Here is a 243,793-nt window from a genome sequence, read left to right as displayed (position 1 = left end):
CTTTTCTTGTCTGGAAGTCAACATTCCCTCTAGTGCCGAAGTTGCTGCCAGACCAGAAGAAGTCTGGCAACGAAGCGAGTCCTGGTGGTAGAGGTCCCTGAGAGACTCCTTTTCTGCGAAGACCGAGGTTGCAGTTTTGCAATGAGGTTGAGATGATCCAGCTTCATGCTGCCGTTGAAAGCTTCCTCCTGCCTCTCTCTGTATATTCCCGTTGCTTTCCTTGTGCTGGCACTAACTCTTGGGTGACTGCACGGAGAGCTGGAGCAGGGGACTGATTTTGTTGTTATTGTTGTTGCCAATTAAGTTTTCAGCACCATCATCCTTTCCTCTGTCCAGCTCTGGGCTCATTCAAGCACTAATGCCGTCACAAAGGAAAGAGCAGCCAACTCTGCCGGTAATTAGAGCAGCTTACATCCATCATAAAACGTCAGCCTCAGTGTTGCAGACCTGTCTGGAGTCAGAGATGGTCAGAAACCTGAGCAAGGCTGTATTTGAGACTGGGAGGTTTAATCCTGCTTGGGAGAGAAAGAACCAAGCATGGTCCCAAACACGTCTCGGGCACTGACCCCCTGCGAGATGGGGGCCGAGTAGCTGTGGGCAGCACTTCATATCTGCCAAACTGGAGGGCACTAACCCCCGGGGGGATGCTTTCACTGAGGAGCAAAGCGCTTTTGAACGAGTGCATCTACAAAAGCTTCAATGCGCTCTAACTTCAGAGCTATAGGGTTTGGCAGCATGGGGATTTGTGTCTGAGCTCCTGGTCCTGATCAGTGGTCAGAGGAAGCACGCTTGGTCTGCAAAGAAAGTGCCTATTCCAGATTTAAACAGTCCTCTTCAGTGTAAAGTGGATTAAACTAAGAGTCTATAAAGCAACCTTCGCCTGGAAGAAGAACATCCTGATCGTGATTTTTAAAATAGCTATTCTGCTTTAAATTGTTGTCTCCTCTAACTTTGAATTAACTTCCATTTCTTTCATTTGCTTTCAGTGCTCTAACCCTAGATACAGCTTCTCGATGCTCTGAACCCCAAGCCCTGGGAGGCAGCCAGGCAGCATTTTCAGCAGTAGGATTCAGACTGAACCTAGAACTGGGGTAATACTGTGCTGCCTACTTAATAAAAACACACAACGTGCTGCGAATCTTCTTGTTCCTCACTGCTTTCTCTGAGAAACAGCTTTTCCTTGTTCTTTGGGTTTCTTTTATTTTGGGGGATCTCTTTTGGGAGCAAGCGTTGTTCTTTACCCGCATTTGTTTAGTATCTTGCACAACTGGATCCTGGTAGTCCGAATCCTACAGCTGCCAGCTGGAAGTGGACATGGGCTGGGTTTGGATTCAGAGCCTGGAGAAATGCTGGGTCAGAAGCCTCTGTAACTCACGCTGCTGTGCTTCGAGGCCTCTTGCATCTATACCAACCTTCCAAAAGCACGGATCCTCCCTTGGCTACAAACTGCCTGCATGGGAGAAGCTCCTGCTGAGCTGGATAAATCCATAGCAGCTTTTGCTGGATTTCCCTAATAAGCTCTTCTTTGCTGGGATCTTACACAAACCAAGAGATGTATACGATATACTGTCCATATACCTGACTCACCAAAGATTTTTTTTTTTGGAGCACAGAAATAACGTCTCCCGAAGGGGGAACAGAAGGCTGGACTACAAACACCTGCGACTCGCTGCTGCTACTCTTTGCCATTCACACTTTCTCAGCTCAAAGTATCAGAGGTTTGCAGCTATTGAAAGGTAGAAGAAAAAAACTCCTTGCCGAGAGGGACGGGAACATTGAGGAGTCTGCAGTGCATAAATGGGGACTTTTGCTTGCCGTAAGTATTGGGGCAGAAATGCCATCATCTGGAGAAGGAATGTCCCTTCTGTTGGCACATGTCTGCTATCACTTTGTTCTTTATGGACTTGCAGCTAGGGAGTTATCCGATCCTTCCCGAATATACAAAGTGGCTCTTTCTCCGGGCTCTCCTTCCTCTGTAAGCACTGCAAGAAGTCAGTTCACACAGCGCAAGGCATCCCCGCGGGCGGCCGAAGCAGCGAACGCCTACCCGGGAGGTGTGACACCAGGAACACCTCCCTGCAGCCACAGGAGCGGCTCCTGCGAACGCACACGTCGGCCAGCGTTGGCTTAAGTTGCGAAGGAGTCGCCCTGCGGAAACGTTGGTCGTCGCGAGCTCCGTTTGTCTGTGCCGACACGGGTGAGAGGGGCGGACGGTGGGGATTTGGTGTTACTCTCGCAGAGTACACGTGTTGCCAGCGTGAAAGGAGCTGGTGCTCTGGGTCACGTTACTGGCGCCTTAACAGATCAGGGGCTGTTTGCTATATCTTTTTTTTTTTTCTTTTCTGCAGGGATAGATATTCAAGGAATATATCTGTTGCAAGCTTGGGTTTGTCAAAATGCTGGTTTAATTCCTGTTCCCGCTGACAAGAAGACAGAGAGGTGCCACAGAGGAATCAAGTGACGCTGTAACGTCAGGCAGGGAGCAAAGACAAGAATTAGACCTGGGTCTTTTGATTTCGAGGCTAATGCCTGCTTCTAACTCCGATGTGTTGGCAGGGAGCTGGGTCAATGCCTTAACACAAGCAGGTGCCGTTAGCCAGAGCATGCAGTATTTTGCAGACCACTAGCAGTTTTCATTATTTATGCCAGACTTGCATGACTTTTAGGTAAAGGTTTCCTTGCTTAAAAGGAGGGAGAAACGTCCAGGATTTGAGGAAACAAGGGCAGGGGTGTGTCTAAAAGCAAACCACTGGCAGACAGAATGAGGAAACATTCCTCTACAGCCTCGTTAAAGCAATTTGACAGCACCTTTAAAACCACCTCCCACAGAAAGGAGCAGGTGGGAAAGGCCCAGAGAGAAAGGAGGGTTTGTGGAGGTTGTTAATCTTTAGCTCTGCACTGGAGTAGTGCAGAAGGGAGCGTGGCTGATATCATCCCCTTTTCTTTCCGCAGGGAGGTAAGTGTGTGGATGGTTGGTGGATTTGCTGTGGCCTTATTACCCCCTCCTTCCCAGCAAGGTGCCTGGTGAGTGCCCACCCAGCCAGGAGGGCCCCAATGCTTGGCAGAGCCTCCCTGCGTGTCTCCGGCAGGGGCAGGGGGCTGCTGGATCCCCGGGCTCGTCTGTGGTGATAGTGCCAAGTGTTAACTTACAGCTGCATAACGCATACACACAAACCTGCTTCCCGCCACGCAGCCTTTCTGGTTTCATTTAAGTTTTTATAGTTCATAATACAAGCTAATAAATAGGCGGGTCTGGATTAAAAAGGTTTCTTTTTTCATATTCTGCATAGCTGAAGCCCTCTCTGCATTCCACACCGCTGTGATAAAACATCCCGGTGCGCCTGGCAGCCTCTTCTCCTTTCAGAGGCCAAAGCAGACTCCCTTCTACCCGCTCTGGATGCGGTTGCCTTCTGCTTGGTGCCAGCCGCTGCTGCCAAAAGAAGGTCTTGGTGTCATTTGCCCTCGGGACTAAACCTGCACCTGCGGCTTTACGTGCAGAAGTGCAGCGTGACTTTGTGTCTGGGACCCGGCCGAGCTGGGGAGGCAGCGGCTTCGGCCTCCATCTTTCAGCACCCTGCCTCATTTCCACTGCTTGGGTTGGCTGGTGGATGGGTCCTCTGCAGCGATGGGGTGCGGGCAGGCTGCACCATCTATTTTATTTGCTTTATTTTTAAAGACAGCCGAGAAGCATAGGCTAGACTCCGACGCCTGAAAAACCCAATGAACGATATACACCTGAAGGAGTTGTGCTTTGAAATGGGTCCCGGTGGGACTGCAAACCAACAGCGATGCAGTCACTGGTGTCCGTCTGCCCCCACAGCCCAGCCAGGCTGCGTGGGGCGGCAGCTTCGCCTCCTCCCCGCAGACACGGGGCCTGCGCCTGCCGGCAGCGAGGCCTGCGGGAGGGTGGCCACCAGCCCTCGGTGGCCACCAGCCCTCGGCCGGCTGTGCCCTGCCAGCGGAAAGCGGCAGAGGCCGCGGAGGTTCCCGCAGCCCTGACGGGACAGAGGGGCTGGCAGAGGTGTCCCCCCCCTGGAGCGCCATGAGGGGGAAGACGACGGCCGGCGGCAGCGCAGTGTCCTCCACGCTCACCTGTGGCAAAAAGGAGAAAAAAACCAAACAAACCAACCAAAACTAAAGAGAAGGGGAAAAAATTAATTAAAAAGCATGTAAAATGTTTATAACCCCCCGCTTGGCGGGCTCGGGAGCTGCCGGCCCGGCGGAGGAGCCCCGCACCTGCCGCCGCAGCCCGGCCCCGCTTCCCCCCCCCCCCGCCTCAGCAAACGGGGCCGCTCCCCCCGCCGCGGGCTGGCAGCAACCTGTTGGTCCCGCCGCTGTCGAGGAGGGCGGGAGGAGCCCCCCCTCGGCTCGGCGGCGAACCCGCTGACAAAGGCGGAGCAGCGGCAGGGCCAGGGCCGCCCCCGCCCACCGCCCCCGGCAGCGGGGCCCGGCGGCGCCGGCGGGCAGCGCGGGGCTGGGGCGCTCGCACAAGATGGCGGTGGGGCGGCGGGAGAGAGCGCTCCCCTCTTAGATGCGGCCGCGGCGGCCCCTGCTCCCGGCGCCCGGCGGGGCTTACATGGCGCTGGAGGACCTGCTTTGTCTCTGCTTCTCCGCCCTCGCCGTCCTGGCCGTGCAAGGTGGGTGAGGAAGGGGTGTGTGTGTGTGTGTGTGTGTGTTTTGGGGGGGTCGGTGCCCCCGAGCGGTCGCGGTCGCGCGTGGGGCCGCGGCGCCACCTGCCCTCCCGCCGCGCCCCGCTCGGCCGTGTGTAGCGGCCGGCTCCCCGCGGGGATGCGCTCCCCGGCCGGGACCCTCTCCCCCGCCGTTTCTCGCCCCCCCGTAGCAGCCCCCTTAGCGGCCATTCCTCCCCAGTCGCCCCGTGTCCTCCTCAGTGGCCGCTTCCCCCATCCCGCGTGGCCGTTTTTCGCACCCCCCCCCTCCATCCCCTTCTCTCCTCCGGCCGCTTTTCGTCCCCGTGACTCGGGTGACGGCCACACTCCTGGCCTCAGCCCATGTCTGGACGGTGCCTTCTTTGGAGTCACCTTTTGGGGGTGACGCAGGGCGTCCCCCGCAGGGAGCCCCCCTCAGAAGGCCGGGCTGGGAGGGGGGCAGCGGGCCAGCGGCAGCGACCCCCGGGCCCCCCGCTTTGCCAGCGGCGAGTTTCCTCTGGAGGGACGGCTGCTGAGTGCTTGTTGGGCTGGCCCGGAGCAGGCCCAGGGGTCTGGCAGGGCCATGGTGGGGACCCTCACCCTGCTCCCGCCAGCGCAGGACGCATGGGTGGACAGACGTCCCCTCGGTCAAGGAAGCGACCCAGGAGTAGCCGCGTTTCTCGCGCCCTCCGTTTTGCAACGCTTACGCAAACGGCTCCGTGCGCGGGCACACATACGCCTGTCCGGCTGGCCGACTTTCTGCGTTTGCCGTCGAAGTTTGCATCGAGGGTCGTTGGAGCTGCGGACCTTTGGGTGCGTGGTTCGTTCCCTCTGCGTGCGCAGACCTGCAAAGGCTTTTGTCTGCATCCCCGAGAAGGGGTTGGAAAGGTGTAGGCTGACGGAGCTGCACCGAAAAATGCGAGCCGTGTAGTGCCCTGGAGTTGCTCTGGTTTAAAAGAGCCTCCTAAACGGAGGATTGCAGTGGAGGAGGCATCCCTATGTCATTGTACATTTTTATTCCTTTTTATGATGCCTTCAGGTTCGGCAGAGCGTGATAACAGCACAAAGGATGTTTAGTCTTTATGGCTTCGAAAATAGCCTTTTGGGGGAGAATACAGTGTGGTGGACAGCTGCAGGGTTGTTTTTCTTTTCTTTTTTTTCAGAACATTGTGAGCTCCCGTAAGGGGTAGGTTATCATTTGGTGTAGGTGCAGCGATACGGTGGCTGTGTGTAGAAATGAATAACTGTCCATGTAAGTGGCCCGTTGTCATCAGTGCGTGTGGGTTTTTCTAGATGGATGGCAGTCTGTGACCCCACCAGCAGACGAACGGGTAAGCTGGGGTGGGTGGGAGCTGCGTCTCCTGCGTGTTTGAACAAACAGCTAAGTGGATCCCGAGGCTTGTAATGGAGAACAATGATTTAAAAAAGAAAAAAAGGGGGGTGGTGGAGTGGATGTTTTTTTTTTTTTTTCAAACCCACTTCAACAAGAAAACTTCAAATGCTTTGCAGTTGTGGCTTCTCTGCTTTTCTTGCAAGCAATTAGGCAACTAGTGAAAATTGTTTCTGTTTGTTTTCTAACAATGGGCCATGTATTGTGTAGAGGTAGTGAGTGCGTCGGCACAGGCTGTGGACGTGCCGCTCGGTACATGTGGATGTGCTTTCCAACAGGTGGGTTTGATTCCGAAAAGAAAAACATGGACTTGTTTCAATCTGAAATTAATTTGGCAGAGGGTGGAAATGGTTTTGGGAAAGTCTGCATTTGATCCCAAAGCCCATGTGTTTTGATCCAAAGTTCAAGCCTCGCTGGGTATGAAATACTTAGGAGAGAAGTAGACTGGAAAACCTTCCCCCTCTGTGGATTTGATGGAAGCTGTGCCAGTTTACACTAGCTGGGGATGCGATCCACTGTTTTGAAAGCCTTCTGCCTGTCCTACTTTGAGACTGTTTTCCCTGCAGTAGCAGGAAAGGGATTAAGGAAAAAAGAAAACAGAACAACCCCTCTTTGGTTGACTCTGGCAAGGGGGTTGTGCTGGTTGCTTTCCTTGGGGCTCTCTACAGGGGACGTGTTGGTGGGAAGTGGGCTGAGCTTTCCAACTGAGGGATCAGCTGAAATCCATCTGGGTTTATGTCATTTGGATTTGTGGTTGAGTCCCCGTGCTGCAGAACACATTTCCTTTTTCGACATCACCTAACTTTAGTTCTGATTCGGTTTATCCTTCCTGTCGCATTCGTCGTGGCGGCGTCGCCCTGCAGCCTGCTGCGTGCAGTTAGTGCCTTTGCCTGGGGAAGTCAGTGTTGCCATTGTTCGGGGACCGCGCGTCTCTGCCGCTGCGGTCGCCTGCGCTTGGCAGGGTGTCAGCTGCATGCAGATCCGCTTGCCCTCTTGACTGTGGTGTTGCGGTGTCGCCTGTCCGTGGGCTGGGTTGCAAGGAGGCAGGGTGAGCGGTGCAGGGAAGGGGTATTTCTTACAGTCCCCAAGAAATGGGGGGCACTGACAGTGCCAAACACTCGTGTACACCATTTTAGCGAGGTTTTGCCTGTATCGTGTTTCCAGGGGCAGGTTTCTCGCGTGGGAGCTTGCTGCTGTTGTGCTGCGGCTGTCATGACAGCCAGTCTCCAAGCCCTGATGGCAGAGGCTGCTCGAAAGTGGGGAATGTTTCTGCTGGTGTTTCTCTGTTTCTCTTCTGGTGCATGAGGCTGAAGGAGAAACCGCTCAGACTTGGTTCTGGTTTTGTCTTCCCTGTTTTCCCTAGCTTTTTCCCTTCTCTTTTTCTTTTTTCGTGCCCTCTCCTTTCACTACCTTGAAGTCCAAAGTGAAGCAGAACCCGCTAATTTTGTGATGTCTCCCCCCTTTCTGCTGCAGACTTTCTCCTGGCAGCTGTAGAAAGTTTGATCTGCTGCAGGGGGCCCCACGCGGGGTGGGTGCATCACTGATGGTACGTGAACCGCTTCAGAGTGGCGCAAGTAATAATTTAAAAAGAAAATGTTTGGCAATCTGCCTTTCCCTGGGGAAGAAGGGAGACGATTCTTCCTGCGTGCATGCTTGCAGCCTGATTTGGAGCTGGAGGCAGCTTCTATGGTACGGCAGAGATCTCTGTGTGTCAGGGGCACCTGCGTTTGGGAACTGCTGGGGTGGGCTGGGTGTCACCGTGGCATACGGGACATCTCGCTTGAGTGCCTGCTGTGATCCTGGGCTGGTTGCTTCATCTTTTCTGGTGTCCTCAGGGCCCATCTTTCAGCAAAAACAGAGATGCTGCACACTTTTCTCTGTCAAAGGTGTTGAGAGGATAAAATCTGTCAATGAGCGTTAAGCACATGTATGATCTTTGTCACTATAGCATACAACTATCCCGAGGGCAGGGAGCTGCGTTGTCCCATGTTGGCTTACAAATTTGTGATTCCTGATACCGTATTGCTTGCCAGGTGATTTGAACCTCCCTCTCTTGGAGGTGCCTTCCCAAAGGCTGACTCTTCTCCCAGGGAAAAATCCAGGTGCTTGTGAACCAGTCCGGGCCTTCGCAGCGTAAGAGATGCTGCTTGCACGATTTACATGCTCCTCTCCTGTTTAAATGGCTGCCTGGCCATTAAGCCTAGTCATGGTTATATAATTAAGATGGGAATTAATATTTAATCTGATTGTAATTTGTTGCTGGAATCCATCCCAAACTGTATCTCTGCGTGAGGTGAGTGAGTACCTGAGGGAAAACTGAGGCCAGTGTTACACGTAGGGGATTTTCTGCTTGGACACTTAGAATTATAGGCCTGCCTTGGGTGATGGCAGAAACCCTAACCTTTACAAACCCAGAACGATCATAGTCATTTTGTTATCTGTAGGAAGCAAATGTTTGCTTTATAGTCAGCTGTAATACTAGAGGGGATATGGTAAATCCCTGTTATCAGTATTTGCCAAGTGCATGTTGGGCCAAAATCAACTCTGGTGCAATTTCTTTTGCAGAAGAACTGGACTCGATTGTCTACAGTATTTTTAGCCTGGTTTTCTAAGGAAAAGAGACTTACGTAGTCCTGCTGTCTGGTTGTTTGTCCATCTGCCTTTCCTTTTCCAAATAATTTTTGGACCTGCTGGTCAGTGATAGCTAGTGTGGATATGGAGAATTCAGAGTTTTTGGAATTAAGTGATCAAGTAGAGGAGAGAGATGCAGTTTCTGCATGGGCTGAAGGAGAGGCACTGGAAAACCCACCTAGGGGAGGAAGCCGAAGAGCCTCAGCTGCAGGAAGAGCTTTGAACAGAGCTTGCACCTTGTTCGGGTAGGACAGGGTAATCCAGTCCCAAGACAGAAAGCTGCAGGAAATCACAATCTCAAGTCCTTGTATCCACTTGTTTATTTTTAAAGTCTTTTATGCTTTAAAACATGCTGTTGTTTTATGTTTACGTCAGCATTCAGGTCACAGGGCTTGGTAGCTGTTTTGCTTTCCTCTCTTACTGGGAAAGCATTTTCCAAACACAGGACTTGGAGCGGCTGTGACATTGTCTCTTTCTGTTGTCTTTGTGTTGGTCACTTGCCATCTCTGCCGCAGTTTCCCCATTTGTTCCAGCTGGGCAGAAGATGCTGTTGCACACTGTAAACATATGAAGAACACCATCACTCTTAAGTACCCTCCTTGCATTTATTAAAATCCCATGAGTAAGTGACCTCCAAGTGCTGCTTATGCTTTTCTGGCTTAACGGCTTCTTGGTGAGAGTTAAAACTGAATCTGCCATCTTCATAAAGAGCAGAGTTGAGCTGTGTTTTCATGAGCCCTTCTAGAGATGCTAATGCCCACACCAGATGTGGGGGGAAGGACCGCAGAGCTCCTTCTAGTTTGTCTGACTTTCACTGGTATGCTGAAGTCGGCCTTGAAACACCACTGAATTTTCCTAATTCTGAAGAGTAACAGAGCCTTCATAGGGTGGGAAAGAGGTGGTCAGTGCTTACTTCCAGGAAGGTAGATAGCTGCTGGAGTTGCAGCTACTGAGAAGACAGATTCCCTGGGAGAACCCAAACACTTGTCATCAGCCCTGTTTGAGCGTATCTAACGCTTTCCTGTTTGCAGGTGTCAAGACACTTTGCTCGTGAGTGCGTAGGTCGTGGTGCTTCTCCCTTGGATGTGGTGTTGTTCATGTCACTGATGCCCTTTGGTGTCTCTGTTTGAGTCGGATCCTCTCCTGCTCTTAATCCATGGGATCCTGCTGTTGTGGTATGGGCCTTCTTTATCTGAGAAGTCCAGCAGATGCAGTGTGTTATCTCCATGGGTAATAAACATACTCTGTGGTGGTTATGATAAGCAATTACTGTACTCCACTGAAACTTTCATATCATATGTTCTGGAATTATTTAAAAATCTGTATCTGCATTTTAAAAGCAATTGCCTGTTACTGCTGTATTAAAGTCAGCTGAACTATTGAATTGGTTTATTCTGTGCTTTCTTGTTTTTTAATGATGTTTTTTTTTTTCAAGATCTCTCGTGGATTTCTTGCGGACAGGTCTTTAATATTAAAGGTGTGTTAATGAAATGTGAGCATCCCCAGAGGTTGCTCTCAGCCCAGATTGGTGGGAGGATTGAAATCTGGTGTGTGTGAAGCTAGTGTATTTGTGCTCAGTCTGCTGTGGCCCTTTCCTGTATTCTGACTGAATTCCCTGCTCTCATTTCCTGCTTGGGTCTTTGAACCACGTTCCCTTTGGAGTTGGGATGGCTTAGCACCTTGTTAAATGTAAGAATTTGGGAAATTAAGCAGTTAAAACAGAACTCCGGGGAAAGGTGCTGGGATGGCAGAACTTGGAGCAGAGGTGGAGCAAACCTGGGATGCAGAAGCGATGCCAGGCTGGCAGCGGGCTGGGGGGATGTGATAAAGTCCTGCTTTATGTTTCACTGTCTGTGCTGCGAAATGTGCATCCTTGGTAGTTTCTAAATTGACTGTCGATAGATGATCAATTTAATTGGTGTGACCAAAAAGGTCATTACTTAATGGGATGGATTTCCCGTGCTGTGTTGTGTGAATATACTGAGTATTTGGCAAAGCCTGGGTGTTCGTGCACTCAGGGCTTTGATAAATCTTCTTTTTCAAAAGCATCAGCAGTGCTTACAGGTTTTAAAATTACCTGAAGGTTTGCACTTAATGCAAGACTGTCCTCTCTGTGTCTCTCGGCTGGCTAGTTTGATGTGATTTGCAGAACAGGTGCATGTATTTCCCAGACAAAAGTGGAATTGTGCCTGATATTAAAAGAAAACTAGTCAAGTGTTCATTGATTTTTTTTTTTGTTTGTTTGTTTGTTATTGCAACTGAGAAGGCTTTTATGTTCCTTTGGAAATCTTTGTCCCTTTTTTGTCTCTTTTTGGAGGCGGTCTTGTGAAAAACCCCAATGTGCTCCTTGTAGTGCTGATGTGATGTGCTGTTACCTTTCTGGAAATATCATTTGCTTTAAAAGGATGACGTGCACTCCTCTTAATCATGTTGACCCAGAGGGACCGGGCTAGTTGCAGCCCATTTCTGTGCCCTACCAGTCCTGCTTGCTTGTTTGACTCCTGGCAAAGCCTTGAGAGAGCTCGCAAGAAGGACACGTGGAGTTTTTCATGACCAAGAAACACAAGGGTCGGGGAGGGCAGAGAATTAGCAGATGTTCAGGCTGATGTTCAGGGGGTTTAGCCTGTGGTGTTGGGATGGGACCTGTCGCTGTATGGGAGATAAGGCTTGTGTACGAGATGCTGGGGCTCGTTTGAGGTTATCTTCAGCAGTGGGGTAAGAAGTGTGGCATGGGGTGGAGGATATGGGACTGCCAGCTTGACTCCATTATTTCCTTCTTGATAGGTATTTTCCCCCACCTTAGAGGCTCAAGCAGCCCTGCTGTTAAAGAATGCAGGTTGTCATAGGAGGGCAATCATATGCTCCACAGGTTTGTGTGCGCTTGGGAAGGCACTATGCGTTGTTGCATAGCAAGGCATCGTGGCAAAATACACATAGAAGATAAAAGGGGAAAAAGAAACCCAGAGTCTGATTGAATACCAGCTCCTTTGCTGGGTTGGCAAAAATTGTTTAGATCCTCCTTCCCAAGAATGATTTTGTAAACATAATGCTGCCTATTAGCCATGTAAATTACTGTCATTGGTGGCAATTGTTGTGATGGAAAGATAAGTGTCTTGAAACCCTGGTTTGATTTACCCCTCCTGCCCCCCCCCAGGCTTGCTAACCAGTTGTTTATGTCAGCACTGATTGCGGCTTTTGTCAGAGAAATCAAAATATTGATCAAAATTATTTAGCTCTGTTTTCCCTAGGTCACAGTAAATGCAACTTTTCTTTCTTTCCCTTTGTACTCTTTTCTCTGTACTGAAAACAAAGCGAATCTTTCCTCAAGGAGATGAGCTGTGCGTTCCCGAAGTCAAATGTCATCCGCTTGAAGAGGGTCCTTAGGAGCAGACTTCATATCTGGAGGCTTTCCTCAAGAGTCTGTCAGCTGAAAATCTGGCTAGCAGCATTACCACAAGTACTATTGTAGGGTTTTCTTTACGTGCAAAGTGGGGGGAGAAGGAAGTTTCTCCCAGCTGCTGGCAGAGAATAGCTTCCCATTTACTTAACGCTTGTGGCTGCTGCCAGGATTTTCTGTTTAGCAGCAGAGGGAGTTAAGTGCGAGGTGAAAGGCTTCAGTAACACTTCAGCATCCGGGCACGAGGCTGAGCTGTCAAATAATTCTTCTCGCTCTTTGTTTTTTATACCAGTCAAGGCTCTTGGGTAGTTTTGTAGGTTTAAGGCTAGTGAGGTTGCGCTGCCTTCATGTGTACTGTGGGAAGCTGAACACGTTTCTTCTTTCAGGTTTAATGGTTGTGCTTGAACAAGAGCATCTCATAAAGAGCAACACCCACTTCTGACTTAAAAATGTCTTGTGGGTGCTTGTCTGTCACAGCCCCTCGGTAAGCTGGTTTGATGTCCCCGCTCAGTAACGCGCACCTTCGTTCAGTCTGAATGTACCTGGCTGTGGTTTATAGGTGTATATGAAGACAGGTGCTGGTATGAAAAGCCTCCCTATGAGTAGGTGTACGCTGATCGAGTTCCCTGGTAACCTGCTCTTTGCTAAGCTGAATACGTACAGGTCCTGGAGTCTTTCACCTGTTTTCCATCCCTTAATCTGAGCCTTCTATAGCTAACACCAGTGTAAGTAAAAGCCCTGCTTTGCTCAGCAGTTAGGTGCTTGCTCAGCAGAGGAAATGTCTTACCTACTTTGATTCAGAGCCCAACTTTTCGGATCTGGACCTTGTGAGTCCCGGGGGGCACCTGTTCCCCCGCAGCTCAGCGCAGAGCCGCCGTTCAGCTTGGAGAGCCGGTGTTGGACCTGGCTTTCCAGATGTGATGGGATCGGAGCCAAGCAGAGGGAAAAGTAAAGAAACCTTCAGCTCTGAGAGCACCTCTTTGGTGAGCAGCCGAGCTGTTCCCGAGGCAGACTTTGGGTGTTGCAGCAGGATGCTCACACGCAGGAAACCAGAGGAGGAATCGGGATGGGGCACGTATGTGCAGCTTCCATACAGCTTTTAAAGAGAGAGGCTGCCATCTAAACTGGAATTGCTCTGTATAGTTACACTTGCATAGAAAAACACTGTCTTAGCCTTACAGCAGCTTTCACCAAATAACATCTCAGCCATGTCCTCCATCAGGGCTTCAAGTACAGGTGGAGCATATGGAGCTTTGCCCTCTCTCGCTCATAAAGATGCCTCTGCCCTTTTCCATGTCACCGACACAATGTGGTTTTTATTTTCTTGTGTAAATGTCTCCAGCCTCTGCCCAGCTGTGTCCATGAAGCAGCAGTGAGCCTTCAGAAGTAGGAAGCCAATAGTAGGACTTCTTGGGCTTTAGGATGGAGATGTTTGGTTCCCTGTTGTATGACACACTTGAAAGTGGCTTCAGGCAACCCTCTGTCTGCATCATAGTTTTTAATTTGTAAAATGAGGTATTAAAATTCCCCTGTGAGGGACTGAGCGTGAATGCATTTGGGGTGGAGGTGTCCAGATGACGCGTGACAGTTTGCTGCAGGCGTGTGTTTCAGATGTCGAGGCCTGTAGAGCTGGGGGAATAGGTGCTGTACAAAATGCATCTGTGTATGTGGCTGTGCAGACGTGGCCGTGCCTCCCTGTCTGTGGTGAATCAACACTGGATGTCTGCAGGTGCAGCGTGAATGCAGAGATGTGTGCATGGTATGTGCAGGCCTGTGAATGAAAATTCCTCATTACTTGTTTATATATTTTGAAGTTTGTGGGTTTAAAAAAATGCTGGCCTCGTAGGGAATATTTTCTTCTCACCAGAAACTTGTTAGACTGGAAATTTCACAGTATTAATTTTTATGGCATTTCCTAAGCTGAACTAATTGGGTATTTTGGAAGGGGGAAGACAAGGGTGTGGATGTGCGTTTTTATGTAGATTTCATTAAAAATGTGCCTTGGATTATCCTGCTAGCTATCTGAGCGATGTGAAGGTCTCTGTTGGAAAATGCAAGTGATTATAGACTGGTGACTAACAAATAATCCTTGGCTAATATGGGGTGGGTTCAATTAATGTTAATCCCTGCTCAGCAGTAATAAAAGTTGGATAAAGTCAAGGAGATTTTGCAAGGCTGTTACTGACCTGAACGTGAGAATGATCACACAGCATTCCCTAAAATGAAACTGATTCTTTGGAAGAGGCATCATTCTCATAGTTTCCTTCTTACACTAGAGAAGGAGCTATTCAAAATGGCCCAAAATTGCCTAGTTATGAAGATGAGGATTTCTCTTGTGCTGATGTTATGTGCTGAGGCACACAAGACCTCATTAAAAGAGGAGCAGCAGTAATTAGTCTATATTAATGGAAATAAATCTGTTTTCTCTAGCAAATGAAGTTGTGTTCCTTGGTCCAAAGCAGCCACCATCTATAATGCTCATCCAGCAGTCTGATGCACAGAGGCAAAACCTCTTCTCTCTGTGAGAAATGAAATGAGTGACTTGGGGGCGTTTTTGCTCAAATCTCAGTGTAAGTCTGGGTGTTGGTTTTAGATGTGTTCTGGTGAAATAAGCAGAAGCCCAGAGACAGCAGGGAGAAGCATCACATCTGAGCCCGGACCCTGTTGATCCAGGAGGACCCCAGAGTGGTGTGACGGTCCCCACAGGCATTCTCCTGCTCGGATACTATAGTGTTGAAAGCGTGTCCTTCACCATTTGGAAGCAGACCCAGTCCTTTTACTGCTTTGTCCTCGAGCTGTCAGGTTTCAGCTGGCTGCAGCTTTGGAAAAAGGAAAGATTTATGTGCTCTGAAGAGAAACTTGTGCTGACAGTGGGTAAATGCACTGTAGATGTTGGAAAGTTAAACAGCCAGGTAGGTGTGAGGGATTTTGGAACATAGGCTATGAAATATATTTTCCTCCTGTTGTTATAAGTAAGTTTAAATTTGGAAATGGGAGGATAAATTCCCATCCATTCTGACTCTCGGTTCTAACCATCTTCAAAAAGTGGTACTGCTCCTTGTTTTCCGTGGATATGGGCATTATCTTGCTGTTTGTCCTAACACAATCTCTGAGCTGTAAGAGCTCACTTTGCATTTTCAATGATAACTGGGTTTCCAGATGACAATCAAATACTGTCTTTTAAAACTGGTCTAGGTGAGAAGTTATGCTGGGAGGATGCAAAGTCCTGAGATGGTCGAGTCCTTGGTAAGAATATTGCATTGTCTATCTGTGGGCACTCCTTTGACTTAACAGTTTAGCATCTCGTGTTTTATTATTTTCAGTGTCTCCTTTTCAAACCTACCCTCTTATCTGCTGTTGTCCAAGTAAGGCTGGTTGGCTAGCTGTATTGATAACGTACCTTTGTGGGTTAAGTGATAACAAGAAGGAGCAGAGTGTGGCTGGATAAAGCCAGGGGTCGTCCACACCCGTGGAGGGAGCCAGTGTCAGATGCTGCAGCCTGTAGCCAGGCAGTGAAGCACAGATGGGTTTTGTGACTTCCCGGAGGCTGTGCGGTGGATGGTGACAAAGCTGAGCCTGGACAGAGTCTGGTGCTTTGTCTGGACTGCCCACGCTGTCTGTTCTCTGCAAAATTAGCTCCTGGTCTAAGCCCCCCTCACCTTTCTCTTGTGTCCCCATGCTGCGTGGGTGGTGTGTGCACTCTGCAGCCCTGTGTCCCCCCAGAGAAGTGAAACCTCTCTTGGGGTGATGCAGGCTTGCAGTGACGGTCGTTTGCAGTGAGCTATTAAACTGTACTTTCCCATTAGTTTTCTTTGTTGCTGTTCTGAATTGTCCTCTCTTCCCTTGTGTGCCGGCTCACTATTTCTCATTAATTCATGGTTTGTGCAATTACCTGGGAAATGCAGGAGAGTTGACAGGAATTTGATGAGCCTGACTTCTCTTTTCGGGGGTTGGTGACTTTGTAACGATACAGCATGTGAGAGGTGGTTCTTGTCTTCTTGGATTGGCAAGTTGCACACCCCGGTCTTGCTGCTGGGGCTTTACAGGACAGGTTGGTTGTTTTGGAGAGAGCGGGAAAGCACAAGGAGCAGAGAGAGGGCTAAATATGCAGATTTCTCGGGTACCTGGTAGGACTGAAACCAGAGCCATTCTTGACGTTTTGTATCTGCTGTATATTATTGCACTTTACACCCTGTCCTGAAGAGGCACTCCAGACTTGAACCCCAGCCTAGCGAGAAAATGTGAGCAAACAAGGGAGGCTCTTTGCTTAACTCTAAAAAAACAGAAATGTGCAATAAATAGTTCTAAATACACACCAGGGGATTTTGTTGTGAAAGCTTTCAGCTCAGTCTGCGGAGCGCAGGTGTCTTGGGATGTGTGTCAGAGCAGTGTCACCCCGCAGAAGGGTTCTTTGCCCTCTTCCTTGCAGACAGCATTTCAGGTAGAAACAGAGATGTGATCTGGTCCCTTTTTGCAGAGGAGAAAGCCAGCCCATAGCAAGATAAAAGGGCTGTCACTGATTAAAATGTCACAGTTTCTCTGATTGTAGCTTATGTTTTACCGGCAAATATGTCATGCCATTGGTTTCCCTATACAAATGCTCCTCTTTAAGGGTTGTATCCATAGGTGGACTTCCCAGCTACCAGGAAGGACCTCTTGATGGAAGCTGGACTAAGCTGTTTGATGGGTGGCTTCACAGTTAGAGTTCAGGCTGTGGCGGAGAATGGGATTTACCTGCTCTCCTTCTTCCGTTTTTATTTTCAGGTGAACTGCAGAATCTCATTACCAACGGCAGTGGCAGGGCTTTGAAGATTTCTGGCCTAATTATCTTACTTGCGCTGTGAGTAGCAGCAAAATCCATGTGCTGTCAGGGAGACTTAGCTATTGTGCCAGCTGTACAGAGGTGGGAGAAAAAGGCCTCGTGAAAGGGCTTGAGCAGAAGGTTTGTTTCTGATGGCGCAGGCTGGCTTGGGCTGCGTGCACCTTCCCCAGTTGTATGGGTGCTGCAGGATTTCACGCAGGACCTGGATGGGGTGCATGAGGTGCAAGTGAGAAGCTACCATGTTCTGGACTCCATCCGTGGCCGTGCAAATGCCTTTTTTGGGTAATGCTTGTAAAGGTCCAGCTTGCAAGGTTGAGTTCTTTCTTCATCAGGACTATAAAAGCAGATAAACGATACGTAGAATCTGCCATTTTTCTGTGCATGTGACTTCCTAATGGCTTCCTCAGCAGGAAGTTTTAGGTACCTTCACATAATTACCAACAGTCTTACGTACGGAGGGTTTTGGCAAACTGGATTTTTCTCTCTTTTCTATTCAGCTCAATTCTAACAAGAGAGAGATGCAGAGCAAGACTGTAACCTTGAGAAAGGCAGTGGCAGAAGGAGCTGTGGTGGGGGCAATGGTCCACGGAGCACATGGAGGGCTTGCAAACTCTCTTAGCGTAGCCAGAGGCCATCTCTGGATGTAACAACTGGACAGGGCACAGCTGATGGGTTGTGACAGGAGATGGCCAAAGATACCCAGGATGGGAAGAGGAGGTGTTTGCTGAGGCTGCGTGAAGCAGTTTCACAAACTAACTTAAGGAGCAAAACCAAGATGGATGTTCCCAAAAGAACACAGCTGCAGCCCTCTTTTTGGGAGCTGAGGCAGGATCTTGGAGCCACAGAGGTGGGCAGCTCCATCCTTACTTTGGACATAGACGTGTCTCTTCTGTGTCAAGGTGGGCCAGAGTGAGGTGGCAGTGGGGACTGAGCTGTGTCTTGCCTGGGGGCTTTCCCTCTGACTTGGGTAGAAAATGCTGGGTGCTTCACACAGGTCACCGTGAACATGGGTGCCTAGCCACTGCTGTGGAGATGCATCCCGTTATCCCTCTCCCTACGGATGGGCTGTTTGGTTGTTGCGTGCTATGACGTCTGATTACAAAGGCGGCGGGTTAAATGTGGCAAGTTTCAGTGGTGTGTGTGTGCGAGGGCTGTGATAGAGCTGTGTATTTGCACGTCATTTCTGAGACTCTGGTAGAGACATATCTCTGTATTTATGCTCAGATACAAGGAGTCTTCTGCTATTTGAGTGAAACAGGTCAAAATATCATTAACTCTAGCTATTCCCATCCTGAAGCTTTAGCAAAATATTGCCACATCTCTTGTGTAGGCAAGGAGCTTCTGAAGCAGATGGGGTCTAAGTAACACTAAACTGCATGTAGCAAGAAGGCAAGGAAAAGGAGCACAGGAATATTTGATGCATTGATCATCAGTTGAAGGCAGAGGGATGAGAAAGATCTTTGATGATTAAGATCTTTGATCTTTAAGATGATGAAAAATTCAGAAACACTAGAATGTACTCCATCCTGGCACAGTTCCTTGGGCCTTCTTTGGGTCAGTATCTCTGTGCTGCCCTTTCCTTATGGGAACAGGCACCACCACGGCCAAAAAGCATCGAGGGTAATAGCTTGTTTTTCAGATGCTACAGGTGACTGGTCACTGAGGAGTCTGTAAGAGCTGTTTTCTCTGGCCCTCTATCTTAGCCGCTGTTGTATGCGTTGAGAGTCATCTTCTAAGTTTTATGTGCAGTTGTGGCTGGGTGGAAGGCAATCGATCGGGTCCTGTGGCAAGCTGACCTAGCAGAAAAGCTTGGCAAAATGCTGGTTCCCCCTTGCATGGCTTGAGGGGTCGGAGTGAACCCTCCCAGTACTGCTTTGTATGTGAAGCCAACCAGTCTCTACAAGGCTATTGCTTACTCCTAGTAACGCTCCCTGTGGCTTGCATCTCCACAACACTGATTGCTGAGTAAAACGAGTGTGCAAAGTCAAGTAATCCTTGCACATCTTGAGTATTGCTTTCCCTTTCTGTGGTTCCAGATAGCAGCTGGGAGAAAGTTGGTTTGGAAAACAAAGCTGTTAGGAACCGTTTGTTTAGACACAAGGCAAAATGAAAGTGGAAAACATAATCTGTCTGTTCCCCTCAGCCTCCCACCTTCCTTTTGTTTAAAATGTCCACATGCCATTTACTTTCAATAAACAAAAGATGTTTCTTATAAGCTGGTGTTTACTAGTAGGGAAATGTGATTTATTAGGGAACAGAAATCCCTGCTCGTGCCTGTGTTTTCAAACTGGAGCAAGAGTTCATAATTTTATAGACCTTTCAAGAACAGATTTCCTAAAGCAAACAGTGAGGAACTGTTAAATTATAGCCATGTAAACCAACAGTGTAATAGTGTGATTGCTCAGTACTAATGGCTTTATTATTCTGTACCAAATAGGAGTGGTTTGGGCTGGTGGGAGATAACATGCCTTTCCTGAGATAGCTTTGGAGCTGATTCAGAGGAGAAGCCAATTTTAGATTCTTGGGCAACTTCTTTTCCTTGTAATGAGGGAGATAAGGACTATATGGGTGTTCTCTTACTCCAGCTTTCTTCTAGGATCATGCAGGGAGGAGCAGATTCCAGAAAAGCAACGTACGGTTTCTCTCTACAGTCTGAGAGCCACCGAAGTCTCGTGCAGACCCTCTGAGTTAGACAGGGTCTCGGCTTCCCCAGCATTTGCTTGGGGCATCTCTGTGACCTGTTTGCTCTTTTAGAGGGAATAGGAGAGCGATGCAGTTCCCCTCCAGAATCATGGATGGTGGAGGCTGTGTCGATGCCTTTCCTGAGCCCTGTGTGAGCTCCCGGGCCTTGCAGGACTCCCAGGCAGTCGGAGTGCAGTGTTCAAGCCAGGGGCTTTGGGACTGAGCTGCTGTGGGGGCTGCTGAAATCTTCAAATCCCTGGGCATGAGCAGAAATGACCTCAGAGCGCCTGGCACTGACATCACTGGATCCTGTTGAGACCTGGGTTTGTACTCTATCTGCCCATTTCTTTCCACAGCTGCTTACATGGAGCTTAAGCAAGTTAAGGTGCCAGATGCCTGGTCTTGCCTCTGTCTTCCATGTGTCTGTCACCTCCCGGTCTTGGTGGCTCAGTGTTGTGCTGACCTGGCTGTGAACGAAGCTCTGAAAATAGCGTCCATTTGAGGAGGGTCTGTGCTCCCTTGTGCAGCTCTGCCAGCCATTACCTCCGTGGCTGTGCCAGGCAGTTTGTCACTGCAGGTAGTGCGAGGCACAAGAGTACGGGTGGTCTCAGCTTGAGCTTCTGCTTCCTCTGGTCTTGCAGTTAGCATGTGTCTGAGGATGCCTGCCTGGAGCCTGGGTGGGATCTCGAACAGATGCATGCACGGTGCCCTGGCCCTCCTCCAGCTCAAAGTCATTGCAATGACCTCTGCTGAGACACGTATGTTGAAAGGGACTGATCTCCTGTGTTTCTTGGTTTCTTTCTCCTGGTTCTCAACTTTTACATGACATATTGGGCTCCTTTCTGGCTGCCTTACACATATGCATGCTGGAAAACCTTGTATCAGCTTAGCTGGGCTCTTGGAAGAAATTGTCTTTGCAAAGAGAGCTGTGGCTTGTAATGAAATAGCTTTGCAGTGATATAGTTTCAGTGTTGCAGTATGTCTGGGCTGGCTTGCAGGTTGTTCCTGGGTTAAAAATATGGTCCATTAAGACTTCTGGAACAGGATGTAACCATATTTTAAAGATACTTATGTGTTATTGCTAAGTGATTTAACTGGTACTGCATTTGGAGACCTCCCTTGTAAGATCACTTTGTCTAGAGTGGAGGTTGAGAAAAGAATCAAGCGTGCATGAGTTCCTGATGGTGAGGACGCGGTGCTGCCTTGGAGGGCCGGGAGCCGGAGGCAGGACTCGGGAGCCACGGTGGTGTCTGGCACTGACTGCTCAGGGCTGCTGGACCAGCTATTTCCATTTCTGATCTTCCCTGCCCCCAGAAGACAAAAGATTCAGAATTGCACTGAAAAGATTAGCATTAGGAGTTTTACCACCTACTTCATTTGAAACTAGATGCGCTTGAGATGTGTTGAACAAATGGACAGTGGCCTTTTTTTCTCCCTGGGGACAGCTTTTACATGGATGGGAAGCTACAGATGGGGCCCAAGGCAGAAATGCAAATAGGCAGGGCTGTGATACGAAGCATTTGGCAGCATCGCAGGCTTAAAAGCTCCCTCCCCACGGCTGCTTGATCCTGCTTTCTCGGTTGTGCTGACACAGCTGGTTGTGGGCTGCACTGTTGAACTGTGCGAGTGGAGCTTTGGCCTCAAAACTGTGGGATTAGGGCCTGTGCTGCTGGCACTGTGAAGCTGGCCAAGCCCAGTCCATCCCAGCGCTGCTCCTAAGAAGCCCTCGGAGGTGTATTCACTTCAAAATGACTGCTGTGATTACAGCTTTGCAGAGAAGCGTAGTAGTGAGTGTGAACAGCTAATTAGTTTTTATAACCCTCTCTTGTTTGCTTTTGAAGACAGGAGTCCTTCGCTTGCGTGCCTGGCTCCCGTTCGGTGTTGTGACAATGTCAGCGTGAGCGTGTGAAGCTCATGTTACGCGGCGAGAGTTCAGACAGGTTTGGTTTCAGCACAGGTCTTGTCCCCGAGCTGTTCCAGCACTTTCCTGACAGGAGGCAATCGATGTCAGAACAGGTTTGGCCCTGAGACTGTGAACAAAACAGTTTTGAGGGGCAGATCTCTCACAGTAATGAGTTCAGTGGTGGGTTGACTTTTTTTGTAGATGAAAAGGTCAGATCAGTTGCCTGTGTTATGTAGAAAGGTTTTGTTCTGGAACAGCCTGCTCCTGATCAGCTCCTGTCTCTGCTGAGCTGCCAGGCGCTGGTCTAAACAGTGTTTTTGCTACGTTTTCCTCATCAGTGAGTGTTGGAGAGGTCACTTCTTCCTATATTTTCCTCATCGGTGAGTGTTAGGTGAGTATCTTCATTTAAGGCTGGGAAGTTTTGAGTTCAGATCAGCAACTTGGACGAATTTAAAACGCCCCTGGTTTTGAGCCTGCCCTACTTGGAGTTTGGTTTTAATCACAAGTTTTAAGAAATTGAGTCTATTGAAAAAATTTTCAGTGAAACACCCTCTTTTTTTCCTCTCAGAAGTTGTTAGCTCTCTTCAAGAAACAATATTTTAATTGAAGCTATGATAAAAGCAGAGTGGCAGTGGTTGTTATAAAGCTTAATTTATTAAACAGCCTTGTTTTTAATGCAAAAAAATCTGTAAAGAAAAAAAAGCTATGCGCTTCAAAACTGTCAAAATAAAACGTACAACTTTGAAGTCTTAAAATACTTTGGGAAATGCTGAATGTTTTTGACTGGTTATATGGAACAGCTGAACTGACTTAACTGGAACAAAATTAGAGGAACAAAGAGGTTTTGTTTCCAGAGTGTATTCTTTGCCCTTTGACAGCACTGTCTGGCTCACAGTCTCCAGAGCAGGTCACTGTCAGCTTCTCCCCTTGGGTTAGACTTTCCACATAACCGGTCCATTGGAACAACAGTAATATGCTTATAAAAGAGTAAAAAATCACAGGAAGATTCAGGGGCAAGAGCAGAACTCGAACCTCCTGTAACTGTTGGGTTGTTTTTTTGAAGGAGTCTCACATTGATGTTTCCCCAGTGCCACATGTTAGTGCTGAGTTTGAGGATACCACAGGCTAGCAGGGCTTTTCCTGGCTGGTAATTGATGTTGCATCCTACACAGCTGGACCTTCTCAACATGTTCTCAAAGTAAGAGATTGGTCTTCCGTGGAAGATGCTCTGAAAGTCTCCCATTGAACGCTTCCCATGTACACAGCAGCCTTCATCAGCAAAATGGTGAGATGGTTTCTGTGCACATGGGGTATCCTTAGCATGGTGGCTGGCACACTGTCTCTGGGCGCTGCTCATGTGTTCTGTTCTTCTGTAGCCTTTGTTCAGGGCTATTTGCATGAAAACAGGCTCTCTGTAAAGTCTGTCTTCTGTTGGGGAAGGCTGGACAGCAGGAGGAGATAAGCAGCTGAGAAATGGAGCTCTCCTTTCCATGCAAGTATCCTATAAAGAACAAAAGAGGGCGAGAAGCATACTCGGAGATGGGATCTGCAAGCAGAAAGGCTCTGGAGTCATTTTCCACGAAGCAGCGTAGGTCCATGTGAATGTAATTTTTACACTGTTGTGCGTGGTGGGTCTCCTGGGTGAGCCACAGATGCTGCTTTTGTTTTGAACTTCTGTAGGGCTAAATCCTCTGCTTTGTCTGTGGGAATTTTGCTGCTGACTTCATTATACTAGAATTAGGGCTTTTAGGGTCTGCTGTTGAAATGATGCAAGTTACCTCTTCTTCCCAAGTCCCAACTTGCATAGGAGGTAGAATGCAAAATAACACAAAAGTTGCCTTGTCTGCCCCCATGGGGTGCTCACTGTGGCTGGCTCTGAGGATCCTGGGGGCATATTTCACTGTCTGAAGGACTGCCCTGTAATTTCTTTCCCAGTCCGTTGGAGAGAGGTTATTTCTTTCCTTGGCACCTGAGGAAGGTGTCAGAGGATGGGAAGCCCTGCATCCCAGCTAAGACCACCAGCAAAACAGTGTTGTGAACAGCAGCCTCACTGGAGTCGCCCTGAGCTTGCAGCCCTGCCGAGCTTGAAGGTCTTGGAGAGGAGGTGGGACTGGAGATAGGGACAGCCCTGTGATGTACTTGAATTGATATGGCGATGGCAAAGAACTCTCGGGAACTGAGTGGCATTCGCAGGCAGCTGGGGTGCTTTGAGATTCACAGGCTGCTCAGAGCTGCCTGTCCCTGAGGCAGAGGGTACTAGCTTGGTAACGCAGGTAGCAGGAGCAAGTGCATGTCTCCCTTTTCCATCGCTGCCCCGAGCAAGGCACAAACCTCTGCTCATCAGCCTTCACGTCCTTTTGACCTACAGGTATTGAGCTAGTTGCAAGCCAGTGCACTGCCTGAGCAGATGCGCACTGAATTTAGTAGCTTGCTTAGAAATAAGTATCAGCAAGATGTCAGAGAGGTTAGGCTCATTATGAGATGTCATTAACTCTGTGGAATACCCGCTAGAGAATATATTAATATTCTTATTCTGTTGACATATATTAACATATATAATAGTTGTATAATTGTTACTAATAATTATGATAATAATAAGCTTCTTCTCATAGACAATAGTCAAAATAGATATTCAGAAGTCCCCGTAGGTACTTTTAAATCACAGTTGATGGACAGGAAGGTGCTGGTGTGTATACAATGTGGTGAGAAGTGTCAGTTTGCTGCCTGCTTCTGCCTGGGCGTAGGGTGAGCCTGGAGGCCAGATTTCACAGGTACAGTTGAATGTGTTTATCTCTGCTGGCTGGTTGGGTCAGGCAGTTTGGGTCACGAAGTTCCTGTGCTTTTAGCTGGAAGTTACTGTTCCCTACCCTGGCGCTTGCTGCCATTCAGCAGAAGCACAGTAATTTGATGTGTGTGTGCTCCTATGCCGTTGCAGTGATGTGAAAGTAAAAGGACATTGCTTAAGCCACCGTCAGCCTAAAGTGTCAGTTTGGAGAAGCCTGTTCTCCTTTGCCTTGCAGAAAGATCACCATCAGTGATAGTCTTATCTGGGGTGTCCTTTCTTAAAGCACTCTAACTCCGGCTTTTCAGGTCACTACCCTAGATGAGATAAAGCTCTTGGTTGTGCGGGTTATGTTTGCCTGTAGAGTTGCTAGCCTACTAGGCCAAATCTTGCCATTAGTTATTACAGAAAACCAGAGGGTGCCCAGATGTTTAGGTCATTAAAAGAACTCTAAGACACGTCGAGCTCAGAAGGTTCTGGATTAAAATGTGTTCTCCTGTTTTCTTAAATATAAAAACTGCTAACAGTCACATGGAGACCCACAGCAATTACAATACAAAGCTTGGCTCAAAGGGTACAGCTCTTCTTGGTTTATTGGAGAATAATACCCCCTGAAAGCCAGATACGGGGTGACAAACCAGCATGATTATGGCAAAGAAGTAGTATTCGGGATTGTCCAAAGAAAGATTAGCTTTTCAAGCCAGGTTTTACTGATGCAAATTGTCAACTACTGTGTTGCAATAAGGAGTAAAAATAACTAAGTATGAAATGCTGACTCGTAAAGGGGAGTCATTTAAGTGCTTTGTGTTGCAAGACTTCATGAAAATGGTTTTGAAATGTTCTGCTGCATTTACCTTACAGAGAGGCCCGTTCTGCCAGCTGGCAGGTGCTCTCGGCAGTGCATCATCCTGGAGATGTTCGGGGTGGAGCATGTGCGCTAGAACATCCCGTCCGTCTGCAGGGGTCAAGACAGGATTGTTCCCAGTGGTGCCTTTTTTTTTTTTTTTTTTTTTTTTTTAAATAAATAAATTTTCAAAAGGCTTTGTTCAGTACAGGTATAAAAGTCTCCAGCTTGGATTTCAGTCTTTCTTTTTCTGGGCAGCAGTTCCAAATCACTACCTTCCCTGGCAGGGGGATGGCTCTCTGAAATACATCTTGGGGTTCCTGGTCTGTAGGCTCAGTGCAAGTTGCATTCAGTGAACATCTCTTTCATTAAGCTCATATTATACAATACAAAGGCCATTTTTCTTCCTTCCTAGTGTGACGCCATTGCTCGGTGTTGCAGTTACCTTGCATCTGGTGGCCAATGTTAAAGCTCCTGTGTCCTTCGTGAATTGCTCTTTCTGTTGCTTCCATTGTTATCCTTACCTGGTTTGGTTTTTTATGTTCATCATTTTTTTTTTTTTTTTAATAGCCCGCGTTAAGGTTGTGCGCTCTTTGCAGCAAGCATTTTGGGCTTTATTTTTATTTCGTGTTTGTGAAGCATCCAGTGCAGTTTTGCCTTGATCTTCAAGCAAAATAATGGATCCTGCAGTCCTTATCCTGCTGAAGCTTAGAGGTTCTGAGTTCTCTGGGTTTTGCCAGGACCTTGCTGGGCCAGCTCCAAAAGGTGAATTCAGACACCACCCAGCTTCTCCAGAACTTTGTTTTCCAGCTTCAATCCTTGCATCCTCTTCCCTTAGTCTAATTAAAACCCGCTGTAACAAATGCTGTGAAGCCAGCTGCCGTGCTTTGGCAGGTAGCAAACGCAGGGCAGTGAAACCTCCAGCTAATCCATCCGTGCTATGAAGTCATAAGAATCTTGTTAATTTTTAAAAAGCCCTTGATGCCCACTAATCCAAATCAATTTTCATTTCTTTCATAAAGTCGTGCTTCCATTTAGGCTTCAGCTAAGAATTACAGCTAATTTGTTCGATTTTATAACAGTATAATTGAAAAAGTGATTTTAATGTCCTGGCAACCATATTCCCTTTCTTTGGTTGTTAATGAAAGAATCCATTAAAGTTAAATGATTTGGGCACAGATTCAAGTTGAATCGCCTGAATATTCTAGGGGAGTGTTTCTGACCATCTGCTGCTCCGTCACTGGCGTTTGTGTTGTAAATGGGACCGAGAGAAGGACTTCACAGGTCTTGCTCGAACCATTAAGCGTAAAATATTATTTTAATTTTCTGATCTCAGTGTAAATAGTGGAAATACTCGGGAGAGTTGGGACTGTTCTGGTCTGCGGTATCCTGCGATATCCATAAATACTGCTGCTGAGCTGTACTTCCACATCCTTTCAGGGGCTCTCATGGCTATTTGTATTGATTACAGTGCATCGTTCGGCGGCGTGTTGTAAGTTCCTTTTAATGACAGGCAAGACAACTGGAAGCAGAACCTGTGAAGGGGAAAGTACACGTGATGAAGAAGTGTTTCTCCCGCTGCCGCGAGTCACGCTCGCTGTTTCCGTCTGGTTGCAAATGGAGCAGTGCATTCTAGCGCAGGGCTGGTGAGCGTGAACAGAGACAACTAATAAATTAGAGCAGCTGTTGTCGTTGCCTTCCTTCTTTGCATATTGCCACGGTGGGTGATTTAGGGCTGTTGGGCCAAGCTGACACTTGGAAGCACAGGCCTCCTATAGCCGAGCAAGGGCAGAGGCAAAGGGCTCGCGTCCTTTCCCTGTAACACGCTCTTCCTCTTCCCGTTGCTGCCGAGCTTTCTTGCTGTCCTTGGTGACACACGACGCAGCTGACCTGCGGGGAAGCAAAATGGACAATGAACCAGGCCGTGAAATCCACTGGGAATGGTGCTGGCTCTCATCAGGTTTGAGCCCGTGCCTTGGAGGTGGATGAGCCTTTGAATAAGTCTCTGTTAAAGCTGGAAGCGTGTCCAGCTTGTTAAGGATAGCTCAAGCAGCCATCCCCGCACCGCGACCTCGGGCTGCTTATCACAGGGTTAATATTTACCCGCTCAGCCAGGGTGGCTCTCCATTTTGCGTAGAAAAGTTCGAGTTGCAAAGGCTGAAGAACTGTCTGGTAGAGAGGATGGGGTTTATTTGCTGGGAAGTTTGGTTGCTGGTTTCAGACCTGCAGTGGGGACACTTTCGTTCCTCTGTGCTTTGACTTTTCCCAAGGTTTGAAATTGGGTATGATGCTTTTTTTGTTTTGTTTTGTTTTTTCCCCTCTGTAGGGTGGTGAGGAATTGCCAGATTCACTGTGGAGCTGAACATTATTCAATTTAATGTGTTTATATTTGTATCTTTGGAATATACAGAGCCACTAAAGGAGGGGAAAAGAGCTACAAAATATACTCACAGAGTTTTAACTGTAGCCCACAGGTGAAGGGTCTTTGTGTATTTTATTTGGTAATATTAGTTTATAGTTAAGTGGCCATTCTCAAGAGGCATAATAGTGAAGCGTGTATCATATTGCATGCTTTTAGCTTTCTCAGGCATGGAGAGATGGAAGTATATCCTAAAAATATGCTGAACTTAAATAGTTCAAGTGCAAAAATAGGTAACATTGTAACAGGAGATCTTGTTTCAGACTCTCCTGTGTTGTTTGGAGATCAAACATCTATACATGATGAAATAAAATGAAAATAAAATCAGGAACTTCTGCATCTAAGAAAAGCAAAATGGCTGGGTTTCCTTTCCACCATCAGTGAAAAACGCAGGAAGCAGTTATGTGTTTAAATGTTGCCTGTGAAATCATGCAAATCTAAGCCAGTCATTTCAGCGTGATGTGGTCCTTTAAAATGGCTAATATCAGGCTTATTCAGCTCGGACCACTGCTCAGCAGCAAAATTACAGTCACCACGGCAAATGGGCCTTCTAATGTTAACACCAGCAGATAACAAAAATAGCATTTAATAACTTTCATTAGAGTTAGTGTTTCTAGGGCTTTGGGGCTTTGCTCTTTCAAATCATTTACATAATTTGCAGGTACAAGCTGCTGTGCCAGACTGTCCATCTGATTCTCTCTCTGATCAGAGCATATTAATGCACTTGTTTGATGGTCTGTTACCAATAATTACCTTGGATTGCATTAGGAGCATTTCCAACATTGCAGCTGGTCTGTATTTTTCACTAAGTGTATTTCAGGGCCCAATTACAGGACTCTGATGTGTTATTGTTCCAGTGCGCTTGTTCAAGCTTGTAATTTTAATATGCCTCCACACTGTAAATTTATGAATGCAAAGCCAAGGCTCTGTCCTGAGTTCCCCGTACATCCCATGCTTGCAGCAGCTTCTGCAGAGATTGTCTCAGCTGTCCCTCATTGGCTTTTTAAGAAGGCAAAGATGACAGCTAGGAGATGGAGGCTTCCTCAGAGATGCTTATAGAGCAAAGCCCGAAGTTCGGTGTGCTGTGTGCTTGACGTGGAGCAGGTGGGAAAGGGACACAAAGAGCTCAGCCCTCCCTGGGTCGGGCACTGTGGGGAACTGTGAAGAGGTTTTCAGCAATTTTAGTGTTTAAGTCACTTCGGCACTTTAAATAAGCATCTTTCAATGCAAGGGAGGCTAGTGCTGATATTACTGTACAGAGGGACAACTCTCCCTGTTCTGCTCTCAGCAGCGCCAGACACCCTGGGGGGAAGACCTGAAAAAGGCAGAGTTTAACAAGTCTAGATTTTAGCCTGCTCTAGACTTCAGCTGTTGTTTCAGAAGCCTTTCTGGGGTCAGCGAGGAGAAAATACAAAGGCTTAACCTTCGTGAAAGAGTCAAGCACTTTACCGTTATGAATGCCGTTGACAATTCAACACGATGAATAAATTATTACTGCTATTGATTTGTTTCATCTTTCTGGACCATTTGTTTGCAGGGGATACATCAGAATAATACACATCTCAGTGAAACGGAACTCAATCCTGAGAGCTGGTTTTGTGTTTATCCCTATCTGGTAGGCATCATCTATAAATACAGAGAAGATGCTTGGGCAAACCTGGTGCTTGTACAGAAGCATGAGAGCATTTAGTCCTTCCTAGAAATCAGCTGATGCTTTACTGGGCTGGAGTCTCCAGGGTTACATCAGCCATGGCTTGGTGGCTCCGATGGTCTTGGGTGGCTGAAATGAGCAGCTGCAGTTGGCTTCAGCTTTAGGAGCATCAGAGTTGTCTTTAAAACTACTTAGATGGAGACCTTTTCAGCTGTTTTATTTCCTTGATGCCTGATATATTTATACACAAAGATATTAATTTACCCAGGGCTTTGGCAGCCTTTGCTTTTATCTAAGTAAGTCTAGTCATTAACCTATTTACCTTAATTACAGCTTTAGATAACATCAAACTTTTCAGGTATGGCCTATACACAGTGATGCGGCATTGCATGTGTTTTAGATAATGTTTCTTTCATGCCATCCCTTCTGCTCTCTTGTTTTTAACTGGGGGTTTGAACAGAACAAAGAGGAGAGGCTCTTGTCCAGCATTGTTCTTCAGGGAGAGTTGAATTTGGAGCATGCTACAACAAATCGATAAATTGTGATTAATTTAACTTTTAAGTGGAAGGGCTTTGTATACATGTGAAAATATAATAATGGACCACTATGAAATGAATGGGTTGGATCGATGTCCCAAAGCCACAAAGCCTCGTAAACATTTGTTAGATGCAAAGATCTTTATAATTAAGTGAAGTAGAGCTGTAGGAAGAGGGTATTTTTGTGTTGGCAGCATACTCCCTCCACTGGTCTTGTTGCAGTAACCGGGCTCCCTTTTGACCTTTCCAGGGACGCACAGCTCACCTGCTTGCGCAGATGCGGTTGGTAGGGCTCAAGTATGTTTGCTCCCATGTGACACTTTGCTCAGGAGGGTGTTTGGACCATGACCTTCCTAAAGCTTTAGAGCAATGCATGTCACTCTGAGAGCATATTACAAAGTATTTCTGTCTAAAATGCAGTTCCAGAGCTGTCTGTAGCTGTTGAGACTGGCCTAGGCTATGGGATGGCCAAGCCTGTATGCAGCAGCCAGCTCTGGGGCATTTCCACTGGACTGTGTGTGGACGGAGCTGAGCTTGCCCTGCCAGGGCTCATCCTGATGTGTCCCGGGCCATGAGGGACCCTACTGTGCTCCCGAGCCTGAGCTGGGGACTGACCATGACCCTGCGCACTCCTTCCCTGCAGCTGGGTCTGTGCAGGGTGTGAGGGGATCACTCCTGGCATGGCATCGTACTCTACCCCTTGACGTGGGGACGGTGTGACAGTCTCTGAATGCAGTCTCTTGCTGCACGCAGTGCCGGTCCGGCACCCAGCTGCTCATGAAAGGCTGGGATCTGCTTCGTGACAGGGGATGATCTGAGAGTCCCTTGCTGCCAGCTGGATACATATTCCTGCAGCAGTGGGAGATGCTGCATTATTAAATAAATCATCTAGCTTGCTTATATGCAGAATTAGGATAAGGCCTGCTTCGCACTGGTGAGCGCTGCTCGGTACTGGAACCGCTCTGCTGTGCGTGGATATCAAGTATTAATAAAATGGTCTTTCCAGCAGCCCTGGAGACAGTTTTAGGAGCCTTCTGTTCCAGAGAGGCTAAATGGAGGCTGAAGGTGTAACTTTCTTATTCTTAGCTCGCTTGTGTTGCCATTACAAGGTGGAAAGTTCCAGTAACATCTGGTAATTGGGAAGGGAATGTAGGGATCTTGACCCCTCCATCTCACAGGTCTCATTACAGTTGTTGACTGGAAGACTGTTTTCTGTTCTATTGCACCATGGGGAGGCTGAAGACCTGATGCAAAAGGGGATTTAGGTGCCCAGCTCCTCTTTCAGCCTCCCGTTCTGTACAGATTATGGGATTCGGGTGCTCTGACCCCAAAGCTCCTTCAGTCCCGCTTTCGATGCTGATGTTGCTGAGCACCCAGAATGCAGGCTTCGTCAGAGACCTCTGCCCAGATTTCTTTCTGGGTCACCACTTGCCAAGTGCAGTTGCCCTAAAAACAGGCTGAAACCAAGCTATTGACTTTTAATTGTCAATGCATAAAGTTTCCAAGAAGAAAGAGGGCTTTGTGCTGCTTTAATAGGGACACACTGAAGTATAGTCGCTCTTTGAATTAGACAATGAGAACGTAAAGATTTTCTATGGCTCTAAGAGCGTCTGAAGAGCATCAGCAGAAGGTTACGTCGAGCAGAACAATGGCACAGTAGTTGGCTTGCTGAGAGGTAGTAAAACTCTTTGGAAGCAGTAACTCAAGTTTTTCTTCAGTGCTGTTCACTCCCGATTAAATGAGATTAATTGTGCTGTTGAGTTCCACGAGTTCACCATCCAAAATAAATACATAAATTAAGACAGGCAACAGTGCAGAGGCTCAACTGCAGTTTGAATTCCTGCCACCTCCTGTGGGATGTGGAGGGGAGAGAGGAGCCCTTGCCTCTTACCGCTTGGTATCCCGCAGAACACACACGATGACCGAGCGCTCTGCTCGCCTCGCCTGAGCCGCTTTCCTTGCTCCCGGGAAGGTTTTCTTTGGCTGGAGCTCTGCAAGGTGCACAAGCCAGTTCCAAAGTGCCAGATGTGTGTGGAATAGGAAACGCGCTGGCCAGGCTCCAGGCTGTGGGACCTGCAGCACAACAGCGTCTCCCCAGGAAAATCTCCAGCTGCCAAGAACTAGAAGTGATGTCAGCTCTGGAAGTGTGTCAGATTAGAAACCCTTGTACTTTGCTCTCTGTGAAGTATTAATCTCCCAAGGCCTGGACTGTAACGGGTCCTGTCTGGCTCGGTGCAACTTTATTTGTTTTGGGCTGGAAGTGTTTGAGGGTTTTCGTGTGAAGGCGCTGGAAGCTGTCGGTGGTTTAGCTGCTTTGGGTTGGGTCCCATCCTTGTGTTGATCCTGGGGCCTCACTCAGCTGTGCTAAAGATGGGCCTCCCCTGCCTTGAAGTGAAGGTCTGAGCCTTGTAACTGCTGGGCTGGGTGTTTGTAGGAATGGGCTGGGGTTTGTAGGAATGATTGTGCCGTCGGATCTTGTATGTGCCTAAATCTCTTTGTCTTCCCCCAGCCAAATCAGATTGTCGAAGAGAAGATAGTACATCTCCCTCAAATACTACCTTTCTGTCTGCCTTTAGGAGAGCCCCTTTGGGTGGTGGCTTGCTTGGTGACAAGGTTGTGGCCGTGATAGGGAGCTGTTGGGGCTGTCCTCACACCAGCCAGAGAAGAGCCTGAGCCGTGCTGTGTAACTGGGTTTATCTGCTGAGTTTACGGCAGTGCTGCATTTGGAGCTGGGACATACACGTCTGTCTGAACCAGCGTGGCAGAGCTGTGTGTCCACATGGTGATGTGCCATTCGGGAGCTGGCAGTGAGCTTACTCATGGACCTTACTCAAGGATTGTGGATCAGCTGATTCCAGCTATGCTAGGTGCTGTACAAAAAAAAAAAAGACGCATAGATAGGCCAGTGCAGAGAAATGCATCCCTTTTGGTTTATGCCTGTATGTTTTGTTCTTAAAGTAATTACTAAAACAAAACTCATCCTCCTCCGAACAAAGCCATTTGTCTCCTGTTGAACAGTAACCTTTTATTTGCTTGTGCTGTGTAACAGAGCTCAAGGACGTGTTTACTGCTGATAGCCAAAATTTCACCAGAACAAGCATCTCCCTTGTCTATGCCTTTCGTCCTCGATTTAAGTGTTTAAATCCCAGGCAAGGGAAACAACCCTGCATACAAGGAGGCAAGTGGGGTTTTGTGCTGTTCTCAGCCATGGAGTGCAAGTTCCCAACAGATCTGTGGGCTTGGAGTATTGCGTGTCTTGGATGTGAAAACACTGCTCTGAGGGTCTTGCTTCTGACCAAGTAATTGCTTTGTCAGGAATCTGTTGAGCCTTGCTGTGTTGCTAGCTCACACTTCACCTGGTTGTGTGTAGTTCTGAAATTACAAAAACAAAATAATTCTTCTTTTTCCCCTTCGCTCAGTGGTAAGTTGGGCTATTCCTGCCTCCATTTGATGTCGGGGAGAGGAGATGATGGGAGTGGTTTTGGCTGTACGTTGAGATGTGCGATTTGGGAAGGGAGATGTTGGCTGGTTGAACGTGGATTTTCAGACGCCTGCTTTGGGCAGGGGCTGTGCTCCCGTGGAGGGCAGAGGACAGCTTTGTGCCTTGAAGATTTTACAGTCTTTGTTCATCCGAAACACCCTGGTTTTTATGCCGCTCAACAGGAGACTTTTTAATTTACTTCACTGGGCCTGGACACTGGAGGTGGACGGACGGCTGGTGGAAGTGAGGAAATAGATGGGAGAAGAAGAACATTTTGCTCCTGGGCTTCTTTTTGTGCATAATGTAGCCTAGGGGTTAGCAACACAGGAGAGAGTAAAATACTGCTGCAGAGCCTGGGTCAGTAAATATAATTTTCATGGGAACAAAATCCTTTTAACTTGCTGCATCAAAGACCCTCCATTTTGGGGCATGCTCTACGTTTGAATGTATCTGCATTCCCCCAGAACTCTGTGTATGTGAATGCACATGTATGTGGTATATATCTATGTGTAAGTGTGTATTTGCACATACATTTATCATCTCAAAGCTGCTGCTGTCCGGCTTGGAATAGCTCAGCAGTTTGCTGGGCTTAGTGGAGTTGAGTATGAACTCTGTTGGTTACCTGGGTCTGGATGGGCACAGACTGGACTGTTCCTCTCTCCTCGCAACCCACCGCTCTTCTGTTGGCCCCTTTTCCATCAGAGAAGTATTTTGAGGTGTTCTCAATGGCGTTGCGTTGTTTCTGGGTAGTTGGTAGGCAGGTGGCTTTGTGTGCTGTGATGTAAAACCCTGCTTTGAATGTACGTGTGATGTTGCCCACCATAGGGCAACGCTGTACAGGGTTCCCTGGCCTCAATTTAGAGATCTATGAGCTGAAAACTTCCAGTTCTGCTGGGTTTGATGCTTGAAGCTATGTTGAGGAGGAGCCAAAAGCAAAAAGCTCTCCAGCTCCAAACCACAGATCCATAGGTGAAACACCTGCCTTGAACTGATATGTGGAAAGACCTCAGACTCAGAAGCCCACCTCCGTGTTATTATCGATGTCTGCTGGAGTAGCTGTATTTACTGCATGAGGCAAGTGGCTGCTCTGGGTAGTCTTCACTACATTCATTACAGCATGACCTCCGGCAGGTAAGAGGGTGAAGGTGAGCAGGAGGCCGCGCGAGCGTGTGGCTGTGTGTTTAAAAAGGGTCCTATCCATTTCTGTCACTATACGATGAAGAATGGAGGTTGGAGATAGTTGGCAGCTTCTATAAGCACTTAACATTCCTGATTTCATTTGTCTTTGATCTCACTTGGAATAATTTTACTCTCTTCTGATCCTTTCCCTTGAAGGGGCTTTTATCTCATTGTCAGGCTTGCTAATTTAGTGCGGTGTTTTGAACCAGACCTCCTCCTACGTTTCCAGAGCCTGGAAGGTATTTTTTCCTTAATCAGGGAGTATTTATACAGTTCTTTGAACATCTTAGGACAAGAGTTGTAGTGGGGCTTTTTGCAATGCCAAGTCTGGGTCCTGGGCCCTGCTGCTCCAGCCTCTGTATGTGCAAATTGCCTGTCCCCAAAAACCTGCAGTATTTTGGGGCCAAAAGGGCAGGAAGGAGGGCTGGATGATTTGGGACAGGTCAGAGCAGCCTGGTGTCTGTAACAAGTGATAGGACAAGAGGAAACGGCCTCAAGCTGCGCCAGAGCAAGTTTAGGTTGGATGTTAGGAAAAACTTCTTCACCAAAAGGGCAGTCAGGCACTGGCACAGGCTGCCCAGGGAAGTGGTTGAGTCCCCATCCCTGGAGGTATTTAAAAGCCGGGGAGACGTGGTGAGGACATGGTTTAGTGGTGGACTTGGCAGCGCTGGGTTAACGGTTGGACTTGATCTTAAGGGTCTTTTCCAACCTTAACGATTCTATGATTCTATGATTCTGTGTCAGCTGGGGGCTTCATTTGCCCAGCTGGAAGCCTCCCTGGGCTGTGTTAAGTGACAGACAGTGATGGGTTGTCACGTGTACTTGACCTTGTCTTGGTCTTCTGCCAGGTGCCCCGTTTGAGCCCTGAGAGTTCTGAGTACATCTGGGTTTTTACTTGGCTGCTTGGTCTAGAAACATTTTTAGTGCTCCTGGAATAAATGGCAGTGGTTTGAGTATGGTCACGAGCTCTCACCATCACGTGGAGCCTGCGTCGCTTGGCGATGCAGTAGACACTTGCAAGTAGAAACATGCTGATAGCTTGGAGGTTGGTTGCTTGTAAATGGTTTCTGCTGTTACTGCATGGATTATGTGGTTGGAACAGATTTCCAGGAAAGGAGTGACTATTGCTCTTTAAAGATGTTCTGCAATCATGTGTTTATTGGTGTGACGGCATGAAAAAAGGCAACCTCCTCCTGCCCATGTCCAGTGAGATGGTATTGTCATGACCAGCTCAGCAAGTGTACCAAACATTGATGATAGAAACAGACCGCTCTGATTGCTCGTGGAGGATCCTGTGCTCCTGGTGTTAGTACGTTCCTTGGTGAGCGTGCTCCTGGGCTGTGGCAGAACAGTCGCCTGTGAAGTCCAGCTTCAAATGCGTTTTCTTCCAATGGTCGTTTTTCCTCTCGTGGTACAGCAGAGAGAGACCTGAACCAGGCTGTCAGGCTCGGCGTGGGTGAGCTCTGCAGTTTGGCGCTGAGTTTTGTAACTGGCCCTTTTTTCTCTAACATACCAACCAGAAGCTTGGATCCAGGTAGGTTTTGACTTTGGGAAAAAGAGCTGGGTGATATTTAGGGGTATAGAAACATCATCACATGGTTTTAAAAAGCAAATACTTCTTCTGCTGTGGTGCAAAGCATGGAACTGTCTGTTCTTACTGCGCTGCAAGCAGGTTGAGTTGATTTTTAAGGGACTGAAGTTTGAGAGGCTGATAATCGCTTCTTACCGACCTGTGCTGGCGTGGGAAGCTGCACTGCAGATCTCCGCTCTATTCCTGGCTGCCTGAGCCAGCCAGCTGTCCCCTCGCGCTTCACCTTTTGAAGAGGAGGAGTATTTTCAGCAAAATGCCATTTTTATTGCTTTCTGGAGAAAGTAGGACAGATATATGGGCTGTTTCCCTGAGCGATGAACAGGAGTGCCTGGCACAGAGCAGGAGCCCATGGAGAATCTGGAGGCAGGAGGACCGCCCGTGTGTGTGGCGGCAGGGCGCATGTGGGATGCCTGGCACGCAGAGCCATCTGCACCCACCCAGCCCTGCCGCGTTACGGGAGGGTCGGTGTTGAAGGAGGGTAAGAGTAGGCACAGGCAGTGGTGGTGCCCACGGTGCTGGTGCTGCACAAGAGCTGACCGAGGCACGTTGGTGGGTTGCTGCTGGCAGTGACCTGTAAAGGAGGAGTCGAGGGGAAAGATGCAAAGAGAAAGCTGGAGCCATTGGTGAAGGGGACTGACTTGTGACCTGCGTTAATTCCTTGTCTCCTCGGTTTCTACTTCTGCTTCTAAAGACAACAAATTTGAGGAAAGGCAGAGGATTAAGACTTTAGCCAACAAAGTTTCAACATCTTTTGAAATGAGCTCTGCATCACATGCCTCAGCCTTTGCCTTAGCAGCCCTGCCTCCCTGGAGGTGGTGTATACACACAGGCTGGCTAAGCCCCGTGTGACACAATGCCAGGAGCCGCTGCTACGAGGAGATCCCTTCAGAGAAGTGTCTGGGTTGCTGCTTCTCTGTGGTCGGGGTTCTCACGACAGTGTTGCGGCTCCGAGTGTGCCTCCTGTCCTTGGCTCAGCTGAGTCTTCCCCAGCCTCAGACTCTTAATCCTCTTCTGTGTTTGGCCATGTCACCTTCTGCACATGTGTTTGCTGGTAGCTTGCTCTGTGCTTTATTTCTCCATATTTCATACAGTTTTTCTGTACTGGCTGTCTTGGATGGAAGGCTTCCAGTGGCAGTGCCTTTCCAGAGCGTTTGGGACAGCCTTTCAGCTTCATGATCCCCTACTTCTAGCGAGTGAGTTTTGTAGCTTGCTGTGATCCTCGAAGGCCTAATCTTCCCTAGGAGACGTGAACGGGCAGAATTGCCCTTACAGGAGGGCATTTGGTGTCAGTCCCTGCATAGTGGCATTCCTCATCTTGTTCCCTGTCCTGAGGGGGCTGGGCAGCAAGGAACCTGCCAGGGCTGTGCTGGCCAACAAATGCAGAAATGACATTGCAGTGTGTGCATGTTGGGAGCTTGATGACATCTGCTCCTTCTCAGTGTGCCTTCTTCCCGCAGAGTCTGAGTTAGCAGCACACTGGAAGCATCCGTGTGGAAAACCCTAAATCCTGGGACTCCCTTTGTCGTGGAGTATGGTGCCTGGCTGTTGCGCTGGCTGTGTAGCATGGTGTGAAATGGGCATTTCTGCATCCTGCCGGGGTTTGGCTTTGGGGGCTGAGAGGTTGTCCCCTGGGTCTCCTAGTGAAGATGACGGTGCTTGGGGCAGGGTCTGTTCTGTCCCGTAACGATGGCAATCAACAGGCAGCAGATGGGTAGGATTCTTGTGTAGCCTTGTCAGCGCTGAAGGGACGTAGCCGGCCAACATCAAGTTCTCGGTGGTCGTTCTGCAAACTGCCAATGATGGCAAACCTGACAAGTTGCCATCCCCGCAGGCTTGGGTGGGCACCGAATCAGCCCCGCACGTGGGCAGGGTTAGGCCCTTCCTTCCAGGGGCACCTGCAGTTTCCAGCACACGCCTTGAAATAATTCCATCTCCCTGCATGTGTAATTTTGCGTGTCATTGCCCCTAATTGCATGGTTAACACACACTCTTTTAAAATGCAGCCCTTTTATCAGCAGTAGGTAGTAGCAGGTTTAATAGGGTGTTTGAATTCCTATAAAATTAATCTGTAGCCTTCTGCGATAGGAGACGGGCAGGGAGCCATGTGGTTCATATCCAGTGTTGATAAACTTGTTATAGAGGCAGGAAACATTTCTGATTGGAGCAGTGACAAAATAATTTGGAGCGGAGCCATAAAAAGAGTGGATGGTGATGGTTTGAGCACAGCAGAGATTGAAATTGCTGGTGTGTGGAAGCAGTGCTGCCAGCTAACATTGACTTAGTGTCTCTGGAGAACTCTAACGGCAAATGCATTTTATTAATGGCAATATTCTTTTAGGAAATGCTGAGCCTTGTTTCAGAGGTGGAGCTCTCCTATGAGTATGTGGGTTTGGAAAGCAGCCAGACCAAGACCTGTTCAGCTTAGCTCGCTGCTGGTCACTGCTCTGGCCTCTGGCTGCAGCAGGCAGGTTGCCTAAGGGCATGTTCTGGGTAAGACATGATGTGACTGTCCATTTGCAGCTGGAACATCCTTTCTCTTCTAGTGGGGAAAATGCATCTGCATTTTCATTCTGGATTCAGCTATATGGGATAAAACACTCAGAGGCAGCAGGTCACATTTTTAGCCATTCTTTTGTTGACTTTCCTTTGAAGTGAGTCTCCCAGTATATGAACATCAGCAGCAGACGCTGCCTTTCTGGGTTCCCAGCTGGGCTCCACCTCCTACTGGCAGTTCTTCCTGAGGGTGTAGGAGATCCTACATCTCCTCTGAAGGAGTTTTCTGCTTTGCTGTCTGGATCTTGGGATCTTGGCCCGGCCTTGTGGCTGCTTGTGCCCCTGTAGTGCTGTGCTTGCTTCCTCGCTTGGGATTTCTGACCATGACTGTGCTCCACCATCGCCCACTCAGCTGCAGGCTGGAGTGGGACTTGCATAGAGCACTGCTCCAACCAAGCTGTGATCGCTGGCAGTGGGGTACCAAGCCAGGCTTGAACATCTTTGCGTGTGCTTAGCTGTCTTGTGGGGTTGAACAGCCTCAAAGGAGGCTCCGGTATGCAGGCAGGTGAGGGGGAGCCCTCGCTTCTCATGGGCAGCTGAGGCAGGTGAAGGAGAGGTTGGGGCCCTTGCTGCATCTTATGTGCCTGCTGCTGCTGTCATTTCACCTTCTTCTGGTTGTTCTTCTCTGCTTTAATCCAGCATGGAAAAAACAACTGTGGATAGAGGGGGTGGCTGCTGGGCATCATTGGGGGTGGCAGAGATGGTGCAGGTTGTGCTTGCAGCCCCAAGGATGTGTGATGGAGAATGCAGTGCACAAGTATAATGGGAGGTGCTGGTCACCTAACAGGGCTGAATTTCACCTGGTATCTCCAACCACACTTGTGGAGAACTGTGCTTCCTTCGCTGTGTAAAACTGGGATGTGATTAACCAAGGAAAGCAACCCCCACTGCAACGCTGTCTTTTCTTTGCAGGGAGGCTGTTGGAAGGGGATTCTCTGGAGCTGAGCTGTAGTGCTGGTCCTGCAAAAGTGATACTGGAGCCAAACCAAGTCGTGGTTTTGGACTGTAACCTGGCCCCTGTTGAGCAGGTGATCAATATCACATGGAAGAAGAATGGGTTTCCTTTAGTGGAGCAGGAACATCTCCACGTGCTTCCAAATGGATCGCTCTTCATCTCATCCCAGGCTGTGGCAAAGGACAGTAAATACCCTGAGAGGGCTGGCGCTGAGGGTAATTACTCCTGCGTGTCTCACAGCTCCCTAGGGGCTGTCACCAGTCAAACGGCTGCAGTCAGATTTTCAAGTAAGTGTTGGGGTTTTTTTGTTCATTTTCTTTTTTTTCCCCTCCTGGTGTTTATACAGACCATCTGCCTCCCAGAGAGTTTGAGATAAAGTGTCTATGAAGTGAAATTCTATTAATGATGTGTAGGTGGGATTTCGGATAGTCCACAAATAAGCAGTGGTGTCTTTCTGTTATCCCACTGTTAACATCCTGTATAACTCTCCCAGGTAAGTGCCATCAGCCATGAATTAAAAACAGGACCCTTGTCACTCTCCAAAAGATGGTGCTTGTTTTTGCAGAGAACTTGACACTTCACAGCCCTGACTGCAGCACCCTCTGCCTGGGGAGGTGGCTGTGGAGGTCTGGCTATGACAGCTCTGGCTCTCCTGGCCAAGGCTATGATGGGCTTGTTGCCCCAATGACACAGATAAGGAGCGCTGCCCTAAATTTGTGAGCACTGGCTGAAGCTAAGGGGACGGGTGATGGGGAAGTGGTTGGGAGAAAGCACCCATTGCCTTTCCTCTGCCTGAGTCACCTCTGGATGGTGTGTGCAGGAATGCACCCGCATTACTTGCGTGGGGACAGCTGGAAGGACTGGCTGTGTTTGGGATGGGGCCACTTGCATTGGTGTCCTGTGTGCTCACAGCTCGACTGTGCTGAGCTCTTTATCTCATCCACACTCCAGAGGTGGCAGTGGGTGGCCTGCACCTCTGTCCAGATCAGGATCTGCACTGAGTGAACGGTGTGGATACACTGATAAAAAGAGTTAATCGCTGAGAGGCAGTCAGGTGGACGCGGGTGGTCGCTTGACAGGCAAAAAGCACTGGAAAGAAGCCAGGCTGTACTCAGGTGGTCCAAGTTCCCCTTTGTCCTTGCTCTCAGTAGCTGGCTTAGATCTTAACAGGCTTCTAGGGGCACCTACTGCTCTCCCCATTTGGAACGTCTGGTGACTTTGATGGCTTTAGTGTATCTGAATATGGCCTTATGAAAATGATAAAGACTGTGAACGTAGCTGGGAACTGATGCGCCAAGGGAGGCCCTGGGATCTTTCATCTTCTGCGCTGTGAGATCCTGACAGACAGGATGTTGGACGTCTCCCCTTCTGATGGCTTTTGTTTGTGAAAGCTTAGCTCTGCCTTCAGCACAGTGAGCAGCGGAAGAGCGGGAGCTTAATCTTCGGCAAAGTGACTTATCTGACAAGAGCCCAGGCTGGCGACTGCAGTGAGCAGGAGTGTTGAGGCTCTCTGTGTGCTTGGTTGGAGCCAAGGGAGGTACCAGGGTCCCAGTGGGGACAGATGCACTGCATGTCGGTTCCCAAATGTGCTCTCTTAAAGCACAGTGCTCCTGATTTCAGGTGTGGGAGGAAAGCAGGGAAGCCAAAACAGTTTTACAATGCTTTGGTGCATGTCGCAGCACAGAAGGGTGCATCCAGCACCCTGCTTTTCAACTGCGTTATGCAGTGGGAGAGAGCAGTGTCCTCGGGGCTTCTGGGTAAGGAAATCTTTGTGCATCAGCATGGTCTGAAATGCCTATAATGAGATCCTCCCCTCCCGCAGAGACCAAACTAGACCGTGGCATTGGACTTGTGCTCCCAGGTAGCCTTCTGCCATCATCTCTTTCTGTGTCTGACAAACCTTGCCTGGCTCCCGTGGCTGGGCAGGACAGAGCTCCTGGCCCCGCGGCTGCCTCACCTCTCTGATGCAGGTTACTGGGCTGTTCTTGTCCTTGAATTTCTAACTGCATTTGGGTGGTGGTGGCAGTGTCAGAACTGCAGAAGGGGGAGTTTGAACAGAAATGGGTGGGCAGGGCACAGTAACCTTTTCTGACACCTTTTTGCTAATCTGAAGGTTCCCCTCCTGCAGTCCCAGACCAGGGTGGTCTGGTCTTGTAAGGACTTGGAAAAGCTCTTTTGTAAGGAACTGAGAGCAAGTTCAACTGGAAAGCTGCAGGGAGGAGGTCAGCCCTGCGGAGAAAGGATGGCAGCTCTGGGAATAGGCTCTAGCTCTCACACACTGGATTTGGCTTTGCACATCAGCTCAGCTGCCTCCAGGTCACCGTTGGTCTCTTCTGGGTTCCCTGGTGAATAGTCAGCGCAGTTTGGGAAGGAACGTGGAGGGGACTTGGAGCTCGAGGCTGAGCAAGGAGTGGTGAGAGGAGGGCAGAGCCAAGCAGCTGTGGCACCCTCGGTAGCTGGTGAATGCAGTAGGTGCCGCTGGGTTTGCTCAGATGTTCGCACAGGCAGAACTTACCCCATCTCAGCATGGTGCAAATCTCTGAACTGAAGGGGAAACTCCAGACAACGAAGAGCAGTGCGGAGGCTGGGGCAGATGGCTGTCTACATGACAAAGAATCTGTAGCTCCACTTGGTGTCCAGACTGTCTTGTGAGGTGAATATCTCTTTATAATGGAAGAGATGAAAGAAAGGGTTCTTCAGGCTGTTTTTCCTTTCGGTCTCTGAGAACAACACTCCAAGATCTGAACCACTGAATCTTTGCACAGCGTTCAAGAATAAAATCCCTTTATATTCAGGAATGGCTCCTGGAGCTATTTTAAGTGTGTAAGTGCCAATAAATGATTCCTTGACCTACCAAACAAGTGAGGTTAGAAAATAATGCAAATACAGTAACACTTCTCTCTAGTACAGTGACTTATGTAAATGTTGATGAATGCAGCTGCACAGCGCACCATCAGGGCCGAGGTGCTTTTGCACTCGCTCAGAGCTGTGGTAGCTGAAGATGCAGAGCGGATGTCCTAACACCCACTTTACACTGTCGTGTATTTAACCTCTGGTACCCCAGGCAGGGCGGTCCAGGTCTGGCTAAGCACGTGTTTCAGTCTGTGAGCACTGTGCTGTAGAAACCAGCGCTCCTGATGGCAGGTGAAGCTTTTGCCAGACCAGGGGAAAATCTTTGACCTTTGCAACATGTCCTCCTTTTCTGCTCAGAAAATGTTTAGCATGCAGCACCCGCAGATTGCTGGTCACCCATCCGTCCTGTTCCCTCCTTTCAGTGATTTGTAGTGCCAGATAAATAGCTGTTTCCAGTATTTCATTAAGTGAAGGGACCCTTGAGGGCTGTGAAGATGGAGTCGGGGATCCTGCATACAGATACTGTCTGGGTGGGTGGGAGACGTGGAGTAGAAAAGGCATCGTTAATCCAGGAGGATTTATTCGGCTGCTCCTGCCCCAGTCCCAGCTGCCCTGAATTAGGACATATTCCCTTTTAGGGATGACTTGTGTTGAAGTTTGCACTGTGCCGCTTGCCTGGTGGCAATGGTTTGTGACTCTGTTATGGACCTGGTTTTATTGCTTGGTTTCTCACAAATGAGAACAGTAGAAACATCTCAAAACCAAGAGATTGACTTAAATTGCCCTTCCCTCCCCCTGGATTTTTCTAGAGGAGCAGACGTAGGTGACGCATCTCTCCACCCCATTCTAGGTTTCTCCCAGAAACAGGGAATTTCAGGTGAGCTCCCTCCTTGTGCGTACTCATATGTTTCCTTTTACTACCATCTGCATGGGGAAAGTGCTGCTTCTGTGGCACACACACGCACCTGACATGACATATCCATTTCTGAATGGAGAGCAGCGAGGGAATTGATTAATGAAATGTATCTCTCCCTGCGATTTGTTTTGTGGGTTGGGCAGAAGCACTTGCTACATTAGCATTCAGCCGGTGCAAATGAGGATTGTAAAAGCGTTTTTTTTCCCCCTGCCACTGAATGTAGTAGTCTATCCAAAGCTGCTTAGGTGTAGATGGGGTTATTCTTTGGGCTGATTGCCCTGGGCACTGCTGATGAGTACAAGCAGTAGAAGAAAACCTGTTCAGCAAGTGGGATATATTAACCCTGGCGTCAGCCTGTGCTTCTGACCAGCAGTTCCTTCCCTGAGCTGGGGATCCATCCACAGTCTGCCATCCACACCTCATTGCAGTGGTGGCCCTGGCAAACAAGGACGATCGAGTCTGTGATGGCTCTTGGTGTGAGCGTGCCTGGAAAGGGAACAGCTGCTCAGGCTGATGAATTAGGTTTGTAGGTTTCTCTGAGCCCTGCGTGCTCCCACGTGGAAATACCAGGGGCGTTATTTTAGTTGTGGGAAGGTGTAGCTTTCTACCTGTTAATAACTACATTTGTGAAGATTTGTTAAAGCTGTTAATTTAGCTTAAACATTTTGTGCGAGGGAGGTTCTAGAAAATTACAGTAATTGTGACTGTCAGATGAAGACGTTTGCTGTGCCTGGAGGGAACGGGCCCGCATTGCGTGGCTGCTGTCAGCGAGCGCAGGAGAGGTTTGGTGTGTTGCTGCACCTGGAGGGACAGGCCACAGCAGGAGTCATCGCACACGGGCTCTCGTGAGCTGCTCTCTGGGATTTGAGGAGAGGCAGACTGGGATTTACTCTGATTTTAAGGATGTATTTTATGGATTTTATGCTATTTATTTTGTGGATTAGGTGCATAGGTGAGTGAAGGCTGGTGACTGTAGGCAGAGCCAGGCTGGGAATGGAAACCTCTAGCACAAGCTCTGGACCATTGGCAGACGCGGCTTTCACGTGCTGTTTCAAGTAGGTGGGGAATTGGCATCTGTGAAGAGGCAGGAGTAAGCCCGGTATGGGTTAGCTGGGCAGCACAGGTCCTGTGCTGCCATATGGCCCTGCAGACCGAGCGCTGTTCTGGCTCTGCCTCCACCGTGCTGGCAGGCCATGGCAAATCGCTTCCATGACTTTCTGTGTGTGTTTCCCTTCCGTCCCCCCGGCCTGTTCAGAGGTGAGCTGTTCAGAGATGGGTTGTCTGGGTGGTGTAGGTGATCTCAGTGGGGGCTGTAGTTGTCCCCATCTTAGAAATACCTACTAATAATTGTAAAAGCTACGAAGGGGATGAGCACACGGAGAGTCTGGGGGCAAAGCGCTGTGGGAGAGAGCAGCAAGCCTGTTTCAGAAGGCTGAATTCCTTGCATAGACTGCATTTTCTGCCTGGGGTGTAGTGTTGCTGGCTGGCAGTCTTTCCAAGCTCACGGCCTCCTGCACGGATCAGGCTGCTGGGAGAGGGGGAGGGTGCTGTGTTTCACCATACTGCAGTCACTCCTGGGCTTGGGGCTAAAAGCCTTGGCACGTACGGCTTGGCTCCAGCTGGGTTTAACATGTCAGCGGGGAGGGAGCTGTGTGCTCTGTTCCTGAAGGCACAGAGCCTGGTGCTTTGGCATGTTGCTGAGGGCAATTTGCTGTAATGCTCTTCACCTTCTCACCTGCAGCGGGTAATTTTTACTGAGTGGCCTATTAAGGTGTTCGGTGTAATCAGTGCAACAGGACTGGGAGGTGTTTTGTGGCTCGGTATGGCTTTGCAAGCTAAACCCTAGCTGAGGAGTTGAAAATAATGTCGAGTATGTGTCTGTCGTCTTTGTTTCCCTTTTCCCCTCCAGCATCTTCTTTCCCTGCCTCCCTACATGAAAACCTCTTACTTCGCAGCACTTCTGCAGTAGTCCCTTCCATCAGAATGTGTTTCTGGGAGGAGAACAGCCCCTCCTAAGGATCCCTGTGGCCCTAGGGTGAGCAGTGTGTTGGAGCCTGTCTTGCGCTCCTGTGACCCGCACGCACGTCTGTGCAGTGCGTCGGAGTAGCAGGACCTGCTTTCCAGTCCTCTCCTTCCATGGCAGGCTTGCCTTGCTCTGGCTGATTCTCTTCTTTCCAGCTCCAGCTGGCTGCAGCACAGCTCTGAGCCTAGGCTGGGTCACTCTGTAGGTGCTGGACATGTTCTGTCTCCTCTCTTGCACCCTGGTACCCCCTGGGATGAGAGAGGAGGAACCCAAGGGGTCACAGCATGCTGTGGTCTTGGCCCCAGGCTGGTGCAGAGGATGCTTGTGGAGTAGCGATGAGCCTGGCCAGCAAGTCTGTCTCTGCCTGAGCCTCGCTGGTGCTGAGATCCAGGGTTCTTGTTTGGTCCTGCATCAAAGAAGCCTTTTCACCATTCTTATCTTGTTTTGGTGTTCTTTCTGTGCACAAAAGATCCCTGTTCATGTTCCCTGTCCGCTCCTTCAACTGGGGAGTCTGCAGGCTGCTTCTTTCAGAACTTGCAGAGGTGATTTTTTTTTTTTTTTTCAGCCTGTCCTCAGTGATTCCCACTGTCCCTATCCTGAGCCTGTAAAAGGAAGAGGACTGAGCTGCTCAGCCTCTGAATCCCACCCCAAAAGTTATCACGAGAAAGCACTAACAAACAAAACAAGACTTGCTCTGCATTGCCAGGGTTGAACCTTCGGCACCCACTGAGCTCTCAGCCTTTGCTGGCTCTACTGGGGAGCTGTGACTGCTTGGGAAGCTTGGCTATTCCTGCGTGCTGCTCGGAGCAGGAGGGACGCTGCGCTCCCTAATCAGGGTCGCCGTTTAGTCACGCTCCTCCACATCCTAATGAGAAATCTGTCACGGGTGCATTTCTTGGCTCTTTGCTTTTGAAGAGCCGTTTCGGAGCCCGGCACAGCAGGCAGATGGGGCTGGGTGGAGGTGTAGGGCAGGATCTGGTTCTCAGCAGGGAATGTCAAGCTTGCGGACGCAGGTTTGGCAGGTGATGGGGAGGAATAGCCAGCAGCCCCTTGCTTTGGGACAGGTTATTGTCTGGGTAATCCTGGGGAGCCCAGGAAGCACTGTCACCTTTTGTACCCCTTTGCACTTCACGCCAAAATGTGCAGAGGTAAGCCTGGCTTGCTCAATGTCCTGCATCTCTTACCGAACTGTACAAAATACACATTCATGCAGCCGTGAGGGAGAGCAAAGAGAGCGGGGAGCTGCCTGCTGGGATTTACGGAGCCTTTCCACCGCTGTTGGTGACAGTGACATTGCTGTTCATGCACTCCATGTGCTACTTAGGTTCTCTGGTCTGTGGAAACTGGTCTAAAGCTGCTGTAAACTTTGGGACCTCGTTGTATCAGCTTGGATGATACCATTTAATAACGAACAGAAGAGAGACAGGTGACCTGACACGAAGTGGAGGGAACAGAGATGCCCACAGATTTCATCTCTTTAGAAGGATTCCTGCCTCCCATCATGACCCTCCCGGATATGTGACCCTTCAGAGCCTGCCGAAGTATTCTCGTTTACACTTGTAGGATGAAAAGAGAATAACAGGAAAGAGCGTTAAGGATATCTGCTGCCAGGAGAAAGTTGTTTTGGCGGTGCCATCCTGAACACGCGCGGGATATTCTTTTAAACTCTTGGGTTCAGCAAGTTTTATTAACATGAGCTTAAAAGATCTTGCAATCTGTAGAACTTACTTTGTGTTAAAGTGCTCTACAGTGTGTATTTGAAAATACTAAAGCAGTTGGCTGAATTGGGGCCTTACATATTAATGTGTTTTTCAAAATTTTCCAGGAAAACATTTTTCATTGCCATTTGTATTGAATTGAAAAACTAGACTTGGCGGACAGCTGGTGAGAGAATTCAGTCTGTAGCTGTGGCGGAGAGTAATGAGTTGCTTTAAACATGTGATAACTATTTAAATTAAAGAAAAACACTAATGACAGCTGAGAATACGCTGAGGTTAAAATGAATCGTGTAAAAGCATTTAATTTTCAAAACTGTGCATACTTTCTCAAGCTAACACTGCAGTAAAGTGTGTGTGTGGGTGCATGTATGTTTGTGTGCAATGCTAAGAAAACTTCGGTTTTGGAGTGCTATAAAATCCAAAGCAATGATGGATGTTCTTGGGAAGCAGTGGTGGGACAAGCACGCAATTGTGTTGGAGGACCAGGAGGTCACTTGGGGTCCTTAGAAGCACAGCGCTGTGCTTGGGCAGCAATCAAGCCTGTTTTCTGGCTGAAATTTATGTTTATTGTGCCACGTTCAGGATTTCTGGCACTTGTGTTATAGCATTGCTGGATGAATTTGTACTGCAGGGTGGGTTTAACAGCAAAGGAGGTTTAACAGAGACTTATTGAAAGCAGGAGCCAGTTCTTCTGGTGGAGAAGAATACAAGCTTTCTGCCCCCATCAAGGAGCCTGCATGCATATTCAAAACTCCACCGTGTGACTGAGATGCCTTCGGGTTATGCTGTTGATAGGACAGATGCTGACAGCCCCAGGGGGAGGGTTTCTGCTCCGCTGAAGTCAGCGGGGTTTTGCTGCCTGTGTGTGGAAGGGGAGGAAGATGAGGGAGCTGCGTATCAACGCTGGGAAGGGTGCGGTCCAAAAGCAATGTGCTTTGTCAATCACAAACATTAGTGCTTTGTCTCCAAAGCGAGTTCAGCCTCTCTAGTATATAAAGAAGCATATAGACAGGGGTGAGGCTTGGAGAGCAAACAAGTGTCCTGGCATGTGTGAAATCCATCCTCCTTCTCTTAGCCAGGTGGCTGTGTCTGTATTTCCTTGGCTGCATCTCATCTGCTTCAGTAGGATGAAGTTGGTTTCTGCAGGCAGAGCTGTTCGCTATGGAGAAGGAGGATCATAACGCTTACGGTCTCTCACCCTAGTCTCTAGCATTGCCAGCCTGTGGGCAGTTGTTTTGTGTAAGTAACTTGACATCTGGCTTTGTTTTTCCTCTTGCCTTGTTTTAATTTCCTGCGGCTGCGGGAGTGCCACAAGGCAAGGGGAAACTCTCGTCTCTCAGGGTTGTGGCATTTCCCCTCTTCTTTTTCTTGTTCTGTGTGTCCTTCCCAAGTGGAGCAAGTGACCAGACAAGGAAGCAATTTAGGAAGGGAACCGCTGAAACCCAGTAATTGCCTGTCTTTTCTCTCACACTGTTGCCTTAAAGGAGAAAATGAGGCAAGAAGCAAATTTGCACATTGAAACCTTTCAGTTACTGTTGTTAGGACAGCTGAGGGTCTGCAGGGCATGGGAAAGTGAGGCATTACATTTCAGGTTATCTTTAGGAGAGAAAAGCCTTCCTCTTAACTCATGCATCATAACAGGTTTGCATTTCTCAGCAGAAACACCAAGTTATTAACTTTTCTTTCCTTATTCTTCTTTCCCCAGCATTATCACGCTTCTTCCAACAGCCGGAGTCGCAGACAGTGGAAGAAAATGGCATGGCCCGGTTTGAGTGTCGGATCGAAGGACTGCCCTCCCCTGTCATCACATGGGAGAAGGACCATGAAGCTGTTCCAGCAGAACCCAGGTGACGCCTTGATTGCTTTCCTGGGTTAGCTTGAAAAAAAGCAAAACAAAACCTGACCATTTAGGGTGTGAAAATCCTTCATAAAAAGGTAGAATGAAGAGAGAGATGATAGACCAGGTTAGGACCTGATAATTAAGTGATGTAAGAGGAGGTGTTCAAGGGGCCCATGCAAAGAGGTCCATCAAACACCTAAATAAAATTAACTTTTCCCCAAACATCCAACCCACTAAAAAAAAAAAAAAAAAAAAAAAAAAAAAGAAGAAAAGAACCAAGCCCTTTTTTATTACTGATGTCTTGTTCCTTGAGGTGCTGGAGCACATCCAAAGAAGGGCAACAAAGCTGGTGAAGGGTCTAGAGAGCAAGTGCTATGAGGAGCTGCTGAGGGAACTGGGATTGTTTAGCCTGGAAAAAAGGAGACTGAGGGGAGACCTCATTGCTCTCTACAACTGCCTGAAAGGAGTTGTAGCGAGGTGGGGGTCGGTCTCTTCTCTCTAGTAACAAGTGGTAGGACGAAAGGAAATGGCCTGAGGTCACACCAGGGGAGGTTTAGGTTGGATATTAGGAAAAATTTCTTCACCGAAAGGGCTGTCAGGCACTGGCACAGGCTGCCCAGGGAGGTGGTTGAGTCCCCATCCTTGGAGGTATTTAAAAGCCGGGGAGATGTGGTGCTTAGGGACGTGGTTTAGTGGTGGACTTGGCAGTGATAGGTTTATGGTTGGACTCGATGATCTTAAGAGTCTTTTCCAACCTAAATGATTCTGTGATTCTGGAGCCTTTGCCATGATGGACCAAGTGCTCACTCTATAAAAGATAGTTTCAAGGAAGTGAAATTGGCTAGAAACTGGCTGATAAACAAAGCAAGCAATTGAGACTGAGCCTCAGTTCTCCAGTGCCCTGGAAGGTCTGTATGCAAAGATGCACAATTTCAGCACGGTTTACATCAGCCATTTACTCCCCATCCAGAGCGTTGGAGGGAAACCAAGAAGAGTATGCAGAAGGGCAGACAGCAGCGTAAAAGTGAACAGCGAAACTTGAAATTGTGCCAGTTCTGACAGCGCAGAACCTGCACCCTGCGAAGGCCTGTGCGTGTATGGAACAGGGCACAGCAGGCTGTGGCGTGGGCTGCCTTCGGCTTGTCCTCTTGTGTGAAGTTAAGTGAGGCAGAAGTCTTTGGGGGATTGGGGCCTGGTGTGAGGAATATTTCTGCAGCTGACTGTGGGGGTACAGCGCTGGGGGTACTGGGTGTACCCAGCTGAACTCCGTGACGTGGTTTTTCTTTCCTTTTGGTTGTGGTTTTAGAGATGGTTGTTTTTCTTCACTGTTTTCCCGCACGGATTTGTCTCGGGGTTAATGATTCTTCTAGAGCACTGTGTGCGCTCGGTAACCCGGGAGATCTTTCTGTTTGTTTTATTCCCGTGTTTAGAGGTCATCTAGTAAAAGACGCCGAATTTTCCGTTTTTGGGGAAAGAATAAGAGTCCTGCAACGTGATACCTTTTCATTAATGAGAGTCCGTTACAGGCATGAGAAGAGGATAAACCATCAGTTGGCTGTTAGTTGGCCTGGAGACATCACTCCTGCGGGGGACTAGTGGCTGCATTATCTTTTAGTTCTTAAAAACTTGTTTTCTGTTCTGCAGAAGGAGCTGTTTTCCTCCCAGGGAAGTTAAGCCAAGAGGCAGGAGGAGAGGAAGGAAAGAGGGATGGGGTGAGGTTTAGGAATAATTTTGCAGCAATGACTGTTTCTGTAGGAATAAACGCTTATATCCTTGAGTCTGCAGTGTGGCATCTAAGGGTTTATAGGAGGCTGTTGCTTTGTAATGAGAAGAAAATTAATAAATAAGAAAAGAAAGAGAAAAAAAAACCAAAAAGAAGGGATTGCAGAGGGAAGTGTGCTATAGATAGGGCAATGGCTTTTTAATGAGACAGCTCGATGGATGTTGTGAAATTACTTGCTCAGAGATTGCTTTCAACATGGGCAGCCTGAAAATTGTTTTCCTTGTAAAAGCCAGACCATAATCGCTGGCTGCAGATCTTGCCTTTTAAATCATGTTTTAGCTAATATGCTTTTTCAGAAGGATTTGCTTTTTTTGTTGTTGTCTAGTTGTTGTTGGATTTAATATTACTGGCTTTCGAAGGAATTAAGTGAATTCCAGGAAACGTTGGCTGCCAACCAGAACTCTGTTATCCTTACCCCATCATGCCTAAGGACCAGATCTCAGGCCAGCCTCTGATTACTGTGGACTCCCTCCTGTGCACGCATCTGATGAGCCTGTGAAAATGCAATCATTTGGATAGGTAGGCGTCAGGATGATGATTTCATATTCCAGTATAGCAAGGTTAGGCGTATGTACAAAATCAGGCTGTGGGGCTATATAGATACAACCCTTGAGATAATGCTACTACATCAGTGTTTGTGATTTCTTTTAAGAGGGATAGAATAGTCATGGCAAGCTGTTATTGCGTTTTATTTTTTCCTTTTTCTTTTGTTTTCTTTTTTATGTTGATCTTGCCTTTGGGCGCTCCCTTTGTCCTTTGCTGTGCAGGTTCTAGCATGGTGCCACCTCAAAGGTGCTGAAGGCTGAGCTTAAAAAATACGTAGGCGACCCAAAGGGTAGAGGAGTGCTTATTGATGTTTTCAGAATACCTTTCCAGCCCTGCTGAAGTGCAAGACAAAAATCTAACTTTCATATGTGAGCAAGACACAGAAGTATTTTGCAATTCTGGCTCCAAAGTACTTTTAAAAAACATGGTCTTAAATCTGCAGCAGCTGCTGAGAGGTGGCTTGCAGGGTTTCTCTAGATTGCAGTTGCTTTGGGGCGAGTGCTACATCTCTTGGCATAGTCTCTTCTCTGATTTAGGTGCTGGCTGGGTTTCACACCAGGCTCCAAATTGCTGTTTATTTTCTCTAGAGCCCAGATAAGTACATGCTAGGAACTGGAGGCCTTTGGAGGTCTTCACATAAACACATACCCTACAGATCACATAGTCTGCAATCACAATATCTTTTTCCACATTTTGGCTAAGTGAGGGTTTTATCTGTGTGGAGAATTTACTTCTGTCATGTGTCAAGAGTGCCTTAATATGGTTCACGTTCACATACAGGGCTCTTGAGCTGTGAGCAAAAGGGCTTGCAGGCTTTGAGTCCGCAACAAAGCTGCAGGTTCCTAACTTGTCCTGAGGGACTGCTGCTTTAGTGTGTTTTGTATACCTTCAGAAGGCTGCAAGGAAGGATGTGCCAGCAGTTTACTGGGGAGAAAGTAAGAAAGGGAATTGGACTGTTAATGCTGGAATGTTCTCTGCTATACTCATAGTGTAGCACACTGAGCTGTAGGGTTGCAAGGTTTGGACACAAGGCAGTGATGCTTGATTTCTGTTCTTGAGCACTGCCCTTGTCATCGTCACTGAGGAGGTGAGCAGCCGTCGGCCCCGCTGTGTTCTCTTCTCTGCCCCCGCTCTCGTGTACGAGTCTGCTTGGAGAGGAGCAGAGAGGGGAACGGCTACATGTTTGTGCCCTGTTGCTCTTGCAGCTTGCTGCCTTCTGTGCCCGCAGTAGCTGGGCCTTGGTCTGAGCGTGCCACCCTTTAACCAGCTACCTGCTGCAAGCGGGGAGCTTGTCTTTTGCCCCCATTCAGGGCAGTCTCCTTGTGAGATCCTGGTGCTGTAGCTGTCAATGGTAAAACCCCTGAGACTGCTGAGGTTCCAGCATTTCTGTTTCTCCCAGGGCCTTTGCCTATTTGTCCTTTGGTTTTTGTTTTCTGCATAATCCGTAGTGAAGGTGAGCAAACGAAAAGATCTGCCATTTATGTGGAAGAAAAGCTAGTGCTAACTGTCTGCTCTGAATCATCAGGCAAACTTAGCTTCCTTGCAGAGAGCCTGGGGATGGAGCAAAATGCCTTTGCAGGCTGCCTGGAGGCTTCTAGTCCAGGGCTGCCAGGGGCCTGAAGAGCTGGAGACTTTCTGAGCGACTGGGAGAAATTGTGGGTTGAGAAATCCTGTCTTTCTTCCCTCCTTGCTTCCCAGGGAGAGCAGTGCTCACCTCTGTCGTGCTTTCCCAACAGGACGTACTGCATTAAGTCGATCTCTTTACTGCTGGCCTCACCGAAGGGGCCATCTTGAGCTATGTGTTGATTAAGTCTCCCCACTCACTCCCACTTGCCTCCAGCTTCTGCTCTCTTTAGAAACACAGTGGCTTGTTTTCTGCCCTCAAGAGGAGCTGAGTGTGTTGGCTGAGCGTGACCGTGGACTAGCTGAGCAACCTGGTCTAGCTGACACTGGTTTGAAAAGGGAAAGACAGTACACAATTTTCAGAGGTCCTTCCCAGCCTCAGTGAATCTGTGATACATAATTGGAGTGTCTTTTTGTGGCTGGGAGATGCCTTGCCTAGTGTTTGAAATATGTTGATATTAATTACAGACTCAAATAGCAGATGCACGACAAAAATAAATATTATCGCAGTGGGAGGCTTTCCCTCCGCAGAGCTGAGAGGATGCAAATATTTGTCGTCTTTCTCCTGAGTCCTGATGAGGCATCCTGATGAGGGCTTTCTGGGTACCACCTCCTCTGAGGTCTCCGGAGCTTGATCCTGAGAGAAGTGTCTTTGTAGGTAGCGGGAGCATGGCTTTAGGGATGTGGGGCAGTTGCCTTTGTGTACGTGGGAAGCTTCAGCAAGTCTGCGTCCATGAATCAGGCTGTAGGATTGTGCCAGTAGAGACAGTATGGTCACTGGAGGAGCTCTGTTAGCTCTTCTGTTTCTTCATCAGCTGTGAGGAGGACAAGAAGTGATGCGCTCAGATTGCAGCAACTGAGGTCCAGGATAGACGCTAGCCTCGCAGCAGGGATATTTGTCTCTGGAACAGACTGCTTAGGGCAGGGGAGGTATTTCCACTGCTGGAGATTTTGGATAAATGTTTGCAGGAGCAGGTGTGCTGTTGGTGACCATGGCTTGAACACATCTCTTAAGGTTCTCCTGGTTCCACGACACGTGCTTGTGGCACTCCAGCTGTCTCAGCACCTGGAGAACCACAGTTTTGCTTATTGGGTGCACTTATTGGGATCTTCGTGGATGGAAGGACTGGCTTTCATGGTTATAACTTGTCTTTGTGCTGTTCCCGTTGAATAGCTGCTATCCCTCCCCTTAGCAATTGCCTTTGAATGTGTCCTCTTCATAATGAAGACTGATAACCCAGAGCTGCCTGTCAAAGCTCGGCAGCTCTGTTTATAGAGGCTTGCAATTAAAAATGGATCTCATATATAATTAAAAAGGATCACGTAGGCTTTGCGCCTTGCATTCAAGAATAAAGAGGCTGCCATTTAGGAATCCAGGCAGAAAATGGAGATGCTGACAGCCAGCTCCTACTTTTATGCTAATTGCTAATCATCTGCTTTGTTCAGTAAAATGCAGCAAGGATTGTGTTCATGTTGTGAGCCAAGTAGCCATTTCACTCCATGGAAGTGTTGCCCAGTAGCACCCCATGGGCAAATGGGGGGGATACTGAATGCCCGGCTGTAAGGTTGTCAGCTTGTGAAAGCCAGAACCTCTTGGGAGAACAACAGTAATCAACACAACCCTGGAATGGTGCAGCTTCAGGCGGTTGTGTCCTAACTGCTTTGGGCCATGAAGGTGTAGCTGTGTATCAGTTGGTCCCTTCACGTACTTGAGGTGCAGCAGGAAAAAGATGATGTTCAGACTTCTTTGCAATGTATTTTTTCTCCAATTTTCAATTATTTCAATTATTTCACCAAACCTTTGTGAAAAGCAAATAGTGAAACTGTCTGTAGTGTGTGCAAAGGCACTTGTACTCTTGGAGATGTCTACAAATCTGCGCGTGTATGTGTGTATGTAGTTGTTTTATACTCTACAGTTGGCTTCTATCAGCAAAGCCTTGTTGGTCTGGTCTCCCAAAAGCAGATCCTACGTTGTGAAAACTCTAGTCCCGCAGATAGGTCTGTACCTGCTGCTTTTTAAAAACCACCACTCGGGTGGCTCAAAGGTTTGTTGATCCCACTCTGCTGTGATTACCAGGGTCTGTACATGATACATCTGCAGGCGAAAAAGAAGGGATGAAAGGGCATTGAGTTGATGAATAGCTCAGATAAGGCATAGCCTGTCTCACACTCTTCCTTTTGGTCATTCAGGTTTATAACTCTTCCAAATGGTGTCCTCCAAATCATGGATGTGCGGGAGAGTGATGCTGGGGCTTACCACTGCGTGGCAACCAACGCTGCCCGAAAACGCTACAGCAATGATGCAGTCCTCAGTGTCCTGAAAGGTAAGGTGCAGGCAGGAGCGTGTTGGGCTGGCCACACGTCTGCCGGATAGCCATCGCGTGTGATGGCAAGCTGAGCTGAAATATCAGTGACAATCTCTCCTGCTGGTGTGCCTCTGCACATGGCAGGCTTTGGTTAAAACTTGCAGAGAAGGCATTTTGTTAAAGATTTCTCTTTACTCTGATGGGATAAGCAGGCTGGGTTGGGAGGTATTGCCACCTGGGAGTCACAGCTGGCTGCTCTGCCCGGCCCCAGGACCAGGCAGCCAACAGTAATAATGGGGTTGTTTCTCTCTGCGCCAAGGGATTTTTATGTTTTTGCAGGTGGATCGTAGCAGCAAGTGGGTTTTAACAGCCCTAGTCTCCTTTATGGTCTGGAGCTCTTAGCAGGGGTCGGGTACCCTGCTTGCGCCTTGGGGAAGTGCATGTTCTTGCAATCCTACCTCCAGTAGCCTTGGATGGCAAGACAAGCAAAGGCTGGCACAGACAGAGGAAGACGCTTGCCCAAGCTAGTAAGAGAAGCGGCTGGAGGCTGGAGCAGTTGGCAGGGCTGTGTCTACCCTGGGTTGCCTAGCAGGGTCCAGAGGAGGTTGGGCACAGTGACATCCAACTTGCATTCTGTGTCTGTGTTGCTGGCTCTTTGCTGAGCTGTCGGGTAGGCTCCAGAGATCTTTTTGTGGTATTTAGGAACAGCTTCAGCTGGGATTTCTTCTGGTGACACAGACTGTTGGAGCAAGGCTTTGGATGTGAGCTGTCCTTCGCCTCCCAATCCGGGCCTCAATCTCTTAGTGCATTTTTCTTTTAAACCAAGAGCACAGTGGGCAAGTCTGGACATGAGAATGTAGCTGAGAGCGTAAGTGCAGTGGGGGTCTCCAGGCTCCAGCATCCTTCCCAGCGTGCCTGGCTGCCTCCCCAGTGTTGTGTAATCCCCATCCTGCAAGCCGGCAAACTCACCGGGGCTGGGAGTCTGGCTGAGCTGTCCCTTCTCTCGGGACGGTGCCCCCCTGCCATGTCTGTCTCCTGTTCGCACTGACCCCAGTGTATTTTGTAGGCAGCTTTAACCTTGACAGCTCCGAAATCCTTCCCGGCCCCTTTTGTCTTTGTTTAGGATTGCGTTGCTTGGCATTCTGCTACCAGTGTATTTTCACAGAGATGGCTTTGCTCTTCATCCATCAGCAGGGAGTGTAATTAACTGTGGAGCCTGAGAATACACCTCTGATCAATGGATTGTGTTGTGGAGGTAATCTGTGTGGAATCTGCAGAGAATTCGTGAGGGGTTGAATGCTCTGTATCTAATTGCCAGCCCCTGCCAGATCCTCTGTGTGCTTAATGAAGCACGGAGGCGAGGGGAGCACTTGCTATGGGCAGTTCCACGCTCCAGAGACAGCTCCCATGTTGGGTCTGGTTGGCTATTGATAAGTAATATTGATCAAGCTACAAAGGTGAATATGCTGTCCTTGGCATCATAACTTGTTCTGCATAATAGTATCTTGTAACTCTGCAATGTTTAATCTGCTTTGCAAATGCAGGCAATGGAAGAGGTTAAATGGGAAGCGTTCCTTCTGGAGCACCAGCCGGCCCGAGCAGATTTCTGCTTGGAGTTCTCACCCAAATCTCGCTTCTGCAGCACCACACCACCCGCTGGCTGCAAAAACAAATATGCGAGGTTGAGTTTTTCACCAGATTGAGCTGATAGTGATGAAAAACATGCCTGTTAAATCTCGGGGGTTTTTTATAATTGGGGAGAAGTATCTCTGAGACAGATGGGAAACTGCAGTGACCTGTGCAGGCTGCAAAATCCTCCATGAGTAACTGGAGTCACCGAGACTGAGGAGTTTCTTCCTCCATGTTCAGAAGCAGCTGATAGTAGTTGGAGTGAACTGGTCAGGCAGAAATCCTTTGCCAGTTGTAAAAAATAAAACCAAACTAAACCAAAACAAACAAAAAATCCTAGGAAAAACAAAACAAAAGAACAATAGCCTGAAATACAGCTATTCAGTGTTGCTTGACTTGCTTATTTGGAAATTTCAGGGGCCAAAGTCCTGTGTGTCTCCAGGCAGGAACAACTAAGCTATTTCTTCGCTCCCTGCTGATGGCTAGTGAGTCAGTTGTGCTGGGGTAAGATGGGAGTCCAGTCTTTCAGTCCCGCTGCACTGCCAAGGCTCCTGGAAAAGGTTTGTGCAGTGGGACCTAGTGTGTCCTTACCAGCTGTGCCTGCAGCTGTGGGGTCCCAGTGACAGCACTGGGCAGTGCCGTGTGATGATGACCGAGTCTGTGTGCTCGTGATAGATTTTTGGGGCCGTGCTGGTTATAATGCAAACGCTTCCACTTGCACTGAGTTGCCAGCCCTCAGGCCTGGGAACATCTCGTGTTCGTGCCTCCGCCCCTGACAGCGCTGGATTTGAACTGGCTGTGCATAGCAAAAGAATCCGTTTCCCTATAGCTCTTCTGCCCAGTTGTCCTTTTCCTCCCCCTCTACCCCTCGTTCCTGATACAATGGCTGGGAATTGTTCCATCTCCCTTATTAAAGGCCTTTTCCCAGTAGAGGCAACAATTAGCACGACCCCCTTCTGTCATATTTGCATGGCCTAAAAACCCCAAAAGTGTCATTTCCCCTGACGGTGTGACTTCCCCGTCACGTGGGGAAGGCTGCATTGTGTGTCGATGGCTAAACACATGCTGGCCTTGCACAGGCAGGGCAGAGAGCAGCGGTGCACGGTGGTGCTGTAAGGGCTGCAGATGTTTCGGCTGTGCAGACTTCATGGTGCAAATTTCCAGACGTTCCCTGGGGAAGTGGCGTTTTGAGCTGAAAGGGAAGAGAGCAGATGGAGAGCGGGATACAGTCACGCAGCCCTGAAACAGAGCCTGCTGTCAAAATAGGGATAACTTGGATTTTTCCCTTGGATCTCCACTGCTCCCCGGCGGATGGAGCGCCAAACACATCTGGCAGCTCTGTCCCTTCACCCCTCACCTGGACAGATGAGGAATGAACACTGCAGCCCTGCTGCGCTCTCTGCCAAAAAGGGCAGTAGGAGCTGGCTGCAGGATGCTTTTCCCAGGTGCTCCATCTGTGCATGCTGCCTTTGCTTGGGGTCAGGTCTCCATGGAGCTGTGTCTTGTTTCTTGTAGCTTCTTTTTCTGGAAGCAAGCTCTGGAACTCATCTATAAAGAGTTAATTCTCAGTGTGTCCTGGTGTTCCCAGGTCCTTGGCCTGCACAAGGAAGTGCTGCCATGCTTCATACAGCAGCTCTCAAAGAAGAGTAGCAGAAAGGCTTGGGGAATGTGACGTTGTGTGGTCTCAGCAGGTCGCTGCCTATCACGTCACTTTTCCCCTCCCTGTCATGCACACGCTTGCTCTTCGTGTGTTTTCTTGGGGACAGGGACTACCTCTTGCTATGTGTTTGCCCCACATCTGGTATGCCGTGGCTTGCATCCTCAGTGCAGCACAAACCGTCAGAGTCAACAAAGCGTGGTCCTGGGAGGCAGGACTCTTGGGTTCTCCTTTCCTCTCTGTTGTCGGGCTACAGAGGAGAACCAGTTCCTTAACACTTTAATTTCTGCCTCTGTAAACAGGGATAATGTAACAGGCTTGGAGTTGCCCTCTTCGAAGTGCTGGGTCAGTCTGGAGAGTGATTATGGGCATTTGGTGCTGGAGGTCTGTCTGCTTAGGTGAGCTGGGCATCGAGGTACACTTGCAGAGGAAGATGCAGATAGGTACCTGATTGTGGGTGTGGGGTTTTTCTTCCTTGTGTCCGCTGCACCCTATTCCTGGTCTGCGCATGCCACGATTTCTGTGACGTGTCAGTCTGGTATACGGGTAAAACCTTTGCCTCAGACCAGGCTGGCAAGAATCAGAATGTGCAACAGCCTTCCCCCAGCACCAACAAAACATCTATGCAGCGATGTTTGTGTGGTGGTCTCAACAGTCATGCTCCACGTGATCCTGTGCCTGTGCCGCAATAAATGCGGGAATGAGGAGAACAAACAGATCAGGGCGATGGGCATGCGTACAGCAGGGCTGAGGTCTGGGCGGAGCAGGCCACTGAAGAGTCTTCCAGCAGATGAGCACGTCCCCCGTGAGCTGGGATTTAGTACCGTGTTATTAGAGATGACAGTGCGAGATTGCCGTTGGCAGAACATCATTTACGTTGACAGTTGTAGCAGCTTGCTGCAGCAGTGTCCCAAGAAATGTATTTTTCAGCCAAATATTTGTATGAAATATGATAACAGGGACAGAGCTTGGAGGCAGCTGAAACACCTTCAAGTTTTTTGTGCTTTTGGTGTTTGTATTGCGGTGGCTCGCGCGTACCAAGGGAGAACCTGGCTCTGGGTGCTGGGGCCTGGGTGGCTCCCACTCCAAAGGGCTGAGGGAGAATACAGCTATTGAACGGGATGAGCTTTGGGGATGGAGGGGAAGGTGGTGATGAAGTGAGCAGCACTCGCAGTTGGCCACCACCTCACAGAAACAGACGTGCTGTTACCACAAGTGGATTTTCAGTCCCTGCATGTGCGAATGACGTGCTGGATGCTGGCTTGGCGCTCAGCCTGAGCCCTGACGACACGTACTGTGCTCCCCTCGCAGCTTTGAACACGGATACCGTGCAATCTAGGGACAGCGCAGTTTGGACTTGGATCAGTGCTGCTCCGGTCTGACCTCCCTGACCGCAGCCGGGCGTTGATCTCGTTGTGTGCTGCCGTTGATGGAGAAAGGCAGCGTTAACCGAAGCGGGGTGATGGTCCCACCTGGTTGGGGTGGTCTTCCTCTGGCAGGAACACACGCGGCAGAGGCAGCAGGGCCCTGCGGTGTTGTCGGGGGAGAGCTACCCACAGCTGCGTTTGTGGGCACAGGAGACTGCTAAAGGCTGTGCTTCTGGGAGGCAAGAGGGTCATGGAAATGTGTAGGGAGAGAAAACATGGGGTGGGATAAGGCAGCTGTATTTTTACTGTGAGCTGTTGGCTTAACCAGCAAGTGATGCTTTACCTCTGGAGAAGGAGGCATCCCCGTTCCAGCCTGCAATCGCTGTGTCCCCATTCCTTGTGCCTCTTCTGCTGGGCACAGACCTCTGTCACTTTTCCCTCTCTTCTTTTAGCATCCTGTTTTTCTTTGCCCTCTGCTCTCTCGCTTTACTAGCAGTTAAGCAGGGAACTGCCCTCCACTTAACATCCCAAAAGCTTGGCCATGAGGTCTCTGTTTATGTGGGTTTTGAACCTCCAGTTTCTTTGGCTAAAGGTATCTGAAGCTGTTTGCATAATGCATCTGCTGGGTTGTGAAAAATGCTCTTGCTCCTCCTCTGTGGCAGACGATGCTAAGCGAACCACGGTAAGCGTGAATTCAGAGAATGGTAAGATCAAGGAGGAGATACACAGCATTTCTAGCTTAATAAATAGATCTTTAAAGCTAGACGTGACCTTCTGCCTAACATGAGCTATAAACTTCCACTCCATCTCCCTTTCACTGAGCCTAGCAACGCTAGTAATTTCAAGCATGCATGGAACAGGACTGAGACCACAGATTTTGGGTGAAACTTGTGAAGGGCTGGTGCAGACATGCGTCAGGCACCCACCCAAACACACAGCTCTCTCCGAGACTGGAGTTCGTACGGGGCCAGCATGCATCACACCACTCACATCGCCGAGGGAAAGCTTCTCGTAGCTCAAGTGTCAGCAGCCTGTTCCCGGGAGCCGGAGGGGGAGTTTCAGCTCAGCTGTCTGTGAAGTTTGGTGGGGCTATGATATGCTACGCTCCTGACAGCTCTAGCAGCCTGCGGTGACAGAGGGTTTGATACAAAATTCAGAGCCCTCACCTCCCATTAAGCAGAACAGCTAAGCCTGGGGTTGGCACCGAAGTGAGTGGCAACAGAGGTGTCAGGGATGATAGAGCAGAACAAGGGATGTACGGCTGGGAACAGGTGAGCTGTTTCCAGGTCCTGAGGGGAAACTGGTCTCTCCCACAGGCAGTGTTGGCTGTGCATTGTGTTTGGAGCTGTCAGGTATGGCCAGGCTCATGTGTTACAGGCAGCTCTGCCTCCGACTCCTGAAGATCAGGGATGGCTGGATTCCGGGGTGGTTTGCGGTCCCCCGGTGTTCTCCACGTGCATCTCTTATTAATCCAGATCTGCTGCGCTTTTGAGGCTTCCTGAAAGAAAGTGGTGGTTGGTAAGGCTCTGACTGAAGCAGGGTTTAAGCAGCAGTTTCCATTCAGCTTTCCCCCCAGAGTCTTTTGGTGCTGGTGTAATCCTGTGGTGCATCAGCACATCTGCACTGCAGGGGTCGTACCTGGCCTCTCCCGGGGGGATCGAACAGGCTGTGCCTGCACAGCGAGGCTGGAAGGGAGCTAAGAATAGAGATCGTAATTAGGTCACCAGCTTGCAATGGGCTGCGGGACAGGAAGGTTGGTGTGGTTGGGTTCCTGATGGCACTTGTTAATAATTAATCGTCTGTGTTACAGCAGAGCCTCAGTAGCTCTCTGAGGTTGAAAGCTAGCAGTGCCCTACGGCGCTTACAGCATCCTAACAGCTGGAGTGAGGATGTTGCAAGTGTCCAGAGGCATAGCAAAGCTCGTGGTCCCGTTGCTTTAGACATGGGACAGACATATGGAGGAGGCTTCTCCCTGTCTCAGAGACCCACCGGTATCTGCAGGCCTGGTGGTGCTAAGGAACGAGAATGGGGCGAGTTGGCCCAGATCACAGAGGAGGCTGAATCAGGAGCTGAGCCGTGCTGCTCTGAGCCCTCGCTTGGATATCTTGGATGCCAGGGATCGCTCAGGACACAGCTGGGAGTTTGCCTTCAGTAACAGAGATACTCTTGGCCAACGCTGTTTCCAGTGTGACCAAGGGGCCATGCCACATGGATTGTGGACAAGAGCGAGAAGGAGGAGAAGAGAAGAAGGATGGGATAAGGAGGGGCAGGTGGTGTTACCAAACACTGTGTCTTCAGGCACAGCCTTAGATCGGGGCTCTCTGCGGCACTCAGCAAGTGTCCAGCCGAAGGGCTTTGACAGAATCTGTGAATATCACATGGAAAGCCAGCTTTCCTTCCAGACTTTTCCTAGAAAAACAGATTTGCATCATTGTCCTGAGTTAATGCAGATGCATCCATCTGCTTTTAGTTCTTCCTTCCAAGTTGGCAGTCTTCGTTTGCTGCCAGACTGTGTTACTGTAGGCTCCCAGCATGTTGTGTGTTCGAAGCGTAGCTTGTCGGAAGCATTCTGTGTACCTGGCATCAGGGAGACCACGCTACGAGGTGGCTTCCCATAATGTTTCTCTTTTCAAAGCTGTGCATGCCAGTAATGTGAATGGCCATCTCTGGTAGACGGAATGGGGCAAAGCAGAAGCCCTGGTCACAAAGAAAGCAGGTTGTGTCCTTCTGCACAGCCCAGGGACTCCAACCTGTTCCCTCTCTGCTGTTCTTAGATGTACATGAATTGCAAATAGATCTGATGTTGCAAATAAATCTGAATTGCAAATAGATCTGATGAAATAGGTGTCAGCCCCTGGGAAACATCAGCCTCTGAGCACAGGGAGGAAGTTACTGGAGTGAAATGGCTCCAGTCACTGAGGCAAGGTGAGGCAGCTGAGTAAGGAGGAGCGTCAGGGCTTGTCACCTGTAAGCCAAAAGGGTCTTCTGTTGACGATGTCTCTGTCTCATTTCTGTGCAACAGGTAACAGAGTATCTTTACCTGCCTTACAGCTTTTTTCTTGGGGATTTCTCCTGTATCATCCTGGAAGGTGATGTGCTGGCCTAGGAAAAGGGCAAAGAGAGCTGGTGTAATGATGGTAAAGAAGTGGGGGAATGTTCCCACTGAATCCCAGAGGCTGGCAAGCTTAGGTCCACAGGGCTGTTTGGTGTTTACTGATTTGGGGGGGTGTCTGTATTTAAATCTCTGATACTGTGGCTTTTGTTAAGGGTCTTTGATGCTTTCTGCCTATTACTTTTGCACTTTCACTTCTGTGAGTTAGCTATGTTACAAACTCTGAGCAGATGGAGTCACGGCAATGCCAGGAGATGTGCCCACAGCAGCGCAGTGAGTTAGTGGCAGAGACCAGGGGAAAGACTCCTGGCCCTGCTGGGAAGCTTGGACATCGTCTTGGCTGGTCAGGGCTGAGACACTGTGCTGGAGCTGTGTGGAGGATTGGTGCCCAGCAGCCAGGCAGGTTGAAGGACTGGACTGGAGCAGCACAGGTCGCATCAAGGATGGGGTCTGGCTCTGCCCTTTGTGCTCCTGAGAACGGCGTGTTGCAGCAGCATCAGTGTTGTCAGCCTTGGGACATGCCTGGTGTAGTGTGGTGGTTCCTGTTGTGGTGATAGCTTTGCAAAGCATCCTCTTGCAGCCCTTGGCTTTCTTGTCTCTGTTTCTGGCAGCTGCTGGGGAACGGCTGGGGCTTGCAGCGCTTTAAGGTCTCAGCGTGAGTAACATAAGCCGCCTGGGTCTTAGGGTTCGGGCGGGGAAGACTGCTCTGCCATTCTCCAAACTGCTTCAGAGACACTGAGGTACCTCTGCTTCTTTCTTCACTTCTTTTTGTTGGCCTCGTCTGATCTAGAGGCTTAACTCCTACTGTACACTGAGTGACTTTCCTTCAAGGAGTTTGTTTGCACTAAGATCTGTGAAAATGTGCCAAGAATGGCTAAAGGCTGGTTAATTACACAGCAGTGACAATGACGCTCCAACATGGTCCTTCTGATAAGCTTGGGTTTCCTATTGCCTCTGCTGCATTCCAGCTCCTGGTCTGCTTCTTCTGCCTCCCAGAAACTCTCTGTGATGTATCTGCAGGCTTCTGAGGATTCAGATGCATGGCCTGAGGTCTTCAACCTCTCGGCTACCTTGGGCCTGCGGCAGAAAACCACAAGAGCCCTAATTCTCGTAAGCAGCAGCAGCTCTCTGTGCAGTGGGGCTGCAGGGCCGCATGGCCGCGGCTGTCGGCACGGCACCTCCTGTTTATTTTGCCTGGCTCCTGCTCGGAGCGCTGCAAATGTAGGCGCTTCCAAGCGCTTGCTGGGGAAGCGAGCAGGAATTCGTTGTGCAGTCTGGCTGGCTCCCGTCCCTTTTGGCGTGATGAAGAGCAGTTCCAAATGCGTGTACGCAAACAGAGAGCCAACGTTGACAGCTTTACAGGAGGTGGAGTGGTGGGCAAAGCACACTCCGACTGCTTTGCAGCAGAGCTAAACATTCCCTGGACATGTAAAACTCCATACCTTGAAGGTTCAAGGGTTTGGGGTGGGGGAAGAGCCCCTTAAAAATCCAAGGCAGTTCCTGGAAACCTGCCACTGCTCAGCCTCTTTCTGGGCTTCTGGTTACATATAGTTCAGGGTGTCAACTTGTGGCTGAGCTAGTACATTAAAGGATTTAATTTCTGAGCTGAAATCTGTCAGCTGTGTAAAGAAGTCAAGGGGAATGAAAGAGGACTGCCTGATGGCCCCTCTGCCTGTCTGGACTGGGATCCGTGTGCTCCCCAGGCTTCCAGACACAGGACACAGAGCTGGGGAAAACGTTTAACGGGCTGCTGCTCAAGCCAAGTGAAAAGCAGCTCCTCCTGCCACGCTTGGCACGTAACGCGCTCCGTGGAGAGACCCCAGAAGCTGTGGCAGGTGCTGGTCTGAGGAGTGTGTCCAGGTAGTAAATGAACACTCCTCATCCAAACTCATTAATATCTTTTTTTTTTTTTTTTTTTTGAAATCATAGAAGTGTATTTCATCTATTAAATTCTCCATTTTGCGTGTACGTATACACAGACATTAAAGAATCAGGTTTTGTGCCTGCTATTAGTAGTGTAGGTTGCAGCGTGTGTTTTAGGATCTGTTTGCTGGTTTCTTTGTTGGGGATTTTGCGATAGTAGTTTGAGATACAACTGCTATACGTGGAGGTCTTAATAGCGCTAAGAAAGTGATTGAACTTCTGTGTTTTAATCATTTATGCCTGTTTGTTTGTATGCTGCTTTAAAGATGACAAATGATGTGTAGCTGCTCTGCTGCAGCACTAAGTAAGTAGGAAGAGAGACTTTGTCCCCATGCCAAAACGTGGAGATAAGTTTTTCCCTGTTCAGCTTTTCAATTAAATCTTCGCATTGACAAATGTGTAACTGCTTACAAAATGTTTTGAGGATGTGAAGTAAAAAGACAATACAAAACTGATTTACTGAGCTCATTTATATTATTGGGCAGAAAAAAAATGTTATGTGTCACTAATGCAATAGAAGCCAGGCTCCTTTTCAGCCTCCCTTCCAAGTTGACTTGTGCGCTGACCCAGGCACACTGCAGCTGCCTGAAAAGGGAAAGAAAGGAGCATTTCTAATGTCAGAGGCTATGGGCACTGGTGCTGCCAGATTGCACCAGGACAACTTTTGCAGTCCCAGTAGCCAAGCGTGGTCAGTGCTGGGGTTTCTGTTGAGGCACGCATCTAAAAGCTCCTGCAGGTCTTGTGAATCAAAGCCTAATCTTCTGCAGAGGAAGTTTTTTCAATGCTGAGAACCATCGAAACAGTACCAAATGTTTAGTGAATTGAGTCTGTAATCTTGTAGCCAAAAGTCATCCCTCCCCAGCTTCAGTGATGGAGGAAAACAGAACTTGGATCCGAACTGCCACCGAGACTGGTATGGCAAAGGTGTGGAAGAAAAACCCAAAAAAGCAAATGGCAACTTTCAGAAAGGGTGCGTGGTTGTGAGAGCTGCATTTGAGGAGAAGAGGAAGCAGTGTTTGACTTGTGATACTTTGGGGAGGCCTGGATTGTGGGGTGTTGGAAGGGCAGCACTCAACATCTCTAGCCACTTCTGAAAAATGACTGGTGCTGGTCCTCTCTTGGCTGCTTTGCTTTCCTGTTTGCAAAGCTGTGCATTGCTGTGTTCAGATGAGAACAGTTACAAAAGAAGAAATGCTTGTCGCTAAGCATCCTCAGGTTTGAGATCTGACATTGTTTATATGCCCCCAAAGCAGATGTGCCAAAGTGTTAGGATACAGTTAGGCAAGGGTCCTGTCTAGAGATTTTTACGTGCTAGTTATCTCCTGTCCTGGGTCTAGCCCAGAAGTAGAAATAAACTGTAGATAAATTTCCAGGCAAGTGTAAAGGGAGGAGGGAGGCAGGTGTGGAGGATGTTTTTTCTCCTCCGTGGTTGCTGTCAGCTTTCTCCCTGAACGGTCCAGGAGGTCTGTGAGTTGTCTGAGAAAAGGGAGAGAGCTAGGGTGTGGGAGTAGGACATGCTCTGCAAACACAGCGCCTGCATTTTTGAAGGTGTGTGCTTTGCAATGGGTAATTTGCTCCTTTATTGTCTGCAGAATAACAGCAGTGACAGCATTGACTTTCTCTAATGAACAGCTGCTCAGTGCTAGAATCTATTCCCGGGGGAGGCTCGCGGGGATGAATAAGGTTTCATGCTCCTCCTCCAGAGAGGGTGAGAAAGTTCGCAGAACAGAAGATTGTTGCTTGATTGTTGGATATCTCCAAATCTTGAACTGCTGACAGCTGAGGGCTGAATGTGTCACCATGCAAGTCATGTTTAACCTTCTAGCACTTTCGCTGAGGCAGGGTGTTTATGGAGTCGGGAGAGAGGTGTTAGTTCCCATCCAAGAAGTCATCCTCTTGTCACTGCAAACAACCGTCACAAATTGGCTGAACAAAAAACATTTTCCTCCTGTTGCACTGCCTGAATTCTTTGCTGATACTCTGCACTAACAAGAGCAGGGAGGCAGGAGAGGATGGCTGATGAATTATGGATGCATTAGAGGCAGACTCAAGTTGTAAACTCTTGGAGTTTGAAATCACTCGTGCATGTTATAACTCAAGCTATAACTTCAAATAAACATTTTGAGCTTTGTCCCAAGCAGCACCCCATGGTGCCTCCCTTCACATCCCTGCTTACAGTTCCCCTTTGCTTTGAAACGATACAGATTGGATTTTTAGAGGTTAGGCAGCCTGTGTGCCGAGATCCGTCTGGGATGGTCACTTGCTGCCTCAAGGTTCCCTGTGCTCCCCTCCACACCTCCTTTTGGATTTATACTACACTTGATCACAAGCGATTTGTTGTATTTCCTCTGTGCCTGCCCACCACCTGGCCCTGCAACCCGGCTCCAGACGCCGAGAGGTGCCCGTGAGAGGAAAGGTATGAAAAAGTGGAGCACCCGAATTTGGCCTGACTTTCCTGTCTCATGATACGAAAGTGGAAAAGCACGTAAACTGAGAAGTCTGCTGTAGGGAGTCATTGATAAACAATAAAACCTGGCGGAATATTGTGAAATATTCCTGCAGATTCTCAGGGAGCCTTGTCTCTTGCTCTGTGACGGCAACCTTGCCATCTCCCTCTGCACACACAAGCATGTGCGCAGGTCGACGAACTGTGCAGGAGAAGAGCCTTCATCTCTAACTCTTTTCAGTGCCCAGAAGGATTTCTCTCAGTCCTAGTGCACTGCTCCGAGTCATCCCAGAGCTGCGTTTGGCACCCTACAGGTGGGTTTTTTTCAGTAAAAGAGGGTAAAATTGATCCATCTGATTCAGAACAGCAAAAAGTCCACAAAGGCCATCAGTGACAGCGAGTTTTGATATGAATGCACGGGTTGTGCCTTGAGCTGTGCAAAGCTTTTGCCTAGAGCAGCTTTGCTGCTTGGAGAGACAAAACAAAGCGTGTGGGGGGGAAGAAATCTCAAAGATGAAGTTTTAAATAGCAGCACTGTGAAAGCTTTTAGTGCCACAGAACGGCCAGCGTGGCACAGGTGCATTCAGTGACCTGTTTTGTTCAGGCAGTGAAAGATGTCTTGGAAACTGCAGCTCTTTTTTCCTTTGGTTCTGACAATATTCCCTCTTGACCTGAAATTATCTTAATGGCAGCAGAGACAAAAAACTCACGCTGGTTTTACTCTTTGATGTTTGTTGGAATCCCCTGTGTGGAGGTTTTCCTGGTAAGCTTTGTACTGTTCTTGGGAACTCTTCAAACCAAACGAAACCTTAGCAGCTTCGTAGCGGTTAACCTGCGATCCACCCTATCCAACGAGGCTATTGAGATAGCAGGTGAACAATGTACTCTAAAGGGGGCTTCGTTTAAAGAGGAGCTTGACTTGTAGACTTGCTCTGACAGACCCACAGTGAAATACAAAGCTGGAGAGAAATGCGTTTGTGTGTGCAGGAGGTGCATGGGGCATTCATCCATGCACACACCCAGGAATGCACTGGGAAAGCAAGCAGAACTGTTTGGTTTTGTAATATAATTTCAATAATAATCAGCAACAAACAGGCATGGGGTCTGGGCTAATATGTTTTCCCAGTAGTTTTTCAAGGCTGAAACCAGAGTTTTGGCCGAGCGAGAAGGAAGCAGAAATGGATGTTTGAGCTACAGATCCCTGTGGCTGTTGCTGCTCTTGGTTGTCAGAGAGACCTTGAGTTGTGCCCTTGGATTGGACTGTCAGGAAGCCCCAGTATCGGTTCTCTTATACCTTCTGCAGAGTAAGTATGGAGCTACTAAGTAGTTAGTCGTCAGCCCTTTTGGGTCGCCAGGCCTGGTTTCTGCTGGCTGGTTACCCGGCCACCAGCGAGCTCCTCGCTCTTTCCCTTCCCGAGCACCCAGGGTGTGGGACGGGCAGCACCAGAGGGAAGGGTGGCACGTGGTGCTGCTGCGGGACTGCTCCGGGTGAGGGTGGTGAAGTGTTTCGTCGGTCCTTCCCCAGCCAGGAGAAATGCAAGGTCTCAGGGAAAGGTGAAGCTATAGGCTGTGCCTTTACAGCAGTGCTTCACGGTGGCTCTGCTAGACTAGGAGATTGCAGAGCTGGGCTGATGGCTCCTGGGGCCGTTTCAGAGTGAGGGTTTGTGCAGCTCATAAAATTCCTTTCCTAGTGACTGACAGCACTACAAGGCAGCTGTTGAGGGACTGAGTGATATGGGACAAGTGCCTGCACATGAAGTTTCTATAACCTGTAAGGTGCCTTTGCCAGCCAGCGCCTGGGGCCGTGCACCTGAACGTGACAGACGAGGGTTTAAGTCAGGTTTGAGGAGCTTTCCCTCTTCCTCTGCCCTAAGCTTGGTAGAGAAAGCTGCTTGGAAATCTGGCAGGGAATATATTGCCATCTGGCTGGTGTGGGTTTGTTTTTTGTTTTTGTTTTTTTTTTACTCTAGACTTATTTTTTCCCCCTAGACTTATTTTTTCCCCCAGCATTGCAGAAAAAGACAGCTTTATGCACACAGACGGGTTTCAGCCATGTCCTGCCCAGCAGGTATGCCGGCAGCCGGTGGTGTTGGGTAAAGAAGCTCACTCCCGTGGTAGGCTGGAAGTCTGTCCCCGTATACTCCTGTTCCCAGGACCTGGCTGCTGCCCTGTTCATTTTCATCAAAAGCTGCCATGGCCCCACGATGGGTAATGGGTCTTCAGGGAGGGCAGATGAGGCTCGCTGAGCCCTGTGCAGGGTGAGCCGGGTCTGAGGCTGTGGTCTGTGGAGATGCGCGACCACGTCCAGCCACGCTGCTGGCCCCTCGGCAGATAGCAACTCCTCACCTGGCTCCTTTGCACCTCTTTCCCCACCTCACTCTTAAAACCAACCTCATCACAACTTGTTGGGTTCTCCAGTGTCTTCCCAGCACTGTGGCCTTCCCTGCAATGGCTGCTATAAAAGCCTTTTCCTTTGCTTCTGGTGCTTTCCTCATGTGTTTCCTTCCAAATCATGGCTGGAAAGCTCCTTCTCCTTGTTCTTTCTCTGGTGTTGCCTCATCCCTCTCTGCTCTATGGGGTAGAGAGGGGTAGAGGCCTTGCATTAGCAAGGTGCTGAGCAGCTTCAGCCATCCAGCCAGGTCTCGCTGGAGTCCCTGCGCTCAGTTGTTTTGCAGGACTAATGATTACTTGTGGATTTTAGTGCTTTGTTGAACTGGAGCTGGAGTTAAAAGAAAGCTGCTGTTCCAAAGAGCCTTGCGTTTCTCTGATCCTTCAGCCTACGTGCCCGTTGTGGAAGCTCTCATGCCTGCTTTTGCATTAAGCCCATTTTCTGTCTCGGTAGTTCTCAAGCCCAGCCTTGGCACCGCAGTTAAGAGCGGCCAGGACTTTGATCTGTTTGTCAATGAGGCCTCTGAATTCATAGTTTGATGTGATTTCTTCTTGTCCCTGTTCTGTCCCCCAAGTTGTCCTGCTGCGGCTGGACGTGATGGCTGTGAGGCTGAAAGTGTCTGTAGGCATGAACGATGTCAACAGCTGATGTACGTGAACGTAGCAAAGCTCTGGCCAGCCCACACCCTGCTGTAAGCACAAAAGGAGATCGTATGTGCCTGTCCACACCAGGCCCTCTGTGTAGCGTACTTGTTCCACTGGAAGGAGGATAACTGGCTTGGCTTTTCCTTTGTGCCCCATGGCAGCTCTTGGTGCTGGTGTTTGCCCAGGGCTGGGGTTGTAGTTCAGTGTGGTCCAGCCGTTGCCCCAGGTAGGGGACCGCGGGCGCTCCTCGGTCTCTGCTTCCATCTGCTGGACAAGCACTGGCTCCTGCTCTCTCCCATATTCCTACAGTGCCTTGGGGATTTTACCAGCTCCTTTTAAACTGTCCTCACGTAATACTACAGATGGGAATCCCTTTCACGCATGCATGAACTGCAAGAAAATGTCAGTGTTGAACCAACTCTCTTTGGCAAGACTTCTGTGCTAGAGTAAATGGCAGCGCGTTGGGTGCAGCGATGTGTAGCCTCCTGCCATGCCGGCAGGCCAGCGTGCTGAGGCCAAAGCTTCTCTGGTTTATATTCACAAGAAAGTCAAGTGGTGTTTGGATGTCACATGAATGACCAGTGTGGGTCAGGCCAGAGGTCCAGCCATTGCGGTGCCATCTCCAAAAGTGATCACAGGAGATGCTAGAGGGAAGCATGTAAAAAAAACTGAGCAGGGAGGACATGGTGCTTTCCTTAGACATCTCCATCACCATCTGAGAGTCAGGGATGTGGGAACATCTTGGGCTGGGGACTTGCAGTGAGACCTTTGTGTTTAACCGTCCCGGTAAATGTGTCCTTCATGAGCTTGTCTGAACCTCTTGGGTTTTGAACTCTGCAGCACCTTGAGACGGTGAGTTTGTACTGTGCAAAAAGGTCCTGCTTTTACTTGTTTGAGACCTGCTGCCAACAACTTTCTCTGCTAGATCATGGGAGCACCTGGAGCAGGCCTAAGAATTACTTGTACTATGTGACTCCTTTGCAGTTATTTCTCCCTTCCTGAGGACAACAACAAAAGTGTCCCTTAGAGTTAGGCATATTTGGGAGAGCTGAAAGAACAGGGTTGCTACTGTTGAGGGTCATGAACAGTCTGGTCTGCTCAAGAGTGCTCCGGTTGTTTTCATCTGACAACAGAAATTTGGCTGCTGCAAAGGCATTTCCTTAACCTTCCCTTAACCTCTGCTCAGCAGTGGGCAGACACAGGCAGAAGGTTCATTTCAAGCAAAAAATCCCCATCCCGTTCTCAAGACTTTGTGCAATGCAGCCTATAGATCTTCCTGTAAATGTTGCTTGATTTACATGTTGGCTGTTCGGCCGTGCATGTATAAGCTAAATAGCGCTCTCTCCTCTAGATGTGTAATGGCTGATTTAGTCTTTGTGCTGTCAGGTGAAGGCCTGGACGCAGAGGCTTGGCCTCTCTTTGTTGCAGTTTACAGTGCAGTGTCTGGATGTTAGAATTTCTTTAACCAAGTTACTAGATTCTTTCCAAGCTGTTACAGTGCCTTGGCAAAGGGTGTGTTGTGTTGCTGTTGCTCTGTTTGAGGACAGCGGTGTCTTGTTCCATCTAATTAACGAACATCCATTTAGCAACATTCGATGAAGGTGCCGATGAAGGTGCTGAGTTGAAACTATTAATTTTCCATGTGAAAATCCTGGTATTAATTTTCACTAGGGCCAGCATGATTAGAGTGCATCTGCAGGACGCCCCTCTGTTCATTTCTTTAGCAAAAATATTGTAGTCCTGTAAAAGCAAGATCTGCTTTTCTTCTCCAACGAGGCATGAGCCATTACCACATATGAGACTACCTGGGGAAGCACGGCCGGGGCGTCTGGGCTCTGCATTCTGTGCTTTTCGGAGGACTTTGCAATTTGGAAGGACAGACTTTTCCTTTTATTTTTGACATTAGGTTCCCAGCCAGCAGGAGGAGATGTCACCATTGTCGCCGCTCCGGAGAACACCACGGTGGTGGCCGGGGAGAGCGTGGTGATGGAGTGCATGGCGGCTGCCGATCCCACCCCCTTCGTCTCCTGGATACGACAGGGTGAGCGTGAGGGACAGAATTAAGCTTTTGTTGTCAAGAGGAACCTATGGATGCTTTATTTTAAAAATCTATTAAAAGGCAGAAAAATCTGTGGGACAGGAAGGGTGCTTGTTACATCGGTACCTAATGACGCAGGTGGTGTGGCAATGTAGGGTGTCCTTGCTAAACTGGAATTACTAATTAAATCTAGAAGGTTATAAAGCACGCAGTTCACTTTATAGTTGTTTGACCTGTGAAATATATGAAGTTCTAGTGCCTGGATGCCTTTTTTGATCTAAATTAGTCATCCTCATTGTATGAGCTTGAGCAGCGAAGGTCACGAGATGAGGTCAGGTCTATGGCACTCCTCCGGGAACTCGGAGGTTAGTGGGGATTCTGTGGAATCTGCCACTGCATTGGAGAAATAACTTGTATTATCTTGCTGGATTATAAAACATGATAAGATCTGTTAATCATTGGAGTGGCTGGGAGTGTTCCTGGGAGGTTTTTATTCTCTCGTCAGATTGGTAATGGAAGGATCGAGAAGACGCTTAGCTCTCATCAGAGGGTGTACGAATGAGCCAGCCTGGCGTATGTTACCCAGGGCTGATAGCCTCCGTCATAAGTAGGATGCTAGTGTCACTTCACCAAGTGTCACATCCATCAGATGTGTTTCAGAGGCTCTGACCGAAGACGTTCTCAGCTCAGGAGTCAAATCTCCCCCAGAAAAGGCTCTCAGTCATTTTCATAAATCCAGGTCACAATTGAAGACTCCTCTCCCCTGTAACCATTTATTGTGGTTGGTCTTCAGCCCAGACTTGTCCACAGGCAGTGATTTTAGTGTATACAAATATTTCCTCTTCCCCACAAAAAAGGAGAAAAAAAAAAATCTCAGAGGACACAACTTTGGAAATCAAATCAGCAAGGATTAAATCTTCTGACAGAAATGTTTCTGGTTTATCCCGTGCACTTCACAATTACAAATACTCAGCTTTGCCATGCTAGATTACTTATTCATTGTTTTACTGAGGGCTGCTGATGCCCGTCGTAGAGTAGATATTAATTATCACTAAAAGTTTTTTGGATGAGGCGAAGAGGAGGGGGAAAGGTTGGTGAAACAGTTCCTTGCATGCTTATTTTTAAAGTGTTTGCTTGGTCCCCCTCTGCTTCCCAGTGTGGACTCTTCACATTAGAAAAGATGGATTAATTGTGCTAGCAGTTCTGTGTTATACAAGCATGTTTCTTTCCAGGACTTTGTTAAGGAGCAGGCTGGGTTACTGGACAATTAGTCATGTAGGTAACACCAAGGATTGTACCTCCAGGTTGCCAGTTTGGATCTTGCCAGCCGTGGTGGTGTCAGCTAATTGCTACCATCTGGAGTCAGATTTTCAAACTGCTCCAGTGCAAATGGGGTGCGTAGATTTTCTCCTCTGAGTGTGCAGCCACTGAACTGTGAGGCCATCTGAAGACCCCCAAAATGGATGGAGGGGGCAGAGGATCTGATCTCAGGTGCATTCCCTGCTGATGGTGCTAAGTAGGTGCAGCTGCTCACAGCAGAGGTGGAGAGCTTGCTTCTGTCTCGAGATACAGGCTCAGCTGAATCTGTGAGAGGCAAAGGCAGGCGAGTACTGAGTTTTTGCTGTCTGAAGGACATTAGTGCTTCTGCAGGCGGAGGGGGACGAGGTCTGGTGTTGCGCAGTACTGCACAAGCCAGCTGGTCTCCCAGCCCACTAACTCATGCCAACTGCTCGCCATGGGTTCCTGACCTCCCACCTGAGCCTTTCCTTGGCCAGACCGTGCTTGCCCATACTCTGTCCCCAGCTCTTGGCTTTGCTCCCCCATGCTCGTTCAGAGGCACCAACGCCATGGTCCCCGTGTTTCTCACATCAGAGCAGTGCTGAGAATAAGCTGTGCTCAGCACCAGCCTACTGCCTTGTCCATGACATGCTGAGAAGCCTAGGGCTATTTGAAGTTGTAGGGCAGCTCAGCTTCTGGCCAGGGGGCCGGAGCCACCCTTTCCTCTTTCTCTACTCAGCAGTACTGAGCATTTAGCCAGGAGAACGGGGAGAGGGCAGCTCACAGCCCACGTCTCTGACCCAAGCACCAGAGCCCCAAGGAGAACCTGGTGTCTTCCTGATATCTCCCAGGTCAGGAGCCAAGCTGGGGGCAAAGAATGAATCAGGAAGTTCAGGAAATTTGGGTTTGTGTCTAGGACCCAGAGGAGGGAAGAACCCCTGAGTTGTTGGTGATTCAGCACTGTTGCTGATGTTTCCATTAATGAGCAAGGGGAGGAGGCGTGTGTGTTCGTGCATGGGGGTCAGCAGGTGGATCCAGCAGCTTTTCCAAAATGTGTGTTAGCATAGCTTTCCCTTGAACGTGCTATTCTTAGGGGGTCTCATTGCAGACACACCCTAGGCATCAGAGACTATTTTGATCCAAACCAGAACTTTTTCGGTTATTACAGGCTAAACTAAACCTTGGGCCAATGTTGGCTTGGGCTGGCTGATGCTCGGTCAAGTGCTGAGGAGCGTCCCAGTGGGAATCCTCCTCTGGGCTGGGGTTTGGGATTTGAGGGTCTCTTTGCTGCCCAGCTGTGATCCTGGCTCTAGCAGACGCGTTGTTTACAAGCCCTCCTAAAGGGCAGCTTGGGGCTCCCTCCCACATTTGTGCACGTTTCTTCCTGCAGATGGAAAGCCCGTTTCCACAGATGTGATTGTGCTGGGCCGGACAAATCTCCTCATTCCTTCCAGCCAGCCCCATCACTCAGGGGTGTACGTCTGCCGTGCTAACAAACCCCAGACCAGGCAGTTTGTTACAGCCGCAGCTGAGCTTCGCGTCCTTGGTGAGTAGAGAGCAGGATAAACGTGCCAGGGAGCTGTAGGTTACCTGGACCAACATCCAGGAGCTCCCCAAGAAGTTGCGTTTGTGGCCTGTGCTGGGTGAGATGGGAGCCAGGTTAGAGCTAGGAGGCCCTGGGTTGGGATAGCTCTCAGTGGGAGTGTCACCTCTTTAATTTGGGGTTTAGTTCCTTGTGTTTACTGAACTGTTTTATGCCTTATTCTTGTTCTCCAGGGTTCCCCCATGGAAATCTGTATCAGCAATTAACTTTCAGTATTGTGGAAGCCAGCAGGGAGAACAGCCTAGGATCAGGGAACGCAGCACATGATTGATACAGAATTTATTTTTCCTTTTGGACAGAGTCTAAATTAAGCCTCTAGAGTCTGCCTGGCAAATCCTATCTTGTAAGCAAGTCTGTTACTGAATAAAACATAGCACCGAGTGGGGAGGAGAAGGGATTTGCTTTGCTATCTTTTCCTCCTCCTTCCTGCATTAATTTGTCCTCTCTCCTCCCAGCTACACCCAGCATCTCCCAGGCTCCTGAAACCATCTCACGCACCCGAGCCAGCACAGCCCGGTTTGTCTGCAAGGCAGAGGGCGAGCCAGCCCCCACCATTCACTGGCTGAAGAACGGCGAGGCCATCCTCTCCAACGGGCGGGTGAAGGTGCAGAGCAGTGGGAGCCTCGTGATCAATCAGATCGGGTTGGAGGATGCTGGCTACTATCAGTGTGTGGCTGAGAACAGCTTGGGCATGGCTTGTGCCACTGCCAAGCTCTCGGTGATTGTGCGGGAAGGTTTGCCCAGCGCTCCCAAGAAGGTGTCAGCCGTGTCCCTCTCCAGCACCACCGTCCTTGTGTCCTGGGAACGGCCCGAGTACAACAGCGAGCAGATCATCGGCTTCTCGTTACATTACCAGCGGGCTGTGGGTAGGTGTTATCTGCCTGTGCAGCACAGCTGTGTTGCAGGTACAAGACACAAGGCACAGGTTAACTTTCTTTCCCAGCTAGTGACAAGTGTGAGGCAATTCCAGTGAGTTTAGCCCTTTTCATTGCCGGTAAAGACGTTTGACTCTTGGAGTCAGCATCAGCCTGTGACAGTGCCTGTGGATTAGCTGACATATTTTTATTGACCAGCAGTAGCGTATCCACGTAGCTAAGTTGTTTGAATTCTAGTGGGGCCAGGCACTTCTGGAAATTTATTTCTGTTCTTTATTTTTCCTCCAACACATTGATTTTTATATGCAAAGGCTGTGATTATTAATGGAGATATTAAGGAGCTACATTGGGTACAGGGGTAATCACTAAATTATTCACACCTAGAATCTGAAGTGAGGCACTTGGGTCTCTTGGGGTCTGTCTTCCCAAACAGCCAGCAAGCCAATACTCTTGCTGAACTGCTGCCAGAGCTCCTCTGAAAATTAAGCTGGTAACTTCAGCTGCCATAGCATGGATTAAGGAACTTGAGTCAAAATGGAGATGTTAATATGGAGGCATTGAATGTTTCTGCCCAGAGAGTTCACGTAAGAGATGGGTTTTGTGCAGGTGCTGGGGAAATTGGAGAAGACATAGTGATTTTTAAGGTGGATTTACACTATGGACCTTGTGAGTTAAGTGATTTTTCGAGGAGTGTCTTGGCAGTTCACTGACCTGCTGATCAGTGTTTCCTTGGCTCTAGGAACAGATAACGTGGAATACCAGTTTGCTGTCAATAATGATACTACTGAGCTGCAAGTCAAGGACCTAGAACCCAATACCAACTATGTCTTCTACGTGGTCGCATATTCTCAGCTCGGAGCCAGCCGGACATCCTCTTCCATCATTGTTCAGACCCTGGAGGACGGTGCGTTGAATTAGATGGGTACCAGTGCCTAAAAACATTCTTGACCTGTTTCATAGTGAGCATTGAATATGCTATGGAGGGTAGTATAAGCTCCTAGAAACCTAAACTTGCTGCTCCTACAGCTTCTTGCCAGAAGCACTTTAAAAAAAAAAAAAACACAACAACAACAAAACCCAAAAAACAACCAAAAAAGAAACACCCTGGTCTGATCGTCAGCTTGGGTGTTGAAGAGCTTGAAAATGACCTCACTGACACTGGGGCCCATGAGAATCCTGTGGGAACGGCAGTCAGCTCCTCTGGGCTTTCATCTAGCTAATGTGATATTGCTCCAAACTTGACTCTGGGCCAGACTTGATTTCAACTCCAAAGACAGACATCTATTGCAATTTGTAGGGTTGGGAGCAGCCTTGAGGTTGGATCTCTTAAGAGCCAGTAGTTTGTGTTGATTTTACCATTTATCATGTAGCATTTTGCGAGCAGTAAAGGCAGAGTGCCAGAAGGACAGCTGCCCAACGGGGGAGGACATGTGCAGCTTTCAACAGACTGCAGGACAGAGGCAAGAAGCGATGGTTTTGGCAGACCTCGTGCAAGCCCCTGCTATGCTGCGGGGTGCATTATGTGCTTTAAATACTCCTGACATAGCGAACTGCCTGGTCCCATGTGTGTGTGCGTCTGTAGCCTGAAAAGCTGAGTTGAAAGCATGAAAGCTGCCTGCAGCATAGAGCTGTGATTCTGGAGGGAATGGAGATTCCTGGACTGAAGTCTGGATCTAAGAGCCATTTTCTTTAGTGTCTCCTTCGTGCTCCACAGCACAGCATAGGCCGATTAGCTGGCCTGTGCTAACCTGCCCGGTTTGCAGTGGACACAGGGTCACTTACATTTGGCTTCCCTAGAGGGTAGTGTGGTGTGAGCAGCGGGCTCTGATCAGCCCACCATCTCCCCTCCCCAGACACCCTGCCGAGGATCTGAGCGGTTGAAGAGCTGCGGGGTATTGGTTCCCCCCGTGACAGACAGCATGTCACCAGCGGCTGCGCAGGGCCAAGACCAGGTAGTGGCCTCCAGCCAACTGAGAGAGCTGGCAGAGATGTGTGGAGGTCTTGTCCCGGTCTTTGCTGACTTCCCATTGTTGCTTCTCCCCAGTTCCTAGTGCTGCCCCTCAGCTGTCCCTGTCAAGCATGACTCCTGGTGACATCCGTGTGACATGGCTGCCTCCTCCTCCAGAGCTGAGTAACGGCAGGATAACGAAGTACAAGATCGACTACTGCACCCTCAAGGAAGGTGAGGGAAACACCATCTGGGGGGGTGTGTGTCTTCTGCTCCAGCAGTCTTAACAGCATGTCGTGTCGAGGGGAGGAGGTGCAAGGCTGAAAGCGGAGGGACCCTTTTTTACCCACGGGAGGAGAACAGCCCTCTCTTAGCCTGGCTCTGCTGCTGGTGGTCACAGCAGTGCCGATGCTGGGCTACTTCACACTACTTCGAGGTGCCTTTTTCTGTGATTGTGGAAGAGCCTGTGTCCCCAGGGGAATGGCCTGACGCTTGCGTGTTTGTGCTGCCCCATGAATGTCCGCATGAGCAATCCTTTGGTGCCACCTGCACTGTGTGTTTTGGGGGAAGAGCTTTATGCTGGTTGGGGAAGAAGGGTAAATGCATTTGATTCCTTTAAAATGGAGTCTAATCAAAGTGATCCTTGTGGGGAAAAAAGCAAGTATCCTGGCCAGGCTCTGTTGCTCTATTGCTGAGTTTTATCTGGTTTTATTTATATTGTCAGACACTCTTTAAGAAGTCTTCGGCAGGGATGGTAGCATTTCCCTGTGCTGGATGTGGCTGTTCCAATTCCACGTGTGCTTGCTTTGCAAATCCCTTTGGATATTTGCTCTTAAAACCATCAAAGCTCTGCAGCTTCTCACTCCCCATGGTCATGATTCTTACGAAGAGAAGGACGGGAAGGGTGATGAAGTGCTGGACATGTTCCCATGTGTTTGATCTGGAGTAGTAGTCTGCGCTGTGACTCCTGGCTCTTGGTTTTTTGCCCTGAGCCTGCACGTGGCTCTGTGGCATCGTAAAACCTTGGAAACTTTTGTAGTCCAGGAATTGCACTCAGCAATACGCTGTTACATAGCAGGGACAGTGCTCCCAGCTGAGTTTACGCCAGGTGAAGCTGAAAAGCAAGACCTCTGCATTCACCAGACAGGCAGTATGAATCTTCAGCAAGACCAATTAGTTGTTACAGTGAAAATCCCAGGCCATTCTCAGTTTAAATTTCCTGTTATCTCCCTTATGAACTTGGGTGGGCTGAAGAGGGAGCAATAAAACCTCAGTCTGGCATGGGTGAAGGTGTGAATTTTGCAGAAAGCAGGGCTGCTGGACAGTTCTGGTTCAAATTAAGGTGAGGATTTAAATACAGCAATGAGCAGCACTGGAACGTAGCATCAGCCACCATCGGCTGTGCTCATGTTCTGCCATCACATCAGCAGCAAGGTTTCTGCCAGCTCCCCTGCAGGCAGGCTCAGTGGTGCTGAAGGCAATCTGCGTTTTTGAATGTGACGAAGGGGGTTGTCAGTCAGGATCTCGGCTCTGCCCAGTCTTTAGTTCTAGCTTTTCCTGGTGGCATGAGATTGCACTGGGCAAAGCCGAGGCAGCCCAGGGTGTGCGGACCACGTGGGGGTAGTTAGGCTTTTTGGCTGCTCAGTTGTATTTTCCTTTGACTGGGAAAACTATGTTTTCAATGGTGTCGTCTTGGTTCCAGCAGATCAGGTTACCTCCATTGAAGTGGGTGGAAACGAGACACAAATCACTCTCTACTCGCTCCATCCCAACAAAGTATACAAAGTTCGCATTGCAGCCAGCACCAGCGTGGGCTATGGGGCCCCTTCTGAGTGGACACAGCATCGGACTCCTGACAGAGACAACCAGACGCATGGTAGGAGGCTGGGTGATGGCTGGGATTCGGGGCAGGGTTTGCAGGACATTGGAGAACTTGAGGCATGATCGGAGATGTTTGCTTTCATTAGGGAATTATAACTATCGGTTTTGGTTAGACCGAAGTACCCACCTTTATCTTTCTGTTGAGCACCCCCTGTACGTCGGGGCTCTGAGCAACCTGATCTAGTGGAAGATGTTCCTGCTCATTGCAGGAGGGTTGGACTAGATGACCCTTAAAAGTCCCTTCCAACCCAAACCATTCCATGATTCTGTCTTGCTGCTTGCCTGGGTAGTTGGTCTTTCCTCCCTCCATGCGCAGCTGTGAAAATTCTTAAAGAAGAAAGAAAGAAAGAAACAAACAGAAAACCCAAACCCCAGTGTTATGACATTTGGGAGTGGATAGACAATTCTGCCAAACAGAGCTGGGCCCAAGCCAGACGCCAACAGTGGTTAAAGATGGTGTTATCTCAGAATACATTGAGAAATTCCCATAGTGGCTTTGTGACATTGTTTTCGCCTGTATCACCCGGCTGGTAAAGCCGATGATAAGAGCATAACTGTACCACTCCTGTCAGACAGTGGAGACATCCCACTCCCAGGACAGCCTCTCCTCATGCCCCTCCCTCACTGCTGAGGACAGGGAGGATTCAGTAGAGCAGGGAAACGGAGACAAATGGCTGAACATTTTCCTCTTGCCTTGTTCTTCTTCTAGTTCCATTTGCCCCGACAGAATTAAAAGTCCGGGCGAAGATGGAGTCTCTCCTGATAACATGGCAGCCCCCAGCCAACCATGCCCAGATATCTGGCTACAAGCTCTACTACCGAGAAGTGGGCCCAGAGGAGTCCAGCGATGAAAGCCCTTTGGATGGTGCTGAAGATGAGAGCTGGGACGTAGGACCCATAAAACTGAAGAAGAAAGTGAAGCAGTACGAGCTAACTCGACTAGGTTAGCTGCTTACATCTTCTCAGCAGTTGGTGTGGAAACCCAGGGTCTGTCTCTTGCACTTTGTAGCAGTCCTGGGATCCTTCCAAGAGGCTCAGTTATCTACTTGGCTGCAGATAAACAGGACCAGGACTGTGTGAGCTGAACTTTCTTAAGAGCACCCAGAATCATTTCTGGAGTGGGGCTCTTGGGGCTTGTTCTAAGCAGAGTTTAAAACACAGAAATTTCTGACACCAGTGTAGCAGGGATTGTATTTTTAATCAAGGGCTACTAATATACTTAGCGTACGCTAATAAGTGGATCTGAATCAATTAGTGTTTTTATTGTGTCACTATAAAGAGTGCCTAGATGAAAATCTCCAGTCAGGACAATATCTCTCCTTCCCTGTGTATTTCTAAGAAGCTCCATAATTGCACGCTATTTGAAATCTCTCTGTATTAAAATGCAGAGATGGGTTAATTCACAGCATGCTAATTTTGGGTCAGTATTCTCCTCCACCTCTCCCTAAGGGAAAAGGGATAGAAGAGTGAGCGTCCATGGCTGGAGAACAAGTCTGCACCACAGTCAGATCTGCCTGCCTGCCTGCCTGGTAACTGCGCTTGGCCTTTCCCATAAAGAGTTATGTTTCTAACATCCGATCGTACCAATTAGTTGATTTGCCCATTGATACAAGATGGAGAGAGAGGAGAGAGTCATGGCAGATGCATCCTTGAAACAGGAATCTGCTTCTCAGAGTTCTTCCATCCCCCACTTCATGCTTCATCCCTGTTAGTGCCCAGTGAGCTGAGACTGCAGGGCGAGTGTTTCTTGTGCTGGTTCATCTTACATGTCTAGCATATATATTATGCATGGTGTAAAGGTCAGGCTGCAGCACCTGCAAAGACAGCTTGTGTCATCACTAAGTAGGTTTCCAGCCATGTTGCATGCATCCTGCCACTGAGAGGGTGTTAACAGTTATGAGTTTCTCTGAAGAATTTAGGTCTGTAATTATTGCACTGAGGAAACCACATGTGAACATCATCACGCGCTGCACTAACCACTGGCAAGTCAGTTAGCAGAGGGACTCAGGAGTGGGCTGAATTGGTTCCAAATGCTCTGGCATGATGATGCTGAGAAGGCTGCTTGTTCTTCTGTAATTACTTCCTTAAATTTGGGCATCCGTCAAGCCCTAATGGTTTCCTTATGATTTGGCGGTTGTGTATCGGCTATCATTGTGTCAGGAAGAGCGTCTCGGGTTTATTCCAGCCGGGGATGTTCTCTTTTCTTCCCCCCGTTACGCTGTTGAATGACGTGCTCCTGCATGCGTACAGTAAAGGAAGGGGTCAGGAATTTGGCTGGAGAAAGGCAGGGGGTCTGGACATGAAACAAGGAGGAGTGGTTGGGATTTAGAAGGGTTTAATTTTACGGTGGGGAGCTACCCTGCGTATGTACGTACTTACATCTACATTAGGGCTCTCGTAGGCAGAGTGGGTAGCAGTCTCGGGAAAGGCTGGCAGCCTGAACGTGATCTATGCTGCTGCACATTGGCTGATGGGGAATCAGCTGGGGGGATTTCTTGGCTCATGGATGTCTGCCTGGGAAGCACAGCAGTGGAAACCTCTCCTAAGATCCCTCTGTAAAAGCAAACAAACAAAATACCCAACTCTTCGGAGTATCTCTTGACGTCAGAGTAAGGGGGCTGCATGTGGTGACCGGTGCTGTCTGGTGGGAGGGTGGGATTTGCGCAGGCTGGCCCATGGGAGGTGGGCTGTTGAAGGGGTGTCATGGCTGAAACTACAAATTGGGTCAAGAGCTTGAAGAGATAAGGTGTGAGGAAATCCCAGGGTTAGGCACTGGGAATACAAGGCTGTAGCTCAGACATGGTTGCATCCCATGTCAGTGCAAACAAGGTCCGTGTTCCCTGTTGGAGGCTACGTCCTGCTGCAGCAGTCACTAAATGCCCCTTAGCTCCATGTCTCCACAGTGTCAGTGAAGCCAATGCTCTGCCTCTTGTCTCGGTTTGGAGTGTGGCCTGAGAGGCAAAACTCCTGTCCTGCTGCTTGTTCCTACGTCGCTTGATTTTGATTTCCTGATTTTCCTTGTTTTTTTTCCCAGGAGCACAGCAGGGCAAGAGGGTAAGCACTTTGTGGGGAGACAGCTCCTTTCGAGGCATGCCTCAGACAGAGGTGGATGGGTGTGCTGAAAGCAGCTTTGGACAGAGCTTCTTGAGCACAGATACTCTTTATTCACAGCGATAGCATGACTATTACACCAGGAAACATCCCTGCCCACGTTTCCCTCCCGTAGTTTCCTGTAACATCAGGCTGTGTTTTACGCTGCAGTAAGGGTCCTTGTGCTGGTCCGGTGCACGATTCTTGTTTTGTCTTCTCTTTCACTGGCTGGTCGTTCTACTAAAATGATGACAGCTTCGTCCATCACCTCTTCTCTGTCCTGCAGGCTTCTTCATCCTTTGCCTTACCGCCAACATCTGGCTTCTTGATTTTGCTTTTGGTGATGTCCCAGCTATCTCCATTTGAGCTGTCTCAAATAAAAGAATACTTTTCTCCCATGCTCATGCTAACCTCTGGAGCAAACCATGTCTCCTTAGAGTGATATTGCTGACAACACACCTTGTATCTTGCCTGAGAGTTATGTGCTGAAATCCTGTGAGAGAGATGGGCAGCTGTTCAAAGGCACGTAAGAAATACAGCGATTTCATGAGCCCACAAAATCAAAAGGAAGCTGTCCTGAATCACCAGGAGGGCTTTTCCCTGCGAAATTCTCATTCACTTCAATCTACCTTTCTAGCAGTTAGTCTCTGTAATGGTGTGCAACTAGTAGGGCTGTAATTTACCTGGAAAATAAACGGTAAGGATCTGATCCTGTCTTCCACATTCCCATGAAGGAAGAGTGTATTCCTCTCGGAGCAACTCCCTGGAGATCAGGGTATTTTCCTGCTTACAGGAAAGTATGGCTTATGGCATCTGGCCAACATGAACACCTTGAAAAACTGAATGAAACAACATATTTAGCATATTGGATATATTATGCAGTCATCCAGATTAGTGATTTGAAATGATCTGGACTAGATTATTCTGCTTATATTTAATGTATGATGGAATGCAGTGAAATACATCTGTTTTCATGCTGCCTACTAGCTTCTTGACAGCTTGATAGAGCTTTATGTCTGCATGTTCTAAGAGCTTGAACATCTGGGCCTGTGTATAAAAATTGAAGCCAAGCCTCTGACTGAGAAATCCAAAATAACCCTATTTTCAGAATGTGAATTGCTTGATCTCATAGTGGAGCTCCTCTGGCTTCACGTGTAAGTGGCTGCTGTATTGATCCTGCCCAGGGATGGAGATGGAGGACTTGTCCTTTCCTTCACTTCATTCTCCAACAGGAGCTGCCCACAGCTGCATCACATCTGTGAGCTCTTCGTCATCGTTTTGGATCGCATCATCCGTGATGAGCTCGTGTCCCAGTGAAGCCCAGCCAAGTGCTCAGGCAGGAGGTGGAGTGTGTGTGCTGGCGAGAGACAGGCTGTGGCGTTTTTTGTTCCACCAAGCCCGTGGTCCCAGCCGTTGGGAAGTGGAGTGCCCTTTGGTCTCATCCCCCTCGTGTGGGTTTGAAACGTTTTCCTGTGGCTGGAGAGTGTGGAAATGCAGATCAGGCTGCCTTGGAGGCAGACAAAACGCTGTTTGCTTTTGGGATTCTTTCGGGGGGGGGGGGATGTGGCTGAACTGTTTTTATATTCTGGGTGCGAACATGTGTTGTGGAGCAGAGAGAGCCTGTGGTAATTGGTACCATTAGCCTCTGGGAGCATAATCAGTGCAGTAATAATAAAATTGGCATCAATAAGAAAGGTTTTATTCTGTTTATGTTGTCTGGCAAAGAGAGCAGTGATCTATCAGGGCAGGGAATGAACAGGCACGTCCCAAATTAACAAACTTCATCAATGTGCTGCAGCCAAGGCAACCAAAGAGTCTGGCCTGCTCTCGCTGAGGTTCTGAACGGGCTGGCTGCGGAAGGGAGAAGCTGGCAAGTGTCTTATTTGAGAACTTTGTATCTCCCAAGTTGTTTACTCAACCAAACATCTCTGTTATAAAAAAAACCCTCAGGTGTTTCTTAACACAGCAGAGGAGTATTTCAGCTGATGAAAGGCCAGAGGAAAGAGAGAAGTGAATTTTGGACCAGGGCAGCACTGCTTGGAGACAGAGCGCCCTGTCCTGTCCTGCAGCTCAGTTTGAGTCCAAGTGTGAGGTTCCCCATAGAGTGCATGGCTGTCTGATGGCAAGAGTGTGTGATGAGGACCCTCGGGTTTCTGGTGTGGGTTTTGTGTGCGCTGTTGCTTTTCTAATTGCAAATCAAGAAACTGTGCTGTGGAGGCAAAATAGTCACCATACAACAAAAGCTGCCAGTGACCTAACAGGGCATGTGAGGACTTGCTGGAAGGAAAATCCTCACAGCAGTGAATAAATCAGAAGGGACTTTAGAAATGGGAGGTGCATTTTGGAGAGGAGAGGATGTCCTCACTCCTCAAGAATAAACAATGCAGTGCATCCACTTCCATGGAGGGGAGAGAGGAGTCGTTGTGCGTAGTTTTCTTTAGTAGTTTGCAAGGGAGAAAGATCAGGAGGTCCTGAGATGATGGGCTACAGGCCATGACACTGGTTAACCCTTGGTGGCTGGGCCAAGTCCATTTGCTGCTGATAATTTCTGTAAAAAGCGAGGGGAGAACTAGCTGTGATGATCATACGTGCACCAGTTGTGAGGCAGTATTTGAATGCAGAAAGCCTGTAAGTGGAAGGGGGACTCCCTGCTGTCTTTCAGCAAATACAACTCTGTTCAAGCTGCTTTCTTGGATGGTGAGAAAAGCTGGTCAGATCAAAGAAAACATGTCTAACTGGGGAGGGCTGGTAACAAAAATAACCCCAGACAAACCCTGATTGATTTTTCCAGCTCCTGGGAAACTCTATGAGGTGAAGCTGGTGGCATTCAATAAGCACGAAGATGGTTATGCAGCGGTTTGGAAGGGCAAAACAGAAAAGGCACCTGCAACAGCAGTAGGTGAGGAATGCCCCTTCATCTGTTGTCTGTCTCTTCTGCTTGGCATGTGGCTTCAAAGGAAGGGTAGAGGTAAAGTTACAAAAAGATGAACTTGAAGAAGGACAGTACAAAAATCGGGAAGGTCCTAATGTAAGGAAACTCCCTTTGGCAGTCATTGCAAATTGCATTGGAAGAATTATCTTGGGAAGGAGAGGAAGGAGCAAAATATCCTCCTTCTCATTAGGGTTGTTCTTATACTGGGTGTGGATGGCCTTCACCGTGTTCCCTCTGGCCCCATTAGTGGCTCAGGGATGGTCTTGGAAATGCCAAATAACCTGGAGTTCATCTCTTATGGTATAAAGATTCGAGAACATGAATTGGCAGCATGCCAGGCATTTTGCAGCATTATAAAGAAAGTAAAAGCTTTGAAGACCTAGGCTCTGTTCTCAGCTCTGCCAGTCTGTTGTGGGATGGTGAACAGTGTGGGCTCCTCCTTACCCTGGTGTGGGCCTGTAGTACACCACCGCCTTGGGGCATGGATCCTCATTGTGATTTTTCCCGCATGTGAGGAAAAGCCTGGACCGCTGCGTGCACAGAAGGGCTAAGCGGGAATCTAGGCTTACGCTGGAGACCAGCATATCAGTGCAGGCTTCACAACCTAGGCCTGTTTTATGGTGTTTTCTGTGTCTGTGATGGCTGTCCCTTGCGTTACTGTCATGTATGTCTCCACATCTCCTTTCTCTTTTTGTCTTGCACCATAGATCCCCCTGTGCAGAAGGGTCCTCCGCTGCCTCCAGTCCAAGTCTATGCAGAGTCCAACAGCTCAACTTCCATATGGCTCAGGTGGAAGAAACCTGACTTCACAACAGTCAAAATTGTCAACTACACTGTGCGCTTCAGCCCCTGGGGCCTGAAAAACGCCTCTCTTGTTACATACTACACAAGGTAAAGGGTTCACCGGCCATGTATTGCTCATGTCAGGAATAAACACAAGGCAGGAGGAACCTGCATGGAAGTTCCAGTACTGAGCAAAATCCTGAGTGTTTCACATGCTGGAAACGTCTGCCTTGGTCACAGATACATTCAGAACTGCTGAAATGTGGCATTGGGACTTGTCTATGACTTGAATACCAAGGGATCATTTACTGGCTGGTCTCTGCATCTTTTCTGCTCTGGTTGGACCTTACACGCTTGTTTTCCTGTTAATAACATATCCAGGTGCAATTATGGCCAGTCTCAAAGCATTCATGATTTGTGAGGTGGTCCTCGCAAGTTTGGTTTAAAAATTGCTAGAGTTTAAGCAGTTATAATAATTTGGGGATATATTTTAAGTCTGGATTCCTGTGCAGGTTTTCAGCCTATAACCAGGCTTTTTCAAGCTTTTCTCTGCAAGTACATCAGAAATGGTCCTGGAGGCTGGGAACCTACTTTGCTCTGTATCTGGGAGCTGAGTGCTCTTGCATTCACATGACTGCAGGAGATGAAGCTTTAAGTGAAAAATCAAATACTGTTAAGAGTTAGGATAATCTCTTACTGTGTTCTTGGTAAGGTATCAAGGTGACAGTGGGAGGGAGAACGATCTAGTGTTCATGGCCTTGTGCATGTGTCCTCTTTTGGCAGCTCGGATGAAGACATTCTCATTAGTGGGTTGAAGCCCTACACCAGGTATGAGTTTGCCGTGCAGTCCAATGGTGTCGGCATCGATGGGCCCTTCGGCAGCGTGGTGGAGCGGTTCACCCTTCCTGACCGTGAGTATTTATGGGAATTGAATCCTGATTTCTCCCAGCTTTCCCTGAATCTCTATAAAATCCCTCCTAACATGCCCCTGAGAGATGTGATCTCAGATCACCTCTAAGCTATGATGCCCTGAGTACATGCTGAGAGCTGCTAAGCATCCTGGTGGCTTTCCCAAGCCCATTAAAGGAGTGCTGCTTTGTAAACAGAGAGGAGCATGTAAAGAGAACTGGGGCAACGATTGCTGTTACTGTGGGGTTGCCTCTGGGTTCAGAGAAATCCTGCTCATTAGAGAGAGCTGATAATGCATTGCTTAAGCGCTAGGTCCTCCCCAGAATGTCACTATCAGAACAAGAGTGTCTTGCCTTGTTTTCCAATAAAACATGGCTGCGGCACCACTGAGAAGGATTCAGAGAAGGCACAGAGCAGTTGTCATGCCCTGCAGCTTGAATGCCCTCCTCCCCTTTTCTGCTGTTCACGGTGGGTCTTTACTTGTCTCTGCCAGGTCCCTCGACTCCTCCATCTGACCTGCGGCTGCACCCGCTCAACCCCTACGCTGTCCAGGTGCACTGGTGCCCCCCCGTCGAGCCCAACGGTATCATTGTGGAGTACCTCATCCTGTATAACGCCAACAACACGCAGCCAGATGACATGTGGACCTTGCTGACGCGAGAAGGTGAGCCTCCTCCAGGTATTGTAGTACCCCACCAGGTCCTCCTCCTCCTGCCTTCTTCCCTGCCTATGGAGCCCTGGTGGGTCAGTCCCACTGCCCTGATTTTTGCCTCGCTTTGAGCCCATACAAATAAACATTCAAGAGCTCATGCTGCCAGCTTTCTTGGAGCATATGCTGGGCCTTGCTCCTGGTCATATAGGAGAGTCCAGGGACGCTACTGAGAAACATGAAATCATAGATGTCTAGGGCTGAAATAGCCATTATCATCCAGCAAACATCCTGCAGATACAGGCTGGCAACCAGTGATTCCTAGGAGAATGTATGCCAGCAATGCCACGTGCAGTTTGTATCATCAGCTCTTTACACAGTAAGTTCGTTAATACCAAAGAGGTGTATGAATTACCTCTTAGAGCTCATGGCACAAAATCCCTCACTTCTGAGGGTCCAACAGAATTCCACTGCTGCTTTGCTGAAGCCTCTGAATACTCTTGAAACTACATATTTTAAACCTCTTTTGACTTGCTTTTGATCAGGAAATATCTTCAGCACTGAAGTGCATGGCCTGGAAAGTGATACCAGATACTTCTTCAAGATGGGAGCAAAGACAGTCGTGGGATCTGGTCCTTATTCAAATGTTAAGGATGTGCACACCCTCCGGGAGAAGTTGTCTGGTATGAATTTCCCCTTTGTCCCGGTGCAGGAACCGAGTTGCGTTGCTGAAGACCGCGATTTGTCATCGGTGGCACTTCTGTTTGCCAAGCAATTGCCTGATGTCGGCTGCGCAGGGTGCGAGATATGACTGTGTGTGGGCTAGGGCAGAGGATCACGGCAGAGTCCTCAGATGTGCAGCTCCACAGGCCTCGGGCAGCTCCAGAATCCATCCCACAGCCGAACTTCATCTCTCTTCCCCATCCCAGCTCCTATGGAAGGGCACATGCAACCTGCATCTTGCTGCCTTTCTGTTAGGCCTTTGTCGCGTGAAATTAATGAATGTGCATAGATGCCAGTTTGCTTTAAGCTGCTGTAAGTTGTCACTGCCAAGTAATCTCCCTTTATGTGTATAGAGGCATCACCAATTGGTTTTAGTGAAGCTGGTGCTCCTCTGAACGTAAGACACTTTGTACCTTCTTCCTGCTAGCAGCTGAAATGATGTATCTGTGCTTCCCCTACTAGATGTTCTGGATATCCACTCTGTCACGGGAATCATTGTGGGAGTCTGCCTGGGGCTGCTCTGCATACTCTTCTGCATGTGTGCCAGCTTCCGCAACAGCAAGCAGAGGTGGGTATCACCTCGCCTTTGCAGGAGGTAAAGGAGGCTGATGTGGAAGGAGGCGAAATACACTGAGCTGCTTCCCTGCGTTCAGCTGGGCTGTTTGGGATGCGGTGTTTGACGTCAGTTAGTACAAAGATTGAGTCTTGGGAGTGCTAGCTGGCTAAGGAACATATTTAGTATAGTTTTTTCACTGATTTATTTTCTCAGTAGTTTCTCTTTAATTTGCATTGTTAGACTAATAGGTTTTCTTTTTTTTTCAGAGAAAGAAAAAAAAACACAAAGGGAAAAAGCACTATTTGCTGAATTATAACCTCTGTCTCTTAGAAAGCAGGCAGTATTTTGCTTCTGAGGTTGGACAGCTCTAAGGATGTTTGGAAAGGGTTTGTTAACTTCCAGTTGGGAAATGATGAAAGGCTTCCCAGTGAGTGACGGGCTGGTTTAAGGGGGATTGGACTCAGCCCAAAGCCCCCTGCTATCCCAGGGGTCTGAATCCAGCCACAAGCATTTGGAAAGACCACGGTCGGAAACCAGCTTAGTTGTTGAGCTTTGAGCTGGCGGCAGATCTCAGGACTAGGAACACGCAGCTTCTGAAGTCTTGTCCTAATGTGGCCACCAAACTTTTCTGTCCTGTTGCATCTCGTATCTGCAAAGCGGAGATGTCAGGGGTGACACAAATCCCCACAGGCAGGGGTTAGAGAGTGCTTGCTCTAGTGCTGGGACTCGTGTTGTCTGCTGCCCTTGTGATCCACTGATGAGGGCAGGGCTTTGCATCCAGCACCACGCTTTGTGTGAGCTTTAGGATTAGTGAAGGTGGCGAAGAGATGCGTCTGGGGAGAGGCTACTGCAGCGAAAGCTGTTACAGTAGGATGTGGATAGAGGATCCTCTTCCTTGGGAGCGTCAGGGCAGGGGCCTGGTTGCTTCCACAAGGAGAGGGTGAGTGGCCCAGAGGGGATCACTTTGTCTGGCAGTCCGTGGCTGTGTGGGACACAGGAAAGCCAGGCTTACGTGAGATGTCAACTCCTGTTTGTTTTCCCTCAGGGAGGCCCTGCCAGGCCTGGATTCCCAGGCAGCCGGCAACCACACTTACTACCACCGGAGCAGGCAAGGGGTGGCAACTCCCAGTGCCACCCTGGACTCACATGAGCTAGAGTCCCTCATGTCCCCGCTCCCGGAGGATGCACCCGTGCCCCTGGGGGACATCACAGAACTGACCGAAGTGCACAGCCTCATCCACACGAGCCTCCCTGAGGACATCGTCCATGGCAAGAGGAAGGTAAGGACCCATGCACGTGGTGACTGGGCTCCCACCCTAGGCAAGAGCCTTTATTTGGCGTGTTGCTGCTGGGAAACCAGGGTCTTATCCTGTCCTGGCTCTGCAAAGTGCTGGTAGTCTTGGCTGAGGCTGGTGCTGGGCAGCCATGCATTTCCCTCTCTGTAAAACTGACAGGCTCAGTCTTGGCTGTTAGATCTAAGTTTGGGGTCCCTGTGCCATCTACCACCCCTTGTCACCTCCCGGGACAGTGACCCCTCATCCCCAGAGAAGCAGCTACCAAACTTACTGCTGCAGAAAGCTGCGCTATTCCTGTTGCCGTGGCATATAGGTGGTGTGAGAAAGTGTGACGTCTAGAGTAGGTGCTCTGCCTTCCAGGATACTCTTTTGCTTAGAGTAAAAGCAGCTTTGTCCACAAATAGTGTGTTCACTGGAATACCCTTGAAGATATACAAGAGGTGAAATTATGTTTTATTTGTGAACCTTATTTTTTGAATTAGTCTTTTCCTGCCCTGCTTGGTTTGCCTGACATTGCATTGTCTTTCATTCCTCCCTGCCCATTTCCTCTCTCAAGCTTGCCTGAAACATTTCATTCCATTAGGGAACCTTTAATTGGCCTAATTTAGTTAATCTGTTTATGTCTCTCTTTGTAGCCCAGGGAGAGCATGTAAAGTAATTAGGAGGTTCAGTAAAACAAATGCATTGTGAGCGCATGGGATTTCACGTTTGCATCAATGATGCATTCGTGTGTCACTGGAGGGGAAGGTGAGTTCAGGATACCTGGCTAATGGCGAGACCCGTCCTTGCTGCTAGTGGCAGTGCAGGTATGGTCTTTTGGAAACGCAACGTCTTCTGCTGCCTTCAGTAGTCCTGTGAGCTGAAGCCATGCTCTTGGCCATCCCCAAGTGCCGCAGCAGATCCGCGCTCAGCTGACAGAGAGGCAGTTTGCAGCCAAGCTGCATCTATGGATTTCGGTGGAATGTAGCTGCCTGTCTGGATCCAAGCTGAAGAGCGTGAGGAATTTCCTGCAGCTCTTTGTTAAATAAGGAACAAATGTTTTCAGTGATGGTGACTTACCCTGGGAACAGGTCGGGGTGGGGGGAAGTTCCCTCCCTTAGGAGGCTTTTTGGGGGGCAGCACATCCAGATCTCTCTTCCAAAGCAACAATCCTGTCTGCAAAGGTTTACGCAAAGATTTGAATGCGTACAGAGCAAGAGCTGGAGAGGGCAGCGCCAAGGCCTGGCTGCTCGGGGCTTAGCCTGAGAGCCTGGGGCCCCCAGCGTCTGTTGCAGAGGCTGGCAGTGTCCAGCAGCGGAGTTATGTTCAGAGAGCTTGAAGGAGAGGGGCGATTCTGGCTGTAGTGTCTCTGCCTCCATAATTGGATGGGGAATGGAGAGTTAAATTACTGAGGATTTTTGCCAGCAGAATAAAGACCTTGGTTTTTTGATGGATGAGGATAGGGAAGCAAGGATCACTGAGGAGCAGCCGCACGCAGCCACCCGGAGAGCAGTGTTGTCACCCATGCTGACCGGTGAGGATGACCTGGCAGGTGAAGGAGAGCTCGAGTGGCGGCCGGGAGCAACAGGCTGTTGTTGCTGGGAGTGGGCACTGGAGGGAGATGTGCTCTCACGCAGGAGGCCCTGCTCCCTCCACTGCCCCGTGCCACCTGCGCCAGCCCTGAGCACCGTTGCATCCTCTCTGTACTCTGACACGTATAATCAAGGGTGAAAAGACTCAGGCCAAAAACATCTTTATGCTGCAGTTGCCGAGAGGCCACATGTCTGGATGGCGATGTGATTTTTACCTGGCCAGGTGGTCAAGGAGTTGGGCAGGTCTCATGAGCATGGCTGGACTGGTGCACACATGCCTGGTCCCCACAACAGTTGTAAATCAGAGCCAGGTGCAGTTGTGAGTGTGTGCATCTCTCTGCTTGTAGACAAAACGCCGCTAGCCAAGGCCCAGGAGTGGGTTCTAGGTTCCTTGGGTTGTTTTGTGTGCTGCAAATAGCTTCTTCCAGCAGCTATTTAAGCCAGGCTGCCAGAAACCCCCAGGGACCCTGCCTGGAACTGAGTGTTGCTGGGAGCTTTGTACCCTACAGTGACTAGCTGCCTTTGTTGCCTTCTCTTTTCTTCTCTCATGCTGTGTGCGCTTGGGGCTGTGAAAACCCATGGCAAGGAATGTGGTAGAGCCACAGGAAAGAGAAAATCCTTGTGGAAGGGAACTCCTGGTCCAGCCTGGCAAGGGGAAGCTCCCCGAGGTGCTCTAGGTCAGGTACTATCACTTGCAGTCCTAGTCAAGAAAGAAAGGGAGTGAGAAATGTCTCAAGGATCCTTTTTATTTAACGGCATATCACATCACCACAGAGCTCAGGCTGTTGGCTGGGACAGACTCTTAGTCCAATGCTGCTGCCACTGTTGGGCAGGTTTATATAGCTGTGATGCCAAGGAGCTGGCAGCTCCAGGCCTGTGTGACCCCCAGTTGCCTGCTTTCCTCTCCGTCCTCAAGTTACGCTCCTGAAACCTGTTTTGTGTTGGTTGGGTGGCACTTGCCATTAGCAGTGGCAGTGATAGCTGCTCCCGTGTTTGCTGGCTTTTCACATGCTGACTCGTTACTTAGCATTTCATAGATTATTCTTGATTGTTTTTATTTTTGTGGCAGCCCGAGGTTCCAGTGGAGATTGGAGGCTCCGTGTTGTTAGGAGAGGTACAGACACAAAGAGGGGACTGTCCCGTGCCCTAAGCAGTCAGAAGTGAGTGAATGTCACTTTGCAGGTGCAGGGACTGGAGAACAGCGAGACCAAGCGCAGGAAGACTTTAACAATGCTGAGATTTGAACTGACTCCTGCAAAGAATGGCAGGCAAGGCTTTTGAGAAGTCCCCTTGGTCGTTTTCAAGTCAAGATCACCAATTCCTTCGAATGTAGGGCCGCGATTCCTCTTGAGCCGTTACAAGTAACGCTGGGGGTGCAGGAGGGTGCCAGTGGAAGGTGGGACAGCCTTTGTGCTGCTGGACAGCCCACAGGAGCCACCTGGCCACCCTGCCCCTGCTTGCAGGACAGCAAGGTGCCACTGCAGCTGAGCTGTCGGCATGGGGCCCCTCCGGACGGCTGACAGCTCCGTTAGGCAGGAGTACGCTCGGCCATTTAGCGGGCCCTTTTCCTTCCTTTCTGTGTGTTTCCCAGTGGTCGCACACAAGGATTTGTAAAAACACTGACAAGTGATTTTCCTCTCTTACTCTCTTCCCCTTTCAAGTGACCCCCGCGCTGATGCCCTCAGTAGCCCACGTTATAAATGGCACCGTAATGCACAGGCTGTGGCGATGCAGCTCTGTTTCCCCTGACAGATGGACTGAGGATGATAAAATGGCTCTGCTCCAGACATCTCTGTCACTGCTGCTTTTGGGCCAAGCAATTTAGAGGGTGGGGGAGAATGTTAAAAAGCATCTGCTTTCCATGGAAGACTTCAGCTTTTCATTGAATGAAGCCAAACCCAAGCATCTTGGCTTGGAAATGTTTGCTGTTGTGCTTCTTGTGAGCTGGAACCTTCCTTGCTTGCTGCCCCGCTCCTTCCCTGTGGGCCTCCTCCCCGCGGGGACTGCGTTTCCCATGAAGTATCCCCGTGACTCGGAGAGAAAAAGCTGTAATGCATCAGGGAACTTGGCTCTCCCCGGGTTGTTTGTTATTTTCATGTTGAAATCTTTCTGCGTGGAAAAAAAAAAGTCCCAATGTTTTCTGAAAAGTCTTAGATGAGAGCTGTGCTCCTGTTGACAGCTAGCAGAGATTCTCCTTTATCTGGTGGGGGAGAGGTCTGTGTTATGTTGCATCTTGTTTAGAGGCATAGCTGCGGGCAGGGATGCCGCTACGTTTGCGTGACATGGAGCTTTCCCGCTCCCGCCGGCTGCTGTGGTGCCGTTCAGCAATGAATCCTTTCTCTCCGCTGTGACACCCTTAAAAGCTGGGCACGTCTGAAATGGTTGGTCAGCCTTGTTTTGCACAGGATTTCAAGCTAGTTTAAATAACCATCCTCATAAAACAGGGAAGGTTTCAAGATCAACATTTCCTACATGTTCACTCTCAGCTCATATATTTGCATGAAATCATTACTTGTCACTGAAAAGGTAACATGATCTAGGTACATTTTTACCAGTCGGAATTTCTATAAAAAGGCTAAAATGAAAAGGCTTGTTTGCTTTGATAAGGATTTAGCTGTAATGGAAACACCTTTTATTGGAAGATGTTTTTATTAGTTTTCATTCTCGTGTTTGCAGTGAACTGACAAAGGGATTTTCCCCTCTCGAAATTAGTATTAGACTGACACTCCTTGCCTTCGTTATTCTATTGTAAAAACCAAGAGAACATTTCCTTGGCTTCCTTCAGCCATTCACTAGCCCCCCTCGAGCAGAAATGCTATCATTTATTGCACCAAACGATACTGCTGAAAGAAGCAGAGAAGCTTTCAGGCACACAAGACCTTCTTCAGGTCTGTGATGAAAACAGTCCTAGAGTTAATTGCCGCTGCCCAACTTTAGAGACTGAGCCCCAAGAGGGATTATTTTTTTTTCCCCCCCCTCAAACATAATGTGCTTGAACAACATGTGGGATATAGGCTATGTTGTGTGGCTGATGGTTTTTTCTGTTTGTTGAAAGTTGCAAACTGGTACAAAACAAGTTTGTTCTTCGTTGCAGCCAATTTCAGCCAGAGCTGAACAGGCTGTTCCCAGAGTCATCAAAACCTATGTAAACATGGCAGATTGACATTTCCGCTAACAGATGGTCCATTGGGGATTGCAGTAGAGCTGCCTGTTTCTTTCCATGTTTTTTGGTATTCACAAGATGCCTGCAAGAAGGTTTTCAAGTTTGCTCTGTGTGTGTGTATGCGTATGATGCTCAGATCTTTCTGATGGCAAATATGCATGTAAGCATCTATAATAGGACACACATTTGTGTGCATGTGTGCATATTTGTGTAGGTTCAACGCTGAAATTTCCAGGCAGTATTTGCTTAGTAACGTATGTTCCTTGGAAAAGGCACAGAAGCCATCAGTCAGCGATGTAGCTGCAGAAAGCCTTTCAGATGGCAGCAGAAGCAAATTGAACGCATTCCTTGAGTACTCGCATGAAGCGATATTCCTTATTGTGAGCTGTGTGTGATTGCTCGGTTGATTTCTTGCTATTAAAATGTAGTTTAATGATTGTCCACTTAGGGAACAATTAGGGAATGCTCTTGGCTCAGAATATATTGTTGAGGATTGCAGAGAGAGGAATGGCAAAGATGCTGCCTCCGGCATCCACTTCTAAATTCGTGAACGCTTGATATCCACAGTGCTGGGTTTGGACATCCCTGTTCTGCAGGGTGCTGTCGTATAAATGAGGCCCTTTACTACTTGTTTTCTTCAGGTTTGATCCTGAGACAGCAGCAAAAGCTCCTGTGACTTGGGGTTGGTGCTGGGATGTAACGCTGCTCTGCCTCCCGCACGTCAGGGTGGACAGAGAGCGCTTGGGAAAGGCTCGGGCAGCCCTTCAGCGCACACGTGAGCGCTTTAATGTGCCTTCTGCCGGCACCGACAGCACGAGGTAGCATTTGCTTCTTGCTAAATAGCTGACTTAGGAATGCCTGGCTCACATACGACATCTGGTCATGTATTTCTACCTAATTTCCAGCCAGATGGACCGAAGCACAAGGAGGTCAAATCGCTCACACAAGGTCAGGCTGATGTCAGAAATCTCTTTGCCATCTTGGCTGGACTCGTGCTACGTTGACTGTTGTTGGAATAGATCTGGCCTGTGTAAGTAGTGTCCACATATGCAGAGCAGAAACCTGGGTTTCTCCTGCCTGACAGTGAGCAATAGGTGGCTGGTGGGTTTGAATAGATGTGCCGTGTATCTGCACCCCACGTGGCCAGCTCACACCACCAGTTTTCTGCATGCTTATGCACACATGCATACTCACAGTTGTGTCAGGGCAGGATTTTCTCTTCACTTCAGCCTTGCGTTGGCCTCTCGCTTCTGTCCAGGCAACGTGTAACATCTGTGGAACGAGCCCAGAGATAACTGGCTCGTGTGGTCCTTAAATCTGAGCACATGTGCATGTGTGTGTACACATATATGTATGTGAGTCAGTAGCAAGGCTGAGCTCAGGTATATGCAGGACAGCCCAATAAAATCAAAACCTGGAAAGAAAATACTTTTCTGCCTGTGAACTAATAGTCTGAGCTGTTAAATAACTTCAGCTCTTAAAGGCACACATTTCCCATACACAGAGGTGTGCATTCAACAGTTTATTGCAAGGGGAAGCTGAGAGAACCCAGAACAAATTGCGTTCAGCCCATATAATTTAATTAGATCTACAAACAAGGTAACACTGGTTGCCCAGGGGATTTAAAGCTGAGCTAAGAATTGCTTGGTGGTCTGTTGCAAAAAAAAAAAAAAAAAAAATTAAAAAAAGAAATAAGGCTCCCAGTTTTGTGCCTGTCTGTTGATGGGGAATGGCAGAGTGTTTACCCGAGCCCTAGCTTAGAGCAGGAAACCTGTCTGCACCGCAGAGCAAGCAGTTCAGCATTGTCTTCAGCTCTTAGTGGAGCACACGTGCCAGTGCACACAGGTGAGGGTCCTTCTCCGCGCTGCAGAGCATCGCTTGTGCCAAGGCAACTACTGTAATCATGCAGCTCCAGATTTCCACTGTCCCCCTTCCTTTCCAGCTTTGCAGTATTTTTCAGTAGGCTCATACTGCTCTGGGTTGTTTTGCAGCTTTGCAGGGAGTTATTTCAGTGGGTCTTTAAATGATGGCTTGTGCCACGATACGCCTGTTGGCCTCAAAATTTGAGAATCAGTGGAAAGCCCCTTTTGCGACCAGTTGTGAACCCTCTGGCAACTTTTATCCACTTGCTCTGCATCAGACCGTGTAACAGAGCAATAAAGCCTGTTCTAATGCAGCGACTGTGTGAGTCCATTGCAGCGAGCATTTTTATTTTATCAGAAGCGTTCTCCGCATTTAACTTGCGTCTTCTAACACCATGGTATTTTCCCAGCTTGCACTTTCCTTTTTCAAGCTGCTTCTCATTTCAGGATTATGAGGATAAGAATCTGTATCTGTGATAATTGGATCTTTTCTCCTCCCACTTCTCTTCTGCAGTCTTCGTGGAATAAATCAGGCAGCCAGCCCTGGACAAACAGCATAGCCAGATACGGGGACGCTATCACAAAAGAGCCTCTCTCTGCTGTGAACGGATCGCTGAAGCTCCCTTCCAGTGCGGGACAGAAGCTTTTGTTACAAGCTCTGGTTTACGATGCTGTGATGGTGGGTGTCTTCGCTGGTTTATTGACTTGTGTATTCTGATGTGGTTTTTCCATTTACGTTCCCCATCTCCCTTTCTCCTTTTTGCAGCACAGGAAAAAATGTTTTCGTCTCTAACCTAGCTTTAGTTGGCTGATCGTGGGCTTTATTTTTTTTTTTTCCTCGGTGTGGGAGTGTATGCCAGCGAGACTGATGGGATTTGAGTAAAAGCTGTTTGTTTTTTCTAAGCATTGCTCAAAGCCCCAGCTCTCCCCTGATTGTCGGTCTTGACTCCAGCCAGCCCTTGAGGGCCTGTGCTGCGGGCTTGTTCTTTTGGCGCTGATCGAGCGGGGTCAGACCGCTCGGTTGTCAGCAGGGTTGTGGCAGCCCTGGTTCCTGAGGACCCGGAGCCAGGCACCAGCAGTCTGCATCCAGTCTTTGCTGTGGCCGTGCAGCAAGCAGCCTGCCGAATGAGTTAGGAGCTACAATGCTCAGCACAGTCATTAAGATCTACAGCGTGCTCGCCTGAAGGAGGGATTGCATTTTTGCCTGTAAAAGGAGTCAAAAGATCAAGGGTTGATTTAAACCCCTTCTCCAGATAGGGTAGAGCAATTTCCACTGCACTTGTCTTCTTTATGTGGGTGCATAGATTGGGAGGAAATCCCGTTTCTGATATTGCTTCATTAGAATAAATATGCACTCCCGTGTTTGGGAGAGTTTGTACAAGGGTCGTGATGTCTGTGCCACAGTCTCAGCAAAGCAAGCTGCTCGGATTGACTCTGTACCAGCAGATTTCTCCGGTTATTGTTTTAAAAAGTTCACACCCCACCCTCCACCCCCAGCAAATACTTCTAAGTAACCTACCTGTTTCCTTCCCAGATAGTAGTGTGAAAATCAGTTATACACAGGATGTAATTAACATTGTGGATAGAGTTGAGACAATGTTTTACAACCCAATTACAGGGTATCGTTTACAGCACAGCTTACCCGTCAGAGTTTGTCAACAAAAGGAGAAAAGTGTTAAAATATGTAAATGACGCACAAAGTTGGCTTCAACAGAAAGTGCAAATTGCACGTGGGATATCACTTCCATACTTTGAATTGTCTTCTTGCTACTAAATCACACTCAGCCCAGAATCTGAGTGCTGATTGCCTGAAGAGCTTCCAAAATAATTTGCTTGTCAAATTATCGAATGATAATCTAGCAGAATGACCTGCTTGTTAGCCAGATTTGTGGAGACTTGAATTCCCCTTAAACACTGCAGAGGAGAACCAATTGGTTTCTTTCTGAATTAAAGCGCTTGAATTTACACCAACTTTTGCAAGCTGTGACCAGAGCTCTAACAAACAAACATTTTGTGATAGGTAGCCAAAATTAAGCCAGGAGAGTGAAAGGAGCCCTGACATCTAGTTGTGGGTCTGTATCATGAGCTGTCTCAGAAGCCAGTTTCCTAGAGCGCTGCCCACTTACCCTCTAGAAATCTGGCCCTTAATACGGAAGCAGGCTGGTGAGTTTTGAAAATTGTGGCCTTTGACAGAGGCTTGGAGGAGTGGTTGCTCCGGCCTGCCAAGAAACTGCGGGAAAATCACTTCACTCCCTTGGGACTTGCTTTCCCAAATGTAAAATGGGAATAATGATCCTGAGGTGATTTGAGATGCTTCTTAGGACTTCAGCTCTGAGAAGCATATCAAGATAATGCTTAATAGAGGGGTGTGTGTGTCCCATTGCACTCTGTGGGATTAAAAAGAAATACATTTCAGTGCTTGGTTGGGTCACAGCCTCAATTATCTGAATTTCGTTTACTTTACCTTTTTCTCTTTTTTCCTTTTTTTTTTTTTTTTTTTATTTTTCCCCTGTTTAATAACAGAACGAAGCAAAGAAGAGCCACCCCCCAGCCAGCCTCCACCAAGTGGAAGCAGAGGTCATCGTCCATTCTGATTTTTCAGCCTCTGACAGAGACTACGACTCCCAGCTGCACACCCTGGAGAGCGAAGAGACAGAAACCGAGGACCAGGAGCCTGAAGAGCTCCCCTCCGGAGAGCTGGCTCTTCCCGGCTCTCCCAGCACCCAGCAGGATGCTAGCCAAGTGTTGGTGGACTGCACGGGCACTTCTGAGCTTCAGGCCCAGGATGAGCTGTTATGTACCGACAGAAAGATTGACAAAACAGAGGCCGTTTCCATCCGTGGGCTCACCAACGGCTTCCACAGGCACAGGGAAAGTCTGGATTCAGTGGAGAGCAGAGATTCGGACTCCATTCAGGAAGGCAGGGGGAATGTGCAGCCAGTCAAGTGCCAATCACTTTCCCCGGCCCCGGAAGAGGCCCCCCTCTGTAGTAACTCTGGTTTAACCAGTTCATCCTCAGCATCTGAGAACATGGCATGTGTCCACAATCATTAAAGAGTGAACTAATCTGATTTTGATCATGGGAGAGCTAGAAGCACTAGTAAGGGCCCGTCCCCGTGAGGTACTGCATGCCCTCGACTCACTGAGCCCAGCAGGAGCTAAGAAGGTGCAGCATCTCACCAGAATAAGATTCGGACTTGTCAGCTGTACATATTGCCTTCAAGAAGTCAGTAGGTAGATTGGTAAGGGCCCATCTTCTTCCTGCTGAAGCTGATGAGTAACTTGGTTTTTGTGGGAGCAGGATTGAGCCATCTGCCGAAGTCTGACGTGAAACCACGGCTAGAACGGAGCCTTCTGCGTTAGACTGGGGCTGTCACTTCGCTGTAGTCCTCGAGGCGACTGGCAAGGCGCCTTTTAATGCCGGGAAGAGGCAGGGTACACCGAGCGGTTCTTCTCAGCTGTCTCTTCACCAGGGAGCGCCTTGGCGCTACCTACTGCCTCGCAGCGTTGGGATGAATTTTGTCAGAGGAGTCCCACAAGGCGGTGGAAGCCAACACAAACAAATTCAGTGAGCTGTAACCACCAGCCTTTTCTGCCCTCCCGTGGTTAAATGGATTATAAGGCTCTCTTTGTGCGCTACTGCAGTAACTATTACTAGCAGGCTGATGTAGTGGCCTTTTATTACACACTCTACGAGTGCCTCTAACAACTTGTACTATATAGAACCTTCTTCAGTGTCTGGGTCATTTCACCAACCTGGACTTTGGTTTATGTAGGTTCTTGTACCTAATATTTTAGGTACACATCTGTCCTTTTAATGTACAACATGTATTTTTATTTCCTTGGAACATCCTTATATTATTTAATTTTATAAAGTGGAGTAGCGTGTGGTATAGAGTAGCATTTTTACTACTTCTCTCTTTGTTTTTTTTCCTCCCTAACAACACAACTACCTCATGTCTGTTGGAGAAAACAAGCAGTAGATCTACTCTTTTGTTATAGTCCATTATAGGTTTTAACTTATTCTTATACTGCCTTTTTCTAAAGAATATGTTTGCACTGGTTGTTGACTCTTTTAATGCATAGTGCTGCAGATCTGATGTCTCTCTTGCTTTGTTTCCAAGTGTCGCTGTAGGACACCTTCCCTACAGCTGGAGAGTTGGGTTGTGTTTCTCTGTAGGACTGCGTTTTGCAGGAGCTGGCCAAAGGAGACAGCTTCAAGCTGGCGGGATGTCGATCCATTTTTCCTTAAGAAGCTTATACTAGCGAAGAGAAGAAAGAACCAACAATTGCAAAATTAACTTGAGATCTTGGGGAAAAAGGAACCAACAACTGCAAAAGTAACTTGTGATCTTGGGGACATCTATTTCTTTTCTTTGTGCTCAAATGGAGACATCTCAGATGATTTTGTTTTCCAGAGAGCAGCTCTCATCCTTCTGTAAGCAGTGGACTTGCTGAAGGCTTTGGATGAAGAGGCGAAATTTTCCAGTCGCTTCTGAGAGTCCCGGCCAAAGTGCTTTTTATCTTCTGTTTTTTTTTTTTTTAAGACCAGAGCACCACCAGAGCTTAACAATTAAAATCAAATCCTTGCTTTCATACCAGTCGGTCTGGGTTTATTACAGATAACTTTGGAAAATCATCCAGTGACCCTTCCGTGCTGCCACTGTTTGCTTCCTGCTGAGATGGCTCTCAGCCTGGCCTTCTGGGGTTGGCTGAACTCTTCTCTACCTTTTCTTTAGCCTGGCTCTGCCCTGTTCCAGGCTTGCAGAGTTTGACTGGGAACAGATTGGACCAGCTCCTCGGGGGTACTTCTGTTCATTGGGTGTTTGATAAATGTTCTGCGTTCCTGGAGGGTTCGGATGTCTGGCCACTTGTTTATTAAAAAAATGAGGGAAAAGATGCCCATCTCCCTCTTTTCCTACCAGAATTCCCCCAAAGCTATATGGGGAGCTGTGCGCTGACCTGATCCTGTAAAAGACTTTAGACTTTGGTTTTTGTGGTGAAATCTGGACTGAGCTACCGCTGCTTGCAGCAAGGAGACCCTTGCTCCACCAGCAGCCTATCCCCGCTTCTGTTGTGAAGAGCCACGCCACGGTGTGCCCTGTGTTTGGAGCTGAGCTGGACCAGCCCGTGTCCTTGCAGTCCTCCATCAAACCCTGTTAGCTCCAGCTCTTCGGTAGAGGAGTACATCCAAACCTCCATGTACCCTGTTGGGAAGGATATTGGAGCTTCCACCTCTCCCCATCCCACAGCGTCTCCTCCCAGCGTGATGCACTGTTCTGGTAAATGGCTGTATTTTCATTTCTTGCACTTGCTCTGTTGCTCCAGCTGCTGCTTGGTATCTTGAGGAGTCGCAGAAATGCCATTCCACGCTCTGAAGCGCCATGACTCTGAAAGGCTGTGGCACAGAGACTGGAAATCAGTGCCAGTGAGCAGGCTAGGCAGGGGTTCGTGTGTGCGCACTACCAGAGCGAGGAGCTAGAAAGGCGAGAAATCATAACTGGGCAGAGGAAGCGCGTAAATAACCTCCAGAACTCACTGCCATAAGACTTTGAAACTAATGACTTAGCAGGGTTGTAGATAAGGCAGTGAAGTGTTATTGCAGGCAATAAGGGCAATTCACGGTTATATGGGAGCGGATGCAATTGCAGAGGTATAAACCCGCCAGCTGGGGAGCATCGGGCACTGCCTGCGGAGGGTGCGGGGAGACTTGTGCAGCTGGACCTCCATTCGCAGTTAGTTCAGTGGAAGAGTCCTTGCCCTTCCCCAGTGACAGGACAGACCCTGTACGTGCCCCGTTGCCACTGCTGAGGTGCAGAAAGGGAGAAGGACCCTTCTCCAACAAGCTCGCTCCAGAGGAGCCCCTGGTGACTTCCTTTCACTTCCAAAACCAAGTCACCCACCTGCAAGCATGAGAGTGTGCCGAAGGACCGCTTCTGCTGAGCGTCTCGGCTGCCGGAGGGCAGTGCCGGGAGGAGTTTGGCCAGCAGCGGGTATGGCCGGGGCACCGGAGTTCTCCTGGCTCCCTGTTGTGACACTGGGGCAGGTCATCTACCAGCCTGGAGCTTTCCATCCAGGGGTACATGGGGGTAGAGCTTAATCCAGTGGCTGATTCAGGAGTGTGCCGCAGTTTCTGGGGCGCTCCTTTGTACGTGTATCCCCTGCTTTGTCCGTACTGACTTTAGCAGTCATATAGCCATGGGGTCAGCATTGCTGATCTGCCTAAAACCTACCCCTGCCCGCCACTGGAGCCAACACAAGCAGGCACAATGTGGCACCGTTCCCCTGGATCACCTTGGGCTGATCACGAAACCACCAAGTTAATTACATGCTCCGAGAGCTTTGGGGGAGATGCAGCAGAGCGCAAACAGTTCTGCTTATGCATCACAAAAATACTTTGCCTCCTCACGCTGAGACTTGTTCTGATCTCATTACACCCCACTGAATTGTACCAGAGCGTGAAGCTGGCAGTGTCTGGATGTCCAAGTAGTGCGGTGGCCGTGGACTGGTACGCCAGACCTCAGCTACAGAAAACAAGGCGGTTCCCTCCGAGCCAAGAGATGGCCGCTGACCGGCAGCAGCAAAGCTGTTCTCTGTACCAGTGCCTGTCCATGCGGTGCTGGGTGTCCACGTCGAACTCGGCTGTGCCCCAGGTCCCCCCTGTCCTGAACGCACGTGGGACCTTTCTAGTCTCAGCTAGAAATGAATGGAAGAAGACAGATAATACACATTTTATGTGTAAAGCTGAAACAACCAGTGCATATATTTTTTTATCATGAAATAAGTAGCTTTCTTGCAGATTTCTCACAGACACACAAACTGTTGATACCTTTAATTATCCATCATACTTAATATATTGTTCCTACGCATCAAGCTCCTTTCTCCTTTTTCTTCCTTTCAGTAACACTAAAGATTATTGCTGTTCAACTTTTGCTGGTGTATATTGTTTTACATTGTTAAAATGTCAGGTTTGTCTCACTGGCATAATTTTGTAGTATTAATGTTACCGTTTGGCTACACAACTGTATATTCCCCATGCTGCTGCGAGAGTCACAATTCTCATCCTTTTATTTCTTTTAATTCCTTGATAGGCGAAACACACGACTCGGCTAAAAATCTCTTTCAACTTTTTGTTGATTTGATTTCTTAACAGACAGCAAAGTTCTGGTTTAAATAGTTCAAATGAGAGAACTTAGAATCTAGATTTTGAGGTTTATTTACATTACTAGCTAATAAACCCGAGATCAGCCCATGAAATATGCTGTGTAAGGAAACAACCATTTTAATAGAGCACTATGTATGTTTTTGATCTCGTTAGAAATAGATGTTTTGAAGGGATCATTGTGTCTTTTCTAATCAATACTCCTGTTAGAAAAGAGGTGTTTAGTCCAGCAGAAATCTACCATCTAGTTCTGTTATCGTATTCCCTTGCTAATATTTTAAAATTAAACTTCATTTAATTTTCTGCACAGTGCATAAGGATGTGTAACCAGAACTTGATCTCGTTTGAAGATTGTGTCTGTGTTTGGTTCCATGCTGTACTTAGTTATAACTTTCTTTCTTCAGAGACTGTTCTTACTCCACAAATACTCTTTAGTGTTAAAGTGTAAGAAGACATCGTCCTTATATTCCTTAACTAATGGGTTATTAATAAAATATTTTAAAAAAAGGGTGGAATTTGTCTCACGATGCAGTCTGTTACAGCTCTTACTCTGAGAGGAAGTCTTGCCGTGGAAGGCTGATCCTGCTGCTCTGCTTGGAAGGGCTGGACCCTGGGAAATTTGCTGTTAGGTGCTGGGCCATGCCCTGCCCCTCGAAACCCGGAGAGGATGGCCGGAGAGCTCTCTGCCCGCACGGGTTTGCCGGAGACGGACCTGCAAGGTGCCCCCAGTGTCAGCCTGGCCAGAGTTGTGCCTCGCGGTGCAGGGCGGCCTGTGGGTGCGTTTCCTAACAGCTCAAATCCAGCCCCGTGCTTCTCTGAGTCGCTGACTTCTGGATGGATCTGAACAAGGCCCCGCAGCTGGCAGAGCCGGGGCGGCGTGGTGGAGCATCTTCCGCAGCGAGGTTGTGCCTCGCCGGCGGGCAGCAGCGGCGGGACCAGGACCGGGGATTCACGCTCCTGCCAGTTCAGTGCCTGAGCTCATAGCCATGGAGGCTGGGAATGAGGGGTGATGGTGGCTGCCTGGGTCCTTAGGGATTCTTCAGGGATTTCAGGTGTGGGCAGAATTTGGGTTCATTGGGCATTTCTTGATGCTTGCTCATTTCTCAGTTTTGAACTGATTCCTGTAAGAAGAAAAAAAAAAAAAAAATTGTCCAGTTTCATGCTTTATCTTGCTGGGGAATTTTTTAATGTGAAAAATAAGCAGAAGCATCGAGCAAATGAACGGTGAGCCTTCTCTTGGATGGTGCGGTGGGCTGGACACTCAGTGGCTCGCATCCAGCGAGACTGGCAAGGGGATATCTGGCAGTGCCCGAGGACACGCTATTAACCTCCCATGCATCTCCCTTTCTTCCTAGGATGCATTCCCTACTTGAGTAGATAGTTTCCATTATTACTTTATGCTGCCAGGACTACAGAGCCATAAAATCTCATTTTATCTGCATTACAGAGGTAATAAATCTGCACTTAGCATAGTGTTCTCTGATAGTGGTTAAAGGGAATCGTGTCAGGCTGCGTAACTCTGATGAGTCTTTCTCCTGACGGCAGGTAACCCCGCAAATGAGCAAGGAGGGGCCTTGGGGGGGTGATGAGTGACGGCAGGTCCCACTGCCAGCTCTCTGCTCGCAGCATGAGACGCTGGTGGGAGGCAGCCGAGAGGGGACGCGGCGGGGAGGCTGCAAACAGGTGAACAGAGCAGGGGGAGCTGGGACCATGAGAAGTAAAGATAAGAGCGAGGCGTTTGTTTGCATTTCTTTCTCTTCCCAGCCTTTATCGCCGCAGTACGCTATGCTATGAGGCAGCTGGCAATATTACTACAGCGGGCTTGGTCCTCGTGTGCTGTCCGGTAACTCAGTAAGTTACAAGTGCCCGGTGCAGCGCATTGCCCAGCTCAACCCTCCGGGAAACGCCACAGCACGAGGCGATGGGCTGCGTGACGCAGCGAGGCGGCCAGGGATGCTCCACGGATGCTCAGCAGACACCACGGATGCTCAGCAGACACCAGTGGTGGAAACTGCATCTCATGGGGACTCCTCCGACTGCATCCCCTCCAGCGCTGGAGCAGCGGTTACACCAGCACAGTCAGACCTTTGTGATTTGCGTGGCAGGTACAATTGTGCGGGTTTCGTTGTTCCCTGCACTCATTTCCACGGATGGCAAAACTGCCGGATCGGTGGCACGGTTGTTTTCAGTTAATGGAGAACACACAGCTCCTCCTCAGCCAGGCAGCCAAGTGCCAGGCTTGTCACCGCTCGGTCTGGTGACAAGCGCTGGCCCCTGCCGCCACAACACCTGTGTCCTTACACAGCCAAAAGTGGATGGAAAAGGGTTTCTGCTGGGGAAAGCAGCTTCCCGGAGCCCGTTGCAGGGCTGTCCCACCACTGCCGGGACAGCTCTCGGCTCCGTGCCTCCAGGTGGGTGCCACGATTTCGGCTCCCCTCCCTGTTGCTCCCTGACCACGAAACAGATGCTAAAACCCCGCCTGTATGCACGTAAGTGAAAAGCTCCCAGGCTGTTAGCAGGCAGGGAAACCACAATTACACATCGAATAATAAATGGAGTGAATTCAGACAAGTTAATCTCCCACTTCATCTGCTGAAACTACTAATAGTGTCTTGGGGACCTCAGTTTGCAGTTAATTGGTGTAAATCAGGAGCACTGTTGGAGCTGATGGAAATCTGCTGTGCAAGGGGTGAGGGGTGAGCGACACCCTCTGAGGCCGGTGCTCATGGAGGATAACCTTGTGGGCAGGGAGGACAGATGGACGGACAGACCCTGTGCCCCTCTCAGGAGGGAGGATGGAGGGATGGAGCCCACGACCGCTCTGCAGGGAAGGGGTTTGGAGCCTCGGTTCGGCCGCTCCTGTAACCCCGCTGCTTTTCGAAAAGCTCCAATTTCTGCTCACAGTGCAATAAGCAAATCCCTGCCTCCAATGCAAAGCAACTTTTTTAAGCCCTCACAGTTACAGAGGAGCACAGAAAAACATGAGTGCTCTGGATTCCTGCTCTCAGGTGGCTCTAAGGAGAGCCCAAAGCCTGCATTTTTCTTTAAAAACCTCATAGCTTTTCATCTGAGTCCCGCTGTTTGGCAGGACCACCCGCACTTGTGATTTTCCAATGTGACGCCAGCAATGTCACAAGTGTCATTTGCAGGATGGGGGTCTGAACTTGGTGATGCCCTGAACACGTAGCTGCCTCCCCCGGCTCCTGGGTCCTGCCGCTGCCACGCTGGCCATCGCCTGCGCACGGGAGCAAATGCACCCAAAATCTCTGGTTTCTGGGGAAAACAAACCTTGTAAAACACACGGCCCTTCATTTCCCTTGGAGTTATTAATTCCCACAAGCTGTCCTTGCTGCCGGCGGCATCCTGGGAGCTGCCACAAGCCCATGAAGGCTGCGAGTGTCACCGAAACGCTGGCGGGGCCCTGCGGCAGGAGCCAGGGAGCCGGCTGGGGAACAGGAGCAGGGTCCGTGCCAAAAGGTCAGGGACAGCACAGAAATTCAGATGTTACCGAGAGGCTGACGGAGCCAGAGCAAATTCATCCCCAGCTGAAAGCAACTTCATACAGCTCAGCTAAATGAGGGAAGCCTTAATGTGGAGCAGATGTAGTGACGTCTTCTTTCCTCGTTAGCCGACTCCGGCACGCTCAGGGTGCACCATCCAGGGCAGCCACGCATTGCTCGTCTTTACAAAGTGTTTTTCACCAGGTTTCTGGGCACAGTTACAGGGCTTGGGAACCCAGTCCATCAAGCTCTGTTTTTATTCTGAAAAAAATAAATTAGTTAGGATCCACTTTTTTTTTTTTTTTTAAGTTGTTTTTTCCCCAAGCAAACACTACAAAAGACTTTGAGCTGTCATCGCAAAGATGACTTTTGCTGCTGGTGGTGATGCGTTTGCGGAGAACGTGGGCCAAGGGACCGGGTGGGATCAGTTGGAAGGCAGCAAAATACCGCGTGGGTGCGAGGGCTGAGAGCCGCGCAGGGACGCGTTATCCTCGTTTCACGCCAGGAGGGCAGGCAAATTATCTTGAGGGCTGTGGCAGGATTTAGGAGCAGGCTCATGCCTTACTGGGGCCTCTTCAAGGGTGAGCTGGTTGGTCCAACATCCCAGCAACCGACCTGGGTAAGTCACCTTATGATGGCGTTTAAAATAAGGAGCGCTGAGGTGGGACAAGCCATCCCCTGGGCATGGTGGGACTGGGCAGTCCAGGCTGCACCCCTGGAGGACTTTCCTGCTCTGGGGGGTCCACAGCGCCCGCGGCGCTGGGCTGGAGGGACACCATGAGGGGACATCAGGGAGAGGAGACCCATGAGGGGTCTCTGGTGAGGGGAGACCCATGAGGGGAGAGCCGTGGGGGGTCTCTGGTGAGGTGAGACCCATGAGGTGTCTCCAGTGAGGGGAGACCCATGAGGGAGCTCCGGTGAGGGGAGCCCTGCGAGGGGAGGCCCACGAAGTGGCCCCGGTGAGGTGGGAGAGGGCTCCGGTGAGAGGAGACCCGTGAGGAGGCTCTGGTCAGAGGGCTCCGGTGAGGGGAGCGCCGCTGAGGGTCCGGGCACGGTCCCCGCGGACGCCGGGCGCTGAGCGGCCCCGCACGGGGACCCCCCCGCCGCTGCCGCCCCTCAGCCCGGCCGGACCCGGACCCGGACCCGGCGCGGCGCTGCCGTCGCCCCGGCGGATGCGCAAGATGGCGCAAGGCGCTGCCCGCCCGCCCCCGCCCGCCGCCGGCCCCGCTCCCTCAGCGCCGCCCCCCCGCCCGCCCGGCGCGGCGGCGTGCTCGCGCGGAGGGGAGCAGCGCTGAAACCCGCTTTTTGCCCCCCCCTTTTTTCTTTTTTTTTCTTTTTTTTTTTTTTTTAATTTATCCCCCCTCGCCGCAACTGGGGGTGTTTCTCGCCTCGCCTCCCTCCTTCCCTCCCTCCTGCGCGGGCTGCTCCCTCCCCGTGGGGCGCAGGGAGGCGAGCCCGCCCGCCCGGGATGCCATGGCTCCGCCGGGCTCCGCGCTGCCCGCCTGCCTGCTGGGGCTGCTGCTGCTCGGCTGCCGCGGAGGTAAGAGCCGGGCTGGGCTTGGGGAGCGGCGGGGGGGACGGACCTGCCGCCGCCGCGCCCGGCACCGGCGCTGCTCCCCGCCGCCCTCGCCCCTCGGTCGGTCCGTCCGTCCGTCGGTCTGTCGTCCCTGTCCGCGGTCCCTCCCGCACTTCGCATCCCATCGTGGTGGCCGCGGCCGTGCTCATCCCCCGGTCCCCCGCCTTCCTCCCCATCCCCGCGGCGGGTCCCGGTCCCCCGCCGGTCCCAACCCCGCACGCCTCCCCGGTCGCTCCCAGCCCGTCCCCGTAGCACCGGGCCGCCGTGGAGGCTGGACGGAGCCGAACAGCTCCGGGGGCCGGAGGGAGGGAGGGAGCGCGGCTCCGCTGCGCAGCCCGGGGTGCGCGGCTGTTGGCGTCCGCCGCCGCGGTAGCATCCCTCCGCGGGGGCGGCGGGCTCGTCCCGCCGGGGAGGCACGCTGGGGCCGGGGCTGTAGACTTCTACATCAGCCCATCCAACGCCGTAAGCTGAAAACAGCCCTGAAGTGTTTCCCCCACCCCTCTGTTTTCCGTTGGAAACCCCGCTGGCGCGGGGGGGCTCCGGGGAGGGGACCGCGGTGTTTGGGGGGCCCTCGCCCCCACGGCCAGCGCTGGGGAGGGATGGGGTGGCCGCCGTGGCAGTGCCGTGGTTGGGCATCCACGCTCAGGGACCAGACCTGAAATCATCCCCGGGATGGGAGCGGGAGACAGCGCCCGAGCAAACGAGCCGTGTTTGTTAGCAAAGGCGGTAGCTACGGAAAAGAGATGTGGGGCTGCAAGTTGCGGGGATGAGGGTGAGCTACTTTAAACCAAGTATTGTCCTCCCCTGCCTCGGTTCGCACAGCCGCAACCGGTAACACCACCCACCGGACCAGAGCCGAACTACAAAAACATCAAAGGGATTTTTTTCCCTGGACCTACTGTGCGCATCCCCTGCTGATAAATTGCAATATTTTCCTTCTGCTGGCGGTGCTGCTTAAGCGTGGGTCTAATCTGAGAAAGATGCCGTTCTGCGGCGAAATACCCACGTGCATCCTGCCCTCGCCTCGCGTAGCAGCCTTAAAGATAAGGAAAAGCAGGAATTGTTTAAAAAACCGTGCAAGCAGCCCAGCATGGTCAGAGGGAGAAGAGTGTGTGTTAGATTAATCAGAGATTAGCTGCCGGGGTGTTTAGGAAACCAGGCTGTGGGCTATTCCCATAATAAATCTCGCCACGTGGTTCGTAGCAGCCACAGCGAGGCGGAGAAGCCGGTGTAACTCGCGGAAAATATAAGTTATCTGCGAAGTGGATGTAACGAAGCAGGTCTTGTTACTCCGTTGGATTCCTGGGCACGCAGCGGTGCAATGAGGATGCTTGCAAAAGTACTTATTTTGGGGGGGAGGAAAGGAAAAGAAGTGAATTTTTGAAAGCAAAACTTAAGTAATGAGTTTGTGTCTAGTTTATCGCCTGCTGCTGTCCAAACTGCCCTGTGTGTTTGTTTATGCTGTGACTTGGCAGGTTGGTGGCTCCTGACTTTGGGGTGTGTTTTGCTGGCCCTGCTTGGCTGCACTTTAGAAGTTTTTCTGTTCTGAGTTCCCCCCCCCCCCCCCTTGGTGGGTTTATATGCTCTAGAGGTGGTTAACAGCGAGGTAACGCATTTCTGCTGTATTTAATAAACCCTCCCGCGTCGGTGTCAATCAGCGCCGGAGCAGAAAGCCTCGCTGCGGGCACGGATGCTGCGTCGGGAGCAGTGCCGCGCTGCGCGGGACGGGATGCTCCGCTCCCACCCCTGCGGTTTTCAAACTCCCCAAAATGCTGGCCTGGCGACTGTGAACCAGGCGTTGGGAGCTGCTGGTCAGCGTGCTGGAGTGGGCTCAGCAGTAAGACAGTGTTTTCTTCTTTTTTTTTTTTTAATTTCCTGGAGCTCTTTGTTCTGGGTGGTGGACAGCTTTTGTCTGTTATTGCTGAGCCCAGCATTCAAAGGCGGGCATTGGACACGAGAGGCTCCCCGGCTCTGCTCAGTAACAGCCTTGGAATTAAACATCATCATTTATATTTAAGTAGGCTTAACTTCTAAATTATTGAAGCTATAAGCTTTCACTAATTCCTACTCTGTGTGGCTTTCTTGTTTTTTTTTTAGATGCAAAAAAAAAAAAGGATTGCTTTCTCCTAAATTGGTGTAATACCCCGTCTTTTTTCTTAATATACATAGAGGGTATCTGGTATCGTTTTTCCCCAGTAACACGCAGAGCCGCTATATGAAATTCAAGCCCACGTTCGGGCTTTGTCTCTCTCGGGGAGTTCAACAGGAGAATCCCAGAACGTGGTTTTCCCACGTGGTGGATGCAGCCGGCGGCCCCTGAAACGGGGTGGTTGTCTCACAACCGTATCCTTGTGCACCACGTTTGGGACCGGTACTGGGTGCGAAGCTCACGCAGGGGTGCGAGCGTGCAGCAGCCCATGCCAGCGGCACGCAAACATCTGCTGGGGCCACCGTGGTGCCAAAACTAAACTTCTCGTTGGAAGTATTTAAAAGCCAGCTGATAGAGAGGGGAATAGGGCGGGTTGGTCCCCTCCTGATCTGCCCTGCTACCCCTGGCGCAGGGAGTCCGAAATCCTAAACCAGTCTAATTGCCCCTCTTTTTATTCCCTGTCAGACTCTGGAACTTGCACAGCGCAAGCTCCTGCGCTCGCTTAGTTGCTGGGAGAGGAGCTGGGCAGCGGGTCCCAGACCCAAGGTTACAGCCCGGTTCCCCACTCCTCTCCTTCCTGCTCAGTCCCAGTTTTGGCCTGCGTACCCTGGTGCAATGAGCCCGGCACGGGCCAGCGTGGAGCAGCTCAGCAGCAGTACTGCCCAGTGGAGAGCTGCAAAACTGCTCTCGTTTTATGTGTGCAAACGAGAAAGCCTCTCTCTCTCTTTTCTGTCTGCTTGAACTTTTCTTTCTCCGATTTCCTTGTTTCTGGGGAGTCCCGTGTCACAGCGTGTGAAGTGCCAAGCAGTGACCCTGTGCAATGCCAGCCCCTTGCCTCACAAACCCTTGTGATGCTGCTCCTCCCGCACCTCTCCGTCCCGCTGCCTTGGAACATCTTTCTCTGCTGCTCTGGGATGGCTGATCCTGGCTTGATCGCCTCGCTGCAGCATTAGGATCCAGCACTGGCTGTGGCAGGAGCAGGATGGGGCCCCGATGTGGGGCTGCGGCACAGGGAGCAGCGTGCCGTGGAGCTCATGCGAAGCCACCGCCGGTGCCTGGCTTTTCCCCCTGAAGCAGCGAGCTGATCCAGCACACGTTTGAGCAGACCATGCACTTCGTTTTGCAGCCTGCAACAGATCTGGAACAGAAGATGCTTTTCTCCGTGCCCCTTTCCCCCCCTATATTTCATACTTTGCGCTCCTGGGCTTCTGACCCTGGATATTGTCCTTTTATTTGATCTAACAAAACAGTTCAGGAGCCCCCCTCTGCAGATTAAGAATTCCCATTTAAATCAACTGAATAACATCAGGCAGGAGCAGGAATAGTCCGTTCAAAATTACTTTGAAATCACAAACTTATTTGAACTTTACTGGAGCTTTTAGTTTTACAGAGTTTAGAAACTAATAAATTATGTAGCAGGGCTCATGAAAATCTACCCGAGTCCGCTTATCCAAAAGAATATGCAACATTTTGGTTTTGCAACAAAATAAAAATAATTGTTTACACATGTCCGGGAGTCATTGGCAAGCATATAAAACTGATGGTTAAGGAGGCGAACATGTCAATAATTGCACTTTAAGAGAAGAGAGAAGCAAATAGGCGAGCGTACTGAGAAAAGCACACAGCATACTGATCTGGCCTTGCTATTATATCAAATGTCACTGTTGTATCGCACCCTCCACTCGAGAGCAGCCCAGTCACTTAACAACCCAGACCCGCTCCCGCGTTGGTAATTTAAAACCAGAGTTTCAGAGCAGAGTCAAGGATTTGCTGCCTTTTTGTTTTGTTTTGTTTGTTCTTGCGCATGTGGTCGTGTTGATGAAGCTAACGGCAAGGCAGGAGGATGCAGGTCGTGGCGGGTGATTCTGTTGAGTTGTGAAGATGCTTTTGCAAAAGGATTTTTGCTGCTGAAACCCGAGAGTACGTGGAAAAGGGAGAGAAGTGCTAGTGTTTCATTGAAATGGCTCTGGTTTTGGAGCAAGCAGGGATCTGTGCGGTGCTCAGCTCCTTGAGAGGAGTGAGGCGATGCTTTCCTCCATCCTGAATTTCAGGGTGGGAGGCGACAAGGCAGAGGGGATGGCGGGGAGGAGAGAGTGCTCTGTTTCCTTTGAATCCCCTGGATGCGATTAAGAGTTTCAAAGGTTTTAATGTGCACAGAAACTTCTCTTCCTCCAGAAGGACCTTGCCTCGCCTTTCCTTGCACGCCATCCAGTCCTGCCTGCCAGTACTCAAGCTGAATTTCAAGGGCTGGGTGACGGGGCTGTGCTGGCTGGTGGGTTTGCCACCATGATGCCAGGGTGCCTGTGGCTCTCTTGGCAGCCTCGTGCCTTCATCCTTCTCCCAGCCACCGTGTCTGTGATCCACGAGCATCGTTACGTACCGCATGGCCAGTCTGTGCCCTGCCAGGTCTGTGCAAGGGACCGGCCACAGGGACGGCCACGTCCCTGATGCTTTCTTGCAGAGTTGGGGGCTGAAACCCCTGTTCTGTGTTTGAGCAGCCTTGGGGGCTGAAGCCTGCGGGGACCCTGGCTCTGGGCACAGCGTTTCCCATCTTGGCCGCTGTCTTTGCCATCCTCTCGTGCGCGGTTGTTCCCTGCCCTGTATTTGCATTGCTGATGGCCTCTGTGGTAGGACTGTGATCTGGTCAGGTCTGCGAAACACGTGGAGAATGCAAATAACAACACATCCTACGGCCAGCTTGCCGCCGTGCTCTCTGGATGCCTCACTGTGGATGGAGCTACTGTGGGCAATTAACTCAGGAAAGGTCTTTGCCCTTTCCAGCTATACCAACAGGTTTCACCCCGCTTTCTTCAGAGATGGGGGAGCCCACGAGGACTCGGAGCTTGTCCTGGAAAGGGTCTTTGTGCTGTGAATGCTTCCAGCTTCCACGCTGTGTTTAACAAGCGACCTCCTGGGATTTGCCCAGTCTGGTCTTGAACATCTGAAAATTATTTGGGGCCACTTCTTTGGCTCTTTGGGCTGTGTTTGCCTTCCTTGGCTAAAATTTGCACCCTCACCGAGGGCAGGGCTGCTGGGCATGTCCCTGGGCTCCGTATCAGGTGGCCGAGAGGTCGCGTTATCCTGGACAGAGACCTCCTGCAATCGCTTAACGAGTGGATGTGGTTTATGTGCCCTGATGGAAAAATCACTTTATATAACCTCCCATCTGAAAGGAAAGGGAATAAAAAATTCTGAGCTAGTAAACTTTACTGCCAGCAAGATGTTGGGCCTGTTACAGCCTATTCTCCCCTTCTTTAAATGTAAATTTTTCTGGACGCCCTAAAGAGCCAATTTGCACTTTACTGCAGCATAGTGCTTTTCTCCTTAGGCTCTGGGTCAGCCTCAAGGAGATTTAAGGGGGCACCAGCTGGATTTTTAGGTTTCCAATTTCATCAGCCTGAAACCTGTTATAATCTGCTGGACAACATCTTTCAGGTCCAGCTATCTCTTCCTTCCATATCATCCCATTTGCAGAAGAGTTTTAAAAAAAGAAAACCACCACCACTGAAAAACAGGAGCCACTTTTTGTAGGGCTGTCCCAACCTGCACCCAGGTTTTTGGTTCTAATATTAACCTGCATCCCACTATGAAGTCCTCTGGTCCTGGGCTCACGGGCCTCCAGGGACATCTTCGTTTGGCTTTACGAAGGAGGACTAGAGTGGCTATCCTTGGTGATGGTAAGGCTCGCCGGTGGGTCGCTGCTGATTTATGCTGTGTTATGCTGGGAATGAACACGGTAAATCGAGAGAGGGCGAATTTCTGCTCATGGGAGGCAGTTTGCAGGTGGAAGTCATGCTGTTGGTGTGATGAGAGAGGAGCTGGGGCTGCCTCGGTCTCCCCGCCAGTGCTCCCAGCGGTGCTGCACTGGGAAGAGCAGGGTGGACCTGACTGCTCCTGCAATATCTTGCCTTGCCACGAGCTCAGACCGGGCCCTTGGCAGGTCATTTCATCTCTCTGTGATTAATATTCCCTGTCTAGAATGGGAGTAATAATACGGGCTTCATCTGTCGGGACTACGTGCTCCCAGGGCAGGGATGGCCCTGCTGGCTGTGGGTCTGGACAGGGTCCAGCAGGACGAGCTGTGATGTGACTGAGGTCCTTTGCGATGGATGTCACCGCTGACTAAAGCAGTGAGATTAGCTGCTGTATTTTTCAGAAGCACAGGAGGAGAAAGCCAAAATCGTGTTTCCCGAATGGAAAAGGACAATGCCAGGGTATGAGCAAGTTCTTTTGAAGCTTTGAACATGAATCACAGTGTCAAGTGAAAAATAATTAAACTTATTTTTTTTTTAAATGTACTTCAAAGTGTCTTTTAAGCTTCCCATTAATTCGAAGTTCTTTCTCTCAGCACTAAATAAATCTCTTGGTTCAAAAGCACAAGTGCTAATTGGTTTCTCTGAGTATGCCTGTCTGCTTGATCAATAGGGGAAGTAGTTTTTGTTAAATATTTGCACATATAGTCACATATTGTATTGCTCAGGGAGATGGTAAATGTTTCTCAAAAGGAGACTTGTAGAATGAGGATTCCAATAATTTTCTTGTGGCCTTTATGTCAGAGCTAATAACGCTTCCTCCTCCATCCTTTTGCAGAAAGCAAAGCAATTTTCCCTCACGCGCTCCCCGGCGCAGCCTGCCGGCGTTGAGACAAGCGGTCTGCTCAGCTGCCTGCGCAACACCCCTGCCTCTAACTCCAAACTCAAGCTGCCGTGAGCCGAGTTTTACAGTTTCTGCATCGAGCAGAGAGTGGCTGTGAGGCACGCTGCTAGCAGTCTGTTTCGGGAGCTACCCGGGCCGTTGTGTGGGGTGAGCTGGGTTTGGATATGCAGCCAGCTGTTGAAGAGGGATGGGGCTTTCAGACTCCCTGAGTGAATGTGCACAGCCTCGGCGATTTCCTCTCTGTCTCTCTCAATTAATTGCACTTTTACTGTTTCCATGTGCCTTCAGAGTGTCGTTTACTTCCAACTTTGCAGCATCATTTCTGTGCCTCACTGCTAACTCCAGTCAGTTATTTCTGCGAACAGAATTGGGTCCCTCTTTTCCCCTGTCACCTCCTTGCTCTGTATGTTCTCTCCTTCTGGCCCATCTGAGCTGACCTGTAGAGCAAACGCCAGGAGCCTTCTTGTCCCACCATGGAGATTCCTCTGCGAGCGTCCCTGTCCCCTTGTCTTTCATCCTGAGCATCCCGGGGAGGCAGGGCTCTGCGTTCAGAGTCTGCCTTCAAGACCTGGAGGCCCACAGTGCCAATCTTGGAAGGCCAAATCCCAACATCCACGTTTGAAGCCCGATCCTTGAGAACTACTTTTAATGCAAATAATTCCATAGTTGCAGCCAAATGGATAAAGGGGGGTCTTTAGAAGGGGACAAAGAAGCTGTAAGGCGCCCAGTTTCTACCATGCCTTGCACCCAGTTCTCTCCAGAGCGGCTGTGCATCCACCATGTGGATCTTAGGTTGGGCTGTTTGTGGACCAGTTTCTCTTACCCATTCCTGATGGTGTGCAGCATCCCAGAGCCTCATTCTTTTTTGAGAAAACCTCCGGGAACATGATGCCCTGTAGGAGCACAGCATTGAGAGGCGTGTCCTTCTCACCAAGCCCACTCTGTGCCCCCAAATTAGGCCACGAGGGCCATAGGGGATAGCGCTGTCTTCAAGGTGACCTTTGGCTGGGGAAGAGCCCATGGTTGCTTCCTCAGAGCTTGCTGCATGCTGGGGACCTGCTGGGCTGCAGTGCCACGGTAGCGCAGAAACATGCTCAGGTCAGCTTGCCAACTTGCTTCTTGCCGAGCGTGCCACCAATGACTTACCTATTTGTGAGACTCAGACATTTGCCCCATGGAAGACAGAGCCGGTGGTTTTTGCAGAGTAGGATACCGAGGCCTTTGAGGACCAAGGCTCAGTTTTTTAAGACAATTTCAGATCTATCTATCTAATGATGTAGGTAGGCAGCTTTAATGTCTAATGTCTAATGTGTCAGTGGTGCCAGGCAAGGGCGTATGCTTCTCTGTGTCTTTCAGGATCTAAGTATCTGGGGAGAAGAGAGACTTTTTGCTGAGTTTGCATGGAAAGGCCATGTCAGGGTGAAAGATAAGAGCTTGGCTTCTCCTAAATGTGTTAGGTTAATGGTTGGACTCGATGATCTTAAGGGTCTTTTCCAACCTTGACGATTCTATGATTCTATGAAATCTCCAGATGGAGTGGGCTTGCTTCTCCCCATGCGTCCATTTTTTTGGTCACCTGGCCCTGAAGCCCCGGGAGAGCGTCAGTGGGCTTTCATAGAATCACAGAATTGTTTAGGTTGGAAGAGACCTTTAAGATCATCAAGTCCAACCATTAACCCAGCACTGCCAAGTCCACCACTAAACCATGACCCTAAGCACCACATCTACCCGTCTTTTAAATACCTGCAGGGATGGGGACTCAACCACTTCCCTGGGCAGCCTGTGCCAGTGCCTGACAGCCCTTTTGGTGAAGAACTTTTTCTTAATATCCAACCTAAACCTGCCCTGGTGCAGCTTGAGGCCATTTCCTCTCATCCTATCGCTTGTTACTTGGGAGAAGAGACCGACCCCCACCTCGCTACAGCCTCCTTTCAGGTAGTTCAAGGTCAGAAAAACACCCCATGAAAAAAACATCTGTTGAGGAGGAATTTGGGTGCTTCTGGACACTGCGAGGTGTCTGAGGGTTACAAACCAGTTGCACGCTGTCTATTGCACAATGTCACACCTTGAGGCACAATCCCCCTCTTGCCTACAGCCCAAGAAGACCCCAGGACAGCCAGTGTCCGTCCCCACCCCGGCGTGTGTCTGAGGGCATGGGTCCCAGTTATGAGTGTCATCACTTCTGCTGCTCACGCAGCCTGGAGTTAGGCTGCAGACCGAATGTTTATGGAGGTAAACATGATTATCTCCAATCACAGGCCTTAATGATGGTTATTATAATGACAGCTATTGTGGGAAGGGCATGTAATTATGTTGATTCTTCCTTTTATTGTACGTATAATAATAAGCTGTTTTATCTAAGAGTAGAGGGGAGCTGGGGGAAGATGGGGCATTTATTTCATTAGGGATTTTTTTTCTGATTGCCTGTTAGGCTAAATCCTGAAATCTTGTTCAGTCTTTCTGGAGTCAGAAGTCCCCCTCAGTTCAGTGGGGAGTCAGGACACGAGGGTCCTTATCCTGCCTAACTCCCAGGAGCACCCACGCAGGGGATGGGGCCCTGGCGTGGCAGGTGCTGTTGAGACTCTGGCCACTCCGCAGAAAAATGCGGAACATTCATCTAATTCCTTAATTTTCACAAAAAAAAAGTAATTGATGGGTTTGTGCTGGCTGTAGTCTAACTTGCTGAGAGGACCCCAGGGCTGTCTCATAAAAAAGAAGTCACAGTGAGCGATAGATCACTGAGATGGCTGGAGCTAGCCTGACATTTTAAGACTTAATGGGTTAATAAAGTGTGTGTTTTAGGTGTCTGTCACTAAGTAGAGCTTGTCCATTCCCCGCACACACTCATACCTTGACAGCAGTACCTTTGACCTGCCGTGCACTACCGCTGCCTTCTTTGTCTGCTCCGTCCATCTGCCTCGGCTCAGGTTGCACTCAATGTTTATCCCCCGTAATCCAATTTAAGTTGCTGTAGAAAGCAATGGGGATTTACAGGAAGAAAGAAAAAAATCTCACTGGGTTTGCAGAGCAGAAAAGACAGACCTTTTTTTCTTCTTTTTCTTTAGGATAACTGCCTCTTCTCGTCTCTTTTGTTTTTACCATGCATTAATGATCTGCCCTCCACTCTGTTTTTGAGCCTAGTGCAGTGGGATCTGTATTAGGGACAGGCATTACAAAGACTGTGCTGTGGCTGGTGTTTGCCAAGAGAAATTGCCCACGTGTGTCCCAATTCTGTGAGCAGCTGTGGAGTTGGTCCCCCTGAGCCCATGAAAGAGGGGAGAAGCTGTATCGCAGGTTTGAGCAGTTGGAAGCCTCCACCCGTCGAGGGGCTGTTGCACAAGAGAACTGTTAGAAAGGCTTTCCCTGTATTTGGATGAAATTGTAGTTTTCTTACTCTGTTGGAATTTCTTCTCCGTTGCTGCTCTTTAAAAAAAAAAAAAAATTTGCCTCCATCCCTGCATTTATACCCTTCAAATATTTATGACTCCTGTTTCTTGGTCGCTTTTTGTCTTTCGTGTCAGCATGGATTTTGGGCTAATCTTTAAACAATAGCTCTATTTCTGTCATCTTCTGTAGTGTCTAATCATGACTGTATGGCAAATTATACCCTAAAAAGGTGTGCTGGACCAAGTGAAGCATAACATGCCAAAGACATAGTGTTTAAACGTTCTGTTGGCAAAAGACGTAAATTAGTATGTATCTGTATGATGGGAAGCGAGGGTTTGCCTATTGTTGGTACAAATTCTGCAGTAACTTATCTCTCCTGGACCTCATTTAGTGTAATTGCTTTGCAAGAAACCTTTTGTGTCCCTGAGCCAGAACATTGTGCATTTGTATTTCGGTGCTTAACTTGCTCTTCATTAAGGACTGAATAGCACCCTCCTTTGCCTGTTACAGCGTGAGAGAGACCAAAGTGACAGAAGGGCATGGCGTTACGTGCGAGAGGCAAACAGCCTCCCGCTCTGCCAAGCGGGAGAAGTGTCACGAAGATGCCAGTGGCAATATGGTCTGAATCGGGAGCTGCTGATCCCCCTCTTCACCCCCGCCGGCTGTGCTGCAAATGGGTCTGGGGCATGGTGAAACCCTCTCCCCGCCTGGTTACATGGGGGAGAGGAACGGCTTGCTTGAACTGGTGTAAACTTCTTCTCCTGGGGTGGGAATGGCTGATGTGAAGTAAGCACTGCCCCATGCTTGTGCAAGTTTTTATTCTGTATTGCTGTTTCCCTGCAAAGGGAGGTGAAGAGGCAATCTTCAGCGGGGTATGAAGTGGAGCTGGGGTTTGGCAAGCCACCGGAGGGGTGCGCCCGCCTGTTCCCTTCACTGGGGTCACCAAACGCAGCCTTGAAGGTCTGTGCCTGTTTGTGCCTTTGGAAACTGCACCCCGAGATTTTAATAGTGAAGCCTTGGGAGGCAAAGCATGCCCAAGGGTTTTGTGTTTCTCCAAAACACTTGCACTCTGTAGCCCTCTTGTAGCCCACTCTATCCAAAATGTTTTCATCATCCCTTGTTTGCTGCCGTAGCAGTTGTCTCTTGCTGCTTCTTGTGAACACGCTGCTGACTCTGTCCTTCTCTCTTCATTTTAGATTTTGGCCATTCCTCTGAGCTGGCGTTTGTTGTGGAGCCTAGCGATGACATAGCTGTGCAGGAGCAACCCTTGATCCTCTACTGCCAGGTGGAGGGCATCCAGCCCATCACCATCACGTGGCGGAAGAATGGTGTGATGATCGTGGACAGTGAGAATGCCTTCATGTTGGCCAACGGGTCGCTCTACGTCTCCCGCTTCCAGAGGGTCCGGGGAGATGGGTCCTCGGATGAAGGCGAGTACGACTGCATGGCGCAAAACCATTACGGGCTGGTGGTGAGCCGGAAGGCGAAGATTCAGGCAGCGAGTAAGTACGGGCATCGTCCCACCTGCGTGGGGCAATCCCGCAAGGGGCCCTGGCTATGCCAGGAAGCAGAAGGGCGGTGTGGGGGGTGCTGGGTGTTCAGGGAGGGAGGATGAAAGAGGGGAAAGAGAAAAAAGAACCTGGAGCTGGTGTGGGGATCTGGCTGGCATCTAATCTGCGTAGCTGTCCAGGTGTGAAAGAAGAGCTAATTGGCCTTCTCAGGAGGAGAAAACTAAAATCCACCCTCTAGCAGTAAATTCCCTGTTTCGGAAGGGTAAGTTATGTTAAAAGTCACACAGTGAAATAGTCTATGGTTTGTGTATCTCCTGCGGTGGGTTTGGAAGCCCCTCTGCTTTGTAGCATGTCTGGGCTCTGCTTGGCAGGCAGCGCTTTCCAAACCATAGGCAAAGACCTTCTGAAGGTCACGCTTTCTTTCATTTTGTTATTTAAGGCAGGCAGTGTGGAGGCAGCAAGGTCTTATTTACTACCCAGCGTGGCAGTGCCTTTGGGGGCAAGGCTAACAACACCAGACAGATTGTCTCGTGGGGGAGCCCGGAGGAGGAGAGATGAAAATGTCAGCAAGGGAATGAAATTTAAAGGTGGGGGAAGAAGAATTACGGGGCAGGCTGTGACTCCAGCCCTGCGCAGAACCCAGCTTAGCCCATTGCGTCGCCATGGCCAGAGCGGTTGGTCCTGTTGGGTCTCAGCCATGCAAGCTGCTGGGTTCCCCATTGCTGGCTCTGGTTGCTGGTTCGTGTTTGTCCTGGGACTGATGGCAGAGCTGAGGTGTCGTGGTCATTTCTGTCCCTGTTGTGTTGGTGGCCAGCTTTGCCCACAGACTGTGGGCTCTGGGGTTGCAGCCACTAATACTTTTTGCGTTAAACCAGAAGTCGCTGCTGGGTGTAATTTATAGACTGGTGTGAGGACGGATGTCTGGTATGGCCCCGAGACCTGGCCAAATGCTGGCTTGTTAAATAAGTTTTACTGAAGGGTTCTCCAACTTGTCTGGGAGATGTCTTTCTGTGCAAGCCACTTACTACCACTTCTGTTGCATTTGTAAATCGCACCGTGATTTTTTTTGGTGCAAAGCATGAAAAATCTACAGCAAAGGCTGGGGCCAGAGTCCCCTGGCTGCACTCCTCGAACTGGGGGGCCTTTCGGAGCGCTGCTGCCCGCTCCCCGCAGCGCCGGGGCCGGCTGGCAGCCCACCAAGGGAACACTCCAGCCCTTGTGTATAACAATCCCCGAGTGCATGAAGTGGCCATCTGCAAACCTAGCTTTTCAGTAGTGTAAGAAGTGACATTGTCCAGGAGCCAAGGGCTTTGGGTCTGTGCCAGATTAGCAGCTGGATCTCAAACTCGTCAGTCTTGTGGTGCTAAACCTTGGAGCACTTTTGGTGAACGGCTCTGGCATTTATGAGCTGGGAGCTGGCTAACGCACAAGCACGATGTCAAACTTCTCGGACCTGTAAACAGGAGACATGAGAGCTGGAGGAATTACCTTTGGGATAGTGGATTGTCAATAAACACTGTTATCTCGGCTCCTGCATCAATATGTATGTGATGTGCTGTGTGTCCCTGAATAGCATTTCCTTTTGTAGCCATAGTTTCACGTGAATCAAAATGAAAAAAAGGATCGCGTTGAAAATACTCTGGACTCTGTTCTGGCTTCAGGCTTGGTTTCTTGCCAGCCCTGAGAAAAGGTCTGGGTGAAGCCAGCACAAAACATGGGGCACCTGGCCTCGATGCCACAGGTGCCTATGGATAATGGGAATAAAACGGGATGTTGTGGGCAAATGTAACCTGCTGCTCAGGGCGAGCTCCCCTGCTGTGCCTGAACCACAGGAGCGTGCACTTGCACTTAGGACTCAGCTTAAACATAGACGAAATCTCCTAAGAATGAAACTCAGTTGTACCCTCGAGCCCCCGTGTCTCAGGGTGGTTACGCACAAGTAATAGCGATTTTCCTTGCTCCAAGTCCTGATAAGCAAGTCAAACAAAGGAGGAGGGTAATTATCCCCATTTTAGAGATGAGGGGACCATTGCATCGAAGAAATGGGTGCTGGCTGGCTGGAAGGAAAAAAAAAAAAAACCCAAGCGCTAAGCAGACCTTTGCGAAGCAGAGTAAATACTGCCGGTGGGTAAAACCTCACCCCAGTGCTGATCTTCCCTCTGAGCCTGACGTCTGAACACAAAAGCAAAGGAGAAATAAAAACCTTTCACAAACAAAAATCTTGAAAGTTGATCAAGGCTGTGCTACCGAGGAATAAAAGGGATCTGACAGAGTGGAGCCCCTCGAGAGCTCTGCTGCACTTTTCGCTGTCTTCAAAGGCAGGCTGTTAGTCTCATATCACCGTTACAGACCCTGGCTTTGTATTATTGCTTGGAATATAATCTTCTTGGCTTGGAGGAATGTACATATTTGCATTCAGGAAATGTGGGCTGGATATCATATTTTCATGTTTCAAATTTACTTCAACACTTGGCATTGAGTAAAATTTAACTGGAAGAATATGCTGCGCTCAGCCGCTGCGCGTGCGGCCCCGATCAGCTCGAGGTGCATGCAGTTTCCCCACGGAGCAGGCACTTCTTAAAACCTTCCTCCTAAAAACTGACTCATTAAATTTATTTAATTACATTCAGGGGGATTTCTGTATGTCGTCATTATTAACCAAAGATGCTCAGCGGAGGGAAGTGGACCTTGGCTGGTTTGTGGATTCACAGGTCAGGGGCTAAACACATTGGTAATATTTTTGTAGCATAACCTTCTTTTGAACAAGCACAAGTGTGCAAGAAGCCTACGCGTGACTGAGTTGAGCGGAGGCCCTCGGCATTTCCACCCGCTGCCTAAAACGCCGGCTGGAATTTTTTCAGTTGCTGTTTCTGTGTCTGTTCAAACCCTGGTGTGTTAGTTTAAAAGGTTGTGGAATGCAACATGTTTTTATAATCTGATCAGGTTATTGAATACAGACCTTTTCTTTCTGCTAATGACAGTTTCATAATTTCGCATGACTCCAAGCTGTCTTAATTAAAATCAGTTTTGTAGGCAGTGTTCTCTGAAGGCAGTGCTTGGCTGTGTCTCCGCGGGTCTCTTTGAGGAGCTGTATTTCCCTTGTGCATGCACGAAGCTGTCGGTGGATGAAGATACCCTCTGAGCAACAGTAACGGCTAGAGCCCGCTCCTTCAGAAGATGAGGTCCCCAAAACACAGCCGCCTTTCTTCTCACCACCCCCCTTTGTTTAACTTGGCCTTACTTGACTCTGTGTTGTCTCATGGCATTTCCAGCCCTTTTTGCTGATGGTGTAATTTGATGGAGCTGGCTCCGCGTCATCATAAATCACGGCCCGGCCAGTGGAGTAAGACCCATTGATTATATCACTCAATAACAAACAGTTACCACTAATTGGAAATCACCATCAAACTGGGTATCGGATCAGGCTCTGCACGCATCCGGCTTGAGAGTAGCAATTTTCCCTGTTTGATCTGGTGCTATAAAAAACAGAAAAGAGGGAAAGTAAGTCAATTGTGCAACTTAGAGCCAAGGGGGTTTCTTGAAGCTTGGCGAAATGGACCTGCCCAATATTTGAAGTACTGTGGGACCTGAGAATAGCTCTGGAGATATCTGGGCTTGTAAAGACGCTTTCCTCATTGTGTCTTGCTGTGGGGGGACTGTTTTGTAGCCAAGCTTAGCACCGTGCGTCCCTTCTCTGCTCCTTTACCCCCTTCCCTTCTGCATCCTGCCCCAAATCCCACTCCTTCATTCCTCTGTGCCCGGCCATCCATGGCACTTACCCTGCTGGCAGGATTGATAGCCTGGGCAAGGCAGATGTTGCGTCTCTTCTCTGCATTGATTCCTGCAGACAGCAGCAGCAGCTCCTCTCGCCCAGCCTGGGGCCAAGCATACTCTCCCTGCAAACACGCTGGCCGCTGCGACCTCCAGGCCAAGGGTGTCAAGGTCATCTGCAAAATGAAAAAAAAGGGGGAGGTCTGGTGCATATGCATGCTTGCAAGTTGTTTTCCCTGCCAAGCTGTGTGGCTAAGGGAGGAGGTTGGGAATTGTGGGGTTTTTAAAGCAGGAAAGATCTTCCCATCGTTTCAGCTCCTCTGCACAGAATATATTCAGGGTTTAACCTGCAGCCCCCTTTCCAGGCTCTGGGGTGGTGGGAAGAGCTGCTGAGCCCAAATAATGGCAGCATTTATAAGAGTGTAGAGACAAGAAGGAAGTCTAAAAGGATTAGGGAGAGACAAAGGGGGCTGATTATTTTATGGGTCACAATACAAGGCATTAGAGTGAGATCACAAAAGGATGTAATTACAAAAGAAGGCCATACTGGGGGGATCAAACCAGGATTAGAGTGGGAAATGTTTTTACACAGTTTTGTTCCACTCGTTATGAAGTTAGCATTTTAAATTAAGGTTTAAATAAGGTGGCACGAAAGTTGTCACCAAGGTATTTCCTGGGCAGTGCCACTGTTTGGATGCAGATTGCGAGTCTGGGCTCAAAACATCAAGGCAGACCTTAAACATGTGGGTTTGCTGTTGTTTTTTCTTGTGCGTGTACAGTCGGTATTGTCGGCAGAGCCCTACCTATAGCTTGTGCTTAGATCAAGCGAACCTGTTTCCACAGCTGGAAGCGGGATACTTTTGTGATGACACATTTTAGTGGTGCGAAACACGTGCTGGAGGTATAGGTATGCTTTTAAAGCAAGTGCCCTGGTGTCAGTTTGCGGCCCTGGAGACATGGTCGTGTCACTCCCAGGAACTTTTGGCTAATGGTTGTCGCTTGCATTTTATTGCAGTTCAACCCCTGGTGTTGCATGCCAAGTTTCCTCCATCCACAAAAAAGATTTTTTCTTATTTTCAGTTGTGGCTCTGCTTGCATTTAATGCCCTTTCTTCTCAAATGCTGAGCATAAGGGCTCAGTTCTGATGCCAGTGATATTTCTTCATTGTCTGTGCTTTGAATGCTCATGGCTCTCGGTAAGCCCACAGCAAGTTCTGGGCTTGTAGCAGTAGGTCTCAGAGGGGAAAAATGCCCCTCTGAAAATAAGAAAAGTAAGAAAGAAAAATAAGAAAAATAAGAAAATAAGTAAAGCAAAGAGACTGTGAGAGGTTTCCAGGGGATGGAAATGATGGGTGAGTGGGTCATTTCCCTCCATCAGCTCTTCTGGCTGCCTCTAGGACATGCTGGCTCATGTGATGCTGCCTCTCACATCTGTACTGTGGCAGTAGTTGGCCCTGTGTGCTGCAAAACAAATATACAAATATAGGAGTCACCGGGGGGAGATTGGAGAGATTTGACTGGGAATTTTAGTAGATTTGCGGGATTAAAAGAGTTTGTCACTTACCACCCACTGCATTTCAGAGTCTGCATGTAACAGCCAGGATTCATCCTGAGACTTGAGCACATTATAAGACCATATTTCTTTTGGCTGCTCATTTCTTAGCAGTGTGATAGTTATTTAAATATCATCTTGCACTTCTCCATGAGGCTTCTAATGTGGATGCACCAACCTTAGCTCCGGCAATGTTATCTCTCATATAGGGGGTTTGCACTGCAGGCAGTAATGTCACTTAGTCATTTATAGAAAGCTCAGGGGAAATATATCAGAAGAATTTCATTAATGGTAGCACTGTTGAGTTATTTGTCTCAATTAACTCTTGGAGCACAGCTGAGGAAGTTCTGACACCTCTGCAGCCCGCGCCGGCAGCACGGGGCGGCTCCCGAGTTCGCTGACTGTGTTTTTAACACAGGGTGATGCTCTGCCGGTACCCGTGCAGGCAGCTCCGGGGACACAGCGCGGGGCTCAGCCTCGTGGGCTTTTACACTGCTTGGTCCTCGGGCTGCTGCTTTGCTCCAGCCTCTCCTTGAAGCATGGGGCCAGGTCAGGTCTCTGCTACCTTAGTCTTCTGCTTGCAGTCATCACCCCGGGATCTCTTTGGTGCTGTCACCTAGAGTAGCTCTTTATCTGCTTAGGCTTGTCTCAGCTTAAGGATTTGTAATGCCACTAGTTATACGGTTGTTTTTCCAGCAGGCTGGTGATGGCGTGATGGTTATCTATGGCTTTCGCTCTCATGCTGCCCTACAAGGGTCCCAGCTGGCTGAGCCAGTCACCGTGGTGCGCCCAGTAACACCGACTCGTGCCTCAGTTTCCCCTCTCTGAACCCAGAGTGGGTTTGCCTCACTGCCACCATTCCCACACCCCTGTGAGCATCCTGGGGGGGGCAAGTTGCTATTTTGTATTTATCGGGGACCCACATTAGCTGGGGACGGTGTTTCATCTGCGCCGATGCTTCCCTGCAAGCCTGCCAAGAGGTGAAGGGCACGCAGTGCCGGGGAAAGGCTGGTGCCCAGGTGAGAGGGGGCCTGCTTTTCTGCTGTTGTTCATTGGCAAGGCTGTGAGTAGGAATTGATTTTTGGGGGGCATTTGACCAGAGCAATCAATGCTCTTGATCTAGTGGGTAATCAGTGAGTTAAAGGAAAGCATCGCTGCATTTGCCTCGAAGCTCTGGTCATGGCTGTAACCCACAGTTACTGAAAACAGCAAAATATGTAAATAAATAAAAGGGCACAGAAGCTGTAGAGAAAGATACCTGATTTTGTCAGGGCCATGTCTTTTGTGCTGATCCTTGCCCACAGCAGCCTCCCTGCGATGAAATCGGGATTTGGGGACCCTGCTTTGAATGTTTGGGGCCCTTGGGTGCAGGAGTGATATGAACAAGGGCAGACCTCGCAGATTCCCTCTTGCAGGTGAGTCCCTGCATGGGGGCCAAAGCTGCTTTCCCAGGGATGGCGGGATGAGAGCTGGGAGAGCCGTCAGCCAGAGCTCCCTGACACCGAGGGATGCTGGATCCCCGCTCCATGCACCGCCTCTTCCGCTCCGGTTTTGGCTCTACCCGCTGTTGCAGCCCTGTTGCTGGGAAGGGAGTCTGCTCCCACTCCTCCTAGGCACAGCATATGGTTTTCAGAGAGGTTCTTGCTTTAAACCCAATTTTACAGTTGGGTTGACTGAGGCAAAAGGAGGTCAAACGATTCGCCTGAGGTCACTCAATAAGTGGCTCAGATTAAATCTCAACCCATGATGCTGCCCGTTCCCAGCGCTGGCTGTGCTGGCCGGACCAGATGGCCTTCTGAATGCGGCGTCAAGATCCTCGGCTTTTTCTCTCCCTCATTGTTCTCCATTGTGGGCTTCTGAATGCAGGACCTTGAAAGTGAGAGTCATTTGGATTTGCCGAGTCCAAGTTATTCTGTTTAATGACATGGATTTGCAGGAGAGAGTTTAAACACACTGCTTTGCTAAGGAGGTTTGAATTTTGCAGAGATCTACTTCTCTGCTTTGGTTTTCTGATGTTAAAAGTCTCTCTGCCCTGACCAGCTAAAATTGGTCCCTTACCCTTTCAGCTGCCCCGCTGCTGTCTCACTGGCTGCGGAGCTGCCCTGGCTTTGTACCTGTGCAGGTTTGCCCATAGGGCTCTCAGGCCCTGATCTCTGGGATAATTCCCCGGGTGATTTTGCTGCAGCTTCCACACCTCTCTGGTCTGTCTGTGCAGCTTGTGCCTTCCCCCTTAGCTTGGTCCCGGGATCGCACAAGGGGGTCAGTGCAGGGTGCTGCTGGATGGACGACGTCTTGTGTTTAGTGCTGGGAGCCTGCAGGCTCTCGTGTTTGCTCTGGAAACACAGATGGAGATGCTGACATCTCCCTCCTGATCTGGTGTGGTGTTCCGTACATCACTCCTGACAGTAGCAGGGGCCATGGACACAGTTAAAGCACTGGGTATCGTGAGACAAGCTCCATCCTCACTCTTTAAACCAAGGAGCTGCCTGGAAAAGCATGGCTCCATAACCTCTTTTGGAAAGCAGTTGGACAAATCCTCAGGAGATGCAGAGCAGAGACCATCTTCCCAGGGAGCAGCTATGCTGGGGTAGCTGCTCCTTCCCGCATGCATCCGCCTGCCAGGGGCTGCGGTCCTCGGGGTGGTGGGGAGCTCTCCTGCGCCCACACATCCCTCTGCATCCAGCCTCCCGCACTTGGGACCGGAGCCACTCACATGCCTCAGTAAGCTGGCACCTCTTGAGCATGCCTTGATTAATGGTGTTTTTTTGTAAGTCCTAAGAGGCCCCCATTATGTCCCTTTGATGCTGCATTTTGCACTTACCACTGTCACTGAGCTCAATGACTAATTTTCACAGGTCACGGGAGAGGGACAATGGATCAGGCCACATTTGGAAGAAACAAATGAAATTTTGCTGCAACTGAGAGCGCTAATTAAGAGTGAGGATCAATTTGGGTGTACAAAAGAGATAGTTTTAGGCTGCTGGTGTGTAAATGAGTGGCGGTGTTGCGGTAGCAGAAAAGGCTCGGTGTGTGCATACTTCAGCTGCAGCATTGTACTCCGCTGCATTTGATCAATACTTCTGTGCTTATTCATCCAGGAAAACCCAAGTGTTTTCCTGCCTACCATGCCCAGGAGGGGCAGGGACAGCAAACCTGCTGGATCAAGTCATGGTTGATCCCTGCGAGATATTTTTGGCCAGGAGCAGGAGCTTGTGTTTCTTCAGTTGTGTTGCTCATCTTGGAGCACGGCACTGCAAATTGGCTGGTGGCTTTTGAGCGCAGTGCATTGCATTCCCTGCCCACCTCTCTGGGCAGGGTGATGCCCATCCTCATCTCAGGCCGTAGCTCGCCCTCCCAGGGATTGCGGTGCTTTGCTGACGCTGCAGAGGAACGCTGACTTGGAGGAGGTGTCAAAGAGGGAAGGGGGACAGTGAACTCACATCAGTGAGGATGTTATGAATGCAGCAGCAGGGACATGGAAAAGCCAAGGGTTGTGCGAGCTGGATTCGTGGCTTCACTGAGCATTGAAGAACGGTGATTCAGGTTTGCCCAAGTCTTCACATACAACAAAAAGTCAGAGCTAATGTGTATTCGAGATGAGCTGGTTGCAAATGTCCAGATCCCCAAGCTGTGCCAGTTAAAATCAGTTTGCAAATCGTTTTGGTAGTAGAAATGCATCATGTCTCTCTTTGGTTTGATTTGCATTGGGTAGAAAGATAGGAGCATCAACTGGAGCATCCTTTTGCCAAGAGGGTTCTCCAGCACCTGTGGGGTTCCCATGAAGCAAAGGCTAAATAGGTTTGAACCGAAACAGATTTATGGTACCGAGCTGACCTCCAAAATGATCAGGCGGAAGCAGGAGTCCCCCGTTTCCCCTCGTTGCTTGGTGTGGTTTGCCCATTACCAGTTTTTTTTCCCTGCAGCTCAGCATCTTCCCCAGAGGGCAGTGGGACGTTCAGCCAGGGGTTTGCTCTCATCCTGAGCTCTCTGCGGTGACATTGCCCTGAATGGCCAAGCAATGTGGCCGTGTCCCTTTGGTCCCTGGCGTGGTGGCTCCCGCCAAGGTGAGGGTACTTTGTTTGCTCAGAGCAGCATCCACGTCCAGCTCAGCATGGTTTCCCACGGCAATGTGTAAAGTGGTGGGAGGGGAAGTCCTGACTGCGTCTTTCCTTAGTGATCCTAATGCTCGGGGGGAGAGGAGAGGCCGGGTCCTGCTTGAACTCTCTCTCAAAAAAAAAAAAAAGGAGGGGAGAGAAAAGAAGAAGTCTTTATAAAAATAATTTCTTTTAAGTGAGCCTATAGGTAATAAGACTTGGAGACGTTTTATGACCATTGGGAAAAATCTGTCTTTAAATTCTTCTGCTGCATTAGAGAGACCTTTGCGGAAGGGGGATGGATGTGGAGGTGATGCTCCAGGGCACACATGGGGCCGCGTCAGCTGCGTTCCCTCTGCCTCGAGAAGCCCTGTGCCTACTGTGCCTCCTCAGGGCATTGCCCCATGCCTGGGGTGGCAGGGCAGGCTGCCTCGTTCGATGGACACAGCCGAGTGTTGGCAGCCCTGAGCATACAGTTAGATAGACCCCTTCTCCCTCCTTCTCCACCCCAGCAGTGGTCTCTGCCTGATCTCTCCAGCAGGAAGAGCAGCAACACTTGTTGCCCAGGCAAAAGAGGCTCTTTGAGTGCGGGACCGGCCATTTGAAGGATGACAAAAAAATCATCTTTTTTTTATTTTATGGTAGCAAAAGAGAAAACAGCTTTCTTGTCCCTTGGGACAACCATGGGTGCTCTAGACCTTCACGAGGGCGAGGGCTCTGCAGGCACCCAGCACCTCTAAATGACAGGGACTGGTCAACATCTTAAATACAGAACCTGGGTGCTGGTTTTAAGGATTCAGGCTCAACCATTTTAGCTGAAGCAGTGTGGTGGTTGATGCCTTTGGAAGCCTGGCTCTGCCACTGCCATCCCGTCTGACCTCAGGCAACTCTCCTGCATCTCCAAGAGTCAGGGATGGAGGCATTGAGTTCCTCCCAGCCACTTTGGGTGTGGGGGCCCATCGCCCGCAGACTATCTGCGCCGAGCTGGTGCGGGGGGCCCTGGCCCTGCTTGAAGCTGTCAGAGCTCGTTATCAGCACGGGCAGCTCGTTCCCACCGCAGCGGGTCTGCGGAGGCCGGTTCCCTCCGGGCGCGCTGCTCGACACCGATTGCTCTGCGGCTAATCGGGGTTGAGGAGTTGGGGCACTGTGTGGACCTTGCGTTGCTGCCGGCTGTCGATTTTCATGAGGCTCGTGGGTCTGGCTTTTCTGAGACCTTTGAGCTTGCACCCAACCGTCCGAGAACCAGCCAGAGGGTTCAGAAGTTCTTTTAGGGGAAGACAGAGGTCCCTGCATGGTATATTTATATGCAAAAGCCTCTTAGACAACGAGTTTTAAAAGCCAGCGTGGGTATACGTACACAGGAGGTGTTTGTGTTTCTGTGCTGGGGAACACGTACAAGCCTTTCTGTTTTAAAGCATAGTTTGTGTACGTCTGAAGCACCTCTGCGATTCGTGCTGCCACGTCCCGCGGGAAAAATGGGATTTGTTCTTGTACAGCTCTCTGCCCAAGGGGAGCCTGCTTAATTTTTCTTTTGCTAACTAGGTTCCTCCAAGAAAGAGAGATTACCTGATCTTCCAAAAGCATTTCCAATGTGTGAAGAAGTCTGGATGACTCACAACTTTTAATTAGCTCTCCTGACCGAAGCAAGGATCCCTCCCTCCCTCCCTTCCTTACAGAGAGGTGGTGATTAGAATTACAATGAAGATAATCCAAACTGTATGTGTAGGGTTTTCTGTAAGCGGAGAACAAAGCAGGACATCCATCTGGTGAGTGTGAGCCCATAATACCTTTCTGCTCATTTCTCCAGTGCAACAGGAGCTGCCTGGGACGGAAGCAGGCTCATTATTTTGGAAAGGCTTGCTGACACACAGAGCAGGGCTGGCTTGTAATCTCCGAGGCACTGAAACCACTGCTCAGGAAGGAGCATTGCTTTTATTTTTAAGTCTACTTTTGTATTTCTCCTTGTTAAAATCTGCAGCGATGAGGGATACCAACCTCTTCTGAGCCTGCCATTAATTAGTGTATGAATGAGAGATGCCCTTAGTTTTAGCAAGGCTGATCAAAGCTGTAAGGGAGTTTTAAAAGGCACTACCCGGCAGCCGAGCTAAGCCTGTCCTGTGACAAACATCCCAGCAGCAGTGAGGAAATGCATTAGCTGGAGACAACCTCCTTCTCGAGTGATGCTATTTCCCCTCACTTAAAATCTCCTTCTCTGTACTGGACAGAGCTCCTGCCTCAAAACTTTGGCATCCCTTTATGTCCTGTATTTGCAGTGGGAGGCTCGCCTTGTGCCATGGGGTCTGCGTTCCCATGCTGTGCCCTGCAGCAGGCAGGGAAGAGGCAGAGTTTGCAGCAGAGAAATGCGATGTTGGGCCCACGGCCACAGTGCTGCTGTGCTTTATGGTCAGCTGGATTTTGCCAGGCTGCTCCAGCACGGTGAGAGGATGGGTGCATTGCGGCAGGGCCGCCTCGGTGAGAAAGGAACAACAAAAAGCCGTTGTGGAGGAGCAGCCGGCGCTCCGTGCTGCCGCTCGCCGCCATGCCGGCAGCGCAATGCATGCTTCGACTCCTGCCATGGCAACAAGTTCATCCTTAGGCCAGTACAACGGTTGACTGCAATGTGGCAAGGCGGCCAGGAGCCGGTCCAGCCTTGCAGCATCCCCAGAAAGACCCGGGGATGCAGGAGGGATGGGGTTTGGTTTCATGCCTGTAAGATGCTCTGCCAGCTGTAAAATTCAGGCTGCGGGTTTCCTACCCAAAAAGGACAGGCAAGGCGCTAGGCAATGCTTTTGGGATCCTGAGCTGGGCAGCGCTGGTGTGCAGAGTCGTGACAGCTCTTGCTCTCCAATGCAAAGAGCTCGGGAAGGAAGGCGGAGAGCCCAAATCCAAGGAAATGTTGGTTGAACACAAGGAATCTGTTCCTCTTATTAGTGCTTCAAGCACTAAAAACATCCTCCCTGCATCTCAGAGCTAGGTGCAGCGTTTGCTTTGAAGGAAATGCCTTTTCAAGCCGGGATCGCGGCTGTCGAACTTGCCGCTGGCACCTCCCGGCAGCCCTGTGCGAGCCAGGCGTGCCGGTGGGGTGCAGCTGGTGCAGCTCAAAGGGAAAATATGATCAGCTGTTGAATGGCAGAGATTTGAGACGTCACGCCAAGGCTTTGTGTTTTGATTTTTTCGATGCATGCTGTGAAATTCATAGGTGGAATATTTCTAGAGAGCTACTCGCCTTCCTGTAGGAAAGGGGGGGGGGGAAGTGGAAAATAAATAATGTACTATATTGACAGCTTCCAGCATTCGAAACCTGAGTCAAGCCATCTTTCTCCTCCCAAAATCATAACACTTGTTCTGAATTCTTGATATTAAAAAATAACAAATTATTAGTTCCTTTAGGTTGTTTATTGACTTTTAGCTGTTATGATACACTTAAGTCATGTTTCTAACATTTGTGATTCGTGGAGGAAAAAAAAGCTCGAAAACATCTCGCTTTTAGCATAACGAGAGCTAAGGTTGACAGAGCTGCGAAACGCTGAAAGTTGGGGCTTCACGGCATTGCCAGACATCACAAGGTCCTTGATGACATGGTGAGAGCTGGGAAAGCTGAATAAACTGATGAGCTTCTTCCATTCTGGTCCCTTATAATGTAAATAGGCTCCAATCTGCATGTCAAGATCCTTTGGGTTAAGGGAGTGTAATAACATTAAAAATAAGGCAGCAAAAACCCCAAGGTATGTGTGTTAGCAATCTTTAAACAGGCAAAAAATATGCTTGGAGGAGTTCGGATCGGGTGAGAGGGCTCCTCGTTACTGCTCTGCTTCTAATGCAAAAAGGTAACTGCCGTGGCTGTAAAGAAAGTACTTTAATGCTACATAAATATAATTGCTTCGATGAAATGTCTTTAGCCTCCTGAGGGAAGTTGTAGTCTGGTAAGCCTTTAGATATGAATGGACGACTCTGTAATTGCTATTGTTTCTGAGACACATTAGGAAGGCCTAATGCTGATCACTTCTGACATGTTATGGAAGCAGCGTAATGGCAGCCCCACGCAGCGTGCAGGGGAGAGGGTATTAGTATGCATTTTGCAGGATGAAAAACTGACAAACGCTTCAGGACTGGAAGTTTTTTTCCTAATTAGATTGTGGGCTTGTGAATTTTACTTGATTTCCCCCCCCTTTTCCTGCTGGTATGCAGAGTGAAGGTATCTAATTCTTTGCAATTTAGGCTTTGGATAATGAGCTTGAAGGCAACATCTCAGAGGAGTGCGGGATTGATGGGTTAGTACATCAGCTCTGGTTAATGCAGTCTCCTGACTCTGACAGGGTCCAGACCAGCTGGTTCAGAGAAAAGGGCAAGACATGAGTATTGAGAATAAGTTGGGGTTGGTTTTTTTTTTTTTTAATACTGATTAGTTAAATGTGGGATATTCTGGTACATGAGCTGTGCTTCCATCTCTGGATTGGGAGCAGCTATGTTTAAAAATCAGAATCTGGGCTTAGAGATCATTCCTAAGAGATATCTTGGGTTGTCTTCTGGTTTTGGAGACTGTAGGCATCCTGTTTTCCAGCTTTTCTTCAGGGCATAGGGCCCAGAAAGGCTAGCAGACTGCTCTGGCACGGTAAGCAACGAGGCAGGAGCTGGAAGACCTTACCCCATCCTAGCAATTCTGGCTTTGGAGGCATTTTTCCTGAGAGCAAGTGAACCCAGGGTCCTGAGAGGCAGCAGTGTAGCCAGGAGGACTGGCACACCCTTTGGGATATCCATGTAATTCTCGTGCTATCGGTTGGACCCAAGCTTATTCCTCATTTTCCACTGGGCAGTATTTTTAAGCATTTCTCAGTGCTGTTTGACTGCAGTTGTGTTCCCTGCCAGAGACTGAGGCATGTTTGCAAAACCAGGGAGGTTTCCAGATCCGGCTGGAAGAATTAAGGCCGGCGCTAGAGCCATGTATGGCAGGCAACAGAGATCTCCCATCGCACCGGTACTCACTTAGTACAGATTAAAACCTGCACACAGCTGGATGGTCTGTAGGGGTTAGTCCATCTCCTGTGTCTTATTGGAAGTGGCATTGCTTACCAGCTTTGCCATCATTTGCTTTGCTTTTCTATTAATGTGCCTTATTTACACGGCTCTCCTCCCAGAGGGAACGTTACTCAGACTAAGACAGACATACTCCCTCTTTCCAGACACTGGCCTGCTGATCCCCGGGGTGGAAGCCTGGCCGAGCAAAAGCTGTGGGATTGCCCATTTTATCTCTTGCCTCTGTGTGCTGACTTGGACCTTGTCCGCGCCATCGGGTGCGTACGCAGCCTGGCTGCTGGACGTTTCTTCCTTCCATCAGCAGCTCGTATACTTTGTCGTTGGTGCTCAGAGCTGCAGATCCATTTTCCAGCTTTGTTAGCACTGACTTCTGTTTAGGAGTGGTATCAGTTTGTGGTTATTTTGTTGCTTGATCCTGCAAGAGTATCTATCAGGTAGCAGCCAAAAAGGAGATGACTTTCTGCCCTTGGGTTGCGTGGGTGTCTCCTCTGAAATGCTGCTCTCCTCTCACCGTCCCATGTGCAGCTCCGGCTTGTCTTCCCAAGAGAAAATCAGTCCCAAAATATTTGGGAGCTGCTACCCAAAAGGCCTGGAGAGAGAGCCTGGAAAGAGCTCTTTTGGGGAGAAACAAAAAAAGATGGGGTTAGGGCCTTTTATCATTGCCCTGTCCTTGCGTAGGGACCAATGCAAACGTAGTCCTCATCTCCGCTGCACCATTAGCATCTTATTACGAAATGAAAAGTAATAACTTACTGATGCTATTCCCCACGTTTAGCCTCAAGTGGTAAATCTTGGTCTTACTTGGAATTTATTTTCATTCTGGAGATTTTTACTGCCTTCAGAAACTTCACTTAGAAGAGCAAGATTTTATGGCTCTAAACTGTTTGGTTTTAAAGACTGTTTTTTTTTTTCCCCGTGGGGTTGTTTTTAAGGAAAATGAGAGGAGCCATGTAATCCTTGACATACAATAGATTGTCCCAGATTAATAACACGGTATTTTTCACATTGAACACAATCCTGGCCTGCTATAATTTACTCTCCATCCTGGCACGCTGTTAATTGGGATGAACGCTTATGTGAAAACTCTGCATATGGCCAGTGCCAGCTTTCATAAGTTGCCCCAAAAACGTGAGGAATGAGGTAGGGAGTCAATGAAAATCCCGACATAAATTGACTTTTTGTGTCCTGGCAGTGCTTGGCTGAAAGCCAATGACAATAAGAGCCCGGCGTGCCAGAATTCACAGGCAAATAACGCTTTTCCACTACAGCATCCTTATGAGACACCCTCCCAGCAGCCGTCCTTCCTTCCTGCCACTCATTCCCTTGTGTCCAAGGAGGCTGTCGAGGCAGTGGGGGGAAACGTCTCCGTGTTGTGACAGGGTGCAATGAAAACATGAGTGACAGAATGACATTTTGACAGCTTGACTTCAGGTTTCTACTGCAAATGTAAATACATTCATTTGAATCCAATTTACGCAACCAGGAGTTTTTAATGGGAAATAAATGGAGGATTGCTTAAAGGTGACTTTTGGGGATTTTATTTTTTAATCCAGGATATTTGTGGACTTTTTTTATGGGTTCAGCTGCAAACTTCTGTGATATTGTGGAGGTCAAAGTGGTCTCTGTCCCACTTTGCTCCAGTCATGTGTTTTTCCATCAAATTGCTTTGTTTTCTCCCAGTTTAATGCTAATCCCCGTCTGAGTTGAGAGACCGCCAGCAATGTAGTTCATTAAATGTACCTATTGAGCAGCTGATAAAATTGAACCACAATCCCATCCTCCTCAAATCAAGGACTCTTAAACAGCCAATAGTCCATTTTATCTTTTTCCTAAGGGGTCTAATCTGTTGCTCTTTCTCACTTGGAGACTTGCTGCATTTTCACTGGAGAAAAGTTGCAGAGTGTCTTGTTAGGTGGGAACAAGAATGGCTGAATCGTACCTCGAAGCATGATTTATTTAGACAATCTCAGCACCTTGAGGATTTCTTATTCCTCGTTAGTGCTCCTTGTAGTAACTCCTGCGTGAGATGTGGGTGAGTAGCTCTGGAAGATGGCAAATTCCGTTCGCATTCCCGTCACAGGAGCAATACAGCTGCGGTTTGGTAAAAGGTGGCATGAGATGACCTCCTGCACGACAGCGTGTGGATCCACCTCGGATGCAGGGCTCTTGTCCTTCTGGGGTCTGATTGCAGCAGTTCTCTGGTACCTTCCTTCCAGGGTCCCTTTCCTCCTGGTTTTCTCAGAGATACTTTTGTCTCTTCCGATCTTCCTTGGAGAAGCTGAGTAGCTTTTGATGGCTGCAGTATTTCAGGTAAAGCAACTTGACCAAAGAGACTATGGGAGCAAGATGGACCATGGACAGATAGAACAAAAGCGCAGGAAACTGAAGCTTACCTGAGGCCAGAGCCTCATCCTGATGCCTGGCACACCAGAGCAGTGACCCACACAAATCTGGGTCTGAGTGGGCAAGCAGACTGGGCTCGGCACCAGTTCCCAAAGGGACCGTTTACTAAGGAGTGTATAAATGATATTAGGAAAAGATTCTTCACTGAAAGGGTTGTCAAGCATTGGAAGAGGCTGCCTAGGGAAGTGGTTGAGTCATCATCCCTGAAAGTATTTAAAAGACGGGTAGACGTGGTACTTAGGGACATGGTTTAGTGGTGGACTTGGCAGTATTAGGTTTACGGTTGGACTCGATGATCTTGGAGGTCTTTTCCAACCTAAATGATTCTATGATTCTGTGATTTCCCTGGGTGCTGCAAAATGTTAGGAAGGTGCAAGGGGTGCAAGAGAGCTTATAGGAGACTGGCTTTTCATGTAGTTGTGTCCTTGGACCAAGCTAGCATAAGTGCAAACTGCTTCCCGCTGGTTGCCTCCTAGCTGAGAATCTGTGTCTCTCCTACAAGAAGGACCAGGAGAGCTCATGGTTGTGTTAAATCCAACTTGTTCTTATGGGGCTGAAAAGAGACTGGAGCTTTCCACTAGTTGTATGCACATCATTTATTGTTTGGGTCCTATAGGTTGTGTCTGAGTCTCCTTGTAGCTGCTGGTCCTCAATGAGTAGCTTAAAACTTGGCTGTTTAACAAAATTTGAAAACAGATCTGGGGTTCTTGGTTTTGTTTTCTTCTTTTCTTCCTCCTGAAACCGTTCAGTGCTCCTTGATTCAGAAGTTTTGCAGTCCATGGCAGGAAAGTCTCCAGCAATAACAAAGCAAGTGCTCTGTAATGCAGGCAGTTTAGCTCATTCACCACCCAGCCTCTCCCCAGCTGATGGGAGTTCATGCACATCTCATAGTGTATGGGGTTTTTGACTGTACAATACTCCATCCCTGGGTCTGTAACTGAGTTATCTTGGCTAAGAGCTAGAAAATCTTTAAGCTTAACCACAGATACAGAGATCACACAGACCTTGTAGCTGTAGGTGTTTGGCTTTGGCATCTGGCTGCCTTGAGACGTGGAGGTGAGAGATGGGCTCCTAGCAAAGTCCTGGTTTCACACCTGGAGTTTTGTCCCTCCGTCCCTCCAGGGACTTCAGCAGCGTGCGTCGCTGCAGGTAGATGGAGAATATCACCCAGGATTTCTAAGAAGTAGCAGATTGCTTACTCCTTACGCCAAGACCTGTGAACACCCATGATGGATGCTAATTAAGCATCTGCTTCCTTCTCAGTTTTAAGTGAAAGGGTGGCAAGGTAAAGTGACGGTCAGACCTCATTTATCTTAATAAGAAGGGTCAGGATTTTAATAGAGTTTTGCTTAGTGAGGGTGTTTCAGCCTGCCCTGTGTTTGTTCAGGAGACATCTCTACGTTTTGGGTCCACAGGGCTTTTTAGCTGGGGTGGTGTGGCTACCTGGGATTTAATGCTGATGTCCTCTGAAGTCTTTCCTAGGGAGAGAGGTTTTAGAAGAAATCCAGGAGACTTCCTAGTATGTCTGCTGAGACCTCGTAAATGATTTGGATAACAATATAGTGAATTTTGCAGACAACTTTTCCCTGGCTAGCATGGTGCATGGGGCTGCGTTGCATACATCTGAGATGTGTGCCGTGCTAAGCGACAGTCACTTTGAAGCTCTTTCCTGTAACAGTTTAGACATTTAGCCAATGTACTTAGCAGATACCAGCAAAAAATGGGATTGTTTTTACATTCCAGACTCTCACCTTGTACTTACCAATTCTGAGGTTTGTTTGACACGATGCTGACATATTTACAGTGTAGCCTTACTGTATATAGATGGAGTAATCAGCCAGTCACTCAGGGCTGCATCAACTAGGCAGAAGTAAAGCCCTTTTTACTAGTTCACGTGCAGCACCATGCTGTGTGCATAACCTCATTTCTCAAGCCTGTTTCCTAGGTATTGAACATAGACCCGAGCAACACCTACCCCTTAATGGGACAGACCTCCAGCTGGCGTATATCAGCACAGCTCCAGCGGAGAACAGCCCGCTAGCTACAAAGGACTATGCCAAGATTAGCGAGGGAATTCTTGCAGGGCCGGCGAAGCAGGTGAACGCTATCACTGTCATTTTTCAGAGGGGACATGAAGGAATAGGAGGGGTAGGACGATGCTGACACAGTCCAGAGCTCTGTTGCAGAGCTGATGTGGAGTGTGAAAGCTTTCAGTCTCTTGTTGGGGCTGCATGCCCTGCGTGGAGAGGAATTCAGATCTGCTCTGCTGGAGTCATTCGTGCTCGTTCAAAGCCAACATCAAAAGGTCCCATTCTAATTCGAAGCTTTTTAACACACAAATGGCAGTAAGATCATTAATTATTGCACTTAACCAACTACAGCGATTAAACGCTCTGTGTTTGTGAGTGTCAAGAGCTGGTGAAACCTCTCTGGAGCTGTAAGTGAAGAGCAAGGATTTTGCCTGCTGCTGAGGCTGGATAATGCTGCCGCTCTGCAAGCGGGCAAGAGCTGCCTGCCCTCCACAGGGGCACGTCTGTGTCAGTGTATAAGCTCCATTTGGCCCAGAGTATTTTCATGTCATGCTTGATGGCTTGCGAGTGCTCTCTGCTCCTGCCTTGCTGCCTGGGTAGGTAGGCAGGATCATGCCTTTTGGAAGAGGGAAGCAGCGGTGTGAGTATTTCGTGCTGTGGGAGTGTGGAGCACCTGGTCTCATCAAGAAAAATGTCTCTGAGGTCTCCTGCAAATAAACCTCTGTTGGCTTCTTGATTTCTGAGGTCTTCAGCGGTTCTAATGGCGTTACTTTTTCTCCACTGTGCACAATGTGGTGGGGCTGGAGTAAGGACCATTCCCTGGGGAGGTGCCCCTCCACCTTGGGAGATGTTGGCTTGAGGCAGAGATGCCTTGGCCTGAGCTCTTCCCAAGCTGAGGAATTCTGCAGGCAGCTTGTAGCTATTTTTGCAGAACATGACCAGTGGGCAGCTAGAGAGCCAGGCGGTTATTTTCTGTCCAGCCAGGTTTTGTCACCTACCGCTACCCATGGGGTGACAATTTTTCCCCTTCCTCCAGAGTGCAAGACCTCATTGTTCCCACCACCTGAGGCATGCAAAATCCCCCTTGCTGTCCTGGAGGAATGGTCCAAGGGTAACCATGGCTGATTAGTGAGCCCTGAGCAAAATACGGGCCAAAAAGCTCACGCACATTACTGTGCAGGGAGCGAAAGTGGACCCTCTGAAGAGGTTGCAGCTCCTGTCCCGGACCTCAGCAGTTGTAATAACCTCGCTCCTGTGGGGCTGCGGCATTTGTCCCCAGAGAGAGCCCACATTCAGCAGGGCTCTGCCAGAGATGATGTTCAGAGGATTGAATTGGACCTGGGATAAACACATTCTCCGGCTTGGTTTGTGTTCGGCACGGTGGGAGGGACACGTCCCTTGCTAGACTAATGAGACTAGGCGTATGTGACATTTTTATGACTCCTTCCCAAGCTATTTCCTCCAAGTTTTTAGTGTTAAATTGGATTCCTTGCCCCAACCCCCCAGTGTTGTTGGGAAAGCCATCTGCAGACGGAAGAGTGATGCAGAGATAAAGCTCCTGGGGGTGGGTCTGTCTGACTTTATGGCTCTTACATCTTTCCTTTAGGGTTTCTCTGACTTTTTGCCAGGCACAGATGCATCTCTCTGGGCGTCTCTCGTGGCCCTGCATATTAAGGGCTGCCCAGCCCGGCACGTTGTGGACCCCACTCACCCCACAGCCTTCCCAAGGCTTTGTTGCAAGAGGTGTTTTGGAGCAGATGTCCCAAATGAGCATTTCCCAAGTTCTCACCCCACTAGAGATGTTCTCAAGAGAAACATGCTTCAGTTTTATAATGTAGATGAGCCTCTTCTTTTTTTTTCTTTTTTTTTTTTCCCCCCTCCAGTTTCCAGCCCCAAAAGTAGGCGGTGAATTCTAAGGCTTGAGGGAAGCAACTGCACAAAAGCCTATTACAGTCCAGTCGCATTGTTCAAGGTGGGGATTTGCAATTTTAAGCAGAGGGAGAGGGAATCGTCATGATAATTACATATAATACCTAAAGTACCTATAAATACAGATGTATATTTATATAAAGCCTCTCCCAGCACATGAGTTCCCTGTCTGGATGGGGTTGCCAGACCACCCTGTCCTGCACAAACAAATGAGTTAGAAAGTCCGAAATTCCATCCCTGCCTTTCGGGGCTTGTCTGGGGAATTCCTGAGTAATGGAGGTTGAATTGGTCACAAGGGCAGCAGGGAATAAATCTTCAAAGGTTAGCTCTGGCATGAAGTCTCCTTTTTTAGGCATGTCAGGGATTCTTTTGGTTTGCTTTGTTTTCCAAAGCCCCCTCGGCCCGGGGAACAATACCTCGCTGGGGCCAAGCCTGGCCGGGCACAGCCCCGCAGCATTGTCCGGGGGGCCGGGGAGGGGGCTGGGGGGAGAAATGACATCTTAAAGAATGGCGCTTCTTCTTATGGACACTTAGTAGATCAGTGTGCATTCAATTAACCCCATAAACCGTGCAAGGTCCAGGGAAAGAGCCTTTCAGGCATTATGGATTGAAAGTATTAAGGGGGGTGGGGGGAGAGCTGTTGGTGAGTCCTGTTTAAATAAAGCCCGGTAGGCAAGAGCAGTGTGGTGGGGGTGGAAAAAGGGGGTGGTTTTTTCCCTGAAAATTAAATTTAAGCACATTCTAATGTGCTGGTCTGGATTTTCTTTACTTAAAGTCAGGAAATCACTGCACAGCTCAGGCTGGGTGTCTTGGTTAGATGTTTGGTCCGGCTGGACTGCTGGACTCTGCTGGCTGTCTCTGAGTCTGCTGGCTCGGGAGCAAAGAGATCCTGTAGACTGTCTTGGGTGCAAAAAACGTTTTACATGAGTATTTTCTTTCCCTTCAAATTTCTGCTCAACCCTGAATTGTGTCCTAAGGCCTTGGCTGTAATAGCCTGTGGGACAACCCCGACCTTCCTGAGTGCATCTTCGATGGTCCCCTGGGCATGAAGACACGTAAGTGCTTCTGTGAAGGACCAAAACACCTTGGTTTTTCCAGTTGTGTGTCTGACATCTTTCAGGGACACTACAAGACACTGCCGTGTTTTGAAAATACAATATTTATTCCTATTAATATTTGGAGGACAGTCAAATTTTGAAACTTTTGTGTGCTGGCAACTCCACCCCCACCACCCACCCCAAACCCCCAGTGCCAGTCGGGGCTCAGCAGCCCCTCCAGGACGAGAGCGATATTGTGAGCAGAGAGACGGAAACAGCCAAATTTCTTTTACTGCATATGGCTAATGCTCACCTGGAGAAATCCAACCCATTTGTAGATATTAAACTAGACACAGTAATAAGTTCAGTATGTATTTCAATTTACTTTGCTGCAAATAGATTTAATTTACCAGCTGCAGAGTTTTAGATGGAACTGCCTGTATTCCTGCCATTTTATGCTACGTTCTGAATATATTATACGTAAAGTTGTAAATTAATAGGCCTGTTTCTGATTTGTTGCACATATGACATGGACGTGCAACTAAATTAACAGTGAAGTCTTAGTGTTGCAGAGTTTAATTATATTTGCAGATGAATTACCATCTGATTCCTCTATCCCTTCCTTATTGTAAAGTACACTGGAAATGTTTTTTCCCTAAAGACATTGGTATTTTGTGCTGTTTTGAGAGGAGATCCATGAGATCTGCTGCATTTCCAGCTTGTCTTGGAGCTGCTGTTTGAATTCACAGTGCAACCGTTTTATGTACAGCTATGTCTATCAATTATTGAGTTATAAGTGGCATTTCTGGAGATGCTGTTGCTTTCTGGACATGGTGTCACCAAGAGTCCCATAGTGCTAGAAAAGCAATGTGTGTCCCTGGGACCTTCCAGCCCAGGTTGGTTCCTGGCAGGCTGCTGTGGTCTTGGAGAGCTGGTGGGCTTCACATGGGCTGCAAGTGCTGGCTCAAGACAACATGTTGGAGGTGGCTAAAGCAGAGAAATGGCCTCAGCCTTGGGGAAGAAGGAAAAGAAGTCACTGGGAGTTGTGTGAGTGGTTTGAGGTGTCAGTCCTTCAACTGGAAGAGTCCCACAGCCCGCAGTAAAATGTTGGTAATGGTGCAAGATGACATTTTTTCCTGTGATGATTGTTCTTGGAAAGCATCCCTCATCAGGACAGCACCAAGGTGTGGGCGGAAGACCCTTTAAAACCAGGCTGAGCCTGTTACTTGGCTGTTCTTAGGTGGGAGGTTTCCTGAATTGGGCCCGGATCGGCCAGTGCCGGCTGTGTTAGTTCACTCTGGTGAGCTAACTCCTAATTGCTAGAGGCACCATTGTATTAGTGAGCCGGGAACACGAACCTGTGGAGCTGCTCTGCTGATGGCTGGTAAAGTAAAATGCAGTCTAATTTTGAACAAAACACAGTAAAACAACAGTGAAATGAAAGCAGCTGTGGTTTTGCCTGCTAGTGAAGTTTGGTGGTGCCTAGCTCGGTGCCAAATTTAGGAGGGCATCCTCCCTTTCTCCCTCTGCTCTGTATTGGCTTCCTAAGGAAAAATTATAGCTACTTTATCGTAGCTCGTAGTCCTGCCCCAGATTCTTCCCTAAAATGCCTCGTTCCCTCAGAGAACAGGTACCTCCAGGGCTGGAAACTCATTGAGAAGATGTGACTGCGGAGAGTGGCATCTGCGTGTGTCCCTGCCAGCACCCTGGGACCACGGCGTGCCAGGGTCCCCCTCCCTGGCACTGCTCCCCCATGTTTGCAGAGGACCTCCATAGAGTCAAGCCTTCATTAGTGTGATCTGTTACTGAAAAAATAAAGCCAGCAGCTCTTTTCTCTGCTGTCCTTTATAGGCTCCAATCCAACCTCCTTCGAGGAACACGCACAGCTTGGCCTTCCAGAGGGCTGTAGTACCTCTCTCCTTGGGGTCTTCAGGAGCGTTAGCTTTTCTAGGATCTGGGCCACAAAGTCAACACTTGGTGGCATTACTCTCAGCTGTGAATTGTGTAGGTGCTTTACTGCTCTGCTGGATTGAGAACGCTTTGCACAACACCTTTGAAAGCTGCCTCCATCCTTGGTGTGTTAGTAGCATCTGTTGACCTTTTTTGAGCAGCGGGGATGAGATAATGGTGTCTTGCTTTAGTCGCTCTTTTAAAAAGTATCCTGACAAAACTAATGGTTCGCTTTCTCCCTGCGTTGTGCTGATTAGCCTTTTATATAGCACTGCGCCCTTCCCTTAATTTAAAAGTAGCTTCTAAGTCCATTGCGGTGCAGGTTGCATCCTAGGAATAAATACGACTTCTTTCCTGAGCAAATATAGGAAGAGTCAGCAAATATGACTCTTTTTCTTATTGTCACAAAACTGTGGCGTTCCCCAAGATTGATATGCGCTTGCTCGAAGGTGTGCTTTAACAGGAGCAGATTTGGGATATCAAGTGGGAAAGGTTCTCAACAACTTTTAATTGGAGTTGTTGCTTTTGATGGGGCTGCACGAATTTCCAGTGGCTTCAAAGCTGGGAGGGATGGAGGAAGGCTGGTGAAACCCCGACTCCATCCATGGGCGGTGGCAGGTTTGCCATTGCCTCAAAGGGACGTGGTGCGATGCAGCTGTACTTTGGGAAAAACGAGAATTAAATCCAAACGACATCGATCCACGCACGTGTGTATGAACTGGAATTGAAATTTGTGTCTGTCACTGCCTAAAAAGAGAAAACTGGGCCATGATGAGAGTTTGTAAGGGGAAACCAAGCTATTCCCCCCAGAGCCGCTTTCCTAAGCCATGCCTGGTTGCCAGTAGCTTCCTGTCTGTTGTTAGTTTTTCTTTTGGAATACAATTTAGTTTCTGCAGGCCAGTGGCTTTTAATGATTTCCTTTGAGCCCATGCATCCTCTGGAGCAGCCCTCTTCTCCCTTGACATTTGATGTGGGAATGTGTACATCAGTATTGTTACTTAAACAATACCCTTCAGGCACCGATGCTGGGTCCTCAGATAAATCACAGATTAAAATGAAGCAGAATTGCTTGATAAAAAGTCTACAGTGTTCTGGCATGCAGGGAACAAGCTGCACAGAGTCCAGGTAATGGGAAATTGTGTGTGTTATCTGAAGACCCATGTAATTAATGAACAAGAAACCTGTTTACTCTGAAAATAAATGGCACAGTTACTATAATGCCTTTCTGCTTTGAATGCTGAATGAGTATCTCCAGAGAAATAAAAGCCCTAGCAGCTCAAAGTCACATCTCAACCAGAAAAGCAGTTTGGAGACGGCGCTGAGAATCAGAGCTGTTTTGCTTTTATGAAGAATATGAAACCAGCCTTCCTTCTAATAAACACCTCATTTATTTTCTCTTGGCTCCTAAGCGGTCTAGTTTGCAAATCGTGATGCGGACGGAACAATTAGCGGATTCGATTCAGTGCACATGCCATTGCTGAGCAGGAAACAAGCACGCCGGGCATGAATAGCATCAATCTTATTTTCAGGCATGTGCAAGTATCTGGCGCTTCAGAGAGCTTTGCAAACAGGCTGTACTTCTGGTTTTTCCCCTCGCTTTCCATCCTGATCATGCTGCTGCTGCAGGCATGTGTATTAAACTGGGCTCCCTGCTTCCCCATTACTGGTGTTTCATCCCATCTCTTTTCCACGCGTGGAAAACGCTCCCGTGCCGGAGTCAGTGTTGCAGCAGGCACTGGGAAGGGGAGAGCTGTCCCTTTAACCGTGCAGAGCATGTGGCTGTTTTTAGTTAGAGCTCTTTTAGCAAGTTGTCTCAGCACATCAGGGCCCTGCTTTCATCATGCCTGGCTTTTTTTTTATTTTTTTTTTTCCCCTCTTTGAGTCCTAGAAGTCAGAGGCCACAGGGGGGGTGACAGAAAGCAGTGACCTCTGCATAAGCGGGGGGACCAGATGGCCACTCCTCTTCCTCTGAGCCTTTCTCCCCTGGCCCCAGGGCACAGATCTGTGACCTTCGCTTTAACTGAATGCCCAGACTGTGTGACTGGGGCTTTGACATGCTCTTTAATAGGCATACATTATCCCTCTGTTGCTAAAAGCCCAGAAAACTGGGTTCATTTAGATGGAATTCAAGTAAAACTGTTTGGATTGGTCTTGCTATCCCCTAGCTGCCTCCTGCTAAATTGTTGATCTTAGTGCTAATGAAGGGAAACGTACTCATGGACAGGCTGGGAAGCATTTTATTTTCAAAGCTTTGCAAAACCCAGTGTTTTCTGATGGACGAGGTGTGCACTCAGGGTGTGAGCCCGCTTATGTGCCCACCCACGGCACAAGCGATGCTCTGGTACTGGGACCACATCGAACCCTTGCCCTCTGCCGCTGGACTGGGCTCAGCTTTGCTCTAAGTTCTGTCTCTCCCAGTTAAAGGAAACTTCTGATGTTAAACAGCAGCAGAACTTGGGCTTGTAGCCTCTCGCAGAGTTTGTAGGCACAAGGGGGAGATGTAATCACTAATACTTTGGTAACTCTCAGTTCCAACCATAGGCATCGGGCTGATTTCTAAGCGTGAGCCAAGCTAGAGCATTGCCAGGTGGTAGCACCCCTTGGTACTGAGCACAGAATGGGTGAGAATGGGCAAAAATACCCCTGAGGAGGAGGAGGGCTAGTGCTAGACCAACTGAAAATGGAGAAAACACTTTATTCTCTGTGAATTAGAATTGCGTTTTTCTCCAGTACCCCAGTAACTGAGAAGTTCATCTGATATTTCTGTCTGGTCCCATAGCTGTTATTAGAGGAGGCCAGGCTCTTGTTAAAGCAATTTGTGTAATGGTAGCTGTGCTCTTCAGGAATGTCCTTGGGAGAGACTGGAAATACGTTCTTTTCCAGCAGAATGGAAATGCAGAGGTGCGTTTTTCTGCTAATGACCGGCAAACATCTCTGCCGGTCGGACGCGGATGGCCTCCATGCTCTGCCAGGCAAGCGGATGCTAAGGAGGGGCTTTATTAATGCCTACCATTTCCGAAGGGTTAAGCACATGAAAGTTATTCGAGGAATTTCCTTTCCAGGGCAGACCTAGGGAGGTAGGTATAAGCAAAGGCCAGTTCAGCCCTGCTGAAAGTGGTGGATGCAATTCCCTTTGAAGTTCCTGGGAGCTGCAGTTCCTCGCTGCATGGCTGAATTGAATCCAGAGATCTTCAACTGTGAATCTGTAGCCACAAAGCATGTTTTTTTGACATCTGCTGTGGTTCACCAGCTACTGAAGGTGGGAAGGGGAGAGCAAAAAAAAACTACCAGGAATGCTGGTGCGGATGATACCGGAGGTTTTGACTGCTCACAGCTCATGTTCCTGTTGTCAATTAAATTAGAAAGTATTTGTGGATGAAGTGACCCATTAGTTGGGTAATAACACTACCTTATCACGCCTGCTTATCAGTATTAGTTATGCACTATAAAACCCATACCAAAGCCCTTGGGGGAATCAATTAAATTGAAGCGGGCAGCTTTGTGTATGTGTGCGGTGGAGCTGTCGTGAGATGCGTGGCACATTTGTATACCAAACTGTTGTGGGTTGGGGGCAGACAGTATTTCTGAGCCTGCACACTAGCCCTGCCTGTAAGCTGTTAGCATCACACATCTTTGTTGCCTCTGCCAATTCCTCACTGAACAGAAGAAACAGGCCATAAATTTGCTGATTATGTGCATTTAGGCAGACTAGCTCCCTTAATGGCCTTTACAATGGTTGCAGCCGCCAGTGATGGAGTTTTGCATCCCCAGCTTCTAATAGTAGACGGTTGCTTGTTCATGCTGTACAGCCCGTTAAATAAATCTGAGCCAATGGTAACTGATTGTTGATATTAAACCGCAGAGGGAGAGATTAAAAATATTTTCCCTGTCTGCTTGGAAAGCTTGGGAGGGCTTTGTTCAAGTTTTGTGGGTTTTTTTGTTTTCGAAAAGGAGGTAGGAAACACTTTTAGAAATAGTCTCATCTGCCTTTGCTGGTGTTTGAGCCTAGAAGCAGGTAAGGGGAACCTGATTTAATGACATATCAAATAGAGAGCTAGCTCTCATCCGATACACCTCTTTGAAACACTGATGAGGAGCGATCAGTGCCCTGTTTGCTTACATCAATAATTAGACCTTATAAAGTATTTAGACTCTGGTGGCACAGGGAGCTGTGGTGACCAATTTCCAGGTAAAAGCTTCCAACGTAGTGATTGAATCTGCTAACGTTTCAGCTGGCAAAAAGGAGCCAGAGAAAAGCAGCCTTCTCCTGAGTCTTTCAGGGCCACAGCGCAAGGAAAAACGTGGTGGTGGTTTGCAACGTCCATTAGAGCTGTCGCCCCTGGGGCTGCGAAATGGCCGGTTTCCTCTCAGCCAGGCGGCGAGGAGTGGTCGGAGGGGAGAGCCGAAATGCGGGGCGATGCGAGGCTCCTCGCCGCAGCCCCTTCGACACCCCCCCCCCCCCCCCCAAAGGCAGCGCCGCCGTAGCCGGCTGGGGCTCAGCTCCGAGCATCCTCTCTCTGCTTTGAACCTGAGGAGCCGTCACACCTTAAGGTCAGGCGAGGGGCCCCCGTTAGCGGGCAGGGGGAGGTGGAGGGAGCAGGATGTCATTTTGTCATTAGCCGGGCTTCAAAGGCAGGCAGGCATCGGGGAGGGGGCAGAGGAGCTGCGGGGTCACGGCGGGCTTTGAGCCCCTTGCCCAGCCTCCCCGTGGGCCGGTTCACCTGGTCCACAGCTGCTCTGGGAGGAAGGAGCCCAGGGAAAGCAGAGGGATGGAGGAGGCAGTGTGGGGAAAGCCATGTCGCCGATGCCTTACACCCCTCGACCTGCCAAATTTGGTGTGCAGGCTGTGTGCCAGGGGCACGATCTTTAGCACTGCTGAGATGATGGTGTGAGGCACTGCCTATGGGCTAGGGCAGCTGTTAAAAGTGTGGTTCCCTTGGAGCTGTGCTGCCTAAAATGATATAACAGGGTCCTGCACATCTCTTGGAGACTGGAGCATGATTTTGGCTTGCTAGGGGTGCTTCTGTTGGAGGCTGGTAACAGGGCTGAGTGTCCTGGTCTTCATACATCCTGCTCTGGATGGCCTTAAGCTTTCCAGAATTAGATCCAACCCCAAAAAATCAGGAGAGTGGGTTAAGAATGACAAGATTGACAAAGGAGGGAAAAAAATCCCCCTCATTTTGGGGATCTGTGACTTTGCACTCTGGGCCTTGAGGATGCTTTGGGGTCCCCCATTGAGGCTTTTCTCTGTAGCCGCCAGGGACGGGTTTGTTTATTCCAATCTAAGCCGAGATCCTCCTGCAGATCCCCGCAAGCAGGGTCAGGGAGGAACGCCAGTTGCTGTGAGGCTGGAGATCAAAGCACATGTGTTGGCAATACTGGGAGGCTTCTGGGATCAGATGCTCTTTGACCCGCTCCTATGAAAGCCGAGGGCCCCAATGCACGGCACACATCAGGAGGTGATGGAGGGGCTGAGCTCCAGGAGCCGCCAGACCTAGCTAAAGCCAGCAGAAACATGGCACAGCTCTGCTTCACAAGCTCCTTCCATCCTGCAGCCCAATCAGGCTTGTGTGCTGGTAATTAGGATGTTTGCTGTCACTTCCATGGGCACGACAATGCATATTCATCAAATATGTAAATTAACACATTAAGCTATTTGCATAAATCTTCTGGATCCGAGAGGATGATGGAGATGAATTGCTGCGAGAGCAGCTCTGTAAACGATTCCCTGATATGCAAGTCGCACTAGGGTCCTGCACGCTCTCCGTGGGTGCTCCGGTGATGCAGAGCAGGAACGCGTTTGGGTTAATTAGTGCAAGGAGTCCAGGCGTCATTACCTCTGGAGCAGGCTTACAGCTGCGTTTGCACAGACAGCTCTCAGGTGGCCTTTCCTCCTGGGGGAGGACGGGTTGGAGGGGTGGTCAGGCGGGTGAAGATTTATCCATGGAAAAAGCAAAGCTGCCCCCGCGCTAAATGTGCCGCAGGTCTCCGGTGAACAGTAACGCACAGAAGTTTGCTTGGGCTTGCCCTGAGCGGTGAGCTTCCCAACAAGCCCCCAGCACAGCCGCTGCCTCCAACACATCTGGTACTACCAAAAGGAAAATACATAAGACCTGTAACCCTTGCCTGCAGTAGCTTAACAATACCTCTGAGTATTGCTTCAAATACATATAATAAGTCTGAACTAATAAAGTAACGAGTTTATGAGCTTTTTAAAGATTTTACTAGATAAATGGAGGGCCTAATAACATTATTCGATTTCTTAATATAAACAATGTATTTGCTGGGGCCTCTTAAAATATTCCTAACTTTAACTGCAGAAAATCCAGCGTCTGATTTATATTTCTGGCTGCTGGAAGCTCTGGCTTTCATTATCTGTATGCGCCGCAAATCCAATTATGTAATATCATTGAGATAAGGCATGTAATGTTTCACGTCTAATTGTTCTTAACATGCAAATTTTTTCCGAAGCCGGCGTATGTTAGGATGAAAGGAAGGCAGGGGCTGTGTTTCATGGGTGTATGTTATGCGGGTGGAATCAGGCACTCTGCAGGCAGTTGGATGTGTCGACCTGTTTCTGGCTGGGTGTGTTGTGCTGCAAGGTTTCTGAGAAGCTCTCCAGGAATCAGAAGGTGTTGCTAAGCAGGATGCTGGAATTTGGGTGAATAAAGTGCAGGTAAAATGCAACTGAACAGCAGCCCTTGCCCGGATGGGGAGACCTGTGTATGGCTGCAGAATATTTCACTGATCCAAGCATTGCAACTCATTTTTTTTCCCTATGAGGCCCCTACCATGGAGCTTGGTAATCCCTGTGCTTTGGTGTGAATGGGACAGCTTAGTCTGCAGCCTCCTTCTCCTCCCCAGCAAACGGCTGTGAAACCAGTGTGTGTGTCGGATGTACCCCCGGCAGACAGACTGTGCCTCACCTGGCTGGCGGTCCAGAGCACCTGTTGATTCACTGTGTTGGATCCAAATTTCACACTCATTTTCTAGGTGGTTTTCATCCATAGGTAAGAAAGAGACCACAGACCCTATTGTTAAACAGCAGCCTACATGCTTTGCCCTTTCTTTCTGGCCTTAGGTATTATTATCATTGTCTCTGAACATCTTTGGACACATGTGCTTATCCAAGGCTCTGTAGACCTACCTTTTGAGCTGGCTGTGTCCTTGTCCCTTCCCGTGATGGGGTCCCAGCTGGCCTGCACACTGAGGTTTCACAGCCAGGGCAGGCAAGAAGGCAGGCAGGGCTGGAAGACACTCAGATCTCCCCTGTTGCATTTTCAGAATGCAATCAAGGAGCACATCGTGACATGGAAGAAGATCTTGTAAGTGGATGTCACCTGGGAGACCCCAGTCTTCATCCTTGGGACCAGCACAGACACTCACATTAAGACTTGCTCACATTAAGTGGAAGGGCTGGTAGCAGTGTGCTGTGAATCGGGGATCTTCATGCACTCTGATCTTGGGCTTGTGCTTGAGGGGCCCTTGGTTTCTCTGGAAGGGAGTGGAGAGAGGATACATACGGGTTGATGGCTTTTGATGGCCTTGCTTGTTGACCACAGCACAAGGGCACATGTTGACGTGTCCAAAACCTAGCTTTTTTGGTAAGATTTCTATTGCCCGTGGTGGAGCTGGCTGGGGGAATTTAAAACAATCGATTTAAGAAAAATGTTGGGATATTTTTGGCCCAATCCACTTGCATCCGTGAACATTGGATGGGAAGTGCAAGCAGAGCTTGGTTCCTCCCTAGCAGCTTCTCAGCCCTTGCTCTTCCATTTGGCCGCGCACACCGTCCCTGCCGGGTTTCGGTGCTGCTGTGGTGTCGGTGACACCATCCAGCCGGTGGTTTTGGTCCCGGTATTTGGCTCTTTTGAGGAAGTTTCCCACTAGCTATCTTACAGCTACAGGGCATTGTGCTCTGGACATGAATAGGTCCCATTCAACCTTGTTTTATTCATCATCAGCAAAGCATGAAATTACAGTGGAAATGCTAATAGATTTCCTAACAACTTAGTATCTACTTGGGTGAAACAGTTATTTGTTGACTAATTAGTAAGTTAATTGTTTTATACTTTATTGAGGTCAGGTTGCTATTTTAATGTAGAAGGAGGTGGTGTGTGCTCTTCTAAACAAGACTCTGCTTTAATGAGCGGTTATTATCATTGATTGGGCTAAAGGATTATAGGGAAAGGGTAATGTTACCTCCAAAAGGAGCTTTTCCCCAGCTGTTTGCCGTGTGCCAAGCCAGGATCTGAGCAAACTCGTGGTCCAAAAATGCACGGGTGTCACACGTGTGCCCTGCAAATGGCTCGGACCTTTCAGCAGGTGAGGTGCGCCCGGTTGGACCTGTAATTGGGTATTTGCTTTTGGAGCTCTTATCAATATTCAGGCACATGTGGAAAGCTCTAGCCTGAAGCAGTGCTGGGTGAAATGCCTGTTAGGGGTCTGTGTTGACCTCTGCAAACCATTCAGAAGTGGGGAGGAAAGGGCTGGTGTTGCTCAGAGCCATACCTGGAGGTTGCTGCGGAGCATGGGGCTGCCAAGAAACGGTGAGGGCCTTTGGAAACCTGACCATCTCCCATGATGTGGACACCTACCCCGCACTGTTCTCCTGCTGCTCTCTGGTCTGGAGCCGGGGGGAGGAGCTGTCCCCAGGAGCCAGGACAAATCCTGCTGGGGTGCTCAGCTTTCTCTGTGACCATTAACAGGGCAGACTTCTCAGCTCTCAGAGCTGCTTGCAAGCTTCGGGCACACTAATTAAAACCATTCCTGACATAAAAAAAAACATTTTGCAGAAAGAAAGGAAAGACCTCTCCTTCCTGGAGTTTATGATTGAATGTATGAGTAACCTGGCCTTGGGTTTCTGGGGCGTGAAGTCTTTTCCCTGGCTTGATTTATGTGATTTTCCTAAAAAAAAAGTTTCCTGCCCTCCTCCTCAGTAGCTTTCCTCTCCCTTTCTTCCCCCTCCCGATCTTGTGCTTGTGGCCAGGAGAGGCTTCCTGGATTTAGAAACAGTCTTAAAAGATATCCATGTGTGCATGGAGGCAGTAGCGGACCATCGGGGAAGGCTCCTCCAGGGTGATTAAGCCATATTGCTTTCAATATTTTTTTCCTCTTCCATGTTCTTCCTCTCCATCCTCCTAACTAGGGCTTCCCATAATTATCTGCTTTGGCCAACCCTGTCCTTTCCCAGCGCGGCCCCAGAGCTGCGATGTGAGTCAGTGGGTTTGTGCCTCTTCTCGCTCGCCCTGCTGCGGTTGTCTCCCACGTGGTGAGGGATCGTTTATAAAGTAGTATTCTGTGTAGGGCAGCATCACAGGGAAGACTGAGAAAGATGATTGCTTGCAGACAGCCTGTTTTGTGCTGATTCTTCCTCCTTCCAGCTGGAAATATAGTGTGGAAATCACTGATACCTGTTGAGTTTGTTTTTGTTGCACCGATGACCCTATGCTTTTTGGAAAACTTGCTGTCATCTTCTGCCTCCAGGTATCTACAAGCCTGCTCTGTAGTCTCAACAGTTTTGCCCATACACCTATACCAGTTTGGCAGTCCTGGAAATGCAGAGGTATGAGTCAAAAGAGCCCTGTTCCTGCTGTCATGCAGTCTGTCCAGTAACCAGGGCAGTTTGTCCGGGCAGCAGCGCCAGCGTGGCAGTGCAGCTGCAGGCTGTGCCGAGACCTGCAGTCGTACAGAGGGATGTTCAGGTAGACCTGTCCCTCCCATGGCCAAATTTGCCTGGTTTTCAACTCTTCCCCTAATGTAAAATCAAACTGGAAGTGGCAGGATGGCTGCCAGGAAATACAAGCTGGTACCAGACCACTGCAAAAAAAAAATTCAAACAAAACAGGACTCCAACCAGCCGATAAACCCCATCTTAGTTGCCTTTATTTTTTTAGTTGCCTCTATTTTTTTTTTTCCCCGGAGTGGCCAGATAGCTTTTAAATCTTAGCAGTGGGGCTTCTGCTGTCCTGTGTCCAGTGAAGCCTCCTGCATGCATTGACTGGCAAGAACAATCCCTGGGCAGCCAGCGAAGGGGAGTATTTTTGCAGCCTGCATCCAAGTGTGACTCCGACGTTTCACGCCACCACCTGAGCTAGGATGGGCTGTGAATGCAGATCACACGCCTCCTTTCCCTGCTTTTCCCAGGCTTCTCGTTGGGAAAAGGGCCCTTGCGCAGGGGCTGTCAGAGAAGTGGGTTATAAAAGTTCTATTAGTGAAGCAGAAAGATGTTTCCAGCCTTATTGTTCCTTGGGAAATAAGAGAAGAAAAGACAGATAATGTTTTGCCTCTTTATTAGATTGGGAAATCATTTATAAAGCAGAATTGTATTGGAAACCGAGCCCCAGTGTCTCTCATTAATGCCGAGTCAGCAGCATCCAGCTGCTCGGATGGAGGGTTTGCACGATGGGGGGCTTCAAACGGGCCCCATTATAGTGGGACAGGCACTGGAGAGCCCCAAAGGAGCCAGATGTGAGGCGAGAAGACCAGAGCCACCAGCCCGGGCGGTCCCGCGCTCAGCCCCTTGCAGTTCCTTGCAGCAATGCAGCCAAGTGCTAATATTCAGCTGTGGCAATCTGCAGGCTGGAAAAACTCAGCCTTAGGGGAAACTACCTGCCTGGTGGGTAGCTGAGAGCTTGTGCGTGCTCAGGGGTTGTTGGTAAGACACTGGGGGATAGCAGTGAACCATAAAATGTCCTTAAAAGTAACAAGTCCAAGTAAAGCTATGCGGCTTAAAATGTTTTATCATGTCGTACGCCAGGGCTATTAGTCCCCTTCTGTGCTTCCGTCAGGCAGCGTGGCAACCAGCAGTGAAGTTTTATCAGATGTTAAAATCTGCTTTTGAAATTTCTCCTAAAGCAGAATGCTAAATCAACCTCTTCACGGTGTTGGTTTTTTTTTTTCTTCTTGTGCTGTTTCCTGCCTGGCAGCTTTACCTTTACTTCCATTTCTCTCTCTCATTTTCCATCAGTTCTATCTGTAACCATTTTGTGTTTTATTGAGCATGAATGAATGGTGATGCCTTTTAGATGAGTGATATTTTCATCTGAACATGCTTGTTTAATATAAGCCTCTGCTCAGCTGTTATCCCAATGGTGCTTTGTGTTTACTAACAGATTATTTCAACTAGCTTGAATTTGGAGGCAAATTAATTGCGTCAAGAGGTTTTCTCCCGTTCTCCCACCCCAGCAAAAATTCTGCTTCTCTTCTGGTGAGACATTATGGACCTGGAACACGATTCAGAGGCGGCATGAGCTGTGTAAGAGCTACAGCATTGCTCCTGGGGCTGAGTGTAACCTACGCTTACCATATGCTACCGCCCTCCCTTTAGGTAAAATGGGGGTGTTTCTGCCTCCCTGCAAATGATAGCAGCTCCGCAGAGCAGAGACTGTAATCACTCAAGCTGCTGCCGTGTAGGTCTCTGTGCATTTGGGAATAAAATTTTCCATCTGTGGGAATAGGTTATGAATCCAAAGTCATTAGAAAGGGTCTGGGTTTACCCTTGGTGCTGTAAGCAGGAGCTCAGCTGTCGTCGACAGTGATGGATCCCCAAATACCTGCTTGTTGCAAGGCATCGCTGCCACCCCGAGAGGTTGCCTGGGCTGTGCAACAGCAGCTGTACCTAGGGGTGCTGAAATGTGCCTCAGTTGTTAAAGATTTGGTTTTTGTTTGGCCTGAGGTTTGTTGCAGCAATTCCCTGGAGGTCTCTGCTGGTTGAGTTCACCCCGGGGAGGTATATGGCTATTTTTCTGGCACTGGCGATAAGCAGGCTGCTGCAAAGGCATGCAAAAAGCCAGCGAGGGCATCATTTGCCTCTGCATGCTGGGGTGCAAGGCAGTGCGTGGCGGACCAGCCGTGGGCAGGCAGCGCTGCTCGCCATAGCAAAAGCACAGCGGTGAGAGCACTCCTGCAATGTTCCTGTGATCCTCCCAGGCTCTTCTTTGCCGGCCTCTGAATTAACCCTGCTGTCTCTGATCCCCAGCTCGGGCTGCTGCGGAGCTGGGTTCCCATCAGTTCTCCAAAGCAGGTGACGGAGAGGAGAAATGAAATCTCTGCATGAAGGCTGACTTCTGTTTGTGCCCAGGTAGAGGGGGCAGATCTTTTTGCATGGTCCAGCCAGAGACGAGTCCCTTCAGAGAGCTGTGACCTGCATCTTATGCCACAGAAGCAGCATTAGACACCGATCAGCATACCCAGATGTCCCCAGGGTAGCACCCTGGGAGCTTTCGGAGGCACAGGTCTCTGCACTGGCCCCAAAGGCCACTGCTGTGTTAGGGGCAGGGGAGGAGGTGGGCTTGCATGGATGGGCTCTCCAATACACATTTCCATGCCTTGGGAGCAGTGGGCATCCGAAATCCCCTGTGACTTGCTCTTTTCTCGCTCCTCATGCAACAGCTGACAAGGGAAGGGGCTGGAGCTGGACCTCATGTCCTCAACAAGGTGCTCAGCCAGCCCTTTGCTTCACCAGGACAGCACTGAATTTTACCTTGTGATTCAGTGCCAGGGTCTGGCACCCTTATTCTGTACCATAGTGCTTGGGGAAATCAGATATTCATGGCAGTAAATGTTCCTTTGGGGTGATGAGTCCTCTGGGGTCCGCCCTGCCAAAATCAGCGGGGTTGCTGCTGGGGAGAGTTACTGCTGTCGAACCTGGCCCTGAGCACTCATATCAACATCTTCATCCCCTTCCCTGTGTATACCCCATGCACAATAATTTCCTAGCTGATCTGCTCCAATACAGCATTACAGGAACATTAGTTAATGAGGCTGGTTTTGAGAGCGACGTATCGGGCAGGCGGTGTTAATCTGGGCTGTCCCCGCTGCTGCAGAATTTGCATCTGGCCGGCGCCATGCATCTCGCAGTTGAGCTGCGAGCGCTTGGTGAAAAGGGCTGCACTTCCAGATCCCCTCGCCAACAATTCATCTTGCAAATAAGCAAGGGCGGCTCGTGTCCACGCTGGCCCTGCTTAATACAGCGGCTGGGCTGTAACTCCGGGCTGGCACGGGGTTCGTGGCATGCTGCAGCCGGCTCACACCACTCTCTGCCGCCGTTCACCAGCCAAATTTCTCGGGAGCGGGCCACGCATCTGCATTAATTTACTTGGCTTAATGTGGGGAGCTCGTCAGCTTGATTTCCCCCGTGGCTCTGGGAGTCAGCTGGGGTGCCGGGGCCTCCCATTAGCAGTCCAGCCCGGTGCCAGATGGCGGGTGATGGCTTGCGGAGGCTCCGGAGCTGACGTGCCCCATTGTGCGAGAACACAAAAGCGAGCCGGGCTGGATTTCTTCCCCCCCACACTTCTGCTTTCATTTTCCTTCAGCACTGTCACCCTCACAGCTAATTCCTGGAGTTCCCTTTATTTATTTCGTTTCGTGGTGGGGAGGGCTGTGAAGTTGCTGGTGATATTTTCCATGCAGATGCCTCTGCCTTGTCCCACGCGAGTGTCTTACGGACTTTGCTATTTCCCGTCTTTTATTCCATGCCTGAATGTGCACGTGGGGCTTACAGTCCCGTGTGCGTGCAAACCCTCACGAAATCTCTTCTTGGACAATTTAGTGGCATAAACAAGTTATTAGGGTATCATAGTGGGTCTCCTGGGGAGCCATTATGTGCCACAAGGTTTTGTTAAGATAGATTTAATCACCGTCCTGCGTATTTCGGGTGTCCCAGCGGTTTTTCAGGTCTCAGTCTGTGCTACAAGTACACGTTTGTTACTGAGTTTTCATCTCTTTTGTTAGTACCAAAGGGGTGCCTCTTTTGGGGTGCAAGTGTTTTTTCTGATGAAGATGCACATTTCAGGAGAGAGCGGACTGATTCCCCAGGCTTGGTGCAGGAGGGGCTGACCATCCCCGTGGAGGTCCCCTGAAGATCAGGCTTACGGGGCTTTGGCTCTGATTTCCCCAGTGTGCTGCAAACACCGGAGCAAAGCTCAAGTTCAGAGCTCAAACTCAGTAAAAATACCCCCCTGCAACCCCACCATTCAGGCGCAGCATTTGACCTCCGCCTGCTCTCTAAAACCCGCGTTGCTTTTGCAATGCCGCCGTTCCTTGACATTTAGCATTGCTCCGGCCCAGGCAGGTTTGCACGCTCGCGTGCACATCCCAAACCCTTAAAAGACCTTAATTAAAATGAAATTTCATGATGACAGGGAGCTTAGGTGGCTAAATGTTGTTAACCCTGGCATCTGGGTGGGGAGTACGTCCGGGAAGCAAATGGGGACAGCGAGTGCATGAGCAGGGATGGGGATGGAGGAGTCCCATGTGTGCGGGGCGAGATCATCCTCTCTCATGGGTGCACCCAGCCGGCAGAGCCGGGGAGCCTCCACAGAAGGGACCCTCCTCTGCGTCATAGCTGGGCAGCTGCAGGTTTGCCTGGCTCTCCCATCATGGAGAGCCTTTGAAGGCAAATATTGATATTTAAATTTGGATTGCATGGCTACATGAGTGTCCAGCCTTTCTTCTAGCTCTCCTTCCTTTGGCAGGAGCTGCAGACACTGAGCCCTTCTCCAGGCTGGGCATTGGGTGCTGGGTTTCTTATCAAGGTCTCCTCTTGTCTTTTGTCCATGACACTGAATTTTGCTGCCAGGGGTTGTTTGGAAGTGTGAGTGCAGAGCAATGGAGGGCGTAGGGACTTGGCACATCTGCAGAGGGTTTATCTGATGGTCACCACAATCCCGCGGGAGAATCCGTGTCCCCTAGTCAGGGGACTACTGCTCGGGGATACTGGCAGCCCGCCCACCCCGACCAGCCGTGTTTGTGCTGCTTCATGTGTTTGTGCATCCTGAAACTCATTTGGGTAAAATATTTGCAAATTCCACAGCAGGAAATAACACAGGCTCTTCCCATCTCTCCTCCTCCCAGCAAATCGATAGAGCTCCTCCTTGTAGCTCTGCGAGCTAATAGTTATCCCGTCCAGGAGCACCCCTCGGGAATTACACTCTTCAAAGGCATCCCAAGCCTCGCTGCCCTCGCCTCGTGGTACCCACAGCTCCTTGTCGTATCCCGTTCCCATAAACAGTACCAAAGGTCTTTGAGAAGAAAGACACCGCCTGAGGTTACCGGTGTTTGTCTAATCTATGATAAAAAAGCAAAAAAATATTAATATCTGAAGTATATATCTGAATACCTTAGCAAAGCATTCAAAGCTGAAATTTTGTTTTGCTTGGCTGCTTGTTTTAAAAATCCCCCCCTAGAAAGGAGCTGGTTATTTCTCCTTGCCAGTAATAGGTGCATATGCAAAATCCTGTATTTGGTTGTGACACAGTATGGAGATCGGATGATGGCAGATCCCCGACACATCGCTCTTCCGTGGGCACGGTGAGGTTATCTTTCTACCATACAGAAACCTGCTGTTGTAAACCATCTTATACACAGCAAACACACCCAGCGAGCGCAGCCCTACACGGCGTGGCTGTACACGCAATAAACTGCAGAGCTGTGTGACAGCCTCGCAGTAAATCAGTGCATCTCCTCTTTCTGTCAGTTTTCTTCCTTGACGGGACACTCTGGGACATTTCGGTGCTGGCAGTGGTCTCACAGGCGATGTTGGCCCACCAGCCACCACCGCTGCTTGGCACGTGCCAGTAAGGATGCGCTGAGCCAGGAACGGCACGGCCAGGCAGTGGGAGCGTTGCCTCTTTGACCCACCACTTTTCAACGAGTCCTCGAAGGTAATGAGTTTAATTTGATAAACTGGGCCCGGGGTGAGGTGTCGCTGCGAGTTTGGGAGATAAGCCTTCCCGCTTCTTTATCAACCAGAAGCCAGTCCTCCCTGGAGAGCTGTGTTTTCTGGAATGCATCCGTGCTCCTCGGGTTTGGTGATGGCCTGGTGATAGCGAGGAAGAGAAAGATGGTGAGATTTGTGGTTTGTAACTCTGCCATCACTTTCTTCCTCTGTGTGACCATCCTCCCCATCCTTCTTAACTGTTCTCCTGTGTCCTTACTTGTGTTTGTCTGTCTGCGTGCTTCGGGAGAGCAATGTGTCTCCCAGTCGTATTTAGGGTGCTGCGGGGTACGTGGGGAGGAGAGAGGACTCACTGCGGGCGCAGAGGTGCTTTCGGATGGAGTGGCTGCTTCACGTGGACCCGGCATGAAATGTAAGCTCTCATCTTGTCGTGGGAACGGGTGTCTGGAGGGACCCCGGTTCATAGAGTCCAGCCTCTGTTACCACCCGTGTGGTGTCATACATGCACATGTATGCACATACGTGCATGTGTACGGATGCTATTATGTATACGCTGACAAGCGATGCTGGGATGCAACCCCAAGTACAACCATCCCAGCAGAGGGGCAGGAAAAGACTTAACATTCTTTGGCTCATGCACAGAAACACAATCCCTGTCTCCTGTGAGCTCCCAGAGAGAAATCGGTGAAAACATCAAACCACACGTCCTGTACAGTGGGGCTGATACGCTGGAGCTATGAACTTTCTCTTTGAGGTGGTAATAGTTTGGCTAGCAGCCAGGAGCGGCAGCCGCGAACGGAAAGGGGGACTTCCAGAGATAAGCTATTTTCAGCCAACGGGGCTTCTCACCGCAAAATAAATAGAAAAAGGACGAGCTCTACGTCTGCGGTCATGTGTCCTGCTTTCGTGGATTTGGCCTATTTTCTGAAGAATGGCTGTAATTCAGCTTGAATTTCCCCTGGATCGCTGCCAGCAAAATAGGAAGCTGTTGCTATTGCCAAGGAGTGAACAGGAATTTATATATGTAACTCAGCCACAGGGATGAGATGACAGCTAACGGCTTAGCCGCTGCTAGGAGGAAAAGCAGACCTTGGAGGAAGCTGGATTTTCTCAGTATCACAGCAGTTCAGTCCTTTTTACATCTTTGATATTATTACCTTCAATCTACATCAGGTAACATCATAACACAGTGGCTGTGCTCATCACCAAGGGACGGGAGCAGAGGAGCACTCGGCATTTTGGAAAACCACCTGCATTCCAGTGAAATTCAGCGTTAAAATGAACAGAAAGGAGCAGTAGAGCAGTGCTTCTAGTTTTTTCTGTATTGAATAACTTGGTCAACATGCACACCATTTCCACCTCTATTCCATTCCTTAATAAAGAAGGGTGCAGTTTATCATGCTCGGCACAGAGTATGGACGTGGTGAAAGACATACTGTTCTGAAGGATTTAAAGTTAATTTCCATCAGACAGAGAGACCGTTGTTCGGGTTACTCCCTCTCGAAGGCAGGGCAGCCGCCTTTCTCCCGTACTCTGGCTCCCTTGGGTCTACAGGGAGCCTTTACCTTGTGTCTTTGTGCAGCTCTTCCCCCTGGCCGGACCCCGTGCTGCTGGGAGGTTTGCAAGTCTGTAATGTTTTAGAGTCTGAGGGATACAGCTGGGACTCAAACCTGCCGTCCAGCCTGTGCTGTGTAATGGGACGTGGCAGAGAGGTGCATCTAGGTACCACGGAGTCCATCGTGTCTGACTGCCCACTCCTTAATGAAAGCCTGAGTCTCTCTCCGCACCGTGCTTGGGTTTTAGCCAAGTGCTAAGAGATGCTTCGTTGTGTGCACCGCAACACCTTGGACCACCAGATTTGATAAAAAGAGATGCAGGACATCATCTTGGAAGCAGTCTCACCTCTTCCAGGCACTCATCCAGCCGCTGCCCAAGGGAGTGTATCAGTCGGTACAGCGGGCACCACAATACCCAGGCAGAATGGGCTGTAGCTCAGTTTTCTATGGACTTGGTCATCCCAGCCACGCAGGAGCAGCATGACGGCCACGGCTCGGCAGCACCGAGCACTTGCTGAGCTCCCTTGCCTGGGCAAAACTCCCACCGCAGTGGGGCTGACCCTGCTGCAGCAGAAGGGAAAATGAAGAGTGAATTACCGGCACTGGTGCTGTTTGCTGTCGGCCCGATAAAAATGGCATCTTGCCCAAGTCTTCTATAAATCACAGATTCCATTCGGAAAGGAGTTTTCTGTGGTAATTAATGAGCCAGTATAAAGACATTAAATGGAGAATGTGTGGTGATAGAAAGGCTTGTCATTCACTGAGCCATCTTCCCCCATGTGAATAACCACGAGGGAACAAAGGCCAAACTCCTTATAGACTGAAGTGCACTATCTCTGATAGCTGGGAATGAAGTAATTCTCTGAAAATAACAAAGGCGCAGTGAAATACATTAGTAAACTAATTACAAGAGAGCTGGTAAAAACAGATGCTGAAAATTTAAAGCTATTATTGGAATGATTGCTAGCAGAAAAATGGGGGCTGACAACAAAAAATTAAAAAATGCATCTCATTTAAAATTCATTAGCCTGTAAATCAGGACAGCTCCCTGTCTGAAAGTGGGGCTGATGGCATTTCCATGGGCAGTCATGATGAAAAGCTTCCTTTCCTTCACCTTTCTGGATTCCACCGTTGCCTCCGGAGATGCTGAAATGAAGCGCGTGCTCGTTGGCGAGCATGAAAAACCAGGGGAGGCTGCTGGCTTTGCAGACTGGGAGGTCTGAGCAGGGATGTTTCTACCTAGAGGTGGTGCAAGGGCTGTGGTGGGGCAGGATAACGCCTTGTGCTCGGATGGCTCGTTGCCTCTCCGAGCTGTTAAAAAGCTGGATAGCTCATCCACACTTGATATCGGAAGCAGTTGGCTGCAAACAAAGTGGTCCAGGGCCAAAAACGGCTGTGCGGGAGCTTCCTCTTGTACCACCTCCATCAATATTTGGGAGAGGGATGGAAAACATTGTTATTGTGCAACAAATCAAAATGGTAGCTATGTAATTTGTCTTAATTGTGTGTATCGGAGTAGGAAAAACACGAGGAGCTCTGGATGGGAATCTGGCAGGAGAGACCTGCCTGCTGGCAGCAGGCTGCATGCTTTGCTTTGCCCTCCCCGAGCCAGCCTCTCCTGGAGGCTTGTGGGACAGCTTGCCCTTCATTTTCTCGTTATTTCAGGGGTCTGCGAGGGCACTTGAGTAGGATAAATCATAGGTATTTTGCAAAGAGCAAACGTGCTTCAGAGGAAAGCCTGGGAGGTGGCGAGGTCCTGAAGAAGCAGTTACCCAAAGCGGGGTGAGCTGTGGATGCAACAGGAGGGAGCATCTGGAGGGAGCATCTTGCAATGCTGGAGGGGGGCCCTGCTTTGGGGTGAGGGAACCTTGTGCGATGCTGGGGTTTCTTAAGAAGTCACCCTACAGAAACGCAGGAGCCCTTCGTGGTGACTAGTGCCACTGGGCAAGTGTGACAGCAGCCAGTGTTGCCCGACCAGCATCACCTTTGGTGCCGGAGCACTGTAATGATGACGGATAACCCCCTCCTGCACTGCAGAATCGCTAGCCCCATATGCAGTCCGCCCAAGCAAATTAAGAGTTGTTTATGACATTTAATACTCCCCCTTCCCTCCAGCAGCAGGGCGGCAGGACCACAGGTTTGGCTTCACAAATGGTCGCCTCAGGATACACTAAACGCTGTCATGAGCCAGAGAGCAATTTCGTCTTGAAAAATTACTGCAATAGCGCTCTCTGATAAAGGTCTCTCCCAGTGATGCCTCCTTCTCCACCAGAAACTTCTTTTCTCCCTGAAACCAATTTGAGCGTGCTAAAGGGGCTGTTTATTAGTCGATTCCCCTGCAAAACAAGAGGGTGCTGGAAGATGAATAACCACCTTGGGCTGTCTGCAGTGCTCCTCTCTGTAGCAGGTAATGGGCTGGGATGCTGCTGTGTGCTCTGAACACGGAGGGAAGTGAGAAATTTGATCCGTGGGATTGCCAAGATGCATCTTTCGAAGTGATTTATAAGGAGCAGCATTACCTCGTGGGTAGAGCGTGCCATTGGTACTCAAGGGATGATGGTGGATTTGGGTTGTGACCCTGGGTGTCACTTTGTGTCCCCTGTACCTGTCTCTGTAAAATGACCGATATGTTTATAGGAAAGGTTTGAGGCAGCCCTGGTTGCTCGCTGGGCTATGGAGAGGGCATTTGCGCTGATGCACTGGGACTCGCTGCTCCTTATTTCCAGGCTGGGATGATTTCTGGCTGCAGCCACGTTGCAGGAGGTCTTGGGTCTGAGCAGGCAGCATTTGGGCAGTGCTGCTGCACGAGGCAGAGCGTGACGAAGGAAACTCCCTGCGTTCATGGGTTTCCCCTGGCACAGGCAGCTCCCCTGATGCTCTCTCTCCTCCCAAGTCAAGATAGTGAGGGTGGTGGGGTGTTGGATGTTGGGGATGCTCCCTGGCATCCTGTCTTGGGACAGTGTGGGCACAGTCTCTCTCCAGAGGGATAGCATTTTGTGAGCTTTATAGAAACTGAGAGATATTTCAGTTTAAAACAGCCCTGGGGGTGTATGGCCCCTGTTTATTTCCATGCATGGATCAGAGACTGTGTTTATCCACACAAACATCTTTCCCCCTCACAGGAGAGTACCCCTGCATCACCAACTGATGGTGTTATAGTTATTTTTCCAATAAGCGAGCTATAATCAATACCATAAATCTACTAAACATTCTTTAGGACCAGGAGACCAGCTTGGAGGCACGTGTGATTGTGCAGGAGAGGCCGGGATGCGCTGGTGATGGGGAGCATGTTCAAAGGAGCCTCAGGAAGAGGAGTGGAGCTGCGGCACAGGCATACAAAGGTTTTCCAGGTGCCACGATAGAGTCCCTACAGGGACTTTTGCAGGAATGACCCGGACTTCTCTTCCTGGCCCTGATCCTTTGCTCATGCAGGGCGAGTAGAGCAGCCAGGGACCCCTGAGCACATTCCCTCTGACCCTGTTCCTCCCGCCATCTCCGTGCAGTGGAGATGTGCTCATTACCTTTGGAGGATATTTATCATCCCTACGCAGAAGCAGCCCCCGCAGGGCTCTGTGCTTTTTTGCACTTGCTTCTCAAAGCACCAAAACAAACAGTAAATCACAGGGCGGTAGAGTCCATCGGCGCTGCTTGTTGCAGTGCAGCAGGGAGGTGACCTGAGCTGGATTTGGCTCGCAGTCATTTCACGTTGTTATGTAAAAAATGGAGAAGCCACAGTCCCAGATCAGGCAGCAATTTGCCTCCTGGTGGACTTGAGTCATGAAGCGGTAGATTTTTCCTCTCCGCCTTCTTGTAAAATATCTGTTGCATGTTCCCTCCCGTGGGCAGCTGCTGTGTCCCACTGCGAGGCATTAGCTCAGTTGTCTCCCTTTCATCCCCATCCCAGGGGCTTAGGGCAGGGGGGTAAAAACAGGCCAGGTGGAGACTTTGTTCCTCAACCAGAGAAGTCCATCTGATGGGGTGTCTTCTCAATCTTGTTTAAATTATTTCACTCAGCTTTGATTGAGTGTGAGAACAATGGAGACAGGAGGATGCAAAATGCAGAGAGGGCGGGGAGTCTGGACCATCCTCCGTCCCTGCTCTGAGCAGTCGTATCAGTGCCGGAGGGGGACAAAACAACAGCCCAAGCAAAAGAGGAATAAGCATTTGTTTGCAAATATTGCAAAGAAAAAGCATGCAGGGCTGACCCTCTTTACATCTGCCCAGCACAGAGCGAGATGGGGTTTCCTCCCTCTCTCATCTCACCGTGTATTTTAGTTCCCCTTAAATGAGCTGCATTCCTCCAAAATGTCTTCCTGGCTTCAAACTCTCCTGAGTCTTGCAGCCCATTTTCTTTTGAGATCTGAGGCCCAGCATGGACAATAGAGATTTGGGATTTTCACCACTATGATTAGTGGGCAGGGGCAGAGGGGATTTTCCTCTGTGCTGGGAGAGGCACGGCTGGTCTTTAATATTTCCCTCCCTTTCCAAAGCCGAGAGAAAGGCGATTTTTCTTCCCTTTAGATGTGAGCGAAGGCCCCCGCTCCTGCTACTCCTGGAGAATTAAATAGATAAATGGGCGGCGCTGTTGTTCACGCTTCACTATGCACAAAGCAACTTGCATTCAAAATTGGGCTCATGGCAGTTCAGCAACAACCTCGCACAATAGCATCATTAGACACGCAGGGCCGGCTCGCAGGCGCAGAGGCTGCTCTGCAGCTTGGAGTAGCCACTGGGCTGTTGCGACGTGGGCTTTTTTTATATTTGTAAAAATGCATCTTTAAAAAAAATGTAGAGAAAGATGCAGTGTCTTTTTCTTAAAGACTTGGGAAAGCATCCCTCTTTGAAAGCAGGGGGAAGAGAGGAGGGGATGGGATTTGTGGTGTCCGCACGCCCCCCATCTTTTGTGCCGGCTCTTTCTTGCAGGCGAATCCTCCATTTCCAGAGTGTGGAGGGGAGCAAATAGGGGACCTGTGTCTGCGAAGCCTTCACCTGCCAACTTCTTTGAAAATATTCCTTGGCAAGTTACTAACTTAATGGTGAAGTTCTCCCAAGTCAGGAGGGAATGGAAAAAGGTGTAATCCCTCCGCTTGCTTTGGGGCAGGGAAAGCATTTGGGAAGGAGTTGTGGTGCCAAGGAGGATGGCAGCTTAATAAATCTCACAGATACTGAGAGTTGGTTGTGCTGGAGCTGTCAGCCTGATTTGAGAGTGGTTTAGGTCTGGGCTTAATTGGCATGGTGGTTGTTGTGTTTTAAAAACGACCCTGACTTCTGCTGACCCGAGGGGAAATTAAATTTTATTAGTAAGTTGGGAAATTCAGTATGAAAACCAGCAGCTGTCGCCAGCATCAGGATGGAGCCGCTCTTGGAAGTGGTCGGCTCTGCCCATGGCTTGTTCTCTGACACTGGGCAAACCATTTGCTTCCCAGGCTTCACTTCATCAGTTGTAATGGAGCTAACGAAGCTTGCCCTCCTTGGCAGGAGCGTCTGGGAGCCCAGGCATGTCCCCGTTAAACTCTTGTTCCTTGTACTGTGTTAACTTTGAGGTGTTTTAACCACACGCCTGCATGGGAAGAGGTCTGAATTTAACAGGTTAGTGGCAGAAATGTGGAGAAAGGGTCTTCGCTTGTGGGCTGTTGTTTGTGAACTGCCTGGCATCAGTGTCGGTGAGGATGCTCAGCAGGATGAGGATGCTCAGCAGGATGAGGATGCTCCCCAGAATCCTCTTGTGTCAGAGCCAACCTGGGTATCTGTTTCCCCGTAAGTAACCTAAAAGCAAAAAGCAACGTGATTGCAGAACTAGCTGGGCTTCCCAAATACTCTCCTAACACCAGGCTTGGCACTGAACCTTTCAAGTCTTCTTCTTCCCCTTGTGCCTGCAGTTGATGATAATGTTTGCGTTTTAATGATTCTAACAGGCCTGGGATTTGCTTTGACATACCAAGTTAATGTTTTCTTTTTCTATATCAAATCTAGGTCAATCTCTGGCTTAGCACTAATGCTGTACTGAGCAAAAAAGGATTGGCCACTAATGGTTTCAATTTAGTTTTTCATGGAGTAAAGAAAATTTCACTCGATACCTATTTTCATTTTTATTCCATTGGCCTTTCCACAGGGCTTGTTAGGATGGAGAGAGTGTTTGCACTTCGATTAGGGGAGACCCAGGAAATTCATTTGCCAGAACAAATCCTCTGTGAATATGGATGAGGATAAAAGTTGTTGCTCACCTGCTCTGTGTCCTTAGGACATGCCTTTGGGAACTGCGTCCTGGTGAAGGTTAGGTGGTGGGAGATCCCAAGCATGGGTTTCTCTTTAGGGAAGAGCCTCACCTGTGATTCAGCCTCATCCTAGTTGAGGTCCTCCATGATACAACATGGGGGAAGAAGAGATGAAGAATAACTCCTCTGCCTCATGCATTATTGTGGCTGTAGACAACTAAGCCTGAATCTAGCCTTGGGCAACATCTTTGGGAGAAGGTGCACCCATGCCTGCAGCGTGGGAGGGCTGCTAGGTCCATTCCCCATCTGCTGTGAGCCCGTTTTGTTTTGTTTTTCCCTGCCCTGTGCCAGCCTGTGTGTACCATGGCCAAAATCCAGGTGTGATGATAGCAGAAGCACTCCAACACCGTGGCTTGGAGCATCGATACGGAGCAATGAGCGTGTGCATGATTTAGGTTTATTTTATGGCTTGATGACTACCCTCAGCTCACTGTGTGTGTGGATGGTACCGTGCTACACGTGGAGATGGCAGAGGGAAGTTTAATGGGAACAGGGCAACGCTCACCCTGTCTGATGACAGTAAAAAGGGGCCTGGGGCAGCACCAGTCCCTCTGTTGGCACACAGATGCTGCATTGCTGGACGACAGAGACCGTGGGCAGATGGATTAGAGGGTGCCTCCCCTCTTAAGAGCTCGTGGGTGAATATTGTGATTGCATGTATTTATTTTTAAAATGATTACGGCCATTAGCATAGAAATGAGATGCAGCTCCCTGGCTGCTGGCCAGCCCCACCCAGGCTGGTGTGCAGCTCTCCTCCATGGCCGCTGAAACAATAGCACCCGGCTGCTAACGGGGGTCCTGGCGTTTGCTGCTGAACGACAAGTGACAAACAGGAGCAAGCACTCCGTTGCACGAGTTTGTTACAGTCAGTTGGGACATATATAAAAATCACACGTGGGTCAGCAGAGATTTAGCCCCTCCAAGTGATGCCCTGTAGAGCAGTGTAGCAGCGCTCCTATCCCTCTCCTTTCCTTACACCCAGTGATTTATTTCCAGGCAGAAAACAGCATCCCAGGTAATCACTCGTGTTCAAGTTTTGTTGCTGTTTTACAGGAGATGCTACAAAAGCTTTTGTCCCTGCAACTGTAAATAAACTCGTAAACCTGTGTTAAAAAAATAGCATATTGTAGCTTGGCACATGAATTTTTAATGCATCTTCTGCAAACCAGCTGGTCTTGGCAAGGGTCACAGTGTTTCCTAGGCATTTAACATAAAACCGTACTTCAAAGCCACATTATAGGGTCATTGAAGAGTAATATTTTACTTAACATCCTCATAACTGAATTATTTATAACTTCCCATGTTTTATTCATGATAAATATTAATACTAGTGTCTTTAAGAGTAGAGGTTATTGCTGCAGTTTTACCTATAAGAGTTGATATTATTGAAATAAAGGAATGACAATGAATTCTGTAGCCAGCAGAGTGAAGTCCATGCCGGGGCTGTTCTCATTCACACCTCCCTCTTCTTATCAACCCTGTCAGCCACCGAAAAACCTCAGCGCTGAGCATCTGTACATTTGAAAGGAATTTTCCTGCAGGCATCTGAATCTCTGCCCCCCCCCCCCCGCTTTATTAATGAGCTTTGTGTCATTCTCATTAATTCTTGGATTCATTTCTTGGTGAGAGTTCACAAGCTTTGGTTGCAAGATGCTTGCCCTGGCCTGGACCTCCAAATGGTGGCCTTGAAATATTCTGCAGGCTCCCTCGAGCTCACCTGCCACAGGCACCTCCGGACCCTACCTTTTTTGAAGCATCCCTTGCCACCTTGGAAGGGGAATCACCTGGTGTGGGAGACCCCCCAGCAGCCTTTGGGCTCCTTCCTGCTCTGGGCCACGAGCAGGCTCATTTCAAGCCTAAATGCATATGAATTGGGTGAATTGCCATTCCACCATTGCGCTCCATCCCTTACCAGAGAGGATATTTGCATTAGCTTTCATCTTGTGAGAGGGAAATATATTTTTGCGTGATCTTTTGCCTTGTGCTGGTACGTTCCCATCTGGCTGGAGCATTGCACAGCCAGCTCCCAGTCCTGCTCCCGCTGCTGCATCCCGATGTGGGGCTGGGTGCCCATCCGACCCTCACGGCTGCAAAACCTTCCCAATCCTACGGCCGTGCGGGGCCGGGGTTTTGCTCCGTGTTACTCGATCAGCTTAACAAATCTGCAGTCAGCAGGTTGAGAGCGGTGGTTGGGGAGCAGTGCGGGTTAATGCAACACATATTTAATGTATGATTGCTAATGGCCATCTCCCATCTGCCTGAGCCCAACTGGAGTTTGCAGATGAATGATTAAGCTGCCCTGACACATATGCAGCTTGTTCCTTAGCAGAGGTACATTCATTACACTTGACGCATGTAAAAGGGGACAAGGCTTTTTTGCTGGAGAGAGGGGTATTATCGGGCTGGGGTGGCAGAGCAGAGGGCTCTCTTGGAGTTTATTTTGTATGATAATGTGAGAGATCTTCCCACGGATGCGGCACTATAAATGAATCATGAGCTAAATAACCACTGGGATGTTTATTAGCCTCAAATATGTTTACTGCAGAGTCAACAGGCAGCACCTTCCAATTAATTAATAGTAATAATTACTGTATTATTTATGTAGCTCTAACAGCGTGCCAGAGTCTTTCCGCACAATGGTTACAGCTGTGGCTGTGCTGAAACAGGCTGGTCTGTATTCATCCTGCGTGGGCACGCTGAGGTTTGTCATTTGCTGTCGGGTGGTCCCAACCCCAAAAGCCTGGGTGAGCTGAGCTGCTGAGCTCTTGGCAGCTGCTCTTTCTGTCGGCTGAAGCCTGTTGCTCCAGGCGGGGATGCGACCGTTCCTTCTACGGTACTTGGGAGGCAGAGCATGCAATGAGCTGCAGCACGTGCCAAACAGAGATGGAAAGCAAGGGCTGCAAGTTTTACTAGGGTATATGGGAGCTCTTTTGATCAAGGTATTTAAAGCAAAATAGTCAAACCGTGCACATCAGAAGGATATTTACAGCAGATAAGACCTTAGCAGCAACAGCAAGGGTAGGCATCTCTTTTCTGATGTGCACTTGGATCCAAAGCCTGCTGAAGCTGTTGAGAATGACTTCCGATAAGTGCCAGTGCAGTGTCTGTGCATCTCGCTGCCTCAATAGACCTTGGTGGGGAGCATGTGGGTCACGGAGCACCATCTCCTGTCCTGGTTGAGTCAATCAGTTCAATGTGCAGAGGCAGGCATATAGCAAGAACTTGCCACTAGTCTTGTTTCTTCATGCAGGAGGTTAGGCTGCAAAACAGCCTTCTGTTCTTGCCTTACAATCCCATTTGCTGTCTCTGGGAAATTGGGGTGTTTCTAGATCACGTGATGTTGTTGGCAGTGGATCTCTTTTCACATTTGCGTATTTTTGTCTCTCTTTTTGTCTTCCAGCGATGTCCGACTTCCACATCCACCCTCAGAATGCAGTGGTGGAGGAAGGCGGCGTAGCCAGATTCCAGTGCCAGATCCATGGCTTGCCTGAGCCGGTCATCCTCTGGCAAAAGAACCGCATGCCAGTCAACACAGACAACGAAAGGTAGGACATGCCCAAACCATGTACTGCTGTCCTTTCTCCAGGTGGAAAAAGGTGGCCAGGCTTGCTCTTGCTCTCATAGTTGTGCTAGGACACAACTGATCAGGGCTGAGGGTCTTGGCCAGCGTTTCTGCCATGGAAGGCTCTGTCAGTTAATGTTGTGGGTTGTCTGGGCTCCTTCTGGCCAAACACTGTGCAGAAATACTGCACCTCTCAAGAGAACTAGATAAACCCCGTTAGATGATTTGGAGGGGGCAAGGGCTTGCATTGACCTTCCCTGATCAGCCCTCCTCCAGGCTTACTTTCCAGCATGAAGAGCCCACCCAGCAATCCTAGCAGAGCTGGGGTAGCTTTGGCATCCATCATCCCTCTGTGGCTCCATTTTGTGCAACTCTTTCCGAGCCAGATGCATGACTTAGGGTCTTCCATGTGGGTCCTGAACTCTTGCAAGCACTTGGAAACATTCAAGGCCAGGCTGGATGGGGCTCTGAGCAACCTGATCTAGTTGTAGATGTCCCTGCCAATTGCAAGGGGGATGGACTAGATGACCTTTAAAGGTCCCTTCCATCCCAAAGCACTCTGTGATTCTATGAATTACACAGTGGTTGCTAGACTTTCCTTCCCAGGTGGATTCCCTCGTGATGCTTTGTGTGTGGTGGCAGGGAAGCTCTGCAGAGAGCATCCCACAGCGCCCTGGGCTGCCGTTTCCCATGCAACTCTCCTAAAGAGAAACCCCAGCTGCCCCCCTTCCCCAGCCTAGACCTGGGACGGCACGTCCTCGCTTCCTGTGTTTGACAGGCTGCTCCCTTGGTGTCGGAAACGTCCCTCATCACGGTTTGATCCTCCGAGCGACAGTGGGGCCCGGCAGAGGACAGGTGGCAGGAAACGTGTGCTCCATGCCGGCAGCCTCCGGCGGTCCCAGCTGCAGCTCGGGAATCGCACAACTGATGGCGGGAGACAATCGGTTGCAGCACACCTCGATCGCGAATTGACGTCCGTGCGTTGGGAATAGGCGAAACCAGGAAGCTGTAAATATTTTCCTGAAAGCCCCTATTCTTAAAAATGTCAGTGCTGCAGCAGAACGTGGTTGGGTGCTTTGGAGGCAGGAGAAAACACAAGGGCTGGAACAATGCCTGACCTTTTCAGCGTTGCGGTGAACTTACAGTAGAAGGACCCAAGAGGCCCAACCCTGCCGTGGAAAACTGCAACTGTCAGGTTTTGTTTTTCCTTGTGTTTTTCATCTGAGCTTTTTTTAGCCCAGCATGGGGTTGATTTGTTAAACTTGATCTCCTCTGAAGGCTGATTACTCGCACAAGTGTGAAACTGGGGATGTGGCAGAGCAGGGTGAGTGGTCCGAGGTGCTATCAGCAGAAGTAAGGGGTGCAGAACTGGGCCTGACACCTTGTGTGCATCCTGATGAGACGCTGCAGGACAGGTGAAGTTCCCTTGAAGTCCTTCATGCATTATTGTTTCTTTCCCCTTGAGCCCAGGGTCACAGCTGTGGAGATGGTCAGAGATGTGGCGGGGATTTGAGCGTGAACAGGAATTCTTCCCTCCAAAGCTGAGAAGCCCCAAGGCTGAGGAGCCCCAAGGCTGAGGAGCCAAGACTTTTCTCCAACCCAGAGAGCCCCAGGCTGCTGGAGGATGTGGGCTAGGAGCAGTTTCCCTGTGTTCAGTGTCCTGATTTTGAACAGATTTGGCTTTTTGTAGCAGTAAAGTTACTGGGGAAGGTTTTTATTGTCAGCTCAGTAGATTAATCTCTGACACCAATGGGCCTGGGTGATGAGGGTTGCTTCTCTAACTGAATTGGATTTCTGCATTAATCATGCTTGGTGCATTTCTGCGTATAAAGTGTATATAAATTTGTATGCCGAGTCTTGCACTTGGAGGCTTTGAAGGCAGAATAATAGCTTTGGAATTGAATCTTCTAATGCTGTGGGCAGATTGTTAACAAAAATGAAGGCTTCTTGTGGTATAATTCATCCAAAACAATGGGCATTTTAAAGTCCCAGAGAGATTGCAATCAACTTCGGTACGTGTAAAACTGATTGCCGTCACGCTGCCACCAACACCGAGCCGCGCGTTCGGAACCCAGCGCGGGGAGCAGGTTAGAGGCACTTAACCATATGCTGATATGGAAAAAGATATTCTTCATCTTCCAGACGGAAATGGATTATTAACTCATCACAATGTAATGACTTACTACCAGCCAATTTAAACACACAGTTGCCAAGCAACCTGTAACGTATGTATACATATATGTGTGTATGCATGCATGATTTAAATGTACCTATGTTTTAAGTATATGAAATATTTATTTATATTCATGTATGCCTAGTCGCTACCTATTTTAAACATGCCTTTCCACGCATTTGAGGTTTTAAGGTGACGTGGATATGAGTCCTGGAGCTGGGGCTGTGGAGCACACACTTCCCCTGATGCTTGTCCACGGTCGCTGTGCTTCAGCTGATGAGTGATAACTCCCACGTCAGCTGTGTTCACATCCAAATGCACTGCCAAAGCTTTTCCACAGATGAAGTAAGAAGCACCTATTTTGTAGCCTTCCAGCAAAAGTCATCCTTTCTCAAGGATGCATCAGAAGACAGAGAACATACTGCCTGTAAAAAAAGACAAGAGGCTCAAACATCAAAAAAAATCAAGAACTGATGCAGTGATAAGCGTGGGTTCAGCCTGCTGGGGGTCGCATCACTTGGGTGGTGTTGGCACCTCTGCACTGGGATGTGGGGAGCCAGCCTGCCTCACCTGGCTGGGTGTGCAGCCTGCTTTCACATCATGTCCCGCTTTGCAAGTTTTTGTTTCTGCTTTTCTCTTCTTGCAGGTACACGCTACTTCCCAAGGGGGTCCTCCAGATTACAGGACTGAGAGCAGAAGACAGTGGGATTTTTCACTGCGTTGCTACCAATATTGCTAATGTGAAGTTCAGCCGGGAAGCCAGACTCACCGTGTCAGGTTAGTACCAGTCAACACTCTCCTGACTGTCTTTCTGTCGTCTTCCCGCTGCTGGTCTGGACCGGGACAGTTTAAGAGAGCTTTAGGCTAACAGCACTGAGAAGCATCCCTCTGTCCAGCCATCGCACCTTCCTTGTTCTGGACTGTTATTAGTTCCTGCCAGATCAGTCCACTTGATAGCAGATAAATCTCTTTGCCTGTAAATTAGCGCTAGTTTCTGGGTAGAGAGATGATGGTGAGAAAATGAGTTACAGCAGCTTTACATAAAATAAATTCTTTTGGAAATGTGGAAGATTCATCATTTCCTTATGAGACCTGCCCACTCTGGAAGTAATTGCAGCACACAGGGTGATCAATTATTTATCTAATGGGGGAATTATGTTCTGTAGGCTGTTAGCATTGCATTGCGACCGAAGCGGGCTAACCTTGCTTTGGAAGATGAGAAGGAGAAGCCCTGAGCACCCCAGGCTGAATTTTGACTTGGTTCTCCATCCACATTTGAAGTCAGTGGCAGAAACAGGTTTTCATGTCTGAAAGCTCCAGCTGAAGAAATGATGGTGCCTTATGGTCCCCTCTCCAAAAAAAGGGCCAAAATCACAGGCTTGCTGTTAGGTTTCATGCTGCCGGAGGTAGGATGTGATGGAGCTATAAGGGCAAACCAAAGCAATCCACATTCACACTTTGCATGTGCACAAGTTTGGCCTGTTTGTGAAAGCACGCAAAATGTCACGTGGAAGTGATGACCTAGGGCACAGCGAAGGAAGGATTAGGGTGCAAATACACTGTGACCACAATTCCTTAGCTGTGCTACCCTCCGCTGACCTGCCCATTGCCCATCCTCCATTAGCTATCCGTGTGGGACCCACGCTGATCTCTTGGAGCCCCTTCGAGCAATAACTCATCAGCCAATTTCTAAACCTGATGTTAGATTGTCACCTTCTAGTTAGGCTTTCTTTGTTTGTCAGTCTTTAATTTAAAACACTTTTAGCTTCAGAAGTCTCCCTTGGTGTTTCAGTAGCTGCTCCTAGTATGAAGGAGGTGGGAAGTATTGAGTCAAATCATATAACCCAGCCTGATCAAGCAGCCAGGAGTGAATGACACCTTTGTGCCCTCTTCTTAGAAATGCCTTTGATATGCTCAACCTCCTTGTATGAAAGCAGGACAGCTCTGAACTTCAGAGCATTTGTGGGTTACCTCAGAGAAGATAAGTGTGCCAAAGAAGTAGTCATCTGCAAATTGTGGCTATGTCCTGCCTGCAGGGTGGCCTCTGAGATCCAGGACTCTGTGCAGGTCAGAACCCCCTGGGGTGCTGGGTACCACTGTGGTCCCCTGTGGCAGCAGTGGTGATGCACCTGTGGCTCTTGGTTAGGAGACCAGTGTAGATTCCCCGTGGAAATGGAGATGACAGTTGTGGAGATAAGAGGCAAGGGAAATCTGCACAGGGCTGGTTGTGTGTGTGTTTCTCTGTGAGCTTTTTTTATTTGCAGGAAAGGGTCTTCCCCCCCGTGAGCTGTGATCCTCCTGTCCATCAGATACACATAATTGCTGGTACCCAGTGGCTGGAGGCTTGCCAGCGTATGCTCGTATCTCACAGCCTGCCTTCAGCCTCCGAAACGGCTGCCTGGCCAGTGGTTCTGGAGTAGGAGACTTAACGGCTGTACCGAATGTCAGATTAGCCTCTGCCGGCTGTAAAAAAGCAGAACGTGTGAAATGGGGTGAAGCTGAGGAAAGTGATGCTGCGTATATCAATTCTGATGGGGAAAGAAAGCAGGTTAGCTGGTTCTGAAAGACCTGGGAGCTTTTGATGCCTGTTACTTATCTGTTTTCTTGATCTACGCGAACAGTAGCCACGTGGAGGGAAAAGAGAACAGTAAATTGTCGATGTGGTGAAGTTCTTTGTGTCAATTTACTGGGCTGAGTTATTATTCCTCACAGGGCAGAAAGTGCTAGTTGTTCTCATCTGACCATCCCTCATTTCAGATGGATATTTTCCAGGTTTCCTGTCCGTGAAATGTTTGTGGTTTTTCTCTTCCTTAAAGCATTCGGATGATGAATACGGGCACCGTGTGTAAGTGTCTGTTGAAGGGCTTGCACTGTGCTTCAGTGACTGCATGTTGGCAGAGCTGCTGTAACGGGACATTTGCATGCACTCAGCCCATGGAAAACCCGTTGCACTGGGTTAAACCTCAGTGAAAAAGGTTTATGCTCTGCGGTGTTTGCTAAGAGCACGCAAATATCTGTTAGACCAGGACAGTGGGTTTGTGCTAGCATGTTAAGCCTAGGCTTTGGCACACTGACAGAGGCTGTGGTGTGCCGCAGAGGTAGCACAGGGACGTTGCTTCGCTGTTGTGGGTGTTGTATCAGTAAATACTGAACTAATGTGGGTGCTGCTGTGAACATGTCATTAGGCATGATGGGGTAAGCAGTGATCTTGCAAATCTTTCCATTGCCTCCCTCTTGTGTAGAGGGGTAAAGGGAACGGTGCTCTCTGCTCTTCATCGAGGCAGGAGGGTTCCCTCTCCTCTTAACAGGGCAGCAACTTCAGCCGATGCTTCACCCACAGAGAAGCACTGGGTCCACCTCACCGGGGTTTCCAAACGGAGCCCTGGCTGGGGAGGGGGGAGGGAGAGGATGGAGGTGGGCTATAGGAGCCACTGCCCTGCAGGGCACTGCCACAGCCCGGCTGGAGAAGAGGAGGAGGATGGCTGCCTGCAGGGGATGAAGGAGCCTGCTCGCAGCACTTTCCTTCCTCTTGCCGGCAGCGGTGGCAGGGCTGCTGGCAGCGAGCAGCACGGATATGTCTTCCAGCCCTACTGATTGATTATTTTCAAGTGCCTGCTTAGCGGAGATGCTCCCGAGGGGCTGCCTGCCTCTCTGCGCTGACACCTTTTCAGCACGAGCTGTGGCTCTCTCTGCTGCTGTCCTTTTGATCAAGATCTAACAGCCCATGCTGGCGATGCTCCCGTCCCTGCTAGAGTGCCTGTCACTGCTGGCGGTGCTGGGGACCTCCCCATCCTCGCTGTGATTGCTGCTGGCAGAGTCCCTGGGGACCATGTGCATCATTAGAGCCTTTTTCCCTTTCCAAACAGATCCCCCCCCGGGTTGCCCTGAACCCTGTTGTGCTCCAGCAGCACTCGCCTGCCACAAGTCCCTCGTTTTGTCACTCCTTCCTTCCTGACCCTGCAACAAATTGCTTTTCTGGTTGGAGAAGGAAACCTCCTCCTTGATGGTTGGGCATGGTCCCTTTGCATGGTGCTGGCATCTGACCACCGTGTCCCTGCTGGGTCACCGTCCCTTCGGGCCCTGGAGCTGGCACTGCCATGGGCGTTGTGCTCGGCAGCAAAGCTACGGGATCATTACCTGGCCTTTGCAGGAGAAGGTGAGCAGTGGTGGAAGTGCCACTTCCAGAGCTGGGCAGGGTTTGGGAGGACTCAGGGAGCTGAGCCCACACCCAAAAACCTGAATGCTTATTTAGGACTCAGAGTATAAATCAAAGAGTGTGATTTTTTTAATATATTTTATTGTCAGAATAGAGTGTTTTATAAATTCTGCTTTGGTCTCAGCTCCCGTTTACTGATGTTCTTGGGTGACCTTGGACAATTCATTTTATTTCTCTGTGTTTTGAAATATTGAAATCGCTATATAATACGATGATAATATCGTATTATTCTAAGCGTGAACATTTAGTATTGTGATTTAGAACAATAAATCTACATGGGTTTTAAAGGCACTCCGAGGTACTGAGGGGGAAGGTATTGTTTTTCAGATCTCTTGGGGTTCACCAGCCAGTCATATGAATTTATTGTGCATTCTGGTTCTCATCAAAAAATCTGCATTTTATGGCTTGCAGTGAAATGCGTTTAGTGAGAAAGTCAGCTCTTAAGTCACACTGACACGGTGATTTTTCTTGGATTTTGCCCATTTAGACACAACCTCTGAGTCGCTTTATCGCTCCCCATTCAGCCCCTGTAAGGACGATTAACAAATGAGCCGCTCTGATCTGTGCTTGCCCTTGGACCGCTGCGAAATCCCCATGCTAACGCCCTGACTTCAGCCCCTGAGCTGCTGTGACAGGGTAACGCTAAAATGTGTAGGAAGAAAAGACATTTATTCTCAGAGAAAAGCCCTTGCAGATAGTTTTTGGTGGATCACTTCTCTTTAACGAGGTTTTTTGGACATCAGAAAGTCCATGTACAGGAGTCAGCATGGGATGGTCCCTACAGGAAAGCCTGGCCCGTGGCAGACCTCAGCTCCCCAGCCCTCCCTGTGCCCCTCTCCTGCTCGGGGGGAGACAACCAGCCCAAGTATTTCTCTCCACAGGTGTACAGAGCATTTTTGCCAGCAGCAGCTGTCAGATTGTTGGAATTCCTTAAACGCTGCTTGACCTCAGCATTTCTGGAAAATAACCCAGCTCTCGTCAGAAATGGGGAGAAGGCTAATGCAGAGATTATCAGTGTTCCTGTTTACTTACGGAGAACTGAGAATATCTCCTGCTTTTCCTCCTCTCCTGCTCCCAACAAATGGGAGCAAAGGCTGAAGGGAGCTTTGGCCCAGGGATAAGGCACTTTCTGGGGACTCAGGAGATGCGGGTTCAGCTGTGGTGTACCTGACACAGGATGATCTTTTTGTCACACGGTCTCCTCCTGTCTGCTGAAATGTGGTTTCTTTTGCTTGTCCTGTGCCTCTCTGGTTTCCAGAGTCCTTGTGCCAGGGCTTTATTTTATTACGGGTCTGTGCCTCATCTTGTATGATGGGTTTCATTCTTGGCTGCTGCCACTTGGGGCTACTGTAGTGCAAATAAACGATTAGTGATTGCATTGTGAGCAATGATTGTATCACGATTATATCAGAGCAATGGGATGCACCCAGTTACACCAGAGCAGGCCAGGAGAGGGGTGCTGTAAAAGGCAGGGCAATGATCACCCTGTGGGCTGCAGTCATCAGAGGAGTTCCCTTGAGTTTTCTCTCAAAAAGATCCTCAGCAGGAGTCAGGGACTGGCACCTCCATCGCTCTTTGTGTCCCAGGACAGGGCTTTTGGAGCATATTACACCAGCAGCAGGAGAAGATGCTCACAGAGAGGCAGATTTAGGCATTGTGGGCTGCATAGATTACTTTATGGCTTGAGATGCTGTGAAAGACAAAGCAACTCCTTCCTTCATTTATTTGCATTCCTGTCTGCATGAGCCGTCCTGCAGCTTGTGTCCTCCCTATATACCGTGTTTTTCCTGCACATCTGCTCTCTGCAGTTCGCAGCGCAGTTCCTTCCTTATGCTGCCCATATCTGGGTGTTAACGGGGCTGCTTGTGGCTGGGTCGGTTGGCTGAGGGTTTTTCCCCAGGAATATCAGCTCACGCTTAAAACACGTTCAGACAATGTGACTGTCGGGCAAACATTGTGCTCCTTTTGTTTCACTTACATCTCAAATCTATTGAGGATTACACCAGCCACATAATTTGTGCTTAGAGGATGCATGAAGCCCTCGGTGTTTCCAGTACACAAGAGAGAATCAGATGCCTTTTAACGATGATGCTGTCCTTGCAGGCTCCCACTCCACCGTTTACAAGGACCCCATGATTCTCGTCGGTCCGGAGAACCTCACGCTCACGGTGCACCAGACAGCTGTGCTGGAGTGCATCGCAACCGGCAATCCCCGGCCCATCGTCTCCTGGAGCCGCCTAGGTAAGCCCCGGGGGTGACCGGGATTTCCTCCTCCTCCTCTCATTGCCATCGTGTGGGAAATAGGTAGGTGCCACTGACTATTTTATGCAACAAGTGATTCACCCTTTCCCTTCCCACTGAAGTTAATTGTAGGCTTGAAGCGCTTTTTGTCGTCGTGTCTACACTTTGTTTTTTCTCTCTGCCAAGATCCTGTTTTCAGCTGTTAGAGAAGTGGGTTGGTTAAACCTGTAGATGTTTCATGAAAGGTGATAATTTTATCTTTTCTCAAGTGACAGCATCTTCTTCAGCTGCATCAAAAACATCACCACTGTTGGCCTAGAGAAGCAAGAGCGCACACAAACACATCTTTCACGTAAAACAGGCTTGAAAGAAACTTGCTGCCTGTTCAGGGAGTTTTAAAAAAATGTTAAGGGGAAAAGAGTGTTTAAAGTAGCGCGTCTGAAGCTCTGAAAAAACAAATGCTTGCTCCTGGGGTCCGTGATATTTTTTTTAATCAGCATGGAAACCAGAGGCAGTGTCTGATGGCATCATACAAGCGAGGAAGAGCGAAGTGCTGTGTTTCTCCCAGTCTGAAAGCAAGAGTTATTTTAGCTTCTAACTTTGGAATAGTAGCTTGGAAACTATTTTGCTCAGAGCGACACTTCCATTGCCCTACAGAAATCTGTGCTGAGCAAAGAGTTGATGGCTTTTGTTTTATCTTCCAGAGCTTGTAACACCGCCTGTGCACGCTGTGGGGTTGGGTTCAGTTAGTATTTCCCAAACCCCGTGGTCTGCGAGGTCACGTCATTTTGGGATGCTAATCCCCCCAAGTCCCCCAAGGTGGCTGTGAAGCACAAACAGGGATAATCCTGTCTCGTGCTGCGGTGCTGGATGTGGGACTTCATCCCCGTGGCTCTCCGAGGGTCAGGGTCCGGCTCATGGGAAGGGCGACTTCCCACTCCAGAGCCACCTGCCAGGGGACGAGGACATGTATCCCAGCATCAGTCATACAATTTCTTCATGTTTGCCCTCCTGCTTGCATCCTCCGGTGGCTTGTAAAATCAGCTTGTGTCTGCCACTAACTGTTTTTTTTCCTCCAGAGCCATAACCATCAGATTGATGCTGTTTTAAAAATTCCCCAGATAGGCTGTATCACTGTTTTGGTTCTCTTGGACACAAGGCGGCTCTACGTTAGCGCTCAACTATAATAAACTACTTTATAATTGCCTTAATTATAAGTGCTTATTACCTTCTTCAAAACACTTGTCTCTATAGAGCAGTGCAATAATGAAGATGTAATAGCTTCGCGCGATGTTTGTCTGGATGGTCTGAGCTCAGCATTGCCTTCCACCAAAAATAAATGCCCTCTCCACACTGCTTTGCAGCGCAGCAGCAGAATTAGAGCTACGGAGTGAGAAAGAGATCCCGTTATTTTCCCTCCCCTTCAGCAGGAATGTTTCCTGTCCAAAGCATCGCAAGATCTTGTTTAGTATTACACCGATCTCGACAGCGATGTGGCGTACAGGCTCTCTGATGAGTCTGTGGGTTTGTCATCTCTTTGTAGCCGTTTCGGAAGCGTTTTCATGTCTCCGTGTCTGTGTGATCAGGAGGAGGGAGAGCAGTTTAGGCTGGATGGGGAGGTCCTCCGAGCATCTGTTATCTGTACATGTGGCTTCCTCTCATGTGGGGGTCTCCTTCCAGAGTTTTCTCCTACAGAGCTGGTTCAGCTTAAATAACCAGTTAACTTACTCAACTTGGGAAAAAACCCTTTGCATCCAGTTCCAGAAATAAAAAAAAAAAAATCCATGGCCACAAAGTCTTAGAGAGATGTAGCTGATTTAGCAATAGACCTGGCTTAATTTAAACAAAAAAAGTCAATTATATGTGAACATCTTGCTTGGTCGCAATAAAGAAGAGTCGTGGCATTGCCATTATGCCAGGTCTTTGCACAGGGCATGTTGCCATTTTGGAGTGTCTCTCTGCACCCCTTTCTTCACAGTTTTGATGTTGTGGCATTTCTTCCATCAGAAAGGAGCAAAAGAACAATTTTTCTTTTACAGCTTTCTGGTGCAGGGGGAAAGCAAGCCATAAACAACATTTGCACTTTTTGCTTTGGCTTTGCTAAAACCTGGCTGGTTTTCAGTGGGAAAGGCAGCTATATTTTGCTTGAAGGAAATAATTCAAATTCTGGGCCAGTTTTTGAGTGTCATGCAATCAATTTTGAATTTAATTTCCTTGGGAATATGTTGTAGCCCCTGACCACAAACAGAATTCCTGTGTCTCGCCGTGCATGAAATGTCAACATTCATTAGAGAGCAGGCTCTGAGAGAAATGTAAAATCATTAAGGGTTTGTTCGGGGAAGGTAGGGCTTTTCCTTTCAGAGCTACGCACTTCAGGCTTGGACCTGTATGTGTGCACAAATGAATATCCTGGGCACTTACTGCAAAGCCTTTTGAATGAATGACGATTTTAATGTATCCTTACCCTTTAACTGACAGGCCACTGAGCTGGCCTCCATAAAAGGTACCAAGGCAGAATAATAAACTATTTAGAGAGATATAGAAAAGTGAGGCGAGAGAGAAAAGACAGTGATTATCTGATAGCGTTATACAGAAGTTGTCAGAAAGGGTCGCACAATGGGAAGGAAATTACTAAAGAGAGAGCCATTCAAGAAGTAAACTATACAACAATTGTAGGAGCCAATTAATTGGTAACTTATTGGACACAGAAGCTTGCAATAGATGGCTGACTGGTTGACAGGAGCACCGTTCCCGTAAGTGTTTAGAAATAATAGAGTAAATTTCACCACTTCACATACTGAATAGTCAACTGTTGCAATGTACTCTAAATATGCTAATCCACAGTGCCCGGTGTCCGCCGGAGCAGGAGACCCATGTGTCTAAAAAGTGGAAGGCTACTATGGCACAATACAAAGAATTCACAAAAGACCTAAATGATCAACATTAGAAAGTTGTTACTTTCTTTCTACTTGCTACTTATAAAAGAAAGGCGTTCGTGTTGTTGCATATTCATATCGCTTGGCACGTTTTAACGGGTCTCCGTAATTGGTGCCGGTGTGCCAATCACTTGGTTAGCAGGCGGAGAATGGACTCCAGAAAGCATCACATACACCTTGGAAAAATAAATAATGTGGCTCCCAAACCCCAGGCGCCTTTCATCCAGACTTCACCCCAATGGGGAACCTGGAAGCCTCTACTAGTCCATAGCCCGGGCATCCTTTGGGAGCATTTCCCATTTGGAGAACGGTCTCCTTTATTAATCAGTTGTCCGCCTGCTCTTCACAACCAGCTGAACCTCCCCCTTCTGCCCTCATCAATCGAGGATCGACGGAGAGAATCTGTCAGACATTTCCACCCAGACTGGCTTGTTTCCAGCCCTCAAATTTTCTGCTTTTGATTTCATAAAAAGAAGTAGAAGGTCATGTTAAATGAGCAGCAGTTTCAAGCCTGCACGGGTCCTGAGAGCTTTGGGAACTGAGCAAAAGTGTTAGCTTTGGCAGTCTTTCGGATCTCCTCCATGGAGAGGTGACTTGGTGACGGCAAGCAATGCCAGGAAGGTGGGTTTTCAGGGTTTGGATCCCTTGATCCAAGCCACTCTTCAGGTCTCCGTGTAAGTGAAACAGGGTTGAAATAGATAGCAACCTTTGCAAAGCGGGTGTGAGACATCAGTCCCTCTGCACGGCACTTCTGCAAAGTGCAGAGCTTTCAGGATGTGATGAATTTCTTGTGTAAATACTCTGTGTTATTTATACGTGTTGTCAGTGTTACTAAGTTGGACTTGATATTAGCTGAAGACTTTAACTGATCAGAGGATGGCTCCGGTAGAGTGAGGCACAGTAGAGTGAGAAGGAGGATGGAGCAGGCTGGGAAAGCACAGATATTTCTCTAGAAGCCCTTTTCAGTGCTCTTTGGAAGGGAGGAATTGAGCAAGAGGCATATGGGATGATCTGGCATGGTGATCTTTGCTGGCTGTTAGAGGCGGCCACACTCTCTGAATCAAATGGGAGATCCCCCGAGGTTTCTGAGCTTGGAGAGCTTTGTTCTTCAGGGAAGTGAAAGACACTTGGTTGACAGGAGACGTTTCTTCAGACCACCACACCTCTAATTAATAGTTGGAGCTAGAGAGGCAACTGAGGATGTGTCGATGCTGATAGTTGGACTGTATGGAGTACCTGCTGCAGGCTGGGTCCTTGCATGCTTGAATTATGTAGCACGTTATAAATAATACAGTAAAACTACTGACATTCAAGTCACATTTCTGTGGTATTTCTTAAGGCAATGATGTGATGAAGCATCCAGGTATGGCCACTTCGCATCTTTCACTGGTCCCGCCCCTCCCTTGAGAGAGAGATTTGATTTTTACACCTATTGTAAATATGGACTTCCGAAAGGTCTAATTTAAAAGATGAAATCAAGTTCAATTTGAATTTAATTCAGACCTCTTTACACTTCAGTTCAAATGATGTTTGAAAGGAATGGTTCCTTCTTATTGCTCATTAAATGTGGGACAGGTCATGTTTTACTGTCCTTTTTATGACTGAGCCATTTACTGCTGCAGTGGCTTGGCCAGCTACGTGATCATTTAATCGTTTAATGACATTGTTTTTCTCTCTCTAAAAGACCTGAGCATTTTTATTTGCAATGCAAATAATGAAGTGGTCTGGCATTGCCTGCCTAATGAAGCAAGGAAACCTTTAAGTTTAAAAATTTCCTGAAAAACAATATATAAAGAGCATGGCAAGAGATACGTTTGTGACGTGCTTTGTAGCTTTCCGTCTGTGTTTTGTCAGTGTTTCCTAGCAGGATGCTGCTGTTAATCTGAAATGGGATCCCTTGCTTGGATGGTCCAGGCTTGCGAGCTGATGAACGTGCCCTGCTCTCACTAATGCTGCCAGAGACACTTGCTCTCCATCCCATCACGTGCCTTTCCGTGGGGATCCAAGCGCTTGCTGGGCAGCAGGTTGCAAAGTGGCATTTCTGGGTTGATGCTTAATTTGTCCCTCTTCTTGAGTGCCTTCACGTTTTCCCAATCTATTCCAGAACCTGTTGGTTATGAATGCCCCAAATCCTCATAATATTACTTATTAGACAAAGCATGATATTATGTCTAAAGCATACGATGGCAAGATGACTTTTAACTAGCCCTGCATGCCTGTGTTGAAGCATGAAGCCTGCCGGAGGTCACACATGAGCCAGGTCTCAATCAGGGGCCATGTTGTTGTATAGCAGAGGCTTTGAAGGAAATCCTTGGGGATAATGGAGTGTCTCGGGGTGACTGCAGCAGCCCTGTAGCAACTTGTGTTTCCCTCTGTGTTTGTTTTCCATGAAGGTTTCCCGTTGCTGGATTACACCAGATGCAGCCACTGAAGTGGTTGTGTGCCATGAATATTGGTAACCAGCCTGAGTCTGAAGACCTTTGGCGCTAAACGTCCCTGGAAACTGTTCTGCCCGCTGGATGATGATAAATTTTAAAGCGGGTTGGACAGCCATTGCCTAGCATCTCTCAGGAGGTGGCCCACAGGAGTGGGAACCAGCTAGGCCATCTCAGATCTTTCCCCATGACCCATTGCTTCCTACAGAGCAGTTCTGGTTTTATTTGCCTTCTTCCATTTCATTAGCAAGATTACGGCACAGACCAATAGAGCTCCCAGGAGGAATTTTACTGATGGATTTTTCCTTTTACTAGCCACAACTTTGAAGCACAAGAGACAGGCTCTTCTGCTGTTGTGGAGCACACATGTATGGAGAGCTCATGGGATGGTCAGGTGGGGAAGATGACCAGGGCTGGTTCTTGCTTCTGTCATTTCTGTAGGTTCTTTAACCTCCTTCGTGAGCAAAAACAAGAGAGGAACTGGATTCCCATTTCCCATCTGATGAAAGTGTGCTCCCTTTAACTGCTCCTCCAGTAAAACTGCTCCCCTGCTCAGACACCCTGACACATGCTAGGACTGATTTAGAGCTGCCCTTGTCAGACAGTGTCTTAAAACACAAACCAATGAAACAATAAAAACCAATAGCCTGATACTAATGAAACACATTGTAATTAGAGCTGGCTGGGAATTTTCCAGTGAAAACAGGCTTTGTTGGAAAAAAGGTGAATTCCCTGATACTGAACTATTTCACATTAAGTGCTTCAAGTTTGAAGACCTTGTGCTGGAACTCAGGCATGGTTTTTCAGAAACATCGCTGCTCTCCTGCCAGCCTGCCCCAGACCCAGCACTCAGGATGGAGGCCGCCCTTTCCAGTTGCCCTTCCAAGCAAGAGCAGCTGAGCAGATCTAACCACCAGAGTCTGGCTCCTCGGTCCTGAGCTATTGTGTGTTCAAGAGCTAAGGAATTGAAAATCCAGTGTTCACATAGTTTCTGAAGCCACAACAATCCCTCAAGGGTTAGCAGGCAAAAAGGCATAACTTGTGGCTCAGGAAATCCCCAAGTCATAAATTGCTGGTGGCTGGGAGAGTGCATCAGGGAGGTACTGCTGTAGGTTGGCTGGTCGTCTCCTTCCTAGAGCATCTCTGTTTGGAGCAGGCTGTTGAGCTGGTTGGATCCCAGGTCAGTCTAGTGTAAAAAGCTGATATGATTTAACTTGGTTTAACCGTTCTGTTGAAAAGTGTTCTGGGTGCTTCATCTTGATCTGAACATGTGGCTGAAAGCTTTCACGTTTCCTCTGATGGTACCGTGGTTTTCCAAGCAGCATGAAGTGTGGTTTTGGGCAAACACCTGAGGATCCTGGTTTTCTCCAGAAGGCAGTTCTGCTAAGAGCATCAGCTAAAACCCACGGACTTCACTTGGCAAATCCAAGCAACAGAGCATGGTACTGCTCCATAAGTACTTAGATTGGACCTCACCAAGGACTGTGCCCTGGAGAACTTCACTCAAAGGTCCAGCGTGTGACTCTTACCCTTTTCCCCTTCTTTCAGACGGCCGCCCGATTGGTGTGGAGGGGATCCAGGTGCTGGGGACAGGAAATCTCATGATCTCGGACCTCACCGTACAGCATTCTGGCATCTATGTGTGCGCTGCGAACAAACCCGGCACTCGGGTGCGAAGGACGGCGCAGGGCAGGCTCGTTGTACAAGGTGAGCAAACCTGGGGCTTGGGGAGCGGTGATGCCCGCTTCATTGTGCCCTCTGCACAGGCTTTACCTGTCGCCTGGGCACTGTGATGGGTTGGGTTGGACAGATGCTGACTTTGCTTCTCTGATGGTATGAGACAAAGGACTTCTTTTCTAGACATGTGATTTTCCAGGTTGGTGTATATCTCTGTGTCCCGTGCAGATGAGTGGCAACCAGGTGTCATTCAACTGAGGCCTCAGCTGCATGGGTTGCAATGGTTTCCCACCCCATCACAGGCATTTATTTGGCTTAATGGACACTGGTTGTTACTTGTTATCATACTTGTACATCTCAGCAGAAAGACTGGACTGAATTGATCAGCCAAATTCATCTCTCACCCCTGCATGGTCCTTAGTTATATGGGAGCATGAGCACTGTTCTCATATTGGACCCCTCTGCATGATAGATATCTCTCCTGCAGTGATATCCAGGAGTGGATATCACTCAGAGAGTGTTACTCTCCAACTGAAATGGCACCAGTAAGTCTAAAACCATTGCCCAAAAGTCAGTGAGACTTTTCTTTAGCAGTCGACACTGTACCTGAGCCCCTTGCCATGACCTGAGTAAAGCACCCTTTGGGGGAGATGCCCAGGAGATGCAGGTTCCTCCCCTTCTCTGCAGCGACTGTCCTGAAATGCCACTTGTAAAGGGTGATTCAGCCCAGAGCAGAGATCAGGACTCAAGAAACCAAACAAATCCCCTCCACATGCTCCGTGTGACCAGTTTCCATGGTGAGGGGAGACAGGCAAGTATTTCAGAAGGCAAACCCAGCTGGCAGCGTGCTCTGAATGGCAGTAATCCGCCCCTGATTACAGGCACTCACCTCCTCTTCAAGCTAGTCCACTTAAAGCATCTCGCGCTCTCATCAGTTCACTCATTAACTATTGACTGATGATATCCTGAATCTAAAATTACACACCTCCTGCCGGAGCAAGCTAATTGAACCTTTCATGCTGGTGATGGGGAAAGTGCCCTGCTCCAGCCCTGATGCTCACCTGACAGGTCCCGGGAGTCGCTGGCAGTGATCTGGCACCGCACCGCTTGTGCAGCAGCCATGGTCCCTGGGTGCTGGCATCCCTTTTTCCCTTTGCCTTGGGAGTGGCAAGGAGCAATGTAGAAAGGGTACTTATACAGGGCTGCTTATGCCTCCTGAGTCCCAGGTCCTGATCAGACACAACAGGAGGTGAAAACTTGCCGTTTCTTTTGCTGTTGGATTTCTGGGTGAGAAACGCAATGAGGGGGCCTCCCAGCTGGCTGGTGGTGGGCACACCTGTAAGTCCCCTTATTAAGAAACACCAACCCAGGCATTAAGAACAACCTCGCTGTACTGATATAAACCCTTTAGAGATGCTGTGGGACAGCTCTGCACATGGTGCATGTAGCAGAGGTCTAATAAACCCAAACACAAAGCTGATGTACAGGAGGCAGGCAGAGTCAAAAGAAATTACTTGGAAAATCTATGAAGTTGTAAAAATACAGCTATTGAATACTGTAGTCTGCTTCTGTTAGCAACTGGATGAGAGGGGAAAAGGTAGCACAACTTCTCATTGCTGCAGATCAGCAGTTTTCAGTCTCTGGAGATTTGAACATCAGCTCCTGAGCAGCTGGTCTAGTGCTGGAGTTCATCTGGGGTAGATTTACTGTGGATTTTCACCTGGGGAACCAAGATGAGAATTTGTCCCTAAAATGGTAGGCACAGGGCCATTGGAGCCCAGCCTTGCTGTGGAAGGGGGATGGGGGATGCTCCTGCGTTCAGCACTTCTCTAAGTGGCATGGAGAAGTGTGGCCAGTGCGTCCTGGGTGTAGCCCTTAGACATGAGCTGCAGGACCCCAACCTGTGTTGCCCATCCATAAGATGCTTCATGTTTTTTGGGGGCTGTCGTTCCCCAGGGAAGCTAATAGACCCTGGCCAGGCAGCTGGACTCATCCCAGGTTTGCTTACCCTCCCTCTGGAAGCAGCTTTTCCTTCCTCTGAATCTCATTTTGCTTGAATTTTCCAGCTGAGAGGTACAAATGATTGCTGTTTAGGTTTGTCTGGGAAGAAAACACCGATAATGACTGACATGGGAGACTGTGGGTTTTATCTTTGTCAAGATGTCAGCGATGCAAATTACATCCGTAAAGAGAATAAAAGCAAAGAGCGGGCTATCAAAAGCCTGGTTGGAGAGGAAGTTAGCACAGGGCTAGGACAATACGGCATCCTCAAAGCACGCCAGGCCAGGTACTTGCTGCCTTTATGCAGGGGCCCTTGAAGTGCCTGGAGGCACAAATTAACTTGCCCTACGTCTTTTGAAGGAGGCACATTTTATAGGTGGGAAACTGGGGGAGAAAGGGCAATGCTTCCTGTAGTAAGGCAAGGAGTTAGCAGGAGGCTGGGACTGAGACCACGTCCACCCTCCTGCTGCCAGCGGTGGTCCTCGTCCCCATCACAGCAGCCGTGTGGGCAGAAGTGTCCTGGTGCAGGTCTCTGCTCTTGCTCCGGCAGCAATGTCCTTTTGCATTGCAGGCTCTCCTTCAGATCATCTAACGCTGTCTTATTATCTTCCTGGGAATTCCTCCTCCCTTCAGAGAAGAAGGCGTCAATCCCCCGCTCCCTCCCTCCCTGCCCTCCCCTGGCCATTTAGGCTCCTTTGATCTCTTTTGTAAGGTTCTCACACAAGAAAGTTTCCATTTTCTCTTCAGATCCCAGCACAGCCATTTGAATATTGCTTTGTGCCAGGCTGCGAATGAAAGTCTCACGGGGGGAGTTGTTGAAGGGCCGAATGCATCGCCAGCTGAAATGGAGGGTGTGCGTGCGTGTGGTGCAAGGGAAGAGCAGGCTTCGGTGGCAAGGAAAAAAAAAATATATCAAAGCGCTTTCTCTCTACCTCCTGTGCAATCTTTTGTGCTTTATTATGTGTTTGGTGTCATAACAAACTGATGGGCTGTGAATGGCCAGATGGTCACCAGTGTTCTCCACTCCACGCTTCATTTCCTCCTGAAAGCTATGCAGAAAAATGAGATCCCATCTCATAAATGAGTGCCCATCTTAAGGACATGTTTTTGAAGGCTCTGCTGACAATGACTGCCTTGTTCGCCTTCCTTTCTGCCGGCAGAACCGGGCAGCGCTCCTTGGTCCAGCAGATCCGGCCACCGCTGTGTTTCCTGATGTTTCTTCCATCGTTCTTGCTCGCTGGCATTGCAAGCCTTGGCTGCGGGGTTGAATTCATCAGCAGATGTATTGCAGTTGCTGTGTTTTAGGCTCGGCTCTGTGGTACTTGGCTTGTCCTCGAGTTTAGCCCTAAATTCATGCTGCAAAACCAGCTTCAGTACATGCTTCATGGGTCAATGTGCCCCATAAAGCAGTCCCCTTCCTGCCCACATTTTCCTTCTCAAGAAAAGCCACCACGCAGGGACAGGTGGGCACTCGGATCTCATCCGTCAGGATGCTGGAGTGAGCTGGGGTGCCGGAGCCCTCCGGAGCAGCCTCCCAGGAGCATGCCGGTAGGTGATGTGGGAGCACGTCCCACTGCTGCGGAGCTCCAGCCTGCACCTTGCCAGGGCAAGAATTTCATGATACGCGCTGAGGGCTGATGTACAGCCTCCATGACAGCCTCCTTGAGTGGTCTCTGCCCATTTCCCAGGGGATATGGTCACGGGTTCCATCTTTGGCCCTAGCAATCCCACCAGCTCTAAAACTTAACTATTTAAGTTACTTACGTAAACATCTGGGCATCCTCTGTTGTCAACAGAGAGAAGCCAAGCGGGCAGCAGTTCTTTGTCTTAAATCTCCTGTCATCTGATGCTGTGCTTGACTGACTTCCCCATTGACCTGTCTTCTCCTTTAATACCCTTGTTGTAGGATCCGGTAACCTAATTTATGAGGCTTTGTTGTTTCCATGTTATTCTTCCTTCTCCTCACCCCAGCCTCCCTCCCTTACACTGCCACTCTGGCTACTTGAGAATTAAGGATGGCTTCATACTGAGGTGCAAGGGGCAAGGATTCGCTGGCAGCAGTGCATCGGCTGTCAGTGCTCCCCGATCCTTAGGACAGCCCTTCTCAGGGAGCTGTCAGGCGCTGCGATAAGCACCATGCCGCAAACTCACGGCAAGGGCAGCAAAGCTCCCTGTTATCCTGGGGGACACACTGGTGGCTGGTCACTGTTGAGATGAGATGTCCCTAAAGAGATGGAGCCCATCCGGGTCTTCCATTACAACCCGCTGTTACAGTGCATCTTCATGCTATCACAGTTTGTTAAGCACAGTAAAAGCTATTGAAGCACTTCGTTAATGATTCTGGGGGTGGTATTAAGCGTTATTGCTTTTTGATACCAATGTCACGCCTTTAAATATTCATTAAGACTGCATGATCCCCTCCCTCTCATTAAGTCGTGAATAATCAGCGCTCTGGTTTCTTCATACTTCACAAGCCAGGGCTGGATCCTGCCCGCTTCTTCTTGCCAGGTTTGAATCCTCTGCTCTAAACAGTGATCTTCATTAATATCTTCATTAAGATCTTCATGGAGGGCTGAGAAGCGCTTCCTCTCGCTGCCCACGATGGCCTTTTGGCATGTGGTGTGGAAGGGGGAGAGGCGTTCAGGCCGCTGCGCCCCTGTGCAGGGCGAGATGAGCACTGACAAGATGCTCTATTAATTATGAATGACGAGGCGGTGGAGGGCTTGGCAGCAGGCAGGGCTTGGCAGCAGGCAGGGCTTGGCAGCAGGCAGGGCTTGGCTGAAGGGCAGGGCTTTGCTTCTGCTCCTTTCCTGCTACCCCAGGGCCGGGGGTGGCAAACTCTTGGTTCCTGTCGAAATCATTTGAAAGGGCAGGGAGAGGACCCAGGGGGAGGAGAGCAGATGTTCTTCTGTCCAGGAAAGGAGGCATTTGCCCCGAGACGATGCAGCGGCAGCCATCTCAGGGCACCCCGCCTGGGGCCGCTGGTACGAACACCGGGTCGGGTGCACCCTGGTCTGGGGTAGCAGAGGGGCATCTCCTTGCAGCTGTGTCTGTCCCCATGTTGAGACCCTGATGCTTTCTCTGATGCTGTCGGAAGCTGGTGGTGGGGACAAGCAGGCTTTTAACTCCATGGGTTTCTGCTGCAACCTGGGCCCTTTTGCTGCTACAGCTCCACGCTGCTGCTCCTTCTGCACCGAAAGCAGTAGGGTGAGACCTGAACTGGACAGAGCAATGCCTGGAGAAAGCCAGGAGGAGCAGGAGCAGCAGAAGGGCATGCCATGTCTTGTAGCGAGGGATGCCACCGAGCAGGGACAGCTCAGCACAGCGGAGGTGGGAGCCATTCGAAGGAGTGGCCGCCTGCTCCCCTGAGAGTTTAAGCAAGTTAAACAGGGGCCGGGGTTTTGATCTGGTTGTGTTTAGCGAGACAGCAAAGAGGAGGGACGGCGGAGGGGAGCAGGGACCCGAGGAACCCAAGGGGCCACAGTCTTGAATAGCATCGCTGGCGCCGAGCCAGCGGCCGCAGCTGCACGTTCGTTACCCCCGAGTCACACGCGACACCGCTCCAATTACTCCCTCTTGACACGGGCTAATAAGGGAGGATAAGGAGAGCCGGCAGTTCCAGAAGGGTTACGCCGGATGCTTCTTTCCATATTTAAACTTTGTTTCTGCTGGAACAAACGGCGGGTTTGAGATTTGGTGAAGCAGGGGGGAGGCAGAGGCAAAGAGCCAAGCAGCAGGATCTTTAATGAAGCTGCAGCGAGGAGCTGGAAGATGGCTGTGCCCTTCCTTGGCATCGTGGGTTTGCACCTGCGAGTATTGCGGGTGCAACTCGTGAGCCCAGATGAAAGCAGGGAGGTGCACAGCCACTTGCAAAATAATTGCTCCTATAAAACCGCGCCAGCACAAAGCGGGGGGCGGGAGGTTAAGGAAGTCTTGAAAATCAAGTCTCTAATGCTCTCACTGTACACCACAAAGGGACCATTCACTGCAGGGATGAGGGGTTTTTCCCCTTGTTTATCCATGCTTCCAACTGTTATTGAACCCATCCTGAATTTTATTTTAATTTATAAGTCTAGAGGGTGAAAAATGGAGGAGGGAAACAAAAGGACAAGGAATCGATTGGCACATGGGGAAGTTTAGCAGGAGGTTCTGGAAATATGTGTCCATTAGGTTGCTGAGATCAGGTTCATTAGTAGACCCGAGCGCCGACAGAAGTGGCCTGAAAATAAACTCTGCCGGCGGACACCCCCTACTGCTAACATAAGTCAGACCTGCCATGCTCCGCTTCCCTTTGATTATTAAAAATGAAAGAGGGGGCTCCTTCGAGGTAGCCGGGCTCTTCAATGAATTTCTGTGTCTTTCTGCTTGCAGGACTTATAAGGTGCATGACTTCACTCTTACACGCCAGCACCTTTCGCTGCCGTTTGGCCTTGTCGCAGCAGTAGCGATGCTCTTCCCTTGCATGCACGCAGCTGGGGAAGAGCTTTATCACCCCGTGCTCCTGCAGCAAACCCTGAGGGGTTTTTTTGGCCGTGAACCATAAGGCTCTGCTCTTGCATAGCTGCTCCCGCCTGCAGCCTGGCCACCCCTCAACACATTTTGCTGGACCAGTTTCCTCCTTTCTCCCATCCCCGCATCACTGCTGGTGGCAGAGCCCACCAACCCATGCTTGGAAAATGCCAGCGAGTGGCACTGAGCATGTTTCCCTGGATAATCTTGCTTTTGTCGGGAAAATTTAATGCCAGCCATCCATTATGTGTTGCTGGTCGGTAAATTCATTACGGGCCCGTGCCTCTCATCTGTTTGTCTTCATTGCGGCTGCTGCCAGTTCCACCTGCTTTTAGGTTTCAGCAGCAATGTGGGGTGTATTTATCACTTTGCCCTTTGAAGCGGAACTGCTTGAATAAACTCACCAATTTGGCAGTGTCTTTCAGGCCTTGCTTTCTGTAGGCTGATACTCTGTTTTATTCTGATAAATGATTTTAAATCTATTTTGAGCTGCTGGAAGGGGGAAATCACTTTCCATTAAAAATGTTATCGTTAAAGGTGAAAACATTTGGTTACGAGGTAAGCAGCAGTTACAGGAATAGTGGAGTCTTCTGCCAGGCTTGGCAGGACCCCAAGTGTCCCAGGCTGCAGATCTGGGGTAAAAAAGGCTCCTCCATCTATTGCTACCAGGAGAGTCTGCAGCAAATCTGATATTTACTGGGGAAAGAACAACCTGCCAGATTGCTGTGTGCACATCCATACATTTCTTTCCATTGGCAGGCAGTTTGCTGATGCCGTATGGGTCCTTTGGGCAAAGCCAGGGCGTTGCTCTAGCTCTGCCATTGATGAAACAGCAGATCTCCCCAACCGCAAATACTGTAGTTGCCGCATGCATTTGCAGCCTTCCTTCCTCACCGCTCTTTGTACTGTCAATACGTGCTGATCTTTGCAAGCCTCCATAGCAGAGGGCTCGTTTCGGGCAGGGTGATGGCCCTGCGTGGTGCCACGCGCTATGAAGGGTTATGCACGCTTTCCATTTTATGTGTGTGCAAAGAACCGGAGCCTGCTGACCTTCCAGCCTGTTCCCCTAACAGGCAGGATGCATTTTTAAATAGCCTTTGTCAGATATGGATTATTTTGCAGCATTGGGGTTACTTTCAGTGGGAGACTGGGGAGAGGTGAGGGGGCTCAGACCTTGATGCTGTTTGCCTGAACCCTGCAGGACTTGCCTCAGCTCTCCATCCAGTACTGAGCTGACCTTCAGGTGCCCTCTATGAAGCCATGACTGCCAGGATGGGCAACCAAATTGCAGCATTGCATCGATTACAGACACACCATCCAAACCATAGTTACCTGCTGCCTATGCTGTGGGCTGGCCAAGTATCCCATGTTCTTATTGGGCTTATTGAAGCCCAAGCTATGAGGTTGCTCTTTGTACCAGGATAGAGTGGGATCATCATGACTTTTCTCACCCTCCTTCTCCTCCCTCCTTGCAGCCCCCGCAGAGTTTGTGCAACATCCCCAGTCCATTTCCAGGCCCGTGGGGACTACTGCCATCTTCACGTGCGTGGCCCAAGGGGAGCCCCCGCCGCAGATCACTTGGCTGAGGAATGGGCAGATCCTGGAGACCAGCGACCACATTAAGCTGAAGAATAACAACAGGTAAGTCCTCGTGCGCTGGCCGCTGGCACTGCAGCGTGGGGTGGAGGGCAGTGTGAGACGCTCAGCTGGGCTGTGCCATTCCCCAGCGTCAATCTGTAGTTACGACTCATGGAGGACTGACATCGCCTACCTGATGGTCCAGAAATAGCTGTCCCTGCAGGTGTAATTCTTGGGCGAAGAGCAAGTTAGCTCACACAGGCTTCAGCTTTTGCACAGACAGTGGATTTGAGGCAGATGTGTGCAGCAGTTAATTTTGGACCTGTCGGTGAAGGCTGGCAGAGGGCAGTCAGGTCTGCAGCACGTCCTGGTGAGCTGTGCAAGCCCTGCTTTCACTGTAGCCCCATTGCACTGGGCAATGGCTAATGTGCTCGAGGCTGAGACAGGCGTGAGTGATCCAGAGAGACCGCAGTGCTGCTGCTTGAGCACCTTGAAAAGGGAGCGCATTAGAGCTGGCTTGGCTTCGGCAGGCGAGGTGGGTTGCTGTCACACAATGCTCCCTGACCCTGCTTTTGAGAGAGGCTGAATTAAAAGCCATTATTCTGAACTATCTGGAGTCCAGTGGAAATGGGAGTGGGAGAGATGCTGGCTTTCTTTCTGTGTTAGCAAAGAGCTAAGGTGAAGGTGGTAATGCTCAGAAGCAGATCTGCGGATTCAACTTGGGCTTTGATATACTAAAACACTGCTCCAGTCCTACTAACTGCACTTTGTAGGCTTACATTTCAGTGCTTCCTGCTTTATTGTACCAGGACATCAGTGTTAGACTTTGACTGATGATGCAGGAGCCCAGCAAAAGTTTCTCTTTTGTCCTGATCATCATCATCTGGGTATTTCTGGAAGGGCCAAATGTTGTCCCTGGAGCTGGCAGGGACCACGCTCACTCCACAGTGGAGGAACCACGCTTTAACCCCTGAACATTGACCTGCCTGGGTGTGCAAATGCAAATACGTTTGAAATAGCATTTGTGTGGAAGCTGACTTTCACTAAACTTCAGCCTTTTATCTCACCGGGAAAGAGTGTTTTCTCTGAGTACTACATAACTGCATTTTTGTGCAAGGGGATAGGGATGTTTGTACTGAGGAAATGATACAGTGGGATGCACTTAGTGTGAAAATTAGAAGTTGACAACATAGTTTCTATGGAAATAGCACGGAACAATATACTGAAAAATAATAGTACCTGTGTTGTAAACCTAAATTATTGGTAGAGATTTGTACTCTATGGTGTCATATAGCTGCTATCTATATTAACAAATGCGTCTCATGAATGCAATTACCCAACCTTGCTGGAGGGTCCAGACCTTCAGTTTAGACTGTTGGGAAGTGCTGTGCAGGCATCGTGGCTTGTTCCTCAGGGGAGAAGAGTGGGTTTATTTTTCTAAGTTTCGATATAATATGGCTTTTTGTTTTCAGGTTTGAGGCTTTTTAAAATCTTTATTATATGAAGGATGGAAGGATATGCGTTGCAAGAAGGATAAGGTGTGAGTTGTAAGAAAATCTTCTCAATCAGTGGGGGTTTTCTCTGAGCTGGAAGTTTTTAGAGCTTCAGGGAACTTTGGGTGTGCACATACAGATGCCACTCAATCCAGGCTTGTGGTCTTCTAGTTCATTGCATGGGTTTCTGAGGCATGTCTGCCCTTATGATATGAACAGAGCAGAAATGGGAGAAGGGAAATTAGTGCATCCCCTTTTATTGACTGGGAAGCGGAGTCAGAAGTAACCAAAGACTACAAGCGGTCATTAAATGCGTGACAAAACTCACACTGAGTCCGGCTCTGCGTCTCGCCCAGATATCTTGCCTGTGAAATCATTCCAGTTCACTGTTTGGGGAAGATAAAAGTAGGGTCTTTGGTCATGGTCACGTCTCCTGGCCAGGTCCCTGTGCCTGGAGCTGCGCTACACGTGCATGTGAACTGCGACTTGGTGAACATTGCTGTAATCGTTTTCTTATGGCAATCATTTAATGCAATTTAGCGTCAGTCTTTTTCACTGCGAGCTAAATGATCAGATTACACTGCATCTGGCACAGGCTGGGCTCAGCTGACACGTGGCATCTTCTCAAGCTATAGTACCGTGATTGTAAAGCTGAGCCCTAAGGCCATCGTACTTGACGATGTTGAACTTCTGGCTTCTTTCACACTAGTCTTGGTCTACTCTGACCCCCAGCTTCAGGCAAATGGCCATTCCTGGTGGTTTCCAAAGCTGTCAGTCTGAAAAATGCCCTCGCTGGTACAGCAGGGCTGGGTGCTCCATGAATTGGAGGAATCAGATCAACGACTGGGTTTTTTTCAGAGCTTTTTCAAGTTGTCCTTTGTTTCATTCTCATGGGCATGACTAAGTGCTGTAACCCACTTAGTTCCAGGCAGAATCAGTCTGTGATTATGCCTTGGATTTATCAGTCTATTGCACTTGGAAAATATTTGTCCGTGTAAAGATGGATCTCGAATCTACTAGTAATGAAGCTACTAAACTGCACTGTGAGCTTTTTAATTAGATTACATGGTTTCCTAGAAAATTCATTTGGATTAAAATTCTGCTTAATATGGCAATAAAGGTCTGAATGCCCCCAAAGGGATTTTTAGAAAAAAAGAGTAAATCATCCCAAATCATATCATGTGTTAATTGATTGCAAAATGTATCGTTATGAGCAACTTCGTTCTTGTAAACGAACACAGCTAGAAGTGAGGTCCAGACCTGCAGAACATGGTGCATTCGAGATGGCACTCTGCTCCTGCAAGCTTTGCAAGTACAGCCTCTGCTTGGGGCATCACTCCTGCAGGCAGTAGCGTGTTTGCACAAACCCACAGCCGATGGGAGGATCTGTCCATCAAATCGTTGCTTCATGAAGTTGTGAAGGGCCCTTTGGCATCTCTGTCACCCCACACTGTCATATGCAGTAACTGCAAACCCAAGGAGAGCAAACCCTCAAGGTCAGGGGACTTCAGAAGCCCATCGTCATTGAGATGGGACAGCAGCTTCAGGACTGGATTCACCGCAGATTGGATGTGGCTGCTGGTACAACATCAGACAGTCACTTTTTAAGCAACTTGCAGCCTTTCAGCACAGTAAAATAAGCCTCAGTAAAATAAGGCTGCGTCCAATAAATACGTCTTCCCTCGTGGTCCCTCAGATGTGAATTCTCATCACCTGATGTGTTGACGGTTTCTGGGCACATTAGCATTGAAGATCATCCTTCTGCTGTGCCCTCTCCAGAGGTGGTTGTTATGTTTTGAAAATGCCAGCTGTGTGGGAACAAAATATCCAATTGATGATTAGCAAAAATCAAAAGCAGTTCTGGGATAGCAGATAATTGTTAATGAAAAATGCATGAAGGCTCAGGCATAGGGAATTGTGGGGTTTTCCATTAAAAGCTGTGAATAAAAATCACTGAAGGAGCTGACGATGGGGCTGTCTTGCCATGTGATCCCTGGGTTGGGGATAGCTGCCGGGGTGATGCTGCACTGGACCATGGATGGAGAAGCTAATGGAGCCTTTTTGACTTTGGTGGAGCTGTCCCCGTGTCTGGCAGCTGCAGGGTCTGTCCCTCTCTGTTGATCAGAGATGCTGTTTTGCCCGTATTGTTCCTGGAGTGATTCGGATTAATCACGATCCAAATGCCTGAGAGGTGTAATGGGCATTTCCAGCAAAATTCCTACCTGGCATCACCAGCCCGTCCCGAAAGCAGGCTGCAGGAGGAAGGGGCGGTTACTGGCCGAGTTAATTGTGGGCTTGTGTAAAATCATGCTTTCTTGGTTATTACTTCAAAATTTACAAGGAAGCATGAAATAGTACCCGAATTACTGCTCTGAAAGGTTTATTGCTTTTCTTCCTTTGACCCAATCAGGTTCAGGGGGTAATTTTTAGCCTAGAAGTATATCACACTATGGGGTTTATATTGCCGTAATAGCAACGATCAAAGGGCAACATCTTCAGAGAAGGCAGGCTCTAAATATTGATTTTCCAAGAAGATTTTATTTACAAAATGGTAATTAAGGGACTTCATTTGTTCCACCGGAAAAAGACTTCTTTAGAACCTGGGCTCAGGTGGTGTTTGCTCTCCTTGGTGACCTTCGCTTATGAACTGTCTCCTTTTTAAATTCTTCCTCACTGGTTTGCACTTGTTTTAGTGCTCTGGGAATGACTCACTGCACGGGCCGTGAATGCTGAAGGTTCATCAGAGAAAATATTCCCCCATAAATAAACTTCAGGACAACTTTGCTGTTCTTGCACTTGTCTTGTTGCTTAATCCTACCGCAAGCGCTTGGGACAGGACAACCCTTTTAGTACAAAACCCAGGGAAACTACAGCCTGTCATTCACAAGGTGGCTTTTTTCTATAAAACCCACATTAGTTGGGTGTAGAGAGATGCAGATGGGTTTGTACAGCTCTTCACGGTGCACGCATCCCACAAACCCTTGAATTTGTAGGGCTTTGGACACCTTAGGGGAGGATAGGAAAACCCACAGGTTATTTATGGAAAGAGTTTGAAGACCGTTGGTGACTATGGGAAGGGTACTGTATAGCAAATCATATTTCAGTTCCCAGAAGCAGGACAAATAAGTACGTGGAGGACTGGAATGCGAACCAGCTGCTCCTGATTTAAGAATAATTTATGGGTTTGACTTTGTTTGGAAGACACGTGGAAATGGCCTTCGCAAGGAGGGTCTTCGCACAAGTGCTCAAAGCCCTGCTAAGCAGTGGGGCATCAGCGTGATCCAGCCTTCCCTGCACCGAGCAGGGATCCCGTGCTGGGATTACACAGCTGTATCCCATGAAAGGGATCTGCAGCAGCCCTGGAGCAGCCGACAGCGACAGGCATCAGTCTTTCCTTCTCATGTGGCTGCGATTATTTTGCTACCAAGTTGCCCATGTAATTTTTCTCTGTGTTCTGCTCCAGTGAGCTGCTCTTGCAGTGCACCACCGATTCAGGGTTTTAAGTGTTTCTTCAAACTGTTGCGTACAGCAGAATACATCTGCAGAGAATGGTCCTTATACAGGAGCCTTCAAGGCAGGACTGAACTCAGCCTCCCCTGGATTAGGCTGAGTCTTTTTCCTCTCTAACACCTGTGCCCCTTCCTGGGAAAAATGTTTGGGAGACTTTACATTTAGCAGCAGATAGCTCTCCCAGCTATCTGCATTAGTAGTCCTACCAACATAGGCATCTACCCTCCCTTCCAGTAGCTTTTCCTGAGATGTTTTGTGTTTCCCTGCGGTTCTGCAGATGTAAAGACTTTTCTGCTCCCTCCCTGGGACAGGACTCAGTTAAATCTGTGATTGCACCCTCTGACTCGTGAAAACAGGTTGAGTGGCAGCCAACGTGTTCACCAGATAACCAGCAAGTTTTGGAATAAGGAGCAGCTGGCTCTGGCTGGTGTCTCCTGCCTGTGCCAGGGTGCACTTCCCAGCTCTGCAGGGATGGGAGGACACAACTCCACCACCGTCAGTGCAGTTGGACCCTCTTGCCTTGGCCATGGATGTGAGGGAACAGACCTTGTGGGCAACTGGAGCCACTCACTTGCTGAAGGTCTTCTGCATAGAGCTCAGTGCCGTGCTGGGAGGTGCTCCAAGGTGCTGAGTTGAGCACCAGCTGGATGTGTCCTTCCCACCTGGGAAGGCTCAGACCACCTCTGATGTGGACCAGAGCTAAACCCAGGGACCCAGAGTCTCCAAACCTATAGACTTCCCCATGGCACCATGCACCCCACTGGGACCAGCAGCATCCTTCCAGAAACTGCACTTGGGTGAGTCTGTAACCACAGAATCAGGCTGGGACCCTGGCCAGTGGGCTGCAGTACCTGCTAAATATAATCCAGTTTGTGCCAAAAGGGATCCTTTTCCTGCATAACACAACCCAATTTCACCTAGGAAGCCCTGCATGATATTTAATTCCTGGAGGTGTAAGAACATGTTTACAGAGGGCTGGGGATGACCTGCAGTGTCCCTTTGAACCGGTGAGTGTCACTCTACAAGCTTTGCACCTTATTCTCAGCCTTCAAACACAGGGCATTTCTGCAAAGCTGCCAACAACCAGCACGGGAGGGAAAAAAGCTCCTTTCCAGTGCAGCACCAGGCAGCAGCCCAGGGGCAGCTCGTTCGGTGCAGCATGGCACAACGCGACCCATAACAAATGGAGGCAGAGCAGGGTATGGGGATGGGGTGTCTGAATGAGGTGCTGGAGCTGCCAGCACTTAAAATGCTCTCAGCGCTAGCCACAGCCTGCTCTCCGCATTAATTTCATCACACTCCCTCTTTTGTGCGCCCGTGTGCGCGCGCATGCTGATATCCTTCCAGATGGGCCCCTCTTCTTCTTTGTGCTGCTGAATCGATGAAGAGGCTTCCTTCAGTTCTCAGACTTTTTCAGAGGAGCCTTTGGAAAGCCGATCTCCGGTCACCGGCCCGGACCCCTGACCCGAGCCAGATCAGTCATCCTGATTGCCTATGAACTGGGAAGACAGCTTGGGAATACCGCGGCTTTCGAGCAGCAGAGGCCTCTCGTTTCAGCTCAGCCGGGTGTGAATCTGCAGCGGCTCCTCTCCCCACTTCCATCAATGCCTGTCAGGGCATTGTGCGGAGATGTGACGGAGCCCTCTGCTCGCCGAGCGGCTTTGGTGACCAGCAGAAAGCCTTCTGGCATCTCGCCTCGTCTGACGTGCTCACGGCGCCGCCAGTCTGGCACTCACGGGAAAGTTTTCCAACAGCAGATGTCCCAAAGTGACAGATTTTTTTTCCTGTTGACAGGAAGAAATAAAAGGACACTGCATATTTCAGATGGTTGATGCACGGAGACGCTCTGCGCCTCCTCACACAGCAACTACATATTTTCCTTTTGTTTGAGCCTCCTTAAAAAAAGAAAAAGACAAAAAGCAGTAAAACCTGGGAAAGCTGCTGGACTGAACGCTGACCCTGCCACACCGCATCCTCTGCATCCCAGCGGGTGATGCGGTGGGCAAAGGCAGGAAGAATTTGTCAGTAGTTAAGATGAAAATGGATGCACAGCAGAGGTATCAGCTGCGATGGCGCTGGGGTTCGTGTAACTCACTGCCAGCTCCTGCCCTCCTCATCACAGCTACGAGCGTGCTTCAGAGCTCACGCCGGGGCTTGCAGGGAGCCTGGCAGCCTCCTTTAGAGGGCTGCTGTTAGGTGTTAGTGGGAATGACAGAGAGAGAGAAAACCCTTATTCTCATGAAGCTGGTGTTTACATGCTGGGCATTCTGCTCGCCAACTTCTCTGCACTTAGTTTCTGCTCCTTACCTGGGTTTATAGACATAGCTGAAAATCCAGTTGTTTTATTGGCCCTGTTGCCTGCACATCGTTCCAGGTAACATTGGCCCCAGGTAACGAATAGCTGAGGCTCTTATTGTGTGGTACATCTAAACGCAGCCTTATAAATCTCAACGAAAATGAACTTTTCAAAGCCTGAAGCAAGTTTCCAGCTACCTGCGGAAATTTATTTTATTTTTTTCTTCTGACTTGACTGTGCGTGACTGTTACCAGCCACCCTGGGACCGCTGCAGAGAGGCAGCTGGGGTGTCCGAGGCTCTGCCCAACTCCAGGTCCCAGTGGCCAAGTGCTGTCCTCCTCCAGGACCACTGGCATCCAGCACATCACCTGTGTTGCACAAGACAAGGTTTGCTCAGCCCCTAATCCTCCCAGGAGAGAGATGTCTTTGGCCCCAGCATCATGCTGTTGCCATCAGGCTCCTTGCACCCTGGCAATGCTTTCCAGCCAGGCTCCCCTCTTCCCTCCTCTGCATCTTCTCCTCTCTCCATGTAAAACAAATAAATACTCTTGGAGGCAGCGGAGCCTAAATACTCCTCATTGTTCCTGGGCTGATTTGTGCTTGGGAAGCTTAACGCTGCTCTAGACTTGCGTGCCGGCCCAGCCTGGCTGCTCCTGGGTGCCCAGATGCACAGCGGCCGCGTGGAAATAATCCCTGCATTGACGGGGCAGAAGGAAGCGCTGCTGCTCCTTCCACACATCTGCTTTGTGCAGAGCTGCAAGTACAGCTTTCGGATGGCGTAATCCTGCCTTCTGCCATCTGTCCTCGCAGGAATCGGCCCTTATTGACACAGCGGAGCCGCACATCGGGGTCATTCCTCCCTATGCCCCCCTCCCAGCTCTGCCTTTCTCCTTCCATTTAATCAGATACGTTGAGCCCGTGGCTATGAGGGGAGCTTAGGGCTGATTCTCTAAAATCACCATATCAGCTGAAACCATCACATTTGATATTCCATTTACAATGTTTCCAAGGAAACAAAGGCACAGGACATAAATAGATGACTGTTAAACGTTTGCTCACTCACCATGGCCCTGATAATTTGCAAGGCAGAAATATGAATGTTAAATCAACAGCAATAATAAATTTTAATACAGGGAGACCAATATTTTGCTGCAATTAGAAGAAGCGTTTGTTCTGACATACAGGCAGGCAGTGGCAGGTTATTTATCATTTCCACTTTCCATGTACAATTTTTCATTTACATAAAGGGCAGCTTTGATTCTGACTCCCAAAAAGCCATGAAGTGCCCCTCACATCAGCAGGAGTGCTTGGGATTTACTCATGTGCAGTCAAATCCCAAGTCCACCTGGAATTCACCACAGGAGAAGAAAATAATTTATTTCTCCCTTGAAGCAAGTAGGGGATGTGGATTTGGTTAGTTTGGGGTTATTTCTTACAGAAAAATAGCAACCAAAAAGCTCATGAGAGCTTTGTCGTAAGCCAACGAGATGATGGTGAAGCTTGGAGGCATCGTGGTCTCCCAAGCATTCATGCCAAGCCAGAAGCAAACCACAGTTCAATGAACTGGGTGGGACTGGAAATACAGATGCACCAATAGGGATTAATCCAGACTGGTGCAAGTATGGGTGATGCTCTAAAATGGAAGGGGAGGCAGTGGTGAGCGGTGTTTTATTCAGTGCTGTGGGGGTGTGTCCTATAGCTTATCTATAGGACTAGTCAACCCCCACAATTTGCAGTTACAAATACAATTTACAGTGGTGTCAAAGCTGTCACCAGGTTTAGCTGGTCCAGTCTGGGCCCCTACTGGAACTTTATTTCCAAAATTTTCCCCAAGATGCCCTGTTTGTGAGAACATCCTACCAGGACTAAGGGCGTCGTAAGCATATTGTATCATAACCTGAGCTGCTGCCTCAGGGTTGATAAAAACATCTCCAACATCAAAGGCCACCTTTCCACTTCCAGCTCAGAGCTGGATACAGTGTGGTGAGACTCCCCAACCCACGTCTTGGAAGGGAGACACACTGGGGATTTATTTATGGAGTCTTGCGTCTACTGGATAGTCACAAATTGAATCACGTTGTTCCTGGCTTGGTTTCTGAGGAAGGGTGCAAGCCCTGGAGAGAGCAGAGCTTTCATTGATGGGTCCCTATTTGTGAACAAATGTTATTAAGAAGAGCTGTTTTGCACGCTGGGTGGGAAGACAGAGCTAATGTGTTGCACAGTTATTTCTGACTCAATATTTGCTGGCATTGTTTTAAAGATACTGGGCAGTGCAACCTATCGGCTGGCCCTGAACTTGCTCTGGTTGTACGCAGCCATTGCCGGAGCATCACGCAGCTCAGAAAGGGCCTTCAGCTCAGGTGGCCACATGTACATGGACTCTGGTTGTCCCTGTGCCCATCGAGCCACTAAACACCCCTCCTAGAGGTGGTGTGGAGATGGGCACCCTGCTCAGGAATGTGCTCATTTGGGAGGCTGGTACATGGCTGGCTTTTCCTCCTCCTTTAGGGATGTTTTCCACCAGGGTAGCCAGTGCCTTTCTTTATCTTGGAGGCTGAAAACAGCATCTAAGCCTGGTGCGGAGGGCCCCAAGAGCAGGCTGGAAGAACCGTCCTGGTTGCTGCCCTGAGAGAGCAAGCTTTGATGTGCCGTCATCAAAAAGACGCTCAGAGGTTTTGCAGGCAAAACCTGCGACTTGCTTGTAAGCTTTGGCTTTTGGCTTGTGGTGATCATGTTTCTGAAAATGCAGAAGCAGGAGCCGAGGCTGTAACCCTGCCAGATAAGTCAGCTAATCCCAATGTTACCCTAAGGCTGCTCTAACATGCTATAATGCAATGCTATAGAGCATCACCAGAGGGCTTTCTGGCTGCGCTTGATTAGACTTGGCTTAGCAACTGTGTGCTGTGCCTGGATGGCTGTCACTGGTGTGTACTGGCGCTAAGCCAGTTAAAACTGGTTTGGGTGTATGGATGCACTTGCCGCAGAGACACCTCTGTAGTGTGTCTGGGATCTTCCTGAATTCAGGCCTTCAGATCCTGCTGTTCCCTGTCCCACCCTGTGTCCCCATCTGGCTGTACCTGAACCACAGTCTCTGCAAGTCAAGACAGAGATAATCTGCCCAGTCATGGGATCTGGGGAATGAGGCATCCACCTCCTGGGCTTTTCCTTCCCCAAAAGCACCAGCCCACAGCTTCCTGGAAGCTTTCTGTGGCAATAGAGGCATGTGGGATGCCCCAACATCAGAGCCAGCATGGGGGCCACAGCATGGCTGGAGGGGAGGGACGTCTGCTGCAGAGCACTCAGTGAGATGTTTGTCCCTCTCGTGTCCCCACGCAGCACTCTCTCCATCTACGGGATCAACCAGGCGGACGAAGCCATCTACCAGTGCATCGCCGAGAACAGCGCTGGCTCCACGCAAGCCAGCGCTCGCCTGACGGTCCTGTGGGCAGATGGCCTGCCCGGTCCTCCGCAGAGCGTGAAGGCTGAGACGGTCTCTGCAACCACCATCCAGGTGTCCTGGAAAGAGCCTCTGCAGAACACCAAGGAGATCATCGGCTACGTGCTGCACATTCGGAAAGCTGCAGGTATGGTGCTCTACCTACTGCCCAGAGCATCCTCAGCCTTCCCATAATTTAGCAACGTGGCCCGCTAGGTAAACCAGGTCTGCACTGCAGTAGACAGTGCTGCCACCCATGTTCTCCATCACGTCCATGTTTCTGAAAGACAGAGATGAGGCAGTAATGCTGCTGTAAATACCAAAAGGGTGGGGAGGGTGAAGCCATGCAGCCAGGTCTTGCTGCCCACTTAGGTCTCTGGCCAAGCGCACAGCAATGTAAGCAGAAAATGATATGGGCAGATACATATCCACGTTAGGGACCACAATTACTGCTTGCAACATCTGTTTCATCTGTTTACCTCTTGCAAAGCCTAACGCTGCTCTGTTCTCTCTTTCTTTGCACTTCAGATCCTGTAGAGATGGAGTATCAGGAGGCTGTTAGCAAGAGAACCTTCCAGCAGCTAGTGACTGATTTAGAGCCCTCGACCAGCTATAGCTTTTATATAAAGGCTTACACCTCCCGGGGTGCCAGCAAAGCCTCAGAAGTCACAGTGGTGAGCACGCTGGGAGAAGGTAAGGAACACTTTGTGCCTGGACCATCAGATGCTGAAACCCGCTGTGTGTAGCAGCAGCGCCCATCACCCCGATACCCACTCCAGAGCGCTTTGGCACATAGCCTGTGGTGTGGATGCTCCTTGTTCCTGCTCCTCCTCGTACTCTGGGGTATTGTGTAAAACTCACTTGTATCGTTAGACAGGGGTCGACTGATTGCGTTAAACACGGCATTGCCTCTCACAGCTGATGTTGTAGCAGGGGGTGAGTGCGAGTCTGGCTGGTCTCGTTCCTTGCAGCTGCTCTGGCCTTTTCCAAAACTACTCGCTAAATGCAGATTTCCTGCTCAAGCAGCATCTCAGCATCCTCCAGCAGCTCCGGTACTCACAGCTCTTACTTGATAGGTGCCACACTTTTCTGAATTTGAATTTTTTCTGCTCTACCCTGGAGAAATCACACTAGAGCTGAGCTGTCCTGACCTACAAATCCCTGCCTTGGAGCAGCCTTCTGATTCAGTGGGAAGTTAGGGCAATCTCCAAGGCTTTTTCCCTGACTGGGCCTCCCAGATGTGGCCACCAGTTAGCTTCCCTGGTAAGAAAGCGGGTGCTCTAATGCAGGACCCTTGCACACAGACACCAGACAGAAACCACAGCCCCAGTGTGATCTGTCAGCTGGCATTTCAGGAACATTTTTCTAGAGACTCATGTACCTCTCCAGCGCCTCTGAATCCTGGCTCGTCTCACATACGGAGACTAATTTCTTAGGAGCATTGCATCGTTCTCGTGAACACTCAGTAACCCTGAATTTGCAGCAGAGAGGGCCTTGGGTGTGAGGATGTTATTTAGGATGAAATGAAAGAGTGTGTTGGCTTCCAGGTGGGAGGATCCAGTTCTCACTCTGTTTTCAGCCCTTGCAGATGTTTACTACGGCATTTAAGCAAAAACGCCAATAAATCCTCGCCCTGCTGGGTTGTTACCCTGCAAGTTTATTTTCCTTGGGATTCTGCAGGGAATCGGTCACCCTTGGAGTTTGTTTTTCCTTCCAATTTAGAGAGAAGGATGGACTCAAGCAAAACTTGAAACTCCTTGACCCGATGCTCTGAGTTCAGCTACTGGAGCTAGAAGCCAGCCATGCTTCATAGAGCTTGGTGTTTCTGCAGAAGTCTGGGTCAAGCTAGAGAGGACTTTTTGTCATTATTATCTTCAATCATGACAGAAATAGTTAGGTATCCAGTAATGGGATCATAAATTTCCTGGCTTTCCGAAGTTTCAAGGCATCACTGTCCTGTTCAAGGCTTGTCCTGTGTAACGAAGCTTCAGCAATTAGCCTCATGTTCAGGATGGACAAGCTGGCCTGGTTAAGATCACTCAACCCCAGCTTGGATTTGCCTTGTAGGAAGACAAAAAGAGATTTAAAAGCCCCAGTTCTGGCTTGATTTGTTTGCTTTGCTTCACTTGGGTGCCTGTTGCCTTCTGCTCACAGAGGAGGGAGCAGGTCAGAGAGCCAGGATCCAGTGGCTTTTGTCACCAAATTAAGGTTTCACTGCAGATTTGCCTCTTCTCACAGCCAAGCCATTTCCCCCCGTGCCTTCCCAAGGTGCACTGGAGAGCTGTAACTCCCCTGAGGTTGGGCAGCCCCTGGATCTGTGCTAACAGCCTCGGAAAGGGACGGGATTTCCGCGACACACCATGCCACGGCGTTGTCATCCTGGCTCAGCATGGTGCGCGTGAGAAGTGCAGAGAGATGTGCGTGAAGCCCCATGGTGGCAGGGTCCCCCGTGTCACCATGCTGCCGTGTCCCGCCTTGCGTGGAAAGGACACGGCGGGTGAATCTGCCAGCCAAGGACAGCTCGGCGGAGCTGGGGCAGTGCTTGTCGGAGTGGCCAGCAGAGATGCTGCCAGCTGGAGACTGGTCTGAGTGACCGTGTTATACTGGTATTGTCTGGAGTAGGGGTATGGTGAAGGTACTGAGGAGCAGGGCTGCTTTTGGCTCGGGGAGGTCAGCTTTTCAGGGCTAGGAATATGCTAAGAATGCACTTGGCTGAAGCCTCCAGCGCCTTCTAGAAGCGCGGTGCTCCTTCCTTTGTGCCAGTGATCATTTTGGATAAAAAGTAGAAGGGAAGACACCGCAGGGAAAGTACCCATGTGAACCTTGTCCTCCACAAACCTCTTTCACTAGGAAGGTCCTCCTGTCTCCTCCCTGTCATTCTCCTTTACGCCGTTTCACAAATGCTGTGGTATTTTAAATCTCAAACTCTCTCCGCTTCATTAAGCAGCACACACTCCTTGTTCTTGTCTTTTAATGCTTTTTAGGGTTTTCTCCAGGACTTTTTGACATTTCTCTAGGATGAAGACTGTTCCTTTAGTCATCTTCGGCTAAAGACGCCTTCAAGAAGAAAGTTGAAATGACCTGGGGAAAATTCCAAACAGCACGGAAGAGGAAAACAAGTATCCCAGCCCTTAGCATGAGGGACATGCCTTACTTATAGTAGATCCATATTATGTCTTATATATACTTCTGTGAAGCACATATACACTGGTGTGTGTACATATATTTATACACACATGCAGATATACTCCATCTGTATACACTTATTTGTGTAATAACTTGATAAACAGCACATGCATTCTGCGAGTGCATACATATAATCAATATTATACATATATATATATACTCAAAGTTTGAATAAATACTATATATTCCATACTTTGAAGGAGAGATATTCTTGTGGTTTTTATTAAATGTAAGGCTCTGCAACCATAAAATAAAGCCAACTCTTCACAAATCAGGATGGCCCACCTCAGTGTTTCTTTGTCCATGGGATAATGTGATTTCCCTTTCTGTGGCGTTTTCACCCATGATTTGGAAAATGATGCTTTAAGCAAGAGTCCAACTTCTCAGAGGGGGGATCCAGACAGTTCCTGATTTTGCCCTACAGGGAACTGGGAGACTTAGAAAAAAAGAGTATTTAATTGGATTGCAAAAATATGCAGCCTTGGGAAGGACAGTACCTTCTGGTATAGATAGAGTTTACTCTGTGTTTTGCATCCAGAAATTGCTAAGCACAGCCTTCCCATCAATGAAATCAGAATAAATGCTAGCAAGAAGAAGTACTTCTACACATTTTTTCCCGTTGGCAGCACTCAGGGAGGATGGGATCTCATTAACCTGACCAAGGACAGCTGCTCTCCGAGTCTTTCCTCCTGAATCCACATGGAGATGCTCACCAGGCAGCAGGGACTTGTTCCTCTCCCCGTGCTTATTCAGAGGGTATCAGGCAAAGCCCCTGCAACCTGAAGGAGGGCATCACTTTGGGAAGAGACAGGATTGCCCAGACCCTCCTGCTTACCAGGAGAGATCTCTTTCCTTCCCCTAAATCTCCTTGTGGAAAAGATTGAGCTCTCAGTGCCTGGGAAAAGGCAAACTGTTGTGCTGTGCGGTTTTGCCTTTACTGTTAAATGGAGGAAGTGCCCTTTTTAGCTCTCATCAGTCTTAGATTGACACAGCCACATTTCATCCGCTTTTCACCATCGCTCACTAAATGGCTGTGCTGAACTCTCTGCCAAAGGACGCCATCAAGGCTGGGTTTCCACTGCTCATCCTTTAGAGACCCTTTGGGGAAAAACAAGACAAAAAGCAGCATCGCTCCAATGCAAGCCCAGCAATCCTTATATTTGGGGATTTCTGAGCTTGTAATCATGTGGGATTGGAAAAATAGCTCTGCCTCAAAGCCTGGAGGCTGCTTGAGAAGCAGGGCTCTTGTTCTGCTCGGTGCTTTTGCTGCAGGATTTAGCTGAGCTCACTGCCCATAGAGTGCCCAAAAATCCTTCTCCCTCCCTGTGCCAGAGCAGAGCCCTGGGCAGGGCAGAGCCTGCAGCGCCGGGTGCTTTGCACCTTCTGAATGGTGCCGAAGGTGTTGTGGAAATGAGGTGGAAAAAAAATCATCAGTGAAATGTCCTGCTGAGACACATCTCTGCGTTGGGGTGAGCTATGCATGAGAAAGGGAGGGAGAGGGGAAGGAGGAGGCTTGGGGGCAACATGGTCCTGTGTGCCCCAGTGCTTCACAGGGCTCTGGGGCAGGGTTTGGTGCAGAACCAGCTTTGGAAAACCCAGATATTTCCATCACAAGAAAAGTGGCTTTGGTTTGCAAATCTTTGCCTCTCAGCCCAGGCTGACGGGGCAGGATGGGGCCAGGCAGCTTTCTGGGGACCTGGGGAGGAAATGGCCGTGACCCCCCGCTGCAGCACACCCCAAGAACGAGGGCAGGGGTTTGGGGCTTTGACTGGAGCAAAAGGCATCCTGGTGGACTTTGAATCAGGCCTCGGTGACACCGGGCAGCGGCAGGGACATCTTCCCAGCTAAACCCCCGTGCACCCCTAAGGCCAGGTAAGTGCCTGCCTACCAAAACAAACCAGCCAGAGCTGTGCAGGGATCTCAGGCTGCTCAGGTATTTAGGGCTGTTAATGAAGATGCCCCGTTTCTCTCCTAAGTCCCCAGCACAGAATCACAAACCTCCCTCCTAAAGCCGACGGGGAGAGCAAGCTCCTGCACCCTGCAAGCCAGTGCAGGTACCTAGCACGCTTTTAAGATGAATGTCTCCAGCTCCATCCCTTCTGGTTCCTTCCTCCCTGGGGGATTAATCACTCTGAAAGGTCTCGCTACCTTCAGGGTGAGGGCAGAAAAGTGGAATTTGGGAATGCATTGCCAAAGTCACTGCATTCCTGCCCTGACCCGAGGGGGCTGAGCATCAGATTGCAGCCAGAGTGTAAAAGTAGCCTCTTTGCTTGCTGAACAGAGCAGAGGAAACCCTTGGAAACTCCTACAGCTCCCTGAAGAAGTTCAAAGCTGTTAAAGCAGGATCTGATCTGATTTTTCTCAATCTCATTCAACATGTGTTTTGGCTCAGTGACCGCAGGGAAAGGCTGCTGGGGATTTCTCATCACGCAGACTAAAAAAGCACATGCAACCCACTGTCTTTCTCTCTCTGTTTCAGTCCCAGCCATGCCATCCCTCTTTATTAAAGTCATTAACAGCACCGCCGTCCAGGCTACATGGGAGCCCTCCATCAAACTGGGCCAGCACGAAGGCTTCAAGCTGTATTACCGCAAGGTCCACCTCTCCCAGTACACAGGTCCGGTGCTGCTGCCCAGCAACATAACAGCATACAACATCACCCACCTGGGTGAGTATGGTGACAACTTGATCCCCTCCTGACCCTGGGAGAGCCTGTCGTGATGGGAGAGCTCAGATGTGTTGCACAACCACTAAATGGGAGATGCTGCAGCTCTCCCCAGGTTTTCGGGGTGCTTGCCCGGTAGCAAGTACTTGTTTGCAGCATCTTGTGTGTATTTGGTAAGATGTGTCCTAAATAAGCATCACTGGGGGAGATAACGCTAATGATTAAGGCTGAAATGCCCTTCTTGTGTCTCCTTCAAAACAGATGCGTCGGTGGTGTATGAAGTCAAGCTCCTCGCCTATAACCAGCACGGGGATGGAAATTCAACTGTCCGCTTCGTGTCCTTGAGGGAAACTGTGGAGAGGACAGGTGAGACGGGACGTCGGTCTCGGAGGTGGTCTGTGAAAACTGCTTCGCAGGAAGGTGGGGAGGCGAGACACATCCCCCAGACACCCGCAGCTCTACCCCATCTCATTTTCAGCCACTCATTTCTTTTCAGCATCACAAATAACGATGAAGCAAAACTCTGCAGAGCTGGGACCACCTGGTGCTGGCAGGAGTGGCTTCTCTGCCACGTGGCTTGCACCATCCCCGTTGGTTGGCCTTCCTTAGCTTTACCGAGCCAGCACCCCTTCACGGCACGGTTCAGCCTGGTGACTTTTTCACCAGGGGGAGGGAGAGGACAAACCAAATGTTCCTGTAATTGCCAGTTTTGTCCCCTAAGCTCGAGCTAGAGGTGAGGCCATGAACATGAACAAACCCCCAAACATAAGCTAAGAGCTACCATCCTCGGCTGGGACATAGTGCATGAGCATCTTCGCTCTCCTGGAGCTCTCCTGGATATTTTGACATTCACTGGTGCTGGGAAGGGAGGGCGCATGGCTTTGGAAAGGAGAAGGGCTGCAGAGCATGAGCACTGCATTATGTGGCAGAAAAGGGGAAATCTCTAGAGGGAATCTCTAACTGATCACACCTTTCATATTCATCTATGTGTAAAAAACATCCTGCTGCTCTTGGAAGCCTTTTAAGCCTTCCAGTGGGAATACCTTCAAGAGACAGTTATTACTCCTCTGTCTGTGTTGGAGTAAATACTCATCTCCCTGGCATCTGCCTAGTTGGTACTTTGCATCAGGCATCAGCCTGCTCTGGCGTGGTGGCCACTTCTCACCTTCCACCTTGGCCACAGAGTTTTGCAAAAATTAACATCGGAGTCTTTTTTGTTCATTAATTGTGTCTAATAACAGCAGCCCAGGTAATGGGGCTGGCTCGCTACGGACCTTCCAGTCCTGTGCTTGCTGTGACTGCCTTCCTGCAGTACCAGGAGCAGGGGAGCTGCTCTGGGAGGCAGTGACCCCCTCCGGCCCCCCGGCCCGCTCTCCTCTTCCCCATACACAGCTCCCAGCACTGCCCAGGCTCCAGCTTTTTCTCTGGGCTCCCCAAAAGCTGGAGGAACCACAGGAAAACAGCACCACTGACCCCCCTCTCCCCCTTTCTTCTGGCAGTGCTGAATCCCCCTTGTGACTGCATGAAGGACGAGCAGAATAATAAGACCTCCACGACTGGCATCATCATTGGGATCCACATCGGCGTCACGTGCATCATATTCTGCATCCTCTTCCTCATGTTTGGGTACAGAGGAAGGTAGGTGTTGCTCGCGCCGCTGCTCATGAGGGGCGATGGTCCCTAACACTGTGTGGGTATCCCCCCGGGGGTCTCGCACCCCCAACGTGATGATGGGCTGTTTCCCATGCACATCTCAGGACACGCATCCTGCGGCATGCAATTGCACAGCCCGGCTCCTGTGAACACCGGGTGCTGTTTGCAGCACGGCTCCTGCCTCCCTCCCAGGCACCCAGACCCAGCGGGCTTCTCCGAATACACCCCATCAGCTCCGGTCCCCATCAAGGGACCTGGTACTTCCTGGGAGCATCACTATGGCAAGCCCTGACCCTCCCTGTAAACCAAAAGCCCTTTCACGGCGAGGGGAAGAGTCGTGACTTTATAGGAGGGATTTAAGGAGTGAAGGAACATAGCAGAGGGGTAAGGCAGACTCAGGCTTGGGGGAAGGAAGGGGGTGAGGCCCCGGCTTTGCTCACCCTCAGGCTCTGCCTCTTTATTTTTCAGGCTGCTGATGTGCAAAAATGTGCAGGAGCAGCTGTCAACCCCGCAGATCCCCAGGAGCCAGCGGAGCGCCACGGGCCTCGTCCTGAACGGGACCGCTCGCAGGGACAGGGACGACCGGGATTTAAATGGAAAGCAGCTGGATATGAATGAGCTGGAGAGGTTATTCCCAGCTTCCCCATCCCAGGAGCAGCAGGATAAGGGAATAATGGTAAGTCAGCAGGATGGGAGCATGCCTGGGAAATACAGACACAGTTGTGTGTCTAAGAGCATCGGTGACCTGCCACCGTCATTGCATTGTCCCCTTCCCTCTTGCCAGTCGCCTCACAGCCCGCCGGCCACCCACGACGACACCCAGATAGCCACACGCCCTCTGGATGAGTTCAGCATCATCGAGGAGCAGCCAGACTCCCTCCCGAAAAGCCCCCGCGGTGGCAGCCCTGCAGCTCCGGCTCCCAACCACGGTCCCACCAATGAAGGATAAAACTGCCAAGACTCGAACCCTCTTGTAGGAGTTACCAGAAACCAAACCCACGGCTGGTGATGTCTTTACAACGAGTCGTCAATCTCAGGTCAATTGAAGATTTCTACGGTCTGATTGTTATTTTTTTGTTTTGCTTTATTTTTATATATATATAAAAATATATATATATGTATACAGCCTTTTGGAAACTCTGTGAAGTTTATCTTTCTGACCTCTCTCGGGCCTCTCGGTGCGTTTTCTCCGACTATGGCTTTATCGAGACTGGTCACGATGTATTTTCCCCGCAGCTGCTAAGTAAAAGACTCCTTGGCAGAGTTTGACAAACTCTCCCGTCTCTGACAGACTGGGGAGACGGTGAAGCCTCCTTCTCTTGGCATCCCAGACTTTTTCCTGATCAGCAGCTTTAGGACTACTTTTTGGATCTATTTTTTATTTCCAGAAGACTGGATTCGGAGAAATCCTTCTAACTTGACTCCAAAAATTGAGGCCCGGGAAGGCCATCTCTCCATGGATTTGATGAATTTGTACACTTTCACTATTTCTCAGGATACTTTTTTTTTGCTGACTGACTCAAAATAATATGAAAAAAAGAAAAAAAAAAAGGATAAAAAAAAAAGAGTGTGTGTGTCAAAGGATGCCTGCCTGAGGGCTACTGAAAGACTTGGACAGACAACCCGAGTGAACTCAGAACCTACCTCAACCGGAATGAATGTCTTCTGGGAAGCAGAAATACCTGCGTCTTCCTTCGTGTTCAAAAAACAAGTAGCATAGCACTTGGTCAGTACAAGCTTGGTCCTACCTCAGCAGTCACGCTCTGTACCTGCCGCCTCGGTGGTTTTCTTGTCGTCTTTCCCATGTAAAGCACTTCCAAACCTTGAAAGCAATGTTCTACCTCAAGCGTGATAGAAACTCGTGTGTGTGTGGGGGGGGGTGGGTGTGTGTGTCCTCTCCTCTCCCCCAATTCCTGCCTCTCCCACCCAGCCCTGTGTGAAGCAAGATGCTTCACGAGTGTTATGAGCTTTACTTTTAGGCACGTAGCGGGGCTCTGGTGTGATTTTTGTGTGGTGGAGATTTGTATCATGGTTTTTTTACTTTAAAGACTGTTGGGGCCATCACAGGCACACGGCTCGATGCCCCATGGCCCGCTGGCACTGTTGCTCTTGCAGGGCCAAATTTGGCGCTGGTGGTGGCTGCCTTGGGTCGATCCTGGGTGTATTCAGGATACAGCTCCCCAGGGCTGAGTCCCCGCAGGACGATTTATGGCATGTGCCAGGACGAGCAGCATAACGCACCCCTGGGAGGTGGGGTCATCACCATCTTGTCCCTTCAAAGCCCACCCTACCATCAGGAGCGCCTACAAGGAAACCCTGATACAGCACTTCCCAAACCCCTTGAGATGCTACTGAGCTGCTCCCAGCTCCTCCAGCCTATTTCCAACAAGCAGGGGCTCATCCCCAGACAGGCAGGCACGGCCAAAGGATGAGCAGAGCCAAAAAGGGCTCGCTTCCCTGGGAGGACGAGGCGAGGAGGGCTCCTGGGCGGCAATGCAGGATGCTGGGGGCTGCCGGCAGCTGCCCCTTCCCCATGCCTGTGGTAGGCAAAGGAGCTCCTGACACCAAAGAGAGGGTTTGTGCGTGACCCCCTGACTCCAGGGACAACCACCAACGTGCCACCATGGGTTTTGGGTTGTCCTGGCATGGTGCAGCCCTGTGAGTCTGTGTGTGACCAGCATCATCCCTGGGGTGAGACAGGGGCGTGCACGGGGGACAGGGACATCCGCCAGCCGGTGCCGGAGGGCAATAGCCCTTTCCCCGCTGCGTGGGTTGGTTAAAACTGGGCGAATGTGAAGGTTTGAACTCTTTGTATAGGTGGTGGTAAATGAAATGTCGCCGTATTTGCAAGGAAAAATGAAAGGAATCAGGAAAGGAAATGAGTTTAAGTTTTAAAAAAATAATAATTGTATTTTTTTAAATGGTACCAGTGGGAGAGTCCCTTGTCTCTGAAACATCCCCCATCACCTTCCCATTTGCAACGGGATGCTACCGATAATTGTGTAAATAATACAATATACAGGACGATAAGGCAAACGTCTCTTCCCCTGTGCTGTGTCCTGGTGCTGGGCTGGGTTAGCTGTGAGCAGGACTCTCTCCTTCCAGATCAAATCATCCAGCTTCGCCCAAGCAGATGTAACGGCATTGACCCTGAGAGCAACGACCTCTTGAGGCTCAGTGTTTGTAGCCCTCTCCCACTAAAATTCCTCCTCCTGTCGACATCTTGCAGGACAGAAAAAATATGAAGGGTTAAACTTATGCATTAAGGCCCCAAATAGTCTCTCCCCACCCCACCAAAGAGGCTAAATGGGCCGTCAGACCAAGTCCTGCTCACACCTACCGCAGGGGATGCTCCCTCTTGCGCAATGCCCGACCTGGAGACAGCCTCGGAAGGGACCGCGGGGGACAACGCTGGTGGCACCATGCGAGACCAGTAGCGCAGCCCAGCCCATCGTGGGAGCCGGAGGATGCTGGGGCTTGGAAAGGGCAGGAGGGAGGAGGAGATGCCAAATGGCTCGAGTTATAACCTCATATCAAAGAAATCCCAATCTCCTCCTGCCATCCCGCTCCTGCTCCAGCCCAGCTTCTCTTTTTATTGTTTTTTATTTGTGTGTGTAACGCCGACGTTCACATTGAATAAGTACTGTTGCCAAAGTGAACACAGAATTTAGACTAGCTTTCAGCTCAGACTTCCTGGAGCTGTGAACATGCTATTAATTTAATATCATATTATTGTGATATTGTAATAGTAACAAGTATTTGTCACTACTTCCTTTTATTAAAGGGAAATGCTGTGCCATTTGACTAGTTGAAATACGAAAGTATGTCAAGAATAGAGCTTTTTCTTTTTTTTTTTTTTTAAATAATTATGCAGAAATGTAATGGCTTAAACCAATGCAGATTATGTGTTGGTTTGAGATGATTGAAGGTGGATGTGCATCTTTAAAGACTATTTTTTAGATGTTTAGCTTTTCCTCTTTTTTGGGGTTTCTTTTCCTCTCTCGTCAATCCGTACCGTTGGAACCTAACATAGACGGTTGCGTCAGCCCCTGAAGGGATGAGGCTGGAGTCCAGCAGGAGGACATGGTCTTCCCTGAATTATCCAACTCCACAAAACTGGGCAAAAAAACCCTTGGAATGGCATGTTTTGGCTTTGTGCTGTGGAGTACATCCAGCTGCCACTTAGGTGGAGAAGCAACATGTAACAGCCCCTGAGCTGGGCTGGAGGCAAAGCTGTGCCAACCAAAAACTTGGGAAAACATCACCTGGAATGTGTCTGGGCTTTAATCTGTAAAACAAGAAGGAAAAAAGAAGAAAAAAAAAAAAAAAGAGCTTGTGTTTGGTTTCAGCGTGGGGTACAGCTTCAAGTCTGTCCTTGGTCCATCCAAACTCTTGCCCTGGGTTTGAGGGAAAACACTGGATCTTTATTCTGTGCTTGGGGTGCAGTTGTACTCGGGTAGACACGTTGTACTCGGGTAGACACGTTGTACTTGGGTAGACAGGTAGGACTGCACGTCCCCATGTGCTGCCGGTGGTTTGGATGCATTTTTACAGGTATCAAAAAGGCTCCTCCCAGGTTTTTCGTGAGCATGTACCCGTTTTCATGGAATCAGAGGCTTCTTCAAAGGAATCACCTTCAGGCTTGGGCCGGGCTGTTGGTTGAACAGAAACATTTCTGCTCTGGGAGCGTGTCCCCATGCCGCTTGCAGCCGCCGTGGCAGCGTCCCAAGAGGGACGAGCCCTCCCAAGTCTTGGGGCAAAGCTCCGCTGCATTCCCGGTGCAAGCCCAGAGATAAAACCGCTGGATAATGGGCAGGTGGTGGATCTGGCGCAAGCTGCTGGCAACCGCCCGCATTTGGGGTAGGAATCTCATCCTCTAGTACTTTTCCAAGCAAATAATTCCACTAATTCAACTCGCTGCCTTTTCTGGGCAGATCCAAAAAAAACTTGCTTTTCTGGCTGTGGTGAGATGAAATTACAGCAAGGAATAACGTACTCAAAAGCTGATTTTTTTTTTAATTTTTTTTTTTTGTAACCCATAATGGGCACAACCTATTCTTGGAGCTCTCAAGTTTACCAGAGATGGCTGCTACCTCAGGGATAGTATCCACATTGTCTTTAGTTGAACAGGGAATAGTTTTATGCTGTGACAGGGTATTTTCACGCTGTTGGATTCAGGTATTTATTTGTCTACCATATCTTTCTTCTTCCTTGTTTTGTAAAGATGCTGAAATATTTAAGTGCTGGACCAGTTTGGGAATTTTAAAGCTTCCACCCAAAATTATACCAAGGGACTGTACATTTTAAGTTGGCAATAAAAGAGGAGAGAAGCTACGAAGCGCTGTTGCTTCTGAATGGTGAAGGGAAGGTTTTTGCTGCGCGTGGGGGCGTTCCTCTGGGATAACCATCCCCTGGCATTTCGGGGGGAATCAGTGCAGTGTCTGAGCCCTCTCTGAGCTGACTGACAGCACTTAAGTCTGGGAAGATCAGTTAAAAAAGAGGAAATTAAAAGCTTATGAAAATAAACGGCAGCAGCATGGGGGGAGCTACTTACTTACTTCATCTGTGCAAACACTATTTGGAAATCTATCCCTCCCCATGCTGCGCCAGTGAAGGCAGAGTAAAGATCCTATCTAGCAACTTGATGCCCGCTCATTTATTTCCCTCACCCGTCAAATTAAAAAAAGGAACGATGCTTGGGCTGGCGCTGTGGGCAGGGAGATGGTTACGTGTGAAGCACCAGCATCCCCAGCCGCAAGCGCTGCTGGTGCGGGGCCACGGCACCCCAACCCACCGTAACGCTGGAAAGCAGTGAAATGGCTCTGGGTTTCCTCGAGAGCAGAGTCTGAGCTTCAGCAGTCTGTAACGAGAGGGGCCGGGGCCGGTGCAAAGCCCAGCGAGTCGGGGAAAAGCCTGATTTCACGGGGCTTTGGATCAGGGTCTTACTTACAAAGCAAAGAGGGGTTTTACTTTGATCATATTTCCATCATTTAAACTCGCAATATCTTTACATTTGTAATAAAATAACAATAAAGACGATGCTAAACCTTTGTCCCAGCCCTCTTCGGGAATCAACCATTAAGAGTAATATTAAAAACCGAAATTGCAAAGCACTTTTCTACTGTTTATTTTCTACCTTTCTTACTTTGAACTGTCTTGATATTTGAAATCCCACTGATCCTACGATTGTTAGCTCTGTATAAATAAAAAAAATAATAAAATAAAACCCAGTTTTTTTGTAGTTTGCTCTGTTTAGATTTTAGCCTGTGGCTACTTGTACAAGAAAAATAAAGCTAGAATAAATGAGCTCGAGTGGTTCAGCCTGAGTGGTGCTTTCTTTGTGCCGCAGCACATGCATGGCTGCGGTGTGGGGATCGCGCGGGGCAGCTCGGGGCATCGCCGCTTTGTGCGGAGGTCTGGTGAGTTTGGCTCTTCTCCAAGAGCAACTTCCAAAATGCAGTTTTTAAGGGCTGAGGGTTTTTTATTTTGCTGCTTTGCTCGTAAACCTCAGGCCAAGCCATCAGTGGAGGCGGGCTGGGGCGTCGGGGCTGCTGGTGGCTCTTTGGCATCTGGAGAGGTGGCTGAGATGGGGAGCTCCACGGTCACGGTGTGGCACCTCGTGCTTAGAGGTGCAAATGAATTTCCAGTTAATCTTGGCTCTTGCTCAGCTATTGCTGCCATCTGCTTGTCCCACTGCCTCGGGCGCTAATGGGGCAACACTTTACCTGGTGGCTGTTGGCAGAAACTCCGGATTAAAGCCATGCTCCGGCCTTTTCCAGCTGCAAACTGGTCTGTGATGGCTGAGGCTGTGGGGGCATCCCTGGGAGCAGGCAGCGCCGAGCTGTGGGCACAGACCTTGGAATCTCGGGCAGAGTGGTTAAACCCAACACTGGCATCTCCGCAAGGCACCAACGAGCCAGGTATGAAGCCCAAAGCCTAATGACACGGCGGCATCCTTGGGGCTGATGGAGAAGGTGGATCCTTGCCCCAAAACGGGGGCTGTGAACCATGGGCTACCCTCTTGCAACCATCCCATGTGCTTCAGCGCTGCACAGAGAAAGGAGAGTGTTGATGCTGGCTCAGTGCTGGGTCTGTTTTCTTTATTCCACCTGAAGAGATGGCTGGGACAGGGCCAATAGCGATCTTTTGGGGGCCCAGCTGATCCCAATGGGGACACAAACACAGCCCTGCAGGGACTGAAGGAGCCCAGCCAACTCACACCAGCCAGAAGTCCAACCTGGTTATGATACCCTGTGTTTTTGGACTGTTTCTGCCACGTTTTCAGGCACTACCTGTGCAGAGGCAAAGAAGGGAGCTGGAGACGGTGCCTCTCCATTCAGCCCGAGCTGCAGGACCTGGCCGCCCAGCTGACCACGAGCATCAATTCAGCACCAAAACTGAAATACTGCAATGCCTTTGGCCTTCTCCAGGTCCTTTTAGTTTTTTTTCTTGCTTCATTTGCACCATCTGCAACCAGAAAGTCCCTCCCAGGACAAGGGCGGCTGCTGCCACCAGCCACTTCAGAAGTGACACGAGCTGCAGATGACCCCTTTTCACCAGGCAATGAGTTTGCCAGGTCTCTACCTGCACCGCTGGCATTGCCGAGCTGCGCGGCGAGTGCTGGGTGCGCTTGTGGTGATGGGCTTTTAACGGCAGCCAGCGGGAACCCTGCAATAAAACTTAACCACCCAATGCTCGAGCAAACCGCACATCCCAAGGGATGCTGGCAGCTGATGCAGCTGATGCTTCGAGCATCTTAACAGCAACAGAAATGGTTTCAGCCCTTCCCTAAAAGCTCGCCTAAGCATGTGGAGGGGTTTGATGCCGGGTGGGGGATGCAGCGGCAATTAGCTGCTGCCGAAAGTAATGAACTGCCTTGTGAGTGAGGATCGGTGCGTGGGACCCCTCCGGAGGAGCTGGCATCTCCCTGGTGTTAATGGCAAAGCCAAGCCCATCCCCAGCAGCCCCGGGACAGGTTGCTTTGGGAAAACACCATTTATCGACGAGTTGGCTGGAGGAACAGCTCCGTCCTCTCCTCCTGCTGCTGCTCTCAGTGCCAAAGGACAGCCAAAGCGAAGGGCTGCGGGGAATAAATGCATGAAGCCGAGCCCAGCAGCACTTTCTAAAGAGGGTTTCAAAAAGCAGGTGAGTGAAGTCGCTTCAAACAACTCCCTGAAGCTCTCCAAACTGCTAAATTGCAGCATGGAGTGTCTAAATATATACTTTGTAATAAATACAAGCATAAAAACTGATTTTATTTCCCAGTGGCAACGCAAGAGGTGAAAAAAAAGATCAGAGCTAGCTCACTCGGGGGATTTGCGTGTAAGTTCAGTGGAATACGGTGCTTCAGGTAGCAGCTGCGGAGTCAAGGTATTGTATAAAGCTCATGGCTTTCATTAAAAAAGGACTTTCCCTGCCTTCATGACAATAAAAAAAAAGGCTTGACAATATTAATCTAAAGTCTTAGAAACCAAGGAAATAAAAACCCCAAGCAATACATTTAAATCGCTTTGATTTTTTTGGCTGTTGGAAATATTAGTAGTCTCAAAAAAACCCTACCTGAGCATTCAAAACTCATCTTTAATGAAAGAAATCTCCTTTTGACTGTGCACATTCAAATTTGTGCTGGAAACAGCTCATATCAACTCTTCAGCTCCAGAAATACTAAAAAAAAAAAATTGAGTTGGGTATTTGCAGCTCCGAACACGGGGTTCCTGCCTCGGGTATCACTGGAGAAGATGTTACCGCTAATGTCCTAGTTATAACCCTGCCAACACAGGGAGAATTTATAATATCCCATAAAGCCCTAACTATCCAAAAGGTCATTTTAGTGCTAATACTGCTCGGGCATCACCGTTTCATTTGCTGACACTTTTACGAAGCCACGCTTAATTCCAGCACAGCTGCTGTAAAACCTTTATAGCGACGGTCTCTGCCTCGAAAAATAATCTGTAAAAATCAAGAGCTGGAACGTCTTCATCAGCGGGTGCAGGCAGCCCCGAAAGGCTGCGCCCGCTCTCGGTGTGAGGTTCCCCCAAAACCCAGGGCTGGGCACCCCCGACCCGGTGCAGGGCAGGTTTAATCCCCAAATCTGAGTCTCCAGCCCTGTTATTCACAGCACCGTCAGAGCCCACCAACGCTCGCTGCCTTGGCTAAATTAAGTCTCCTAATTTCATACAAAACTATCAAGCCCTCATCTTGCCCAGAAAGCCATTTCCTTAGCGCTAAAATAGCTAAATTAGTCTTGTTCGGTGTCGTAAAGGAGCTTGTCTTGTTTATTGAGCGATAAATATAAAGGTACAGTAACTAAATTCATCAGTCCCTAAACACAGCCGCTGGGAACAGCCATTTCCACCATCCAATCTACAACCGCATGAATATTTCAGAGTCCTCTTTCCCTTGGGCTCTCGCCTTATCTCTGGAGCCCGGATATTATTTTCTGCTTTTCAGCTTTTTGGATGTATTGGAGGAAATGTCATTATTTGGACCTGGGTGGATTACAGTTGACTTTCCTAAGCCAATTTATATTGGCAAGCTGCTGTTTTTAAAAACCCCTATAAATCACTCCTATGAATTTTAATAATATAATGTGGTTTCAAACATGCTCCCTTAATACGTGACACACTATTACAGCTGGCAATAGCTCCTCGGGTCACGAACTGCGTTTTACCATCACCTGATGCCTTGGCCCGAATTATGGAAAACCCTCTCCTGCCCCAAATAGCTCGTTGCCAGGACTGCAATTTAGCAGCCTGCAAAAAACACACCTCTGCTCACACCACCCCGCTGCATCTGATGTTACCTGCCTTCCCAAAGCGTAAAAGGCAGAATTAAACCTTAATTGCATGAAACCCTCATCTAGGGGTTTACCTGGAACGTTTGAAGCGTTGGAGGGAAGGAATGGGGATGTTGGGCTTTGGCCCTGGTCCCCTCGCCTGCGCTGAGCACTGGCAAACTCATCGCAGCTGCCCGCCCACCACAAAGGGGTGGCCCTTTGAAGATGGGTCTGAAAGCACCGTGCTGCCAGGGTTGCACCAGCGAGGGTCCCCTCCAGCCCACCTCCGCCTGCCCGACCCCGTCCTCCCCCAGGGACCACGGGTGCCCCCCTGGCCTCACATCACCCCGCGAGATCCAAACGCTCCTCGAGACAGCCCCCAGCCCTCTGCGGGGTGTCAGGTACCAGTCACAGCACGGTCACCACCAGCAATAATACATTTGAGGCCATTTAATTAATTTCTTTATCTGAAACTTTGTTTGGAAGATCAGGAATTTCCTCCCTCCCTGCCAAGACCCCGTTCCCAAGGCAGAGGCGGGATCCAGAGCTTGGGGTGAGACCTTAAAAGATGCTGGTGCAGAAATTGCCAGGATTAGGACTATTTCCTGATATTTCCCATAATAAGGACATAAAACACGCATCCAGAGTGCGACCCCAAGCCAGGATTCACAGCTCTAAGTGGTCCAGAAACTCCCCCACACTGGGAGACGAGGCCAGATCTCCTAATCGCCTATTGACTTATTTTGATGAGCTCTGTCCTCGTCTCGCGCAAATTATATTAATTTTCTTCCCATCCCCGTTGCAACAACTCCATGGCGTCTGCCGGCTATCAAGGGGTGCCCAGAAAGAAAAAGGATCGTTAAGGGATGGACTAATTGCAGGCAGGGGAAAAAATAATGAGCCAGAATTTGCTTTTTGGTTTCTGAAGGCAGCGAGGGCTCCCCAGCGCGGGATGCAGCAGGACAGGGGCAAAGGGGTGCAGGGACCTCCCCAGCCCTTGCTATTGCTTGTTCGACTGCGGCCGGCATCGCTGAGCCCCAAAGCAATCGCTGGTTTAATGTTCTCAGGAGAAAAAAAAAAAAAAATCCAGTTTGTGCAGGGAGCGTACAAGCTTTTCAAAGGCTTTCGCTGTGATGATTTACCCTGAAATGTTGTCACGTTCATCATTAATCTATTTTTTCCCTTTTCTGTAACTTAACCTGCGACAAGCCAACATTGTAAGTGCTTGATTTTCCAAGAATAAATTACAGTTTCATAAATGGTATTTTGCTTCGCTGCTCAATTTGCAAGTGAAATGATGCCAATTGCTTTGTTCACAGGATTTTATCCAGCACGAACAATACCATCCTCGAGATTTTTTTTTTTTTTAACCCTCAAGTTACTTTCGTATCCTATATAACAGGAATACATGGAAAAGTACACGACAGCCCACATGTTTTTGCATTATCGACTAACCACGAGCAGATACAAGGGCACACGTGCCTGCCTATAAAACCCCACATACGTCAATCTAGAAACGAGATAAGTCACACACAGAGCGATCCGCTTCCCAAAGAGAAAATAATCCTTTCGATGAGAAATATTTACAGTTGCTGCACGCTGGTTTAGACAGTGTCCCGAGTGACTTTTTACATGCGTGATTTATGATTTGGTTTGGGGAAGCCAGCCCCCCCCCCCCCCAGTTTCTCCCAGGGACCCCCAAGTTGCCCCATGGACCCCGCCGAGCACCCCACGGACCAGCACAGCCCCAACAGGGTCTCCAGCATAGGGGGTCCCTCAGCCCCATCCAAAATATTGCGGTTTTCACAGCAGTTTAATCTTTTTTTCTTGTTATCATTACAAAATTACGAGAAAAAGGAAAAAAAAACACCTTCCCAGCTATTTACATTTTTTAAATGCAGAGGGGTCCTCCCTTCTGGGGGCACCGGGCTCTGCCCAGGGACAGCCGGGCCACCGAGGACACCCTGGCCATAACGCCACCCAGGTCGGGACATGCCACCATTAAACCTGGTAAATCCTTTCATCAGAGGAAGGAAAAGAGGAAAAAAAGTCCCTGCATGTGAGATGTTGGATATTACAAGATTCAGTTAACAGCCTCTAGCTTCTCCTGGGACTTTTTTAACCTGCACGTTTGGGGAGACCTTGAAAGAAATGATCTCTTTGGGGAATATTTTGGATGTTATTTGCTGTCCTCTTTCAGTGTAAGAGAAAAAGTGAATGGAAATGCTTATATTTGGAATGGAAACCTTGTGTTTGAGGTGCTTGTGCTCACTGGTATGTCAAGATGACTTCACGAAGAGCTGAAGCTTCATCTCCATCCTTTAACCTGAGCCACCCCACCAGAGCTGGCTGGCTCTCCGTTGTCCTGCCGTTGATAAACCATTTAACCTAAAACACCGAGCTCCGAATCTGCATGATTCAGAGCGCTGCGGGTTACACAGGCAGGTAGAGGCAATATTTACATTTTCAACAGCGAAACTGAGGCACAGAGAAAGTATTTGTCTTCCCTTATGGCTTCAGGTATGAAAAGGCATTCATATACCTCCTCCACTTCCCACCCCAGTTCCCTCGCCCCCTTGGGTGAGACCCCAGGAAAGATTTTTGCTTTCCCCTCTGAAAATTAATGTTTCAAGACAGTCCCAGACCCTTGGGGGCTTTGGGTTTCTCCCAGCACTGAACAAGGGCAAATTTCCAACCCAACAGCCTGTTACGAAGCAGAAGTGTCACCTTTTGGCCAACCCCAAGAGGTGATGCTGAAATCCCACAGAAAGGAAATATTTGCAGCCAGAAAGAAAACTGAAAGAAAAGAAAAAGCAGGTTTTGCAATCCCAGAGCAAATCCGTCCTGTTCACCTTCGAGCGTCTTAGTGGGCAGTGACTGATTTTATCAGACATCAGAGAATCCACACCGAAGCCTTAGACCCCAGAGCTGGGGGATGCCCAGCATCCCTGCTAGGGACATCACTAGATTTTTACTGATGTGCAATGAGGAAAACAAGATTAAAATTTAAATTTAAAATAAGTGAGGGGGCTGCCCGCTGCAGGTACCAGGAGGATGGGTCCCTCCTGTCGCGGTTCCGCCACGCAAAGGGCTGCTGGCCATGAGCTATGGGCTGCTACAGGCTATACGGGCCCGGGCTGCTAATGACTTTAAGCGGCTGTTAATTGATCCGTGCAGTCACTGTAATTACGGACCTGGATATGGTGGTGAAACACCGGCAGTGCATGAACTGCTGTGGGAGAGAAATCCAAAACACGGGTTAATTGATCTTTGGGCGGGTGATGCTGAAATCCCCCGCACGGCCCTGTCCCCCATTGCTGAGGATTCTCCATTGCGCCTGGAGAAACGCCGAGGTTTTCTGCAGAAATGTGCTGATTTCAGGAACATTTGATGGGAGGGAGGATGGCTGCTTTGCTCTTTTTATCTATTTCTTTGCCTTCAAACCCAGGCTGAGCCAGTACACGGCTCCTTGACTTTGCCCACACTGCAATGTGCTGACATTGTAGCCCCTAAGAAAAAGGAGCCCAACAGAAAGCGTTGGGTATCTTTGCCATTAATTAGACTTAACGACGACCTCCAGCAGCATCAGTGCTCGCAGCCAAGTGTTGCAGGGTGTTGCACAAGCCACCGCGAAGAGCTACATCATGTGCACAACAGGGACCCGCTCCAGTCCTTCTTCCTAGCACAAGTCATTTAATTATTCTAATTAAAATGTGCGTTGGTAGGTACTTTTCATGGTGAGGGGCTGGGGGGGCCCAGGGGGAGCGGGCTCAGCCCCCGGCTCCTGCCCACGGCCATTGGCTCCCAGCAAGAGCTGGAGGATGGAGAGGGGAAAGAGCAGGGGAAGGAGAGGGAGTTTGGTCCGGGGACAGTGCTGGGAAGTGACGAGGTGTAGGAAGATGACACTGTTTTGCAATAACCTCCTAACCTTCATTAATACTGTTGTCACAGCGCGATGTGCTGCATTAATTAAAACGAATGGTACATGACAGAGCGGGCAGGGGAGGTGCAATAATTCCATTATTTCTCTCCATGCTTGCACCTTCTCAGGTTTCATCCTCAAGGAGCGGGGCAGGGGATGCAGGGGACCGGGGTGCTGGCACCCATCCTGCCAGGACCAGGGGGCTCTGAGCAGCCGAAAGTCCCCTGATCTGCTGCCTGCCAGCAGGGACCTGGTGCCCAAGGAGAGAAGGATGCTCGGGGCTCTGTGGCTGCTGATCCCCTCTGGACCCCGCACCACTGCGACAACAAATCCCTGCCTCTGCGGCCACGAGGATCCACGTGCCACATCCACACAGGGAGACGCCGAGGCCAGGGAGGCTTCTGGGGCCAGGAAAAGCATCCAGCAAAGAGACAAACCCTTCTCTCCCACAATCAGCAGCCGCAAGCAACAGACAGGTACCAACCGATGGCAAATCAAGGATTTTGCTAAAATGCCTCATCTGCAGAGACTGTTCCTCCCCCCTCCCGCACCTCTCCCTGCCTCCGTCCAACAGCATTCCCAAAAGACTAAACACCTTTGGTTTCCATGGCAGCCTGATTTTCAATGAGCATCCTTCAAGTCCTAACCGGAAAGAAAGTGTTTCATTAATGCACACAGGACACACCGGCATCTCCCCGGGGCGACAGTATCCTTCCCCCCAAAACCAGTACCTTCTGCCCATGGTTTTTTTTCTTTTAGTGGTTTGATGGGAACCAGGAGCCTTCACTCCCGCTGGAGCGGTGGGAAGGGGCTGGCCGGGCGCTGCTGCTTGCTCCCGGGGATGGAGTTTGCTTGCGGCCAGGAGAGGGAATTGGGCTGCTTTTCTTGGAGGAGATTAAATAAATAAAGCGCTGCTGAGCATCAGGAGGAGGCACATGGAGGCTTCCCTCTGGAGCGGCTGCCTCCCCTCCAGCCCATCGGCCAGGGGACAGTGACACCTCCCCAGCTGTCCCCTCCCAAGCTGACCTGGATACAAGTCACCTTATTTTATTTTGCCTGTCACCATCCGGGCTCTGCTTCTCATCTCCCATTTATCACCAGCCCAGAGGTTTGTCCACTTGCGGGTTTCCCGTTTCTTTTGGGTTTACCACCGTTAGCGGCAGGGTTACCAGCGCAGTACTTCAGTCCTGCAGGATTTCATCAGAAAGTGCCCATCCAAGAGTCAAAAGACGTTCCCCACCAGCCCAGGGGTGTCTGGGGCAGGGCGAAGCATTATGTTTGCTATGGGATGTCCAAATAAACTAATGATTAAGCAGAAGCAGGGTAATTTTTTTGCAGAGGATGCCCGGGGGAGGATGCAGAGGACTCGTTGATGCAGAGCAACCCTGTGCTTCGCTAGCCTGGGACCCTTCAAAGATTTTTTAAAAGACTGCAGGTCACGGCGCAGCCTTGGCCCTGGCTTTTCCCAGCCCGGGGGATAATTGCCGTCCAGCCGTGACGTACCCTTTCACTGACCCCGCCGGGGTCCCAGCCGCCCTCGAGAATTTGGCAAGGACAGATATATGGCTGTAACTCAGGGGGCTCCTAAAAGCAGGTCACGCCGAAACAATAAAGCTTTGTCGGAGGCAAAGAGGGAACGAAGCCGCGGTCAGCCCCGAATGCTGCCGCAGGATTTACTGCGCGCAGATGGGCCGGCGGCTGCAGGTGATGCACCGTCCATCGCCCCGGGGCAGCCCCGGGAACAGGGAGCCGGGAAAGTCTCCCCACAGCCGGGACACTTGGTTTGGTTTTCTGTTTGCACATGCAGCAACATCTTCAGCTGTAGCAGAGGCTCCTCTCTGGAGACCAGGATTTGGGAGGTCTCCGGTAGGGAATCAGCAGGATCCCAGTGTCTCAGATGGACCCAGACTCAGTTGTCCATCACTGAAAGGAAAGCGGGACATTGCCATGCCATGAGCATGTATTTATCAGGACATATTTATCCCAGAGGTTAGGAACGAGCCATAGGGACACAATAAAGAGCTTGTCCATGCACCAGTGGGTAAGTCAAAACGCATCAAAGGTAAAGATAAAGATGCACAGATAAAGCTGGCGCATAGGATACAGCTGAGATAAAAGGTATTATTTTTTAGAGGATCACCTAATACCAATTAATTTTAGTGTATAATGACTGTCCTCCTTAGTGGCTCCTTCTCCACTCTGCTGCTCTTGAGAGGACATGCAATTCTTCATTAAGACTCAAAAGCCTCAAGCACCAAAAAAAACCAAAAAAACTAACACATTTTCACTTGCCCAGTGCCAATAATGCCATCTGCACCGCATGTGGCTTTTTAAATAGAAAAAAGCATATTTTCCCAATCCTTCTGCAAAAGCAGTGCAGTTTTCATGGCTGGATTTCAGAGCAGCCTTGCTCCACCAGCCCGGACACATTTCTACGGCACAGGGCAGCCCACGAGCGCTTGCAGCAAAGCCTCCAGCCCTTGCACAAGGCAGCTCTCTGCCAGGATAGGAAAACCATTAGAGTTCCCAAGAACAGAAACATATTGGAAGCCGGTAACATCATTAAATGAATATTCATAAATTATTTTGCTACATAAACAATATTAATATCACACCTTCCACCTTCAAAAGCTCATTGCAGGCATGGATTCATTAAGACCCCAGACTTCCAGAAAAGACCGCTCGCAGACTTTTGGTTACATTTAAACTCAGCAACTTTATTAAACACTAGCAATATATTTATTTTAATAGAGTACAAAGCCTGGATTTGGCCACCCTAAAACACCACTCAGAGCGCCGAATCTTCGAATAACCTGATCAAACAAAGCTAATGTGTGCAATATATCTTGGGTGAGTAATATACAGCCACATTTCCTGCTCCATTTACCCAGTTTTAACTACACCTGACCTACTCTTATCCTAATAGAAAACGGCTGCTCTTCTCATTGCCCCGTCCTCCACACATGTTTTTCTGATAATGGCCAAACCTAAATCACTTCCCTTTCTCCTAAGTGCTGGGCACCAGCTGTCTTGTGACATTTAACCACAACAAGTCCTTTTGCAGGACCTCCAGGTTAGTTCCTGGGGCTCTGGACCTCCGTCCCTATGTCCTGTCTCCATCCTGCATCCGGGCATCGGAACTAAGGCATTAGGCTCAGGGCCGGGTCCTGCACTTGGGTCACAACAACCCCGTGCAACGCTACAGGCTTGGGGAGGAGCGGCTGGAGAGCTGCCTGGCAGAAAAGGACCTGGGGGTGTTGGTCGAGAGTCAGCTGAATATGAGCCAGCAGTGTGCCCAGGTGGCCAAGAGGGCCAATGGCATCCTGGCTTGTGTCAGGAATAGTGTGGCCAGCAGGACCAGGGCAGGGATCGTCCCCCTGTACTGGGCACTGGTGAGGCTGCACCTCGAATCCTGTGTTCAGCGCTGGGCCCCTCACCCCAAGAAGGACACGGAGGTGCTGGAGCGTGGCCAGAGCAGGGCAGCGAGGCTGGGGCAGGGTCTGGAGCACAAGGCTGGGGAGGAGCGGCTGGGGGAGCTGGGGGGGCTCAGCCTGGAGAAGAGGAGGCTGAGGGGAGACCTTATTGCTCTCTACAGCTACCTGAAAGGAGGCTGTAGCGAGGTGGGGGTCGGTCTCTTCTCCCAAGTAACAAGCGATAGGACGAGAGGAAACGGCCTCAAATTGTGCCAGGAGAGGTTTAGATTGGATATTAGGAAAAACTTCTTCACCGAAAGGGCAGTCAGGCACTGGCACAGGCTGCCCAGGGAAGTGGTTGAGTCCCCATCCCTGGAGGTATTTAAAAGCCGGGGAGATGTGGTGCTTGAGGACATGGTTTAGTGGTGGACTCTTGGCAGTGCTGGGTTAATGGTTGGACTCGATGATCTTAAAGGTCTTTTCCAGCCTAAACGATTCTATGGTTCTATGATCCCAGCCCCATGGGATTTCCCTGCTCGGCCTCACCCAGGAGCTACGTGGAGTAAAACTTGGGAAATGCCTCAGGTCTTGCTGCCACTGGCTTTGCAAGCCAACGTCTCGCTGCATCAGCAAGGATGATGCTTGTGAGCATGCACGATGCATCAGCTCGCGCCACGGTGAGAGGTTCCCCCAAACCTGTGAGCATCGCTTCGCAGAGCAGGTTAAGTTTTGGCAGTGAAAAAATCAGGGAAAAAAATCTGCTTCCAACAGTGTTTTTTCCCCCATGGAGCTTAGCTCGTAGTGATCCATCGAGGTGGATTTAAAGCTTCCTGAGCAGCATGCTTAAATGGCCAATTTGATCAGAAAATGTGCTTGATTCACAAGCGCTGGCTGCATTTCTCCAGTGCTGAGAAATCACAGTTATATTTCATTATTGTTACTAATTGCTATAAAGTATTATGGGGAGGTGATGGCACAGGCGGAAAGAAATATATACCATTTGCAGTATATTGACCCTGGAGAAAATTTCCCAAGCTTGCTTAGAGGTGCAGAAATTGGTGCTTGGTGCAAATAAATGAGCAAAAGCATTTTCTGAAGGAATTAGCGCTTGGCACAAGCAAATTGCAGCAATTGTCTCTCTCCTTTCTAAGTGCTGAATTGCCTCTATAATTCCCCATCATTTAGCTGCATAAATCTTGCACAAATAAACCGGCAATTTGCATATGCACAGAAAAGAAATTATAGAAACACGAGGAAAGAAGTTATATTTTTCCTTCTCGAGCTGGAAATAAATATGCATTGCTTACTGCCTAAGCTGTGTTTGGCCCAGCTCGGAAATAAAAATTTAGGAAACCCTTTAATTTTCAATAATAAATACATATCAGAGGATAAAAAAAATAATTCGTGGCATATGGAAGCCGATAGCTTCTGGGTTGCTGCATCACGAAGTGCGATGGCTGCAGCAGCAGAATCGCGCGTGCAGTGGAGGATGCCCTTCATGGCCGTGGCCAAGGGATGCAGCTCGCCAGCGGGGCAGCGCAGCCCCGCGGCTGATGGGAAGAGTGATGCTGTGGGTGGAAACGCAAATGCCTCCGGTGTGGTTTGATCCAGCCCTTACTGAAATAAATGGAGAGGCTTTTGGGGGAAGCAAATGTCTCTTGAGGGCAACAGCCCTTTACAAATCACCCCGATTTTCAGCCCATGAAATGCCTATTCGTTGCAATTTGTATGGAAGACTCTGAGGTCTTCACTACTACAAAAAGCCCAGAGTCAAGCCCAGAAACAATTAAATTATATCTCTGAGTTATTGAGTCATAACGCACCGGCTGGCCTTATACCGCATGGGTAGAAGAAGGCACCAGTGGGCAGCAGGCAGTGGGAGTGACTCTGGTAGTCCGACTGTTCGTCATGGTGGTGGAGGCTTCCCAGAGGAGAAAAATAGCTGTTTCCGATTAACTCCCTGTGTGACTGATCTCATTCTGCAATAAGAGGGTGTTATTCCAAAACACCATAATCCTCTTCCAAATTACTTAATCACATTTGGAATAATGTGCTTTTCTTCCAAAACATTCATATAGGGAAAAAATCGGGGGTGAAAAAAAATCAATCAATCAGAAGCAGCCCTTTGGAACAGCATCTCATGCAGAAGAGCTCTGAGTAGGGTCATGCGACACTGTGTGGGTTTACGAAGATTTAATAAATCACGATTTGCAGTAATTCCTGCAGGCTGGGAGAGTGGGGCGACTGAGAGGCACATGGCATCTCCTCCTTCCTCGCTTTGTCTCCAAAGCTATCCTGCTATGGATATTTTTTAGTGTTGATGCTTCAAGTACCCACCTGTGTCCCTGCTGGTCCCTATGGACCATATAATGTGGAACCTCTCCATGCCACATGGCTGGAGCGTTGCTGCAAACCCACTGCTCGGGGATGCGTCAGGCCAAGTTGGCAAACTAAAAGAAGGTGTCGTTTTAGCCTTGGAGGTGAAATGAATTATGCTTCCTTAAAGTAAAAGATCTTTGGAGAGCGGGAGGGAGAGGGAAAATTCGATTTAAACCAGTAGATCTTTACCAAAGCCGCTCGTTAGCAGTTTCGGTTGGTATAACAACACTAATGCTGCTTGCAGAATACACACCCCAGTTTGGAAATCTATCTGGTTTGGAAGGGCACTGCTGGAGTGATGTTCATTGCCCTGCTCAGACTGTGGTGGTAACAGGTTCGGCCGGAGCTGCAGGGGCTGCGCTGCAGACAAAAGGGCTGTCTAAGCTCCATGGCACTGGTGAAAAACTGGAGAAAGATTTTATTTCATCAAGGGCTCCTCCTGTGTCATCTGCTGCACCAGGTCCTCTTGGTTTCACCACCACGGACCAAAGCACTGTTTCATTTAACATTCCCTCTCCCCAAAATCCAATTGCCAACTGTGGTGGTGCCACCCGGGAAGACCCAGACTGTGTCCCCAGGAGAAGGTGCCACCAACATACACTGGCTCCCATCCCACAGCCCGTCTCTCGCTCTCCTTTGCATCTCCCGCGCCGCCGGGGCAGGAAGAGCCTCGCGTCAGGGAGGAGGAACAAACAGCGACCCGGGATGAAAGCACGAGCGCTCACATCTTTCATCCATTAACTAATCATTCCTCCTGCACGACACATGCGCCGATTCATCATATGTGATCAATACCTTCCTTGAGGCCCTAGGATGATGAACGTCTCTGCTGATATTCAAAAGACCTTGAGAGAAGGGGGGCAGCTCCCCCAGGCACAGGTCAAAGAGCCAAGACTGAAGTGCTCTGTAAGATGATACATGGTTCCAAGATCTCTCCATAAGGCACAGAGAAATATTTCTGGCTAGAAAGCTTCACCAGCAACATGAGGGAAGATTTTAGATCATGCAGAGGCTGGAAGCTGATGCTGGACCAAGAGGACCTGGATTTTGTGAGCCAGGCTGGAGCAAAAGGCTGTGACACCCACTTGCAAAAGGGCAATGTGGCTTCCCGTCCCATGCTCTTGCTCTGGGCTTAGGGTCATCTCACGACATCACTTTGGGTGCAGTTAGAGATGGAGTCAGAGACTCTGATCTCCATTCTCATGTGTTCGTGTAGACCATGAGCCATATGCTCCTGCGTGGCTCCTCTCGGGTGCAGTCCCTTGCTCAAACTCATGCCTAGCCTAAGGTCACATAATGAGTCCGTGGCAGGGTAAGGACCAACTCTCAGCCTCTCCAAATCACCACGCTAACATTCCTCTCGCCAGCCCAGCAGGAGCCAGGGGCTGCCCTCCTCCTGCATGAGGAATTTCTGTCTTCAGCCACGGCTCTCTCCTTTGCCCTTTTCCAGCAATGTCAGCAGGAAAATAAAACCCAGTCCCCCCTCCACATGCAACGCAAACAAGGCTCAGTGCTGCAGGCTGCCCGCGGACTACAATGCATAGCGTTTACTTTTCTCAGAAGGGGAAAAAAAAAAGAAAACTAAAGCAGCATCCCCACCTTCAGACTCTGGCGAAAGTGAAAACCAACCCTTTAAGACAGCTGCTTGTCCTGCAAAGCTCCACGTTTTGCCCCAAAAATGATGATTAAAAGAAATGTTGAGAACCAGGAAAGCTCCTACAGTAGTTGTTTGCGTGATTTAGGTTAAAAATAATTGCTGTCCAGACTTATCTGCCTGACACAAGTAATTAGATAACAGAGTACTCATAAGCTGTCATTTCCTATGAGCATATTTTAACATGGCCTTTATAATTTGACCTTTATATCTGCAGCGGCTTCATCCACTCCCTGCTCCTGTGATGGATTTATTTTTGAAGATCGTATGCATGCTTGCAAGTCCTCGGGCGAGGATGCCGCGCAGGAGACGTGTTGCAGACCCAGCGGTTTCTGCAGCGAGGAGGAGAGACCGTTGCAGCTGCTCATGGCTCCGCTGGTGGCAGACGTGCCAGACCCGGACTCTGCTGCAGCTCCACCAAAATTAATCTACAGGGTTAAATTTATTGTTTGCACCAAGGGAAATTATTGATGGGCACTAGAAAAGGCTGGGCAGTGTAGGACTGGTGGGACATGGCAACACACCACTGGAAGAGAACGTGCCTTATTATATGAGATATATTCATATATATTCCTATTCACACTTTTCTCCCCCAAACTGGAGAAGCCTGAAGTTCCCTTCTTGTACATCTCAAAGAGCAGGAGCTGTGCTTCCCGACTCGTGGGGGAAGCACCTCCTTGCCTCCCAAAGCCTGGAGAAGGCGAAAAGCAAAATGCCAAGAAGGAAAGGAACCTGAGAGAGTTAGATCACCGCCACTATTTTCAGACATGAAAACAGCTACAGAGAGACACTGGTGCCCGTGCACAACAAACCCCACAGATGCACAGCGGGGACTGGAGACCTTCACGGCTGAACGGCTCTGAGTAAATAAAAAAAAACAAATCTAAGACAACCTAGACTACTTTCTTTCCTTTTTTATGAATCCCAGGCTTGGGTAGGCTCCCTCTTCCCGTCGACATCCCTTGAGAAGCAATTTGACTTTGCTGGAGTTGTCAGATTTCTAAAATAAGAGATTTCATTTTTACACCTCGCTCAATATTTTTTATCAAACCTTTCTGCCTTTTAAAAAACATTTTCAAACTCCCCTCGTGACTGATCAATTTGTTTTTCTTTTATTGTCATAACTTCCTTAACGACATAAAGACTCTAAATTTGAAGAGTAAGCAGGGATTGCTAAAAAGATACAGTTCGTATTTATTGCAGTGTTGTCTGGGAGGCTGCTGCTAAAACAGTATTTCTTTGCATCTTAAAAATCTACATGTTGACCAAGAGGCATGGACCTGCTATGGGAAACCAGCCAACGCATTGCCATTTCCAGATTCGGTACTCAAAAATAAATTCTCTATTTATTTGTTATGCCCCTAAGAAGAGGCACCAAAAGGTTGAAACAAGCTCCCCACAATTAAAGAGCAAATCACAGGAGAAACCTGGGCTAAAACCCACACCACCACCACGCAAAGCGCTCCAAGGCTTTCATGTCTGAGGAGCTGTAGTAATGCAAAATCTTGTTATTAATAATAAACTCCTGATTTAAGCAGGGTACAAAACTGTGCTTCAAGGAAATGTGGATCCTAATAACCCTTTCTGATTCCCTGGAGCCTGACCTCCACCGTGTATTATTAAGCTTCCTCTCTGCAAGACTCCTCTTTAATCCCAGGCATAGGAAGACCTGGATATCTTTAAAGACGGAGGTGTTTTTTATCTGAGTTAGGGATGTTTGTTATTGATTTTATTTATTCATGGGAAATTAGCATCGCTGTGTTACCACATTTTTTTCTATGTGAAAAAACAGGCAACGTGTTATCAACTCAAGAGCAAGGAGGCCACCAAGCACCCATCAATGCAGCGATCCTTTTTCCTCGCAAACCAAGAAGTCAAGCAAAGACAACGCTTGCACATGCAGTTTTCAATGGCTGATGCTGCTGCACCCAGGTACGTGACAGGCACCGAGCAGCTTTGTCCCGGCCGTGCTCAGCATATCCTGGTTTTGGCTAAACGTGCTTTGCATCAGGCTCCTCTGATTGATAGGAGTCAGAGCACCAGCTCGATTCCCACCAAGCTTCACCTCCCAGTTTGTTCACCGAGATGCTTTTCACAGGGTTTGCCATGGCACCCCCGGGTCCCTCTTTTGCTCTCTACCCAACAAGGCGAGGATTTCACTGCTCCTGTTTGGGTTCACTGCTCCTGTTTGGGTGTGGATGGCGCTGGGGCATGGGGTCAGGACGGCTGCCCTGAGTGCATGGAGCCGCGAGGGAAAGAGAGGAGACGGGGCATGGACCGATCCACCCATGTCATGAGCTGTGGAGGGCTCAGTGTTGGCCAGCTTGCTGGTTTGTTGCATTTCCTCAGGCACAATAAGAAGCAAATATTCCCTCTATAGCCCCTCTGCCAAAGCAGAGCTACCCAGGATGGTTTAAAGGGCCTGAAACATTAGGCCTTACAGTGGCTTTAACATTTGCAGAGCCATTACACATCTCCAAGGATGGAAAACTCTATTTTCTGAAACCTGAAAGCTTCAGAGAGCTCTGCCCCTCTCTTCACACAGCTGAAGTCACACACTGGGGTCAGAGTTATTTTGGGAGAAGAGGTCTTCTTCTTTAGGGGACCAGGCTGAAAATCCTCGAAGCTGCCAGCCAGGTACTCTTCCTGCTGAGATTCCCCAAATTATGAAGCAGAACAATAAAGCTGAACCTCACCTCTGGCTGGCAATGGTGGGAGCTCTCCTGCCCAACTCCTCTAGCACTCTACACCTTTGGGGTATGTGGAAAACCCAACGGGGCAATTCATCCCTTGACGTGGACAGGACCTACCTTTGATTGAAAAGATACTATATCACCCACTCAACCAGCCTTTCCACCAAGCGCTGCCTTTCCACCATGTTTTGAGCAAGCCCCCAGTATATTTGCCGTGGTCACCTGCTGGTAGCTCGAGGTGGATCTGATGAGCTGAGAAGGACCATCAGTCCCATACAAAAGCGGGGGCTGTGTTAGATCTTCAATCGCTTTCAGAAGTGGTATAGATGGAAACAGCTGCCGCAAAACAGAGCTGTTTCCCATCAGGTAGACAAAGCTAAGGGTCTCTCCCAAGTTTGCCAGGAGGTTGTTTCATCTGTGAGTTTGTCTCTTTTCAGGGGAGGCAGAATAGCTCTTAATAGGATTTCAGGACCGGTTTATCCATCAAGGACAAAATCCCACAATGAGACAATATCATGGAGAGATTATCCCGTGTTCTCTGAAGGAGAGATCACAAGATTATCCTGAAATGAGGCTTGTTTATGTTGAGCTAATGACAGATAATTGGTAACCCCCTTTGCATAGCTGGGTGACCCAGCGAGCGCTCGGAAAGTAGAAAAGCAGCAGCATTTCCAAAGGGAAGAAATCCAAGATCTGACGTGGACTAGATCTGAAAGAAAAACTTCTGGAAAGTATCAGGGCAAGGCCATGAATTTATGAAGTAGTTGTTCGGCTGACTCTAATTTTTAAAGCATTATTATCCTTTTAGCGGGGCTGTCAGGTAGATGGAAGCCAGAGCTGGCATGATGAAGAGCAGCTGAATAGTGATTTGCAGCAATTCCTGCCTTCCACAAGTTTTTTTTGCAGAGTGGCAAGCCAAATTGCTTGTAAGCAGCTTACTGCAGCCCAAAATGCTGCAAAAGGAGAAATTTCTGGGCTTGCAGTGTGAGGAATGAAGAGGGAGAATTAAAAAGGCAGAGAAACACCAATGGCAAGTCCTGAGATCCACCAGCGTTCGAAAGCCCAAAGCCAGACAGAAGGTGACAGGAACATTTCCTTCAAATCCTTGGAGATTCCTTCTAGACTGACCCAAACAGGGCAAACCAAAAAGCCATTCCTGCAGATTTAAATGCACTCCGTGTGCCCTTGCAGCAAATCCTCGCCTCGCTCACAACCATGTCATCTGTATTTCTCCTGCATTGAGTACGCGCAAAAGTAGCTCAGTCGGATGCTGCATCTCTCTAACCTTCCAGGCGCTCATATGCCACCTTCCAAGTAATGCAATCAAAACAATCCAGCTAAAAGCATTTCATCTGGCCTAGACTGACATGAATTGTTTCTAATAAAACTGAAGCTCTGTGGGACAACTAATGGGTGCTTATTAGTACAGGCAATGGACTATTCAATCAACCATATAGGGCAACTAATGGGGATTGATGGCTAAAATACAAGATGAGGACTTACCTCTTTAAATAAATAGCTGATGGGCTGGTGATTGGATTAATCTTACGTTTCTATGGAGAAAGTTTATACCTAGCTAATAAAGAGAAAAAGAAAACGTGTGGAAAATAGCATCACTGGGTCCCTGGAGGTTTTCATGTTAATGCTTTTGCAGTCATGGCAGCAAGTGGGTTTCCAGAGACACCCATCTTTCCAAACGGCACTGGTTTGGGAGAGAGTTAGCAGGTGGTGTAACCCAGATGATGCAAAAAATTCACAGAGCAGCTGGAAAACCTCTCCCAGCATTTTTAGGTCTCTGGCTCTTCTGTTCGTCTCCACTTGTGACAGTCCTGGGTTTCACTACCATAATCTTTGCATTGGAATCATGAGCAGCAGGCTCCGGAGATGCACGGGCACCCAGTGTGCTGCAGGGGCAGCTGGGGAAGGCAAGCTCTAACCTTGCTTTGTTTCAGAAGTCAAAGCCTGATGTGTGCAGTCTGCAACAGGGCAATACCCCCTGGCCAGGCACTGCTTTTAATTTGCTTTCTGTGCTGCGTTGTTTGCACCAGACCTCAGAGCTTGGTCGATTCCCTTCAACGCAGACATCCCACATCTAACCTGGGAAGTCCCTGAGCACAACGGAGGCTGCAGAGCACACCACAAACACCTTGCAGGCCTCTTTTCTGCTTTATTCTTCTCTGAGCATCACCCTCATCTTCCGCTGGCGAGAGGGTTCAGGTCTGGATGAACCTTCGCACTCACTCAGGATGGCCCTTTTTTTTTTAACCACCTTGCAGACAATCCTACCTGTCCTGCTTCATCTCTTCCCTTCGCAAAGCAAAGGATTCCCAAGGTTTTTCCAAAATCCAAGATTTTTCTACCTTTGTCCTTGAGCTGATGGAGGAATGGTGTGATTTGCAGAGCTGAAGGAAGGGTACGGACACCTCCAGGGCAGCAAACCCTTCCTTGATCTCCACCCTCCTGTTTCCTTCCCTTTGAAAGGCCTCCGACCGGATCACAGATGGCAATTCCTATGTGACAGATCCTAATGTCATTATTGACGACAGACCAGATGTCCAGGGAGGCATATTGCTCCTTTTAATCCAAAATTCATCAAGAGCCTCACCTTTGTAGTTTAGGGTAAGTGTAAAGGTATCTTCATGGGAAGGGATGGGGGGGGCATGCATTTTTTTTCCCTCTTGCCTCGTTTTTCCTTTTCCTTTGAGGAGCGGAGAGCTTTGCACAGCATGGCTGGAAGCGACTAAACCCGACACCAAAGGGGTCCTGTTCTGAATAACAACGTCATTAAAATGCTACAAAAATCTCTCTTGAACTTTATAAGGACACGGGAAGGGATATGGTTTGTGTGATAGGGTACGTATGAGCCTCAAGCTGTTATAGCATGCTGCCCCTGCTCCTTGCTGCATCCTAGGTACCTATTGCCTAGTCAAGAGAAAGAAATAATTTGTATTTTGGGTTACGGAGCAATCCCAACTCCTAATGTATCAGTTTATCTCCCAGTACTCGACAATACCTGACTGCTCTCAGCTGGATGTAAATCAGATCTAACACTCACTTGCAGACACTGGTTAGGCCAGTGCAAAACTGCTCAGAGAGAGACTCGGTCTACGCAATCACCCAGCATGGCTTTTTCTTCTTTAAATCACACAAATGCAGTTGTTGTTGTTGTGAAAGTGCAGACTACTGACCTGGCTCGTTTTGTCTTTGCCTGTCAGCTAAATACGGCATATTTTTCCCTAGATTAAGTGTTGTACAGCTCTCCTGCTATCGGGCATGGCAGTTGGATGAAAAGGAAACTACATGGGAACAGCCTTAAGTGGGAGATGCGGTGCAGACCGCAGCTAGTTAGCACCAGCTAAAAAAACCACAGGTGACTTGTTTCCACTAATATTTTAAAGCGAGAGCTCTCGTGCTCGTTATGTCTCTTGGAGACAGGGAAAAAATCCCAACAGCCTTTGTGGCAGCGAAGACAAAGCTTTGCTCGGTGGGAGATGTCCTATACGGCATAATGTATGCCGGGAGCAATCCTGTTGTTTTATGGGCCCGGTTAGTGTGAAGTGCAAAACAGGCTTGGGGCTGAAGCTGCATTATTCATGGGGGAGCTTAAATATTTCAGTGCGAGGCTGAGGCGGGGAACAACATAACAATAGCGTATTCTCCTTTCTTCCCCTAAAATCATTGCTTGTGTTTAAGAAGGTAAGAGAGGAATATTCTTTTCCTTTAAACGTAATGCCATGCACTGACACATCCTAGGTAAAAGCAGGATAACAGCAGGGCGAACGCCACAGCCCCTCTGAGGGAGAGGGAATCGCCCCATCGCTTCCCGGCTCCCACGGAAATTTCAGCCCTGTCTTTAGAAGAGGAACGACTCAGCGCCTGGCATTTATTTTTGGAGCTGATTCACTGGTTCTGCTGTGCTGGAAGGGAACAAATCAGCAGGTGGGTGTGCAGACAAGGAAAGTTTCTTGCAGTTTTTTCCCTCCAAAGCAGCAGACTTACTTTCATGCCACTCTGATAACTCTCCTGTGCACGACTTATTTGCTCAGAGGCAATAGCTGGTTCGCACCAGGGCAGCGGGAAGCTGCGTTATAACCCTAAGTTGCAATATTTGGGGCAATGTGGTGAGAGCAGCAAAGGGAAGAGGCAGGAGAGCAGGCAGAGCTGCCTGTCCCAGCCCTGCCTGCCCGGCCCTGCGCCCGGAGCTGCCTGCTGGCTCCCTCTGTGCAGATGCGCTGCTGCCATCAGCCGGCAAATGGAAACCAGCACAGGGCAGGATCCCTCCCTGGTACGAGGAGAACTAAAGCAGGTACAACACACACCACTTAACACGCCAAACCCTCCTTTTGCTGTTTTCACTCTGAAGAGGCATCCTTCGGCGCAAAAAAAAGAGCAACGCAGCAGATGGGATGCTCAGACACAGGGGAAGCTGGACCTCTCCAAGCAAAACTTGCCTTTAAGTGCTGCTTTATCCTCCCCAGCGCCACAGAGCTGAGAATTGCAGAAGCATAAGGCTGGAGTGATGGTGTGGACAGGCCTCTCTGGGTCCCGGGCTGGGTGTTTCGGAGCTCAGCAGAAGTGGGATTGCTCAGGCAGCTCCCTACATATCATTCACACAGTGCTGAAGTTGCACCGGAGACATACACCCCATTCAATAGAGATTAAACAGTCCTGAGAAGCAAGAAGGTTTGTCCATCATCATCAGTCCATGGATCTTTCTTTTAGATTTTTTTTTTTACATCATTCACATTCTAATTTCCAGTTCCCCTACTCTGCCACCTCCTGCCGAGGCCCCCAGGACCCCGCTGTCCCCAGGAGCTGGCGGCACCAAGCAGCCCCTCGCACAGGCTCGTGCCACATGAAATTGCGTCTACGCAGCGGTTCCCTGACCTTCTGCTGGGCAGATTGCTGCCAATCTCACAGCTCATTGCCTGCCCTCACCTCTAAAGCAAAAGGCTTTGTGGCCTTCCCGCAATATACATCTGTCATGTGCTGGTTTGAATCATGAAAAAATGTATAAAAGAGGATGACAGGTATTTAAAAGAGAAGCAAAAACTGGTTGCAAAAATGGTATGGGTAGAGCCTTAATGTTTCCCAAGCTAGAGCCCAGTCGTTTCTGGGCAGCGGTGCGCGACGGGCTCCATCTCCGCATCCCACCCCGTTCCCAAGGCGGGCCCTGGGCATGCTCAGGCAGGAGCTGCAGAGGGGAGAGGACTGGGGGCTTGAGCCCACGGCTCACCGTGCCACCCCACCGCCCAGCGCGGGCTGGCACCTCCAGCCAGCCGTGCTCCCTGTGCTAACAGCCAGCAAAAGCGCACACCTTCCACCACCGACTGTGTTGAGACCTTGGGCTCCACACGGAGCCAGTCCAGACTGCTCTTCTGGGCTCAGAAACCCATTTTTCAGGTGCGCAGTTCCCTAGCAGACAGCTTGGCTCTTGCTATTTATCCCTACAGCTCTAGTCTGGTGTTGAGAGTCTCATGCAGAAGGGGGTTTGGCCAAACTTCAGATAACCAGTTATTTCAGATAACATGATTTTGGCCAGAGCTATGTGAGATTCCAGACCTTTCTCACTTCTGTTTCCCTTTCTGCAAAAACACCCACAAAGATAAATCTTGGCAGCTCTCTCTTGCACGAGATAGAACAGAACCCGCTCCCCAGATCTGACACAGCTGAAGTGCAACAAAATCTCTGTTTCTGCTCTTTTTGGAACTATCAGAAAGAAACTCAAGTGACTTCCCCAACAGTAA

General features: G+C 49.2%; 2 protein-coding genes across 4 annotated transcripts; both read left to right on the top strand.

Moving 5' to 3' along the window:
- Nucleotides 1–2,854: 2,854 nt before the first annotated feature.
- IGDCC4 (immunoglobulin superfamily DCC subclass member 4) lies at nucleotides 2,855–105,043 on the top strand. 3 transcript variants are annotated; one of them, XM_087744926.1, is made up of 20 exons: nucleotides 2,855–2,956; nucleotides 39,420–39,677; nucleotides 48,701–48,819; nucleotides 54,955–55,088; nucleotides 72,144–72,278; nucleotides 74,944–75,099; nucleotides 75,612–76,022; nucleotides 76,771–76,935; nucleotides 78,076–78,213; nucleotides 79,682–79,855; nucleotides 80,570–80,803; nucleotides 85,742–85,849; nucleotides 86,590–86,773; nucleotides 87,449–87,576; nucleotides 88,068–88,238; nucleotides 88,769–88,906; nucleotides 89,409–89,514; nucleotides 90,548–90,782; nucleotides 97,908–98,072; nucleotides 99,917–105,043. In XM_087744926.1, the coding sequence occupies exons 2-20, from the start codon at nucleotides 39,606–39,608 to the stop codon at nucleotides 100,445–100,447; spliced, it is 3,504 nt and encodes a 1,167-aa protein (XP_087601052.1). In that variant the 5' UTR covers nucleotides 2,855–2,956; nucleotides 39,420–39,605; the 3' UTR covers nucleotides 100,448–105,043. The 3 variants fall into 3 exon arrangements, with proteins under 3 accessions (XP_087601052.1, XP_087601050.1, XP_087601049.1); XM_087744924.1 differs by lacking the exon at nucleotides 2,855–2,956 and adding an exon at nucleotides 4,427–4,637 and having other exon boundaries at nucleotides 39,420–39,749; nucleotides 48,678–48,819; nucleotides 79,685–79,855; XM_087744923.1 differs by lacking the exon at nucleotides 2,855–2,956 and adding an exon at nucleotides 4,427–4,637 and having other exon boundaries at nucleotides 39,420–39,749; nucleotides 48,678–48,819.
- A 4,413-nt stretch (nucleotides 105,044–109,456) lies between these two features.
- IGDCC3 (immunoglobulin superfamily DCC subclass member 3) lies at nucleotides 109,457–215,171 on the top strand. The gene is made up of 14 exons (XM_087744333.1): nucleotides 109,457–109,595; nucleotides 121,020–121,325; nucleotides 172,044–172,188; nucleotides 175,025–175,155; nucleotides 180,698–180,835; nucleotides 187,755–187,913; nucleotides 195,869–196,034; nucleotides 206,607–206,854; nucleotides 207,235–207,399; nucleotides 212,372–212,560; nucleotides 212,819–212,923; nucleotides 214,057–214,195; nucleotides 214,679–214,886; nucleotides 214,995–215,171. The coding sequence occupies exons 1-14, from the start codon at nucleotides 109,529–109,531 to the stop codon at nucleotides 215,157–215,159; spliced, it is 2,331 nt and encodes a 776-aa protein (XP_087600459.1). The 5' UTR covers nucleotides 109,457–109,528; the 3' UTR covers nucleotides 215,160–215,171.
- The last annotated feature ends 28,622 nt before the right edge of the window (nucleotides 215,172–243,793 follow it).

This window comes from Nipponia nippon, unplaced genomic scaffold, assembly GCF_047370975.1.
Source record: "Nipponia nippon isolate SJK-2023a ecotype South Korea unplaced genomic scaffold, ASM4737097v1 scaffold_9, whole genome shotgun sequence".
NCBI lineage: Eukaryota > Metazoa > Chordata > Aves > Pelecaniformes > Threskiornithidae > Nipponia > Nipponia nippon.
This window is presented reverse-complemented; position numbering and strand designations above follow the sequence as displayed.

Excerpts from the sequence above, each read along its gene's own strand:
- IGDCC4 (XM_087744923.1), top strand. The coding sequence starts at position 4,532 with ATGCGGCCGCGGCGGCCCCTGCTCCCGGCGCCCGGCGGGGCTTACATG. Across the intron at positions 79,856-80,569 it reads CAGAGACAACCAGACGCATG|TTCCATTTGCCCCGACAGAA; the intron begins GTAGGAGGCTGG and ends TTCTTCTTCTAG. Across the intron at positions 86,774-87,448 it reads CTTGTTACATACTACACAAG|CTCGGATGAAGACATTCTCA; the intron begins GTAAAGGGTTCA and ends CTCTTTTGGCAG.
- IGDCC3 (XM_087744333.1), top strand. The coding sequence starts at position 109,529 with ATGGCTCCGCCGGGCTCCGCGCTGCCCGCCTGCCTGCTGGGGCTGCTG. Across the intron at positions 175,156-180,697 it reads AGCCAGACTCACCGTGTCAG|GCTCCCACTCCACCGTTTAC; the intron begins GTTAGTACCAGT and ends CTGTCCTTGCAG. Across the intron at positions 212,924-214,056 it reads GGAAACTGTGGAGAGGACAG|TGCTGAATCCCCCTTGTGAC; the intron begins GTGAGACGGGAC and ends TTCTTCTGGCAG.